The sequence below is a fragment of the Lynx canadensis genome, chromosome A2 (genome assembly GCF_007474595.2).
Source record: "Lynx canadensis isolate LIC74 chromosome A2, mLynCan4.pri.v2, whole genome shotgun sequence".
NCBI lineage: Eukaryota > Metazoa > Chordata > Mammalia > Carnivora > Felidae > Lynx > Lynx canadensis.
Window position 1 is genome coordinate 1,914,496 of NC_044304.2, and position 285,216 is coordinate 2,199,711.

General features: G+C 50.5%; 7 protein-coding genes, 1 long non-coding RNA gene and 1 pseudogene across 16 annotated transcripts; 2 read left to right on the top strand and 7 right to left on the bottom strand.

Annotated features, from left to right (window-relative positions):
- Positions 1 to 25,102: 25,102 nt before the first annotated feature.
- LOC115502238 (programmed cell death protein 2-like) lies at positions 25,103 to 25,857 on the top strand. Its single transcript, XM_032595272.1, is given in 2 exon segments — positions 25,103 to 25,505; positions 25,508 to 25,857. Coding segments are annotated over 2 exon segments (753 nt in total).
- A 14,985-nt stretch (positions 25,858 to 40,842) lies between these two features.
- LOC115502601 (zinc finger protein 77-like) lies at positions 40,843 to 176,661 on the bottom strand. Of its 7 annotated transcripts, none has more exons than XM_032595497.1 (4): positions 176,411 to 176,661; positions 46,295 to 46,421; positions 43,318 to 43,375; positions 40,843 to 42,899 (listed from the first exon to the last, which is right to left on the bottom strand). In XM_032595497.1, the coding sequence occupies exons 1-4, from the start codon at positions 176,420 to 176,422 to the stop codon at positions 41,324 to 41,326; spliced, it is 1,773 nt and encodes a 590-aa protein (XP_032451388.1). In that variant the 5' UTR covers positions 176,423 to 176,661; the 3' UTR covers positions 40,843 to 41,323. The 7 variants fall into 7 exon arrangements, with proteins under 7 accessions (XP_032451388.1, XP_032451390.1, XP_032451387.1 ...); XM_032595499.1 differs by lacking the exon at positions 176,411 to 176,661 and adding an exon at positions 91,016 to 91,192; XM_030298131.1 differs by lacking the exons at positions 40,843 to 42,899; positions 43,318 to 43,375; positions 46,295 to 46,421; positions 176,411 to 176,661 and adding exons at positions 79,178 to 81,883; positions 82,322 to 82,379; positions 85,369 to 85,495; positions 91,016 to 91,168.
- On the bottom strand, positions 109,268 to 126,970 carry LOC115502621 (zinc finger protein 77-like). The gene is made up of 4 exons (XM_030298187.1): positions 125,697 to 126,970; positions 118,464 to 118,590; positions 110,948 to 111,128; positions 109,268 to 110,542 (listed from the first exon to the last, which is right to left on the bottom strand). The coding sequence occupies exons 1-4, from the start codon at positions 125,697 to 125,699 to the stop codon at positions 109,531 to 109,533; spliced, it is 1,323 nt and encodes a 440-aa protein (XP_030154047.1). The 5' UTR covers positions 125,700 to 126,970; the 3' UTR covers positions 109,268 to 109,530.
- LOC115502609 (zinc finger protein 77-like) lies at positions 142,720 to 166,403 on the bottom strand. Of its 2 annotated transcripts, XM_030298172.2 has the most exons (4): positions 166,298 to 166,403; positions 146,570 to 146,696; positions 145,143 to 145,323; positions 142,720 to 144,735 (listed from the first exon to the last, which is right to left on the bottom strand). In XM_030298172.2, the coding sequence occupies exons 1-4, from the start codon at positions 166,298 to 166,300 to the stop codon at positions 143,040 to 143,042; spliced, it is 2,007 nt and encodes a 668-aa protein (XP_030154032.1). In that variant the 5' UTR covers positions 166,301 to 166,403; the 3' UTR covers positions 142,720 to 143,039. The 2 variants fall into 2 exon arrangements, with proteins under 2 accessions (XP_030154032.1, XP_030154004.1); XM_030298144.1 differs by lacking the exon at positions 166,298 to 166,403 and having other exon boundaries at positions 146,570 to 146,982.
- A 23,713-nt stretch (positions 176,662 to 200,374) lies between the features above and the next one.
- On the top strand, positions 200,375 to 209,373 carry TLE6 (TLE family member 6, subcortical maternal complex member). The gene is given in 16 exon segments (XM_030298245.1): positions 200,375 to 200,398; positions 200,400 to 200,471; positions 200,473 to 200,621; positions 200,977 to 201,022; positions 202,034 to 202,075; positions 205,382 to 205,444; positions 205,533 to 205,851; positions 205,956 to 205,978; positions 206,264 to 206,324; positions 206,414 to 206,517; positions 206,611 to 206,648; positions 207,219 to 207,815; positions 208,103 to 208,244; positions 208,663 to 208,813; positions 209,037 to 209,113; positions 209,269 to 209,373. Coding segments are annotated over 16 exon segments (2,013 nt in total).
- Positions 209,374 to 211,296: 1,923 nt separating this feature from the next.
- On the bottom strand, positions 211,297 to 234,623 carry TLE2 (TLE family member 2, transcriptional corepressor). 2 transcript variants are annotated; one of them, XM_030298233.1, is made up of 20 exons: positions 234,543 to 234,623; positions 234,371 to 234,468; positions 233,849 to 233,912; positions 233,409 to 233,453; positions 231,184 to 231,246; positions 228,445 to 228,519; positions 228,043 to 228,223; positions 227,666 to 227,685; positions 222,849 to 222,956; positions 221,576 to 221,620; positions 220,879 to 221,028; positions 219,283 to 219,421; positions 218,376 to 218,536; positions 217,234 to 217,310; positions 216,258 to 216,507; positions 215,803 to 216,050; positions 215,566 to 215,713; positions 213,869 to 214,019; positions 212,887 to 212,963; positions 211,297 to 211,603 (listed from the first exon to the last, which is right to left on the bottom strand). In XM_030298233.1, the coding sequence occupies exons 1-20, from the start codon at positions 234,564 to 234,566 to the stop codon at positions 211,496 to 211,498; spliced, it is 2,232 nt and encodes a 743-aa protein (XP_030154093.1). In that variant the 5' UTR covers positions 234,567 to 234,623; the 3' UTR covers positions 211,297 to 211,495. The 2 variants fall into 2 exon arrangements, with proteins under 2 accessions (XP_030154093.1, XP_030154083.1); XM_030298223.1 differs by having other exon boundaries at positions 228,043 to 228,226.
- Positions 234,624 to 247,667: 13,044 nt separating this feature from the next.
- On the bottom strand, positions 247,668 to 256,097 carry TLE5 (TLE family member 5, transcriptional modulator). The gene is made up of 7 exons (XM_030298258.1): positions 255,989 to 256,097; positions 254,777 to 254,874; positions 252,394 to 252,457; positions 251,060 to 251,104; positions 250,385 to 250,447; positions 248,910 to 248,984; positions 247,668 to 248,827 (listed from the first exon to the last, which is right to left on the bottom strand). The coding sequence occupies exons 1-7, from the start codon at positions 256,013 to 256,015 to the stop codon at positions 248,606 to 248,608; spliced, it is 594 nt and encodes a 197-aa protein (XP_030154118.1). The 5' UTR covers positions 256,016 to 256,097; the 3' UTR covers positions 247,668 to 248,605.
- Positions 256,098 to 261,982: 5,885 nt separating this feature from the next.
- LOC115502662 lies at positions 261,983 to 264,575 on the bottom strand. The gene is made up of 2 exons (XR_003965156.2): positions 264,159 to 264,575; positions 261,983 to 262,207 (listed from the first exon to the last, which is right to left on the bottom strand). It is a non-coding gene; the product is annotated as an uncharacterized LOC115502662 (long non-coding RNA).
- On the bottom strand, positions 263,602 to 263,700 carry LOC115509489 (annotated as a pseudogene).
- Positions 264,576 to 285,216: the final 20,641 nt, after the last annotated feature.

Here is a 285,216-nt window from a genome sequence, read left to right on the forward strand (position 1 = left end):
AAATAAATGATACAGAAACTTCAAACAAAAAACTGTAGAACGGATCAATGAAACAAGGAACACTAGTGCTTTGAAAACACTAATAAAATTGATAAACCCGTAGCCAGACTTATCAAAAAGAAAAGAGAAAGGATCCAAATGAATAGAATCACGAATGAGAGAGGAGAAATAACAACAAACACCACGGAAATAAAAACAATTATAAGATAATATCATGACAAATTATATGCCACGAAGTCAGACAATCTGGAAGCAATGGATAAAAACATGTAAAAGCATGTAAACTACCAAAACCAAAATGGGGAAATAGAAAACTTAGACTGATAACCAGCAAAGAAACTGAATCAGTAATCAAAAATCTCCCAACAAACAAAAGTCCAAGACCAAATGGCTTCACAGGGGATTTCTACCAAACATTGAAAGAGTGAACTCCTGTTCTTGTCAAACTGTTCCAAAAAAATAGAAATGGAAGGAAAACTTCCAAACTAATTCTATGAGGCCAGCATTAGCCTGATTCCAAAACTAAAGATTCCACTAAAAAGGAGAACTACAGGACAGTATCCTGATGCACATAGATGCAAAAATTCTCAACAAAATACTGCCAAATTGAATCCAACAGTACATTAAAAAAATCATTCACGATCAAGTGGGAATTATTCCTAGGCTGCAAGGGTGGTTAAATATTCACAAATCAACCAACATGATACACCACATTAATAAAAGAAAGAATAAGAATGATATGATCCTCTCAATATATGCAGAAAAAGCATCTGACAAAGTAGAACATACATTCATGATAAAAACCCTCAACAAAGTAGGGATAGAGGGAACATAACTCAACATCATAAAGGTCACATGTGAGAAACCCACTGCTAACATCATCCTCAATGGGGAAAAACTGAGAGCTTTTCTTCTATGGTCAGGAAGAAGATAGGGATGTCCACTCTCACCACTGCTAGTTAATATAGTATTAGAAGTCCTAGCCACAGCAAACAGACAACAAAACAAAATAAAAGGTATCCAAATTGGCAAGTAAGTTGTCAAACTTACACTATTTGCAGATGACATGACACTCTATATAGAAAATTCAAAAGTCTCCACAAAAAATTGCTAGAACTGATACATTAATTAGATAAAGTCTCAGAATACAAAATCAACATACATAAATGTATTGAATTTTTATACGAATAACGAAGCAGCAGAAAGAGAAACTAAGGAATCATTCTCGTTCATAATTAGATCAAACGCACTAAGATACCTAGGAATAAACCTAACAAAGAGGGTAAAGACCTGTACTCTGAAAACTATAAAACACTGACGAAAGAAAATGGGGCGCCTGAGTGGCTCAGTAGGTTGAGCGTCCAACTTCGGCTCAGGTCATGATCTTGCAGTCTGTAAGTTAGAGCCCTGCATCGGGCTCTGTGTTGACAGCTCAGAGCCTGGAGCCTGCTTTGGATTCTGTGTCTCCCTCTCTCCCTGCCCCTCACCTGCTCACACTCTGTCTCTCAAACATAAATAAACATTTTTAAAAAAAATGTCTGTACTAACCAAAGTAATCTACACATTTAATGCAATCCCTATCAAAATACCACCAGCATTTTTCACAGAGTTAGAACAAACAACCCTAAAATTTGTATGGATCCACAAAAGATCCCAAATAGCCAAAGCAATTGTGAAAAAGGAAAGTAAAACTAGACACATCACAATCCCAGACTTTAAGTCATATTACAAAGCTGTAGTCATCAAGACAGAATGGTATTGGCACAAAAACAGACACATAGATCAGTGGAACAGAATAGAAAACCCAGAAATAGGCCCACAACTGTATGGTCAACTAAGCTTTGACAAAAGCAGGAAAGAATATCCAAAGAAAAAAAAGTCTCTTCAACAAATGGTGTTGAGAAAACTGGACAGCAACATGCAGAATAATGGAACTGGACCACTTTCTTACACCATACACAGAATTAAATTCAAAATGGATGAAAGACCTAAATGTGAGACAGGAAACCATCAAAATCCTAGAGAAGAACACAGGCAGTAACTTCTTTGACATGAGCTGTAGCAACTTCTTACTAGATAGGTCACCTGAGGCAAACAAAACAAAAGCAAAAATAAACTGTTGGGACTTCCTCAAGATAAAAAGCTTCTGTTCAGCAAAGGAAACAATCAACAAAACTAAAAGGCAACCTTTGGAATGAAAGAAGATATTTGCAAATGACATATCTGATAAAGGGTTAATATCCAAGCATATAAAGAATTTATAAAACTCGGCACCCAGAAAACCAATAATCCACTTTAAAAAAATGGGCAGAAGACATGAATACATAGTTTTCCAAAGAAGACATACAAATTGCCAACACACATGAAAAGATGCTTGATGGCACTCAGCATCAGGGAAATAAAAATAAAATTCAATGAGGTATCACCTCACACCTCATTAACAACACAGGAAACAACAGGTGTTGGCAAGGATGTGGAGAAAGGGAGGCCCTCTTGCACTAGTGGTGGGATTGCAAACTACACAGCCACTCTGGAAAACAGTATGGAGTTTCCTCAAAAAGTTAAAAATAGAATTACCTTATGATCCAGCAATTGCACTACTATTTACCTAAAAGATACAAAAATATTGATTCAAAGGGATTCACGCACCCCAATGTTTATAGCAGCATCACTTGTAATAGCCAAGATATAGAAACAGCCCAAGTGTCCATCGACTGATGACTGGGTAAAGATGTGGGGTGTATGTGTATGGAATATTATTCAGCCATAAAAAGAGTAAAATCTTACCATTTGCAACAACATGGATGGAGCTAGAAATTATTATGCTAAGTGACATAAGTCAGAGAAAGACAAATGCCATATGATTTCACTCATATGTGGAACTGAAGAAACAAAACAGATAAACAGAAAAAACAAGAAAGAGATGCAAACCAGAAAACAGACTCTTAATTATAGAGACAAACTGAGGGTTGCTGGAGGGGAGGTGGACAGGGGAATGGGTTAAATGGGTGATGGGTATTAAGGAGGGCACTTTTTAAGGAGGCCACTTGTCATGATGAACACCTGATGTTGTATGTAAGTGATTAGTCACTGAATTCTACTCCTGAAACTAATATTGCACTGTATGTTAACTAGTGGGAATTTAAATAAAAACTTGAAAAAGAAAAAAATAAAACAAAACAAAAAAATGATAGCAATTGTTCCAAGATGGAAAGTTGAATCCACATGAAAAAATAAAGAACAGGGCACTTGAGTGGCTCAGTTGGTTAAGTGTCCAATTTCGGCTCATGTCATGATCTCGCCATTCATGGGTTCAGTCCCTGCATCGGGCTCTGTGCTAACAGCTCACAACCTGCAGCCTGCTTTGGATTCTGTGTCTCCCTCTCCCTCTCCCTCATCCCTCCCCACCCCCTTTGCTCATGCTGTCTCTCTCTCTCTCTCAAAAATAAATAAACATTAAATTTTTTTAAATAATAAAGAAAAATGATAAATGTAGTGACATAAATGCATATTTTTCTCCTTAACTTTCCTGACTTCAAAGGCAATGGTGTAGAATGTTTATAATGTATTGTTGGGTGTATAACACATATGATGTATTAAATATTTGTAATCTACTTCCCAATAACAGCACAAAGGAGGAGGTAGGAGCAAAACTGTAATGGAAAAGAGGTGAAAATGATTCAAGATGATAAAGTATACATTAAAACATGCATTGTTGGCTTTGTAACATATAGAGAAGTAATGTCTCATAAAGGGGGGAAGAGAACTACCTAGGAGTAACATTTCTGTACCTCACTGGAATTGAGCAATCCTAAATCTGAAGCTGATCTGATTAGGTGTATACGGCAATCATAAAACAACCAAGTTTTAAAAAAGAAAAAATACTGAAAAATGTAATTAAACCAATTGAAATGCTTTACTGGAAAATATTAATGCAAAACAAAGTAGTAGAGGACTGTAAGAACAAAGGCACGAGACACACAAGGAGTGAATGGGGACACAGGACAACCACATCGATGATGACATTAAGTGTGAAAGGACCATACAACACAACAAAAGGCAGAGGTGGTCAGAATGCATCATGAAACATGACCTGACTGTATTCTCTCTACAGGAGACACTCTGCTGGCACTTGCAGTGACCTCCCAGCTGGCCCCTCAAGTGTGCCATGCACCTCTTCTAGAGCTGTGTGTGGTCAATTCTACTTCAGTTCCCCTTGGATTTTTGCTGAACCAGGACTGTTCGTTAGAAACCCTAGGGCTCTGGGCTCCACCTAACAAATGCTAACTTAAAAAATCAGAGCTGGCACCACAGACAGAATGCTAATCATCCATAGGGAATGCCAACTGGCATTAGCAACTGCCTCTGCCATTGCAAACAGTAAATGCATCACAGTGTAAGACATGTGCTGACAGCTCAGAGCCTGGAGCCTGCTTCAGATTCTGTGTCTCCCTCTCTCTCTCCCTCTCCCTATCTGATCCTCCCCTCCACCCTCTCTCTCAAAAATAAACAAACATAAGAAAAAGAAACACACTTAATCCTGAGGTCATTAGCCCCCCCTGCCCCCCCCCCCGCCGTAGCCTAATGTGCCAGGTTAAAACTGGGTGGCAATGAATGGACTCTAACAATGGAAGTTTAGATGCATATGTTCCTGCCATTAATTCTCCCGTCCCCAATGTAATAGAGATGATGATAAATGACATCCTAGAAGCTCAGGGCCTCTTTTTGGCCGGCCTAGATTTACTCAATATATTTCACTCCTGAAGGGATTCAGATCAAATCTAAAACATGTCATTTTTGCACAAGGACTATTTTGAGCTGCAGGCAATAGAGACCCTGTGAGTCTAATGCCTGAAGAGAAACTTTGGTCCCTCCCTTAACTACCTAGAAAAATCCAAGTTGGGGGCCTTTCCCAGATAAGAGTCAATTAAAAAGATAAATCTTATCTGAGTGACCTATCTGTATGACAAGGCAAACATCTGATTACCAAACATCTGCTTTTTTAAGTTTGTTTACTTATTTTGAGAGAGACAGACAGCAGGAGAGGGGCAGAGAGAGGGAGAGACAGAATCCCAAGGAGACTGTGCTGTCAGTGCAAAGCCCAACATGGGGCTGAAACTCACAAACCATGAGATCATGACCCAAGCCGAGATCAAGAGTTGGACACTTAACTGACCACCCAGGTGCCCCCAAACATCTCTTCTTATTGGCCTGTGAATTTGCCCTCCTCCCCTTTGAAGCCCCAGGCCCCTATCCCATTCCTATGCTCAGGATGGCATACATACCTCATTTTACCTGTCTTTGAATTTCTCTTGTATGTTAAGTTCCCATATGTTACAAAATTAAGTTTGATTTCCTATTAATGTGTCCCATGTCAATGTAATTCTTACACCAGCCAGAAGAACCTTTGAAGGGTACAGGAAAATTTTTCCTCCCCAACACTTTTGGCAAGTCAGCCAGGAGACCTCACTATCTGGGTACTGCTCACCCCACACCTGTTGCAGTAGAAAGATCCTGGGACCTCTGAGAAGAGCTGGCAAAAACTAAGAATTCTTACATTGGAGTCTTGGGTGTCTACCTGCACAGTCCAGTGGAAGCAGTGGTGACTCTCCTTCCTTTTTTTTTTTTTTTTTTTTCCTTTTCTAAACTTAGATTAGCAGGAGAACTTACTTGTGGAACTGGTTCCCTGGGATTAGCAACTCTAGTGGTCCTTTTTTTCTCAGAGATGGTCCTAGTTTTTCTCTGTTGTGTTGTTTGTTATAAGGGAAATCACAGGGCAGAACTCTGCACGTGAGGCTGCTGTCCAAGCCTGTGTCCCAGACTGGTGACTGCTCTGCTCTCACCAGACCACGTCTTTCTGGACAAACTCTGCCATGGGTTAACGTGCACATGAGGGAAAGTCTGCTGCTAAGGGACATCTGAAAGCCAAAGCCACACAATTGATAGGCGCAGGGAGAGAGGTAGTAGTTTGGCTCTGAGAGACCCAAGATTCAGCTAAAGCTGTTAATGTGCATGTAAAAAAAAACTTTTGTCTTGTTCTATATCCTGAGAATATGGTTTTGTGACCACCGAGAATATTCTTTCTGGGCTCCACCATCTGGATGGTACGCTTAATGGGGTGCGACATCGCATCTCGTTGAATAGGCTGGGGTTCCAAGCAGCACAATTGAGCCATGCCAAGTCTCAGGGGAATTGCCATCAAGGGTCCCAGTCCATGAGGGGTCTTGGTCATTTCAATCGTCATTACTTTGTTAGTGAGCACCTGCCCAGTGAAGGGGGTTTGTGGCTGGAGGCATTTCATGTTCTCCTGGGAACTGGACTACACCATCCTTGCTGCCTATGAATGAAGGCCTTTGCTTTCTTACACTCTCTGGGAATGAGCTTTCTGGATCTTGTAAACACTGCATATTTCATAGTCTCTTGTGTGAGGCCTCTTTGGGCCACAAAAAGCCTTCATGGTTTGAGTCGCTATTGACAGATACCACTCATCAATGACCAGATGATGGATCCTTTGAATTGGCTATATTTGAGAGAAAAATAAATAAAAAAAAAACTTAGAAGAGTTGTCATCCTAAACAATCAGTTTATTGGCACCTGTGGAGAGACCTAGCACAAAAAAAAAATGTAACGACTAGCCTTAGGGAGTCCCTTAAGATGAAGAACAGAAATTAGAACAAAAATTAAATTCAGTGCAAATTCCCCTTATCACAATGCGGCCCCATCTGCCTGTTTTAGCTTCCCTTCATTCTCTAGGCCTGGGGGTATGCAGGTTTCTCAGGTAAATGCTGGAAGTCAGAAGCACCCGGGACAGGCAGGGCTTGACAGCTTCTGGTCTTCCTATGTGACGTTCTTTATGGATCTGTCCTGGGCCCCTACCCAAAGAATTCTTGTCCTCTGAACAGCAGCAGATCTTTTCAGCAGATTATACGAAATTCAGAGAAGAGTTAGAAAAATCAGTGGCTACTCACCCTCACCCCCACCATCACAGAGGGAACAGAGGACTAGAATTTCTCCTGGGCTCTCCCACAAATGACCAGCTGAAGGCTGATGTTCAGGGGCTGGTAGGATAAGACGATAAAATTCCATGATGCCTCCTCCTTTGCAAATCCAGACCCACTGGTTATTGGTCCTTTCTCTTCCAGGTATAGCTGTTGCTTTCTTGCTTGGCTCATTTTGTCTGCCTGCCTGGGACACGCAGGTTGTCACTTCTTCCTTATGGCTAAATTTGGGAGTGACTCTGTATCCTGGGAAGGCAGTATCCTTTGCATCCTCCTTTGGAGGGGGTGGGGATAAGTTACTCAATACTGCCATCAGTTATTTACTGTTTGGGCTGAAAACTGACACACGATCTTCAAAAGAATTTTTTTAAAGTAGCTCTGTGCTCAAAAGTTGGCAACATTGGAAGCTGATATTTTCAGCCTGATAGGAATTTAGGCTTTGTCTCCTAAGGTAAAATAAAACCAGGTACCCAGAGAGAAAGAAGTAAACTGAGGATAATGTAGTTGGATGGGTAGATCAATCCAAGATGTCATTTAAGTTGCAATGCAATTCTTTGAGGAACTGAGAGCAAATGTCCTTATCTTTTAAAAAAAATGTTTTATTTTTGAGAGAGTACAAGGGAGGGAAAGGCAGAGAGAGAGAGAGAGAGAGAGAGAGAGAGAGAGAGAATATGAATCTGAAGCAGGCTCCAGGCTCTGAGCTGACAGCACAGAGCCCGACGTAGGGTTGTAACTCATGAACCATGAGATCATGATCTGAGCCGAAGCTGACGCTTAACTGAGTCACCCGGGTGCCCTGCAAATGTCCTTATCTTTAATTATGGCCCAAGAATTATCCAAAAACAAGGCAAACTCCTTCAGCCTGTCATTTTGGCCAATTCCCAAACCTCCCCTCTTTATCTCCAAAGGTTCATATTGTCCTGAGAAACCAAAGTCCTTGGAGAAACTTGGACACTTTCTTTGTGCCTCTGTCATGCAGACTTTCTACCCATCTTTTCTAATATCTAAGAGCCATTCTTTGAAGTGCAAACTTTAGGGAGAGGTTTCTCATCACAAACAAAGAGGGAGATGAAGTAATTGGAAATTGAACAAATAAAACATCTCCACAAATCTTAGGGACTATGAGGTCTCTGCATCTGTTCATATATGCTTATGTATGCATTGTATGGTATTTTTCTGCTTCTGGATGGCTTTGCCAAAATTTGTGGAATAGTTCTGTTTATCTGGTTTGAAGGCAAGAACTGATAAGGGGTGGCTATTCTAAAACTTTCAGAAATATAAAAACTAATCCAAATGTTTCTCAGTTTCATATGATCTAGGATTAATCTTTAATAAATAAAAGCTAATTGAAGTTTGCTAACTGAAATAAGCATGTCTTTAGTTAATAACATTAAATAGAAAACTTTTATCCTACCTACGCTTACTCATCAAATAAGTTCATGTTCACTCTGTCACAAAATTTGCCAACAAAAATAACTTAGAATGATGGCTGATTTTTTTTTCATCGTTTCATGAAGAGTCCCTGGATAATCTAAACATAATTGCCAGAAGCAAATTATTTAGATAGATGTAAGAAGTTTTAGGTGAACTTTTTAGTAATAATTATGTTTTACAGTATGTCTGCTTAAATGGCTTTCCAAATCTCTTTGGTAACTCCCATTCTTAGAATTTTGCTATGATAGATAGATAGATAGATAGAAAGATAAAATAAAGCTAAGAATTTTGCTATGTTAAATTAAGTGATGGGAGTTCACTGAATAATAAATGTTTGCAAATAAAATGCTAAAACATTTAATTGCTAAACAAGTCCAAGTTTACCTAACTTTTGTCTTATTACAAAAAGATAATTTTGAGTCTGTTGATAAACACATCTTATGCTTTACTGAAAGATCATACTAGTAAGAAGCATATGTTTCTAGAAATTATGAAACATATTCATAAGTTTGCCAATCTAAAGAATGCTGATGTAATAAACAGCTCACAATTGCTCACTGATTAGTTTTCACTAGTAATTGGAGGTTCTAAAAGTTAAGAAATATAATTGGGGCATCTGGGTGGCTCAGTCGGTTAAGCGGCCGACTTTGGCTCAGGTCATGATCTCACGGTCCATGAGTTCAAGCCCCGCGTCGGGCTCTGTGCTGACAGCTCAGAGCCTGGAGCCTGTTTCGGATTCTGTGTCTCCCTCTCTCTGACCCTCCCCCGTTCATGCTCTGTCTTTCTCTGTCTCAAAAATAAATAAATGTTAAAAAAAATTTTTTTAAAGAAATATAATTAATATATATTTAATTCTAGAAATAATAACAGCATCAACTCTCTATGTAAGAAACTAGAATGTTTTTGGTGAGAAAAGGTATGAGGAATGGAAATGCTTTTTTTTTTTTTTTTTTTTTGAGGGAAACAAAAGTAATTTTGTTCTAAAGTAAAGCTGATTATTTCTGAATGGGAGAGAACAAGGGACCGGCTAAAATAGACACAGGAAGTTGTAGGCTTATGAAAAAGGAATCTTGGGAAACGAATTTTATGTGTGATTAAAACAGATAAGATCGAATGGATTTCTTATAAGGATTTTCAAAATAAGCTTTAATATCAATAGAGCACTTATGTAAAACTGGAACTTTATCTTTTTAACAGATAAAAGAAAATTAAGTTTTTTTGAACTATTGTAGTGTTCTTGATAAAAGATTATGAAAGGTTTTTTTTAATCTTCTAATGGTCATGCCTAGAAAACAAGGATTCTGTTTCACCAACGTAATTTCCTGTGTTTATCAGGTCTTTGATTACTTAAGAATATTAAAAGTTAAGTTTTGCCAACAACCACATAATCTGCTGTATTTGTCTTTATTTTATTGTCATTTTGGTTAATAACCAACATGTTGTTTCACAGTGACCTATGGTTCTACTTGACCAAGTGCTTTAAAACTCCTTTTGATGTTTCTGATAAACTTCCCCAAATCAAATTCTAAATCTTCTTGACATGGAAAAAAAGTTGGGATTTCCCCAGAAGGGTTCCTGGAACATTCTAGAGGATTTATGTTGAAGTAGACTTACTGGATACATTAAACTACATGGGAAGCTCTGTCAAATAAGAAGTAATATTAAGCCTTGGGGCGCCTGGGTGGCGCAGTCGGTTAAGCGTCCGACTTCAGCCAGGCCACGATCTCGAGGTCCGTGAGTTCGAGCCCCACGTCAGGCTCTGGGCTGATGGCTCAGAGCCTGGAACCTGTTTCCGATTCTGTGTCTCCCTCTCTCTCTGCCCCTCCCCCGTTCATGCTCTGTCTTTCTCTGTCCCAAAAATAAATAAACGTTGAAAAAAAAATTAAAAAAAAAAAGAAGTAATATTAAGCCTTCTTTAGGCTGTATTTGTGTGGGTATATAAGTGTTCTAGAAATTAGATGAAACTCCTAGAAATCTGATATGCCCTGGTATGGAAGCACCTGTAATTCTAATTACTGAAGTTGTGAGTGTCACAGAAATAACCAAATGTCCATGTCTGCCACATTCAAAGCTTCTCGTCAGATCTTTAACCATGGCCATACTGTATGTAGTCTTTTGTCATTTACAGCTATTGTTTTGCTTTGGTGCTTCTGCAAAAGTGCTTCATTTTCAAGGGGATTTGTGGAAAGGACTTTTGACAAGACAGGATTCTGATAATCATAGAATCAGGGAACTGAACTGTGTAAGCATTACTGGAACTAGTGGGAAAACCGGATTCCAACACAGCAAGAATAACACAGGGTGGGATGAACTAAGGAGGAGGATTCTAGTTTTTATGCCTCTTGTTTAAAACATTACGGTTTTTTAAAATTTATTTCCTTATTTTGAGAGGGAGAGAGAGCAGGGAGGGGCAGTAAGAGAGGGAGAGCGAGAATCCCAAACAGGCTCCACACTGTCAGCACAGACACCAATGCAGGGCTCAAACTCATGAACCATAAGACCTGAGCAGAAATCAAGAGTCGGACACTTAACCAACTGAGCCCCCCAGGTGCCAGGGAACATTCATGTTTACCTAATGTTTGTGCTTCCAGATAGGAAAAGACTCTCTGTTAAGCTAAACTTTACCTTTGCAAACAAATACGGTCACCAGCTACACCCCAAGACCTGACCTCTACTGTCCACCCGCTTGTACTCACTGCCCTTTGTCCCACATTTTTCCTTAAGTTCTTCTTTCTGGTTTATCTCAGGCAAATGAAACCTAAAACCACCCTTCAGGTGACACTGACTGCCTGGACAGTCTTGTCCCAGACTCACGCCTGTGCAAATGGACCTGGAGTGACCTCTGGAGTGACTGGCAATTACCTTTACCTCATTATCACACTAAAGTCTCCCCTGGGGGAGGAGCACAACCTCGTTTACATGACCTACAACGTGGGGACAGGCCTGCTGCCCTAAGGCTCACCCGTAGCACCCCTCCTGCCCGCCCCACACAGGATGACGAGGCTTCCCCATGGAAATATCCATCCCAGCCCTAAACCAGAGGAGCCCATCCACCCTTCCTCCAGGGAGTCAGGGCTTTGGAAGTTATTCTCCATGATCTCCTGATCTCCGCATCGGCTGCCAATAAAGTTTCCTTTGTGTAGCCACTCACCTGATGTATTTTCTATGTATGAGTCACCAAGGAGAAAAACCCTGTTGGTTCAGTTACGAATTTGGTGACCCAGATGGGGGACTATCTATAGTCCTTCTGACGTTCTGCCCTCTGGTATCCTGATTTCTGCTGGGACCAGGGGCAGATTCCTTGGAAGGGACTCGCCCATCTGGGTGCTTGTGACTCCTGGCCTGGGATTCGTCCTCATCTGAAATCCAGTGGCCACTCTGATTACTTTCACTCAGAAGGGTTTCTACTGGGATAAGTCACGCCAGGTCTATGGCACAGTTCTTAGGGGTAAAACTACAGTTGTCTCACAAAGTCTGGGCAAGCAGGCATAACAGACACAACACTCTGGGGAATTAACAGGACCTCTCCAGTATATTTGGTATATAAATACCAAAGCAACAAAGATTAGAAAGGATCAGAGACCACCACCAGAAACTCCAACTCTACAAGCATCATAATGGCAATAAATTCATATCTTTCAGTACTCACTCTAAACTCAATGGACTCAATGCTCCAATCAAAAGACATAGGGTAACAGAGTGGATAAGAAAACAAGACTCATCTATATGCTGTTTACAAGAGACCCACTTTAGACCTAAAGACACCTACAGATTGAAAATAAGGGGATGGAGAACCATCTATCATGCTAATGGTCAACAAAAGAAAGCCAGAGCAGCCATACTTATATCAGACAATCTAGACTTTAAAATAAAGACTGTATCAAGAGATGCAGAAGGGCATTATATCATAATCAAGGGGTCTGTCCACCAAGAAGACCTAACAATTGTAAACATTTATGTGCCAAATGTGAGAGCACCCAAATATATAAATCAATTAATCACAAGCATAAAGAAACTCATCAATAGTAATACCATAATAGTAGGAGACTTCAACACCCCACTCACAGCAATGGACAGATCATCTAATCAAAAAATCAACAAGGAAACAATGGCTTTGAATGACATATTGGACCAGACGGACTTAACAGATATATTCAGAACATTTCATCCTAAAGCAGCAGAATATACATTCTTCTCCAGTACACATGGAATGTTCTCCAGAATAGACCATATACTGGGACACAAATCAGCCCTAAGTAAGTACAAAAAGATCGAGATCATACCGTGCACATTTTCAGACCACAACGCTATGAAACTCAAATCAACCACAAGAAAAAATTTGGAAAGGTAACAAATATTTGGAGACTGAAGAACATCCTACTAAAGAATGAATGAGTTAACCGAGCAGTTAAAGAGGAAATTAAAAAGTATATGGAAGTCCATGAAAATGATAGCACCACAACCCAAAACCTCTGGGACGCAGCAAAGGCAGTCATAAGAGGAAATTTTATAGCAATCCAGGCCTTCCTAAAGAAGGAAGAAAGATCTCAGATACACAACCTAACCTTACGCCTTAAGGAGCTGTAAAAAGAACAGCAAATAAAACCCAAAACCAGCAGAAGGCAGGAAATATTAAGATTAGAGCAGAAATTAATGCTATCGTAACCAAAAAAAAAACAAAAAAAACAAAAAAAAAAAACAGAATAGATCAATGAAACCAGAAGCTGGTTCTTTGAAAGAATTAACAAAATTGATAAACCACTAGCCAGTTTGATCAAGAAGAAAAAGGAAAGGACCCAAATAAGTAAAATCAAGAATGAAAGAGGAGAGATCACAACCAACACAGCAGAAATAAAAATAATAAGAGAATATTATGAGCAATTATATGTCAATAAAATGGGCAATCTGGAAGAAATGGACAAATTCCTAGAAACATATACACTACCAAAACTGAAACAGGAAGAAATAGAAAATTTGAATAGACCCATAACCAGTAAAGAAATTGAATTAGTAATCAAAAATCTGCCAAAAAACAAGAGTCCAGGGCCAGATGGCTTTCACCAAACATTTAAGGAAGAGTTAACACCTATTCTCTTGAAGCTGTTCCAAAAAACAGAAATGGAAGGAAAACTTCCAAACTCTATGAAGCCAGCACTACCTTGATTCCAAAACCAGAGACCCCACTAAAAAGGAGAACTATAGACCAATTTCCCTGATGAACATGGATGCAAAAATCCTCAACAAGATATTAGCCAACTGCATCTAACAATACATTTAAAAACAATTATTCATCACGACCAAGTGGGATTTATACCTGGGACACAGGGCTGGTTCAATATCCACAAAACAATCAATGTGACACACCACATCAATAAAAGAAAGGACAAGAACCATGTGATCCTCTGAATAGATGCCGAGAAAACATTTGACAAAATACAGCACCCTTTCTTGATAAAAACCCTCAAGAAAGTAGGGTTAGAAGGATCATACCTCAAGATCATAAAGGCCATATACAAAAGAACAACTGATAATATCATCCTCAATGGGGAAAAACTGAGAGCTTTCCCCCTAAGGTCAGGAACACGACAGGAATGTCCACTCTTGCCACTGTTATTCAACACAGTATTGGAAGTCTTAGCCTCAGCAATCAGACAACACAAAGAAATAAAAGGCATCCAAATCGGCCAGGAGGAAGTCAAACGTTCACACTTCCCAGATGACATGATACTCTATATGGAAAACCCAAAAGATTCCACCAGAAACTGCTAGAACTAATCCATGAATTCAGCAACGTTGCAGGATATAAAATCAATGCACAGAAATAGGTTGCATTCCTATACACCAACAATGAAGCCCCAGAAAGAGAAATCAAGGAATCGATCCCATTTACAATTGCACCAAAAACCATTAAATACCAAGAATAAATCCAACCAAAGAGGTGAAAAATCTATACACTGAAAACTATAGAAAGGTTATGGAAGAAATTGAAGACACCAAAAAAAAAAAAAAAAAGGGAAAAATATTCCATTTTCCATGCTCCTGGATAGGAAGAACAAACAATATTAAACTGTCAATACTACCCAAAGCAATCTACATATTCAATGCAATCCCTATCAAAATAACACCAGCATTCTACATAGAGCTAGAACAAATAATCGTAAAATTTGTGTGGAACCAGAAAAGACCCCGAATAGCCAAAGTGATCTTGAAAAAGAAAACCAAAGCAGGAGACATCACAATCCTGGACTTCAAGCTGTATTACAAAGCTGCAATCATCAAGATAGTATGGTACTGGCATAAAAACAGACACTCAGATCAATGGAACAGAAGAGAGAACCCAGAAATGGACCCACAAACGTATGGCCAGCTAATCTTTGACAAAGCAGGAAAGAATATCCAATGGAATAAAGACAGTATTTTCAGCAAGTGGTGCAATTTTCTGAGATATGCAGAAAAATAAATCTGGACCACTTTCTTACACCTTACACAAAAAGAAACTCAAAGTGGATGAAAGACCTAAATGGAAGACAGGAAGCCATCAAAATCCTTGAGGAGAAAGCAGGCAAAAATCTCTTTGACCTCGGCTGCAGCACCTTCTTACTCAACACGTCTCCAGAGGCAAGGGAAACAAAAGCAAAAATGAACTACTGGGACCTCATCAAAATAAAAAGCTTTTGCACAGCGAAGGAAACAATCAGTAAAACTGAAAGGCAACTGACAGAATGGGAGAAGATATTTGCAAATGACATATCAGATAAAGGGTTAGTATCCAAAATCTATAAAGAACTTATCAAACTCAACACCCAAAAAACAAATAATCCAGTGAAGAAATGGGCAAAAGACATAAATAGACATTTCTCCAAAGACAACCAGATGGCCAACCGACACATGAAAAAATGCTCAATCACTCATCATCATGGAAATGCAAATCAAAACCACAAAGAGATACCACCTCACACCTGTCAGAATGGCTAACATTAACAACTCAGGCAACAACCGATGTTGGCGAGAATGCGGAGAGAGAGAGGATCTCTTTTGCACTGCTGGTGGGAATGCAAACTGGTGCAGCCACTCTGGAAAATAGTATGGAGGTTCCTCAAAAAATTAAAAATAGAACTACCCTATGACCCAGCAATTGCACTATTAGGTACTTATCCAAGGGATACAGGTGTGTTGTTTCGAAGGGACACATGCACCCCAATGTTTATAGCAGCACTGTCGACAATAGCCAAAGTATGGAAAGAGCCCAAATGTCCATCAACGGATGAATGGATAAAGAAGTAAGGGTAAGGGGCATTAAGGAATCTATTCCGAAAACCATTGTTGTACTATATGCTAACTTGGATATAAATTAAAAATAATAATAATTAAAAACTAAATTAAATAAAATTTACTTAAAAAAAAAAAGATCAAGCCATGAATGCAAGCCTGGAATTCTCACCCCTACACCCCATCCTCCAGTCTCAGGAGAGGGTCTGGAATCATAGTTAATCATTGAGTATGCTGAGGTGAGGAAGCCTTTAGAATCCCAACAGTATGGGGTTCAGAAAGCATCCACCAGGGTGATCTGAACCACACCCGGAAGATGATGGGCTCAGGACCTTCCCAGTCCTCCCCTATGCACCTCTCTCTCTGGCTGTTCATCTGTATCCTTTATCATATTCTTTCATAAACTGGAAAGTGTTAAGTGTTTGGTCCCTGAGTTCTGTGAGATGCTCTGGCAAATAAATCCAAGGAGGGGATCACGGGAACCTCTGGTCCGTAGCCAAGGGGCAGCTGTGGGTAACCTAGAGCTCTACTAACCACAGTAGGCATGTGGAGTGGGGAGTCTTATGGGACTAAGCCCCTCTCTGGTGGGGTCTGACACTGTCTCAAGGTAGGAAGTGTTGGAATTGAGTTAGACTGTAGGACACCCAGCTGGTGCCCAGCATTGCCTGAGGTGGGGCAAATCCCTACCAGTGCAGTGACCAGAAGGGTCAGAGCTGGTGTTCTGAGTAAAGTTGAAAGACATAGGAAAACCAGAGGCTTTGCAGATGCAGGGTCTAATAAAAACACAAAATGACCATAAAGGAAAAATCATAAAATGCTACGGAATGACACCAAAGTGGAAAGGCAGAAATGGAAGGATGGCACATGATCTCAGAAAGAGAACCACCCACCACAACAGCAACTCTAGACCTTTAATGAAATTCCATTAAATCCAAACCAGGTTGGACTTTTTAGTTTTGAGTTTATGGAAAACTAGTTTAAGGAGCGTCTCGGTGATTCAGTTGGTTAAGCGTCTGACGTTGGCTCAGGTCACGATATCACGGTTCTGAATTCAAGCCCTGCGTAGGGCTCTGTGTGGACAGTTCGGAGCTTCGAGCCTACTTTAAATTCTGTGTCTCCCTCTCTCTCTGCCCCTCCCCCACTCATGCTCTGTCTCTATCAAAAATAAACATTAAAAAAGATAAACTACTTTGAAAGCCTGAAATTGAAGGCAAATGTCCATAAATAGCTGAGTTTTCTACAGATAAAGGGGGAAGAGGCTTTCCCTAAAACACATTAAGGCATTTAAATAACCAAAGAATTGGGACAGTGCAGTAGGCCAGAAGAATGTCAACACAGGTGTTCTAGGACTTCCTATTACAAGGTTACCTTATATAAAGGGAAGAAGAGTAAGTTCCAAAGGAAGGCACTGATAATCATGATTGTCTTAAAATTAAGAGGAGCCCAGGGGGTGCCTGGGTGGCTCAGTCAGTTGACTGTCATACTTCAGCTCAGACTGTGATCTCACGTGTTCGTGAGTTCAAGCCCCACTTCTGGCTTCGTGCTGACGGTAGGGAGCCTGCTTGGGATTCTCTCTCTGTCTCTCTCTCTCTCTCTCTGCCCCCTCTCCCTGGTGCTGGTTTTCAAAATAAATATGTAAAAAAAAAAAAAAGAGCCCATTCAGTAGCACTGAATAAAGAGAGTGAAAGTATAAACCACCCTCCAGGAGAAAATGCCTGCACTACCTTAATTATAAGTCAGGACTATATGTCAAAACAGGGAGATCCTGGCTCACATGTTAGATGGAAAGAAACACGCTAGGCATTTCTACGTGCTGGCAATCACGTGGAAGGCACAAAGTGGGGGAACAGAGGGCACAACTCCTACGACCCACCAGCATTTCCTGGTAAACTGAAGTTAGCCACAACGTACCATCCCACAATTTTTCCCTAAAGTATAGAAATGTTAGTGGCATTGTGCGCTTGGATACAAAAATAAGAACGAAGGCAGTAGCACTGACCAACCGTGAAGTGCCCCAAGGCACAGAAGCACTAGAAAGGAGTACGCTGGCCGAACCACCTGAGCCTCAGACACCTGCCCAGGTGAGACGGAGCAGGGCTCTGAAACCGCACACTCCCGTGACATCAAAGACTATTCTAGGATTACTCCCTTATTGCAAGTTCAACAGAGGCAAAATCAAGCCATGCACTGCTTGATGATGAGAACAGAGGTAGAGCTGCAAAGAAAGGAAAACAACAGCAGTCCCCAGGGACAGCACACTCACACACTACAATAGAAAAATCATACACCTGCAAATACGGCACAAAGGTCTTAAGTGCTTGTGAACACCGGAGTCACCACAGCAGCATGAAGGCGTGGAGCCCCCAACCCTCATGGAGAAGGACAGTTCTGTCCTGAGACACTTTTCCCCAGGGGACGCTCTCTGGATAAAGCCCCCAGTAACCGGGGTCAGCAGGGACAGGAACGACCTGACACACTTACCACCCTCTGCCCTGAAGGGGAAGAAAGGAGGCAGAAAGAACTCGGGCATTTTACACCTGCTCAACGCGAGGCTGGCGGAGGACAGAGCCATCCGTGCTGGGCTGGACAGGAACAGCGCTGCTCACAGGTGACAGGTGACCTGCAGAGCCTACCTGAGCCCTGTGCTCCTGGGTGGTTCAGTTGGTTAAGTGTTAAATCATGTGAGTCTTGATTTTGGTTAGGGTGGTGACGTCATGGTTTGTGGGTTCGAGCCCCAGATGGGGCTCTGAGCTGAAGGTTCAGAGCCTGCTTGGGATTCTCTGTCCCTGTCTCTCCGCCCCTCCCCCTGCTCACACCCTCTGCCTCAAAATAAATAAAATAAATATAAAAAGAGAGAGAGAGAAGACTCACAGGATGTCCCCCTGGCTCACCCATGACAGGGCCACGCGCAGACCCCCCACACCCACACTTTGTGCCTCATCTGTGATCAGCTCAGCTGCTTGTCCCCGTGACCAAGGGGCACAAAATGCTGGCTGGTCCCGCTTTGCTTTGGCTTCTCTCCTTCCTCCAGACCCCTGAATGTGGGCTTGCCCTCATCCTGAACCACAAAGCCCCTCCTGGGGACAGGGGGACGGGCTGGCCTCAGGGAACCCCAACGTCAGCACCACACCTGCTCATGCCTGGTTTCTTTCCTCCTCTCCTCCCTTCTACACGACTCTTGAGACACTCGCAGGTCTTACGCTCACAGTGTCCTCTCTGTGGATGTATCTCTTGGTCCTAATACAACAGCCCCCCGCCCCCCTGCACAGCCCTTGTCTCCAATGCAACAGCCCCCACACACACACAGACACCGTCCCCCTGCAAACCCCTGCCCCTAGTGCAACAGTCCCCTCGCCCCTCTTTGTAATCATTCTCCTCAATGCAGGACTCTCCTTACTCAGTTGGGAATCTTCATTTGACACTGGTTTGACCACCTGTCCACCACCGCCCCTTTCCCACCCAAACTTTACCCAGGCCACTGTCCTCCCTTGAAGTGTGGGAGGCCCACACGCCGAGCATCCACTGAGCTGAGGAACAAGGTCCTGGGGACCTGAGCCACCGAGGCCTTCCTCCACCGCAGGGGCGGGATCCTGACACTGGGCCTTCCTGCCCACCCCCCTCTCGCAGAACAGCCAAGCCTCGTTCTGTTTCACTGGCGGGTCCCTGAGATGGGAGCTGGTCCCGTTGGAATTGATTGTAATAAATCGTCCTCAGCCAGGCGCAGATTTGAATTTATCTCTCAGGTCCATCGTGAGTTCCCCGACCCCGATTCCCAGGTTTTACTGCCCCCGCACGTGGTGGTCCCCTCCTCCTCCACCAGCAAGAGACTCAGGTGGTCACAGGAAAACCCGCACGCGGGGAGGTGACGGGACACCTGGAGCCCAACCCGAGACCCACGGCAGAAAATCGGGAGGGGACCCCAGAACCAAGACGCGGGGAGGGGACAGAACGCCGGAACCCCACCCCGCCGACGAGGGCTGAAAATCGAGTCCAGATCCCCGGGGTCTGGGAGACCCGGGCCCGCGGCCCCTCCCAGGGGTTCCTGCCGTGGGAACGAGCCCCTCCGGGTCTCACTTGGGCCGGACTCACCCCCTGGCGGCTCCGCTCCGGGCTCTCCAGGCGCCCTTCACTCGGCACTGCGGCCCCAGGCGGGTGCCAGCCCCGCGCAGAGGAGCCCGAGCCCGCGGGGAACGCGGATTCACGCCCACGAGGTGGGATCGCGCCCGCCCCCGGGCCTGATTGGACGGTTCCCGGGATATAATTGCGGCCCCCGCGCCGTGATAGGACGGCTTGCGGCCCTTCACGGTCTGATTGGAGGGTAACCCCCCTGTGGCCCCAGATTGGACAGCTCCCCCAGGCCCCGCCTCCTGACCCCTGAGTGACAGGCTGGCGGTACACACGTGTCCCACCCCCCTGCGCCCAGGTCCGCGCCCAGCTCCACTCGCGGCGGAATTCGCTCCGGGCGAGCTGAACCCCCGCCCCACCCTTCCCCGCCGCATCCTTCTTCTGTCCCGGGAATCTGACTCCGTTTCTCTGCGGAGGCTCCCTTGTCCGGCGCTGGATTAGGATGCGACAGAACAGAAGGGCCCGGCGACCCTGTGTCCGTGGTCCACACTGGACCACTGCGTTTAAGAACAGCTCAATGACCGGTGACGTCACCAAGCGGAAGGCAAGGTCGCCCGGGCACAGCCACAGGTGTGACACGTTACAACACTCGGGTGTGCGTTATATTCTGCAAGGAAAGTCACGCAGATCCACTTTGTAATCAGTCCCCGTGAACGTGGAATGTAAAAGCTCCACATCCTTCTTCAGGTGGTGTGTTGATGTGGGACAGCTCTGGGAACACGCAAGGGGAGGGGAGCGGAGGGGAGGGAAGGGGAGGGGAGGGGAGGGAAGAACACTGAGTTTTACTCTTAAAAGTGTGAGCACAGGAGCACCTGGGCAACTCAGTCGCTTGAGCCAAGGACTTCAGCTCAGGTCATGAGCTCCTGGTTAGTGAGTTGGAGCCCAATATTGGGCTTACTGCTGTCAGTATATTGTCCGTTTCAGATCTGTCCCCATCTCTCCCTGCCCCTACCCCTGCTCCCTCTCTCAAAATAAATAAACATTTAAAAACATGTGTGAGTCCCATGGTATGCGACTTATATCTCCATTTTCCTAAGCAAATTTAAAGGCCACAATAGCCAGGAAATCATGCCTCCTGGGCACTGTTGAAATACTTCATGTCTCTGCGGATTTGCCCACTCTGCCTATTTAATGTAAGTGACTCACACCATGTGGCCTGTGTGGCTGGTGTCTTCCACGTGGTATAACATTGTCACCATACGTTCACGTGCATGATGTGTCTGTCCTTCATTCTCTCTGGGGCTGAATCACTGTCCTGTGTATACGCTGCACCCGGTTCATCCATCCACACACTGGGGGACACTTGGGACGTTTCCCTCTTTTGCGGGGAACGCAGTTTTGCACCTGGCATTCGTGTGCACACATCTGAGTGTCTGTTTCCGTTTACGTAGGACTGGAACACTTGGGTCACACTGCCGTTCTGTGTTTCACTTCTTGAGGAACCACCAAACGTTTTCCACGTCAGCTGCCCTGACACTCCCACCAGCCAAGCACAGGGTTCCGCTTTCTCCACATCCTGGCCGCCGCTTCTTTTCTGGATTCTGGCTCCTAGCCGTCCTCGTGAGTGGGAAGTGGCATCTCATCGTGGTTCTGACTCACATCGTCCTGATGGGAGGATCGTTTCATGTGTCTATTAGACATTTGTGCGTCATCTTAAGAGAAATGTCTGATCAAGGTTTTGCTCGCTTTCTGACTGGGCCAAGTTTTTGTTATTCACTTAAGACTTCTTAGTGTATTCTGAATGATAAAATCGTGTCATGTATGTGATTTACAAGGTTGTTCTCCCATTTTATGGGTGTCCTTTCAATCTCTCGATAATGACCTTTGATGCACAAGACTTTCATCCTGCTGAAGCCTCATTTACCTACTTTTCTTGTGTTCCTTGTGATTATCCTGTAAGTTAAGAAACCTTACCGAATGCAAGTTCATCAAGATTTCTCCCTGAGTTTCTTTCACTCTCGGATTATCCAGGACAGGCCCTTCAGGGCTGGGGATTTTCAGCAGAGATGTTTCCAAGGCCTGAAACTGAGATGCTCCACATAACACACATGTCCCTGGACAGTTGTTTAATGTGAAAAAACATGAAATTTATGGTAACGGAACTTCTGTCTTAAGTGATGACTTTGACTCCTATTGAATATACTTCTATATGTCCATACCTTCATCATTATGCTTCCCTCATAGCAAGTTTAAAAAAAATTTTTAATGTTTATTTATTCTTGAGCAAGAGACAGAGACAGAGTGTGAGTGGGGGAGGGGCAGAGAGGGAGACAGACAACAGAATATGAAGCAGGCTCCAGGCTCTGAGCTGTCAGCACAGAGCCTGATGTGGGGCTCGAACTGACAAACTGTGAGGTCATGACCTGAGCTGAAGTCGGACGCTTAACCGACTGAGCCACCCAGGTGCCCCCATCATAGCAAGCTTTTAAAAAATTTATTTGTATTTAAAAATTTTTTTTCGTGTGTATTTATTTTGAGACAGAGCACGAGCAGGGAAGGGGCAAAGAGAATGCAAGAGAGAGAATCTCAAGTAGACTCTGCACTGTTAGCACAGAGACCTATGCAAGACTCAAACCCAGTAACCATAACATCATGACCTGAGCCCAAACCAAGAGTCAGATGCTCAACCGACTGAGCCACCCAGGCACCCCAATTTGGTAAGTTTACCTACCCAGAAGTGGAATTATGGACATACGGTAATCGTGTTTACTTTTTTGTGGAAACTCCATACTGTTTTCCAAGGTGGCTGCACCAATTTAAATCCCAACAACAATAAGGAGATTTTTTTCCTCCACACCTTCACCATCACTTGTTATTTCTTATCTTTCTGATACTAGCCATTCCGGCTTCTGTGAAGAGATAGTTCATTGTGGTTTTGATGTGCATTTCCTTGATGATTAGTGATATTGAGCAGCTTTTCATGCATTAAGTGGCATGTTATATTTTCTGTGGGAAAATGTCTGTTATGCTGTTTCAATTTTTTAGTTTTCCTTTTGTTTCCCTTAACTGAAGGGATAATTCCACAAAAAGATTGGTAAGGCTGACATCCATGAGTTCAGCACCTCTGTTTTGTCTTAAGAGGTGTACATGTTCAAGTCTTACATGTAGGTACTTAATCCATACGGAGTTTCCTTTCAGGTAAGGGGTACGAAGCTGGCTGTTTCATCTTGCAGGTAGCTGTCTCATTTTCCCAACACCACTTACTGAAGAGACAGTCTTTTCCCCACTGTATATTCTCAGCTCCTTCTTTGTAGATAATCTGGCCATATAAACATGGGTTGACTTCTGGGCTCTCTATTCTGTTGCCTTGAGCTCTGTGTCTGTTTTTGTGCCAGTATTATGCTGTTTTGTTTAATAGAGTCTGAAATCTGGGACTGTTATATCTTCAGCTTTGGTATGCTTTCTCAAAACTGCTCTGGTTATTTGGAATCTTTTCTGTTTCCATACAAAACTTAGAATTTCTTGCTCTAGATCTTTGAAAAATACTGTTAGTATGTTGATAGGGATTGCATTGAATATGTAGAGTGCTTTTCATACTATGGGCATTTTTAACAATATTAATCCTTGCAATCCATGACAATAGTATATCTTTGATTTTATTTTATCATCTTCAATTTTGTACATTGACTGTCTTATAGCTTTCAGAGTACAGGTCTTTCAACTTCATTGGATACATTTACTCACTGTCTTTTATTGTTTTTGAAGACATTGAACATGAGTTTGTTTTCTTAATTTCTCATCTGCTATTTTTTTATTAGGAATAGAAATGCAACAGATTTGGGTGTATTAATTTTGTATTCTGTAATGAATCTAAACTCATTTATTATTTCTAATAATTTTGTAAAGTCTTAAGGACTTTCTATATATAGTTTCTTATCATCTGCATATACTGATAATTTTCTCTTCCTTAACAGTCTGCATATTTCTTATTTCTTTATCTTCTCTGACTAGTATGGCTAGGACTTCCAGGACTATGTTGAGTGAAAGTGGTGAGAGTGGACATCCTTGCTTTGTTCCTGACCTTAGAGGAAAAGCTTCTGGCTCTTCACCATTGAGTATGTTAGCTGTGAGTCTGTTATATATGGCCTTTGAGGTACATTCCTTGTGTACACCCCGTTTTGAGAGTTTTTATTGGTAATGGAGACTGGGACGCTCTGGTGGCTCAGTCGGTTGAATCTCTGACTCTTGGTTTCAGCCGAGATCATGATGTCGCTGTTGGTGGGTTCTACACGCTGATAGCAGGGAGCCTTCCTGGGGTCTCTCTCTGCCTCTCTCTCTGCCCTCCCCTACCTCGCACTCACTCTGTCTCTCAAAATAGATTAATAAACTTAAAAAAAAAAAAAACAATGGAGTGGAGGTTGAATTTTGTCTAATGATTTTCTACATCTATGTAGATGATCACATGATTTTTGTAAATTATTTCATTAATGTGGTATCTCATGTTGATTGATATACGTATATTAAAAAAATCTTTGCATACCTGAAGCCCCACTATATTGTGGAGAATGCTCTTTTGAATATATTTTGAATTCAGTTTGCTGATATTTTGCTTGGTATTTTTCTATCCATCTTCATCAGGGAAATTCATCCATAATTTTTTTGTATGGATGTCTAATATGTAGACATATTATATTATATAATGTAGACATATACATCTAATATGTAGTAGTCTGTATATGTAGTAGTCTAATATGTAGACATATTATATTATATATTATAATTTTTTTGTATGGTGTCTAATATGAGGGGAATTCTGGCCTCTTGAAAGAGTTTAGAAGTATTCCTCCCTCTTCTACAGTCTGGGATAGTTTGGGTAGTGTGGCTCCTACATCTTCTATATATGTTGGTAGAATGCCCCTGAGAGGTTGTCTGGGTGGTCCTGAACTTTTCCAGGAAGTGGTTTGGTTAGTAATTCAATTTTGTTTCTAGTAATAGATCTGTTTACATTTTCTGTTTCATCCTGATCTACTCTTGAGGATTATAGCCTCTAAATGTGTGTATATTTCTTCTACATGGTGCAATTTGTTGGTATAAAATTTCTCAAAGTAATCTCTTTTAATCCATTTATTTCTGTGGTGTCGACTGTAATTTTCTTTCATTTCTGATCGAGTCTTCTCTCTTGTTTTCTTGATTACTTTTGTTAGATGTTATCAATTGTATCTCTTCAAAGAACCAGCTCTTAAGAGTGCGAGCACATGAGCAGTCCGACACTCTTTCTCCGTGGCTGTCACCTCAGCCAGACCAGCTGAGCAGAGCTTCACGGAAGCAGTGCCAGCATGGATCCCAAGCTAATTCTTAGAAATCAGCTACCCAGGAAAAATGACTTTTACTCATATCAGCCACTTTCTGAGGACCCTCCTCCAGAGACAGGAGAGTCTGTGTGCCTCCAGCTCAAGTCTGGGGTTCATCTCTGCAGGGTTGGTGGCAGTTTAAGCCCCCAAACATGCTCCAGATGTCACGAGGCACGTTACCGAAGTAAGGAGCATCATACTCCATACTGGAGATGGGGACATAAGCAGGCTTGTAGACAATCAGAATTTGAAATTGTAATAAGAACAGAAGATGAGGTTACACTTGAAGATGTTGAAAAGGGAAGGGAAGCAGAAATTACAGAAAGCATGGGTGAAGCACCTGATGAAGAATTGGATTCCATGGCAAAACATGAACCCAAGGAAGATAAAAATTCCAGAAGTTTAAAACTAAAATAGTCCTAGAGCCAGAACAGATTCTTAGATATGCCAGAGGGATTGCACCCATCTGGATCTCTGGTGAAAATGTCCCTCAAGAAAAGGATATTCCAGTTTGCCCCTGTGGCGCCAAGAGAATATTTGAATTCCAGGTCATGCCTCAGCGGCTCAACCACCTAAACGCCAACAGACTTGGCAGGAGTGTTGATTGGGGTGTTCTGGCTGTCTCCACCTGTGTTGAAAGCTGTAGACAGGGGATTGGCTACACAGAGGAACTGGTTTGGAAGCAAGATATAACAGATACACCTGAAGACAAGGTCATAAAGCCTTACAAATTCTCATAATCTCTTAGACCTTACCATTCCCGTGCTAGGACTGTATCCTAAGGAAATACCTATACCAGAGACAAAGATGTTGTTTTAGGTGAGTTTACAATATGTAAACATTAGTGAAACAAAAAGGTCCAGTGACAAGTAATTCAATAAATTTTGGTGGGTCCCTACAGCAGAAAGTAATGCAGACTTTTCTTTTTTAATGTTTTTTTTTTAATTTTTGAGAGAGAAAGAGGGAGAGAGAATGTGGGGTGGGGGCAGAGAGAGAGGGAGACACAGAATCCAAAGAAGACTCCAGGCTCCAAGCTGTCACCACAGAGCCTGATGCAGGGCTTGATCTAATAAACTGGGAATTCATAACCTGAGCCAAAGTCAAATGTTTAACTGATGGAGTCACCCAGGAGCCCCAGTGGAGTCTTAATGATACAGACCTATATGCACATCAAATAAGATACAGATTTACAGGGCACCGGGGTGACTCAGCTGATCGAGCATCTAACTGCAGCTCAGGTCATGATCTCACAGTTTGTGGGTTCTAGCCCCACCTTGGGATCTGTGCTGACACTACAGACCCTGGAGCCTGCTTCAGATTCTGTGTCTCACTCTCTCTGTCTTCCCTCCCACGCTCATGCTCTCTCTCTCAAAAACTAAATAAATATTAAAAAAAATTTTTAAAGCAACTTGTATTAGAAAAAACATACAGCTTTCAGCTGACAACAAGATATTCATAGTATGTATCTTTGTAAAAGTATTTATGTGTGTTTGTCCACGGAAATCTGGAAAGACACATACTCGGTGTGAACTAATTAACTATGAATAGTGGGACTAAGTGAAATAATTGTTTTATCTGTGTGTTTGTTTCTTTCTACAATAAAATGGGTTCATGGCCTAATTAAGACCAAAAAGGGGGTGGGGAACCAGCTGTTAGTTGTCTTGATGTTTTCTATTTTTAAATCTCCATTTCATCTCTTTCTGCTCTGTTCTCTGTGACTTGGGCTTTGCTTGTTCTTCTTTTTCTAGTTACTCTAGGTGTGAGGTTAGAATGTTTGAGATTTTTCTTGTTTCCTGAGGTAGGCCTGTGTCAGTATGCACTTCCCTCTTAGGACTGTGTGTGCCACACGTGCAAAAAATTTTCCATCACGGCATTCATTCATTTTTATCTGGCTCCGAGTATTTGATGATTCCGTGTTAATTTCTCTGTTGGCCTGTTGGTTTTTAGTAGCATGCTGTTATCCTCCACATGATTGAGCTTTTTCCTATTCTTTTCTTGTACTTGACTTGTAACTTCATACTGCTGTGCAAGGAAAACATGCTTGGTATGATTTCAGTCTTGTTAAAATCACTGAGACTTGTTTTGTGGCCTAACATATGATCCATCCTGGAGAATGTTCCATGTGCACTTGAAAAGAATGTGTATTCCGCTGCTTGGGGTGGATTGTCCACATGTATCTGTTAAGTCCACCAGGTTTATTTAATGTGTCACTGAAATCTACCCTTTACTTACTGATTATCAGTCCGGATGTTCTACACATTCACATTAGTGGAGTGTTAAATTCTCCTACAATTATTGTACTACTGTCATATTCTGCCTTTATTTCTATTAATATTTGCTTATATATTGAGGTGTTCCTTGCAGGGTGTGTACTTATATTCCATTGTTATGCTCTTGTTGGATTGATCTGTTTATCGTCAAGCATTCGCCTTCTGTGTCTCTTACCACAGTCTTTGTTTTGAAGTCTGCTTTATCTCATATAAGTATTTCTAGTTTCAGCCCCTGCAGGGGGCTTCTAATGGACTTAATCTGTCACCTTTAGAATAATGTATGGGAACCCAAGGTAAAAACTGACAATGGGGAACAATGTGATTGACCTGTGTGGACACAGTTACAAACTATTTGGTATTAAAGCTAATGTAAGGTTGTGATATAATTAAATAGACATTCTGTTAGAGTTATCCACATCACACATAACACTTATATTCTACCAAGGTTTACTAAACATCAAATGAGCTCACATTATCTCTATTGTAACTTGTCAGGAAAAGATAGCTTAAAATCATAGTCTGTTTTGTCTATCTCATGAAGTTCTCCTGGGTAAATGTTAAGATAGATTTCAAAATCTTTCATAACCTGAAACTTTGAAGTTTCCCTAAGTTCAATGATAAATCGGGTAGAATTCACTGGGCATATAAGTCTTTTTTTTTTTTAAGTGTGTATTTTTGAGAGAGAGACAGAGTGCAAGTGGGAGGGGCAGAGAGAGAGGGAGACACAGAATCCAAAGAGGCTCTAGGCTTGGAGCTGTCAGCACAGAGCCTGACATGGGGCTCGGACCCACAAACTGTGAGATTATGACCTGAGCCAAAGTCAGATGCTTAACCAACTGAGTCACTCAGGCGCTGCAGTCTTTTCCAAAGAAGATAAAATACTGACATGTTAACTATCAAGCATAAGTTTTAACAGCTTTTGGCTTCTTCTTGCATAGAAACCAAAGATGATCAGGATAACTGGAAAACAAGTTTTGTACCTCACTATAAGACTGTTCGACGAAAAAGGCACATTGCTAAAAACTGTAAGATGTATTCTTAAGTATGTCATCTAAAGAATCCTGGTGTAATAGACAGTTTACAATTAGTTTTACTGGAGAACAAGGTTTCTAAGTGTTAAAATTGTACCAATGTAATTATGACTGATGGAAATGAGGAAAACAAGTCTGCATATAGTAAAGAAGGAGATGATAAGAAAGACGTAAGGGATGGGAATACATTTTGTTGAGATAGAAAGTAATTTTGTCTTAAAATGAGGTTGTCTTAAAATGATGACAATCTGAGGACAAAATCTGAGTGTAAAAGAATGTTGTAGAAAGTTTGGGGAACAGGAGCACCTGGGTCATCAGTCGGTTAAGCGTCCGACTTCGGCTCAGTAATGATTTCAGGTTTCATGAGTTTGAGCCCCACATCAGGCTATGTGCTGACAGTGGGAGGCCTGCTTGGGATTCTCTCTCTCCCTCTCTGTCTGCCCCTCCCCCAACCGTGCTTTCTCTCTCTCAAAATAAATAAACAGACTTAAAATTTAAAAAACACAAAGTTTCTGGCGGCAAAGCTTTAGAAAATAATCTTATGTGTGTGTGCTCAGACACTTCTGACCTAGTCTATGAGGCCAGTTAGTCCCCATACCAAAACCAGTCGTATATAAAAAGGATTCTACAACTTGACCAAGTGGGATTTATCTGGGAATAAAATGGTTGGTTCAGCAAGCAAATAGCAGTCATCAACCTTATGAACATAAATAATAGAAACAAACCCCCATGATCATGTCAACAGACAGAAAAGACATCTGACTAAACCCACCACCCTTTCTGGCAAAAATACTTAGCCAATCAAGAACAGAAGGGAACTTCCTCACCCAGGTAAGGGGCAGCTAGGAAAAGTCCACACCTAACATTTCAGCAGACACTTCTACAAACAAGATATGCAAATGGTCAATAGATTCATTAAAAGATGCTAGACAGTCATCAGGGAAATGCTCATCAAACTACAGGCAGAGACCCATTCACTAGGATGGTCACAAAGACGGTTTTCTTTTTAAGTTAACATTACTTAGTGATCACAAGTGGACCCAGGGAAGACCCAAACCACTCCGAGCTCGTGAGCAAACAGGTGCAGGTCTCACAGAGCCCACTGAGCTCATGGTTTCTCACAACCTGAAATGGAATGTAAGTTTTGTCCTCGGATCACAGCCACACTCTGTGACTATGCTGTCCAGAGTTATTTCGGATCTGTGTTATGGGTTTGTTCTTTCTGAGACAACTCATTTGGCTTTTATTCTGACTACCTTTCAGAACCGGACTGTTCCCCTTGGAACTGTGCCTGATGGAAATGCACTCGACTTCAGCCTGATTTCTTCTGCAAAGAGGATACTCCTGTAGAAACCAGTGTTAAGAAATTTTTATTTTGTTTAGAGAAAACAACCAAGAAATGGATTTCAGTCATCAAAGCACTGTGCAGGGACCCCCAACTGCGACCCTGGACAGTTTTAGGTTTGGAAACCAAGGTCTCTCCTAATGTGCATTTCTAGCAAAATGAACCAACATAGCCAAAGATAATTTAGAACTACAACGTCCTTTATGGGGAATATCCAATCTCCCCAAACTTGTTTTATTGAAAATTACATTAGAAAGTCATAATTCTAAAGCACTGTATTTGATACACATTTTAATGGGTACCTGTACATACTTCCAAATGGTTTCAGGAATCTAAGTGTGCCTCTTTACAAAAGACTGTTTCATTATTTTTTTTTTTAATTCTAGTTGGTTAACATACAGTACAATATTAATTTCAGAATTCAGTGATTCCTCACTTACATACAACACCCAGTGCTCCTCACAAGTGTCCTCCATAAGAACCATCACCCACGTAGCCCATTCCCCACCCACCTCCCTCCATCAACCCTCAGTCTGTTCTCTAGAGTTAAATGTCTCTTATGGTTTGTTTCCCTCTCTGTCTTCCCCACCTTCCCATATATTCATCTGCTTTGGTTCTTAAAAACCGCATGAGTGAAATCATGGTATTTGTCTTCCTATAACTATTTTGCTTAGCATAATACATCTAGCTCCATCCACGTCACTGCAAATGGCAAGATTTCATTCTGTTTGATGACTAAGTAATATTCCATTGTATGTATCTACCACATCTTTTTTTTTTTTTTTTTTGAGAGAGAGAGAGAGAGAGAGGAAGCAAACGGGAGGGGCAGAGAGAGAGGGAGACAGAGAATCCCAAGCAGGTTCTGCACTGTCAGCACAGAGCCCAATACAGTGTTTGAACTCATGAACTGTAAGATCATGACCTGAGCCCAAACCAAGACTCAGACACTTAACCAACTAAGCCTCCAGGTGCTTCTATACTACATCTTCTTAATCCATTCATCAGTCAGTTCACACTAGGGCTCTCTCCATAGTTCGGCTATTGTTGATTATTCTGCTATAAACATTGAGGTGCATGTGCTTCTATGAATCTGTACTTTTGTATCCGTCGGATAAATACACTTTATGGATTGAAGGGTAGTTCTATTTTTAACTTTTTTTTTTTAATTTTTTTCAACGTTTTTTTTATTTATTTTTGGGACAGAGAGAGACAGAGCATGAACAGGGGAGGGGCAGAGAGAGAGGGAGACACAGAATCGGAAACAGGCTCCAGGCTCTGAGCCATCAGCCCAGAGCCCGACGCGGGGCTCGAACTCACGGACCGCGAGATCGTGACCTGGCTGAAGTTGGACGCTTAACCGACTGCGCCACCCAGGCGCCCCTATTTTTAACTTTTTGAGGAACCTCCATACTGTTTTCCAGGATGGCTGCATCAATTTGCATTCCCAACAGTGCAGGAGGGCTCCCCTTTCTCGGCATCCTCCCCAACACTTGTTGTTTCTTGTGTTGTTAATTTTAGCCATTCTGATGGGTATGAGATGGTTTCTCATCGTGGTTTTTTAATTTTTTAAAATGTTTATTCCTGAGAGAGAGTGCAAGCGGAAGAGGCAGAGAGAGAGACACATACACAATCCAAAGCAGGTTCCAGGCTCTGGGCTCCAAGCTGTCAGCCCGTAGCTCAACTCAGGACTCGAACTCATGAACTGTGAGATCGTGACCTGAGCTGAATTTGGATGCTTAACCAACTGAGCCACCCAGGAGCCACTTTCACTGAGATTTTGATTTGTATTTCCCTGATGATGAATGATGTTGAGCATCTCTTTATGTGTCTGATAGCTATCCATGCATCTTCTTTGGAAAAAATGTCTGTTAATGTTTTCTGTCCATTTCTTAAGTGGGTTACTTGGGATTTTTGTGTGCTGAGTTAGCTATGTTCTTACAGATTTTGGATACTAACCCTTTATCAGATATGTTGCTGGCAAATCTCTTCTCCCATTCCCTAAGCTGTCTTTAGTTTTGTTGTTTGTTTCCTTCACTGTGTGGTAGCTTTTTATCTTGATGATGTCCCAGTAGTTCATGTTTGCTTTTGTTTCCCTTGCCCCCACCAACATGAAGCTGCTACAGCCGAGGTCAAAGAGGTTGCTACCTCTGTTCTCCCCCAGGATTTTGATGGTTTCCTGTCTCACAATTAGATCTTTCCTCCATTTTGAATTTATTTTTGTGTATGGTGTTAGAAAGTGACCCATTTTCATTCTTTTGCATGTTACTCTCTGGCTTTGCCAACACCATTTGTTGAAGAAACTGTCTTTTCACGTTGGATAGTGTTCCCTGCTTTATCAAAGATTAGTTAACCATAGAGTGGCGGGTCCATTTCTGGATTTTCTATTCTCTTCCATTGATCTAAGTGCCTATTTTTGTGCCAGTACCATACCGTTTTGATGACTACAGCTTTATAACATAGCTTGAAGTCTGGAATTGCGATACCTCCACCATTGCTTTTCTTTTTCAGGATTGTTTTGGCTATTCGGGGTCTTTTGTGTTTCTATACAAATTTTAGGATTATTTGCTCTTTCTCTATGAAAAATGCTGATGGTATTTTGATAGGAACTGCATTAATGTGCAGATTGCTTTGCGTAGTGTCAACATTTTCACAATGTTTGTTCTTCCAATCCATGAGCATGGAATGTTTTCCCATTTCTTTTTGTCCTTTTCCATTTCTTTTACAATTTTTCTGTAGTTTTCAGAGTATGATCTTTTACCTCTTTGGTTAGTATTCCTAGGTATCTTAGTGTTTTGGTGCAATTGTAAATGGGAGAGATTCCTTGATTTCTTTTTCTGCTGTTACATTAGTGGTGTAGAGAAATACAAGAGACTTCTGTACATTTTTTATATCCTGTGACTTTGCTGAATACATATATTCTTATATTTTTGGCATTCTTTCAGGTTTCTACGTAGATTATCATGTCATGGACAAATGGTGAAAGTTTGAATTCTTTGCTGATTTGGATGCCTTTTATCTCTTTTTGTTGTCTGTTGAGGCTAAGACTTCCAGAACTAGGTTAAAGAGTAACGGCGAGAATGAACATCCTTGTCTTCACCCTGACCATAGACATAAATCTGTTTTTCCCACATGAGGTGATATTAGCTGTGGGTCTTTTATAAATAGCTTTTATGATGTGAAGTATGTTCCATCTGTACCTACTTTGTCGATGGTTTTTATCAAGAATGAATGCTATATTTTGTCAAATGCATCTACTGATAGGATCATATGGTTCTTATCCTTTCTTTTATTAATGTAGTGTATCATATAGGTTGATTTGAAGATATTGAACCATCCCAGCAGCCCAGGAATAAATCCCACTTGGTCATGGTAAATAATTCCTTAATGTACTGTTGTATTCAGTTTGCTAGCATCTTGTTGAGGAATTTTGCTTCCATGTTCATCAGGGATATTAGCCTGTCATTCTCCTTTCTAGTGGGGTCTTTGGCTTTGGAATCAAGGTAATGCTGACCTCATAGGATGAGTTTGGAAGTTTTCCTTCCATTTCTATGTTTGGAACAGTTTGAAAAGAATAGGCATTAACTTTTCTTTAAATATCTGCTAGAATTCCCCTGGGACTCCACCTGGCTCTGGACATTTGTTTCTTTTGTTTGACCTTTTAAAATTTATTTGAGAGACACTATGTGACAGCATGAATGAGGGACTGGCAGAGAGAGAGAGGGAAACAGAGAATCCCAAGAAAGTACCACACTGGCAGCACAGAGCCCCACATGGGACTTGAACACACAAAACCATGAGATCATGACCCGAGCCAAAACCAAGAGTCAGATGCTTAACTGACGGAGCCACCAGGTCCCCCAGTTTGGAGATTTTTTATTACTAGTTCAATTACTAGTAATGGGTCTATTTCTTCCTGTTTCAGTTTTGGTATTTATATGTTTCTAGGAATTTGTTCATTTCTTCCAGGTTGTCCAGTTTGTTGGCATATACTTTTTCATAGTATTGTTATAATTGTTTGTATTTCTGTAGTGTTAGTTATAATCTCTTTTATTCGTGATTTTACTTATTTAGGTCTTTTCCCTTTTTGTTTTGATAAGTCTGGTTAGGGGCTTATCAATTTCATTAACTCTTTCAAAGAACCAGCTCTTAGTCTCATTGATGTTCAATTCTTTGTTGTTGCTTCTATATCATTTATTTCTCCTCTGATCTTTATTATTTCCCATCTTGTATCAGCATTAGGCTTTATTTACTGTTCCTGTTCTAGCACATTTAGGCATAAGGTTAGGTTGTGTATTTGAGGCTTTTCTTGATTCTTGAGATAGCCCTGTATTGCACTATAATTTCCTGTTAGGCCCGCTTTTGCTGCATCCCAAGTGCTTTGGACTACCGTGTTTTCATTTTCATTTGCTTGCATGTAATTTTTTATTTCTTCTTTAATTTCCTGGTTAACACATTCATTCTTTAGTAGGATGTTCTTTAATCTCCATGTATTTGTGGCCTTACCAAAATGTTTTTCTGGTTGACTTCAAGTTTCATAGTGTTGACAATCTTTTTGTACTTCTTGACGGCTTATTTGTGATCTACCCTGGAATGTTCCATGTGTACTTGAGAAGAACGTGTATTCTGCTGCATTAGGATGAAAGGTTCTGAATATTTCTGTTAAGTCCATCCAGTCCGGTGTGTCAAGCCACAGTTTCCTTGTTCATTTTCTCTTATATAATCTGCCCATTGCTACTTGTGGGTAAAATCCCCTACCATTATTATATTATTATCAATGAGTGCCTTTAAAAAAATTTTTTTAATGTATATTTATTTTTGAGAGACAGAGAGAGAGACATAGTGCAAGCAGGGGAGGAGCAGAGAGAGGGAGACACAATCCAAAGCAGGCTCCGGGCTCTGAGCTGTCAGCATGGAGCCCAACGCAGGGCTCAAACTCACAAATCGTGAGATCATGACCTGAGCCAAAGTCAGACACTTAGCTGACTGAGCCACCCAGATGCCCCTTAATGAGTTTACTACAAACAACTCATTTGCTACTAATTGTTTTCTATCTCTGGCTGCTTTCAAGTTGCAGGCATAAATATTTATAACTGATGGATCTTCTTGATGGATAAGCCCCCTAATTATGATGTAATGCACTTATTCATCTGTTGTTCTAGTTTTTTGGTTGAAAATCCAGTTTCTCTAGGCTTCCTGGGCAGCTCACTCAGTTAAGCATTCAACTTCAGCTCAGGTCATGATCTCGCAGTTCATGAGTTTGAGTACTACGTTTGGCACTGCACTGGCAGTGTGGAGTCTGCTTAGGATTCTCTCTCCCTCTCTCTGTCCCTCCCCTGCTTGCTCTCTCTCTCTCTCTCTCTCTCTCTCTGTCAAAATAAATAAAAATAAAATTTTAAAAATAAAATCTATGTTGCCTGCTATAAGCATGTATATAAATCCTTGGATACATAGGTATTTAAGTATGCTACAGTTTTCTTTTGATGTCCATTAGCAAGATACATGGTTCTGCATTTCCTCACTTGCAAGCATGTGCCTTTCTGTCTGCAAGTCTCTCGTAGGCAGCATATAGATAGGTCTTCTCTTTTATGCATTGATATGCTATGTCTTTTGATTGGGACATTTAGTCCATTTACATTCAGAGTGATTATTAAAAGATATGAACTTAGTGCTATTGTGTTTCCTGCAAAGCTGGTATTTCTGGTGACGTTTTCTGTTTATTTCTAGTCTTTGTTGCTTTTGGTTTTTTTCCCCCCAAAGAGTCCCCTTTAATATTTCTTGCAGGGCTGGTTTAGTGGACACAAAATCCTTTAGTTTTTGGTTGTCTGGGTACATCTTTATCTCTCCTTCTATTCTGAATGATAGCATTGCTGGATAAAGTATCCTTGGCTGCATTTTTTTTCCCATTCAGGATGTTTAATATATCAAGCCACTCCCTGGTGGGCTGCCAAGTTTCTGTGGACAGACCTGCTTTGAACCTGATCTGTCTTCCCTTGTACGTTAAGGACTTTTTCCCCCCTTGCTGCTTTCAGGATTCTTTCCTTGTCTGTGTATTTTGTGAATTTGACTATGATATGTCTTGGTGATGGCTTCCTTTTGTTGAATTTAATGGGTGTTCTCTGCATTTCTTTCATTTTGAGGTCTGTTTTTTCTTCACCAGATTAGGCAAACTTTTTAGCTGTAATTTGCTCAAATAACTGTTCTGCCCCTTCTTCTGTCATTTCATCTTCTGGGACTCCCCTGATAGGAATATTATTATGCTTTAAGGACTTGCTTAGTTCCCTAAGTGTTCATTTGTGATTCAATACCTATCTTACTCTCTTCCTTTCAGCTTCATTATTTACCATAATTTTGTCTTCTATATCACTGATTCATCCCTCTGCTTCATCCATCCTTACTGTCATGGATCTCAACTAGTTTCCATCTCTAATAGAGCATTTTTTATTTCAGTCTGACTTGTTTTTAGTCCTTTCATCTCTGCAATGAGGGATTCTCTAGTATCTTCTAGACTTTTATCATGCCCAGTTAATATCCTTATAATTGTTGTTTTAAATTCTAGTTCAGACATCTTACTTGTATTTGTGCTGAATAAATCCCTTGTGATGATTTCTTCCTGTTCTTTCTTTTGAGTTGAATTCCTGTCTTGTCATTTCGGAGGAAAAAAAAAAAAGGGAAGCTAAATCCTAGATGTATCTTGGTCTAACTAGAACAACTGGCATTAACACACAGACAAAACCCTGATGGACAAAAGGGACTACAGAGACAGGCACCCCTGGTTCACAAGTGGATGTACACCCAGCAGTCATCACAGGGCAGCAACAGAGATGGGGACATTTCGACACATGGTCCAGGGAAAACTGGTTATCTAAGGGAAGAAAGGACTCATTTCTCTCATCAACTTCATGGACATTAACCAAGTCATGTGGATTTAACTGTCATGGAAACAAACAGAACACACAGAAAGGAACTTCCAGCATGTGTAATTATGATCTGAGTGATGGAGGAGTTTTCTCACAGAACAACAGAAGGTAATCTAGAGGTACATGAGTAGCTCTGTCAATTAAGTGTCCAACATAGGCTAAGGTCATGATCTCAGGGTTCGTGAGTTTGAGCCCCACATCACTTTCTACTGTCAGCACAGAGCCTACTTTGGATTCTCTGTCCCCCTCTCTCTCTGTCCATCTCTGGTGTTGGCGTGTACAAGGGCATGCACATGTTCTCTCTCTCCCTCTAAAATAAATAAATATTTTAAAAAGGAGGTACTCTACACAGGAATAGTTGGGGAATTTCAAGTCTACTAACAATGTGAAAGGCCCATCCACACAGACAACAGAGAGAAATCATACACCCTGACCTGGAGAAAACATTTTCAACACATAGAAATGAAACAGCATCAGTGTCCACAGGACGTGAAGGAAACAGAAGACATCAGGAAGCAGACATGTGAGTTACAGGTGACAACACACTGTAAATGCTTCCACAGAAGAGGGAACCCCACACATGAGAAATGCTGAGCCACAGGGGAATTAGAAAAATAAATGTGTGCTATCAAGGAGACCCCGTGTCACATACTTCAGCTGGAGAAAATAAAGCCAGTTAACACCCATTGCCACAAGTGAAAGGAATCAGCACTGATGTCTGATTCACACACTGCATTCACATTTCTTCATAAATTTTAACTTTCCCTCAAGCTACAATATGCCATTACCACAATGTGTAAAAATTACATGCATTTACTTTTGGAGACACGAAACCACTAAGCAGGACTGCCAACAAAAGCAAAAGATGAACTTGAGACCTGTATTGAGCAATTGAGCACCCTAGGTCATTTCAAGGACATAAAGACCTCATCCCAGCATATGAAGAAAAACATGCAGAATCACCGCTTCTCCCTGTGTTCAAGATAAAAGAAAGAAGGTAAATTCTCAGGCATGTTATGGTTTAAAAAAAAAAAAAGGAAACCATGCTTTTCAGAACTTACTTTTTAATTTTATCCACATGATAGCAATTTGGAAGACAGACTGAATACATCCCACTTCACAGAATTTGCATGTATCTCCGACCACTAGTAATGAACAGGAAGTGGGTTATGATCACAGTTTTTTAACTCTACTCTGCATGGAACAGTCACTAGCATTTGGTTCAATCTTTTTAATCCATGACTACACCCACCTGGCATGAAGGTGTGGAAATCCATGCATTTTTTGTTCTGAGACACTTTTCCCCAGTGAACATTCTCTGGATAAGTCTCAGAGTAACCTGAGTCAGCAAGAACAGGAAAGACTTGACACATTTACTACCCTCTGCCCTGAAGGGGAAGAAAGGAGGCAGAAAGAATTCAGTAACTTTATGCCTGCTAAACATGAGGCTGGCATAAAAGAAAGCCATCAGTACTTAGCCAGGGACTGTGCTACTCACAGGTGACAGGTGACATGCAGACGCCTACCTGAGCCCTGTTCTCCCTGGAAAACCTCAGTGGAAGGGAAAGGCACTCCCTCCCCCACCCTGTTTGGGTCTGGAAAACAGCAGGATGTACGAGGGCCCCTCCCCCAATCAGACCAGGAGAAGACTCACAGGAAGTCCCCCTGTTCACCCATGATAGGACCAGGTGTAGACCTCCCAAGTCCACACATTGTGGCTCATCCATGATTAGCTCAGCTGTTTGTCCCACTGAACAGGGGCACAAAAGCTGGCTAGTCCCACTTTGGTTTGGCTTTTCTCCTTCCTCCAGACCCTTAACATGGGCTTGCTCTCAGACTGAGCCACACACAGCCCCTCCTGGGGGACAGGAGGACAGGCTGGCCTCAGGGAACCACCATGTCAGCACCACACCTTCTTATGCCCGGTTTGTTTACTCCTTTCCTGCCTTCAGGCACCTGCAGGTCTTATGATCACCGTGTTCTCCCCACTGATGAAGTCACTGCCTCTAATACAACAGCAACTCTGCTCCCACTACACGGCCCCTGCCCCCAGTGCAACAGTGCCTATCCCCTCACCAAGGCTATGCAATCATTCTGCTCAATACAGGACTCTCCTTACTCAATTCAGATTCTTCATTTGACACTGCCCAACAACACCCCTTTCCTACCCAAACTTTACCCAGGCCACTGTCCTCTCCACAGGCCCCTGAACTGTGGGCGGCCCGCACTCTGAGCATCCATGAGTTGAGGAACAAGGCCATGGGGAACTGAGCCAACAAATCTGTCCTTCACCACAGGGGCTGGATCCGGACAGTGGGCTTTCTTGCTCCATCTCTGTCACACAAAAAAGCAAAGCCTGGTTCCATTTCACTGAAGATGCTGGAGGATATCTGAGACTGCACCTGGTTCTTGTTAGCACTTTGCACTAAAGTGTCCTCAGCCTAGTTCGATTTGAGTTTACCTACCGGGACCATGGTGAGCCCCCTTATCTCCATTCCAAGATTTACTACCCCTGGACGTGGTGGTCCTCCCTCCTTTCACCAGGTAGGATTCAGCTGATCACAGGGAAACCCGGAGACAGGGATTTGACAGGAAGATGGACACCCATCCCCAACCCACAATAGACTTTACCTCCTGGGGGAAAGAGGAAAGAACCCCACTTGTATTTCCACTCCAGTCACTGCTCATGGAAACAAAAAGGCAAAACTGAGTCATGGTCCAAAGGGATGTCCTTCAAAGTCATAATTTGCAACCAAATCAACCAAAGACACCAATAATTAGTCCCAGTAAAGCTAAACCAATATCATAATTTTAAACTTCATATAAAATGGGTACCTGGGTGGCTCAGATGGTTAAGTGTCTGACTTGGGTCAGATCAAGATCTCACAGTTCATAGATTTGAGTCCTGCATTGGATTCTGTGCTGTCAGCTTAGAGCCTGGAGCCTGCTTTGGATTCTGGGTCTCCCACTCTTTCTGCCTCTCCCCTACTTGTTCTCTCCCTCTCTCTCTCTCTCTCTAAAATAAACATTTAAAAAATATTTTTAAACTGAAGAAAAAGAGAAGTGATGTGAAAATGTATCTTTCATTAATAAAGACTGAAAAGAGGGGCGCCTGGGTGGCGCAGTCGGTTAAGCGTCCGACTTCAGCCAGGTCACGATCTCACGGTCCGTGAGTTCGAGCCCCGCGTCGGGCTCTGGGCTGATGGCTCAGAGCCTGGAGCCTGTTTCCGACTCTGTGTCTCCCTCTCTCTCTCTGCCCCTCCCCCGTTCATGCTCTGTCTCTCTCTGTCCCAAAAATAAATAAACGTTGAAAAAAAAATTTTTTTTTAAATAAAATAAAATAAAATAAAATAAAGACTGAAAAGAAGAGCAGACACAAAACCAGATTATTCCGGTATCACAACAGAGGACAGAAAATAACTTTCAACAATGAGGGGTCTCATGTCATGATAATTTAACAGGAACTTTTTGGAATGTATAATTCAAGACATTTTTTTGTATAAGTATATAAAGTTGTATGTACACACCAACAACAGACACCTTTTTATCACATCCAGTCCAAAAGACATTGTAATGGGAAAGAGACATGTGGTACATAACCGTGTGATTACTTCAAGTCTGAGGTGACAACATCTAGGTCACACAGATGTAGAGGACAAAGAAGGCCAGCTAAAACCATCAGTGTTCATATCAGTGACACGAACTAGGAATTCATACACTTAGGGTCCCAATCAAGGAAGAGGCACCTGGAAACTCAAAACCATAATCACAACAATGAAAATATTTCTCTCCCGCCTGAATTTTCATGAACAAAATACATGAAGTTCTATACCTGAAGTTTTCCCAAAATTGTGTCCATTCAGGATCATCTCCATTGTACTGGCTCGCATTTTCAATAAGAATTTAAAGGAGGATAAATGCTATGCCACAGTGTGTCTATGCTCACAGATTCCTGGGATACCTGAAGGCTTTTCCATGGTGCTTAAGTTTATGTGTGTCCTTGAAGGGAAGAGGGACAACTGAAGGCTTTCCCACAGAGCAGTCATTTGTAAGGTTCTGCCCACTCAGGGTCATCACATGTACATGCAGGTCTCTGGGACACTCGAAGGTCTTACCAGAGTCCTTACATACAAAGGCTTACTGTCCACTGTGCAGCCTGGTGTGTTCTTGAAGGGATCAGTGATTTGTCAAGATCTCTCCCCAGGGTGTTTCTTCATATGCACTTGAGGAGATGAGAAGAACTTGTATGCCTTCCCACACCTCTTGCATTCATAGGGTTTAGTTGCGCTGTGTGTTTTCAAATGACCTTGAACATTTTGCAGCTAACTGACAACTTTCCCACACTCTATATACTCAAAAGGTCTCTCCCCAACATGTGTCCGTATGTGTACTTCCACAGTGATGGGCACCTGAAGGTATTCCCACACTGCTGACACTCATAGGATCTCTCCCAAGCATGTGTCCTCATATGTGCTCCCAAGTTTCAAGGAGATGTGAAGGCTTTCCCACAGTGTTGACATTTACAGGGTTTTTCCCCAGTGTGTGTCTGCGTATGTATCCATAGATCAGTGTGATACATGAAGGCTCTGATACATTCCTGACATTAATAGGGTTTCACTACCTTGTGTGTGGTCCTGTAATGTTCAGAGGTCGATGTTTCCTGAAAGCTTCCCCTCACCCCTTACATTCCAAGTTTCCACCCCTGCATGATTTCTCACAGTATGTAGTACAAGGGTGCACTTACGACTGAAGGCTTTTCCACAATGCACACATTTATAGCGTTGCTCGCCAGTGTGTGTCCTCACATGGTCTCGTAGGCATGAGTTATACCTGAAGGTTTTCCCACACACCTGACATTCATAGGGTCTCTCCCCTGTGTGTATTGTCACATGTTCTCGCAGATTCCAATGATATCTGAAGGTTTTCCTACACACCTGACATTCATACGGTCTTTCCCCCGTGTGCGTCCTCATATGTTCTCGCAGGCATGACTTATACCTGAACGTTTTCCCACACTCCTGACATTCATAGGGTCTCTCCTCCGTGTGTATCTTCACATGATTTCGCAGATTCCAATGATATCTGAAGGTTTTCCCACACTGCTGACATCCATACGGTCTTTCTCCAGTGTGTCTCCTCATATGCACTCGCAGGTCTGTGTGATTCCGGAAGGCTCTTCCACACTGCTGACATTCAAAGGGCCTTTCCCCAGTGTGCTTCCTCATATGTACTTGCAGGTATGATTGATCCCGAAAGGATCTGCCACACTCCTTACATTCATAGGTTTTCAATGTACTGTGAGTGGTCATGTGACGTTTAATATGACCATACCTCTGGAAAGATTTCCCACATTCCTTACATTCATAGGGTCTTTCCCCAGTGTGTGTCCTCATATGTACTCGCAGGTTTGGGTGATGCCTGAAAGCTTTGCCACACTCCCCACATTCATAGGGTTTCACTACATTGTGTGTGGTCATGTGACATTCAAAATGTAGACGTATCTTGAAAGTTGTCCCACATTCTTTACATTCCCAGGATCCATCCCCTGTAGGTCTTCTCCCAGGTACAAGAAAGGTGTGCTGACCAGGGAAGGCTTTCCCACACAGCTGATATTTATAGGGTTTCTCCCGAGCGTGGGTCCGCACATGTTTTTGCAGGCTTGACTTATACCCGAAGGCTCTCCCACACTCCTGACATTGAGAGGTTCTAGCCCCAGTGTGAGTTCTCATATGACGTGTAAGGAAGGAGTGATATAAGAAGGTTTTCCCACACATGTCACATGTATGGACCCTCTGTACACGGTCATTTTGCACATGACCCTGAAAAGAAGAAATGCAAGTGAAAGCTTTTCCACATTTCCTGCACTCTAGAGATTTTTTACTACTCAGACTCTTTGCATATGTCTCCGATGCTCTCCCGGTGTCCTGACCTTCATAGGATTTCTCTACAAGGTCTGCACCCACCTGAGTGCTGAGGCTTGAGATGGAGCTACAGGCCGGCCCACATTCCTCACAGGGACTAGATTTGAGTCCTGGGTGAGATCTTTGCAGATTCCCTAGGGAAAAACCATCTGTGAAGGTTTCCCTACACTTAGCACATTCACAGGATTTGCCTCCAGTAGGACACCCCTCATGCACAGTAAGACTTGTAATCGAGTTCAGGGTTTCTCCACATTGATCTCCTTCAAAACGTTCACAGACACTCTCCAACAAAGGACTGCTGTTCAAAATAGGAAGACACATGGTAAGGGAATAGTGATTAGAGGTGATCTCTTTAATAATTAATGATCTATTGATGCTTATTAATTATTATTGGACTACATAATGGACATTTTCAATGACTGAGTGTGGTTGTGGCACTGTCTGCATGATTGCAAAATGGTTCAAGCTTACTGTTCTCCTGAGGACTCAAATAGAGTCATAACGTTCAGGGTTTTTTACCTATAGTTTTCCCTGACCATTTTTAACAACGCAATGGTTTTTCAGATGATCAATACCTAGAATGCATTTATAAAAACTTCGTTTTGTGAAAGTTTTGACTACACAATTGTTGCACTAGGTTTACACCTGTTCTCTACTTTCAGGCTAGTCTCACAATCGCCAACATTCCCCATTCCTCCCTTACAAGTGTCACTCACCTCAAAAGCCCTTCCTGCATTTGGGTCAGATCTCCACTGCTGTGAAATTTCTGCTTCTCTACAAACACAGAACGGGAATCATTTTTTGTAAACATTAGTATTTTCTCTTCACTCAGAGGCTCATTCTGCAAAGAATTCCGCTGAGTCTTTGATCCACTCATTTTACCTTCACTGGGAAAAACTACAAGAATTGGGAGCCTAGTTGAATTTCGTAGAAATGACCTGATGCGGAAGGTTAAAAAACAGGCCATATGTCTGCTTCTATTCATATACTGATCCCGAAATGGAAATGAACTTCATGAGGAAGAATGGTCATGGACCAAATTTCTGAGAACCCTTGTGACTTGGGGCTTTGACAATAATAAAGTGTCTGAAATGGCAGCACGTTCATCCACAAATACTTCAAACTAGATGCAGACTAATGTGGAGATAAGAATTATCAGAAGAGCCAAGTAGGAAGGAACTGGACAAGACAAACACATCCACACCCTACCTCTACAGGAAGACAGAAAGACTGGCCACGTGGGCTATGATGGATGAAAAGTCCAACAGGGAGGACAGGTGAATGGCAAACATCACCCTGCTCATACAAAGCCTGAGCCATATTTCTAATGGATGCATCCAAACGCCAATCCCTTCTCCAGAACCTGGTCCAACCGAGGGTTGGCCAGTCTGAGGGCACAGAGGCCTTCGGTGGAGCCTGCCTGAGCTGCTCAGCTGCCATTAGGAGATTAGATGGTGTGTGTGGTTGCTGCCCTGCCCCTGAGAAGAGCTCAACAGGAGGGAGGGTTTGAAGGACAACAAGCAATCTGGAAGATGGGCCTAACTTTCGTCTTCACAGTCATGATGACTGATAATTGTGGGACTTTTTATTATTCATTCATTCATTCATTCATTCACTCACTCATTTTTTGGTAGAAGCATACTGACCTATATATTCGTGTCAGGTGTGCAACATGGGGATTCAACAATTGCATACATTACAAAATGCTCACCATAAAAAGTGTAATTGCTGTCACTATACAAAACTACAAAATTATTGACCATATTCCCTGTCCTCTACTTTTCCTTCCCATGACTTATTCAATAAGTGCAAATCTGTTCTTCTCAATCCCCTCCATGATTTCACCTCTCAATGCCCTTCCAATCTCACAAACACCAATTTGTTCCCTAGAGTTTTAAGTCTTCCTATTTTCTGCTGTTTGTTCATTTTGTCATTTAGATTCCACATATAAGTAAGCTGTTTTGTTTGTCTCTCTGCCTGACTTATTTACTTGGTGTAATACTCTCTAGCTCCATCCATGGTGTCACAAACATCAAGAATTTGTCCCTTTTATATTACTGAGGGACAGTCCCTTGTATGTAGATACCACATCTTCATTATCCATTCATCTGTTGAAGGACTCCTGTGTTGCTAAGGTATCTTGAGCACAGTGAACGTTGGGGTGCACGTATCTTACTGTCCTAGTTTTTACCTTTGGTGAACTACCCACAAGTGAAATTATGGACCATATGGTATTGTTGTGTTTCCTTTTGTTGTGGAAACTCCATACTGTTTGACAAGCTGGCTGCACCCATTGAAATCCCACCAATGAGGCGTTTCCCTTACTCCACATCCTCACCAACACTTGTACTTCCTGTTTCTTTCATACTAGCCATTAGCTCACCTGGTTTTAATTTGCATTTCCTTGAGGATTAGTGATACTGAGCAGCTTTTCATGTGCCAAGAGGCCATCTGTATATTTTCTGTGAGAAAATGTGTATTATGTTCCTCTTTCAATTTTTTATTTTTCCTTTTGTTTCCCTTACCTGAAGGGATGATTCCACAAAAATAATGCTATGGCTGATGTCCACGAATTTAGTGCCTCCATCTTGTCTTAAGACATGTATGGGTTCAAGTCCTACACCGAGGTGTTTAATCCATACTGAGTTTCCTTTCGGGTAAGGGGTACAAAGCTGCCCAGTTTCACCTCCTTGCAGGTAGCTGTCTCATTTTCCCAGCACCACTTATTGAAGAGACAGTCTTTTCCCCATTGTACAGTCTCAGATCCTTCCTTGTAGATTATTTTACCATATAAACTTGGGTTTCTTGGGGCACTTGGGTGGCTCAGTCGGTTGAGCGGCCGGCTTCGGCTCAGGTCATGATCTCACAGTCTGTGAGTTCGAGCCCCACGTAGGGGTCTGTGCTGACAGCTCGGAGCCTGGAGCCTGTTTCGGACTCTGTGTCTCCCTCTCTCTGGCCCTCCCCCGTTCATGCTCTGTCTCTGTCTCTGTCTCAAAAATAAATAAACGTTAAAAAAAATTTTTTTTAACCTGGGTTTCTTTCTGGACTCTCTATTCTGTTGCCTTGATGTTAGTGTCTGGATTTGTGCCAGTACTATACTATTTTGTTGAGTGTAGTTTGAAATCTGGGACTGTTATATCTTCAGCTTTGGTATGCCTTCTCAAAATAGTTTTATTTGGAATCTTTTCTGTTTTCATACAAATTTTAGAATTTCTTGCTCTAGTCCTCTCAAAAATGCTATTCATGAAATGATTGATAGGGATTGCACTGAATATATACAGTGCTTTTCATAGTATAGGCATTTTCAAAAAAATTAGTCCATACAATCCATGATAATGGTATAGCTTTCCCTTTACTGTGTCATGTTCAATGTATTTATTAAATATTTTATACCTACAAGAGTATGGATCTTTCAACTTCCTTGGTTACTTTTTAACATAATATTTTATTGGTTTTGAACTACTTGAAGATGGGTTTGATTTCTTAATTTCTCAGCTATCTTGGTAGTAAATAGAGAAATGCACAGATTCTACAATATTTGTGTTCTGCAACTTTTATAAATTCATTTCTTACTTCTAATACTAATTAGTGAAGCCTTAATGATATTCTATGTACAGTTTCATATAATTTGCAAATATTGACCTTTTCTTCCTCTTCCTGAAAAGACCAGTGAAGGTATGGAGCCATCCTTACCCACAGCAGACAGGTTCCTGCAGGTCTCCAGAATCACATCTTTAAAGAGGTTCCTCTGACCACGATTCAGCAAAGCCCACTCTTCCGGGGTAAAGTTCACAGCCACATCCTCAAAGACCACAGAGGCCTGAAACATACCATACACTCTATTGCTGCAAAGCGCCATTTGCACCCACGTGTGTGGGAGAATGAAGGGTGTGGGTTAGAGAATGAAGGGTGTGGGTGACAGGCAGGGAGCTGACTCCATTCCTAGGACCCCTGAGTCACAACAGAGGGTGAGGACAACAGCTGACATGGACTTACATACACCCAATTTACTGGGTGTGTTATTTATACTGAGACACATCTGAGCAGACCGGTACTGTACAGATTGAAAAGCGAGATATTCACTCGGACAGCACACAAATCGAACACACGTTTGGCCTGCTCAAAGACGATTATGCCTCGTCAGCTCCAAGAACTGGAACCAGAATGTCAGGATGCTGTGGACACTCAGATTCCAGGGCTGCTTGATGGGAGCAGCTCTCGCCCTGGAAGGAACAAGGGCAAGAAGCCTGCTGGAGTCCCCTCTCTTCCGACAGAGGCAGACACGACCCTTTCCCCGGATTAGGTGGGCTCTGGGCACGGACACAGGCCAGGGTCCGGGCGCCTGGCACACCTAATGTGTAAGACGAGTCTGGGGCCTTAAGAAACGTGGAAGTCAGCAGGGCCGCTCCAACATTTAACCCAGGGCCCAGAATTCAAGGAAAAGGGCACCAGAAGGAAGAGTCCCGAAGGGATTGTTGGGGACACAGCCACCCCTCACTTTAACACAAGAGGAAGAATCACAGTGTATAGGCCGCTTTCAGGCACAGGCCTGAGATGGAAAGATACGCAGTGAAGGGCACAGTGAGCACACAGCTGAATGCACATGGGCTCCTGAGTGACCTGCCTCGAAATGGCCACAGGCCCTAACTAACCCCTGCGACTTACAACCGGGCACAGGTCCCACACAGGGAGCATTCCAAAGGTTCTCATGCTCCCTCATGACCCCATAACTGTAGCCCCTCAACACCGCCTCCCGGCAGACTGTCTCTCCTTTGCCATCCTGCCCACTGCTCCCTTGCAGGGTATTCAGTAAACTTCCATCTCCTCCATTCTGTCTTGGGGGAATTCTCTCACCACCTGACCTGCGGGCCTCCCCCTGATCAGGTCACCCCACATTTGATGGCCTTCACAGGGACCCTCTGCTGTATAGGGCTTCGCCTGGGATTTTCTAGGAATTTTCTGGGAGTTTCCCTTGATGGACTGACTCTAGAGTTCTCTGGGCAGCTGACAACCTCCACCTGAGGTTCCTCCTTGGTGAGGATCCCCAGCTCCAGGGGGTGTCTATGGCACTGCCCTTGCCCAAAAGGCTGAGGGATTTCCCCTCTTGCCCTTCAGGGGGATCCCTGACTCCCGCCACTTTCTTTTTGCCCTTTGGCAGGTGCAACCATATTTACTCACCAGGCAGCAAATTTCTCTATCTCAGGGGCTCCCCGGTATGGTCTGTAGGTCTGAGGGTGAACAAGGCTGGACCATTTGGACCTGTAAGGCCAAATGACCCCTTTCCTCTCCTCTCCACTCTGTTCCCAAGGTCTATTCCCAATGAGTGGCACAGGTGGCAATGGCAGCTCAGCCATTGTGAATCCGCACATGTGAAGGACTCAGCTGGGACCTTTTCCTGATGCTGACTGAGTCTCAGCAGCCTTGCTTCTGTCAGATTCCCCCCTTAACTCCTTAGTTCCCATGTATGCAGCTGCCATCTTGATCTACAAGCAAACACATTCCTACACATCTGAGTGCTGACTCCCTCCCTCCTTTTGCATAAGTTCAATGAGAATGTATTCTCCTTGTAACAGGACACCATTGGACACATTGGTTATTTTACTAAGGCTCTGACTGGAATGTTAGATTTGACAGAGACCTGCATAGACTCAGAATAAGCAGACAGCATGAAGGAATTAAGGTAGACGTACTGGAACCAATCAAGCCTCCTGGAAATACTGGCCTGATGCCTTGCTGACAGAGATCCAGCAGCTTTACCAGGTGAGTAAAGAAAGTCAACACCAGGCAGGTGCAGGAAACCTCAGGATAGTTTGGGGACCTTGAGAAGAGGAAATCACATAAATCTACAGGTCTTGAAGACAAGTCTAATGAAAATATTTGAGGGGCACCTGGGTGGCTCAGTCGGCTAAGCGTCCGACTTTGACTCAGGTCACGATCACACGGTTTGTGGGTTCAAGCCCCATATCGGGCTCTGTGCTGACAGCTCAGAGCCTGGAGCCTGTTTCGGATTCTGTTTCCCTCTCTCTCTGCTCCTCCCCTGCTCATGCTCTCACTCTCTCTCTCTAAAATAAACATTTAAAAAAAATTAAAAAAATATATATATATAAAGAAAGAAAATATTTGACTTGTCTTCTGGCCTCAAGGGGCTATTAAAAGTTCAATCTAGAAATTCCTTATAAAATTTTTTTTTAATTTTTTTTTTCAACGTTTATTTATTTTTGGGACAGAGAGAGACAGAGCATGAACGGGGGAGGGGCAGAGAGAGAGGGAGACACAGAATCGGAAACAGGCTCCAGGCTCTGAGCTATCAGCCCAGAGCCCGACGCGGGGCTCGAACTCACGGACCGCGAGATCGTGACCTGGCTGAAGTCGGACGCTTAACCGACTGCGCCACCCAGGCGCCCCCCTTATAAAATTTTTAAGCAAACCAAGCTCTCAAAAAGAAAGAAAGAAAAAAAAACAAACCCTGAAATGGGCAATCACTGTTCTTGCTGAACTTTTGTAAGTAAGTAGGCCATTTTGTTAAAACTGGACTTGTTTTACAAATGAATTGTTCTTGATTTGGCTATCTCTGGAAATAAGAGTGAATGCAGAGAGAAAAAAATTATGTTTCAGTAACACATTTTTGTAGGTATTAGACTTTGATACTATTTCTTAGAAACCAGACTAGGTCCTGAATTCGTCTGGTTTCCTCAAATTTCTGGCTACTGTTCTCCAAACTAGGGTTCCCATCACCCATTCTCTTGAGTTAAAGTCATTAAAAACCAATCTGCCCGTTTTCCTCAAGTCCTGAAAACCGATCCTGAACAACTTGAGGTCAGCTTCAGAAACCACCGTACAGCTCACGTAGACACAATCTCCATGCTTGTGTCTCTAGAGGGATAATGACAGGACCCCATGGACACAGGATTTTGTGATCAGCTGGAAAATGGGAAGGACTCCCCAACAACTGCATGACTCAACTATCACCTTGACCAATCCTGTGTGACTGGGATCTCAAAATCGCTCCTTAAACCACAGCGTACCCCACTCCATACGCTTAATACGGACTTGTGGGAATAACGGATGGGATCACATTCCCTATCTTGGACTGGAGGATGCACTTGGGGATGCTCTTATCTCCCAGGACAAGTATCTCCCACTTGCCATCGATTCCCATAATGAGGATATAGTTAAGGGGAGACATCAGTCGCCCCTGATTTAGGCAAGTGGCTGTCCACACGGCAAGTGCCGCAGAGCGGTGGCAGAGACAGGGACACCAGGACACGTGGGGCCAGGGAAGACTGGTTTTCTAAAGGGTAAAAGGGATCATCAGATTCACGGACAATAACCGAGTCTGGTGGATTTAACTGGAAACAAGAGGAACACACGGACAGAAAGTTCCAGCACGTGTGATCAGACCTGAGCGATGGAGGAGTTTTCCCACAGAACAAAAGACGGTTGTCTACACAGGAAGAGACGGGGAAGGACAAGTCTACTGACAACGTGAAGGGTGCATCCACGCAGACAACCCAGAGAAAGGATACACCCTGACGTGGAGAAAACACAGCAGGCAGAAATGAAACAGACACATGTCCAGGACGTGAAGGAAACAGACCATCAGGAAGCAGACACGTGAGATACAGGAGACAACACGCTGGAAACGCTTCCACAGAAGAGGAAACCCACACGTGAGAAATGCTCAGCCCTGGAGGAATCAGATAAACCAACGTGTGACGTCCAGGAGACCCCGTGTCACACACTCGAGCTGGACGCCATGAAGTCGCAAGTGAGGGGACCCAAAACTGACACGTGGTTCACACTCCGCACCCCGTTTCCTGCTAACGTGTAACTTACAAGCTACAACATGCAATGTCCCCCCAGCGCAGAAGGACTTACGAGGCACTTACCCTGGAGACAAGACCACACTGCCGGCAGCAGCAAAGCCCACAAAAGGAAAACATGAACTGGAGACCCCACGCCCCACCATCCCGGGACGGAGGGCTTCACCGGACACACTGAGTCGCAAGCACCCGCCCGAGAGACACAGACGAGCCCTGGGCAGCCACACATCACGGTGGCACTGCTGACATTCCCCTCTCGCACCGCAACAGAGATCAGGTCGAGTGACGCCTGCTGGGGGGTGACGACACGGAAAGCTGCCAGCACAAAGAGGTATGGCCAAGGGACAAAAGTCCTAAGTGTCACCCACACTGGATTCCCAGGGCAGCGAGAGCCTCTCCAGGAACAACGGGCCGAGCACCAGAGCAGGAGCCGCTCAGATTGGTCACCCACGGCGCCCACACCACACATGACACCCCAGTGCAGAGGGTGACACCCAGTCCCCCCATGAGCGCCAAGCTCTCCCTGCTGACACCGGTCCTCTGGGATGGAAGGAGGGGACCAGAGACCCCTGGGGACTGAACTCTGAGCTCCACATGCCCTGCACCTCCTCCTCTGGGGCCACAATTCTCACCAGAGGGGAAACCCTCCCAGTTTAGGATCTGAACCCTACATGCTCTGTGTTCATGACCCTTCCAACGGCACTTGACCCCGAGGAGCCTTCCCTCAGTCTGACCTGCACAGACTTCCTGTTTCCACAGATCCCACTTAACCCCACAACCCCTTGGACGATGCCAACACCGGTCCTCGGGAGACACCCCAGGGGCGGCCCCAGCCCCTTCCCCACTGGTCCCCACTGATCCCGGGGGCTGGAGGCCACCTGCAGGTGAGCGAGACCCCACCGCACCTTCCCTCGCCTCCCACAAGGCCCAGCTTTGGGGGTGGCCGGTCCCCAGCCCAGAGGAGGCCCCAGCTTCCAGCAACCCGGGTCATCCGAATGACACGGGGACCCCAAGCTGCTGTGTGGACAACCAGGTGCAGCATCACGGCTTCCACCCTGAGGTCAAGGCCACAGTGGGAGGGGCGGCTCTAGGGCCCCTGTGTGGTTTCACAAGAATGGAAGCTGTTTATCCCTTTCAGAGAACAGGGACCTGGTACCGTTAGAATTGAACCCGTCTCAGTTCACAGAATTTGTGTGCGTCTCTGACACCGGCAATTCTCAGGGGACAGATCAGGAAGACAGTTTTCTACCTCTGGACCCTGCATGGAATCGTCACCAGCATTTGGATGAATCCTCTGATGCATGACTCCACCCACCTGCATGAAGGCGTGGAGCCCCCAACCCTCATGGAGAAGGACAGTTCTGTCCTGAGACACTTTTCCCCAGGGGACGCTCTCTGGATAAAGCCCCCAGTAACCCGAGTCAGCAGGGACAGGAACGACCTGACACACTACCCTCTGCCCTGAAGGGGAAGAAAGGAGGCAGAAAGAACTCGGGCATTTTACACCGGCTCAACGTGAGGCTGGCAGAGGACAGAGCCATCAGTACTGAGCTGGACAGGGTGACAGGTCCTGCTCACAGGTGACAGGTGACATGGAGACGCCTACCTGAGCCCTGTGCTCCCAGGAAAACCTCAGTGGAAGGGAAAGGCACTCCCTCCCCCACCCTGTCGGGGTCTGGAAAACAGCAGGCTGCACGAGGGCCCCTCCCCCGTCAGACCAGGAGGAGACTCACAGGAAGTCCCCCTGGTTCACCCACGACAGGGCCACGCGCAGACCCCCCACACCCACACTTTGTGCCTCATCTGTGATCAGCTCAGCTGCTTGTCCCCGTGACCAAGGGGCACAAAATGCTGGCTGGTCCCGCTTTGCTTTGGCTTCTCTCCTTCCTCCAGACCCCTGAATGTGGGCTTGCCCTCATCCTGAGCCACAAAGCCCCTCCTGGGGACAGGGGGACGGGCTGGCCTCAGGGAACCCCAACGTCAGCACCACACCTGCTCTTGCCTGGTTTCTTTCCTTTTATAGGGCCCTTGAGACACTCCAGGATCTTATGCTCAGTGTTCCCCTGTCGATGTAGGTTCCTGGAGATTTCTCTTTTTCCTTGTAATTTCCTGAGATTTTTGTAAGCTGATGGCAACTCACATCCTGGAGACTGTGATCTCAATCAGTTAACCATTTGTTTTTCTCTTTCCTTCATTCTTGGGCGGCTAAAGGTGCCTGAGGAATGTCACACATACCCCACCTGCTGGGAGTGGGGGGGGGGGGGCTGTCTGCTTGTACTGTGCCCACAGCCTCCTTTGTTTCCCACATCAGAGCACAGGACTCAGGTTGGTTGGGTGACAGGTCCACCGTGGGTCCCCCTGGAAGCTCAGCGGGTTAAGGGGGTGCCCAGAAAAGCAATCGTTTTAGGACCCCAGCTCCATTCCGTGATCTACGCCTTTCCGGCTCTATTTGCCCAGTACACCCCTTGCAGAACTTTCTGGTCCCGGTCAGAATTACAAAGAAATGGGAAAAAAAAAAAAAAAAAGAAAACAAAACACCAATCTCAGCCACTTAAGACTTGAAGGGAACAGCAGGTTGCACACTGACAGTCTGCACCAGGCCAGGAAACAGCCAAACCCGTGAAACTCTCCGCGCCGTTTCCAAAATGAGAAGGCCCTGCATTTCTTACCCGAGATCGCAGCCCAGGCCCCCATGCGCGTGCACCTGCTCCCTCAGCGCGCGCTCAGCCCCGGCCCCACGTCCCACACTTACCTCCGCTGGATTCTAACGTCCAAGTCTCAGCCCCCGGGAGCAGCTCCGGCTCCGTGACCGTCACACTGCACGCGTGCTTTCTGGGCACGTCTTCCAGCTCGGTCCGAGCGACCCCACGCCCGCCTAGACTGCCCCCGACAGAGCTCCTCCCCACCCCCACCGCCCCGTCCCCGCTAGGGAGTCGCGGTTTCAGAAGCTATTTCCTGAGGCCGCCTTATGGCTACAAATAGCTTCCTTTATGTGACAACTTACCCGGACAGTCTCTACTGTCCTCCACCGAGGAGCGCAAACTCCTGCTTAGTCAGGTCGTCGCACACGCTCCCCGAATCCCAGGCCTCCCCCCTGCCCTCCCCCAGCCTCCCTTCTCAGTTCCAACCGCCCAGGACCCAGGTGCGGACCCCTGGGGACGGGGACACCCCGCCGCGGCCGCTTCCACCTAGGTCCGGCTGGTCCCATCCGCCCCGCCGGCCCGCGCACTCACCATCTCGGGGCCCGCTCCGCGCCCTCGGGGCGTCCTCCTACGCCGCGCACACCCGCAACCGTGGCAGCGCAGGATCCGACTGCGCCAGCCGCCCCGGCTGAAAGCCACACCCACCGGGCTCTCGCTCGGGCCTGATTGGATGGTGTACAGGCCCCGGATCCTGATTGGGCGATCCTTTAGTCCTTGTAACCTGATTGGATGGGTTCCGAAGATAATCCCCCACAACCCAATTGGACGTTACCAAGCCATCTCGCTTCCTCACCGTGATAGGACAGCCTTCGGCCCTTCCCGTTCTGATTGGAGGGTAGTCCTGGCACCGCCCCCGTGACCACAAATTGGGCAGATCCCCCCAGGCCCCGCCTCCTAGCCCCTGAGTGACAGGCTGGCGGTACACACGTGTCCGATCCCTCTTTGGGGAGGTCTCACTCAGCAGAATGCGCTCCAGGTGGCCTGAGCCGCCTGCCTCCTATTCCGTCCCGAGAATCCGACTCACTTCCTCTGCGGAGCCTCCCTAGTCCAGCGGCGGATGGGACGCGACAAACAAAAGGGCCTGGTGACGCTTGTGTTTCTGGTCCACATCCGATGATGGTGCACCTGTCCGCTGTGTTTAAGGACAGCTCAGTGACGCGGAGCCTGGGTGGCTCAGAGCCTGCAGCCTGCCTGGGACTGTGTGTGTGTCTCTCTCACTGCCCCTCCCCCGCTTGTGCTCTGCCTCTGTCTCTCAAAAATAAAAGAATATTTAAAAAATTAAAATAAAAGAGACAGAAGAAAGCTCACTGATCTGTGACCTCACCTAGGGGGAGATAGGTCTCCCTGGGTTTTGACCTGGCCCTTTGAAAGCGTGAGGCCCCGCCCTCTGAATCAACATCCACTTCTCAGGCCTCAGGGCAATCAAACCTGCCCTGGCGCCTCAGCCAGCAAGGGACATGGGACCCGGTGGTCCCAGCGGCCCACAGCCACAGGTGTGACACGTTACAACACTCAGGTGTGCGTTATATTCTGCAAGGAAAGTCACGGCAGATGCAGTTTGTAATCAGACCCTGTAAATGAGAAATGTAAAAGCTCCATTTCCTTCTTCAGGTGGGTATTGATGTGGGACAGTTATGAGAACATACAAAAAAAGAAAGAAAAAAGAACACTGAGTTTTAGTCTTACAAGTGTGAGCCCTATGGGATGCGAATTATATCTCCATTTTCCTAAACAAATTTAAAGGCCACAATAGCCAGGAAATCATGCCTCCTGGGCACTGTTGAGATACTTCGTGTCTCTGCGGATTTGCCCACTCTGCCTATTTAATGTGACTCACACCATGTGGCCTGTGTGGCTGGTGTCTTCCACGTGGTATAACATTCTCACGATTCGTTCACGTGCATGATGTGTCCGTGCCTCATTCCTTTCTGGGGCTGAATCACCGAATGTCCTGTGTCTACGCAGCACCCTGTTCATCCATCCACACACTGGGGGACACTTGGGACGTTTCCCTCTTTTGCGGGGTCTGCACAGTTTTGCTCCTGGCATTCGTGTGCACACATCTGAGTGTCTGTTTCCGTTTACGTAGGACTGGAACACTTGGGTCACACTGCCGTTCTGTGTTTCACTTTTTGAGGAACCACCAAACGTTTTCCACGTCAGCTGCCCTGACACTCCCACCAGCCAAGCACAGGGTTCCGCTTTCTCCACATCCTGGCCGCCGCTTCTTTTCTGGATTCTGGCTCCTAGCCGTCCTCGTGAGTGGGAAGTGGCATCTCATCGTGGTTCTGACTCGCATCGTCCTGATGGGAGGATCGTTTCATGTGTCTATTAGACATTTGTGCGTCATCTTAAGAGAAATGTCTCTTCAAGGTTTTGCTCCCTTTCTGACGGGGATGAGTTTTTGTTATTCAGATAGGAGTTCTTTGTGTATTCTGCAGGATAAAATCTTATCATACATGCGATTTACAAGGACGTTCTCCCATTTATGGTGTCCATTCAATCTCGATAATGACACCAAAGACTTTGATCTTGCTGAAGCCTCATTTACCTACTTTTTCTTGTGTTCCCTGTGATTATCCTGTCAGTTAAGAAACCTTACCGAATGCAAGTTCATCAAGATTTCTCCCTGAGTTTCTATCACTCTCAGACTATCCAGGACAGGCCCCTTCAGGGCTGGGGATTCTCAACAGAACTGTTTCCGTGGCCTGGAACTGAGAAGCTCTGATAACGCACATGTCCCTAGACAGTTGTTTAATGTGAAAAAACATGAAGTTTATGGTAACTCATTTTCTATCTTAAGTGATGACTTTTGATTCCAATCTGAGTATAATTTGATACTCAATGCTGTCATCATTATGCTTCCAACATAGCAAGCTCTTTGAAATGTTTTTAATTTTTGCTCTTATATTAGAGGGAGAGAAACTGTGAAGAGGGGAAAGGAGCAGAGGGAGAGATAGACAGAATATTAACAGGCTGCACACTCCGTGATGAATCTGAAATGGGCCTCGATCCCATGACCTTGGGATTATGATGTGAGCAGAAATCAAGAGCTGGACGCTCAACCAACTGAGCCACCCAGATGCCCCCCCCCCCACCCACCCCAGACTGTATTTTCTACCCTGTTTACACACATGACCATAACAAGGTTTTCACGTGCCTTGACTCATCGCAGACAAGGAAGTGCCTCATGGGAGGACAGGTGGGGGAAATGAAAGTGCCTTGTCTGAGGGCGAGGTGACATGGTTTCTGCTCAAGGAGAGAAAGCCACAGCCCATTACTGAGTGCCAGGCCAGATTCCGCTGCCTGAGGCTGTGTTTGTCGTTCTCATTGACTTTGTGAACACTATTTCTTCTAGTTGTTTACAGACAAGCAAGAAATACGCGTGTATCTGGCTTCCCTTCCCACACTCTTGAGCTGCAAGATCGTGACTCCTGCTGTTCTTTGTCCAAGGTCATTACATAAGCAACACTTAGGTTTTCAACATTAGGAGTGACAATGTCATTTTTACAAACAAAAGGTGATAGTTGTAAAGGAATTAGAGCAAACCACAGCGGAACTAAAAAGTCAAAGTTTAGAAGTCTTGTGAAAATACAAAAGGGAACCCTTCCTAAAATGAAGGCATGAGGCCAGCAGAAGCCTCTTTCCCATCCAACCCTGGTCAGTTGTGGACCCTGCAGATGAAAAAAAGCAGTGGAAGTGGACAAAACTTTCCTCCGACCAGCAGCACTCCAGCCAATGAGACAGAGGCACACCAGCCATTGAGAGATAGACACAGACCAGCTGAGAGGGGATCACAGCCCAGCTGATGAGAGGCGGTCACAGCTCCGCCAATGAGAGTCAGTCACAGACCAGCCGATGAGGAGGCACCATCTTCAAACCCCCACCCCACCCCTTTTGTCCCAATGGGCCTTTTCTTTACAACGACCCACCCCAATTCTCCACCCCAATTCTCCTGTTCCCTGCAAAAGAGCATCCTCTCCTTTCTTCTCTGAACTTGCCCACGGTTTTGCCATTTCTTGTCCTGATTTGCAATCCTTGCTATTCCCAATAAATCCGGGTTTGCTTGTAAAATACCAGACAATTAAGGTTGACCTACTTGGCATCAAAAGCTGTGCCCATGAGAAGTATGCTGGCCTTCAGACCTACTCCTGTGTGGACTCAGACTGTTCCTACCTGGAACCGTGTGGGCCTTGGGACCATGTCTTTTTGGAACCAGTCTTTTCCTGTTGAAACAGGATTTCTTAGGATGTGCTCTTTTCGTTCTAAAGAAAAAGCTGTGGAATTGGACCCCAGTCATCAAAATTTGTGAGTCCTTCAGCCCCCATTCAGTGGTCCCCTCAGGTTTTGTGCTTAAAAACTGTGGTCTCGCCCCACGTGAATTTCTAACTAAATTTCTAACTCCCTTCAGCAGGAATTATCTCCTCTAGATGACTCTTATCAAAATTGAATTGGACAGTCATGACCCTATAATTGTCAAAAACAGATGGGATGCCTACTTTAATGGGTATTTGGAAGCTTCCAAACACCATCAGAATGTAAATTCCCTTCTCTGCAAAACACTATTTCTAAATTATCAGAGACAAACCACTGAAAGATGTCAAAATGGCTTCCGAGTCTCCTTCTCCTTCCCCATCTTCTTTGTCTCCAGACACGTGGGTGCCCCTTCCAGTGCAGACCAGGCCATCAGTGCCCCCTTCCTCTCTTCCCTCTGCTCCCTTCCTACCACCTGTGTACCCCCGCCCTCCTCCTAATCCTTTCAGTGAAGGTCCTTTTCCTCTGGTTCTCTCCCCAATCCTTGCTCTCCTGAACCTTTTAAAACACACCCCCGTGGGGATCCAAATAAAGCCCAAGGTGAAGCCTGGTGGTCAGAGGCTGAACTGGGAGCCAGAGTTAGACTTTCCCAAAGTGACTGAGGATTCCCAGTGGTTTGCTGAAGAATTTAACAGTTATTCAAACTCACCACCCTGGTTTCTCAGATTTATACCAGTTGGATCACATGCTTGCTGGAGACAGCTAGGCCAAACACTGGATGAAGCTGGCTCAATGGGAACATCTTAAAGAGTATTAGGGAATCAGACACCTACATGTTGGCCAGAATGCTAGAACAGTCACTGGAAATACTACTGACCCAATTACAACATCTTCCCTTAAGCCTGGGGAGGGGAACAAAACTCAGACTTGCACATCACAACCTGATGAGCGTTTCCAGGATGATGACAACAGACTCCGAAGTGCGTTTCAAGAAAATTCTCAATTTTTACTGACAGCGTATGAAAGCTCTCTAAACAAAAATTTAAAAACACGTAGTTTCTGCTATCATTACAAAGAGCCGGGATGTTGGAGAAAAGCTTGTTTACAAACATAAGCATTCGGCCCATCTGTATCCCTCCAACCGGCCTTTCCAGTGTCCTCCTCATCCCCAGTGACAGGACTCCAGGGAATCATAGGGGTTCTTCCCAGTCCTCCCTCTGACTCAGCTTGTGGAACCACCTCCACACTGGGAATGAGTCTCTGTCTTACACTCTTGGTGCCCAACCCCCGGCTGTAACACAGTTCCTGACTGGAAGGACTAAAACTGTTTCAATAGTGGGGGAGTGGGGGCACTCTAAAATATCACAACAGGTTCCTGCCTCTGAGCCTTTTGTCTAGGCCCTTTGAGAGATAGATACTCACCCTGTCCTTCTCTATTCTACTTCTCTATTCGTTTATGGGGCTGATATTTCTTATAAAAGTGTCTTGCCAGATTTTGATTCCCTCAACATGGGCAAGTAATTCTAGAATTTGGAGGTAGTAATCAAAATTCCAACCAAGGAAATACGTGACCCCGGGTCCTCTCTTCTATGCTCTGTCTTTGAGGCACTACAGCAGGGGGTGGGAACACAGGTCATTTGTTCCCACTGGATCGGCCTCCATGCTCTTCAAGGGCAAAATCCTCCATTGATATTGGCAGAATCTACAATGCATCTCCCATAAAGATAACATTATAATTTCCAAGCCCTCTTGGCACAATGTGATAAATACTCTCTAACTCTGGAGGCTGTTCAGGGCATCAAGCCCATGATGGAAGATTAGAAGGCTCAGGTGGTGTTGATGCCCTGCGGTATTCCTTGAAACACCTCTGTTTTAACTGTGAGGACATCCGGTGGCTGACGGTGGATGTCTGTCCTGGACCCATCGGAAGTCAATGACATCTTCCCTCCACACCGTTGTTCCCAACCCCCACTGGCTACAGATACCCACTGCCCCTGAGAACAAATTCTTCACTGGGACTTATCTATGCAGAGGATTTTCCTATTCCAGATGGTAAGTGTAGCGAGGTTTGCTCTCTCTTGGAGGCACAGAAATACACTGGACAGTCGTGCCCCAGGGACTGACGGTCTTCCTGTCGTTTCACAAACCACTAAGGCTGATCTGGAGGAGAGAGAGTCTTCCGCATCTCTACTTAGTTACAGTACGCAGGTAGTTTCATTGTCTGCTTCCCCCCAGTGGAAGACATCATGTACCTGTTGCCACTTTTGGCTTTAAAGGGACATAAAGCCTCAAAAATCTGCAGTTTGCTCAGACTCAGGACCAATACTTAGGGCACTTGATCGTGGAGCCAGACCTCATTTGGATCCAAAGAAAACCCCTCATGACTGCTTAATGCTGATATGTCCCTTTTTGACTCCCCATGGCAATTTACATGCCACTCCTCTAAACAGTAAAGATTTTGCATAGTTTACTGATGAGTCTTTTAAAAAAGATCAAAGTGGTAAATATTAGCTTGGGTGTGCTATTCCAAATCCTTATTTTCTTTAAAGATTTTATTTTATTATGATTTGGGATTTTTAAAAATCTTTTTTAATGTTTATTTTTGAGAGGGAGAGACAGAGTGAGACTGACTGAGTCACCCTTGTGCCCCCAGCCTCACGTGTTCTTGAAGGGAGCGGTGATTTGTCAAGTTCTCTCCCCAGGGTGTTTCTTCATATGAACTCGAACAGATGAGAACTTCTACACCTTCTCACACTTCTTACATTCACAGGGTGTAATTGTGCTGTGTGTTTTCAAATGACTTTGAAAACTCTGCAACTGGCTGAAAGCTTTCCCACACTGGTAAATGCCATAACTGTTTTAGAAATTACATATAATCCATAAAGTTTTAATATGTCATGGTATAATGTCATCGCTTGACATTCTAATTATTAAAATGCTAGGTGTCACAGAATTAACCAGATTTCCTTGTCAGCTACATTATATTGACGTCTCATATCAAATCTTTAGCCATGGCCATTTCTGAGGGGGCTTTTTGAAAATTTTAATGTTTATTTATTTTTGAGAGAGAGACAGAGCATGAGAATGGGGAGGGGCAGAAAGAGGGGGAGACACAGAATCTAAAGCAGGCTCCAGTATCCAAGCTGTTGGCAGCTTGGATAGAGAGCCCGATGCAGGGCTCAAACTCACAAACCACAAGATCATAACCTGAGCTGAAGTCGGATGCTTAACAGACCAAGCCACCCAGGCGCCCCACCATTTCTTTGTTTTATTTTGTAACTTACAGTGATTTTTGTGATACTCTTGCAATATGAGTTTGGTCTTAAACAAGATTCATGAAAAGAAGTCTTTTGTTGTTGTTTTCAAAAATACAGGTATTTGATATCATCAAGCTCATAAAACTGAACTGAATAAGAATCAGAACCCACACACAGAATATCTTTGAAGCAATATGACAGGACACCACATCATTGAAATAAAGAGCAAACAATTATGATAAAATTATCAGCAGTTGCTTAACAAAGACATGTTCTCAAAATCTAAGGATGCAGAACCCCAGCTACATCAGTTACAATGAAGGAAACACCCCTTCCTCTGGAGCTGCAACGTGGGTTTGCTAGTCACACAGCTGATACGGGGTTTGTGATCTAAACAGGTTTTTAAAAACTCATATAACAACAATAAAAAAGACATAAAGGCAAATAATACAACTAAATAATGGACAAAGAATGTAAGTATATTTTCCCCAGGAATATATACAAATGGCCAAAAGCACATGACACGATGCTCAATGTCACCCATCATCAGGGATCCATATGCAAAATTCAACTGTGTACAGACACTTCCAACCTACTCTATGAGCCAATTCATCTGATACCACATCTAGTCATATGTAAAATGGATTCTACAACTTGACCAAGTGGGATTTATCTGCCAATAAAATGGTTGGTTCAGCAAGAAAACAGCAGTCATCAACCTTATGAACAGAATAGAAACAAACCCCCATGATCACGTCAACAGATACAGAAAAGATATCTGACTACACCCACCACCCTTTCTGACAAAAATACTTAGCCAATCAAGAACAGAAGGGAACTTCCTCACCCAGGTAAGGGGCAGCTAGGAAAAGTCCACACCTAACATTTCAGCAGACACTTCTACAAACAAGATATGCAAATGGTCAATAGATTCATTAAAAGATGCTAGACAGCCATCAGGGAAATGCTCATCAAACTACAAGCAGAGACCCATTTACACTCACTAGGATGGTCACAAAGACGGTTTTCTTTTTAAGGCTAACGTTACTTGGTGATCACGAGTGGACCCAGGGAAGACCCAAACCACTCCGAGCTCGTGAGCAAACAGATGCAGGTCTCACAGAGCCCACTGAGCTCATGGTTTCTCACAACCTGAAATGGAATGTAAGTTTTGTCCTCGGATCACAGCCACACTCTGTGACTATGCTGTCCAGGGTTATTTCAGATCTGTTTTATGGGTTTGTCCTTTCTGAAAGAACCCATTTGGCTTTTATTCTGACTACCTTTCAGAACTGGACTATTCACCTTGGAACTGTGCTTGTTGGAAATGCACTCGACTTCAGTCTGATTTCTTCTGCAAAGAGGCTACTCCTGTAGAAACTAGTGTTTAGAAATTTTTATTTTTCTAGAGAAAACAACTGAGAAATGGATTCCAGTCATCAAAGCACTGTGTAGGAACCCCCAACTGGAACCCTGGACAGTTTTAGGTTTGGGAACCAAGGTCTCTCATAATGTGCATTTCTAACAAAATGAACCAACAGAGCCAAATGTAATTTAAAACTACAGTGGCCTTTATGGGGAACTTCCAATCTCCCCAAACCTGTTTTATTGACAATTAAATTAGGAAGTCATAATTCTGAAACACTGAATTTGGTACGCATTTTAATGGGTACCTGTATAGATTTCCAAATATTTTCAAGAAACTATGTGTGCCTCTTTACAAAACACTATTTCATTAAAAAAAGTTTTTATTTAAATTCTAATCAGTTAACATACAGTACAATATTAGTTTCAGGAGTAGAATTCAGTGATTCCTCACTTACATACAACACCCAGTGCTCCTCACAAGTGTCCTCCAGAAGAACCATCACCCATGTAGCCCATTCCCCACCACCTCCCTCCATCAACCCTCGGTTTGTTCTCTAGAGTTCAGCATTTCTTATGGTTTGTTTCCCTCTCTCTTTCCCCCTCATGCCACATATTCATCTGCTTTGCTCCTTAAAAACCACATGAGTGAAATCAGATGGTATTTGTCTTCCTCTGACTATTTTGCTTAGCATAATACATCTAGTTCCATCCATGTCACTGCAAATGGCAAGATTTTATTCTTTTTGATGGCTGAGAAATATCCCATTGTGTACACCACATCTTTTTTTTTTTTTTTTGACAGAGAGAGAGAGACAGAGAGACAGAGAGAGAAGGCAAAGAGGGGAGGGGCAGATAGAGGGAGACAGAGAATCCCAAGCAGGGTTCCAATTCAAGAACCATGAGATCATGGCCTGAGCCAAACCCAAGAGTCAGACACTAACCAACTGAGCCACCCAGGTACCCCTGTACCACATGTTTTGATCTGTTCATCAGTCAATTCACACTTGGGCTCTCTCCATAGTTTGGCTATTGTTGGTTATACTGCTATAAACATTGGAGTGCATGTACTTCTTTGAATCTGTACTTTTATATCCTTTAGGTAAATACCTAGTAGTACAATTTATGGATTGAAGGGTAGTTCTATTTTTACCTTTTTGAGAAACCTCCATACTGTTTTCCAGGGTGGCAGCATCAATTTGCATTCCCGACAGTGCAGGAGGGCTCCCCTTTCTCTGCATCCTCGCCAACACTTGTTGTTTCTTGTGTTGATAATTTTAGCCATTCTGATGGGTATGAGATGGTTTCTCATTGTGAATTTAAAATTTTTTGGAGGGCCTGGGTGGCTTAGTCGGTTGAGCGTCCAACTTTGGCTCAGGTCATGATCTCACGGTCTGTGAGTTTGAGCCCTGTGTCAGGCTCTGTGCTAACAGCTCAGAGCCTGGAGCCTGCTTCAGATTCTGTGTGTGTCTCTCTCTCTCTGTGCCCCTCCCCCGCTCATCTTCTCTCTCTCTCTCTCTCTCTCTCTCTGTCAAAAATAAATAAACATTTAAAAAATTTTTAAATAAAAAATGAATAAAAAATGTTTAAATAAAAATGAATAAAAAAATGTTTAAATATTTATTTATTTCTGAAAGAGAGAAAGACAGAGTGCAAATGGGAGAGGGGCAGAAAGAGAGACAGACACAAAATCCGAAGCAGGTTCCAGGCTCTAAGCTCCGAGCTGTCAGCCCATAGCTCAATGTGGGACACTAACCCATGGACTGTGAGATCATGACCTGAACTGAATTTGGACACTTAACCAACTCAGCCACCCAGGCACCACTCTCATCAAGGTTTTGATTTGTATTTTTCTGATGATGAGTAATGTTGAGCATCTCTTCATGTGTCCGATAGCCATCTGTACATCTTCCTTGGAAAAATGTCTGCTCATGTCTTCTGTCCATTTCTTAAGTGGATTACTTGGAGTTTTTGTTTCTACATAGAGTATCATGTCATGTGCAAATGGTGAAAGTTTGACTTCTTCCTCGCTGATTTGGACGCCTTTTATTTCTTTTTATTGTCTGATTGTTGAGGCTAAGACTTCCAGTACTATGTTAAAGAGTTACAGTGAGAATGGACATCCCTGTCTTCACCCTGACCATTGATGTAAATCTCCCTGTTTTTCCCATTTGAGATGATATTACCTGAGGGTCTTTTATAAACAGCCTTTATGATGTGAGGTATGTTCCATCTATACCTACTTTGTTGAGGGTTTTTATCAAGAATGAATCCTATATTTTGTCAAATGCACCCACTGATAGGATCATATGCTTCTTATCCTTACTTTTATTAATGTAGTGTATCACATTGGTTGGTTTGAAAATATTGAATCATTCCAGCAGCCCAGGAATAAGTCCCACTTGTTCATGGTAAATAATTCTCTTAATGTAATGTTGTAGTCAATTTGCTAGTATCTTGTTGAGAAATTTTGCTTCCATGTTCATCAGGCATATTAGCCTGTCATTCTCCTTTCTAGTGGGGTCTTTGGCTTTGGAATCAAGGTAATGCTGGCCTCATAGGATGAGTCTGGAAATTTTCCTTCATTTTCTATTTTTTGGAACAGTTTGAGAAGAATAGGCATTAACCCTTCTTTAACTATCTGGTAGAATTCCCCTGCGAATCCATCTGGATCTGGACATTGGTTTCTTTTGATTGATTTTTTAAAGTTTATTTATTTTGAGAGACACAGTGTGACACTGTGAATGCGGGACTGGCAGAGAGAGAGAGAGAGAGAGGGAAACAGAATCCCAATAAGAAACCACAATGTCGGGGCGCCTGGGTGGCGCAGTCGGTTAAGCGTCCGACTTCAGCCAGGTCACGATCTCGCGGTCCGTGAGTTCGAGCCCCGCGTCGGGCTCTGGGCTGATGGCTCAGAGCCTGGAGCCTGTTTCCGATTCTGTGTCTCCCTCTCTCTCTGCCCCTCCCCCGTTCATGCTCTGTCTCTCTCTGTCCCAAAAATAAATAAAAAACGCTGAAAAAAAAATTAAAAAAAAAAAAAAAAAAGAAACCACAATGTCGGCACGGAGCCCCACATGGGGCTTGAACTCACAAAACCGTGAGATCATGAACTGAGCCAAAACCAAGAGTCAGATGCTTAACTGCCTGAGCCACCACGTGCCCCAGTTGAGAGAGTTTTTTTATTACTAGTTCAATTTATTATTAGTTCAATTGCTAGTAATTAGTCTATTTCTTCCTCTTTCACTTTTAGTAGTTTATATGTTTCTAGGAATTTGTTCATTTCTTCCAGGTTTTCCAGTTTGTTGGCATATACTTTTTCATAGTGTTCTAATTGTTCATATTCCTGTAGTGTTAGTTATAATCTCTTTCATTCATGATTTTATTTATTTAGGTCTTTTCCCTTTTTGTTTTGATAAGTCTGGCTTGGGGCTTATCAATTTCATTAACTCTTTCAAAGAACCAGCTCTTAGTTTCGTTGATGTGTTCTACTTTTTTTTTTTTTTTTTGCTTCTGTATCATTTATTTCTCTTCTGATCTTTATTATTTCCCTTCTTGTACCAGTGTTAGGCTTTGTTTGCTGTTCCTGTTCTAGCACTTAGGTATAAGGTTAGGTTGTGTATTTAAGACTTTTCTTGATTCTTGAGGTAGCCCTGTATTGCACTATAATTTCCTCTTAGGGCTGCTTTTGCTGCATCCCAAGTGTTTTGGATTACCATGTTTTCATTTTCATTTGCTTGCATGTAATTTTTTATTTCTTCTTTAATTTCCCAGCTAACTCATTCATCCTTTAGTAGGATGTTCTTTAATCTCCATGTATTTGTGGCCTTCCCAAAATATTCTTCTGGTTGACTTCAAGTTTCATAGCATTGACAATCTTTTTGTACTTCTTGAGGGCTGATTTGTAACCCTGTAAGGATCTATCCTGGGAATGTTCCATGTGTCCTTGAGAGGCACATGTATTCTGCTGCTTTAGGGTGACACGTTCTGAATATTTCTGTTACGTCCATCCAGTCCAGTGTGTCAAGCCACTGCTTCTTTGTTCATTTCTCCTTATAGGCTCTACCCATTGCTATAAGTGGGGTGTTATAGTCCTGTACCATTTTGTATATTTATCAATGAGTTTCTTTAGGTTTGTTACTAATTGATTTCTATATCTGGGTCTCCCAAGTTGGGGGTATAAATATTTACAATTGTTGAATCTTCTTGATGGATAAACCCCTTAATTATGATACAATGCCTTTATTCATCTCTTGTTCCAGTTTTTGGTTTAAAATCTAGTTTTCCTGGCCTCCTGTGTAGCTCACACAGTTAAGCATCCAACTTCGGTTCAGGTCAAGATCCTGCAGTTCATGAGTTTGAGCCCCATGTTGGTCTCTGCAATGACACTGCCTCTCTCCCTGTCTCTGTCCCTCCCCTGCTTCCTCTTTCCCTCTTGGAATAAATAAAAATAAAACTTAAAAAATAAAATAAATCTTTTTACCTTCTATAAGTATGTATATAAGGATATATAAGTATTTACATTTATGACATCTTTTTTTTGATGTGCATCAGCATGATAGGTGGTCCTGTATTTCCTCACTTTCAAGCGTGTGCCTTCATGTCTACAGCAAGTCTCTTGAAGGCAGCATTAAGACAGGACTTCTCTTTTTATGCATTCTGATGCCCTATGTTTCTTGATTGGGACACTTAGTCCATTTACATTCAGAGTGACTATTAAAAGATATGAACTTAGTGCCATTGTGTCTCATGTAAAGTTGGTGGTTTCTGGTGATGTTCTCTGTTTCTTTCTAGTCTTTGTTGCTTTTGGTCTCCCCTGTCCTCCCCCCCCCCCCCAGAGAGTCCCTGTTAATATTTCTTGCAGGGCTGGTTTAGTGGAGACAAAATCCTTTAGTTTTTTTCTTGTCTGGGGACATCTTTATCTCTCCTTCTATTCTGAATGACTGCCTTGCTGGACAAAATATCCTTAGCTGCCTTATTTTCTTATTTAGGATGTTTAATATATCAAGCCACTCCCTCCCTGTCTATGGACAGACCTGCTTTGAACCTGATCTGTCTTCCTTTGTACGTTAAGGACTTTTTCCCCCTTGCTGCTTTCAGGATTCTTTCATTGTCTGTGTATTTTGTGAATTTGACTATGATATGTCTTGGTGATGGCTGCCTTTTGTTGAAATTAATGGAAGTTCTCCGCATTTCTGGGACTTCAAGAATCTGGTGTTTTCTTCAGCAGATTAGGGAACATTTTTAGCCATAATCTGTTCAAATAAATGTTCTGCCCCTTCTTCTGTCACTTTATCTTCTGGGACTCCTATGATACGAATATTAATATGCTTTAAAGACTTGCTTAGTTCCCTAAGTCTTCATTTTTGATTCAATGCCTTTCTTACCCTCTTCCTTTCAGCTTCATTACTTTCCATAATTTTGTCTTCTATATCACTGATTCATTCCTCTGCTTCATCCATCCTCATTGTCATGGCTTCCATTCAGTTTGCATCTCAGATACAGCAACTTTAATTTCAGTCTGACTTGTTTTTAGTTCTTTCTTCTCTGGCGTAAGGGATTCTCTAGTGTCTTCCATGCTTTTTTAAAGCCCAGCTAATATTCTTATAATTTTTGTTTTAAATTCTAGTTCAGACATCTTACTTGTACCTGTACTGAATAAATCCCTGGCCATGACTTCTTCCTGTTCTTTCTTTTGAGTTGAATTCCTCTGTCTTGTCATTTTGGAGGTAAAAAAAAAAAAAAAAAAAAAAAAAAAAAAGATAGATCCTCGCTATATTTTGGTCTAACTGGAACAACTGGCATTAACACACAGACAGACAAAAACCCTGATGGATAAAAGGGAATGCATGCAGAGGCTCCCCTGATTTTTGGAAGTGGATGTCCACCCAACAGGTGCCATGGGGCAGCAGCAGAGATGGGGGCATGTGGACACATGGTCCAGAGAAGACTGGTTAACTAAGAGAAAAAAATGAATCATTTCCCTCATCAACTTCATGGACACTAACAAAGTAATGTGGATTTAACTGTCATGGAATCAAATAGAACACAGAGAGGAACTTATCACATGTGTGATTATGACCTGAGCGATGGAAGAGTTTTCTCACAGAACAACAACCAAAAAAAAGGTAATCTAGGGGTGCGTGGGTAGCTCTGTCAATTAAGTGTCCAACATAGCCTCAGGTAATTGTCTCAGGGTTCATGAGTTTGAGCCCCGCATCAGACTCTCTACTGTCAGCACAGAGCCTTCTTTGGATCCTCTGTCTTCGCCCCCTCTGTGTCCATCTCTGGTGTTGGCATGCACAAAGGCATGCACACATTCTCTCTCTCCCTCTAAAATAAATAAATATTTTTTAAAAGAAGGTAATCTACACAGGTCAAGTCTACTAACAGAGTGAAGGGCCATTCCACATGGACAATAGAGAGAAATCATACACCCTGACCTGGAGAAAATACTTACAACACATAGAAATGAAACAGCATGAATATCCATAGAATGTGAAGAAGACCGAAGACACAAGAAGCACACTTTTGAGTTACAGGTGACAATATGCTGGAAATGCTTCCACAGAAGAGGGAACCCCACACGTGAGAAATGCTCAGCCCTAGGGGAATAAGAAAAATCAATGTGTGCTCTCAAGGAGACCCCACGTCACACACCTGAGCTGGAAAAAATGAAGCCATTTAACATCCAGTGCCACAAGTGAAAGGAATCAGCACTGATGAGTGATTCGCACACTGCATCCACATTTCTTGCCTTATTTTAACTTAATCTTGATCTGCAATATGCCATTTCCCCCAATGTGTAAAAATTACATGCATTTACATTTGGAGACATGAAACCACCGAGCAGGACTGCCGACAAAAGCAGAAGATGAACTTGAGATCTGCTTTGAGCACCTTGTGCCATTTCAATGACACAAAGACCCCATCTCAGCATATGAAGAAAAATGTGCAGAATCACAGCTTCTACACTGTGCTCAAGATAAAAGAAAGAAGGGAAATTATCAGGCACTTTATGGTTTAAAAAAAAAGGAAACCATGCTTTTCAGAAAACAGGTACCTCTTAAATTTACCCACGTGATAGCAATTTGAAAGTCAGAATTGACTACATCCCAGTTTGCAGAATTTGCATGTATCTCTGACCACCAGGAATTAACCAGAAGGATCACAGGTTTTTAACTGTACCCTGCATGGAACAGTCACTAGCCTTCGGTTGAATCCTTTTAATACATGACTACACCCACCTGACATGAAGGTGTGAGAATCCATGCATTTTACCCCACCCTAATAGAAAAAGACATTTTCTGTTCTGAGACCCTTTTCCCTAAGTGAACATCCTCTGCATATGTCAGAGAAACACAAGTCAGTAGGAACAGGAATGACCTAACACACTTACTACCCACTGACCTAATGGGGAAGAAAGGGGCAGAAAAAATTCAGTAACTTTACACATGCTAAACGTGAGGCTGGCATAAAAGAAAACAATCAGTGCTGAGCTACCTAAGTACAGCACTGCTCACAGATGACAGGTGACCTGCAGACATCAACCTGAGCTCTTTGCTCCTGGGAAAACCTCAGTGGAAGGGGAAACGCACGCTCTCCCCATCCTGTTGGAGTCTGGAAAACAGCAAGCTGCAGAGAGGGCCCCTCTTCCCCATCAGGCCAGGAGAAGACTCACAGAGAAGTGCCCCTTGTTCATGCACGACAGGGCCACATGCAGACCCGCCCTCAAATCCATACTTTGTGCCTCACCCATGATTAGCTCAGCTGCTTGTCCCCCTGACCAAAGGGCACAAAATGCTTGCTGGTCCCACTTTTTTTGGCTTTCTCCTTCCTCCAGACCCCTGAATGTGGGCTTGCTCTCAGGCTGAGCCACACACAGCCCCTCCTGGGGACAGGGGAACAGGCTGGCCTCAAGGAACCATCACGTCAGCATCACACCTGCTCATGCCTCCTTTCCTTCCTCCTCTCCTCCCTTCAGACACTTACAGGTCTTATGCTCACCATGTTCTCCCCATTGATGCAGCCACTGCCCCTAATACAACAGCAACTCTGCTCCCACTCCCACTACTGGGGGCCCCTGCCCCCAGTGCAACAGTGCCTATCCCCCCCACCCAGCCTATGCAATCATTCCTCTCAATACAGGACTCTCCTTACTCAATTCAGATTCTTCATTTGACTCTGTCCAACAACACCCCTTTCCTACCAAAACTTTACCCAGGCCACTGTCCTCCCCACAGGCCCCTGAACTGTGGGTGGCCCATACTCTTAGCCAACAAAGCCTTCCTTCACCACAGGGGCCCGATCCTGACAATGGGCTTTCTTGCTCATCTCTGCCACACAGAAAAGCAAAACCTGGTCCCACTTCACTGAAGATGCTGGAGGATCCCTGAGACTGCACTTGGTTCTTGTTAGCACTTTGCACTAAAGTGTCCTCAGCCTAGTTCAATCTGAGTTTCTCTCCCGGGACCACTGTGAGTCCCCTGATCCTCATTCCAAGCTTTACTACCCCTGGAGGTGGTGGTCCTGACTCCTTTCACCAGGTAGGACTCAGCTGATCACAGGGAAACTGTCAGATAGGGATTTGACGGGACTATGGACACCCACCCCCCACCCACAGCAGAGTCTTGAGATGGGACCCTGGGACCCACAGGTGGAGAAGGGACAGGACACCAGGAACCCACCCGCAATCTAGAGTAGAGACTCAGGATGGAAAATCCCAGGAACACATGTGGGCATGTGATGAGACACCGAACACCCACACCATCCCTGGCCCAAGGCAAAGAGTTGGGACAGGACCCTGGGGGTCTCCTCAAGGGGAGAGGCCAGGATGCCAGGACTGCACGCAGTGGCCCACTGCAGAACATCTGGACACATCCTGTCAGACATCAAGGAGGAGAGGGGATACGGGCTAGGACCACACCCTGTGGCATAACATCTGTACACAACCTGGAGACTCAAGGAGGAGAGGGGACAGCAGGCCAGGACGACATCCCGCGGCCCATGGCAGAGAATCGGATGGGGATCCGCAGGACTTGCACCAGGAAAGGGACAGGACTAGGGAACTGCACCCCACGACCTAGAGAGGAGACTCAGGTCAGGAACCTGGGACACTCAAGGAGACGAGACAGACGCTGGAACACCACTGCATGACCAAAAGTGGAGACTCGGAATGGGAGCCACAGGGTCTGGGAGACCCGGGCCCGCGGCCCCTTCCAGGGGTTCCAGCCAGTGGAAACGAGCCCCTCTGGGTCTCACTTGGGCCGGACTCATCATCTCGAGGCTCTGCTCCGGGGTCTCCAGGCGTCCTCCACTCAACACTGCGGCCCCTGGCGTGTGCGAGCTCCGCAAAGGGGAGCCTGAGCCCGCGGGGAACGCGGATTCACGTCCATGAGGTGGGATTGCGCCCGCCCCCGGGCCTGATTGGATGGTTCCCGGGCCCTCCTGCCCGGATTGGGCAATACTTCAGGTCCTGCGACCTCATTGGATGGTGTTCCAAACGGGCCTTTGTGTTCTGATTGGACGGTAATTCCGGGCCCCTGGGGCCCCACATTGAGCAGATGCCCAATCCCCATCCCCAGTCCTGCCTCCTGCTCCCTGAGTGGCAGGCTGGCAATACACACGGTCCGATCCCTGTGCCCCTAGGTTGCAGAATGCGCTCCTGGCCCGCTCACCCGCCTGCATCCTCCTGTCCCGGGAGTCTGACTCAGTTTCTCCGCGAAGTCTCCCTTGTCCAGCGCCGGATGGGCACGTGACTAAACAGAAGGGCTGGTTGATGCTTGTGTTCGAGGTGCAGGGGGGAGGGTGATGGTGCCCTTGTCCCCTGTGTTTAAGAACAATTCAGTGAATGGTGACGTCACCACCTGGAAGGCAAGGTCTCCCTGGGTTTTAACCTGACCCTTTGACGTGCCCCCCTCCATGGGACGTGGAACCCTGTGGTCCCAGCCAGGAACAGCCACAGGTGTGACACCAGGTGTGCGTTATATTCTGCAAGGAAAGACCCGGCAGATGGGAGTTTGTAGTCAGTCCCTGTGCATGTGGAACCAACCAGGCTCTATTTCCTTCCTCAGATGGTGTATTCATGTGGGACAGCTCTGCGAACACATAAAATAAAAGAACACCTGAATTTTACTTTTAAAAGTGTGAGCACAGGAGCACCGGGGCAGCTCGGTTGGTTGAGCTTCCCACATCCGCTCAGGCCATGATCTCAGTTTGTGAGTTTGAAACCCCCATCTGGCTTGCTGCTGTCAGCACAGAACCTGCTTCAGATCTTCTATTCACCTGCCTCTCTTTCCCTCCCCGACTTGGGCACTCTCCCTCAAAAGTAAATAAAAGATTTTAAAAAATGTTTAATGTAAAACTTTCAAAAAAACATTTTAATTAAAAGTGTGCGTTCATTTTTCAAAACAAATTTAAAGGCCAAAATAACCATGAAACCATGCTCCCAGCCACCACTGAAATATTTTATGTCTCTACAGATTTGCCTATTCTGCATATTTTGTATGAATAGACTCACACTATGGGGCCTGGTGTGTCTGGTGTCTTTTATGCAGCATAATTGTTTCAAGATTCACTCATATTGCAGAACGTGTCTGTCCTTCATTCCTTTCTGCGGGTGAATCACCATCCATCCTGTGTCTATGCTGCACCCTGTTCATCCATCCACGCACTGGGGGACACTTGGGACGTTTCCTTCTTTTGTGGGGCCTGCACAGTTTTGCACCTGGCATTCCTGTACACACATCTGAGTGTCTGTTTCCGTTTACGTAGGACTGGAACACTTGGGTCACACTGCAATTCTGTGTTTCACTTTTTGAGGAACCACCAAACTTTTTCCATGTCAGCTGCCCTAATTGACACTCCCACCAGCCAAGCACAGGGTTCCCCTTTCTCCACATCCTGGCTGCCGCTTCTTTTCTGGATTCTGGCTCCTAGCCGTCCTCCTGAGTGGGAAGTGGCATCTCATCGTGGTTCTGACTCGCATCATCCTGATGGGAGGATCATTTCATGTGTCTATTAGACATTTGTGCGTCATCTTAAGAAATGTCTATTGAAGGTTTTCCTCATTCTCTAATTGGGTCAAGTTTTTGTTATTCAGATATAGGGGTTCTTTGTGTATTCTGCAGGATAAAATCTTATACATGCCACCTACGAGGATGTTCTCCCATTTTATGGGTGTCCTTTCAATCTCTCGATAATGACCTTTGATGCACAAAAGATTTTCATCCTGCTGAAGTCTCATTTACCTACTCTTTCTTGTGATCCCTGTGGTTATCCTGTCACAGTTAAGAAACCTTACTGAATTCAAGTTGATGAAGATTTCTTCCTGTGTTTCTATCACTCTTGGGTTACCCAGGAGAGGCCCCTAGGGCTGGGGATTCTCAGCAGAGATGTCTCCAAGGCCTGGAACTGAGATGCTCTGAGAACACACATGTCCCTAGACAGTTTAATGTGCAAGGGCATGGAGTTTAAGGTAATGGAGTTTCTGATTTAAGTGATGACCTTTGATTTCCATGTGAATGTACTTCTATATATACATACCTTCATCATTATTTTCCAACATACAAGTTCTTGATGATTGATCATTCTAGGCTAAGTCCTTGCAGCGCACTGTATAGAAAAGGATGGCTAGGGGCGCCTGGGTGGCTCAGTCAGTTAAGCGGCCGACTTCGGCTCAGGTCACGATCTTGCACTCTGTGAGTTTGAGCCCCGCGTCGGGCTCTGTGCTGACAGCTCAGAGCCTGGAGCCTGTTTCAGATTCTGTGTCTCCCTCTCTCTGACCCTCCCCCGTTCATGCTCTGTCTCTCCCTGTCTCAAAAATAAATAAATGTTAAAAAAAATTTTTTTTAAAGAAAAGGATGGCTATTATTGAACATTTGTTCCTATTTATAAAACTTAAAAGTATCATTTGTGAAGTGTGAAGAAAAGCTTGGTTATAGTACTGATGGAATTGTCATGACTCAGCTCCTCTTTCCGTATTGATACGGTGGCAACACTGCTTCTCATTTCTTAGAACATGCTCCACATTTGCATTTGTTTTGGTCTCTTGACCTCAAAAGACTAATACTTGTACACTTTTTACAAAAGGTTCTCTCCTCTTCATGAGAGTTGTTTTGATTTGTGAATAGTAACTTCATTTCTCACTTGTACTGGTTGTCATTTTTCAAACTTGCTTTTTCATAGTGAATAGAAGTAGAAATGTAAGGTCATCCTGAATACCTTCTAATTATTTTTTCTCTGGTTACCCTGATATGTTGGTGATGTTCTATATACACATTCCTTCGGCTAGGAAACAAGACACGTTCCTTCTTTTTGACTGTAATCCTTACACCCGCCTGTCCTGGCGCTGGCTGGGAGATCTACGATGCTGTTCAAGGGGACTGCAGTGCTGGGAATTCGTGAGGTGTATACAATTCTACTCAACAAGTGACTCGTAACACATACATATGTATTCCTTCATAAACCGTATTTGGAGATGTCCTTCAGAATGACTTTAAAGTTCTTATGTATTCCTAAATGACTAAGAATATTTGTCATGCATGAATATTGAATACTATAAAATGCTTTTTCTCTGCCTACTGAGATAATTTTACATAGTTTTTTTTTTTTTTTTAATGTGGCACTGGGGTGAGTAGCGGTCATTGATTTTGAGCATTCTACTGGAAATTATACATGAACAAAAATGCACAAAACATGCACCTAACATAAAATTTAAACAACGAGCATTAATGACATCACAACATGAACAAGAAAGGTGGCCACCGCATCCCACATCCTACTTGAGTTGGTGTTCTGACCAAAAACGCACCCTGCCTCCCTGTGGGCTCCAACAACTCAGCATTGAACACTTCATTTCCTTTTGCTTCCTTTCTTTCATCACCTGTGTGCACAATTTCTCCAGTTTCATATTGCATGTAAGCAGAATCAAAAGGCTTGTACCATTTTAAATCAAATCTCCTTTGTTTCAATGTTTGGACTTCTTTCTTTTTAATGTTTATTTATTTTGAGAGACAGAGAGACAGCAGCAACAGGGGTGGGTCAAAATGAGAGGGAAGGAGAGAATCCCAAGCAGGCTCCATGCTGTCAATGCAGAGCCCAATGCGGAGCTCGATCTCGTGAGATCACCACTGGAATCAAAATCAAGAGTTGGACTTGATAGGAACTGACTGACCCAGGCACCCCAAAATGCTTGGACTTCTGTACTTCACTCATTTGTATTAAACTGTGTCGCCCTTGTAGGCTCAGCAATTTTCCTGACTTGATTCAACAACTTGGAGCTGTTTCAGTGGTCCCCAGTTTATCCACATGAAACCAAAGATCCCAATAACTTCCTATGCAAATTTGTTTTGAATTACAGAAAAATGATTTAACATTTTTTCAATGTTTTATTTTTTTAATCCATTAACATTTTGAAGAATTATCCTCTCCATTTTTTAAAAAAAAATTTTAACGTTTACTCATTTATGAGAGACAGAGACAAACAGAGCATGGGTCGGGGAGGGGCAGAGAGAGAGGGAGACACAGCATGCAAAGCAGGCTCCAGGCTCCGAGCTGTCAGCACAGAGCCCGACGCGGGGGGCTCGAACCCACAAACCACGAGATCATGACCTGAGCCAAAGTCGGACACCCAATCCACGGAGCCCCCACGCACCTGTCCTCTCCTTTCATTTGCACTATTTCAACTCCAACTTGACAGCCCCAGAGTGATCTCCTCCTGCTCCACCAAGACCTTGTCCACGTGAGGACCCACATCTCAGTGGATGCATCGCCATCATACCAGTTGTTCCTGAACAAAACAATGGAGTCTCCTTTGACTCTCTCTCAGCCCACCTCTAAGCCAGGCAACTCTGATGGCTCCAACTTCAAATTCTCTTTGCGCACCAACCTCCACATCATTGCCACTGCTGCCAGCCCAGTGTGACCCACCAGCTTTTGCGACGTCACCGTCCTGCTCTGTTGTCATGGTAACGGTGGGGTCCTGTGAGGGTGGCCCAACAGCTCTTCATGAAGGTCCACACCACCCACCACCAAAGTCAGTATTCCTGGTCAGCCAGTGCATGCGACCCACCCTATCCTGCCCCCTCACTCTGCTGTGGGCACAGTGGCTTCCAGCTGTCCCTCGGATATCCAAGGTCCCCTCCCTGCTTCAGAATGCATTCCTCTCCTGGGGCTGCTGTAACAGCGCCACACACTGGGTGGCTGAGAGGACAGACATTTGTGGTGTCACAACTGAGGTGGCTGGAAGTTTGAGATCAAGTTGTCTGCAAGACTGGTTCCTTCTGGAGGCTCTGAGGGACAATCTGACCCACTTCTGGTGGTTGCCAACAACCCTGTGCATTCCTTGGCCGGTAGACACATCATGCCAATCCCTGCTTCTCTCTCACATGGTCAAGCTCTGTCTTCAGTGCAGGCCTCTGTGTCCAAATTTCCAGGTTTTATAAGGACATCCATCACTGGGGGGAAGACCTACCCTAATCCAGTGTGGCCTCATCTTCCTTACATGTGCAAACAGCTTATTTCTAGATAAGGCTGTATTCTGAGGTTCCACGTGGATATGAAATGTGGGGGGTACAATACTGAACCGAGTATGTGTATGTTTGTACTGCATATACCTTGTCATGAATTTAGGTATTGACTTCCAGTGTTACCTGAAATCATTATTTTACTGTTTTGTTTTCCTAGATCTTTTGACCATGTATACAGCTATCTCTCTAAAATATACCCGTTTCAGACTATATGTATTTGTAAGAAATACATAATCTCCATATACCTTTTCCTTTTGTCCCTTCACTGTACTCCATTTTTCCATGCGACTGTGAAAGGTCAATAAAATTACGTAGATAATCATGGTTCTGCTGAATTATTTCATTGTGGATAAGGCTAACAGCCACTTTTCCCAGAATCCCCATATTCGTGGTTCTAGGTGACAACTCACCAATGGCCTGAGTATTGAAAGTAGAGGTGAAGATGCCCTAGTCTAGTGTTGGGGTCACCATACAGATGGACAAATGCATAGGGGCTTATTTGCCAACAGCCTACAGCCAAAATTTCTTACTAGCAGCCTGTTAATCAAGCATGTACCAAACCAAACACTAACCTTTTCCCCTCCTATTTTCTTAGCAGTCTTGCCTTCCACTCATGTCTCTATGACCCCCCCCCCCCAAATATGGATCAGATGCCATGGTCAGAAAGCCACAGCTTTGAGTTTTCCACCCAGCCCCACTGTGTCCCCCGAGCCACTGATTTAAACTGTCATGCTTCTTGAATTTCTCTGGTGCTTTGACTCCCCTTTTCTTAATGACAGTCTTGAGTATGTGTAATGTATCATTTGTATAGCAAATGATTTGTGTAACATATCATTTGTAGAGCAAGCACCCATTCTCTCAGTGATTGTGGAAGACCAAACATCTTGATTCCAGGACAACAGATATAATGGCACAGCTAAAAACCACATGGGACTCTGACCCTCTACTGCCCTGTTGAGTGTCTACGCTGTTGTATCCTTCCGTGTGGGAAATGAGCACCTTCCTCATATCTCAGGTGGGATGTGAAGGATTTCTCTTACTTGAAGCCAAGAATTCAGTAAGTGTTCACTTTTTATATTGTGATTAAAAACGGTGTGCATTTGTTTAGTCAAACACAAGTTTGTATGCATGTTGCCCAGAAGAAAACTCGTTAATCAATTTTAAACCACCTGTATACTAATGAATGTAATTCTCTTTACTTTTCATTGGCTGAGAGATTTTATCAAAATATGCGTTTCCACTTATGGGGTGTTAAATCTGTCTGGCTAGTTCCCATGAGACAATTCTTAGTTGAAAGTCTCATGCATTCTTGGTCATAATACCAGGTACATTATGATTGTATGGTTGTTTCCCTTCAGGTCAATTTTTAAAATCCTTGCATATGCAAGGCTGTCATTAACATGACTATAGTACATTAATAACTCTAAGATAATGACTTTATTAAAGACCTCCAAAGAACACCAGGACCATACCTATAGCCAGAGAGGATCATATTACCTTGGGCATACTTTTGCAAATCCTTTTTTTTTTTTCCAATTAAGATTCCATTTTATTATTTTCTTTTTTTTTTCATTTTTTCACGTTTTATTTTTGAGAGACAGAGACAGAGTGCTAGTGGGACAGAAACAAAGAGAGAGGGAGACACAGAACCCAAAGCAGGCTCCAGGCTCTGAGCTGTCAGCACAGAGCACAATGCGGGGCTCAAACTCACGAGCTGTGAGATCATGACCTAAGCTGAAATCAGACGCTTAAAACGACTGAGCCACCCAGTTGCCCATTAAGATTCCATTTTATTATTTGCTTACGTCACCTCTACACACAATGTGGGGCACAAACCCACAATCCAAGACCAAGAATACCGTGCTCTATTGACCTAGTCAATCACATACCCTGCAAATCCTTTTAAAGGCACCGAAGCAGCAATACTTTTCCCTTCGACGTCCAGCCCAACAGGATGTTATGCACCATTGCATGACCAAATACCATAGCCAAGGGTACCACCAAAAACATTTCGTCCCATAGCTGGAATGTCTTTGGGGCACCTCAGAACTGCAGAATGTTATGGAAACAATGAAGTGTTTTTATCTCTAATAAGGATAAAAATGAAGAGGCTCCTATGTCCAGAATTTATCAGATGGCATACTTTGGCTGGCTGATATTAAGGGTACTGGTCATTCCACACTTTACCTCCTCGGGGCCAGAGGAAAGCACCCCAGTGGTATTTCCACCACAATCACTGCTCGTGGAAAAAAAAAAAAAAAAAAGGATGTTTTTCTAAGTCATAATTTAGAAGAAAATCAACCAAAGAAATCCCTTTTCAAAGGGATGTTCTTCTAAGTCATAATTTAGAAGAAAATCAACCAAAGACACTAATAATGACTCCCAGAAACACAAAACCAGTATCAACTTTAAAAATTGAAGAAGAATGGGCACCCGGTCGACTCAGTCAGTTAAGCATATGACTTCAGCTCAGGTCACAATCTCACAGTTCATGGGTTCGGGCCCCACACTGGGCTCTGCATTTACAGCTCAGAACCTGGCGCCTGCTTGTATATCTCCCTCTCTCTGCCCCTCCCCCATGTGTGTACTCTCTTGCTCTCAAAAATAAACATTTCTTAAATTTTTCAAAAAACTGAATAAAAAGACAGAATTGATATGAAAATATATCACCCAATAATAAGGACAGAAAAGTAGAGTAGACACAAAATGAGAATATTCCAGTTTCACAACAGAGGACAGAAAAGAACTTTCAAAAATACAAGTCTCATATCATGATAATGTAACAAGAACATTTTGGAATGTATAACTCAATAAATTTTCTTTGTAAAAGTATATAAAGTTATATGTACACACCAGCAACATACACATTTTTATCACCTATGGGTCCAAAAGACATTGTAATGGGAAAGAGACATGTGGTACATAACCGTGTGATTACTTCAAGTCTGAGGTAACAACATCTAGGTCACACAGATGTAGAGGACAAAGAAGGCCACTTAAAACCATCAGTGTTAACATCAGTGACACGAACTAGGAATTCATACACTTGGGATCCCAATCAAGGAAGAGGCACATGGAAACTCAAAACCATATTCACAACAATGAAAAGATTTCTCTCACACCTGAATTTTCATGAACAAAATACATGAAGTTCTATACCTGAAGTTTTCCCAAAATTGTGTCCATTCAGGATCATCTCCATTGTACTGGCTCACATTTTCAGTAAGAATTTAAGGGAGAATAAATGCTATGCCACAGTGTGTCTGTGCTCACAGATTCCTAGGATACCTGAAGGCTTTTCCATGGTGCTTAAGTTCACATGGGTCCTCGAAGGGAAGAGGGACGACTGAAGGCTTTCCCACACAGCAGTCATTTATAAGGTTCTGCCCAGGACTTTGGGACACTGGAAGGTCTTAGCAGAGTCCTTGCATACAGAGGCTTACTGTCCACTGTGCAGCCTCACATGTTCTTGAAGGAAGCGGTGATCTGTCAAGGTCTCTCCCCAGGGTGTTTCTTCATATGCGCTCGAAGAGACGAGGAGAACTTGTACACCTTCCCACACTTCTTACATTCATAGGATTTAATGGTGCTGTGTGTTTTCAAATGACTTTGAAAAATTTGCAGCTGATTGAAAGCTTTCCCACACTCGATACACTCAAAAGGTCTCTCCCCAGCGTGTGTCCTCATATGGGCTCGCAGGCTAGCAGGAGAGGTAAAGGCATTCCCACACCGCTGACATTCGTAAGATCTCCCTCCAGAGTGTGTCCTCATATGTACTCCCAGGTTTGAAGGAGATGGGAAGGCTTTCCCACAGTGCTGACATTTAAAGGGTTTTTCCTCAGTGTGGGTCCGCACATGTATCCTTAGGTCTCTGTGATACCTGAAGGTTTTGCCACACTCCTCGCATTCATAGGGTTTCACTACATTGTGTGTGGTCATGTGACGTTCAAAAGGTCGATGCTTCCTGAAAGTTTCCCCACACTCCTTACATTCCAAGTGTCCATCCCCTGAGTGTCTTCTCATAATATGTAGTACGAGGGTGTAGTGACGAAGGAAGGCTTTCCCACAGTGCTGACATTTATTGGGTCTCTCCCCAGTGTGTCTCCTCATATGTTCTCGCAGGCACGACTTATACCTGAAGGCTTTCCCACACTCCTGACATTCATAGGGTTTCTCCCCTGTGTGTGTTGTCACATGTTCTTGTAGGCATGACTTATACCTGAAGGCTTTCCCACACTCCGGACATTCATAGGGTCTCTCCTTGGTGTGTGTTGTCACATGTCCTCGCAGATTCCACTGATATCTGAAGGCTTTCCCACACTGCTTACATTCATACGGTCTTTCCCCAGTGTGTGTCCTCATATGTATTCTCAGGTGTGTTTGATCCCCAAAGCCCCTGTCACATTCCTTACATTCATAGGGTTTCACTATACTGTGAATAACCATGTGACGTTTAATATGATGATACTTCCGGAAGGATTTCCCACATCCCTTACATTCATAGGGTCTTTCCCCAGTGTGTGTCCTCATATGAACTCGCAGGTCTGAGTGATGCCTAAAGGCTCTGCCACACTCCAGACATTCATAGGGTTTCACTACATTGTGTGTGGTCATGTGACATTCAAAATGTAGACGTTTCTTGAAAGTTTTGCCACACTCCTTACATTCAAAGGGTGCATACCCTGTGTGCTTTCTCTCAGGTATTCGAAAGGAATGCTGACCAGGGAAGGCTTTCCCACCCGGCTGATATTTATAGGGTTTCTCCCGAGCGTGGGTCCTTACATGGTTTTGCAGGCTTGACTTATACCCGAAGGCTCTCCCACACTCCTGACATTCATAGGGTCTCACCCCAGTGTGAATTCTCACATGACGTGTAAGGTAGCAGTGATACACAAAGGTTTTCCCACACGTGTCACACACATGGACTCTCTGTCCACAGTGACCTTGCACATGACGTTTAAAGGAAGCTGTGCAAGTGAAAGTTTTTCCACATTTCTTGCACTCTATAGACTTTTTACTACGGAGACTCTTCGCATATGTCTCTGATGCTCTCCCGGTGACCTGACCTTCACAGGATTTCTCTACAAGGTCTGCGTCCACATGAGTGTTGAGGCTCGTAACAGAGCTGCAAGCCTGCCCACACTCCTCACCAGGACTAGGTTCGAGTCGTGGGTGAGGTCTTTGCGGCTTCTCTAGGAAGGAACCATCTGCAAAGGCTTCTCTACACTTAGTGCATTCACAGGATTTGCCTCCAGTAGGACACCCCTCATGCACAGTAAGACTTGTAATTGGGTTCAGGGTTTCTCCACATTGATCTCCTTCAATACGTTCACAGACACTCTCCACCAAAGGACTTCTGTTCAAAATAGGAAGGTACATGGTTAGGAAATGATGATTAGAAACTATCTCTTTATTAATTAATGATCTATTGATGTTTGTTAATCATTATTGCACTATATAGTGGCCACTGTCAATGAATAGTGATGTTTGTGGCACTGTCTGCATGGTTACAAAATGGTAAAAGCCTAAAACCCATCATGCTTTTGCCATAATCTCTGGCTGACAACTCAAACAGAGTCATAACATTTTGGGATTCGTACATACAGTTTTCTCTGACCATTTTTTCCAACGCAATGTTTTTTCACATGATCAATACCTAGAATAAATTTATAAAAATTTCTTGTGAAAATTTTGACTACACGATTGTTGCACTAGGTTTACAGCTGTTCTCTAATTTCAGGTCAGTCTCACAATCGCCAACATCCTCCCTTACTCCCTTATAAGTGTCACTCACCTCAAAAGCCCTTCTTGCATTCGGGTCACATCTCCATTGCTGTGAAATTTCTGCTTCTCTACAAACACAGAACAGGAATCATTTTTTGTAAACATTAGTATTTTCTCTTCACTCAGAGGCTTATTCTGCAAAGAATTCTGCTAAGTCTTTGATCCACTCATTTTACCTTGACTGGGAGAAAACTATAAGAATTGGGAGCCTAGGGGGCACCTGGGTGGCTCAGTCGGTTGGGCATCTGACCAGCTCAGGTCATGGTCTCACAGTCTATGAGTTTGAGCCCATGTCGGGCTCTGTGCTGACAGCTCGGAGCCTGGAGCCTGCTTCAGATTCTGTGTCTCCCTCTCTCTCTGCCTCTCCCCTGCTCATGCTCTGTCTCTCTCTGTCTCAAAAATAAATAAAAACATTAAAAAAATTAAAAAAAAAAAAAAAGAATTGGGAGCCTAGTTGAATTTCGTGGAAATGACCTGATGCATAAGGTTAAAAAACAGACCATATGTCTGCTTCTATTCATACTAATCCCGAAATGTAAATGAACTTCATCACAAAGAACGGTCATGGGACTAAAAACTTCTGAGGACCTTTGGGACATGGGACTTTGGCAATAATAGAGAAAGTGTCTGAACTGGCAGCCCATTCATTCAGAAATACTTCAAACAAGATGCAGACTAATGTGGCAATAAGACTTATTAGAAGAGGCAGTTAGGAAGGAACTGGGCAAGATACACACATCCACACCCTACCTCTACAGGAAGACAGAAAGACTGGCCATGTGGGCTACGGTGGATGCAAAGTCCAACAGGGAGGAAAGGTGAATGGCAGACATCACCCTACTCAAACAAAGACTGAGTCACGTTTCTAATGGATGTGTCCAAACGCCAATCCCTTCTCCAGAACCTGGTCCACCTGACGGTTGGCCTGTTCTGAAGGCACATAGGCCCTCAGTGGAGCCTGTCTGCACTGCCCCAGCTGCCGCTAGGAGATTAGATGGTTCGTGTGTGGCTGCTGCCCTGACCCTGAAAAGAGCTCAGCAGAAGGGAGGATCTGAAGGGCAACAAGCAATCTGGAAGATGGGCCTAACTTTCGTCTTCACAGTCATGATGACTGATAATTGTGGGACTTTTTATTATTCATTCATTCATTCATTCATTCACTCACTCATTTTTTGGTAGAAGCATACTGACCTATATATTCGTGTCAGGTGTGCAACATGGGGATTCAACGATTCCATACATTACAAAATGCTCACCATAAGAAGTGTAATTGCTGTCACTATACAAAACTACAAAATTATTGACCATATTCCCTGTGCTCTACTTTTCCTTCCCATGACTTATTCAATTAAGTGCAAATCTGTACTTCTCAATCCCCTCCGTGATTTCACCTGTCTCTCAATCCCATTCCAATCTCACAAACACCAATTTGTTGTCTACGGTTTTAAGTCTGTTCCTATTTTCTGTTGTCTGTTCATTTTGTCATTTAGATTCCACATATTCCACATGTAAGTAACGTGTTTTGTTGGTCTCTCTGTCGGACTTATTTACTTGGTATAATACTCTCTAGGTCCATCCATGTTGTCACAAACGTCACGATTTCATCCCTTTTGTATTACTGAGGGATAGTCCCTTGTATATAGATACAACATCTTCATTATCCATTCATCTGTTGAAGGACACCTGCATTGCTTCCCTATGTTGAGTACAGCGAGTAACAGTCCGGTGAACCAGGGGGTGCACATGTCTTATCGTGCTGGCTTTTTTTCTTTGGTGAACTACCCAGAAGCGGAATTATGGACTACATGGTACTGTTGTGTTTCATTTTATTGTGGAAATTCCAAACTGTTTGCCAAGCTGGTTGCACCCATTTAAACCCCACAGACGAGGAGTTTCCTTTTCTCCACATCCTCACCAACACTCGTATTTCCTGTCTTTTTGACACTAGCCATTCTGGCTGCTGTGAGGGGGCAGCTCATTGTGGTTTCGATGTGCACTTCCCTGAGGATTAGTGATACTGAGCAGCTTTTCATGTGCCAAGAGGCCATCTCTATTATTTTCTGTGGGAAAATGTCTGTTATGTTCCCCTTTCAATTTTTTATTTTTCCTTTTGTTTCCCTTACCTGAAGGGATGAGTCCACAAAAATACTGCTAAGGCTGATGTCCATGAGTTTAGCACCTCTGTTTTGTCTTAAGCTGTGTATGGGTTCAAGTCCTACACAGAGGTGTTTAATCCATATTGAGTTTCCTTTCAGGTAAGGGGTATGAAGCTGGCCCAGTTTCACCTCCTTACAAGTAGCTGCCTCATTTTCCCAACACCACTTATTGAAGAGACAGTCTTTTCCCCATTGTATATTCTCTGCTCCTTCTTTAGAGACTCTTTAACCATATAAACATGGGTTCATTTCTGGACTCTCTATTCTGTTGCCTTGATGTTGGTGTCTGGATTTGTGCCAGTACTATACTGTTTTGTTGAGTATAGTTTGAAATCTGGGACTGTTTTATTCTGCTTTGGTATGCCTTCTCAAAACTGCTTTGGTTATTTGGAATCTTTTCTGTTCCACACAGAATTTAGAATTTCTTGCTATAGTTCTTTGAAAAATACTATCAATATATTGATAGGGATTGCACTGAATATATAGAGTACTTTTCATAGTATAGGCATTTGCAAAACAATTGGTCCATACTATCCATGACAAAGGTGTAGCATTCCCTTTATTGTGTCATCTTCAATGTCTTTCATTAAATGTTTTATACCTGCCAGAGTACAAATCTTTCAACTTCCTTGGTTACTTTTAAGACAGTATCCTGTAGTTTTTGAAGTACCTGAATATGGGTTTGTTTTCTTAATTTCTCTGCTCTTCTGGTAGTATAGAAATGGAACAGATTTTGGAATATTAATTTGTGTTCTGCAACGTTACTAAATCCATGTATTAGTTCTAGTAGTATTTGGTAAAGTCCTAAGGATATTCTATGTACAGTCTCATGTGATTTGCAAATATTGAGCTTTTCTTCCTCCTCCTGAAAAGACCAGTGAAGGTATGGAGCCATCCTTACCCACGGAGGACAGGTTCCTGCAGGTCTCCAGCATCACATCTCTGTAAAGCTTCCTCTGACCACGATCCAGCAAAGCCCACTCTTCTGGGGTGAACTTCACAGCCACATCCTCAAAGACCACAGAGGCCTGAAACATACCACACACTCTATTGCTGCAAACCTCCATCATCACCCATGTGTGTGGGAGGATGAAGGGTGACAGGCGGGGAGCTGCACTCCATTCCTAGGACCCCTGAGTCACAACAGAGGGTGAGGACAACAGCTGACATGGACTTACACACACCCAATTTACTGGGTGTGTTATTTATACTGAGACACATCTGAGCAGACCGGTACTGTACAGATTGAAAAGCGAGATATTCACTCGGACAGCACACAAATCGGAGGACACACGTTTGGCTTGCTCAAAGACGATTATGCCTCGTCAGCTCCAAGAACTGGAACCAGAATGTCAGGATGCTGTGGACACTCAGATTCCAGGGCTGCTTGATGGGAGCAGCTCTCGCCCTGGAAGGAACAAGGGCAAGAAGCCTGCTGGAGTCCCCTCTCTTCCGACAGGCAGACACGACCCTTTCCCCGGATTAGGTGGGCTCTGGGCACGGACACAGGCCAGGGTCCGGGCGCCTGGCACACCTAATGTGTAAGACGAGTCTGGGGCCTTAAGAAACGTGGAAGTCAGCAGGGCCACTCCAACATTTAACCCAGGGCCCAGAATTCAAGGAAAAGGGCACCAGAAGGAAGAGTCCCTGAGGGATTGATGGGGACACAGCCACCGCTCACGTTAACACTGGGGGAAGAATCACAGTGTATGGACCGTTTTTAGGCCACAGGCCTGAGCGATGGAAAGATACACAGCAAAGGGCACAGTGAGCACACAGCTGAATGCACACGGGCTCCTGAGTGACCTGCCTCGAAATGGCCACAGGCCCTAACTAACCCCTGCATACTTACAACCGGGCACAGGTCCCACACAGGGAGCATTCCAAAGGTTCCCATGCTCCCTCGTGACCCCATAACTGTAGCCCCCAGCACCACCTCCCGGCAGATGGTCTCTCCTTTGCCATCCTGCCCGCTGCTCCCTTGCAGGGTATTCAGCAAACTCCCATCTCCTCTGTTCTGCCTTGGGGGAATTCTCTCACCCCCTGGGCTGCGGACCTCCCTCGATCGGGTCGCCCCACATTTGATGGCCTTCACAGGGACCCTCTGCTATACTGGGCCTCTCCTGGGATTTTCTAGGAATTTTCTGGGAGTTTCCCTTGGTGGACTGACTCTAGAGTTCTCTGGGCAGCTGACAACCTCCACCTGAGGTTCCTCCTTGGTGAGGATCCCAAGTCCCAGGGGGCATCTATGGGGCACCCCTTGCCCAACAGGATGAGGGATTTCCCCTCTTGCCCTTCAGGGGGGATCCTTGACTCCTTCTCCTTTCTTTTTTCCCTTTGGCAGGTGTAACCACAGTCCTCACCAGGCAGCCAAAGTTCTCTATCCAAGGGGGTCCCTGGTATGGTCTATGGGTCTGAGGGTGAACAAGGTCAGACCATTCGGGCCTGTATGGGTGAATTACCCCTTTCCTCTCCTCTCCACTCTGTTCCCAAGGTCTATTCCCAACGAGTGGCAAATATGGCAATGGCAGCTCGGCCATGGTGAATCCACACATGTGAAGGACTCAGCTGGGACCCTTTCCTGATGCTGGCTGAGTCTCGGCAGCCTTGCTTCTGTCAGATTCCCCCCTTAACTCCTTAGTTCCCATGTATGCAGCTGCCATCTTGATCTACAAGCAAACACATTCCTACACATCTGAGTGCTGACTCCCTCCCTCCTTTTGCATAAGTTCAATGAGAATGTATTCTCCTTGTAACAGGACACCATTGGACACATTGGTTATTTCACCAAAGATTTGATAGGAATGTCGGATTTGAGACAGACCTGCAAAGACCCAGAAATAACCAGACAGCTTGAAGGAATTAAGGTGGACTTTGTGGAGCCAATCAACCCCTCTGGAAATACTGGCCTGATGCCTTGCTGACAGAGTTCCCAGCAGCCTTACCAGGTGAGTAAAGTCAACTCCTGGCAGGTGCCAGAAACCTCAGGATGGTTTGGGGACCTTGAGAAAAAGAAATCACATAAATCTACAGGTCTTGCGGACAAGTCTGGTGACAAATATTTGGCTTGTCTTCTGGCCTCAAGGGGCTACAAAAGTTCAATCCAGAGATTCCTGATAACAATTTTGAGCAAAGCAAGCTTCTTGAAAAACCTATTTGGCCAATCACTGTTCTTCCTGAGCTTTTGTAAGTAACTAGGCAATGACTGTTAAAACTGAACTTGTTTCACAAACCATCAGTCTTGATTTGGCTATCTTTGGAAACAGGAGTGAATTCAGAGAGAAAATAATTATGTTTCAAAACCACCTCTTTGGAGATATTGGAATTTGATAGTATTTCTTATAAACCAGATTAGATCCTGAATTCTTCTGGTTCCTCAAATACCTGGCCATAGATCTCCAAACTAAGGTTTTGAATCTTCCTTTGTCATGACCTAAAGTCATTAAAAATTAAAACTGTTTTTCTTAAAATTCTGAATACCAATGCTAGACAACTTGAGGTGAAATTTAGAGAAATTTCCACAACAGGTCATGATAGAGAATCTCCATGCTTGTTACTCTGTCGGGAAAATAATAAGACCCCAGGGACACAGGATTATTTGAACAGCTGGAAAATGGGAAGGACTCCCCAAATGCATGACTCAACTATCACCTTGACCAATTCTGCATGAATGTGTAAGGAAAATCACTCCTTAAAACCCAGAGTATACCCCACTCCATGGGATTAACTATGGGCTTGTGGAAATAATAGATGGGATCACATTCCTGATCTTGGACTGGATGACACATGTGGGGATGCCCTTATCTCCCACAACAAGTATCTCCCATTTGCTATCGATTCCCATAATATATTGTTAAGGGGAGACATCATGCGCCCCTGGTTTCAGCAAGTGGATGTCTACCAGGCAGGTGCCCAAGGCCAGTGGCCAAGATGGAGACACTAGGACACACAGGGCCAGGAAAGACTAGACATCTGTGGAGGAAAAGGAATCATCAGCTTCACAGACAATAACTGGGTGTTGTGGATTTATCTGTCGCGGAAACAAGAGGAACACATGGAGAGAGAGTTCCAGCATGTGTGATTATGACCTGCGTGATGTAGTTTTCTCACGGAACAAAAGACGATCATCTACACAGGAAGAGATGGGGAAGTTCAAGTCTACTAACAACGCGAAGGGTCCATCTACGCAGACAACCCAGAGAAAGGATACACCCTGACGTGGAGAAAACACAACACGCTGAAATGAAACAGCCTGAATGTCCCCAGGACGTGAAGGAAACAGAAGATCAGGAAGAAGACATGTGAGTTACAGGTCACAACACGCTGGAAATGCTTCCACAGAAGAGGAAACCCACACGTGAGAAATGCTCAGCCCTGGAGGAATCAGATAAACCAACGCGTGACGTCCAGGAGACCCCGTGTCACACACTCGAGCTGGACGCCATGAAGTCGCAAGTGACGGGACCCAGAAGCGACATATGGTTCACACTCCGCTCCTCGTTTCCTGCTGATGTGTAACTTATTCATGAGCTACAATATGCAATGTCCCCCCAGCGTAGAAGGACTTACGAGGCATTTACCCTGGAGACAAAGCCACACTGCCGGCAGCAGCAGCCCCTGTCCCCTGCAAGGCCCCTGCCCCTAGTGCAACAATCCCCTCTCCCACCTTTGCAAACATTGTCGTCAATACATGTCTCTCCTTACTCAATTCGTATTTTTCCTTTGAACCTGGTTTGACCAACTGTCCACAACCACCCCTTTCCTACCCAAACTTTACCCAGGCTGCTGTCCTCCCCACAGATCCCTGAACTGCAGGTGGCCCACACTCTGAACATCCACTGAGCTGAGGAACAAGGCCCTGGGGACCTGAGCCAATGAGGCCTTCCTCCACCACAAGGGTGGGATCCTGACACTGGGCCTTCCTGCCCATCCCCCTCCTGCAGAACAGCCAAGCCTCGTTCTCTTTCACTGGAGGGTCCCTGAGTTGGGAGCTGGTCCCTGTTGGAACTGATTGTAATAAACTGTCCTCAGCCAGGCGCAGATTTGAGGTCATCTCCCAAGTCTGTCACCAGCTAGACCTCAAGCTGATGAGCTTGTACTCACAGAACTTTGCCCCACGTTTCTCTAAGCTGTCCTTTCCAGCTGTCCTTTTAACTCAGGCAAATGACAGGAACCCGCCCCTGGAGCAGACCCACTGCCCTCACCAGACCTCCAGGGCCCCAACCTCCCCGACCAGTTTGAGGAGCCCCGGGATTCCTGTCGGTGCAGAGGGACCTGGAGGGACCTCTGGAATGACCACCAATTACCTTTACCTCATTATCACACTGAAGTCTCTACCACTGGGGGAGGAGCACAGCCTCCTGTACATGACTACTACACTGGGGACAGGCCTGCTGCCCCAAGGCCCACCCGCAGCACCCCTCCTTCCACCCCACACAGGACGAGGAGGCTTCCCCATGGAAATATCCATCCCAGCCCTAAACCAGAAGAGCCCATCCACCCTCCCTCCGGGGAGTCAGGGCTTTGGAAGTTATTTCCTGTGATCTACTGATCTCCGTATCTGCTGCTAATAAAGTTTTCTTCCTGGGACTGCTCAGTGTGGAGCAGTTTCTGACTCACCAAGCAGAGAACTCAGGTTGGTTGGGTGACAGGTCCACCGTGGGTCCCCCCTGTAAGCTCAGCGGGTTTAGGGGGCGCCCAGAAAAGCAATCGTTTTAGGACCCCCGCTCCATTCCGTGATCTACGCCTCTCCGGCTCTAATTGCCCAGCACACCCCTTGCAGAACTTCCTGGTCCGGGTCACAATCACAAAGAAATGGAAAAACAGAAAAGCAATCTCAGCCATTTACGACTTGAAGGGAACAGCGTGGAAGCAAAGACTGACAGTCTGCACCAGGCCAGGAAACAGCCAAACCCGTGAAACTCTCCGCGCCGTTTCCAAAGTGAGAAAACCCTGCATTTCTTACCCGAGATCGCAGCCCAGGCCCCCATGCGCGTGCACCTGCTCCCTCAGCGCGCGCTCAGCCCCGGCCCCACGTCCCACACTTACCTCCGCTGGATTCTAACGTCCAAGTCTCAGCCCCCGGGAGCAGCTCCGGCTCCGTGACCGTCACACTGCACGCGTGCTTTCTGGGCACGTCTTCCAGCTCGGTCCGAGCGACCTCACGCCCGCCTAGACTGCCCCCAACAGAGCTCCCCTTTCTAAATATTCATCGTCACCCTCCATAAAAGCCCCCCCCCCCCCCGCCTCTGGGGAGTCGCGGATTCGGAAGCTATTCCCTGCGGCCTCTTTACGGCTGCAAACAGTTTCCTTTATGAGACAACTCACCCAGACAGTCTCTACCTGTCCCCCACCGAGGAGCAAACTCCTGCTTAGTCAGGTCGTCGCACACGCTCCCGAATCCCAGGCCTCCCCCCTCCCCCAGCCTTCCTTCCCAGTTCCATCCGCCCAGGACCCAGATGCCAACCCTAGGGAGGGGGACACCCCGCCGCGGACGCTTCCACCTAGTTCCGGCTGGTCCCATCCGCCCCTCCGGCCCACGCACTCACCATCTCGGGGGCCCAGCTCCGCGCCCTCGGGGCGTCCTCCTACGCCCCGCACACCCGCAACCGTGGCAGCGCAGGATCCGACTGCGCCAGCCGCCCCGGCTGAGAGCCACACCCACCGGGCTCTCGCTCGGGCCTGATTGGGTGGTGTACAGGTCCCGTGCCCTAATTGGGCGATCCTTCAGTCCCTGCGATCTGATTGGATGGTGCTCCGAAGATAACGCCCCCGATCCTGATTGGACATTACCGAGCCACTTCGCTTCCGTGCCGTGATAGGACAGCCTTCGGCCCTTCACGTTGTGATTGGAGGGTAATCCTGGCACCGCCCATTGTGGCCGCAAATTGGGCAGATTCCCACCCCCCCCCCCGCAGTCCCGCCTCCTGCCCCCTGAGTGACAGGCTGGCGGTAGACACGTGTCCAATCCGCCTGCCAGGATCGGCTCTCAGCAGAATGCGCTCTGGGCCGGCTGAGCCGCCTGCCTCCTTCTTCTGTGTCAGGAATCTGGTTCAGTTTCCGACTAGCCTCCCTTGTCCAGCGTCGCATCGGGACGCGACAGAACAGAAGGACCCGATGAGCCTTCAGTCCATGGCCCCTACAGGGTGACGGTGCACTTGTCCCCTGTGTTTAAGACCAGCTCACCGACGGGGTGCCTGTCGGCCTGCTTCAGATTCGGTGTCTCCCTCTCTCTCTTTCCCTCCCCCGCTTGTGCTGTCTTCCAAAAATAATTGAACATTAAAAATTAAAAAAAAAAAAAAAAAAGAGAGAGAGAGACAGACAGAACAGCTCACCGTGTGAGCTCACCTAAGGGGAAATAGACCTCCTTGGGTGTTGACCTGGCCCTTTGAAAGCGTGAGGCCCCGCCCACTGAACCGACCTCCACTTCTCAGGCCTCAGGTCAATAAAAAGTGCCCTGGGGCCTCAGCCATCAAGGGACGTGGGACCCCGCGGCCCCTGCAGCCCACAGCCACAGGTGTGACACGTTACAACCCTCAGGTTTGCGTTATATTCTGCAAGGAAAGTCACAGCACATCCAGTTTGTAATCGGACCCTGTAAATGAGAAATGTAAAGGTTCCATTTCCTTCTTCAGGTGGTGCATTGATGTGGGACAGCTCTGAGAACATACAAAAAAAAAAAAAAAAAAACAAAACACTGAGTTTTACTCTTAAAAGTGTGAGCCCTATGGGATGTGAATATCTCCATTTTCCTAAACAAATTTAAAGGCCACAATAGCCAGGAAATCATGCCTCCTGGGCACTGTTGAAATACTTCGTGTCTCTACGGATTTGCCCACTCTGCCTATTTAATGTAAGTGACTCACACCATGTGGCCTGGTGTGGCTGGTGTCTTCCACGTGGTATAACACTGTCACCATACGTTCACGTGCATGATGTGTCTGTCCTTCATTCCTCTCTGGGGCTGAATCACCGTCCGTCCTGTGTCTATGCCACACCCTGTTTATCCATCCACGCACTGGGGGACACTTGGGACGTTTCCCTCTTTTGCGGGGAACGCACAGTTTTGCACCTGGCATTCCTGTACACACATCTGAGTGTCTGTTTCTGTTTACGTAGGACTGGAACACTTGGGTCACACTGCCATTCTGTGTTTCACTTTTTGAGGAACCACCAAACTTTTTTCCACATCAGCTGCCCTGACACTCCCACCAGCCAAGCACAGGGTTCCGCTTTCTCCACATCCTGGCCGCCGCTTCTTTTCTGGATTCTGGCTCCTAGCCGTCCTCGTGAGTGGGAAGCGGCATCTCATCGTGGTTCTGACTCGCATCGTCCTGATGGGAGGATCGTTTCATGTGTCTATTAGACATTTGTGCGTCATCTTAAGAGAAATGTTTGATCAAGGTTTTGCTCCCTTTCTGACGGCGATGAGTTTTTGTCATTCAGATAGGAGTTTTTTGTGTATTCTGCAGGATAAAGTCTTATCATACATGCGATTTACAAGGACGTTCTCCCATTTTATGGGTGTCCTTATAACCTCTTGTTAGTGACCTTTGATGTGCAGAAGATTTTCGTCTTGTGGAAGCTTCATTTACCTACTTTTTCTTGTGTTCCCTGTGATTATCAGGTCACAGTTAAGAAATCTTACCGAATACAAGTTCATGAGGATTTCTCCCTGGATTTCTTTCACTCTCAGGCTACCCAGGACAGGCCCCTCAGGGCTGGGGATTCTCGGCAGAGATGTTTCCAAGGCCTGGAACTGAGATGCTCTGGTATCACACATGTCCCTAGACAGTTGTTTAATGTGATAGGCCATGAAGGAGTTTCTGGTTTAAGTGATGATCTTTGATTCTAATGCAAATATACTTCTATACATCCGTACCTTCACCATTATGCTTCCAACATACATGTTCTTGATGACAGCTCAATTTGGGGTAATTCCCTCTGCCTCATTATATAGAAAAGCATGTCCATGATTGAACGCTTGTTCTTACGTATAAAATTCTGAAGTGGGATTTGTGAAGTTCCAAGAAAAACTTGGTTATGGTATTGATGGAGTTCTACTGACGCGATCCAACTATTTGTTAAGTATTGACACATTGGAACATTTCCTCGAATCTCTCAGCCCACCTGCAACCCGGGAAATGCTCATGGCTCCAACTCAAATTCTATCTGCACTCCAACCTCCACGTCATTGCCACTGCTACGGCCCAGCATGATCCACCATCTTGACGGACACCACCAGCCTAGTGCCCGTTGTCATGGTAACAGAGGGATCCTGTGAGGCTGCCCGATCGGCTCATGTTGGGCATCCACACCACCCACCATCAAAGCGAGACTTCTTGGTCAACCAGCGCATGGAAACCACCCCATCCACTCCTCTCATGTCTGTTGTTCCTCCTCCCTCCGCCCCCCTCACTCCTCTGCAGCGACACTGGCTTCTGGTATCCTTTGAATCCAAGGTCCCCTCCCTCCTCCAGAATGCATTCATTATATGGGGCTGCCGTAACACAGTGCCAGACAAATATTTGTGGTGTCACAAATGAGTCACCTGGAAGCCTGAGATCAAGTTGTCTGCAAGGCTGGTTCCTACTGGAGGCTCTGAAGGACAGTCTGTCCCAGGCCTCCCTCCCAGCTTCTGGGGGTTGCCCACAACCCTTTGCATTCCTTGTCAGGTAGACACATCATGCCAATCCCTGCTTCTGTTTCACATGGTCAAGCCCTGTCTTCAGCACAGGCCTCTGTGTCCCAATTTCCCCGTTTTATAAGGACACCCATCACTGGGTCAACACCTACCCTAATCCAGTGTGGCCTCATCTTCCTTAAATGTGCAAACACCTTATTTCTAGATAAGGCTGTATTTTGAGGTTCCACGTAGACAGGAAATGTGGGGGTACAATACTGAACCCAGAGTATGTGTGTGTTTGTACTGCATATACCTTGTCATGAATTTAGGTATCAACTTCCAGTGTTACGTGAAATCACTATTTTACTCTTTCACTTTCCTATTCCCACCAACCTCCTGTACCTGTATCTCTGATACAAGTTTACCCAGATAGAAGATGCTATGCATGTTTCCCAGAATAGTCTTCTGAACTGTGTTTAAATATGACCTGTATATTAACAAATGACACTCTCTTCACCTTTAACTGGCAGAGAGTTATATCAAAATATCTCTTTGGGGCGCCTGGGTGGCTCAGTCGGTTGAGCGTCCGACTTCGGCTCAGGTCATGATCTCGCAGCTTGTGAGTTCGAGCCCCACGTCAGACTCTGTGCTGACAGCTCGGAGCCTGGAGCCTGCTTCGGATTCTGTGTCTCCCTCTCTCTCTGCCCCTAACCCACTCACATTCTGTCTCTGTCTCTCTCAAAAATAAATAAACATTTTTTTTAATTAAAAAAAAAAAAGGAACTGATCTGTGTCAACTGGGGGCGTATCAACAGAACCATGAGTGATCTGAATAAAAGAGAAAGGCCTGGCCCATTTTTCCTCCACTGGCATCACACAAGGAGACACCACTGGGTGGAGCATTGCCAATCAATTTCCCACCCATCACGGGAAGAAATGTCCTGTTCAGCATAATCAGCACTATTCCTAGTGAGAATAAGTAAGGGGGGAAGGACAGGTTTCCAATTCTGGTATCAATTTTCATGTAAACATTTAAGAGCTATTTGGAAAACACACAGGGGGAAGCAGCATTTCCAGAAATTAGCAGTTTCCTCAAGGCAGTTATGCCTGGAGCTCCGTGTAAGAACTCATTCCCACCACCTCTAAGACTCACCTCACCAACAACACTGTTCTGGTTGTTCACAGGCAAGCAGGGAAGATGCGTGTCTGTCTCCCCATTCCCCAATGTTAAAAAAAAATTTTTTTAACAATTATTTATTATTGAGAGGCAGCAAGAGACAGCATGGGGAGGGGGGTGCAGGGCGCAGAGAGAGAGGGAGACACAGAATCCGAAGCAGGCTCCAGGCTCCGAGCTGTCAGCACAGAGCCCCACGCGGGACTCGAACTCACAAACCATGAGACCATGACCTGAGCTGAAGTCAGATGCTTAAAGGAGGGAGCCACCCAGGCGCCCCTCCCCCTTCCCCAATCTTAACCTGCAAGGGGGCGACTCCCGGTGTTCTTTGTCAAAGGCCATTACATAAGCATCATTAGGAATGACTAAGGCGTTTCTAGAACTAAAAGGTGGTAGCCGCAAAAGAATTAAGGAACATCACACCAGAAAGAAAATGAATACAAAAGCGAACCCTCCACAATGAAGGCAGGAGGCCAGCAGGGGGCGCTCCCCATCCAATCCCCGGGCAGCTGTAGACGCCACACGAAAGAGGCGCGGGCGCACACAACTTTTCTGCCCCCGCCCGCGTGAGAAAGCTTTCCTCTGCCCAGCAACAGTCCAGCCAATGAGAGACGGACACAGCGCAGCCAATGAGAAGCCACCATCGTCTAACCACCGATTTGCCCCCAAGGATTTTTTTCTTTATAACAGCCGCTCCCAACTCCGCTCCCACCGTCCTCCCCCTCCCCCCGCCTCCCCCTTACCTGTAAAAGAGCATCCTCCCCTTTCCTCTCTGAACTTGCGCATGGATTTGCCAATTCTTGCGTGTCCTGATTTGCAATTCTTGCTAGTGCCAATAAACCCACTTTTTTTGCGGGTGGAATACGTGATGCTAAAGGTCAACCTTACTTGGTGTCAGAAACTGAGCCCGTTAGCAGTGGGCTGGCCTTCTGTCCAAGTCCTCTGCAAGATGTGATGGGAAGTGGGGCTCAGGAGTGAAAGAGAGATCAAGAGCCCAGAGCTTCGGATTCTGTGCCGCCCTCTCTCTCTGTTCCTTCACCCCTCACACTCTGTCTCGCTGTCTCTCAAAAAAAAGAAACAAAGAAAAAAAGAATTCTGGAGATGTTTTTAGTGCAAAAAAAGTGGTTTATAAAGCGTGGGGACAGGACCTGTGGGCAGATAGAGCTGCAGTGCAATTGTGAGGGGCAACTGATTATCCTTTGCAGTTCGGGGAGGGAAAGACAGAGGAAGTTTCCAAACCCATTTTATTTTATTTATTTTATTATTTATTTTTTTAAATTTACATCCAAATTAGCGTATAGTGCAACAATGATTTCAGGAGTAGATTCCTTAGTGCCCCTTCCCCATTTGGCCCATCCCCCCTCCCACAACCCCTCCAGTAACCCTCTGTTTGTTCTCCATATTTAGGAGTCTCTATATGGTTTGTCCCCCTCCCTGCTTTTACATTATTTTTGTTTCCCTTCCCTTATGTTCATCTCTTTTGTATCTTAAGGTCCTCATATGAGTGAAGTCATATGATTTTTGTCTTTCTCTGACTAATTTCACTTAGCATAACACCCCCCCCCCAGTTCCATCCACGTAATTGCAAATGGCAAGACTTCATACTTTTTGATTGCTGAGTAATACTCCACTGTGTGTGTGTGTGTGTGTGTGTGTGTGTGTGTGTGTGTGTATGTGTGTGTATACACCACATCTTCTTTATCCATTCACCCATCGATGGACATTTGGGCTCTTTCCATACTTTGGCAACTGTCGATAGCGCTGCTATAAACATTGGGGTGCATGTACCCCTTCAAAACAGCATACCCGTATCCCTTGGATAAATACCGAGTAGTGCAATTGTTGGGTCGTAGGGTAGTTCTGTTTTTAGTTTTTTGAGGAACCTCCAGACTGTTTTCCAGAGTGGCTGCACCAGCTTGCCTTCCCATCCAAACCCATTTTAATACATTAAAGAAGGCTTACAGGATCCTGGAGGCCTAGCTATTGACAAACTAAGGTTGTTGTTGGGGTTTTGTTTTTGTGTTTTTGTTTGTGTTTTTGTTTGGGTATTTATTTATTTATTTATTTATTTATTTATTTATTTATTTATCTCTAGCAAGGGATTAAGACAGTTGGGCATTCCTGGAGGAAAGTCCTACTCTGCCAGCCTGAAGTATTTGTCAGTGGGCTACAAGCCATAAGGAAATTGAATTGTATCTACAGTTCTTTCGCCTTTCCTCTCTGCATCATGTGGGCGCGGACTGTTCCTGGGTAGAGGTCTTTGACCAAGTCCTTCTGGAACCAACCTGTTCCTGTCGAAACAGTGGTATTTAGGAATTTCTCTTTCTGTTCTAAAGAAAAAGCTAAGGAATGGGATCCCAGTCATCAAAATACTTGAAGAGCATCCCTCAAGACCCATTGTGTCATACCTTCTGGGTTTTTTTAATTTTTTTTTAACATTTATTCATTTTTGAGAGACAGAGACAAAGCGTGAGCAGGGGAGGGGCAGAGAGACAGGGAGACACAGAATCTGAAGCAGACTCCAGGCTCTGAGCTGTCAGCACAACAGAGCCCCACGTGGGGCTCGAACCCACAAACCGTGAGATCGTGACCTGAGCTGAAGTCACATGCTTAACTGACTGAGCCACCCAGGCACCCCACCCTCTGGTTTTATATTTAAAAAATTATGGTCTCGAGGAGGGAACCTTTTGGGATGAGCACTGGGTGTTGTATGGAAACCAATTTGACAATAAATTTCATATATTGAAAAAATAAATAAATAAATAAATAAATAAATAAATAAATAAATAATTATGGTCTCTCCTCACACACATTTTTTTTTTAACTTATTTTTTAAACTTTAAATCCAAGTTAACACGTAGTGCAACAATGATTTCAGGAAGAGAATTTAGTGATTCATCCTCTATGTATAATACCCAGTGCTCATCTCAGCAAGGGTCCTCCTTAGTGCCCCTTACCCATCCCCCTCCCACAACCCCTCCAGCAACCCTCAGTTGGTTCTCCATATTTATGAGTCTCTCCTGTTTTGTCCCCCTCCCTGTTTTTATATTATTTTTGTTTCCCTTCCCTTATGTTCATCTGTTTTTCTCTTAAAGTCCTCATATGAGTGAAGTCATATGATTTTTGTCTTTCTCTAATTTCACTTAGCATAATACCCTCCAGTTCCACCCACGTAGTTGCAAATGGCAAGATTTCATTCTTTTTGATTGCCAAGTAATACCCCATTGTATATATGTACCACATCTTCTTTATCCATTCATCCATTGATGGCCATTCGGGCTCTTTCCATACTTTGGCTCTTGTCGATAGTGCTGCTATAAACACTGGGGTGCATGTGTCCCTTCGAAACAGCACACCTGTATCCCTTGGGTAAATGCCTCGTAGTGCAATGGCTGGGTCGTAGGGTAGTTCCATTTTTAATTTTTTGAGGAACCTCCATACTGTTTTCCAGAGTGGCTGCACCAGCTTGCATTCCCAGCAACAATGCAAAAGAGATCCTCTCTCTCCGCATCCTCGCCAACATCTGTTGTTGCCTGAGTTGTTACTGTTAGCCATTCTGACAGGTGTGAGGGGGTATTTCATGGTGGTTTTGATTTGTATTTTCCTGATGATGAGTGAAGTTGAGCATTTTTTCATCCTCACACACATTTCTAACTAACTTCATTAGAAGTAACTTAGAACATCAATGGCCATTATTAGAGACTTCTGATCTCCCCAGATGGATTCTTAACAAAGTTGAATTGGACAGCTTTGTCGCTAAAATTGCCAAAACCAGACTGACGAGGGAGCGCAAAGCAAGCTGAGACCCGGCAAACTCCCTCCCCCACGCCCCAGAGTGGGATCTGTGTGACATTCCTCAGGCAATCCTGGCTGCCCAAGAACAAAAGAAAGGGGGGAAAAAAACCCAATGGTCAACTGACGGAGAGCACAGTGAGTCTCCATCAGCTCACAAATGTCCTAGTAAATTACAAGGAACAAGGCAATCTTATCAATAGCGTCTAACCACCAGAAACCCATAGACTCAATTTCCTGAAGCCCTAACATCACATGGTGATGTGGGGAACAAACGCCAGATAAAAATTTAAATAAAATTAAACCTCTTGGGGCGCCTGGGTGGCTCAGTCGGTTAAGTGTCCGACTTCGGCTCAGGTCATGATCTCATGGTTTGTGGGTTCAAGCCCTGCGTGGGGCTCTGTTGTGCTGACAGCTCAGAGCCTGGAGTCTGCTTCAGATTCTGTGTCTCCCTCTCTCTTTGTCCCTCCCCTGCTCTCACTCTGTCTCTCTCTCTCTCTCTCTCTCAAAAATAAATAAACATTAAAAATTTTTTTTTTCTAATTAAATTTCTTTGTAACCTGTGGCCCATTGGCAAATATTTGAGACAGGCAGAGTAAAACTTTCCACCAATTAAGTCTCAACTGTCTTGTCTTCATGTTAATGCCTTACAAGAGGGAAAACCACCTTAGCTTGACCACAGCAAGGCCCCTGCCTCCTTAGGAGTCCTCTTTAGCATATGAAAGTCCTTTTGGAAACTTTCCTTCTCTACCTCCCCCAAGTCCCAGGTCACCCCCCACAGTAACGACACAGTGCCTCTGCCGACAGGTCCTGTCCCCGTGCTTTACTAGTAGCACCTTTTTGCACCAAAGATGTCTCAAGAATTCTTTCTTGGACATTGGCTCTGGACCCCCACCATCGCCCCAAAACCCCATCAAGATGGGATGTCTACTTCAATGGGTATTTGGAAGCTTCCAAACACTATCAAGATGTAAATTCCCTTCTCTGCAAAACACTATTTCTAAATTGTCAGAGACAAACCACTGAAAGATGTCAAAATACCTTCCGAGTCTCCTCCTTCCCCATCTTGTCTCCAGACACGTGGGCGCCCCTTCCAGTGCAGACCAGGCCATCAGTGCCCCCTTCCTCTCTTCCCTCTGCTCCCTTCCTACCACCTGTGTACCCCCACCCTCCTCCTAATCCTTTCAGTGAAGGTCCTTTTCCTCTGATTCTCTCCCCAATCCTTGCTCTCCTGAACCCGTTACAACACGCCCCTGTGGGGATCCAAATAAAGCCTAAGATAAAGCCTGATGGTCAGAGGCTGAACAGGGAGCCAGAGTTAGACTTTCCCAAAGTGACTGAGGATTCCCAGTGGTTTGCTGAAGAATTTAACAGTTATTCAAACTCACCACCCCGGTTTCTCAGATTTATACCAGTTGGATCACATGCTTGCTGGAGACAGCTAGGCCAAACACTGGATGAAGCTGGCTCAATGGGAACATCTTAAAGAGTATTAGGGAATCAGACACCTACATGTTGGCCAGGATGCTAGAACGTTCACTGGAAATACTGAGCGATGTGCCATCTTCCCTTAAGCCTGGGGAGGGGAACAAAACTCAGCCTTGCCCATCACAACCTGATGAACCTTTTCATGATGATTACAATGGACTCCAAATTGCCTTTCAAGAAAATTCTGGTTGAACTTTAGTTACTGAAGGTACCTGGGTAGCTCATAACTCTGTTTATGCATGAGCACAACTGAATTCTTTCTCATTTAGGCAAAAGAAACCAGCGTGGAATGAGAAACTGTGACCATTCCAGACTCAGGTAATTTCACGGACACGCTCCTCACTTGAAGAAACACGAATACGAATACATTCTCAATTTCCACTTACGGCAAATGGAAGCCCCTACACAAAATGATGAAAACAAAAAACTCTGCTTTCTGCAATTATTGCAAACAGCCAGGGTGTTGGGGAAAAAGTTTGTTACAAATGTAAGCACTCCACCCCCCTGTGTCCCTCCAGCCAGCCCTTCCCACACCCTCTTCATTCCCAGCGACGGGGCTCCAGGGAACCACAGGGGTTGTTCTCAGTCCTCCCTCTCAATCAGCTTGTGGAACTGAAGTTTTGGGGTGATGGTGGGGTGGTCCGGAGCCGACAGCGAAGAAAGAATTCCTGAACACATCTCTGGGGTCAAAAGATGATTTTTTTAAAGCACGGGAACAGGACCCATGGGCAGGAAGAGCCGCACTGGGGTTGTGACGGGTGACTCATTATACGCCCTCAGGTTGGCAGGGGGTCAAGGATAGAGTAAGTCTCTAAGGTATTTTGGAAGCAAGGTTCCCAGGACCTTGAGGGGCTGGCTGCTGCTAGGGAAAACGCCATTTATTACCATATAATAAAACCTCAGTCATGAGACCCTTCAGATGTGTATCAGGGGTCCACAGGCTTGGCGGATGATTGCCAGCATGTATCTTGGGGGAGGTGAGATAAAGGGAGTAGACTAACAGGGTCCATGAGGTCAGGATAATGTTAAGCCCAGATTGCCTTTTGCTCCCAGCAAAGTGTCCTCATGGAGGCAGCTGAGCTCCTAGAAGGAGGTCGCTCTGCCAGTTTCAAGGACTTGTCAATGAGCTGTAGGCAGTAAGGGAATTTAATTTTCCGTTTGCCTTAGTTTCCCACATTGCCATGGCAAGCACTTAAACCCCTTTCCTTTGTTCGTGGGTAGCCAGGAGTGTCCGAGGAATGTCTCACATATCTCACCTGGTGTGTGTGTGTGTGTGTGTGTGTGTGTGTGTGTGTGCACGTCGCAACCTGTACCTTGCCCTCAGCTTGCCCCATCCTCCCCCATCAGAACCACCTCCACATTGGGAAGGGATCTCCATCCTTGTCGACACCAGTACATTCTTGGTGCCCAGCCCCCTGCTGTAACGCAGCCCCTGCCTGGAAGGGCTAAAAAACAGCTCCACTATGGGGGGGCGGGGGGGGGCGTCTCTAAAATATCTCAGCAGGTTCCTGCCTGTCAGCCTGTTCCTTGTCTAGGCGCTTTGAGAAGTACCCTCTTCTCCTTCCTTTCTCCTCCCCTATTCACGTCTTAGGCCGAGTCTTCCAAGAAAGGTAAAATCCCAGAATTTCATTTCCTCAAAATGGGCAAGTAATTCTGGAATGGGGCAGTAGTAATCAAAATAGCCAATGAGAGGAAATAAGTGAGCCCAGGTCCTCTCTTCTATGCTCTGTCGCTGAGACACTAGAGCAGAGTCTAAGAACACCGGTCATTTGTTCCCATTGGGTCAGCTACCATGCTCTTTCTGGGCAGAATCCAGTGACCTCCCATCAAGACTCAACCAGATCCTTCAAAACCTCTTCCCAGGGGCGCCTGGGGGGGGGGGGGCGGGGTTCAGCCGTTTAAGCGTCTGACTCTGGATTTTTGATTTCAGCTCAGGTCATGATCTCAGGTCTTGGGATGGAGCCCCACACCCAGCTCCGTGCTGACAGCGGGGAGCCTGCTTGGGATTCTCTCCCTGCCCCTCCCTGCTCATGCTCTCTCTCTCTCTCTCTCAAAATAAATTTTATTCTATTTTTTATTCTTTAAGTTCACTTATTTTTGCAGAGAGAAAGAGAGCGTGCGTGAGCATGAGTGGGGGAGGGGCAGAGAGAGAGGGAGACACAGAATCTGAAACAGACTCCAGGCTCTGTGCCCACAGAGCCTGACGCAGGGCTTCAAGTCACAGACAGCGAGATCATGACCTGAGCCGAAGTTGGACACTCAACCGACTGAGCCACCAAGGCACCCCTCAAAATAAATTTTAAAAGTAAATAAATTTTAAAAGAAAGTCTTATTAAACAAATCTTTTTAAAGGGTGCCTGGGTGGCTCGGTCGTTGCGCAGAATCTGACTGACTCAGGTCATGATCTCACTGTTCGTGAGTTCGAGTCCCACATCAGGAGAGCTCAAGCCTCGCTCTCTCTCTCTGTTTCCCTCTCTCTGCCCCTCGCCCACTTGCAGTCTCTCTCAAAACAAAACAAAACAAAACAATAAAACAACAAAAAACACCTCTTCCCAGAATTAGTCCCTACCCTATAAATAAGGAAGCCCTTTAGGGCATCAAGCCGATGACAGACTGAAAGCCTCGGTGTCTCATGACCCCCTGCACTACTCCCTGTAACACCCATCTTACTTAGCAGAAAATCCAGTGGCTGACCTTGGACATCTGTCCAAGACGTCTCGGCAATAAATAACATCTTCCCTCCACACCGTTGTTCCCAACCCCCATCGGCTATAGACACCCACTGCCACTGAGAGCAAACTTTTCACTGGGACTTATCTATGCAGTGGATTTTCGGATTCCAGTTGGTAAGCGTAGCGAGTTTTTGCTCTCACTTGGAGGCACAGAAATACACCGGACAGTCGTGCCCCAGGGAGCCACACAGCGTCTGACTTCATAAGCCCCTAAAGCTGATCTGGAGGATAGAAAGTTTTCTGCCTCTCTCCTTTGTTACACTATGGAGATAATTCCATTCTCTGCTTCCCTTCGATGGAAGACATTATCTACCTGTTAAACTCTGGGGTTTAAAGGGACATAAAGTCTCAAAAATCTGCAGTCTGCTCAAACTCAGGATCAATACTCGGGGCACTCGATCTTGGAACTGGACATTTGGATCCAACAAAACCCCTCACGGCTGGTTAATGCTGACACATCCTTTGGACGCCCTATGGCGTTGAACATGCCACCCCTCTACACAATAAAGATTTTTCATAGCTTATTGATTGGTGTTTTAAAAAGGATCAAACTGGGGGCGCCCAGGTGGCTGTCGGTTAAGCGTCTGACTTCAGCTCAGGTCACGATCTCACAGTCTGAGTTCGAGCCCCGCGTCGGGCTCTGGGCTGACGGCTCAGAGCCTGGAGCCTGCTTCGGATTCTGTGTCTCCCTCTCTCCTCAGCCAAGGGTAAAACCACACATTTAGACCAATAGCTGGTACAGATTTCCCCGAAAGGCAGCAGGCAACATCTGGGTCGCAGCCCTCCTGAGACGTTCAGCCTCGCCTGGGTTCCTTTTTCTCATCGTTGCTTCTTCTCTGTCCTTCGTGGAAAGAACATGCCCTTGTCCACCTTTCCCAAACTGTTACAAAAGAGGGGAATCTCTTCTTCGAGTTGTGGCCTTTCAGAAACCCCCTCATCAAGGCCCTGTGATACAGTCATTTTCACTGGCTTTCTCCTAAGAGGTAAGACGTTCAGAATTTAAAGTCTTTCTTTCATCTGAACTCTTCACTGACACGGGATTCTTATGCAGTAGTTTCTAAAAATGCAGCTCTAAAGGCTGCATTTGATAACACATTTGGTTCCAGACAGTTCTTTTGGAATAACAATACCACTTTTTTTTTTTTAAAGTTTATTTATTTTGAGAGAGAGACAGAGAGACAGAGAGAGCAGGGGATGGGGGGTGGGAGGGAGACAGAGAGAGACAGAGACGATGCCAAGCAGGCTTCGTGCAGTCGGTGTGCAGAGCCTGATGTAGGGCCTGAACTCACGAAATCGTGAGACCATGACCTGAGCCGAAATCAAGAGCTGGACACTCAACTGACTGAGCCTCCCAAGCGCCACTAACAATACATTTTAAAATGTCTTTTGGGGCACCTGGCTGGCAGGGTTGGAGCAGCCACAGGACCCTTTTTTTTTCTTTTTAAAAAGAATTTTATTTTAATGTTTACTTTTGAGAGAGAGAGAATGCAGGCAGGGGAGAGGCAGCGAGAGAGGGAGACACAGAATCCGAAGCAGGCTCCAGGCTCCGAGCTGTCGGCACAGAGCCCGACGCGGGGCTCGAACCACGAACCGTGAGATCATGACCCGAGTCGAAGTCAGATGCTTAACTGACTGAGCCACCCAGGCGCCCCCATGGGACTCTTGATCTTGGAGTCATTAGTTTGAGAGCCACGTTGGAGATAGAGAGAACTTAAATAAATAATAAACTTTGAAGTTTTGCCATTATTGCAAAAAATTTCATCAGCTACTGCTTTGCATTATTTGCACTACATCTGCCCCAGTCCCCTGAGTTGATTCTTGTGCTCCTACAGGACCCACTATTGTTTTCTTTTTAATAATAATTTAAGCAATTCCTATGCTCAATATGGGGCCCAAACTCAACCCTGGGATCAAGAGTCACATGCCAGGCACCCCTCCACTGTTCTACCTTCTATGCTGCTTCTCCAAGAGACTTCCAGGATGCATCCAGGACTCCGGGTTTGCTTTTATAAATAAGACCTTTCTCCCCGAAGTCTGAGTAAGTGACAATAACTATTTCAGTTGAGTACTTTCAGACCTAGGGTCCGGTTTAGAATACTCACCTGTTGGGGCGCCTGGTTCATTCAGTCAGTTAAGCATCCGACTCTTGGTTTCGGCTCAGGTCATGATCTCATGGTTTGTGGGATCAATCCCAGCATTGGGCTCTGTGCTGACAGGACAGAGCCTGCTTGGGATTCTCGCTCTCCCTCTCTCTCTGCCCCTCCCCTGCTCACACTTTCTCTCTCTCTCAAAAACAAATAATCATTTTGAGGCGCCTGGGTAGCTCAGTCGGTTGGGAGCCTGTCTTTGGCTAAGGTCATGATCTCACAGTCCATGGGTTCGAGCCACATGTCGGGTTCTGTGCCGACAGCTCAGAGCCGGGAGCCTGCTTCGGATTCTGTGTCTCCCTCTCTCTCTGCCCCTCCCCTGCTGGCACTCTGTCTCTCTCTCAAAAATAAAAATAAAAATTCAAACAAAATTAGAGAAACAAATAATTATTTAAAAAAAGAATATTATTCACATAATGTAGAATTGCCAAGCTAAGCTAGTTTTGTATATTTATTCTAAGGTTTCTATATTGTTGCCTGTCAAACTTTTGGAAAATGATGTACCTAATAATTAGATGATTCCCCATACTTACCATCTCTCTCTCTGTCTCTTCAGATTTTATTTTTAAGTAATCGCTACACCCAACGTGGGGCTTGAACTCACAACCCTGAGATCAAGAGCTGTGCGCTCTACTGACCGAGCCAGCCGGCCGCCCCTCCGATGCTTATCAGCTTGATAAATACAGGCGAGGTGGGAAGTGCTGGAGAGTTTCTCCGCCCAGCTTTCCTTCGTGGGGCCCTAACTGGTTTCCAGCGCTGTGCACCTTCCCTCGCTCACGTGAGACACAGAACCAAGACACATCCTCCCCAGCACTGAGGGACAAAACCACTAACAACGTAAAGCCCGTCTCTTGGTCAGAAATGCCTTTGAAGAACGATCTTAGGGAGGTCTCATGACCCAGCGCTGACTGTCTACACACTCCGAAGGAAAGACACCCTCGGATTCGATACGCCTTCAGCTACTGCTTTACTGTCCCACCAGGAGGAAGAAAGGTTTCCTCCTCTGCCATGAATGGCCTCGCCAGTGGCAGACCGTCACAGCTCAGCCCATGAAAATACACTCCACTTGAACTCCCGCTTCATGACAATGCGCTGTTATACCAGCCCCTCCTACAACCCCCCCTCTCCTCTATAAAAGAGCATTCCTCTCCTTTGTTCTCCAGACACGTCTATACCCTTGCTGAAGCGTTCCTCTGCTGAACTGCTAAGGACAGATAAACATTTTTCCTGGCGAAGGAACTGTTCAGTTTTACTTTTAAGATAAACAGTATTTAGTACTGTTGCTTCTGAATATGTATGGAAAAAATGACATACTCCAAAAATGAGTCACTTCCCCAGCAGATCATATTTGAACATAAAATCTCGGGCAACGAATCAGAAAACACTTATAAAGATGTAAAAGATTGGAAAACCCAGGTAAGATGCTTTCTAAGAAATAATGGGGGGGGGGGGCGATTGTTTCACAAAACTACAGTGTTTTGAACCACGTATTAAAAACAACAGAATTAGGGGCGCCTGGGTGGCGCAGTCGGTTGAGCGTCCGACTTCAGCCAGGTCACGATCTCGCGGTCTGTGAGTTCGAGCCCCGCGTCAGGCTCTGGGCTGATGGCTCGGAGCCTGGAGCCTGTTTCCGATTCTGTGTCTCCTTCTCTCTCTGCCCCTCCCCCGTTCATGCTCTGTCTCTCTCTGTCCCAAAAATAAACGTTGAAAAAAAAAATTTTTTAAAAACAACAGAATTAAACACTGGGAAATCACGTGTAACAAGAGTCAGTAAGCATACTGGGTTTCTCTCTTAAGACAGCGGCCAGCTATAGAGGAAAACTCCCACAAACTGCCAAATACACTCACAGGTGCTAATTCCAATCACGGAAACATCCAGAAAGAAGAAAGGCAGGGTCAGCACAGCCTCTCTACAATGCAACCAAGGACAGAGGTTTCCTGCATCTGTGGCTTTGGTCTGAGGGAGGCAGGACACAGACCTACCCTGAGATGCTCACCACAGAAATCACGTATGAGGAAAAGCATGGAGGGGCGTCTGGGTGGCTCAGTTGGCGAAGCGTCCAACTCTCAATTTCGATTCAGGTCATGACTTCACGGTTCGTGAGATCGAGCCCTGAAGTCGGGCTCTGTGCTGACAGTGAGGAGCCCCCTTGGGGTTCTGTCTCCCTCTCTTTGCCCCTCCACCGCTCACTCTCTCAAAAAAAAAAAAAAAAAAGTAAGATTAACATTTTTAAGAAAAGTATGGAGATGAAGGGGTCACAGGATAAGAGAGCTCGCTAAGCACGACAGCCTGAAGAGACGGCCTCACGGACACAAAGAGTCACAGGGCAACACAAGGATCCGTGGGGACCGGGAAGCCAAGACGGTCTGTCACGGGACAGCTCGTGGAAGTCTCTGGAACATGCTAACAAGAACTAATGTCAAACTTTTCTTACATGGGGGCTGTTCCAGACGGCAGACCAGAAGCCAGGACAACATGCCGTGACTCGGGCCCACCTGGGTCCCCACGCGTCTGTCCCCTGGCGGCACGGAAGGATGGAGAATCACGGTTCCTCACTGCTGCTCTCCAAGCCCCACACAGCTTCTCTTCTCAGGGCCTTCCTCTCAGAGCCGCACAGAGGAGGACTCTGGGACATACGGCCTCCCGCCTCACACGGCTCACAACGAAACCCAGCAGAACCAGCCGGACACTAGCTTTCCACTTCAAGCCACAAGGTTTCTCTTCTTTTTTTTTTTTTTTAAGTGTATGTATTTACTTTGAGAGAGAGAGAGAGAGAGAGAGAGAGCTGTCAGCGCAGAGCCTGACACGGGGCTCAATCCCACGAACCGCAAGCTCATGACCTGAGAGCCGAAATCAAGAGTGGGGCGCTTAACCCACTGAGCCACCCAGGCACCCCCAACAGAGTTTCTCTTCGTAACTCAATGGGTCATGACTGATGAACAACCGAGATCAAGGGCGATGAGCGGAGGTCAAACCGTGAACACGATCAGAGGAGACTGTCCTCCTCCAGTATCCTTGCGCGTTTACTAACGTCCTTGGGGAACACAGGTGGGCACACGGCAGCAACAGCACACGTGGAGACACAACTTTCAATAACAAAGACCGCAAGGAGGGGCAGGGCGGAGTCGGGGAGTTCTAGTCTCTGCACCAGAGGACGAGATACACGTACAGACCACTGATCAGCCCTGGGTCCAGAAGACATCGTCATGGAGACACGTTTGCCATAACTGTATGCGGTTTTCGGATCTGAGATAACAAAATAATGCCCTACAGGTGAGGAGGACACAGTGGGATGCTTCTTAGGCATGAGCTGGAATTAACGCACTTGGGATCCCTGTAAGGAAGAGGCATTTGCAAAGACAAATCCATATTTACAACAATTAGAAGATGCCGGGGCTGCCTGACCTGCCGTGGACAAAATACGTGACCTACGATCCTTCCAAGCTTTTCCGACACTTTTCCCATCGAGAAGACTTCTCTCCGTGGTGTTTGGTCATGTTTTAAATATGACTATTAGGGGAGAATGCAGGCTTTGCCACAGGTGCTGTGCTCAGGGCTAGTCCCCAGTGTGTGTGTGCACACAGGTTCCTGGGATGCCCGAAGGCTTTTCCACGGTCCCTACGTTCTCAGGCTACACTTCGCCGTGTTTTCCTTCACACGTGTCCTCGGTGGGAGGAGGGACGACTGGGGGCTCTCCCACAGTGCCCGGTGTGAGTCGTCGCACGCTCCCGCAGGTCTACGGGGCACTGGAGGCCCCACCAGAGTCCTCAGATTCACCGGCTCACCGTCCACTGTGCAGCCTCCCGTGTTCTTGACGGAGCCGTGACGCCTGAACGTCTTCCCACAGTGCTGACCTTCAAAGGGTCTCTCCCCACTGTGCGTCCTCCAAGGAAGGAGTAAACCCGCTACGCTTTCCCAGACTCTTTACTCTCCTAGGGTTTCACGCAACTGTATCTCAAATGACTTTGCAAATGCTGGAGCTGCCCGAAAGCTTTCCCACACTACTCGCAAGCGTCTCTCCCCAGCGTGCGTTGTTCCGTATCGAAGGAATGAAGAACAATAGAACGGATTAGGAACGACACTCCATACTTTCAGATGTTTGACTCAGCTGTGGGTTTTCCCATGCCTTCGAAAGGAGGAGACACGACTGAAGGTTTTTCCACACTCCTTACATTCGTAGGGCCTCTCCCCGGTGTGTGTCCTCACGTGAGCTCGCAGGTTGGCGGGGTATCTGAACGTTTTCCCACAATGCTGACACACGCAGGGTCTCTCCCCAGTATGTATCCGTGCATGTATTTGAAGGTACGAGGACGAATAGAAGGCTTTTCCACACTGCTGGCACTTGAAAGATTTCACTCCACTGTGCTTTCTCAGATGACTTTGAAGGTAGGCCCGACGAGTGAAGGCTTTTCCACACTCCTGACATTTGTAGGGTTTTCCCCCAGTATGCGTTCTCACGTGACTTTGAAGGTAGGTCCGACGAGTGAAGGCTTTCCCACAGAGCCCACACTGAAAAACTCTTTCCCCAGGTTGATTACTTGAGTGACCTTGAGCGTAAGAGAGGCAGCTGTAAACCTTCCCATAGTCTATGCAATCACTGGGCCTCTCCCCGGCGTGAGTTCTCACGTGACACGTAAGACGGGAGTGAAACATAAAGGCATTCCCACACACGCCACACGCATGGACACTCTGTCCACAGGAACCTCGCACGTGACCCTGAAAGGAAGACGTGCAAATGAAAGCTTTTCCACATTTCTTGCACTCTAGAGATATTTTACTACTGAGACTCTTCGCATACGTCTCCGATGCTCTCCCGGCGTCCTGACCTTCATAGGGTTTCTCTACAAGGCCTGCGTCCACCTGAGTGCTGAGGCTCGCGACACAGCTACAGGCCAGCCCACATTCCTCACAGGGACTAGGTTTGAGTCCTGGGTGAAATCTTCGCAGATTCCCTAGGAAAAAACCACCTGTGAGGGCTTCTCTACACTTAGCGCATTGACAGGATTTGCCTCCGGTGGGATACCCCTGGTGCGCGGTAAGACTTGTAATCGGGTTCAGGGTGCCTCCGCGTTGATCTCCTTCGATACGTTCACAGACACTCTCCACAAAAGGACTTCTGTTCAAAACGGGAAGGCACACGGTTAGGGACTAGTGATTAGAAGCGGTCTCTTTATTCATTAATGATCTATTATTGATGTTCGCTCATCAGTGTTGGGACTGCACAATGGCCACTGTCAATGAATGGGTACGTTTGTGGCACTGTCTCCATGCTTACAAAGTGGTACAAGCTTACTGGTCTGGCTGAGGACTCAAATAGAGTCATAACATTCAGGGCTTCTTACGTAGAGTTTTCCCTGACCGTGGTTTCCAACTGAATGGGGTTTCAGATGATCAATACGTAGAATGCATTTTTCCCATCAACTACACAATTGTTGCGCTAGGTTTTCAGATGTTCTTTAATTTCAAGTTAGTCTCACAATCTGCCAACGGCCCCCCCCCCCCCCCCGCAAGTGTCACTCACCTCAAACGCCTTTCCTGGGTTTGCAGGTAATCTCCTCTGCTACGAAATGTCTGGTTTTCTCCAAAAACAGACCAGGAATCATTTCTTGCAAATCTTACTATTTTTTCTTCATGAGATGGTTCATCCTCCAAAACATCCCACTGAGGACTTGATCCACTGGTATTAACTCGAATGCAATAATCTGCAACATTTGGTAGCAAAATTTAGTTTGCTGGAAAAGAATTAGTGGATAAAAGAGAGAAAACAGACCGAATGTAGACTTCCATTCATATCCTGATCTCAAATGTAAATGAAGTTCATCAGGAAGAAAGGTCAGGTGACCAAGGAAAAATTCTGCGGACCTTGGTAATCTGGGACTTTGGGAATGATAGGAAAACTATCAAATGGCAACTTGTTCACTCAGAAATACTTCAATATAGATGGAGACTAATGCAGAGATCAGTGTTTTTAGAAAAACAAAATAGGAAGGAACTGGGCAAGATACACACACCGACACACTACCTCTGTAACAAAACTACAGAAAGGCTCACCATGTGCATAAGGATGGATGAAAAGTCCAACAGGGAAGCCAGGTAAGTGACAAACACCACCCTTCTCAAACAGACTGCGTCATGTTTCTTTCTTTTTATTAAGTTTAGTTATTTTTAGAGAGGGAGAGCACGAGCAGGTGAGCGGCAGAGAGAGAGGGACAGAGAGAATCCCGAGCAGGCTCTGCACTGTCAGCCTGGAGCCCGACACAGCATTCAATCCCACAATCCATGAGATCACAGCCTGGGTCAAAACCGAGAGTCAGATGCTTAACCGACTGAGCCACCCAGGCGCCCCCGAGTCATGTTTCTAATGGATGTGTCCAAACGCCAATCCCTTCTCCAGAACCTGGTCCAACCGAGGGTTGGCCTGTTCTGAAGGCACAGAGGCCCTCGGTGGAGCCTGTCTGCACTGCCCCAGCTGCCGCTAGGAGATTAGATGGTGTGTGTGTGGCTGCTGTCCTGCCCCTGAGAAGAGCTCAGCAGGAGGGAGGATTTGAAGGACAACAAGCAATCTGGAAGATGGGCCTGACTTTCGTCTTCAGGGTCATTGATGATGGGTAAGTGCGGGCTTTTTTTTTGTTTTTTTGTTTACTAACCTGTACACCCCACGTGGGGCTCAAACTCATGACCCTGACATCAAGAATCACATGCTCTTCTGACTGAGCCAGCCAGGAGCCCCTGGGCTTTTTTGGGGGGTGGAGAGGGAACCATATTGACCTATAATATTAGTGTCAGGGGTACAACATAGTGATAGGACAGTTCTATACATTACAAAATGCTCACCACGATAAGTGAAATTACCACTGGGCACTGTACAAACTACAATATTACTGCCCGTATTCCCTGTGTGGCACTCTTCACTCCCAAGACTTCTTTATTTAATAAGCTCAACTCTGTACTTCTCAATCCCCTTCATCCATTCACCCGTCCCTCCAGCCCCTTCCAACCTCACAAACACCATGTTGATCTCCTGTTTTTACACCTGTTTCTACTTTTTGTTGTCTGTGCCTCCATTTTGTTGTTTAGATCCCACGTGTTAAGTTACAACACGGTGTTTGTCTTTCCGTCTTATTTACTTGGAATGACACCCTGTAGTCCATCCATGTGGTCACAAATGGCAAGACTTCATCCATTTTATACGGCTGAGTGATGCCCCTTGTATGTAGATAGCACATCTTCCCTATCCATTCACCTGTCGATGGACTCCTGGGTTGCTTCCACATCTTAAATACCATAACTAGTGCCACAGTGAATGTGGGGGTGCACATATCTTTGCGTGTTAGTTTTTTTCCCCTATGGTCAACTACCCAGAAGTGGAATTATGGACCATATGGTACTTGCGGTTTAGTTTTTTGTGGAGGCTCCATACGGTTTTCCAACATGGCTGCACCAGTTTACCTTCACACCAACAACGACGGGTTTCCTGGTCTCCACACCCTCACCAATACTTGCTATTTCCTGTCTTTTTGATACTAACCAATCTATCTTCTCTGAGATGTTATCGCATTGTGGTTTTGATTTGCATTTCCCTGAGGATTAGTGATACTGAACAGCTTTTTGAATGTCTATTGGCCATCTCAATATCTTCTTCAGGAAAATGTCTGTTGTTGAGTTCCTCTGCCTATTTAATAATCAAATTTTTTTTGGTGTTGAGTTGTAGGACTTATTTATGTTTTAGATACAGACCTTTTGTTGGAAATATCATTTGCAAATATCTTCTCCCCTTCCCATAAACAAATGGTTGCCTTTTCATCATGTTGATAGTTGCCTCACTGCAAAAGCTTTTCAGTTTGATATAGTCCCAATTGTTTAGTGTGGGGTTTTTTTGTTTTTTGTTGTTGTTTTTTTTACCCTTCCCTGAGGGACAAGTCCACAAAAATATCACTAAGGCTAATGTCCTTAGAGTTTACTGTCTCTGTTTTCTTTCAAGAGGTATATACTTTCAAGTCTTACGTTTAGGTATTTAATCCATATCGTTTACTTTTGTGTAAGCTGTAAGAAAGTGGCCCCGTTTTGTTGTTTTAGTTTATTTATTTTGAGAGTGAGCGAGTATGAGTGGGGGTGGGCCAGAAAGAGAGGGACAGAGAATACCAGCTCGGGGCTTGAACTCACGAACTGTGAAATCACAAACTGAAACCAAGAGTCGGATGCTGAACTGACTGAGCCACCCAGGCGTCCCTTCAAGTCTTCAACTTAAATTTGTTAGTAAATATGCATTATATTGGTTTCAGGAGTGGAAGCCATCATTTATCACTTATATACAACCCCTGGTGCTATCCCATCACCCATCTAGCCCATCCCCCGCCCACCTCCCTCCATCAACCCTCGGCTTGTTCTCTATCGTTAAAAGTTTCTTATTGTTTGTTTCCCCCTTCCCATATGTTCATCTGTTTTGTTTCTTAAATTCCACATGACTCATATCATATGGTATTTGTCTTCCTCTGTCCGCCTTATCTCGCTTAGCTTAATACACTCCAGTTCCATCCATGTAGTTGCAAATGACAAGATTTCATCATCTTTGGTGGCTGAGTGATATTCCGTTGTGTATATAAACCACATCTTATTTATCCATTCATCAGTCGATGGACATCTGGGCTGCTTCCATATCTTGGTTATGATAAATAATGCTGCTATAAACATCAGGGTGCGTGTACCCCTTCAAATCTGTATTTTTGAATCCTTTGCATAAATACCTAGTAGTGCAGTCGCTGAGTTGTAGGGTAGTTCCATCTTTAGTGTTTTGAGCAACCTCCATACTTTTTTCCAGAGTGGCCGCACCAGTTTGCATTCCCACCAACAGTGCAGGAGGGTTCCCCTTTCTCTGCACCGTTTCATTCTTTTGGAGGTCGCTGTCCAGTTTCCCCCAACACCATTTACTGAACACAGTCTTTTCCACGTCGTATATTCTGACCTGCTTGGTTGTAGATATTTGGACAATATAAGCGTGGCTTTCTTTTGGGGATCTCTATCCCGTTCCCTTCATCTATGTCTGTTTTTGTGCCATACCATACTGTTTTGATTACTACAGTTTTGCAGTATATTTTCAAATCTGGGATTATCATATCATCAGCTTTGTTTCACTTCCCTAAAACTGTTCTGGCTATTTGGGGGCTTTTCAGGTTCCATACAAATTTTAGGATATTTTGCTCTAGCTCTTTGAAAAATACTATTTATTGGTAGGTTGGTAGGTACACTAAATTTGTAGGGTGCTTTTTGTAGTACGGACTTTAACAATATTAATCCTTCCAATCCATGAGAATACTGTATCTTTCAACTTCTTGTATCATCTTCAATTTCTTTTTTTTCCATCATAAGGGTACTCTTTAATCCCCATCCCCTACATCCCCCATGCCCCCCACCTCCCCTCTTGTAACCACCAGTCTGTTCTGTTCTCTACAGTTAAGAGTCTGTTTCTTGGTTTGTCTCACCCTCGTTTTTTCCCTTTGCTCGTTTGCTTTTGTTTCATGGATTCCACATATAAGTGAGATCATTTGGTATTTGTCTTTCTCTGACTTATTTCATTTAGTGTAATCTGTCTAGCGCCATCCATGTTGTTGCAAATGGCAAGATTTCATTCTTTTTTGTGGCTGGGCAATACTCCATTTGTATATGCACCATTGCTTCTTTATCCATTCATCTAGTGATGGACACTTGGGCTGCTTCCATAGTCTGGCAATTGTAGACAATGCTGCAATAAACACAGGGGTGCGTGTATCCCTCTGAATTAGCGGTTTGTGTGTGTGTGTGTTCTGGGGGTAAATATCCAGAAGCGCGATTCCTGGATCATAGGGCAGTTCTATTTTTAATTCTTTGAGGAATCTCCACGCAGTTTTCCACAATGGCTGCACCAGTTTGCATTCCCACCAACACTGCACGAGGGTTCCTTTCCCCCCACATCCTCACCAACACTTGTTTTCGTGTTTTCTCTTTCAGACATGCTGACAGGTGTTAGGGGATAGGTCTTTATAGTTTTGATTTGCATTTCCCTGATGAGGAGTGATGCCGAGTCCCTTTCACGTGCCTGTTGGTCATCTGGATGTCTTCTTTGAAGAAGTGTCTCTTCGTGTCTTCTAGCCATTTTTAAAAATTGTTTATTTATTGGGGCACCTGGGTGGCTCAGTTGGTTGAGCTCCCACTTTGGCTCAGGTCATGATCTCATGGTCTGTGGGTTCGAGCCCTGTATTGGGCTCTGTGTTGACAGCTTGGAGGCTGGAGACTCTTGCAGATTCCCTCTCTCTCTTTGCCCATCTGCCACTCATGCACTGTCTCTCTCTCTCTCTCTCAAAAATAAATAAACATAAAAAAAAAAAAATAGGGGCACCTGAGTTGCTCAGTTGGTTAAGCTTCCGACTTCAGCTCAGGTCATGAGCTCACAGTTGGTGAGTTAGAGCCCCACATTGGGCTCTGTACTGACAGCGCGGAGCCTGGAGCCTGCTTCAGATTCTGTCTCCCTTTCTCTCTGCCCCTCCCTGCTCACGCTCTCTCTCTCTCACAAAAATAAACATTTTTATTTAAAAATAAAAAGTTAAAAAATAAATTTAAGTAAGTCTAAAAAAATTAAAATATTAAAAATTAAAAACTTTATTAAAAATTTTTTTAATCAAAAAACTTATTTTTAAAAATATGCATATATGTATTTAAAAATATGTATTTATTTTGAGAGACAGAGAATGAGACAGCATGAATGGGGGAGGAGCAGAGAGAGGAGAATCCCAAACAGGCTCCTTGCTATCAGCACAGGGCCCAAGGTGGGAATCGATCCCACGAACCGTGAGACCATGACCTGAGCCAAAATCAAGAGTCAGACGCCCAACAACCTGAGCCATCCTGACCATTTTTTATTAGATTGCTTCTTGTGGGGTATTGCATTGTTTCAGTTCTTTATATATTTTGGATACTAACCCATTATAGGATGTATTTTCTCCCATTCCAGAGACTGCCTTTTACTTTTGTTGCTTGTTGCCTTCACCGTGCAGAAGCTTTCTATTTGGATGCAGTTGCAATAGTTTATTTTTGCTTTTATTTTCTTGGCCTCAGGAGGCAGATCTAGAAAAATGTTGCCATAGCCAATGTCTGAGAGAACTGCCTACCCTCCCTTCAGGAAGTTTTATGGTTTCAGGTTTCAAATTTAGGTCGTTAATCCACTTTGAGTTTATTTTTGTGTGTGGTGAAGAATGTGGTCCGGTTTTCCCAGTGCCATTTGTTGAAGAGACTATACTTTTCCCACTGAATGTTCTTTCCTCCTTTGTCAAAGATTACTTGACGAGGTGCCAGAGTGGCTTAGTCAGTTAAGCATCTGATTCTTGATTTTGGCTCAGGTCATGACCTCGTAGTTGGTGAGTTCAACCCCTGCATCAGGCTCCTTGCTGACAGTGCAGACCCTGCTTGGGATCTATCTCTCCCTCTCTCTCTGCCCCTCCCCTGCACTCACTCTTGCGCTCTCTCAAGATAAATAAACTTAAAAAAAAAAAAAGGTTAATCGACCATATAATTGTGAGCTTATTTCTAGGTTTTCCGTTCCACTCAACTGATCTCTGTTTCTATTTTTGTACCAGTATCATCCTGTTTTAATTACTACCGTTTTGTAATAGAACTCAAAATTTGGAATTGGAATACCCCCAGTTGCGTGTTCCTTTCTCAAGATTGCTTTGGCTTTTGAAGTCTTCTGTAGTTCCATACAAATTTTAGCATTTCGGTGCTACCTGTGTGAAAAATGCTGTTGAAATTTTGATAGGGATTGCGTTAAATCTCTACATTGCTTGGGGTACTACAGTCTTTCCATTTCTTTGTGTTGTCTTGAAATTCCTTCATTGGTGTTTTACCCTCTTTGGAATACAGTTCTTTCACCTCTTTGGTTGAGCTTATTCCTAGATATTGTACTGGTTTTGGTGCAATTGTAAGAGGGGATTCTTCATTAATTTAACTTTCTGCCGCTTCATTATTAGTCTATAGGAATGCGACAGATTTCTGTACATTGATTTTGTATCCTGGGGGCGGTGGGGGTCCTCTGGGGGGATGCTGTCGTGTGGCAACTGGTGTTGGCAGCATAGACGCAGAGCATCAGAACTGGCTCCCACAAGCACCTGACCATCTAGGGTGAAGGGGGGCAAGGGAAATGACACCTGCCTACACGTCTGTTCCTGGAGGAAGTTCCCTGAGCCTCCAGTGCGTGTCCTAAAGTTAATCAATAAATCTCTATCACATACAACTAACGCGATTTTCAAAAGGCTGCCCCTATGCTGCACCTTCTGCCAAACGATATAGCCTAGGGTGAAGCCCTTGTGAGGTTTCACCCCCAAAACTTAAGGCTCATTGATTTTCAAAGGCAGGTGTTATGGGTCCTGGTCTCTCCACTGTAGTCCCCCGGGCCAGGGGTGCACGGTGTGGGGACTGATTCCCCAGCTTCTCGGTAACTGGGATGTCCCGCCCACTTGTGGACAGCCACAAGTGGCTTGGTTTGGTTTCCAACCACATCTCCCCCCTGCCTACCCTTTTCCATGTAGCCTTCATGTTGGCTTCGAAAGACCTGTTCCGCCACTTTTCGAGGCATCGCAGAGTTAGTGGGAGTACACGTTCCTATTGCCTCAGAGTGTCCGGGGAACGCGGTGAGTTCAGGATCCCCTACTCTGCCGCCATCCCTCCTCGTTAAGTGAGGATTTAAGTGCAGCAATATTAAGGTGTTCAATGTGTATTCGCCACCGTGTAACTTCCACAGGAGTAAAAACCACAAAACGGCACTCACCAGAGACCGCAGTCACATTTATTAAATTAGGGAGTCTCAGACCTTAATCAAGATGAATAGAGCAAGTTAACACATAAAACTTCTCTCGTGGAAAAGCTATGTGACTCTACGTAGGTTCCATGAAGGCTTGGACCATGTCTACCTCTCCTCCAACGTACTCCCATTCCTCGGCCCCGGTAAGATAGGACAGTTGTAAGAAACATTTGTCGCGTCAAGACTAGGGAAGGGATGGAGCCGTCCTTACCCACTGAGGCCAGGTTCTTGCAGGTCTCCAGCATCACATCTCTGTAGAGGTTCCTCTGACTGCTATCCAGCAAAGCCCACTCTTCCGGGGTGAAGTTCACAGCCACATCCACAAAGACCACAGAGTCCTGAAACATACCACACACTCTATTGCAGCAAAGCTCCATCATCACCTACGTGTCGGGGAGGATAAAGGGTGACAGGCAGGGAGCTGCACTCCATTCCTAGGACCATGAGTCACACGTGAGTAGAAAGTGACAGCACCCAGGCAGACCCACTGCACTGCGCAGTGACGGGAAGGGCTGGGACTTGAAGCAGAGGGTGATGACAAGAGCTGCCATAGACTTGCACACACCCAATTTACTGGGTTATTTGTACTGAGACAGCCCTGAGCAGACCAGTTCTGTACAGACTGAAAAGTGAGATATTCACTCGGACAGCACACAAATCGGAGGACACACGTTTGGCTTGCTCAAAGACGATTATGCCTCGTCAGCTCCAAGAACTGGAACCAGAATGTCAGGATGGTGTGGACACTCAGATTCCAGGGCTGCTTCATGGGAGCAGCTCTCGCCCTGGAAGGAACAAGGGCAAGAAGCCTGGTGGCGTCCCCTCTCTTCCGACAGAGGCAGACACGACCCTTTCCCCAGATTAGTTGGGCTCTGGGCACGGATACAGGCCAGGGCCCGGGCGCCTGGCACACCTGGTGTGTAAGACAAGTTCTGGTTCCTGAAGAAACTCAGAAGTCAGCAGGGCCTCTGAAATATATAACCCAGTACCCAGAATTCAAGCAAAAGGGCACCAGAAAGAAAAGTTCCCTGAGAGATTGATACTAAAAGGGCAAGAGGTGACTTTAACAGAGAGGGGAAAAAAAAAACACATAATATCTTCTCAGCAAAGTCAGAAGACACTGCATCATTGAAATAGAGAGCAAACAACTGTGATAAAAATAATCAGAAGTTGCAAAACAAAAGACATGTTCCCAAAATCTAAGGACACAGAACCCCAGCTACATCAGCTACAACAAAGGCAACACCCCTTCGTCTGGGGCTACAATGTGGGTTTGCTAGTCACACAGCTGATACGAGGCTTGTGATCTAAACAGGTTTTTAAAAACTCATGTAACAACAATAAAAAAGACAGTATAAAGACAAATAATACAACTAAATAACGGACAAAGAATGAGAGTACACATTTCCCCAGGAAGATACACAAATGGCCAAAAAGCACATGAAATGATGCTCGATGTCACCATCATCTGGAATCCATCCACAAAATTTAATTGTGCACAGACACTTCCAACCTACTCTATGAGGCCAGTTTATGGTGATACCAAAACCAGTCAAATATAAAATGGATTCTACAACGTGACCAAGCGGGATTTATCTGGGAATAAAACGGTTGGTTCAGCAAGAAAATAGCAGTCATAAACTTCATGAACAGAAGAGAAACAAAAACCCCATGATCACTTCCACACAGAAAAGGTATCTCCTTGAACCCACCACCCTCTCTTGACAAAAGTACTCAGCCAACTAGGAACAGAAAGGAACTTCCTCATCCCGGAAAAGGGGCAACGGGGAAAAGTCCACACCTAACATTTGCGCACCCAGACACTTCTCCAAAGAACATATGCAAATGGCCAGTGGGCCGATGAAAAGATGCTAGACATTCGTCACGCGGGACACGCACCTCGAACTACCAGCAGAGGCCCCTTCGCACCCACCACACTGGCTATAAAGACGCCCCAGGAAGCGCCGGCGAGGACGTGAGCAGGGCGCATTCTCCTTCATTTATCCTGCTGCGGATGTAAGCGGGGGAGGCCGCTTTGGAAGAGTCTGGTGGACCCCCAACATGAGCAACGTGGAGTTCCCACCCAACACGGCAGGTCCGCTCCTCGTATCCACCTGCCCCAGACCAGGGAGGACGAGCGCCATCACACACACGCGTGCGCACGCGCTCTGCTCTCCGCGGCACGACTCCCGATCGCCCGCGATGAAAACCACCCAGGAGCCCGGCACCTCTTCCAGGCTGAGTAAAGGCGACACGACTGAAGTGCAGTCAGGAGTCCACAGGGGAAGCTCCCCAACCTGCCGCTCAGGGCCAAGGGCAGACACAACACGGAGAGACGCACCTGCACACCCGTAATGCATCACTGCTCATGCAGGAGGAAGGAAGACTTATTTCCTCGGGTGGCAACAGCCCAGCCAATGAGAGACAGTCACAACCCAGCCAATGAGAGACAGACAGTCACAATCCAGCCAATGTGAGACAACCACGGCTCAGCCAATGAGAGAGAGCCAGGGCTCAGCCAGTGCGGGAGTCACATCTCAGCCAATGAGAGACGACCACAGTCCAGCCAATGAAAAGCCGCTACACCTGGATTCTCCCAGTTTGCTCCAATGGACTTCTAGCTTGGCACAGCCCCTCCCAACGCCCCCTTCTCTTCTAGACAAGAGTGTTCCTCCCTTTCTTCTTCAGACTTGCCTGTGGTTTTTCTGGGGCTTACGTGTCCCAAATTGTAATTCTCTGCTATACCCAGATACATCCACTTGTTCCTGGAAAAATAACTGACTTCTGTTTTGTTTTTGTTTTTTTTTTTTTTTTTTTTTTTTTTGAGAGAGAGAGAAAGAGAGAGAGCGACCAGGAGCAGGGGAGGGGCAGAGAGAGGGAGAGAGAGAGAGAATCCCAAGCAGGCTCTGCACTGTCAGCACAGAGCCCAACCTGGGGCTTGAACCCACGAACCATGAGAACATGACCTGCCCTGAAATCAAGAGTACCATCAGCAACCAACTGAGCCACCCAGACACCCCAAGAACAATACTTCTGGGAGGCAAACAGGACTCCGGGTCTGCCTCCACAGGGAGAACTTTCTCCCCGGGGTTGGAATAAGTGCCAATAAACATTTCAGTGGGCTGCCTTCAGACCCGGGGTCCCGGATTAGAACAAACCATAGAGTTATGCTACTTTTCTTTCGTATCTTATTGCCGGTGAATCGTGTGATTCATACGAGTACACGCTCTGCAAGGCTGACACTGCTGATGCACACGGCCTAGATGACAAGTGTCTGACGGCATCTCCCTCCGAACCGTCCCTGTCACTCAGGTGTGGCCTCGACTGGTTTCCACTGCTCTGCTCGTTCCCTCCAACACGAGACACGCCAAGCAGGAGACGTCCTTCCTGGCGCTGAGGGACAAATCCACTAAATACAGCAAACCCGCCTCTCACTCCCAGATGCTTCCGAGGAAACACGGAGGTCAAACAGAGGAAATGGAGAGATTCGCCCACGGAAAGCTCCTTAGGGACGGAGTGGGGGGCCGGCAGGGGGCGCCCTCGCGTCCGGCCCCGTCCTCACCGGGGGCCCCAGCCGCAAGCCCAGCACCCTGCAAGCCCAGCCTGCCTCAGCTGGGACGCCGCCTCCCCACCCCCACCCTGCCAGTGGGAGCCACCGTGCTTCCAGCTCTAGGTTCTTCCGCATCCCGTGTTTCCATCCCGGCCCCTCCTGGCCTCTCTGGGAGAGCGCCCCTCTCCTCTGTTCTAGTAACTGCCTGTGGTCCTGTGGTACCTTACACGTTCAGAATTAATTCCCTGCTGTTCCGGAACAAACTCAGTTTTGGGGGTAAAGTAAGTGACAGTTTCCATTTACAACTTACCAGTAACTAGAACACGAGGCAGCAACAGACAGACGGATAAACAGCCTGATTGACAAAGAAATGCACAGACAGGCGCCCCTGACTCTAGCAAGTGGGTATACGCTCGGCGGGTGCCACAGGGCATCAGCAGAGATGGGGACACTTGGACACATGGGGCCAGGGAAGGCTGGTTATCTAAGGGGTAAAAATAATCCTAGGGAGCCTGGGTGGCTCAGTCAGCTAAGCCTCCGATTTCGGCTCAGGTCATGATCTAGCAGTTCGTGGGTTCGAGCCCCACATTGGGCTCTGTGCTGACAGCTCAGAGCCTGGAGCCTGCTTCGGATTCTGTGTCTCCCTCTCTCTGCCCCTCCCTTGCTCACACACTCTCTGTCTCTCTCTCAAAAAATTAAACAAACATTAAAAAAAAAAAAAAAAAGGAATCCTTTCCCTCGTCCACTTCATGGACAGTAACCAAGACCTGTGGATTTAACCGTCATGGAAACAAGTGGAACACACAGAAAGTTCCAGCGCGTGTGATTATGACCTGAGTGAAGGAGGAGTTTTCTCACAGAACAAAAGAAGGTTGTCTGCACAGGAAGAGATGAGGAAGTTCAAGTCTACTGAAAATGTGCAGGGGGTGCCTCGGTGGCTCAGCCTGTTAAGCGTCCAACTCAAGATTTCAGCTCAGATCATGATCTCAGGGTTGAGATCGAGCCCGGCGTCGGGCTCTGTGCTAGGCCCGCTTGGGATTCCCTCTCTCCCTGCCCCTCCTTCCCTCATGCTCTTTCATTCTCAAAATAAATAAATAACCTTAAAAAAAAGGGAAATGTGACAGGTCCATCCACGCAGGCAGCACAGAGAAATGACACACCCTGACCTGGACAAAACACAACACGTAGAAATGAAACAGACAAATGTCCCCAGGACGTGAAGGAAACAGATCATCAGGAAGCAGACACGTGAGTGACAGGTGACAACACGCTGGAAACGTTTCCACAGAAGAGGGAACTCCACATGTGAGAAATGCTCAGCCCCGGGGGAATCAGATAAACCAATGTGTGACCTCCAGGAGATCCTGACCTCCAGGAGATCCGTGTCACGCCCTTGAGCGGGACAACATAAAGCGGGCAACTCCCACTGCCGCAAGTGACAGGACCCAGCACTGATGGCTGATTCACACGCTGCATCCCCATCACTTAGTAAATTTTAACTTACCCTCAATCTACAATATGCAATTTTCCCCATCATGTAAAAATGGCGATGCGTTTACACTTAGAGACGTGAAGCCACAAGCAGGAACTTGAGACCTGGGTCTTTGCTTTGAGCTGCGAGCACCCTGGGTCATCCGAATGACACAAAGACCCCCTCCCAGCATGTGAAGGAAAACGTGCAGAACCACTGCTTCTACGCGTGCTTGAGATGAAAGAAAGGAAGTTCTAGGGCACCCTCTGGTTTTAAATAAATGGAAACTGTTTATCCATTTCAGAGAACAGGTGCTTGTTAACTTTAGCCTCATGATAGCAAATCATAAGTCACAACTGAACACAACCCAGTTCAAGGGATTTCTGTGTATCTCAGACCACCATCAATTAACCAGAAGTGGGTCAGGATCACAGTTTTGCAACTCTGGACCTGCATGGAACTGTCACCAGCATTTGGATGAATCCTCTGATCCGTGACTCCACCCACCTGGCATGAAGGTGTGGAGCCCCCTGCAGATCCCCCCCCAACCCTCATGGAGAAGGACAGTTCTGTCCTGAGACACTTTTCCCCAGGGGACGCTCTCTGGATAAAGCCCCCAGTAACCCGAGTCAGCAGGGACAGGAACGACCTGACACATTTACCACCCTCTGCCCAGAAGGGGAAGAAAGGAGGCAGAAAGAACTCGGGCATTTTACACCTGCTCAACGCGAGGCTGGTGGAGGACAGAGCCATCAGTACTGAGCTGGACAGGGTGAAAGGTCCTGCTCACAGGTGACAGGTGACATGGAGACGCCTACCTGAGCCCTGTGCTCCCAGGAAAACCTCAGTGGAAGGGAAAGGCACCCCCTCCCCCACCCTGTCGGGGTCTGGAAAACAGCAGGCTGCACGAGGGCCCCTCCCCCGTCAGACCAGGAGAAGACTCACAGGAAGTCCCCCTGGTTCACCCACGACAGGGCCACGCGCAGACCCCCCACACCCACACTTTGTGCCTCATCTGTGATCAGCTCAGCTGCTTGTCCCCGTGACCAAGGGGCACAAAATGCTGGCTGGTCCCACTTTGCTTTGGCTTCTCTCCTTCCTCCAGACCCCTGAATGTGGGCTTGCCCTCATCCTGAACCACAAAGCCCCTCCTGGGGACAGGGGGACGGGCTGGCCTCAGGGAACCCCAACGTCAGCACCACACCTGCTCATGCCTGGTTTCTTTCCTCCTCTCCTCCCTTCTACACGACTCTTGAGATACTCGCTGGTCTTACGCTCACAGTGTCCTCCCTGTCGATGTAGCCCCCCGCCCTCCTGCACAGCCCTTGCCCCTAATGCAACAGCCCCCCCCCCACCGACCTGACCTTAGTGCCACAGCCTCCCTAGCCCCCTGCACAGCCTCTGCCCCTAGTGCAACAGTCCTTCCCCCCTGCAGGGCCCCTGCCCCTAGTGCAACAGTCCCCTCCCCCACCTTTGCAATCATTTTTGTCAATACACGTCTCTCCTTACTCAGTTCGGATTTTTCCTTTGAACCTGGTTTGACCAACTGTCCACCACCGCCCCTTTCCCACCCAAACTTTACCCAGGCTGCTGTCCTCCCCACAGGCCCCTGACTGTGGGTGGCCCACACGCTGAACATCCACTGAGCTGAGGAACGAGGCCCTGGGGACGTGAGCCCATGAGGCCTTCCTCCACCGCAGGGGTGGGATCCTGACACTGGGCCTTCTTGCCCATCCCCCTCTTGCAGAACAGCCAAGCGCCGGTTCTGTTTCACTGGAGAGGCTGAATCTCTGAGGATCCGAGGATCTCTGAGACGGGACCTGGTCCCTGTTGGAACTCCTTTGTAACAAAGTGTCCTCGACAAGCTCGAATTTGGATTTATCTCTCAGGTCCATCGTGTGAGTTCCCGGACTCCGATTCCCAGGTTTTACTGCCCCCGCACGTGGTGGTCCCCGCCTCCTTCCACCAGCCATGACTCGGGTGGTCACATGGAAACCCGTGATTGTGACGGGACACGGGGACCCCACCCCATGGCCAGAGACAGAGACTTGGGTCAGGACCTGCGGAACCCACACGAGGAGAGGGGATAGGACGCCGGAACCCCACCCCGCGGCCCACAGATCTCTGGACGGGACCCCCGGGACCCCACGAGGAGAGGGGACAGGACAAAGGAATCTCACCCCGAGGCCCATGGCCGATCTAGGGTTAGGACCGCGGTCCACGGCGGAGATTCGGGTTAGAGACTATGAGACCCACACGCGAGGATGGGAGAGAACGCCGGGATCCCATCCGAAGGCCCGCAGGGGAAACTCGGGAGAGAACTCGCGGGGAACAGGGAAATAGGGGTCCGCCGTCGCTACAAACCGGTTCAGGCCGGTTGGAACCAGCCCCTCCGCGTCCCGGGCCAGGGACCGGCCACTCACCATCTCGCGGCCGCACACGGAGCTCTCCGGGCGTCCTCCTCTTGATCCCGCGACCCGGCGACTCCGCGGCCCTCACGTGCCCCTCCTCCAACCGAGGAGCTAGCGGACCGGAAAACTGGGTGAGCGCGGGACAAGCGCACACCAGCAGCCACGACTCAGAGCTCACACTCACCGAGCGGGATGGCATCACCCCATCCCCCACCCACCAGGGCCTGATTGGAGTGTTTCCGGACCCGGTAATATAAATGCACCGCGCTATGCGCCCCCAAGCACGGATTGGGCGTTGCTTCAGGCAATGCGATCTGATTGGATGCTGTTCCGAAGATAACTCCCCACCACCTCGATTGGACAATTCTCCGAGACACCGCACTGCCGCACTGTGATAGGGCAGCCTGAGGCCCTTCACGTTCTGATTGGAGGGTGGTCCCGGCACCGCCCCTGTGGCGCCAGATTGGGCAGATCCTCCAGGCCCCGCCTCCTACGCCCTGAGTGACGGGCCGGCGGTACACACGTGTCTGATCCGCCCGCCCTAAGGTCGGCTCCGGCCGAACGCCCTCCTGGCCCGCTGACCCGCCAGCCTCTTCCTTTGTCCCGGGAATCTGACTCGGTTTCTCCGCGGAGCCTCCCTTGTCCCGCGCCGGATCGGAACGAGACAGAGCAGAAGGGCCTGGTGACGGTTGTGTCTGTGGTCGACACGCGGGCGAGGTGACGGTGCCCCTGTCCCATGTTTAAGAACAATTCAGTGACCAGTGATGTCACGGAACAGAAGATAAGGTCTCCCAGCGTTTTGACCTGACTCTGGACACCGCAAGGCCCCGCTCCCGCTTCTCTGTCCCCAGGTCAACCAAACATGCCCGTGCTCTCAGCCTCCGTGGGACATGGGACCCCTGGGCCCCAGCAGGACACAGCCACAGGTGTGACATGTTATAGTACTCAGGTGTGCGTTATATTCTGCAAGGAAAATCACCGCAGTTTGTAGTCAGTTCCTGTGAATGTGGAATGTAAAAGGCTCTATTTCCCTTCTGCACATAGTACACTGATGTGGCACAGCTCTGTGACCATACAAAAAACAGAGCACTGAGTTTTACTCTTAAAAGTGTGAGCACCGGGAGCATGGGTGGCTCAGTCCATTAAGCATCCAACTCTTGGTTTGGGCTCAGGTCCTGATCTCACCGTTTGTGGGTTCATGGGTTTGCACCCCTAATGCCGCTGGTACTCCCAGTAGGGCTCCCTGCCAGTGGCATGGTGCCTGCTTGGGATTCTCCCTCCCTCTCTCTGCCTCTTCCTAGCCCTCTCTCTGTCAAATAAAAACACTTAAATAAATTTTAATAAATAAAATAAAACTAAATAAAAATAAATCTTAAAAAAAGCGTGAGCTATGGTATGTGAATTACAGCTCCATTTTTTCGAACAGATTTAAAGTTCAAAACAGCCATGAAACCATGTCTCCTGGTCACAACATAGTTTATGTCTCTATGGATTTCTCTACTCTGCATTTTATATATGAGTATGTGTCCATGTGAGTCTGGTCTCTTTCACATAGGCTATTTTCTCTTTTTTAAATTTAAATCCAAATTAGTTAACATATAGTGTAATGATAATTACAGGAATAGAATTTAGTGATTAATCACTTACGTATAACACCTAGAGTTCATCCCAACAAGTGTCCTCATTACTGCCCCTCACCCCTTAGCCTTCCCCCAACCCAACAACCCTGTTTCTCCTCTGTAATTCAGAGTCTCTTAAGGTTTGCCTCCTTCTGTTTTTATCTTATTTTTGCTTCCCTTCCTTTATGTTAATCTGTTTTGTGTCTTAAATTCCATATATGAATGAAATCATGTATTTGTCTTTCTCTGACTTATTTCGCTTAGCCTAATACACTCTAGTTCCATCCACATTGTTGCAAATGGCAAGATTTCAGTATTTTTGATCTCCAAGTAATATTCCATTGTGTGTGTGTGTGTGTGTGTGTGTGTGTGTGTGTGTGTGTATCTTCTTTATCCATTCATCAGTCGATGGACATTTGGGATCTTTCCATACTTTGGCTATTGTTGATAGTGCTGCTATAATAAATCAGGGTGCCTGTGCTCCTTTGAATCAGCACTCCTGTATCCTTTAGATAAATATGTAGTAGGTGCAATCGCTGGGTCATAGGGTAGTTCTATTTTTAATCTTTTGAGGAACCTCCATATGTTTTCCAGAGTCACCGCACCAGTTTGCATTCCCACCAGCAGCGCAAAAGAGTTACTCTTTCTCCGCATCCTTGCCAGTATCTGTTATTGCCTGAGATGTTTATTTTCACCATTCTGACAGGTGTGAGGTGGTATCTCACTGTGGTTTTGATTTGTATTTCCCTGTTGATGAGTGATGTTGAGCATTTTTTCATGTGTTGGTTGGCCATCTAAATGTCTTCCTTGGAAGTGTCTACTCAAGTTTTTTGCCCATTTCTTCCCTGGATTATTTCTTTTTTGGGTGTTAAGTTTGATAATTTCTTTACAGATTTTGTATACTAACCCTTTATCTGATATGTCATTTGCAAATAACTTCTCCCATTCTGTCAGTTGCCTTTTGGTTTTGCTTATTGTTTCCTTCGCTGTGCAGAAGCTTTTTATTTTGATGAGGTCCCAGTATTTCAATTTTGCTTTTGTTTCTCTTGCCTCCAGAGACGTGTTGAGTAAGAAGTTGCTGTGTCCAAGGTCAAAGAGGTTTTGCCTGCTTTCTCCTTGATTTGATGGCTTCCTGGCTTATGTTTAGGTCTTTGATCCATTTTGAGTTTATTTTTGTGAATGGTGTAAGAAAGTGGCCCAGGTTCATTCTACATGCTGGTATCCAGTTTTCTCAACACCATTTGCTGAAGAGACTGTCTTTTTCCATTGGATATTCTTTCCTGCTTTGTCAAAGATTAGTTGGCCATATGTTTCTGGGTCCATTTCTGGGTTCTCTATTCTGTTCTATTGATCTGCGTGTCTGTTCTTGTGCCAGTACCATACTGTCTTGATGATTACAGCTTTGTGATACAGATTGAAGAGCGGGATTGTGATGCCTCCAGCATTGGTTTTCTTTTTCAGGATTGCTTTGGCTATTTGGGGTCTTTCCAGTTTCTGTACAAATTTTAGGATTTAGCTCTGTGAAGAATGCTGGTGCTATGTTGACAGAGATTGCACTGAATATGTAGATTGCTTTGGGTAGGTACTGACATTTTAACAATAGTTTTCCAATCCATCAGCATGGAATGTTTTTCAATTGTTTTGTGTCTTCTTCCAATTTCTTTCGTAAACTTTTTTTATTTTTAACGTTCACTTATTTTTGAGAGAGGATGAGCATGGGAGGGGCAGAGAAAGAGGGAAACAGAGGATCCAAAGCAGGCTCTGTGCTGAGAGCAGAGAACCTGATGTGGCAACTGAACTCACAAACCATGAGATCATGACCTGAGCCAAACTCAGACCCTTAACCTACTAAGCCACCCAGGTACCCCTATTTCATAATCTTTCTAGAGTTTTCAGTGTATAGCTTTTTCACCTCTTTGGTTAGGTTTATTCCTAGGTATTTCATGAGTTTTGGTGCAATTGTAAATGGGATCAATTCCTTGAATTCTCTTTCTGTTGCTTCATTATTAGTGTATAGAAATGCAAACAATTTCTGCACATTGGTTTTATATCCTGCAACTTTGCTGAGCTCATGTATCACTTCTAGCAGTGTTTTACTGGAGTCTTCTGGGTTTTCCACATACAGTATCATGTCTTCTGCAAACAGTGAACGTTTGACTTCCTCCTTGCTGATTTGGATGCCTTCCATTTCTTTGTGTTGTCTGATTGCTGAGGCTAGGACTTCCAACACTATGTTGAATAATAGTGGTGAGAGTGGACATCCTTGTCATGTTCCTGACACTAGGGGGAAAACTCTCAGTTTTTCCCCATTGAGGATGATATTAGCTGTGGGTCTTTCGTATGTGGCCTTTGTGATCTTGAGGTATAATCCTTCTATCCCTACTTTCTTGAGGGATTTTATCAAGAAAGGATGCTGTATTTTGTCAAATGCTTTTTCAGCGTCTATTGAGAGTATCATGTGGTTCTTATCCTTTCCTTTATTAATGTGATGTATCACATTGATTGTTTTGTGGATATTGAACCAGCCCTGCAACCCAGGTATAAATCCCACAGGGTCGTGGTGAATAATTTTCTTAATGTATTGTTGGATCCGGTTGGCTAGTATCTTGTTCAGGATTTTTGCATCCATGTTCATCAGAGAAATTGCTCTGTGGTTCTCGTTTTTAGTGGAGTCTTTGTCTGGTTCTGGAATCAAGGTAATGCTGGCCTTGTAGAATGAGTTTGGAACTTTTCCTCCCATTTCTTTTTTTTTTTTTCTTTTTTTTTTTTCTTTTTTTGAAACATCTTCAAAAGAACGGGTGTTGTTAACTCTCCTTAAGAGTGGTAGAATTGCCCTGGAAAGCCATCTGGCCCTCCACTCTTGTTTGTTGAAGGGTTTTTTGTGTTTTTTTTAAAATTTTTTTTTATGTTTTTTTTTTTTTATTTTTGAAGGACAGACAGAGCATGAGCGGGGGAGGAGCAGGGAGAGAGGGAGACACAGAATTTGAAGCAGGCTCCAGGTTCTGAGCTGTCAGCACAGAGCCCGATGCGGGGCTCGAACTCACAAACTGTGAGATCATGACCTGAGCCGAAGTCGGACATTTAACTGACTGAGCCACCCAGGTGCCCCAAAGGGTTTTTGATTACTGATTTAATTTCTTTACTGGTTATGGGTCTGTTCAAATTTTCTATTTCTTCCTGTTTCAGTTTTGGTAGGTTATATGTTTCTAGGACTCTGTCCATCTCTTCCAGATTGCCCAATTTGTTGGCATATAATTGTTCATCATATTCTCTTACTATTGTTTGTATTTCTGCTGTGTTGGTTGTGATCTCTCCTCTTTTATTCGTGATTTTATTTATTTGGGTCCTTTCTTTTTTCTTTTTAATCAATCTGACTAGGGGTTTATCAATTTTGTTAAGTCTTTCAAAGAACCAGCTCCTGGTTTCATTGATCTGTTCTACTGTTTTTTGTTTTGTTTCGTTTTGTTTTTATATGTATCATTGACTTCTGCTCTAATTTTTTATTATTTCCCTTTGTCTGCTGGTTTGGGGCTCTATTTGCCGTTCTTTTTCCAGCTCTTTTAGGTGTAAGGTTAGGTTGTGTATTTGAGACCTTTCTTCCTTGTTTAGGAAGGCCTGGGTTACTATAGACTTCCCTCTTACGACCGCCTTTGCTACATCCCAGAGGTTTTGGGCTGTTGTGTTTTCATTTTCATTGGCTTCCATGTACTTTTTAGTTTCCTCTTTAATTTCTTGATTAACCCATTCATTCTTCAGTATGATTTTTTTTTTATCTCCAAGTATTCATGGTCTTTCCAAATTGTTTATCGTGGTTGATTTTGAGTTTCCTAGCACTGTGGTCTGAAAACATGCATGGTATGATCTCGATCTTTTTGTACTTGTTGAGGGCTGATTTGTGTCCCAGTATGGATCTATTCTGGAGAATGTTCCATGTGCAGTCGAGAAGAATGTGAATTCTGCTGCTTTCGGATGAAATGTTCTGAATATATCTGTTAAGTCCATCTGATCCAGTGGGTCATTCAAAGCCGTTGATTTTCTTCTTCGATACTCTGTCAATTGCTGTAATTGGGGTGTTGAAGTCCCCTACTATTATGGTATTATAATCAATGAGTTTCTTTATGTTTGTGATTAATTGATTTATATATTTGGGTGCTTCACGTTGGGGGCATAAATATTTACAATTGTTAGATCATCTTAGTGGGTACCCCTTAATTATGATATGACACCTTTCTTCATCTTTTGTTACAGTCTTCATTTTAAAATCTAGTTTGTCTGATATAAGCATAGGTACTCCAGCTTTCTTTTGATGACCATTAGCATGATAGATGGTTCTCCATCCACTTACTTTTTATCTGCAGGTATCTTTAGGTCTAAAATGAGTCTCTTGTAAGCAGCATATAGATGAGTTTTGTTTTTTGGAGGTCTGGTTTGGTGGTTATGAACTCCTTTAGTTTCTGTCTGGAAAACTCTTTATCTCTCCTTCTATTTTGAATCTCTCCTTCTCCTTGCTGGAAAAAGAATTCTTGGCTGCTTATTTTTCCAATTCAGTATGTTCAATGTATCTTGCCGCTCCTTTCTGGCCTGCCAAGTTTCTGTGGGTAGGACTACTGTGAACCTGATCTGTCTTCCCTTATAAGTTAAGGACTTTTTCCCCCCTTGCTGCTTTCATAATTCTCTCCTTGTCTGTGTATTTTGTGAGTTTGACTATGATATGACGTGGTGATGGCCGGTTTTTGTTGAACCAAATGAGTTCTCTGTGCTTCTTGGATTTTAATATCTGTGTCCTTCCCCAGATTAGGACGTTTTCTTACATAAACATTGCTCACATAAACCTTCTGCCCCTTTTTCTCTCTCTTCATCTTCTGGGACTCAGATGATTCAGACGTCAGTCCTTTTTAATAAGTCACTGAGTTCTCTACGTCTTGTATCATGATCTTTTGCCTTTGTTTCCCTCTTCTTTCTGCTTCATTATTTTCCATAATTTTATCTTCTAAGTCATTGACTCCCTGCTCTGCTTTGCCCATCCTTACCGTCATGGCATCTATTCAAGACTGCATCTCAGTTATAGCACATTTAATTTCGTCCTGACTAGATTTTATTTCTTTTATCTCCACAGAAAGGGAGTCTATACTTTTTTCAACCCCAGCTAGTATTGTTATTAGCATGGTTCTAAATTCTCGTTCAGACATTTTTTTTTTAATGTTTATTTTTGAGAGACAGCGAGACATGGAGTGCAAGTGGAGGAGGGGCAGAGAGAGAGACACAGAATCTGAAGCAGGCTCCAGGCTCTGAGCTGTCAGCACAGTACCCGACATGGGGCTCGAACTCACAAACTGTGAGATCATGACCTGAGCTGAAGTCAGATGCTTAACCGAATGAGCCACCTGGGTACCCCATTCAGACATCTTGATTATGTCTGTGTTGATTAAGCCCCAGGCTGTCATTTCTTCCTGTTTTTTCTTTTGGGGTGAATTTCTCCCTGTTTCTGATTTTGGAGGAAGAAAAATTAATGAAATAAAAAACTAAAATCAAAAAATTAAAAACAAAAGATCAAAGGAAGCTAGATCCTAGGTGTGTTTTGGTCTGCTTGTGGAAGGAAGCTTGGTAGAATAGAGGGGGGGAAAATGGAAGGAAAAGTAAAAAAAAAAAAAAAAAAAAGTAAGAAAAATTTAAAAATTAAAAAATATATATAATAAAATAGAACAAAATGAAATGAGATAGAACAAAAAAAAAGTTTTTAAGTACAAAACATAAGAATACATTTTTCTTTCTGTATCCAAGAATGAGGTAGAAAGAAAGAAGGAAAAAACAATTTAAGCAAAAACAGAAGTAAAGAAAATGAACAAATAAAGGAACCAGCCCACAGAATGAAACCAGAATGAAGTTACATCTAGTTTTCCCTAGAACTTGAACTGTGAATCCTTCTACAGTCGTACACTAAGCAGGTGGAGGGGCTTGTGCTGGTCTTCTAGGGGATGAGCATGGAGGGCACAGCTGCGCGGGGCTTGGTGTCAGGGCTCCATTTCCCAGTTGGTGGCGCTGCTTAGCTCGCTAGGGTGGATCAGTGTGGCACGCATGTGCGTGGGCGGGAGAGGCGGAAATGGCTTCACCCAGCTGCCTCCTCTCTGGCGCAGGAACTTCCTGCTCTCATGGCCCGGCGATCAAGCACCCCTCCTTTGTCTCAGGCCGCTGTCCACTCCGCACCTCTACCTGTCCACGTCCAAGCTGTCCGCCTGCCAGGCGGCAACTCCCTCCAGAGTTTTATCTCGGATGGGGTTGTTTCAAAACCCCACGCTTCAGAGACCCTTGCAGCTTGGACCCGTGCCAACTCTCTGGGGGAGGGTCTCACTGAGCAAAGGTCGGTGCCCGGCAGGCCCCAGAAAACGTTCGTGCGATTGCGCGGCAGCAGAGGTTCAGACTACGGCAAACCACAACACACAGCCGCCCCGTGTTTCACCGCACTCTGGCATCTTTCTCCCAACACCAGCAAACGAGTCTGCCCTCCAGGGTCCACTGGGACCTTTGCCCAGGGGGAGGCCGTATGGCCTCTACCAGATGCACTCCAAGCGGGGGAACCGCTTCTCCCCATGTCGCCCATGGACCCCTCAGACCCCGCTGCCTGCTCCTGGGCATTCACCCCGCTTCCTCACCAGAGCACCATCAAGCACCGAACTCAGGAACTTCAGGCTCTACTTCACTGTTTATACAAGCCTGGTGGTATTGAAACCCACTCCTTTCTCCCCATCGGTGGTTTTGGGGAACGGGTTTCTTGTTGAGTCCCCTGCCAGTGTTTTTCACTCTTTCTCTCTCCCTCACTCCAGCTACTTTCAGAGGAGTACTTTTCTTGCACTGCCGATGCACCCCACTCTCCCTCTTCCTTTCTCTTTGTCCTCTCTCCACAAAAACCGCTGCCTACCTTCCGCAGCTTTTCTCTCCCCCAGTTCACCTCTCGGCACCACGTACTTGCCAAGTTTTGTGGCTCGAGTTCTGCAGATTGTTTTGTTAATCCTCTGGTCAACTTCCTAGGTGTCCAAAGTCTTTTGGTGCTGATCTAGCTGCATTTCAGGGACGAGACACCCTCGGGGTCTCCGGGCTGCTCTGCCATTTTAACTCCCCCTTCGAGATTCACTCATTTTACAGTACGTGTCCGTGCCTCATTCCTTTTTGGGGCTGAATCACCTGCGTCCTGTGTCTATGCCGCACCCGGTTCATCCATCCACACACCGGGGACACTTGGGACGTTTCCCTCTTTTGCGGGGAACGCACAGTTTTGCACCTGGCATTCGTGTGCACACATCTGAGTGTCTGTTTCCGTTTACGTAGGCCTGGAACACTTGGGTCACACTGCCATTCTGTGTTTCACTTCTTGAGGAACCACCAAACTTTTTTCCACGTCAGCTGCCCTGACACTCCCACCAGCCAAGCACACGGTTCCACTTTCTCCACATCCTGACTCCCGCTTGTTTTCTGGATTCTGGCTCCTAGCTGTTCTTGTGAATGGGAAGTGGTATTGTCTTGTGTTTTGTCTTGTGTTTCCCTTCAGTTAGTGACGTTGAGGATTTTTGCACGTGTGTATTAGACATTTGTGTGTCATCCTAAATGAAATGTCTACGCAAGGTTTTGCTCGCTTTCTAACTGGGTCGAGTTTTTGTTATTCAGATATAAGCATTCTTTGTGTATTCTGGACGATAAAAATCTCATCATACATTTGATTTACAAATATGATCTTCCATTTCATGGGAGGCATTTCAATCTCTTGATGTTGACCTTTGACGTACAAAAGATTGTGATTTTCCTGAAGCCTAATTTCCCACTCTTTCTTGTGTTCAACCCACAACCAAGCCAGGAAATTCTGATGGCTCTAACTTCAAATACTATCTGGGCTTCAACCTCCACATCATAGCCACTGCTACCAACCCAGTGTGACCCACCACCTTGGCTGACATCACCTTCCTAGTGCCTGTTGTCATGGTAACAGAGGGGTCCTGTGCGGGTGCCTGATCAGCTCATCTTGAGGGTCCACGCCACCCACCACCAAAGTCCGTCTTCTTGGTCAGCCAGTGCATGTGACCCACCCTCTCCTCTCCTCTCACGTCTGCTGTTCCTCTCCCCCCTCACTCTGCTGGGGGCACAGTGGCCTCTGGTGTCCTTCGGACATCCAAGACTCCCTCCCTCCTGCAGAATGCCTTCATTATCTGGTGCAGCCATAACACAGAGACAGACATTTGTGGTATCACAACTGAGGTGGCTGGAAGCCTGAGATCAAGTTGTCCACAAGGCTGGTTCCTTCTGGAGGCTCTGAAGAACAATCTGTCCCAGGCCTCCCTCCCAGCTTCTGGGGGTTGCCCACAACCCTTTGCATTCCTTGGCGGGTAGACACATCATGCCAATCCCTGCTTCTGTCTCACGTGGTCAAGCCCTGTCTTCAGCGCAGGCCTCTGTGTCCCAATTTCCCCGTTTTATAAGGACACCCATCACTGGGTCAAGACCTACCCTGACCCAGTATGGCTTCATCTTCATTACATGTGCGAACACCTTATGTCTAGAGAAGGCTGTAGTCGGAAGTCCATTTGACATGAAACTTGGGGGGTACAATACTGGACCCAGAGTATGTATATGCCTGCACTGCGTATATCTTATCATCAATTTCGGTATCAACTTGCAGTGTTATTATCTGAAATCCTTTACTTTACTATTTTGGTTTCCTAGTCCTTCCAACCACATGCACAACATCTCTATGAAATATACATAAACATTCCAGATTATATACACATGTATTGCTGAGACACATTATATGAACTCCACGTACATCTTCCTTCCATCCCTTCACTGTACTACAATACTACTATGCAAGGTCAATGAAATCTACATGTAGATAACTATGGTTCTGCTGAATTGTGTTATTTAATCGTGGGTAAGGCCAGCAGGCATATTTCCCAGAATCCCTGTCTTTATGATTCTAGGTGACAATTCACCAATGGTCAAATTGCATGAGTACTAGAAGTAGAAATGAAGGGGTGCCTGGGTGGCTCAGTCAGTCAAGCATCCGACTTTGGTTCAGGTCATGATCTCAGTTTGTGAGTTCCAGCCCCACATCGGGTTCTCTGCTCTCAATGCAGAGCCTGCTTTGGGATCCTCTGTCCCCCCTTTCTCTGTCCCTCCCCTACTCGCACTTTCCCTCAAAATAAACTTTAAAAAGGAACGCACAAGTGAAGATGCCCTAGTCTAGAGTTGGGGTCACCATACAGACGGATCAATGCATAGGGGCTCGCGGCCCATCTTTCTGAGTACTAGCCTCTCATTCAACCATGTACCCTAACCAAACACCAAACTTTTCTCTTCCATTTTCTTAGCAGTCCTGTGTTCCACTCATGATCTTCCCCATCATGGAATACAGATTCTAGGGTCAGAAATCCACAGCTTTGGGTTTTCCAGCCAGTCACACCTTGTCCCCCAGGCCCCTAATTTAGGTTGTCACGTTTGTTGATTTTCTTTGGTGCTTTGACTCCCCTCTTTTCTAGATCATACCATGTTTGTATAATAACATAGCATTTGTGGGTGCCAGCTGGCTTGGTCGGTGATCAGTCTTGATCTCCAGTTAATGAGTTTAAGCCCCACATTGGCTGAAGAGGTTACTTGAAAAAAAGGGGGGGGGATTTCTTTTGTATAGCAAATATCCGTCATCTCAATAATTTTAGATCAGGGATCTCGATGCCAGGACAACAGATATAATGGCACAGCTAAAAGGCACATGGAATTTTGACCCTCTGCTGCTTTGTTGAGTGCATATTCTATCCTTCCATGTGAGAAATTAGCACCTTCCGCATATCTCAGGGTAAATGTACGAGTTCTCCATTTACACAGAGCTGAATCCAAGTCATTGGTAAATGCTGACTTATTCTATTTACGTGAGATTAAAACGGCGTGCATTTAATTTTTCTAACGTTTATTTACTTTTTGAGAGACAGAGACAGAGCATGAGTAGGGGAGGGGCAGAGAGAGAGGGAGACACAGAATCTGAAGCCGGCTCCAGGCTCTGAGCCATTAGCACAGAGCCCGATGCGGGGCTCAAACTCACAGACCATGAGATCATGACCTGAGCCGAAGTTGGACGCTCAACCGACAGAGCCCCCCAGGTGCCCCCCCCAATCTACATTTGTTTACTCAAACAGATGATTCTACTTGTTTCCCAGGAACTCCTAAGTTGTGTTTAACTATCACTTGTATACTAACAAATCTAACTTTCTTTACAAGAGAGATTTTATCAAAATATCCCTTTGCACTTATGTAGTGTCAAATCAGCCTTGCTATTTCTCATTTAAGACAATTCTTGGTTAATATTTTCATGCATTCTTAGTCATGGTACCAGCTGCACAGGATTTCAGGGATTTTTTTCTTTTGGGTCGATATTTTAAATTCTTATATACTTACGATCTTTGTCATTACCGTGATTGTAACACATTACTAAGACTAAGGCGATGACTTCATCAATGCCCTCCACTCAAAGACCACCAGGACCACACCTGTCGGCAGAGAGGATCACAGTGGATCGGGACATTGGATGACCACAACTCATGAAGGTGGGCGGAGGTGTCGGTGTGAGGGACACACTGTGACATGTACCGCGTGAGGACGTGTTCTGACATGACGCATGCAGACGTGTGACAGATGATGGGGGCGTGTGGGAAGGGCTCCCTTATTCTGGACTAGATGCTGTCAGGAGGTACAGGTAAGTTTGTGATTGGAGATCTTCACGCTTCTTGTCTAGAAAGCAGGGGGGATGCGGTGCAGCTCAAACTATGAATAAAGAGGCAGCACGGGGCGCCTGGGGGGCTCAGTCGGTTAAGCGTCCTAGGTCATGATCTCCCAGTTTGTGAGTTCGAGCCCCGCGTCGGGCTCTGTGCTGACAGCTCAGAGCCTGGAGCCTGCTTCGGATTCTGTGTCTCCCTCCCTCTCTGCCCCTCCCCTGCTCATGCTCTGTCTCTCTCTCTCAAAAAATAAAATAAACATTTTAAAAAATTTTAAAAAAAGAAAAGAGGCAGCAGACACATCAGCAAGAAGCAGGGAATATGTGGGGAGCTGTATGGACTGGACTCAATTTTTTAGCCTCTTTACGCACATGACCGTATCGTGGTCTTCATGTGCCTTGACGCATCACAGACAAGGGAGTGCCTCGTCCGAGGACAGGCGGGTGAAATGGTTTCTGCTCCGTGAATGTCACAGCCCAGTACCGAGCGCCGGGCCGGCTTCCGTGTCTGAGGCTATGACTGCCATTCTCACCGACTGTGTGAACACGGACGTGCTGCTTACTCATATCCGGCAGTGTGTTAAACGTCCTCCTTAAGGGAACCCTGTCAGCACATATAAATCTAGTTGCTCAAATCCCATACTTTTTTTCCCCTCTCCTTGTATGAGTTAACTGAGGCCTATAAATCTAGGTGAATTTTTAGAGGGCACCAAGCATAGGAACAACAACAACAAAACAAACAACTCAGGATTATGATTCAAATTTATCCTTTCTTTCCCAGACTCTATACTCAGCGTCAGGGGCTGATTACTGACCCTACTTCAGGTGCCACACACCTGGCTCAAAGCACACCATCACATTCCGTGCTGGTCCAGGCACTGTAAGCACTTGCCCACATGGCCTCGGGCTCACGGCCGCCCACCCTCCTGCTCGTGCTCACTCCCGTGGTGCTCCCCGGGGTCACCCCCTCATTACATGCACTGACCATCCCTCTCAGACCTGAGTGTAATAAACTGTTGTCCTGGGGTTTCCTGTGCCCCCTCCTGTGACCATACGACACTGGCCAACCCCTAATGGCCACAGAACAGGTGCCCGTTCACAGCCTCTAAACATGAACTCTGGGGTTGTCCCTGCAAAACTGCAGAGTCAGAATCAGAAAGGCACCAGAGAGAAAAGGAAGACCACTTCACAAGGAAAACCTCACCTGGGTATTTGCAGACCATGTTTGAAATCAGGGATTTCACAGTTATGCTATGAACAAGCAAGAGTCCCACGGAAAATGTCACATACAGACTATTTCCCACCGTCGGTGCTGAAATCGCAATGTTGTTGGGATCCACACCTTCCACACTTGTTAGGTCAGTGTGTTGTCGGCCGGTGACAAGGTCATATTGGGGGACTGAGGACAGCAGAGAGGAAAGCCCATTCCGACATTGGCTGGAATGACTACACATAAGTATTACTCTCTGAAGACACAGATATCTTTATTTTCCATTTACACTACCAACTTCCTGTACATTTCCTTTGCCATTTCCTTCCCCAAGTCCCCGTGGAACCCCTCCCCTTACACATCATCTCAGACGTGAAGCCCGACCAGCCCCACCCGAAATACAACCAGACTCCCACCACGCCAGATCAGTTGCTATCTCTGTGTCAACTGGGGCAGATCAACAAAAGCACGAGTGGACTATTCTTCCTCCACTGGGAATAATACAAGGAGACACCACTGGGTGAAGCATTACGAACCAATTACACATCCGTCACAGTTAGAAGCGTCCTGTTCAGCACAATTCCCAGCAAGGAAGGAGTAAGGGAGGAAGGACACATTTCCATTCTGGGGTCAGTTTTCCATCACACCTCTAAGGAATGTGGACAGCACACACTGGGAAGCAGCATTTCCAGAAACTGTTAGTTTCCTCAAGGCAGTTCTGCCTGGAGCTCCGTGTAATAACGGATTCCCAGCACAACTAAGACTCACAACAGCAACAACGCTGTTTTTTCTAGTTGTTGACAGACAAGTAGGGAAGATGAATGTGTTTGGCTCCCCTCCCACACTCTTGAGCTGCAAGACCATTACTCTGGGAGGAGGCCACTACATAAGCAATATTTGGATTTTCACCCATTAGGAGTTAAGTCACTTAAAAATTTTTTTTTTTAGGGGCGCCTGGGTGGCTCAGTCGGTTAAGGGTCCGACTTCAGCTCAGGTCACGATCTCGCGCTCCGTGAGTTCGAGCCCCGCGTCGGGCTCTGGGCTGATGGCTCAGAGCCTGGAGCCTGCTTCAGATTCTGTGTCTCCCTCTCTCTCTGCCCCTCCCCCGTTCATGCGCTGTGTCTCTCTGTCTCAAAAAATAAATAAACGTTAAAAAAATTAAAAAAAAATTTTTTTTAATGTTTATTTATTTTTGAGAGAGAGAGACAGAGAGAGAGACCGAGCAGAGGGGCAGAGAGAGAGGGAGACACAGATTCTGAAGCAGGTTCCAGGCTTTCAGCTGTCAACACAGAGCCTGATGCAGGGCTCGAACCCAAAAACTGTGGGATCATGACCTGAGTCAAAGTCGGATGTTCAACTGACTGAGCCACCCAGGCACCCCATGAGTAAGTCATTTTACTGAGAAAATCATGACAGTTGTAGAGGAATTAAAGAAATACAAACCAGAAGGAAAATGTCATAATGTTTACGTACTTAGTACTATCAACCAAGAATATATATTTCAAAAAACTAACACAAGAAGTTAATCTTCTAGAATGGGATATTTTAAAATAACTTCTCAGTTGTGAAACATAAAACATATAATTTTTTTTAAATTTTTTTTTAACGTTTATTTATTTTTGAGACAGAGAGAGGAGGATCAGAGAGAGGGAGACACAGAATCTGAAACAGGCTCCAGGCCCCGAACTGTCAGCACAGAGCCCGACCCGGGGCTCGAACTCACGGACCGCGAGATCATGACCTGAGCCAAAGTCGGCCGCTTAACCGACTGAGCCACCCAGGTGCCCCAAACATATAATCTTAAAGCGTGCAACAGATGTGGAGTGCTGGGGTGGCTCAGTCGGTTAAGCATCCAACTTCGGCTCAGGTCAATATCTCGCGGTTTGTGAGTTCAAGCCCCATGTCGGGCTCTGTGCTGACAGCTCAGGGCCTGGAGCCTGCTTCAGATTCTGTGTCTCCCTCTCTCTCTGCCCCTTCTCCACTCACTCTCTTTCTCTCTCAAAAATGAATAAACATTAAAAAAAATTATGCAATAGATTTGAAAACCTTGGTAATGAGACTTCTATGAAGCAATGTAGAAAACGATGTTTGACCAAAAAAAAAAAAACAAAAAAAAAACGCACATTGTTTTGAATCACATATTAAAAATGACAGAATTAAACAGTGGGAAATCACACATAACAACAGACCATCATTAAACATACTGGGTTTCTCTCTTAGCAGTCAGCTATAGGGGAAAACTCCCACAAACTGCCAAATACACTCACAGGTGCTAATTCCAATCATGGAAACATCCAGAAAGAAAAAATGCAGGGTCAGCACAGCCTCTCCACAATGCAACCAGGGACAGAGGTTTCCTGCATCTGTGGCTACAGCATTCGATCTGTCAGGGGGGAGGGAGGCAGGATACAGACCTACCCTGAGAAGGACAAGATGCTTACCACAGAAATCATGTAAAGAAAAAGCATGGAGATGAAGGGGTCACAGGATAAGAGAGCTCGCTAAGCACAACAGCCTGAAGAGACGGCCTCACGGACACAAAGAGTCACAGGGCAACACAAGGATCCGTGGGGACCGGGAAGCCAAGACGGTCTGTCACGGGACAGCTCATGGAAGTCTCTGGAACATGCTAACAAGAACTAATGTCAAACTTTTCTTACATGGGGGCTGTTCCAGACGGCAGACCAGAAGCCAGGACAACACACCGTGGCTCGGGCCCACCTGGGTCCCCACGCGTCTGTCCCCTGGCGGCACGGAAGGATGGAGAATCACGGTTCCTCACTGCTGCTCTCCAAGCCCCACACAGCTTCTCTTCTCAGGGCCTTCCTCTCAGAGCCGCACAGAGGAGGACTCTGGGACATACGGCCTCCCGCCTCACACGGCTCACAACGAAACCCAGCAGAACCAGCCGGACACTAGCTTTCCACTTCAAGCCACAAGGTTTCTCTTCTTTTTTTTTTTTAAGTGTATATATTTACTTTGAGAGAGAGAGAGAGAGAGAGAGAGCTATCAGTGCAGAGCCTGACACGAGGCTCAATCCCATGAACCGCAAGCTCATCACCTGAGCTGAAATCAAGAGTGGGGCGCTTAACCCACTGAGCCACCCAGGCACCCCCAACAGTTACTCTTCGTAACTCAACAGGTCATGACTGATAAACAACCGAGACCAAAGGCGATGAGCGAAGGTCAAACTACAAACACAATCAGAGGAGACTGTCCTCCTCCAGTATCCTTGCACGTTTACTAACGTCCATGGGGAACACAGGTGGGCACACAGCAGCAACAGCACACGTGGAGACACAACTTTCAATAATAAAGACCGCAAGGAGGGGCAGGGCGGAGTCGGGGAATTCTAGTCTCTGCACCAGAGGACGAGATACACGTACAGACCACTGATCAGCCCTGGGTCCAGGAGACATCGTCGTGGAAATGAGACACATTTTATAGAACTGTACAGTCTTTTCATGTCTGAGATAGCAAAATATATTTCATACAGAAACTGGGGATGTTCAGGAATGTTTTATCTTGGGTGTTCATATCAGCAGCATGCAGTGGAAATAAACACAACAGAGATCCCTATTACAGACGAGGCACTTCTGAGGCACGAGAAAATTTATAACAAAAACTGCCGTCCAGCCCTGACGCTTTATGTACAAAATAAATGAGGTGCTATGACTGAAGGTTCTCCAACATTCTTTACACTCGTACATCACGTTTCTTGCCCGTGTGTCTGACTGGACTTACAATAAGATATGAGGGAAAACAGCGTGATTGTGTATTCAGGGTTTCTCCCCAGTGTGCATCTTCACGTGCGCCCGCAGGTTTGTGGGGTACCTGAAGGCCTTCCCACAGTGCGGACATTCGTAGGGTCTCTCCCCTGTGTGTGTCCTCACGTGCGCCCGCAGGTTTGCGGGATACCTGAAGGCCTTCCCGCACTGCTGGCATTCGTAGGGTCTCTCCCCCGTGTGCGTCCTCACGTGGACCCGCAGGTTTGCGGGACACCTGTAGGCCTTGCCACACTGCTGGCACTCGTAAGGTCTCTCTCCCGTGTGCGTCCTCACGTGAGCGCGCAGGTTCACGGGATACCAGAAGGCCTTCCCACACTCCTTACACTCGTAGGGTTTCACTCCGTTGTGCTTTCTCGCGTGTACTTGCAGGGAGGAGTGACAACTGAAGGCTTTCCCACAGTGCGGACACTCGTAAGGTCTCTCCTCCGTGTGGGTCTTGACGTGCGCCCGCAGGTTCGCGGGATACCAGAAGGCTTTGCCGCACTGCTGGCACTCATAGGGCTTCTCTTCACGGTGCGTTCTCACGTGCTTCTGCAAGGACGAGGACCAACGGAAGGCCTTCCCGCACTGCGTACACTCATAACGTTTCTCCAAACTGTGTGCTCTCACGTGACCTTGGAGGGAGGAGTGACGCGTGAAGGCTTTCCCACACTGCTGGCATTCAAAGGGTCTCTCCCCCGTGTGCGACCTCACGTGTTCCTGAAGCGACGTGGAACTACTGTACGCTTTCCCACACTCCTTACACACATAGGGTTTCACCCCACTGTGCATCCTCACGTGCCTCTGGAAGTATCGGGGGTGTCTGAAAGCCTTCCCACACTCCTTACACTCATAGGGCCTCTCTTCGCTGTGCGTCCTCACGTGCTCCCGGAGGGATAAGGAACAACTATAGGCTTTCTCGCATAACGTACATTCATAGGGCTTCACCCCACTGTGCGTTCTCACGTGTCTTCGAAAGTATTTGGGACAACTGAAGGCTTTCCCACACTGCTGACACAGATAAGGTCTCTCTCCAGTGTGCGTCATCAGGTGTCCCTGCAGGGATGCAGGGTACTTGAATGTCTTGCCACACTCCTTACACTCATAGCGTTTCTCTCCAGTGTGTGATCTCATGTGTTCTCGAAAATATGAGAGGCAACTGTAGGTTTTCCCACACTCCATACATTCATAGGGTCTCTCCCCTGTGTGAGTTCTCACATGACGTGTAAGGTAGGAGTGATACAAGAAGGTTTTCCCACACACGTCACACGCATGGACACTCTGTCCACAGGGACCTCGCACATGACCCTGAAAGGAAGACGTGCAAGTGAAAGCTTTTCCACATTTCTTGCACTCTAGAGATATTTTACTACTGAGACTCTTCGCGTATGTGTCAGATGCTCTCCCAGCGTCCTGACCTTCATAGGGTTTCTCTACAAGGTCTGCGTCCACGTGAGTGCTGAGGCTCGAGACAGAGCTGCAGGCTGGGCCACACTCCTCACCAGGACTAGGTTTGAGTCCTGGGTGAGATCTTCGCAGTTTCTCAAGGAAGGAACCATCTGCGAAGGCTTCTCTACACTTAGCACATTCACAGGATTTGCCTCCAGTGGGATACCCCTCATGCACAGTAAGACTTGTAATCGGGTTCAGGGTTTCTCCACATTGATCTCCTTCAATACGTTCACAGACACTCTCCACCAAAGGACTTCTGTTCAAAATAGGAAGGCACACGGTTAGGGGATGACGCTTATAAGTGATCTCTTTATTAATGACCTATTGATGTTTGTTCATGATTATCGCATTACCAGTAGCCATTTTCAAGGAATGGGCATGTTGGTGGTACCGCCTATACTGCTGTAAAGTGGAAGAAATTACGTGCTCAGGAGAAGGGCCCAGAAATGCCGTCAGGATTTCTTACATGCGGGTTCTCCCGATAAACGTTTTGAACTCAATTATGTTTCTGATGATCAATATCTACATCACATTTATGAAGATATTATATTGTATAATTCCAACTACACAATTACGGGGCTAGGTTTATACTTTTTCTTTAATTCCGAGTTAGTCGATCAATCTGGGAAGATCCCCCTTTCTCCTACGGGGAGAGGCACTCACCTCAAACGCCTCTCCTGGGATTGGGACTGATCACCAATGTTATGAAACACCGGGTTTTCTCGAAAAAGAGCCCAGGGATCATTTCTTGTAAATCTTACTATTTTCTCTTCACTGGATAGTTCATTCTCCAAAATATTCAGCTGAGTCCTTGATCCACAAGTTTTAACTTGAGTGCAACAATCTGCAAGAATTGGGAGCATAATTTAAATTCTTGGGAATGATCTGATGTGTAAAGGTAAGAAAACAGACCATATGCAGATTTCTATTTATATGCTGATCCCAAATGTGAATGAAGTTCATCAGAATGAATGGACAGGTGACCAAAGGAAAATTCTCAGGACCCTAGTGATTTGGGGCTTTGGCAATAATGGGAAAAGTGTATAAAATGGAAGCCCATTCACTTAGAAATACTTCAAAATAGATGGTGACTAACGTGGAAATAGGTATTATCAGAAAAGCAAAGTAGGGGGCGCCTGGGTGGCTCAGTCGGTTGAGTGTCCGACTCTTCATTTTGGCTGAGGTCATGATCTTGAGGTCCTGAGACTGAGCCCCATGTTGGACGCCTTGTTGAACCTGGAGCCTGCTGGGGATTCTCTCTCCCTCTGTCTCTCTGCCCCGCCCCCCCACACTCATGTTCACGCTCTCTCTCTCAAAATAAATACATATTAAAAGGACAGAAAAGAAAAAAGAAAATGAAAGAAAAGAAGGAACTGGGCAAGATACACACATCCACACGCTACCTGTGTAAGAGGTTCACCACATGCATGAGGATGGATGAAAAGTCCAACAGGAAAGCCAGGTAAATGACAACCATCACCCTTCTCAAACAAAGACTGAGTCTTGTTTCTAATGGGTATCTCCAAATGCCATTCTTTTCTCCAGAACCTGGTCCAAACGAGGGTTGCTGGACTGTTCCGAAGGCACGGAGGCCCTCAGTGAAGCCCGCCTGCACTGTCCCAGCTGCCATTGGGAGGGTGGGTGGTGTGTGTGGCTGCTGGTCCTGCCCCTGGAGGACAGCTCGGCAGGAGGGAGGATTTGAAGAGCAACAAGCAGTCTGGAAGACGGGCTGTTTAATTTGGTCTTCAGAGTCACCGAAGATGACGAAGTGTGAGTTTAACTGCAGAATGATTACCATGACACAGGTGTATTAACCAGTGTATCTTCCACAGAGCAGCACTCTCTGCCCCAGAGCAACACTGGAGACCATCCTCACACTGATAAAATTAGAGAGTCTCAGACTTTGATTAGGAGCAACAAAACTTTGTGTTCCTGGAAAAGGTATGTGACTCCAGGTAGGCTCCATGAAGGCTTGGACCGTGTCTGTCTCTTCTCCAACGTACTCCCATTCCTCGGCCCCAGCAAAATCGGACAATTGTAAGAAACATCTCTTCCCTAAAAGACTAGTGAAGGTATGGAGCCATCCTTACCCACTGCGGCCAGGTTCCTGCAGGTCTCCAGCATCACATCTCTGTAGAGCTTCCTCTGACCTCGATCCAACAAAGCCCACTCTTCCGGGGTGAAGTACACAGCCACATCCTCAAAGACCACAGAGGCCTGAAACATACCACACACTCTATTGCAGCAAAGCTCCATCATCATCCATGTGTGTGGGAGGATGAAGGGTGACAGGCGGGGAGCTGCACTCCATTCCTAGGACCCCTGAGTCACAACAGAGGGTGATGACAACAGCTGACATGGACTTACACACGCCCAATTTACTGGGTTATTTCTACTGAGACACATCTGAGCAGACCAGTACTGTACAGACTGAAAAGTGAGACATTCACTCGGACAACACACAAATCAGAGGACACACGTTTGGCTTGCTCAAAGACGATTATGTGGGGCGCCTGGGTGGCGCAGTCGGTTAAGCGTCCGACTTCAGCCAGGTCACGATCTCGCGGTCCGGGAGTTCGAGCCCCGCGTCAGGCTCTGGGCTGATGGCTCAGAGCCTGGAGCCTGTTTCCGATTCTGTGTCTCCCTCTCTCTCTGCCCCCTCCCCCGTTCATGCTCTGTCTCTCTCTGTCCCAAAAATAAATAAACGTTGAAAAAAAAAAAAAGACGATTATGTGTCATCAGCTCCAAGAACTGGAACCAGAATGTCAGGATGGTGTGGACACTCAGATTCCAGGGCTGCTTGATGGGAGCAGCTCTCGCCTTGGAAGGAACAAGGGCAAGAAGCCTGGTGGAGTCCCCTCTCTTCCGACAGAGGCAGACATGACCCTTTCCGCGGATTAGGTGGACTGTGGGCATGGGCAAAGGCCAGGGCCCGGGTGCCTGGCACACCTAGTGTGCAAAACAAGTTCTGGATGCTGAAGAAACTTGAGCGTAAGCAGGTCCTCTGACCCAGTGCCCAGAAGTCAAGGAAAAGGGCACCAGAAGGAAGAGTCCCTGAAGGATTGATGGGGACAGATCCAGAGACAGCTTTAACAGAGAAAAAAAAAAACAAGGCTAATTCATAACTTTAGAGGAATAAGGGTTGACACCACGCTCGTGAAACACAGAGTAAAAAAATTACTTTTTTAAAACATCAGAGATTGCTTAAGCAAAAACTATGTTCTCAAAACTTAATGAGAGGAAAAAAAAAAAAAAAAAACCCAACCATATCACCTAGAAGAAAGGAAATTCTACTTCAACTGTAGTTGTAACCGGGGTTTGCATATCACACACCTGTTAAATCTTATATTTCAAACATTTCAAAAATGACAACCATAAAAACTAAGAGACAACAATATAAAGAAAAATAATATGATTAAATAATGGGTAAAGAAAGTGAGTGGACACTTCTCCAAAGATATACAAATGGAAAACAGGTCGATGAAAAGATGCTAGACATTCGTCACGCGGGACACGCACCTCGAACTACCAGCAGAGGCCCCTTCGCACCCACCACACTGGCTATAAAGACGCCCCAGGAAGCGCCGGCGAGGACGTGAGCAGGGCGCATTCTCCTTCATTTATCCTGCTGCGGATGTAAGCGGGGGAGGCCGCTTTGGAAGAGTCTGGTGGACCCCCAACATGAGCAACGTGGAGTTCCCACCCAACACGGCAGGTCCGCTCCTCGTATCCACCTGCCCCAGACCAGGGAGGACGAGCGCCATCACACACACGCGTGCGCACGCGCTCTGCTCTCCGCGGCACGACTCCCGATCGCCCGCGATGAAAACCACCCAGGAGCCCGGCACCTCTTCCAGGCTGAGTAAAGGCGACACGACTGAAGTGCAGTCAGGAGTCCACAGGGGAAGCTCCCCAACCTGCCGCTCAGGGCCAAGGGCAGACACAACACGGAGAGACGCACCTGCACACCCATAATGCATCACTGCTCATGCAGGAGGAAGGAAGATTATTTCCTGGGGTGGCAACAGCCCAGCCAATGAGAGCCGGTCACAGCCCAGCCAATGAGAGACAGTCACAACACAGCCAATGAGAGACAGTCACAACCCAGCCAATGTGAGACAACCATGGCTCAGCCAATGAGAGCCAGGGCTCAGCCAGTGAGAGAGTCACATCTCAGCCAATGAGAGACGACCACAGTCCAGCCAATGAGAAGCCACTACACATGGAAACCCCAGTTTGCTCAAAAGGACTTCATGTTTGGAACAGCCCCGCCCAACGGCCCCCTCTCCTCTACAAAAGAGTGTTCCTCCCTTTCTTTTCCAGATGTTCCTGTTCTTTTGCTGGGGCTTCACATGTCCCAAATCATAATTCTCTGCTATTCCCAGACAAGCCATTTTTGGGTTTATTTTTAAGGTCAACAGTGCATCACGATCAGCCTTGTTCATGACAATTAAAATCAACTCGTTCTCTTTAAAGAAAATTGTCCACCTGTAGATACAGAATCCACCCGGGTAGCATCTAAGTCTATGTTTATTAAAGGGCAGAGCCAGTGGGGCGCCTGGGTGGCTCAGTCGGTTGGGCGGCCGACTTCGGCTCAGGTCATCATCTCGCAGTCCATGAGTTCGAGCCCCGCGTCGGGCTCTGTGCTGACAGCTCCGAGCCTGGAGCCTGTTTCAGATTCTGTGTCTCCCTCTCTCTGACCCTCCCCCGTTCATGCTTTGTCTCTCTCTGTCTCAAACATAAATAAACGTTAAAAAAAAAGTTTTTTTAATTAAATAAATAAAATAAAATAAAGGGCAGAGCCAGTTATCTTTCCCTTTTCACTAAGAGGACCGGGATAGAATGGTAAAATATGTCCACTGCAGATTTAGTTTGGCAAACGGCTCACACACATCCTAGATGAGTTACAAAAATACCACTAAAATTCTTTGTTTTGATTTACTGGTTTATTTTTATTATTTAAAAAAATTTTTTAATGTTTACTTATTTTTAAGAGAGTGAGCATGAGCAGGGGAGGGGCAGAGAGAGAGAGAGGGAGACCCAAAATCCAAAGCAGGCTCCAGGCTCTGAGCTGTCAGCACAGAGCCTGGTGCAGGGCTTGAACCCACGAACCATGAGATCATGACCTAAGCCAAAGTCAGGTGCTTAACCGACTGAGCCACCCAGGCGCCCCATTATTTATTTTTTGAAGTAGAGTCCATGTCCAAGTGGGGTTTGAACTCATGACCCTGAGATCAAGAATAGCATGCTCTACCAACGAAGCCACCCAGGTGCCCCAAAACCACTAAAATTCTTGGTTTTCCATTCTGGCAATGCAGGTTCCTAAATAAAACCAGAAACTAACTAGGTTCTCCTATTCTTGCAAAGGGCCAGGACACTGGAAAAAAGACCACTTGCTACCAGTTTAAGTGCTCCCATACCTGCATCCCTCCAGCCGGCCTTTCCAACGTCCTCCTTCCTCATCCCCAGTGACGGGGCTCTAGGGAACCACAGGGACTCTTCCCAGTCCTCCCTCATAAGCAGCTCAGAGAAACCATTCTCCACATCGGGAATGAATCTCTGTCCTTGTTGACCGGAGAGCTACATTCTCGGTGCCCAACCCCTTGCTGTAAAGTAGCCTCTGCCTGGAAGGCCTAAAACAGTTCCAATGGGGGGGCAGGGGGGAGGCAGCATCTCTAGTAAACGTTAACAGGTTCCTGTCTCTGAACCCACTCCCCTTTGTCTAGACCCTTTGAGAGAGAGTTCCTACACCCCTATTCGACAGAGGAAATAATTCCAGAATCTGAAAACAGTAATCGAAACAGCCAACCAAAGGAAATACATGGCCAGTCCACATCTTTTATCCGCTCTATCTCTGACACACTGTAATGGACCTGGGGTCACTGATCATTTGTCTCTGTTGGATTCCCTACCCTCCTCTTCCTGGGCAAAATCCTTAAGCAATATTGGCAGAATCCACAGTGTATCTCCCATCAAGATGAAAATAGATCTCTCAAAGGACCTCCTTGCAATTAATCAATACCTATAAATAAAGAAACTCTTGGGGCGCCTGGGTGGCTCCGCTGGTTAAGCGCCCGACTCGATTTCAGCTGAGGTCATGATCTCACAGTTCGTGAGTTCGCCCTCCACGTTGGGCTTCACCCTGACAGCGCGGAGCCTGCTTGGGATTCTCTCTCTCCTTCTCGCTCTACCTCTCCCCACCCCCCTCCCCTGTGCGCACATGTTCCCTCTCTCTCTTTCAAGATAAATAAACATTAAAAAAATTTTTTTTATTAAAAGAAAAAAGCTCTTTAAGGCATCAGGCCCATAATAGAACATTACAAGCCTCAGAGGCCCATCATCCTCTACACTAATCCCTGTAATGGCCTGTTTTTACTGGTGTGAAAACCCAACGGCTGAAGATAGAGGTTTGTCTGGAACCTCTGAGCAACATATGCCATTGTTAACCCTTGGTACCCTGTGCTTCCTAACCCCCATAAACTACCGACCCAGTTCCTACTGTATGCAAATTCCAGGAGGAATACACGACTCCCGGTTTTTATCAATAGAATAAAAAATTTGGAGGTCCCTGGGTGGCTCAGTTAAGCGTCCAACTTCGGCTCAGGTCATGATCTCACGGTTCGTTGAGTTCAAGCCCCACATTGGGGTCTGTGCTGACAGCTCAGAGCCCAGAGCCGGCTTCGGATTCTGTGTCTCTCTCTCTGTCTCTGTACCTCCCCCACTTGTACTCTGTCTCTCAAAAATGAATTAATGTTAAATTTTTTTTTTTTTAATTTTTCCCTGAGTCTGAAAACTGCCAATATTCGATTAGCTACTTTCAGATCTAGGGTCCTGGTTCAGAACCATCACACAATTTGGAATTCCCACATCACTTCTCCTTCCCAGTTGTTACGTGCCAAAACGTTATAAAAGTGACGTACCCATGAGGAGATAATCTCCAACGCTTACTCTCTTCATAAATAGGGACTGGAGATGAGAAGTGCCTGACACTGCTCCCCTCTAATCTTTCTTGTTACTCAAATGTCACCTTAACGAGCTTCCAACTGCTATGTGGTTTCCCTATGACGTGGGACATGACGATCAGGAAAGATCCTTCGTGGCACCAAGGAACAAAACCACTAAATATGGAAAACTGACTCTTAATGATGCATTTAAGAAAGGGTCTCTATCAAAAGGGGAAATTGTGAAGGGACGCCTGGTTGGCTCAGTCGGTTAAGCGCCGACTTCAGCTCAGGTCACGATCTCGCGGTCTGTGAGTTCGAGCCCCGCATCGGCTCTGGGCTGATGGCTCAGAGCCTGGAGCCTGCTTCCGGTTCTGTGTCTCCCTCTCTCTCTGCCCCTCCCCCGTTCATGCTCTGTCTCTGTCTCAAAAATAAACATTAAAAAAAAGGGGGGGGGGAGGAAATTGTGAGAATTAATACAGGGAAACCTTGTTAAGAATGGAGTCAGGAGGCCAGCACGTGGAGTTCTGACACCCTACCACTCATGGTCAACTGCAGACCCAACAACAAGAGGAGGACCCTGCGGTTACAAGTGGGTATCACTTTACTAGAGCAACAGGAGGAAGATTATTTCCCGGTGTGGTGACAGCCCAGCCAATGAGAGAGTCACAGCCCAGCCAATGAGAAGCCGCAATACTTCCGCGTCCAGCTTGCTCCAATGGACTTTTTGTTTACAACGTCCCCCTGCCAAATTCCCAGTTTCCTCTATAAAAGAGCCTCCCCTCTCCTCTGCTCTCTGGCTTGCCTTTGGTCTCGTTGTAGCCTGCTTTTCCGAGTTGCAATTCTCACCTATTCCAGGATGAACCCATTTTTGCTGGTAAAATTAATGACAGTTTTACTTTGAAGGTTAACAACCCATTTCAAAATGACCACTGTGTATTCAAACAATGGGATATTATTCAGAAATGCGCACAACGAAGTACTGATCCGGGTACTGATTCACAAAATCAATGAACCTCGAGAACACTAACAAACTTCACAACGAAGACACAGAGCAGGATATCATTTATACGGAAATGTACAGACTCAGCAAATCAATAGAGAGAAAGATTAAGAAATTGTCTAGAACCCAGGGTAGGGATACACTAGAATGGGGATGACCACCCACTGATGCAAATTATCTTTATGGAATGATTAAAATGTTTTAAAATGAGAAAGTGAGAATGGTTGAACAGTTCTGTAACTGCAATAAATGCCACCGAATTTCTACTTTAAGCAGATAATCTTCATGGTACGGAACCTACACCTCCACGAAAGCTGTTTTTAAAAAGTCATAGAAGCTAAAAATATATCCTTCTTCATCTTTTGGCATTTGTCATCAAAAACAATAGAAATCGGGCAAATTAAAGGAAGTATGAAAAAGAAACAAAATGACAGTTTCGGAGATTAAGCAGATTGAGGAGACACTACAGGTGTTTTAGAACAGAAGAGAAGGAATGAATGTGTACCAACTGGTAACATACCTGAGATGATGCAAGGGAACAGAGCATCTGAGGACGTCCTTGGTCATTAAAGAAATGAATCCCGTAGATTCAACTACCCCCACACTCTAAATGCAAACCTCAAACACTGCGTGAGCCAAGCACCAAGTATTTTAACATTTGTGATTCCCAACTGTAGAAAGGAATCACAGGGCATTACCAACACAGGAAACGAATAATTTAAATAGTATTAAAACGCAACATGCATACAGGCTAATACTTTTTTCTTAATTCTTTTTTAGTGTTTTTTTTTGTTTTTTGTTTTTTTTTTAAGAGAGAGTGCGAGCGGGGTAGGAGCAGAGAGAGAGGGAGACACAAAATCCGAAGCAGGTTCCAGGCTCCGGGCTGGCAGCACAGAGCCCGACGCGGGGCTCGAACTCGTGAACCGCAAGATCATGACCTGAGCTGAAGTCAGAGGCTTAGCCAACTGAGCCTCCCAGGCGCCCAAGACTGAAGTCTTTTTAGAAGGAAATCTTATACATAAATGTAGAAATAACATTTGACAGCAAAACCAAGGCTATTTTATTCCAGAAATGCAACACGGATTAAACACTGACTCTTCAAGAAGTACAACTTATGCCACTAATGGAAAAAAAGACAAACCACAGGCTTCCAATCCATACAGGCTGAGGACACGCCTGCCTCATGTCATCACACATGCGTGACGACTGGCTTACAAACCACATGGAAACATGCACCGTCAGAAAACCATGCTGTCCACACTAAATCTAGAGCCAACTCCCTATTTGGTGGTGAAATGGGAGATCGGGAACAAGTTGCTGAGGATGCATATGTACATGCCTGTGAGGGCTCAGTCAGCGCTGCAACCGAAAACAAGGAATTGGTGGGGGCGGCCGGGGGGCTCAGTCGGTTAAGTGTCCGACTCTTGATTTCGGCTCAGGTCATGATCTCGCCGTTCATGGGTTGGATCCCCACGTTCAGGCTTTCTGCTGTCAGTGCGGAGCCTGCTTCGGATCCTCTGTCTCCCTCTCTCTCTGCCCCTCATGCTCTCTCTCTCAAAAATCAAACATTAAAAAATAAATAAATAAATCTGCCAAATGCATTTGAGGAGAAGGGCTGGTTCCCATTTAAAACCTGTCCCCGCTGCATGTACCAGGATGGGAACGAAAGGTGCCTTCACAGGTTACTTTGCATGGTTGGAGACAAAGAGTTTAATAAATCCCTCTTTATCTCCTCCTCTGCACTTTTAGCTGTTAGATAAGTGAGGTTTTCTAAATGGATTCACATGAAACCACATTTCAAGTTTTCAAGCATCCAAATGTGCTTCTCACCCTGAGCTACCGGTAATGATAGACATAGAAATCTCTCTACTGCTCAAGGGCAGTACACGCTTGATGTTTTATAATCGTTTAGAGAGCAAACTAACAATGTAGTTTCACCTAAGGAGAATATTGTAACCGAAACACATTTTTTCCTTTACTCCTAACTCAAATGAGTGTGTAGCTCGCGCCCGAAAAGAATAGAAAGATTATCACAGAAACGGATTTTTAGTTTGCAGGAGGCAAACTCATAAAAATAAATCTCAGGGTACAATGAGTCACTAGAAGTGAGCAGTTGAAAATTAAGTGTTAAAAATACTTTCTAACATTAGCCTTTATAACTGCTATTAAACTAATTTTCCTTAAGTCCTAAAATATGTCTCATGAAGGGTATAAAGTAACTTAATGGGAAACCTACAAAACGTCATTCAGTGACACCACAACACAATGAAATAAATGAAGAGATGCTGTGTGTCTTCCAAAATGAGACCATAATATCAACTCTCCCAAAACATCAAGAGATTTAAAAAAAAAAAAAAATCCCATTAAATCTGCAATCAGGTTTGTCTGTGGCTTTGTTATGGGATTTATTTCTGTTCTCTTTGAACTTAAGATTTTGTTTTAAGTCATCTCTCTGTCCAACGTGCAACTCCAACTTACAACCCCAAGATCAAGAGTCACGTGCTCTACTGACTGAGCCAGTCAGGCGCCCCAAAGGGCACTATTTCTCATATTGAAATGTAACACAAATTTCTCAGGATACGGGAGATATGTTACAGAACTGGTGGGATTTTGCCCAATAGAAATCAGTTTTTAAAGTACATGAATATGAAAACATGAGAAAACTCTGTTTAGAATTGAGTGGGGAAACCAGCAGGGGAAGCTCTCAAGCCCTAAACCTCACCATCAAGAACAGAACTTTGCAAGTCTACATGAGGTATATTACTGTCCCAGGAGTAGGAAGGAAGGGTTTTCCTGCTCTGGCAACAGTCCAGCCAATGAGAGACAATCACAGTCCAGCCAATGAGAAGCCACTACACCTGGATTCCTGTAGTTTGCTCCAATCGTTGTTTAGTTTCCCACAGCCCCTCCCAATGTCCCCTCTCCTCTAGAAAAGAGCGTTCCTCCCTTTGTTCTTCCGTTTCTTCTGCAGACTTGCCTGTGGTTTTGCTGGGGCTGGCGTGTCCCAAATTATAATTCTCTGCTATTCCCAGGTAATCCCATTTTCGCTGAAAAATAACTGGCAGTTTTAATTTTTTTAATTTTTTTTTTTGAGAAAGAGAGAGAGAGAGTATACACAGGGGAGGGGGGAGAGGGAGACACAGAATCCAAAGCAGGTTCCAGGCTCTGGGCTGTCAGTACAGAGCCCAACAGGGTGCCAAACCCTTGAACCACGAGATCACGATCTGAGTTCAACAGACTGAGCCACCAAGGCACCCCTGACGGTTTCATTGTTAAGGTTAACGTTAGTGATCCCAGAGAAGACCCCAACCACTCCAGGCTGGCGAGCAAACAGGTGCAGGTCCCACAGAGCCCAATGAGCTCTCTGTTTTCTCCCCAACCCTGTAGCGGAGGTTAAGTTTTGTGCTGGGATCAGAGCCCCACTCCCTGGGTCTGCGCTCTCCTGTGTCTCTGCTCTCGGGGGATTATTCGGAACCTGTTTTAGGGGCTTGTCCTTTCTCAGAGAACTCATTTTTGTTCCGACTGCTTTCCAGAACTGGACTGTTCCTCTTGGAACCATGCCTGTTGGAAATGCGCTGGCCCTTCGTCTGATTTCTTCTGGAACAAGGCTACTCCTGTAGAGACCAGTGTCTATAAACTTTTTTTCTGGTCTAGAGAAAACTACCAAGAAATGGATTCCAGTTATCAAAGCGCATGGAGGGGGGACCCAACTGGGACCCTGGCCAATCTTAGGTTTAAAAACCATGGTGCGTCCTTGTGCATTTCTAACAAAATGAGCAACTGAACAAATATAATTTACAACTACAAGGGCCTTTATGGGGAACTTTCGATCTCCCCAAACTTGTTTTATTGAATATTGTTAGGGAAAAAAATTAAAAATTAAGAAGGTAGGAAAGAAGAAAAGAAAGGAAAAGGAAAGGAAAGAAAAGAAAAGGAAGGAAAAGAAAAGAGAAAAGGAAAAGAAAAAAATTAGGAAGTCATGAATCCAGCAAACTGAATTTGATACAGATTTTATTCAGTACCTCGAGACTTGCAAATATTTTCAGGATCTAAGTGTACCTCTTTGCAAAAGACTATTTAAATTGAACCAAGGCAAACAACTGAAATATGACAAATGGCTTCCGAAGGGTCTTTCTCTCCTGCCCCGGCTTCACTCTACACCCAGGACCTGCCTCCAACCACTTCCCTCGACATGCTCTGAACTTCCCTTTTCTTCTGAACCTGCCCTTGATCCCTCCTTACCTCAACCTGTTAACCCAGCCTCTTTAAGGTAAAGCATCTCAAGATTTGAAACCCCATGTTTCTCATGTTCCCTGGACTAAGACAGAAGTTTCCAGAAGTGCCCGGGAACACCCATAAGCTCGCTGAAGAACATAACACAGCTATTCAACTTACCAACATGGTTTCCCAGATTTAGATCAATTAGTCCACATGCGTGTTGCTGGGGCCCAGGCCACACATGGGATGAAACTAACTCGAGAGAGACAGACGCCCATTTCTGGAAAGATGCTTATGACACTGGCTGGAAATCCCCACCAAGCAATTAAGGTACCTGTTTTTTTTTTTTAAGTTTTTTTTATTTGCAAGTAATCTCTACACCCAATGTGGGGGCTTGAACCTACAGCTCTGAAATCAAGAGTCACACACTCCAACAAGTGAACCAGCCAGGTGCCCCAACAGTAGCTTTTCCAAAGACTGCACGAACACAAAATTCAGGTTTCCACTCAAAAGCCTGATGAATCTGTACGTGGCTATTACAATGGACTCCAACTGGTCTTTTTTTTTTTTAATTAATTAATTTTATTTTTAAATTTACACCCAAGTTAGTTATCATATAGTGCTATAATGATTTCCAGAGCAGATTCCAGTGATTCATCCCCTACATATATCACCCAGTGCTCATCCCAACAAGTGTCCTCCCTAATGCTCCTCGTCCATTTAGCCCATCCCGCCCACCCACAACTGCCCCAGCAACCCTCAGTTTGTTCTCTGTATTTAAGAGCCTCTTATGTTTTGTCCCCTTGTTTTTATATTACCTTTGCGTCCTTTCCCTTATGTTCATCTGTTTTGTATCTTTCATTCCTCATAGGAGTGAAGTCATATGATATTTGTCTTTCTCTGATTAATTTCGCTTAGCAGAATACCCTCCAGTTCCATCCACGTAGTTGCAAATGGCAAGATTTCATTCTTTTTGATTGCCGACTAATACTCCATCGTGCATATATATCACATCTTTATCCATCTGTCCATTGATGGACATTTGGGGCTCTTTCCATACTTTGGCTCTTGTCGATAGTGCTGCTATCAACATGGGGGTGCATGTGCCCTTTTGTTTTTTTTTTTCAACGTTTTTATTTATTTTTGGGACAGAGAGAGACAGAGCATGAACGGGGGAGGGGCAGAGAGAGAGGGAGACACAGAATCAGAAACAGGCTCCAGGCTCCGAGACAACAGCCCAGAGCCTGACGCGGGGCTCGAACTCACGGACCGCGAGATCGTGACCTGGCTGAAGTCGGACGCTTAACCGACTGCGCCACCCAGGCGCCCCAACATGTGCCCTTTTGAAACAGCACACCCGTATCCCCTGGATAACTACCTAGTAGTGCAATTGTTGGATCATAGGGCAGTGCTATTTTTAACTTTGAGGAACCTCCATACTGTTTCCCAGAGTGGCCGCACCAGTTTGCATCCCCACCAGCAGTGCAAAAGGGTTCCTCTTCCTCCGCATCTTCGCCAACATCTGTCGTTGCCCGAGTTGTTTATTTTAGACTTCCGGTCTTTCTTCACATGTGGAATCCACCAGGTAGCATTTAATGGGCTGGACTGGAATCTTTCTTTTTAGTTAAAAGGACCAGGATGGGCTGGGAAACCTCGTGCCCTGCATATTTAGTTATTTTGACAAACTAGGCCACTGACACCCCACATGAAAGAAAGAGAGCTAGAATTCTTCATTTTCACCTCGGGCAACTGAAGGCTTCTTTTTAAGGGGCGCCTGGGTGGCTCAGTTGGTTGAGCATCCAACTTCAGCTCAAGTCATGATTTCACGGTTTGTGGGTTTGAGCCCCGCGTCGGGTTCCGGGCTGACAGCTCAGAGCCTGGAGCCTGTTTCAGATTCTGTGTCTCCCTCTCTCTGCCCTCCCCCACTCACACTCTGTGTCTCTAAAAATAAACAAACATTTAAGAAAAACCCACCAAATACCTCCTAGTCTGCACTATTATTGCCAGCATCCAGGACATGTGAGGGAAGGTTACCAGCAGCCTGAATGCTCCAGGTGGGAGCCCTCCTCCCGGCCCCTCCCAAGCCCTCCTCATGCCCAACGGCTGGGCTCTAAGGACCACAGGGGCGCTGCCCCAAATTCCCTCCTGATCAGCTTGGAGAAACCACTCTCCAGATGGGGAGGGACTCTCTCTGTGCCGCCTGACACGGGACCTACGCTGTGAAGCAGGTCCCGCCGCTGAGAGCTCACGGGGCTCCAACAGTGGGGTCTCTAATGAACCTGCACAGGTTCCTGCCTCTGAACCCGCCCCCCCTTGTGTCTAGTCCCGTGTGACAGACACACCATTTTCACGTTAGTTCCTCCACCTCTAGTCATTCACTGCACGGATCCTCAGAAGGGATCACGCTGGAATTTCATTCTCCCACAAAGGGAAAGTAATTCTAGAACTGGATGAAGGTACTCAAAATACCTAACCAGGGGATGAAATGCCCCTTAAACATCTTTTTTTTTTTTTTTTTTGGACAGGGGAGGAGCAGAGAGAGGGAGACACAGAATCTGAAGCAGGCCCCAAGCTCTGAGCTGTCAGCACAGAGCCCAACGCGGGGCTCGAACTCACAAACGGCAAGATCATAACCTGAGCTGATGTTAGATGCTCAACCACTCAACCGACTGAGCCACCCACGCGCCCCTGAACATCTTTTTTTTTTTTTTTTTTTTAACGTTTATTTATTTTTGGGACAGAGAGAGACAGAGCATGAACGGGGGAGGGTCAGAGACAGAGGGAGACACAGAATCGGAAACAGGCTCCAGGCTCTGAGCCATCAGCCCAGAGCCCGACGCGGGGCTCGAACTCCCGGACCGTGAGATCGTGACCTGGCTGAAGTCGGACGCTTAACCGACTGCGCCACCCAGGCGCCCCTGAACATCTTTTATTTAACCCTTGGCACGCCATCATTCCCAACCTCCAATACTACTGACATCCATTCCCACGGAAAGCAGCTTTTTGATATAACTACCCTATGCAGTGCATTTTCATATTCCAGTAGGGATGACCAATGTGTCCGCTTTGATTTGAAAGGAATAGAAACACGCCAGGGCACTCACGCCCAGGGCGGCACAGGCTTTCTTGCTTTTCTTGAATCTCAAAAGCTGGTCTGGATGATGGAAAATTGCTGAAGGCTCTGCTCTCTGATGATATGTAGATGGTTTCGGTCTCTGCTCCCCTTCTCAGACCTCTTCCCAGGAAGCCCGAATCCACCTGTTACACCTTTTGGCCTTGAAAGGACAAAATGTCTCTAAAGAAATATTGCAGGTTGCTCAAACTCAGGATCGATACGTAGGGCGCCTGATCCTGGACCCACGTGAAACCCCTTGTGACTGCTTGGCACGGACACGGCACCTTCCGACCCCCCATGCAAACAGGGAGCGCCTCTCACTGACGCACAGGTTCCACGCTTTACTGACGACTCTTATTTACAAATTGAAAATGGCAAATATCGTGCTGGGGATGCGACTGCAAGTCCCTTGAGGTCACTGAGCAGCACTTTACCTTTGGGCTACTTCAGCTCGACATGCTGAACAACTGGCCCTTCCTCTGGCCTTGTACCTTCGCCGAGGGTAAAACCACAAATGTTTATAAGGCCAGTCGCCATGCCTGTAAGGGAGCTCATGACCTTGGACTATTATAGAGACAAGATGTCCTTACCCACACGGGAACCAATTAAAAATGGCTCCTCTGGGGGCGCCTGGGTGGCGCAGTCGGTTAAGCGTCCGACTTCAGCCAGGTCACGATCTCGCGGTCTGTGAGTTCGAGCCCCGCGTCGGGCTCTGGGCTGATGGCTCGGAGCCTGGAGCCTGTTTCCGATTCTGTGTCTCCCTCTCTCTCTGCCCCTCCCCCGTTCATGCTCTGTCTCTCTCTGTCCCAAAAATAAATAAACGTTGAAAAAAAAAAAAATTTAAAAAAAAAAAAAAATGGCTCCTCTGTCCCAATTTGATGAGATGCCCTACTTGAACTGACTTCTCTGGCATTACGAAGGGTCCTGGCTCCAGATCTGACTCCCTGGAGGCCAACAGAAGCCATTTTTGCTGATGTTTTTTTCCAAACAAAAAAAACTCGAAAACAAAAAATGAAAAGCAACTCAAGAACACCGAGAGGCAAACCTCTGTCTTGGTCCAAAGGGATGTTCTTCCCGAATAATACTTGAGAGAATTGCTAAGAGATACCCAACAACCGGGCCCATGAAGGATAAGCAATATTGGAAATCTAGTAACCGTGGCTTCAATAAAAAGGGACAACTCTGGTTTGGCCCAAATAACAATCTGGCCCCGCCAGAGATGCTCCAACAGCCAAAACTCACCACTACACATGCATGAAACCACTGGCCCGAAACAACACAATATGTTCAATCCCGAGACTCATAAATCCACAGAAAGCGCCTACTCCCTGGTCCCACCTGTCCACGTACAACCCAGGGAAGTCTGTTAACACGAGCGGATTTCACACAGCTCCCTCCCTCACGGACATGAATACGGTTTAGGCACGGCTTACATGTTATCTCACTGGACAGAACCTTCTCTTGTAGATACCCCACTGCTTATCCCGTGGCTGCAGTGCTGTGAGAACTTGCTATCCCTACCTGGGGAACACACCTCTAACTTCCAGGGATCCAGGGACCCAGTTTACCAGGCAGGTGCTTCAACAGGTCTGTTCTGTTCAGCCCGTTTTACACCTTCGCTGTGAGTACCGTGCCCCATACGCAGGCTCAGTTGAACACACTAATGGCACTGGTGACACTCAATGGACACACTGTGTAGAAACCCCCCGACACACACACACGCGCGCACACACACACACACACACACACACACAACCACCATGTCCGAAAGCACTGAGGTTGGTCCTTGGAAATCTCACATCCACCCTCCAGAGCCTTCAGCCTCCCACCCTGATATATCACAGCACGTCCAGTGCAGCGGCCCCTGCCCCTTTGACCCTCACGTAGAGGTCCATGTTGGAAAAGAGAGATCACCTGACAGTTTTATTTTAAAAATTTTTTTTCGGGGCGCCTGGGTGGCGCAGTTGGTTGAGCGTCCAACTTCAGCCGGGTCGTGATCTCGCGGTCCGTGAGTTCGAGCCCCGCGTCAGGCTCTGGGCTGATGGCTCGGAGCCTGGAGCCTGTTTCCGATTCTGTGTCTCCCCTTCTCTCTGCCCCTCCCCGTTCATGCTCTGTCTCTCTCTGTCCCAAAATAGATAAAAAAAAAAAAAAACGTTGAAAAAAAAAAAAAATTTTTTTTTCAACGTTTATTTATTTTTGAGACCGAGAGAGACAGAGCATGAACAGGGGAGGGTCAGAGAGAGAGGGAGACACAGAATCGGAAACAGGCTGCAGGCTCTGAGCGGTCAGCACAGAGCCCGACGCGGGGCTCGAACTCACGGGCCGTGAGATCATGACCTGAGCCGAAGTCGGACGCTTAACTGATCAAGCCACCCAGGCGCCCCAGTTTTATGTTTAAAGTCAACAGAATTAGGGGCACCTGGGTGGCTCAGTCAGTTGACCGTCTAACTTCAGCTCAGGCCATGATCTCCCAGTTTGTGGGTTTGAGCCCCGCATCGGGCGCTGAGCTGACAGTGCAGAGCCTGCTTCAGATTCTGTCTCCCTCTCTCTCTGCCCCTCCCCTGCGCATGCACTCTCTCTAAAAAATAACAGTAAAAAAAATGTTCAAGTTATCAGTTATTAGAACACTTGGCATTAACAGGAAGAAAAACACCCTGATGGGCAAAGGGAATGTACAGATAACGTGCCCCTGATTTAGGCTGGTGGATATACACCCAGCAGGTACCCTAGGACAGCAGCAGAGACAGGGACACTGGGACACACGGGGCCAGGGAAGACTGGTTTTCTAAAGGGTAAAGAGAATCATCAGCGTCATGGACAGTAACTGAGTCCTGTGGATTTAACTGTCGTGGAAACAAGTGGAACACACAGAAAGTTCCAGCACGTATGATTATGACCTGAGCAACGGAGGAGTTTTCTCACAGAACAAAAGATGGTCATCTACACAGGAAAAGACCGGGAAGTTCAACTCTACCAACAACGTGAAGGATCCATCCACGCAGACAACCCAGAGAAAGGATACACCCTGACGTGGAGAAAACACAGCAGGGAGAAATGAAACAGACACATGTCCAGGACATGAAGGAAACAGATCATCAGGAAGCAGACACGTGAGATACAGGAGACAACACGCTGGAAACGCTTCCACGGAAGAGGGAACCCACACGTGAGAAATGCTCAGCCCTGGAGGAATCAGATAAACCAACGTGTGACGTCCAGGAGACCCCGTGTCACACACTCGAGCTGGACGCCATGAAGTCGCAAGTGACGGGACCCAAAACCGACACGTGGTTCACACTCCGCACCCCGTTTCCTGCTAACGTGTAACTTACAAGCTACAACATGCAATGTCCCCCCAGCGCAGAAGGACTTACGAGGCACTTACCCTGGAGACAAGACCACACTGCCGGCAGCAGCAAAGCCCACAAAAGGAAAACATGAACTGGAGACCCCACGCCCCACCATCCCGGGACGGAGGGCTTCACCGGACACACTGAGCCGCAAGCACCCGCCCGAGAGACACAGACGAGCCCTGGGCAGCCACACATCACGGTGGCACTGCTGACATTCCCCTCTCGCACCGCAACAGAGATCAGGTCGAGTGACGCCTGCTGGGGGCTGACGACACGGAAAGCTGCCAGCACAAAGAGGTATGGCCAAGGGACAAAAGTCCTAAGTGTCACCCACACTGGATTCCCAGGGCAGCGAGAGCCTCTCCAGGAACATCGGGCCGAGCACCAGAGCAGGAGCCGCTCAGATTGGTCACCCACGGCGCCCACACCACACATGACACCCCAGTGCAGAGAGTGACACCCAGTCCCCCATGAGCGCCAAGCTCTCCCTGCTGACACCGGTCCTCTGGGATGGAAGGAGGGGACCAGAGACCCCTGGGGACTGGACTCTGAGCTCCACACGCCCTGAACCCCCTCCTCTGGGGCCACAATTCTCACCAGAGAGGAAACCCTCCCAGTTTAGGATCTGAATCCTACACGCTTTATGTTCATGACCCTTCCAATGGCACTTGACCCCGAGGAGCCTTCCCTCAGTCTGACCTGCACAGACTTCCTGTTTCCACAGATCCCACTTAACCCCACAACCCCTTGGACGATGCCAACACCGGTCCTCGGGAGACACCCCAGGACGGCCCCAGCCCCTTCCCCACTGGTCCCCACTGATCCCGGGGGCTGGAGGCCACCTGCAGGTGAGCGAGACCCCACCGCACCTTCCCTCGCCTCCCACCAGGCCCAGCTTTGGGGGTGGCCGGTCCCCAGCCCAGAGGAGGCCCCAGCTTCCAGCAACCCGGGTCATCCGAATGACACGGGGACCCCAAGCTGCTGTGTGGACAACCAGGTGCAGCATCACGGCTTCCACCCTGAGGTCAAGGCCACAGTGGGAGGGGCGGCTCTAGGGCCCCTGTGTGGTTTCACAAGAATGGAAGCTGTTTATCCCTTTCAGAGAACAGGGACCTGGTACCGTTAGAATTGAACCCGTCTCAGTTCACAGAATTTGTGTGCGTCTCTGACACCGGCAATTCTCAGGGGACAGATCAGGAAGACAGAATCCTCTGATGCATGACTCCACCCACCTGCATGAAGGCGTGGAACCCCCAACCCTCATGGAGAAGGACAGTTCTGTCCTGAGACACTTTTCCCCAGGGGACGCTCTCTGGATAAAGCCCCCAGTAACCCGAGTCAGCAGGGACAGGAACGACCTGACACACTTACTACCCTCTGCCCTGAAGGGGAAGAAAGGAGGCAGAAAGAACTCGGGCATTTTACACCTGCTCAACGCGAGGCTGGCGGAGGACAGAGCCATCCGTGCTGGGCTGGACAGGGTGACAGGTCCTGCTCACAGGTGACATGGAGACGCCTACCTGAGCCCTGTGCTCCCAGGAAAACCTCAGTGGAAGGGAAAGGCACTCCCTCCCCCACCCTGTCGGGGTCTGGAAAACAGCAGGCTGCACGAGGGCCCCTCCCCCGTCAGACCAGGAGAAGACTCACAGGAAGTCCCCCTGGTTCACCCACGACAGGGCCACGCGCAGCCCCCCCCCCCACACCCACACTTTGTGCCTCATCTGTGATCAGCTCAGCTGCTTGTCCCCGTGACCAAGGGGCACAAAATGCTGGCTGGTCCCACTTTGCTTTGGCTTCTCTCCTTCCTCCAGACCCCTGAACGTGGGCTTGCTCTCAGGCTGAGCCACACACAGCCCCTCCTGGGGACAGGGGGACAGGCTGGCCTCAGGGAACCCCAACGTCAGCACCACACCTGCTCATGCCTAGTTTCTTTCCTCCTCTCCTTCTACACGACTCTTGAGACACTCGCAGGTCTTATACTCAGTGTCCTCCCTGTCGACGTAGCCCCTGTCCATAATGCAACAGCCCCCCCAGCTCCCCCCCACCCAGCCCTTGCCCCTAATGCAACAGCCCCCCAACCCCCTGCCCGGCCCCTGCCTCTAGTGCAACAGTCCCCTCCCTCCCAGCCTTTGCAATCATTCTTCTCAATACCTGTCTCTCCTCCTCAATTCGCATTCTTCATTTGACACTGGTCTGACCAACTGTCGGCCACCGCCCCTTTCCTACCCAAAGTTTATCCAGGCCACTGTCCTCCCCACAGGCCCCTGACATTGCCTCCCCATCGGCACCTGGTCAGAACAAGCACTGAGTTGCCCACCTGAGCAAAGAAACCTCCGAGCACAGGGAGCCCGTTCCTGTCCAAACACCTTTCGGTCACTGCTCCTCATACAGAAAGCCCGTTTCTGAGTATTGGAGGTGCTGGGGGTGGGGGGTGGGGGGAGTCTCCGAACCCAGTGTCCTCTGCAGCGGTCTTCGGAATGTTAAAAACAAGACAACAGAGCCAAAATGGAGTCCCTCATACTAAGCTCCTTGTCACCAGACCAAGAGTTAACTTAATTGCAGTTTCGGCCTCTCCCAGAAATGGAATCTTAAACCAGTCAATCAGGAACGACCTGGTCAGCACTAGTGAGGTCGCCGGGCTGCTAGACCCCTGCCCTCCCGGCAGGAAAGGTGACCTCCCACCATCCATCCACTTTTTGTCTAATAGAACTTCCTGTCCCCACTCCGCCTGCCTGTGAGCCTTTCATTTTGTGCAGCTCCTCCGAGCTCCCTTGTATCCGCGAGATGGCATGCTGCCCGATTCATGAATCATTGAATAAAGCCAATTACTCAGCTGAATTTTGTTTTTTAGCAAGAACAAAGTCTCCTTAACCAAGTATGGATTTGATTTTATCTGTCAGGTGGGGGGCGGGGGCCTTCCACCTCAGCCACCCCCACTTGCCCCCGAGCCCTTGATCGCCGGCGCTGGGGTCCTCCCACCCTCGCTTCGGACCCCCGCCCAAGGACGACCCGGGTGGGGACCGGGAAGAGGAGGAAAGGGCAGGACGCTGCAGCCCCACTCCCGGCCGAAGGCACAGGCTCGGATTAGGACCCCCAGGGGCGGTGCCACCTGGGCCGGGGCCCCCTCCAGCCGGTTCCGGCCGGTTCGAACCAGCCCCTCGGGGCTCCGCCCAAACCCGCGCACTCACCATCTCGCAGCCCGCTCCGGACTGTCCCGGCGTCCAGGCAAGCGGCTGTACGACACCGACCGCGAGACCGAGCTAGACGCCGCGCGAGGCAGGTGCGCTCCGACGCAGGGCAGCAGGGCAGCGAGGGACTCGCCTCTGGAGCGCGCCCGCCCCCCGTCCTGATTGGACGGCGCTACGGGACCATGCGTCCTGATTGGTTCGTCTTCCGGACCCCGCCCCCTCCGAGACCGGGCCTGCGGTTGCCCACCCACAGTGCCTCCGCGCCTCCGCACCGCCCCTGCCCCCCCTGATTGGACAACCCTCCCAGACCCTGCCCCTTGCGTCCTGAGTGACAGGTCGTTCGGACACACGTGTCTGGCCAGCGTGGGCTTAGAGCTGAGACCGCTCCCTGCGGTTGGACCTCCGGCGCCTGCAGCTCGGCCACCCATCCTGCCTGCGTCTTCCTCCTGGACCGTGAGATCCTGACTCAGTTTCCCTGCGGAGCGCCCCTTGTCGGGAGCTTGGACAGGAGGGGACGGACGGGAGGGGCCGGTGAGCCCTAGGGTCAAGGGTTGGCGCGGGGGCGAGGTCAAGAGCGGATCTGTGACTTTTGTTTAAGAACAAAGATCCTCCTGGCGCCTGAGTGGCTCCGTGGATTCAACCTCCGACTTGGGCTCAGGTCATGATCTGGCTGTTCGTGAGTTCGAGTACCTTGTCGGGCTCAGTGTTGACAGCTCGGAGCCTGGAGCCTGCTTCAGATTCTGTGTCTGCCACTATCTATCCCTACCCTGCTCAAGCTCTGTCTCTCTCTCTCAAAAATAAACAAACATTTAAAATATATATATTAAAAAAGAACAAAGATCCTCAACAGTAAGGGCAGAGCCAGGGTCCGTGGGTTTTGACCTGTGACCTTTCACCTAGGAGGCCCCGCCTCCTCTCCCGTCCCCCACCTCTGGGACTTAAGGTCAGTCAACCTCACCCCTCAGCACAGCCACAGGGGTGGGATGTTGGAATTCTCAGACCTGCATTTTACTCTTTTCAGCCCAAAAGCCCACAAGACTGTAAAGCAACCCAAAGCGTTTATTTGGGGTCTTAGGGCTTACAATCCGGAGAGCCAGAGTCAAAATACAAAGTGTGCTCCGAAATGCTAACAAGGAGAGCAGGCTTATAAAGGCAAAAAAATACAAGGTTACATAAGTTGTTTTGAAAGAATTATGATTGGTGCTGGCAGAGTTTAAACTGACTGTCTAATACACGATTGGCTACTTGGCTAACAGGCATTACATGATCTCTATTTCGGTCCCCAGTAGGAGGAAGTGTTCCAGGAGGAGGTGGAATTGCAATTGACAAAAGTCAAAAGTTCACGGTGTTCTGAAAATTGAAACAGGGGACGTGCGTAGTCCCAGCTTCCTGAATGTCCTTCCGACTGTATTTTGAGTGACTCTTTTAGGGCTACCTTCTTCATTGAGTCGTCTTTCACACTCTGCAAGGAGAGGTTTTTCAGATCTCTAGCGAATTTTGTACAATTAAAGGCTACGATATCCTGAAGGCAATTGAATTCCTATTTTAACTGATTTAAAAGTAACAAAAGCTGAAAAAAGTGAAATGAAATAAAAGCATTAAAAGCTGAAATAAATTTATGTTGGACCTGAAACACTAAATACATCAGCAGCATTTAATACGACTGCTCATTTCAAAAATAACGCCCCCAGCGTTGGGTAGAGAAGTGTAAACTCCAGCATCATTGACCCTGTTACTTACAAACATAATTATAAAAATCAATTTTCTCTGTTTTGCAAAAAGGTATTATTCACTTTCATAAAAAGGAGTGTTCAGGGTGTTAAGAAATAAAATTCATCTCAGCACATCTGAATATGTAATTTGGCTTTATTTCACGATTCATGAATCAGACTACATCTCATCTTACAAAGGAGCTCTGAGGAACCACACAAAATAGAAGCCTTTCTTAAGAAGAAGGGGATGGGGAAAAGAAGTTTCTAGCAAAGGCTGGATTGTTTCAGGCAAGGTCACCTTCCTTTGGTGGAAAGTGTGTGTATCAGGCAGGTTATCTCACTGGTGCTGACCAGAAATTCCAGACTGACCGGTGAAGTTCACGTTCCTCAAGAGAGGCCAAAACTGCAATTAGATTAGGTATTAAATCTCCCGGTGCTGATGTGGGACTTAGCACCAGTGACTCCATTTGAGATCTGCTGTTTCTTTTTTAAGAAGAGGAACATAGGGGCGCCTGGGTGGCTCAGTCGGTTAAGTGTCCGACTTCCACTCAGGTCATGATCTCGTGGTCCATGAGTTCAAGCCCCGCGCCGGGCTCTGTGCTGACAGCTCCAAGCCTGGAGCCTGTTTCAGATTCTGTGTCTCCCTCTCTCTCTGACCCTCCCCCGTTCATGCTCTGTCTCTCTCTGTCTCAAAAATAAATAAACGTTAAAAAAATTTTTTTTAAATAAAAAAAAGAAGAGGAACATAGGGGCGCCTGGGTGGCTCAGTCGGTTAAGTGTCCAACCTCAGTTCGGGTCCTGAGTTTGAGGTTCATGAGTTTGAGCCCCTCATCGGGCTCCCTGTTGTCAACACAGAGCCTGCTTCGGATCCCCTGTCCTCCTCTCACTGCCCCTCCCCCGCTCTCTGTCTCAAAAATAAAGAAACATTAAACATTTTTTTTTAAAGAAGAGGGAAACTCAACAGGAACCCATGGGGGAGGGGAAGGAAAAAACAAAAAAAAAGAGGTTAGAGTGGGAGAGAGCCAAAGCATAAGAGACTGTTAAAAACTGAGAACAAACTGAGGGTTGATGGGGGGTGGGAGGGAGGGGCGGGTGCGTGATGGGTACTGAGGAGGGCACCTTTTGGGATGAGCACTGGGTGTTGTATGGAAACCAATTTGTCAATAAATTTCATATATATATTAAAAATAAAATAAAATAAAATAAAGAAGAGGAACATATTTGAGAATAATTTCCTATGTAGAAAAGTGACTTCCAATCAAAAATAAATCCCTTTTGACTTACAAACTAAACATTTCTTTCTTGGTATGGATTAATAATAAATAAATGCCACATATAAAAAAATCCAGCCTGGGATTCAGAAATCCTTCTAAGACTCTCTGGTAGCATGTCCTTCAGCAATTCATTTCCTGTACATCTGGTCAGTATTTATGCAAAAAGTAACAATTTCATATACCTATCTTGCTTTCTTTGTTACATAAAAAAGGAACATATTTATACGGCAATAGAATTTGATGTTTTGGTTCAATTAGAAATAAATCCCGCGCAGGGCGCCTGGGAGGCTCAGTGGATTAAGCGTCCAACTCTTGATCTCAACTCGGGTCTTGATCTCAGGGTCACGAGTTCAGACCCCGTGTTGGTCTCCGCCCTGGACACTGGGTTTATTTCCAAACTTTTGCTACTCAAATACTGCTCTCTGTTGGGAAAATATAACTGAAAACCAAACCTCCTGCCAACCCAGGAAACCTGTCACAAAGACTGAAGAGAAAGAGACCAGGAGAACAGTTTTATTTCTGAGTCAGCACTAAGCCAGAATGTGACCTGCATCTCGGGCAATCCTCTTGAGAACCTGGAAAGACAAAGAAATCTCTCCCCCTTACGCAGCCAAGCACAGTCAAGCCATTCCATACACGTTCTCAGGATAAGTGATAACCCGTCCTCCCGTGGCCAATCCCAACAGCCTTTGTCATACAATCATGCATCCTCCACCCACCTGGTGACTCGGTGACCGTCCGTATTAGTTACTTGGCTTTGTGCAAAGGAAAAACAAGCTTCTCTTTATGACGGTCGGGTCGGTAGTTTTGCAAGTGAGAGAAGCCCCCATGGAGAGACCGCTCTCTCTTTTGCTGATTGCATTTCAAAGTGAGCTCCCAGGAAAGAGTCCCGGTGGTAAAGCAGGCGAACGCTTTCCTTAGCTTTTACAGAGGTTTACGTACATTTCAAAGGCGAAGGGGTTTATAAACACAAGTTCTCTAAAGAAAATGCTCTAAGAAAAAAAGGAGGGAGCCATCTGTTTCCTCATTTTCAACAGGGAGAATGAAAGCTCTTACTCTCAGTTCCATTTGCCTGTAAACCAACTAAATTTCAAAGCACCCGGTATGAAAGGCTTGAGAACCTCTTCCAAACTAAAAGTGAAATCAAAGCTGGGGGATGGTCAGGGGCGCCTGGGTGACTCAGTCTGTTAAGCGTCTGACTCTGGCTCAGGTCATGATCTCACGGTTCATGAGTTCCGTCTGTCTCTGTGCTGACAGCTCGGAGCCTGGAGCTGCTTAGATTCTGTGTCTCCCTCTGTCTCTGCCCCTCCCCTGCTGACACTGCCTCTCTCTGTCTCTCTCTCTCTCTCTGTCTCCCAAAAATAAATAAACATTAAAAAAAAATGGGAGATGGTCACATCATGTGGTAAAATAAATATTTGAAAACTGTGTATTATTTCATGCTTTAAAAATTATTTAGATTGGTATTGTGAAGTACACTGGACTGAGGAAAAAAACGCACTAAATGTTTTAATGTTAAGTTTAATCATTTTACCTAGGGCTGCCTGGGTAGTTCAGTCGGTTGCGCATCTTGACTCTTGATTTCGACTCAGGTCATGATCCCAGAGTCGTGGGATTGAGCCCCACTCAGGCTCTGCGCCGAGCGTGGAGCCTGCTTAGGATTCTCCGTCTCTCTCTGTCTCATTCTCTCTCTCTCTCTCTCTCTGTCCCTCTTCCCCACTCATGCTCTCTCTAAAATTAAATTAAAAACAATTTTAAGCAAAAAATTATGTGAAGCTGAAGGAACAAATAATAAATGTGCTATAGCCTGGGCACCCACGTTCATGAACAAACTGGGCAGCTACTCATATCTTGGGGTGCCCACCACCTGACTCATCCCCCTTCAGCCACTGGATATAATCACTACCCTGAATCACGCCGCTGGTCTTCATCAATTCACCATCTATTATTTATGACTAAGCAGGGTTTGGTTTAATTCTGTCTCTTCTGGGGGCGCCTGGCTGGCTCAGTCATTAGAGCTGGCCACTCGTGATCTCAGGGTCGTGGGTTCAGGCCTGATGTTGGGCATAGAGCTTACTTAAAAAAAAAAAAAGAAAATCAGTCCTGGCTGTTTTGGAATGTAGGTTTTATTATTGTTCAGGTCTGATGAGGCCAGCAGGTTAGGAGACGAAGGGCACTGAAAAGGCTGTTTGAGGCACAATTGACATAGGACATTGTATTACCTAAGATTTAATAGCCGTGAACCCCGAGAAACCATCACCACGCCGTCTGCTCACATCCGCCGCCACACAACGTTGTAATGGAAAGATAATCTGTTACTCACAGCCCCAGAAGAGAGGGCATGCCACTCTGTGCCACGCAGGGCCACTCGGAGAAGAAACACCAAACACCATGAGGAGAGGGATAAAGGGGGAAATGTAGCCAAATGTTTATTGTGGTTCCATTGGGCGGAAATAGGCGAGGCAGGGATGCAGGCTCGGGACAGGCTAGCTTGAGTGCAGCTACTCTGGGGTGTAGAGGCTACCCCTTCCTGCTTGGTACCGGCCCTGGGGTGATTAGGGCAGGGGGACAGTGGCCTGAGAGTGAAAGCCCCATAGAGGAGGGGACGGGGAGGTGGACTCCGAATTGGCTGATTTGCATATAAAAGGTGTGCTGTGGGCAAGCTGTTTCCTGTCTCTAGCCATTGGCAGCCTCTGTGGGGCCGTCCCTCCAGGGTCAGTGAGGCCCCAGATGTGACAGCATCAGAATGCAAAAAAGGGGCGCCGGTCACGATCTCATGGGTCATGAGTTGGAGCCCTGCATCAGGCTCTGCACGATCAGTGAGGAGCCTGCTCGGGATTCTCTCGCGCGCTCTTTTTCTGTCCTTTCCCCCTTCAAAGTAAACAAAGTTTTAGAAAATATAGAAAGCAAAAAGGCACCAATGATTGGAGAGGACGTGGAGAAATTGGGGGTTCTTGTGCACGGCTGGTGGGAACAAAAACAGTGCAGCCGCTTTGGAAATGTTTGGTGGTGCCTCAAAAAGTTAAACATAGGGCCGCCTGGGTGGCTCAGTCGGTTAAGCGTCCGACTTCGGCCCAGGTCACGACCTCACTGTCCCGTGGGTTCAAGCCCCGCATCGGGCTCTGTGCTGACTGCTCAGAGCCTGGAGCCTGTTTCAGATTCTGTGTCTCCCTCTCTCTCTGCCCCTCCCCCGTTCATGCTCTGTCTCAAAAATAAAATAAAATGTTAAAAAAAAAATTTTTTTTTAAAAAGTTAAACATAAAATGACCATGTGACCCAGGAATTCCACTCATTGGTATATACCCACAAGATCTGGACACCGGTGTTCAAACAGATGCTTGCACATCTGTGTTAACTGCAGTGTAATCCACAAGCTGAAGATCAATGGAGGGACAAACGCAGGGTCTCCCTCCACGCAGGCGCATGTCCACAGATGAACGTGTCCACTGCGCACGCGCACGTCCATCAGGTGCATCCACCGCGCACGCACACGTCCGCAGAGGACCGTGTCCACCGCGCACGCGCACGTCCGCGGAGGAACGTGTCCACCGCGCACGCGCACGCGCACGTCCCTCAGCCGGAGCAGGAGCGAGGCGCCCACACCGGCCTCCCTGCCGATGGGCCGCGAACCCACGCCGCTCAGAGAGGAAACCAGACACGAGAGGCCACACGGGCTGTGAGTCCACGTGTGTGAAACGTCCAGAACAGGCCCATCCACGGACAGGAAGGGGTTTCGTGGGGGCCGGGAAGGGGGCAAAGGTGATGGCTGATGGGAACAGGGCTTCCTTTTGGTGTGATGGAATGTTCTGGAATTGATTGTGGCGACGGTTGTACGCACACCGTGTGAATGTGCTAGAAACTACACGTTGAGTGGGTGGAATACATGATATGTGATTTGTAGCTTAATAAAGCAGTTATTTAAGAAACAAAATGAGTCAGTGGTTCTCTCAGTGCAATGTGGAAGTTTGTATCCTAGGATGGTGTGGTGTCGGGCCCCAGATTAGGGCTCAATATTATGTTCTGCCTTCATGCGGTAAAATCGGGCCTTGAATGGCCTGAGCACAAGTCCCCAGCCCCCAACTCTGCTCCCACCGATAAAGGCCCCCAAAGCCTCCCTCCGGGGGGCCGGCCATGGCTGTCACTTACCCCCCCACCCACACAGCCTCGAAATCAGTCCAACAAGACAATCACGTCCTCCCCCAGGACCAGGACCACCACCGCCCCGCATCCCTGCAAAGCCTGCCTCCCGCAGCCCCTGTGCCTCACTCTGTCCCTGAGTGTGCCCCCTGAGTGGCCCTGCGTGGCCTGTGGTGTCCTCCCCCAGGCTGTGAGCCATCTGACCGATAAACCTCCTGGGGTCACATCTGCTCAGTGTTGCGTGTCACGTGTTGGTTGTCCCCGTAACCTTGAGGTGGGGGTCCCTCACTCACCAATGGGTCAAAGGGAGATGATTAAAACAGATAGCGTCTCGGGGTGTCTAGGTGGCTCAGTCAGTCGAACATCTGACTCTATTTCAACTCAGGTCATGGGCTCAGGGTGTGTGGCCTCGAGCCCCAGGTCTGGCTCTGCGCTGACAGGGTGTAGCCTGTTGGGAATTCTCTCTGCCCCTCCCCTCCCCGAAATAAATCAACGTTAAAAAAAAGAAAAGAAAAAACAGATGGTGTCTCACATGGCAAGGTATGTGATGTCTGTTCATTCCCTTGGACCAGCTGACTCTGTCCACAAGAATGGATGAGACGATTCTTGGTCGCCACTGTGCCCTCAGCACAGAGTGGATTCAATGCACGAGAGGGAGAGAAAGTGGAAAACATTGTGGGGCGCCTGGTGGCTCAGTCAGTTAAGTGTCTGACTCCAGCTCAGGTCATGATCTTGTGGTTTACAAGTTCCAGCCCCGCGTCGGGCTCTGTGCTGACAGCTCGGAGCCTGGAGCCTGCTTCGGATTCTGTGTCTCCCTCTCTCTCTCTCTCTTTGTCCCTCCCCTGCCTGTGCATGCTCTCTCTCAAAAATAAATAAACATTAGAAAAAAAACAAACAACCATGAATCTTGTCTTCCCTGGGCTAAGGCCAAATTCTAAGCCATAAAGCATTTCCTAAAGTGACTCAAGATCACCAGAGGTTTGGTGGAGGATTTAACAATAGTTCTTCAAACTCACCAACCTGGTTTCTCAGACTGATATCAACTAGTCCACAAGCGTGTTGGTGAGGGCCAGGCTGCACACAGGATGAGGCAGGCCCGCCAGACACTCCCCGAAATGGATTTAAATGTTCGAGCTCCGAAATTGGGCAAACGTTAGAACACTTGCTGGAAATCTCCAAGAAATGAAAGTAGCTTCTCCTAAGCCTGCCGATGGGAACAAAGCCCAGGCTTGCCCAGAACCTGCTCACGGTTATTACGAGCAACTCCAAATTGTCATCAAAGGGAATTCTGGCCTTTCTGTAGACACCGAGGCCAGCCGGGTAGCGTTCAAATCTATGTTTATTAAGGAGCTCAACTGGTATCTTTTTCTTTAGTTAAAAGGACCTCAGTGGGAAACTGTGTCCACTGCAGATTTAGTGAATCTGCAAACCAGCTTGCTTGTGCCATAGATGAGTCATCCAAGAATGCTAATTTCTTAATTTTCAACTCCAAAACTCTAAACAAAATGAGTTATCGCCTAGTTTCTGCTGTTATCCTAGTATCTCCTATTCTGCTATTGCAAAGAGCCAAAGTCATTAAAAAAAAAAAAAAAAAAAAAGGTCACAAATGTAAGCACTCAGCAAACCTGCGTCCTTCCAGCTGGCCTTTCCAGAGTCCTTCCAATTCCCAAGTCCTCTCTGGTAAGCAGCTCAGAGAAACCACTCTCCACCCTGGGAACGAATCTCTCTCTGTCCTTGTGGGCCCTGGAACTACACCCATGGTGCCCAGCCCCCTGCTGTAATGCAGCCCCCGCCTGGAAGGACTAAAATAGTTCCAATAGCAGGGGGCCTCTAAAATATCACAACAGGTTCCTGTCTGTCAGCCTATTCCTTTTGTCTATGTACTTTGAGAGATACTCTCTTCTCTTTCCTTCCTCCTCCTCTAGTCACGTATTAGGCTGAGATTTCTTAGAACAGGATCATGACAGATTTCTTTCCTCCAAAAGGGGGACATAATTGGGGCGCCTGGGTGGCACAGTCGGTTAAGCGTCCGACTTCAGCCAGGTCACAATCTCGCGGTCCGGGAGTTCGAGCCCCGCGTCGGGCTCTGGGCTGATGGCTCAGAGCCTGGAGCCTGTTTCCGATTCTGTGTCTCCCTCTCTCTCTGCCCCTCCCCCGTTCATGCTCTGTCTCTCTCTGTCCCAAAAATAAAAACGTTGAAAAAAAAATTAAAAAAAAAAAAGGGGGGGACATAATTCTAAAATTTGACAGTAGTGGGGCGCCTGGGTGGCTCAGTCGGTTGAGCGTCCGACCTCGGCTCAGGACATGATCTCACGGTCCATGAGTTCGAGCCCCGTGTCGGGCTCTGTGCTGACAGCTCGGAGCCTGGAGCCTGTTTCCGATTCTGTGTCTGCTTCTGTCTCTGACCCTCCCCCGTTCATGCTCTGTCTCTCTCTGTCTCAAAAATAAATAAACATTAAAAAAATTAAAATTTGACACTAGTAACCAGATTAACCAGGGGCATGAAATGATCCTTGAACATCTTTTATCTACTTCATCTCTGACACACTAGAGTGGCATCTGGGGACACTGATCATTTGTCTCGATTGGATCACCTGCCATCCTCTTTCTGAGCAAAATCCTCAATTGATATTGGCAGAAGCCACAGTGTACCTGCCATGAAGATTCATATAAATCCCTCAGAGCGCTGCCAGGAATTAATTCCCTTTAAATAAAGAAGCCCTTAAAGGCATCAAGCCCATAAAAGATTACCAGCCTGAGGCTTATGATCCCATCATACCTGCACCCGTCCGTGTAATACCCCTCTTTTACCTGTGAGAAAACCCAGTGCCCAGACGACGGAGGACTGTCCAGGACACGGTGATCACTGGCACCTGCTGTTCCCAACTCCCACACGCTGACATCCCTTCCCGCTGAGAGCAAATTTTCAAGGAAATGAAACTGCAGAGTGCATTTTTCGTATTGCAGTTTGTGAGGATGAACGCAGTTACCTCTGCTTTCATTTGAAAGGAACAGAAACACGCCAGGGCACTCACGCCCAGGGCGGCACAGGCTTTCTTGCTTTTCTTGAATCTCAAAAGCTGGTCTGGATGATGGAAAATTGCTGAAGGCTCTGCTCTCTGATGATATGTAGATGGTTTCGGTCTCTGCTCCCCTTCTCAGACCTCTTCCCAGGAAGCCCGAATCCACCTGTTACACCTTTTGGCCTTGAAAGGACAAAATGATCGATACGTAGGGCGTCCGATCCGGGAATGAGCATGACACGTGGACCCATGTGAAACCCCTCGTGACTGCTGAGCACGGACACAGCACCTTCCGACTCCCCGTGCGAAGGGACAGGAAGTGCCTCTCACTGAGTTTCCATGGTTTACTGATGGTTCCTATTTACGCATTGAAAATCGTAGGGGCACCTGGGTGGCTCCGTTGGTGAAGCATCTGAGTTCAGCTCAGGTCAGGATCTCCCAGTTCATGAGTTCGAGCCCCGCCTTGGGTGAGCTCGAGCCCTGCTTCTCCCTCTCTCCCTCTTTCTCTGCCCCTCACTCACTCACTTGCAAGCAAGCAATAGATAGATAGATCGATAGATAGATAAAATGGCTCCCCTGTCCCAAATTTATTAGATGCCGTACTTGAACTGACTGCTCCGGCATCATGAAGGGTCCTGGTTCCAGATTTGACTCCCCGGAAGCCAAGAGAAACCACCTCACTGACATTTCTAAAACACACACACAAAAATGAAACGCAGCTCAAGGAAACCAAGAGGCAAACTTCCGTCATAGTTCAAAGGGATGTTCTCCCAAATAATAACATGGAGAAATTGACCAGCGGTGCCCCCCAAATGGGCCCCAGAAATGCGAAAACATTATTGGAAATCTAATCACTGTGACTTCAATGAAGAGGGAGAACTTGGGGCACCTGGCGGGGGGCAGGGGGCTCAGTTGGTTAAGCGTCTGACTCTTCAGGTCACTGATCTCACGGTTCGTGAGTTCGAGCCCCACGTCGGGCTCTGCACTGACAGTATGGAGTCTGCTTGGGATTCTCTCTCCCCCTCTCGCTGCTCCTCCCCTGCTCATGCTCTGTCTCTCAAAATAAATAAATAAACTTAAAAATAAAAAAAAAAAGGTGGGAGAAGAACTCTGGTTTGGACCAAAAACCAATCTGGCCCTACCAGACATGCAACAATATCCACTACTCACCATTGAACATGCAATAAACGACTGGCCCAAAACAACACGATATGTTCAATAACAAATACTAGTGGGGAAGTATTAATAAAGCCACAGAAAGTGCCTGCTCCCTGGTCCCCCCCCCCCCCCCACCGTCCAGGTCCAACCCAGGGAAGCCTGTTAGCACGAACGGATTTCACACAGCTCCCTCCCTCATGGACACGAATCCTCTCAGAGCCTGCACACCCCACAGGAAGGCCAGCAACATCCCCATTTTGCAGATTAGAAGCCAGCTCACAGAGATCTGGCTGTTGGCCGGGCCGGGGTGGCAAATGAACTCACGAATGGGGTTCCGGAACCGCCTCCCCAGAAAACTCCCCATCTCAGACACCAGCCGGCTGGTGCCCGGGCCTTTGTCCGGCCGGCCTCTGTCTTGACCACGCGGCATCCCCCATCATGTGATGAGGTGGTGCCCACCAGCTGGCATCACCGGGACCGGGGCCTCACCAAGGTTCCAATCAGCAGCTGCCACCTGGCGAGGTCACAGGAGGCTCACTGCTGGGCTGATCGGCCCATGGCCCCTCTGGGAAGCGTGGTTTCTGGAGTCCTGTCTGAACCACTAACACCGATCAGCGGCCATCAGCCGGACACCAGCCTCGGCTCCTTCCCCATCCCAGGGAAGTAGGTTTAATGTGAAAGCCACTCCCCCTTGGAAACAGGGCACAGCCTTGGTAATGATTAGACACCACGGCGGAGCAGCGGTGACGAGGCCACGGGCGCGGGAGGGCTCGGTACATTTTCATAATAAGCCGATGCAATTAGTCGGTTTCCACCACCAAAACCAAATACCAGGGGCAGAGCAGCTGAAACAACAGACACGTCCCGTCACGGCTCTGGAGGCCGGGAATCTGAGATCAAGGTGCGGGCAGGCCTGGTTTTCCGGAGGCTTCCCCCGGGGCTTGCAGTCACCCCTCTTGCCGTCTCTTCACGTGGTCCCCATCTGTGCACGCGTGCCCGAGAGCCACGGCGTACCCTGATCTCTTTTTCTTATGAGGACACTGGCCAGACTGGATTACAGCCCACACCAACAGCCTCGCCTTAACCTTAATCACCTCCTCAAAGACCCTTTCTCCAAATAGGGCCGCTTTCTGAGGTCCCGGGGGTCACAGTTCAGCCAGTAAGTCCTGCAAAGGGGGAAACTATGATTTTGACTCAAGATGGGGGGTGGGGGGTGCTGGTAGGAGCGGCTGGCACAGCCCAGCAGGGAAGTGTGAATCCAGGCTGTGCCTCCTGGGGCCTCAGGTGCTGCTGGGTGGGAAATTGGCAGGTAGATTTTCCCCATCTGAGAAATGGGTACGGTCTCGGTCCTTTCTGGCAGCTGTAAGAGAATAAACAACAGACTCCGGGCTTGTAAACAACAGGCCTATCCCATGGTTCTGGGTGCTGGAAGTCCAAGATCAAGGCCCTGGTGGATTCGGTGTCTGGTGAGGGCCCAGTTCCTCGGTGCCCATCACATTGTGGCAGGAGGTGGGAGGGAGCCTTCCGGGGTCTCTCCTCAAGTGGTAATCCCACTCCTGGGGGCGCCAGCTCCTGACGCCATCACACGGGGGGTTAAGTTTCAACATAAGGGTGTGGGGAGACACAGACATTCAGACCCCAGCAGATACTAAGCGTGGATTTAAAAGAATCAAAGCGATAGAGATCATTTTTTTTTTTTTAATTTGAGGAGAAAAGAGAAGGCAATGGGGAAAAACGATGGAGTTTAAAGTTGTACCAATACTGCACTAAAGGACCAGAGAGTAGAATAAATCTCATCCCAGGGCGCCTGGCGGGGGGCTCAGTCGGTTAAGCGTCCAACTTTGGCTCAGGTCATGATTCCACGGTTCGCGGGTTCGAGTCCTGCATGGGGCTCTGTGCTGACAGCTCGGAGCCTGGAGCCTGCTTCCGATTCTGTGTCTCCCCCTCTCTCTGCCCCTCCCCTGCATGTGTGCTCTCTCTCTCTCTCTCTCTCAAAAGTAAATATACGTACATACATAAATAGGGAAGTGAGTTTCTCTGAGTTCTGTGTAAATTAACAGAACGTAAGGAAGAGGCCGTGGCCCCAGCTGGTGTCTGAGGATTGCTTGGGCTTACGGGTGGGGGCCAGTCCCCCGCACACACGTGGGCACTGGGCCCAGGAACCCTCAATGAATGTGGAAATGTGGCCAGACGGGAGAACAAAGGGAAGAAGGGGGAGAACTCCAGCAAGACCAGGAGGCCCCCCCAGCCGCCCTCCCACAGCCGCCCCTGCCCTGCAGCCTCTGTTCCCCGAGACCTTCTCCTATCTCAGGTCTCGCTCGGGCCTGTTTGCAGTGAGGACGGTGGCTGCTGCCGTCCCTCCACGAGCAGGAGGCTTTGTCCCCCTCCTTCCCCAAAGGCTCACCCTCCCCGTTTCTGCTGCTCTCCTCGGGGTGCCCCCCACCCACCCAGCGGCCATCACCTACTTCCTCCCTGGTCTTTGTTACATGCCCTCCCCTGCCACCCTCCATCCCCCCCACCCGCTCTGACTCCCACCCTCAAACCTGCAACATCCAGGGTCCCAAAGTTCCGGACAGGGAGGACCCAGTGTTCTGTCCTCCAGGCCCTCCAGGCACGTTCTCACTGCCCGACCTTGTCCCCAACTCCCAGGGGCCCTGCGCCACCCTGGCGTCACCCGCAGGGGTTTCTGCTGCACTGTGTGAAATGTGTCCCCCCAAAAAGATCTGTTTGACTCCTAACCCTCCGGTACCTGAGCCTGTGACCTTACTTGGAAACAGGGTCTCTGCACACTTGACCAGTTAGGATGAGATCATACTGGAGAGTAAGTGGCTGGGGTCCTCACAGACGGGAAAACGAGAAGGGGACGCACGGAGAGAAAGGCCAAGGCCTGAGGCAGCCGGCAGCCGGCAGCAGGGGGGAAGGGAGGACCCCTAGAGCCTGCAGAGGGAGCACGGCCCTGCCACACCCTGATCTCAGACCCAGATCCGGGACGGGCTCTGTCCCTCCGGTTCGGCACCGTGCGAGCCGGTGGCCCTTGCCCTCGGCCTTCACCCATGCTCACCCCCGGTGGGTCTCAAACCCAAACCCTCGGCTGCCTCCGTTTCCCCTCCAGCTGTGCCGACACCTCCTCCTGGCACACACAGACCACGAGCGGCCCTGACCACTTCGGAGCGCCCCCTGGTGCGAGCCCACCCACCCAGCCAGCGGCTCCCCCGGGTCCACGCGAGGGAGCGCTGACTTCGCTCACGTTAATGAAGCCTTCGGGTCTGGGTGGCCGACACCGCTCGGAGGGGAACCAGGCGGCCCGAAGACTGGAGAACGCGCCTGCGAAACCTGTACGCTCATAAAGAACGTGTCCTGAAAATGCACAAAGAATCTTTAAAGCTCAACAATAAGAGCCCAGTTAAAAACGGGCCACGGATCCGAAGAGACTCCTCGCCAAAGGTGCAGAGATGGCAAGGAACCACGCGGACGGATGCCCCCTTTCGCTTGCGGTCGGGGACGCGAGCTAAAGCCGCACACGCCTGTTGGAACGCCCCCACCCGGGGACCCAGCAGCAGGTGTCGGGGACACAGCAGGAGCGCGCACTCACCCCTGGCGCTGTCGCAAACGGGCCACAGCCACACTCGCTCGAGTCCCGGGGCGGCTTCTCACAAAACCGACCATAGGCTCAGGGAGCTTCCAGAACACAAGGACCTGCGCGTGGATGCGTGTGGCAGCTTTATTCCTAATTGCCGAAACCGGGAACAATCAAGATGTCTTTCTGGAGGGAAATGGATTCGCGGAGCGTGGGGCAATCAGACAAGGGGACGTTATCCGGCACCAAAGGGCAAGAAACTATCGCGCCGGGAAAGACATGGAGGAGTCTTTTTTTTTTTTTTTTTTTTGATTTTTAAAAATGTTTATTTTTGAGAAAGAGACACAGACAGAGCGTGAGCAGGGGAGGGGCAGAGAGAGAGGGAGACACAGAGTCCCAAGCAGGCCCCCAGGTTCTGAGCTGTCGGCCCAGAGCCAGAGGCAGGGCTCCAACCGGGGAAGGTGGGATCACGACCTGAGCCAAAGTCGAATGCTTAACGGACTGAGCCCCCCAGGCGGCCCTTGTTTTATGTTTTTAATGTTTATTTATTTTGAGAGAGAGAAGCCCAAGCAGGCTTCACGCTACCAGTGCAGAGCCTGATGCAGGGTTCGATCCCACCATCCTGGGATCATGACCTGAGCCGCGATCAAGAATCGAATGCTGAACTGCTTGAGCCACCCAGCCCCCACCCCCACCCCCGACCCCGGGTAGATTTTATTTTTTTAGAAGTGGTTTTAGATTTACAGAAAATTTGAGCAGAAAGTAGTTTTCCCATATGCCCTACCCGGCCTTTCTTCTATTTATTAACATCTTGCATTCTTGGAACGTTTGTTACAGGGGATGAGCCAATATTGGTAGATTATTAATTAGAGTCCACACTTGGCATTAGGGTTGATATTAGTGCTGTGTGTACTCCATGGGTCTGGACAGATGTATAATCACATGTGTCCGTCCTTGTGTCAGAGTGGTCTCACTGCCCCCCCATCCCTGTCTCCCCCTGTTCGTGCATCCCCTCCTTCCCACGAACCCCCACAACCACCCATCTGTGTACTGTCCACAGCTTTGCCTTTTCCAGAGCGTCGTAGAGTTGGACTTATGTAGGACTTGCCTTTGGGGCTGGCTTCTTTCACTGAGGGAGATGCATTTAAGACCCCTCCATGTCTGGGGGCACCTGGGTCTTTCTGTCTCTCAAAAACAAATACACTTAAAAAAAATTTTTTTTTTTAATCTAAAAAAATACCACGAGATACCACTTCACAGCCACTAGGATGGTTAGAATCAAAAAGACAGGCAGGAACAGTATCGGCGATGATGTGGAGAATTCAGAATCTTCATTCACTGTTCGTGGGAGTGTGAAACAGTATAGCTGCTGTGGAAAAGTCTGGTAGTTACTCAAATGATTAAACATAGAGTTTCCGTATGACCCAGCAATTCTACTCCTAGGTATTGTTAAAACACACACACACACACACACACACACACACACACACACACACACACAATTTATCTGAGTAAATTTTTTTAACGTTTACTTTTATTTATTTTGAGACAGAGAGTAAGCAGGGGAGGGCAGAGAGAGGGAGACAGAATCCCAAGCAGACGCCACGCTGTCGGCACAGAGCCCGATGTGGAGCTCGAACTCACGAACCATAAGATCATGACCCAAGCCAAAATCAAGAATCAGACAACTAACCGACTGAGCCACCCAGGTGCCCGTCTGAGTACACTTTAAAGATCTTATTGGCTTGGGGCGCCTGGGTGGCTCAGTCGGTTAAGCAGCGACTTCGGCTCAGGTCACGATCCCGCGGTCCGTGAGTTCGAGCCCCGCGTCTGGCTCTGTGCTGACAGCTCGGAGCCTGGCGCCTGCTTCAGAGTCTGTGCCTCCCTCTCTCTCTGCCCTTTCCCCCTCTCAAAAATAAACGAACATTAAAAAATAAAAAAGGCCACAAATCGTATGATTCTCTTCATACAAAAGACCCAAAGAGAGACATGTATAGACAGAAAATACATCAGCGGTTGCTTAGGGCTGGGGTGGGAGATTAGGGAGACAGGGCGGTGGTGAAACGAAGGGTATGGACTTTTATTCCGTTTGGAGGTGATGAAAATATTCTAAAATTGTGGCAACGGTTGTGCAGCTCGGTGGGTACTAAAGGCCATTGCCTTTTACACTTTCTCTTTCAGTAAAGTGATGCCAAAAAAAAAAATGCACACTAAACTCTTTAAATAAAAATACAAGTTTTGGGAACGGCCACATGTAGCTACCACATGGGACAGCACACGCTGAAAGGAAAACCAGCAATCACAGCTCGTAGGGAACATGGAATTGCAAGAATTAATTCTGAGAAATGACGGGGGGGGGGGGGACCTGCATAAAAGTGACGGAAGAATCAAATCTTCTTGACAAAAGGGAGGTCTGTGAAACCTGTCCGGAGAGTCTTGCCACGGAAGGCAGCTTCTAAAAAGACAGAAGCCGGGGCGCCGTGGGGGCTCAGCTAGTTGGGCATCGGACTTCGGCTCAGGTCATCATCTCACAGTTCGTGGGTTCAAGCCCTGCGTCGGGCTCTGTGCTGACAGCCTGGAGCTTGCTGCCGATTCTGTGTCTCCCTGTCTCTCTGCTCCCCTGTTCATGCTCTCTCTCCCTCTCGAAAAAAAACATTAAAAAAAAAACTTTTTAAAATAAATAAACATTAAAAAAAAAAAGACAGAAGCCTGGTGAATAATTTGAACAGCCATACAGGTGATGGCTGACTCAACCCTTCCAGGTGACCATGAACTTGAGAGTGATGGTGCTTTCAAGTATTGGCCAAACTGGGTAAAAACGGCTCTTCTCAGGCCCTGCAGGTCGCTCCAAGGACAATCGGGCAGTTTTTATCACAATTTAAAAGGTACACACTAATTGTCTCCTGGGGCTTAAGGAACACACATTTGTAAGGGCAGAGACGGGACGATCCATACAAGCGATTGGAGGTTTCGGGGGCTTTCAAGGGGCTCAACCAAGTGGTTAGGGGATGTGTGGAAGGAGACCCACTTTTCAGTGTATAATTTTGGGGGACCATACTTTGCCCAATTTTCTCAAGGAGAATAAGCTCACACAGCTGCACAAGTCATAGAGGTGTCCCACAGGAACTGAAATTTGCAAACACGGAGCTCCCCGAAAGTGGAGTTGCCACACTGGGCAGTTCCTCTCCTGGACGGCTCCCGCAGCTGCCCGCAGGATTCAGGAGCAAGGAAGGGCGGTGTGTATAAAAGTAAAAAAAACAAAACAACAACAAAAAACAGACTAAAACGCCACCAACAAAACAGTTCAGTAAGTCCTGTATACACCAGGCAGGTCTAAGGAACTAATTTCAGCTTCGCATACAGCTGGTGCTCGACCAAGTGCGATTTTTGCCCTCCAGGGCGACACTGGCAATGCCTGGAGGCAATGTGGGTGTCAAAAGCAGGTCTATTACTGGCATCTGGTGGGTGGGGGCCAGGGAGGTCCTGAGTTTGAGAAACCTTGATGTATAATCCACACTAAATCTGAAACCTCGCGTTGAAGTTCTAGACGCAGGGCTGACAATGAACGTGCGCAGGACTCCATTATGGCAGCTTTTAAAATCACACACAAAATATTTCCGTGTATTGTCTAAGGGCACAGACACACACGTTGAAAAACAAAACAAAACCCCATATAAACATGGACGACAAGGTTACATGTCAAATTAGAAACGGCTCCCTCTGGGGAGAGAGGATAGCTGTACTGTTTTTATTTTTTGTGTACTGTTTTTCTGTACAAATATTTGCAGCAAATACGGGTACCTGTTAAAATTACATATTACTTTTGTGCTTTTGTTTAAATTACTACGTGAAAAGGCAAACATACAAACGGTCTAACTGCTTCGTTGAGATTAAGGGAATAACCTGGATCTAGATAAACCATCTCTCCATGAAAATTCATCAGTCACAAAATAACGTTAACGTTAATAACGATACACGCCTGGTAAATGTCTACTCTATGCCAGGCACTCTTCTCCCATAAGCAGAGCATTTCAAGGCGGCACTATTAAACACGTGGGGCGAGCAGCATCACCGGCCTCCACCCACCCAATGCCAGTAACAACCCCCTGTAACCCAGTTGTGACGACCACAGTATCTCCCTACATTGTCAAGTGTCTCCTGGGGATAAACTAGTTCTTAAGGGTGGAAATCACTAGTCTCATTTGACCCTTTATTCGATCCTGGAGTTTTTGCCAAAGTCCACGGTCATAACCACTTGTCATTCTGCCACCTGCACGTCAGTGGTCTAAGCCTTTAATATTGAGAATGAGGGCCAAGACGATGAGCGCACGTTAACAATCCACACTTTACATAGCAGTCATTACTGCCCCAAAATGCAGGTCCGGTTATGTACTCTCATTTTACAGATGTGGAAACTGAGGCTCTGAAAGGCTCCGCCAATTGTGTAATATCCCCAGAGAATTGATTGCGGCTACGGGGCCAGGATTGCAGCCCAAGGCCGGCGCCCTACTGGGCAGAAAGTCTCGGTGCACTGGACGTGAGAGATACTAAAAATCAGCTGAGGAAGTAAGTACTTGCCCTGACATTCATCAGGCCGGGAGGACAGGGGCAGTAAAGCCAGCAGCAAAACTAACAGGAAGCATTTCCTCCCTGCAGCGTCAAGTGTCAAAACAAACCCCTTTTGAGCCATTCCCATTTTCTAACTCGCTGCAAGCTCTGTCCATTCGGTGAAGAAGAAAACAATCCTGTCTTGCCTGGAACATCTGACACTCGAGAATCAGGCTCCATTTCCAGCACCGGTGCGGAGGCTCGGATAAGGGGCTTCCGGACACAACCACCTCCCGCTTCTCCCATCTTTGCGGTTCCCAAGGAAACAGGACCGGGGTCCACCTCGCGTTCCAGACGCGGCGCTGACCCCTTGCACGCGGCCCTACTTTGTTCTGACCCCGTGGGAACCAGGCTGCATTTATGTTGCAACCACTCCCACCCACCTTGCGTGGGTTCGGCCCGGACCCCAAGGTCCAAAGGGTCGGAAGACCCCCCAGTCCAGACCTCGGAAGCCCAGCCCCGTCCCCGCGGCCTCCGCGCGTGCTGGGCCCCGCCCCCTGCCCCAGCCCCGGCCCCGCCCCCCGCCTCTGCCCCGGCCGAGAGCACACGCAGGGTCCTGCAGTGGACACACAAAAAACCACGCCCAGAAAAGACTAGCATCCCCGGACAGGTACCGCCGCCGCCGCCGCCCACGGCCGAATCATCGCTTCCGCTTCCGGGGCTGCCTGGAGCGGAAAAGGAGGCAAGCCTGGGGCTCGGGATTGGTGGAGTCTCGACGGCGGGAGGGGCTAGCCGCGTCCTCCAATCGGTGAGCAGAGAGGCACTAGTCTCCCCGCCCTTTGGAACGCGATTGGGCCCAGTCTCCGGATCCGCCCTGGGGCGGATCTGAAGTCACATGGTACAGTGGGCGTAGTTGAGACTGGATCCGCCCTGGGGCGTGGCTAGGGGCAGGAAGAGGCCTGGGGTGCGGCTGGGGGCGTGGCTGCCGAGCTCTCTCCCTGCGCCCCGTTACGTTAGCAACAAATGCTTATTTCCACAACACTTTCCACCTGCCAAACACTCCTGTGAAAAGATAGTCCCATATTGGAATGATTCTCCCTGGAATGTCTCTTATTTCTTCCAGAAATGGGGTCCTATTTTGGGCATTTCTCGACATGTGTTTTTTTTTTTTTTTTTCCTTCCTGATGGGTGTAGCATCCTGTCTTGGCCACTCGATGGCGACCTAGTTCACATTTTCACGTTTGTGACTCTTCTGTTTGTTGCACTGGGTGGGCTCAGGAAAAGTGCGTGTGGATTCCTTCCGTACATACTCACTGGGCAACTTTTATATCCCGGAGTCTGTTCTCTGCACTGGGGTATACGGCAGTAAATGGACACAAAAATTCTTGCCCTCATCCTTCTTAGATTGCAGCTGGGAGGGGCAAAAAAATTAACCATGTTAATAAATTATATATATATATATATATATATATATATATATATAATAAATATAATATAGCCCAATGTAGATGGGGAGTGATGGCGAGCACCCGTCCTTTCTGCTGCGTCCTCCAGGCCCTGCACAGCTGTTTGAGACCCATCACTCCCAGGGAAGCCCCTACCCTGCCCCCCACGCTCCCCAAATTCCCCACTCCCCCTTCTGGAAACCAGCCCCAGACTTTCCACGTTCTAGGCAGGGCGCTTCGGGGGGGTGGGGAGCTGGCCCAGGGTGCCTGAGAAAGGGCTGGGGCAGGCCTGGGGACTCTGTGAGCAGCTGCTGGCTGTGAGCTGCTATCTCAGGGACCCGGAGAAGCCCAGATGTGCTGGGACAGCTGGCTACAATTTCGTTAAATGAACAGGCTCAATTTAAGGCAAACTGAAAATTCTTACAGGTTTTCCTTTTCTTTTTTAATGTTTTCTTTATTTTTGAACGAGCACAAGCGGGGAAGAGGCAGAGAGAGGGGAGACGGGATCTAAATTAGGCTCTGTGCTGACAGTCGTGAGCCTGATGTAGAGCTGGAACTCACCAACTGCGAGATCATGACTTGAGCCCAAGTCAGCTGCTCAACCCATTGAGCCACCCAGGGGCCCCTCAGGCATTCCTTTTAAGGACATGCCTGTCTATTCAGAATCAATAAATTCATCATAACATAGTGTACACAAATCAGTGGTGGACCTGAGCGCAGGAGCTGCAACTCTCAACATCTGGAAGAACACAGGAGAACAATCTTCATGACCTTGGGTCAGGCAAAGATTTCTTAGCATGCAAAATGTGAGAAACACAAAGAAAAGGTTAAGTGGGTTGTGAAAAGTTTAAATACTTGCTCTTTGAGAGACTTTTTAAATTTTTTTAACGTTTATTCATTTTTGAGAGAGAGAGAGAGACAGAGCATGAGCGGGGCAGGGGCAGCGAGAGAGGGAGACACAGAATCCGAAGCAGGCTCCAGGCTCTGAGCCGTTAGCACAGAGCCAGATGCGGGGCTTGACCTTCTGGACCACGAGATCATGACCTGAGCCGAAGTCAGGTGCTTAACTGACTAAGCCACCCAAGCGCCCCTGAAAGCCACTTTAAAGCAAACTAGGAGGCAAGTGACAAGAGAAAATATTTGCAAAACATACTGACAAAGTGGTTATTTCTAGAATATATATGGAATTCTTCCAGTGGAGTGGAGTGTGACCACAAGAGTGCCTCTTTCACCCTCAAAACCTCCTCATTCACTGGAGTATTTTGGGAGCAAAGGGGCACAGACCGCAATTCACTCTCAGAGTTAAGAGGAGAAATATACATAATTTGTATACGTGTATACACACACATACATACATGTACACACACGTACACCATACACACATACATGTGCACACACATGCACACACGCACACACACATATACACGAAATCTTGGTACTATTCTTGCAACTTTTCTGTAAGTTTGAAATGATATCAAAATGGAAATTTACCCAAAAGTAGTTTCCTATTCTGGATTATCCTGTATATAGAAAGCCAGCTAATGATCAGGGAGTAAAGAGTGAGCGATTTTAATTGTTTGCAACCATTTCCTTTCGTTCTTTTGCCTACAGCTCTGGTTTCATTGCTGCATTTGCCGAGAATATAACTGGTCTTATTACTCCTTCCAGAATTGTAGAATGGCTTATGTGCAGTTGAAAACAGTGGGTCCTAAACAACGCCATTTCCCTGAGTCATCCAGAAGGTGTCCTTTTTGTTTTTCATTCCCAATTTTATCCTCACATCTTTTCCGTAAAACTGATTGGACATTGGACGCCAGCACAGGAGTTCCTTCATTGAGCGATACGAGATCCTTCCATTTTCTTTCCATGGCCTCTCATGTTACTGGCATTCCCATTGTGATGCTATTCTCTTATGTTCCTATCAGTAGGTCTCTTTTTTAATAGAAATTTTTATTGAAAGAATGGCGGATTCACTGGCAGTTGTAAGAAATATACAGAGAGACCCCAGTTTACATTTCCTTCGCCTTTGTCTAGTGGCAACATTTTGCAAAACTGGAGTGCAATGGATATTGACATTGATACAGTCCGTTCATCTCAGGCAGACATTCCCTTTCACGTGTGTGTGCGCGCGCGCGTGTGCACGCGTGTGTGTATCACGTGGGTAGGTTCATGTAGCCACAGCCAAGATACAGAACATTTGTGACAGCACAAGGATATCCTGTGTCCTTTTTATACTCATACCCACGTCACTCTCAGGCTACCCTATTCCAGCAGGAAGCTTTTTTAATTTATTTTTATTTTTTTAATGTTTATTTATTTTTGAGACAGAGAGAGACAGAGCATGAATGGGGGGGGGGTGTCAGAGAGAGAGGGAGACACAGAATCTGAAGCAAACTCCAGGCTCTGAGCTGTCAGCACAGAGCCCAACGCGGGGCTCGAACTCACCGACCGTGAGATCATGACCAGAACCGAAGTCAGACGCTCAACCAACTGAGCCACCCAGGCGCCCCTAGCAGGAAGCTTTTTAAAAAGAGGCTCAGTCTCCTAGGAGCCCCTAATTTCCACTCCCTCTCCTACTGTGCTTGGGCTCAGAAATCTGCATGTTTGCAAGGATGATCCCAGTGCTGGGGCAGGAGAAGGGCAGGAGCCTGGGCCATCTAGTTATACCTGAAAGCCAGGAGGCACTCAAAACAAAGATGGGGCATGTCACCAAAGTACGGAAGCCAGCTTGAAGTCTGGCCAAATCTCAGACCATGGGACCATCGAGATAAGTACAGAGAATAATGAATAGATAAGCCATTTTAAAAGTGGGGCTCTAGGGGCGCCTGGGTGGCGCAGTCGGTTAAGCGTCCGACTTCAGCCAGGTCACGATCTCGCGGTCCGTGAGTTCGAGCCCCGCGTCAGGCTCTGGGCTGACGGCTCGGAGCCTGGAGCCTGTTTCCGATTCTGTGTCTCCCTCTCTCTCTGCCCCTCCCCCGTTCATGCTCTGTCTCTCTCTGTCCCAAAAATAAATAAACATTGAAAAAAAAAAGTGGGGCTCTGAAATAAACAGATTCACGGGGGGAAAGGAAGGCTCTGGCTTATGGTAGAATACTAAGAGCCCACTGGCAAATGCGGGGAGTGCTCGGGGTACAAGGTGATGGATCCTGGCAGAGCCTGCTTCAGGCAAGAAGCACCCATCGTAAGGCCTTCTGGAATGGTTTCCAATGATCCTCGCCTCCTAGTTTCCAAACTAATATACGGCTGTCCAATGGCGAAAAGCGGTGTGAAACAAAAGAAAACAAGGTAAAAGGACTGGGAAGCGCCTTGGGCAGAGGTAGGGTGCGGTTTCGTGTAGGTGGGGGTCAGGGAAGGCCTCTCCGAAGAGGTGACCTGGAGCTAAGACCTGGAAGTATTAGAGGGAATGAGTCACAACACAGTCACGGAGAAGACTGTTCCAGGTGGGCAGACAGCTGGTGCAAAAGTCCTGTGGTCGTCTGTGAGGAATGGCAGGAAGGTCTGTGGGGCTGAGTTAAGGGACTGTGGTCGGGGATTAATCAGAAGGGATTGTAATCCGGTAAAGGCCCTGCAGCACTTTCAGAAGGCACCTGAAGACTTTGGCTTTGCATCTGCGGGAGGGCGGGGCGGGGGGGGGAAAGAGTTTGAGCAGGGGAGGGACAGGAGTCCACTCAATGTTTGAACCATTTTCCGGCTGCTTGTTAAGAATATATTGTAAGGAGAGGAAAAACAGGATGAAAAAGGCAACTAAATACTAATGCGAACAACTTAAGTGTACGCGAAATAGCGAACGCGGAAACACAATGCGTCCATCGCGCACGCGCACACCCACAGACGACCGTGTCCAGCGCGCACGCGCACGCCCCTCAGGTGCATCCACCGCGCAGGCGCACGTCCACAGATGACCGTGTCCACCGCGCACGCGCACGTCCCTCGGCCAGAGCAGGAGCGAGGCACCCACGCCCGCCGACCCCGCGGACAAACCCCAAACACACGACGCGCAGGGAGGGAACCAGACGCGAGAGGCCACGCGGGATATGAGGCCACGCGAGTGGAACGTCCACAACAGCCCCATCCACGGACGGGAAGGGGGCTTGTGGGGGCCGGGGGCGGAGGTGGGGGTGACCGCTGATGGAGTCTAGACTGGGTTTCTTTTTGGGGTGACAGAATGTTCTGCAATTAGTTGTGCTAATGATTGCACAACCCTGTGAACATACTTCAAACGAACAAACACGGAATTCTACACTTGAAATAGGTCAGTTGCGTGGCATGGGAGTTATAGCTCAAAAAAGTCGTTACCAAACGAACGATGAGCCAGAAAACGAAGAAGGAGCAGGTTGATAACAGGGTCATCTAGAGGGCAGTGACGGCCGAGGAAAATAAGGGGTGAGCTGCGTATGCAGTTGACATTTTTCTGGCCACGTTTTTTGTTTTTTTTTAATTTTTTTTTTCTTTTTTTTTTCTTTTTTTTCAACATTTTTTTTTTTTTTAATTTATTTTGGGGACAGAGAGAGACAGAGCACGAACGGGGGAGGGGCAGAGAGAGAGAGGGAGACACAGAATCGGAAACAGGCTCCAGGCTCCGAGCCGTCAGCCCAGAGCCCGACGCGGGGCTCGAACTCACGGACCGCGAGATCGTGACCTGGCTGATGTCGGACGCTTAACCGACTGCGCCACCCAGGCGCCCCTGGCCACGTTTTTTAAAAAGGAAGAAAAAAGAAGTAAAATGACCTCTAACAGCATATTTACCCCAATTTGTCTGAAGTCGTATCCTTTCAAATGTAATCGGTATGAAAAACATTCAGGAGCATCCCACCTTTTTTCGGGCACAGACTCTTCAAATTCCCGAGTGCTTGACACCCTCAGTTCGGCCCCGTGGTTGGCACTGCAAATCCTTGACCCCCACCGAGGTGTCATAAAATTTGCCGTGAGAAAATTAGATTTGCACACCCAGATCGTCCCCAGTTGTCCCAAACAGAAACACTTTCTCTTATCGTCCCGGTTGGACCAGCACCATCCACTTTCGGTCCCTTACATCCTGCCAGACACACCGGGAGGCTTAGTCACCCCTCATCAAGCATCGCTTTTAAAATCTAAACTTTAATTAATTTAATTTAAAGAAAATTAGGCATCCGTTTCCTCGGTTCCATGAGCACATGTTTCCTCCTTTTTTTTTTTTTTTTAAACGTTTATGTATTTATTTACTTTGAGAGAGAGAGAGAGACAGTGAGCAGGGGAGGGGCAGAGACACAGAAGGGAGAGAATCCCAAGCAGGCTCCGAGCTGTCAGCGCAGAGCCCCACGCGGGGCTTGAACTCACGAACCACCGTGAGGTCATGACCTGAACGGAAATCAGTCAGTCGGGTTGCTTCGCCGGCTGAACCCCCCAGTTGCCCCCATCCACTAGCCCGTTTCTGTCGCCACGTGTACCAAAGAGGTCAGAAGACAGCAGCACTTACCATCACAGTAACAGCGGGGCCCCTAGTCGATCTAACTGAACTTGACGGTGGGGAAGGGAAGCGGATGGGGAGACAGGGCTGGGTGCGACGGGCTAAGCCCTGCGTCGTCACATGGAGCCACCACGTCCAGCACTGCAAAAAGCCATGGAGAGTTTCGGTTCCCAGCAGGGCTCCGCACCAGCTGTAACGAGGTCCCCTGGGAGCTTACTCAAACTATAGACCCTTGGACCCCCACCCACAGATCTCCGGCATTGGAAACTGAGGCTGGGGTGCAGTGATCTGTGTTTCCACGACCCCTCCCCCGCGGATGCTGGTGCCCAGCAGCTTGAGAACCGCCGACTTAAAGATATGTAGGCAAACACCCGAGGAAAAGGGTAAAAGTAACATGTGGCTGATGCCTGGGAATCCCACCGAGGACCCAGCAGGTGATGATAATTCTTCCTTTGAAACCTTTGAGGTTTGTTTTGTGTTTAGAAGCAATGCACCAGTGTAGTTCTTTGGTGGGACACTTTTATTTTATTTTTTAAAAAATTTTTTTTTTCAACATTTATTTATTTTTGGGACAGAGAGAGACAGAGCATGAACGGGCGAGGGGCAGAGAGAGAGGGAGACACAGAATCGGAAACAGGCTCCAGGCTCTGAGCCATCAGCCCAGAGCCTGACGCGGGGCTGGAACTCACGGACCGCAAGATCGTGACCTGGCTGAAGTCAGACGCTTAACCGACTGCGCCACCCAGGCGCCCCGGGACACTTTTATTTTAGAGGTTATTTTATTTATTTTGAGAGAGAGAGAGAGAGAGCGCACTCATGGGAGGGGCAGAGAGAGAGGGAGAGAGAGGATCTCAAGCAGGCTCCACGCTGTCAGCGCCGAGCTCGAACCCAAGAACCGTGAGATCATGACCTGAGCCAAAACCAAGAGTCAGACGCTTCAACCAACCGAGCCACTCGGGCGCCCCCAGTGGGACATTTTTTAAAAGCATCCGTAGGCAGTAAATAATAGAAAGATGGATAAACAGAGGCAAACTGAAGGCACAGGTCCTCACCCACAAGGACCCACAGTGCGTGGGCATCCCAGACCCACCTGACTCTGAGTCTGGCGTCCAATCTCAGAGGATGGGGGCAGAAATGGAGCTCACGATGAGGCCCGCAGCCAGATGAGGGCAAGCTGGGCCTGGCCGCCGGGAGACCCTTCTGAGAAGGAAGAAGTCCCTGGTCCGGGAATCCCCTAATTGAAAAGTTTCCCCACTGTGATAATGGGGAGCCTCTGGGGCCTCACACACAGCTGGTGGGAATGCAGAATGGTGCAGCCACTTTGGGAAGAAAGCCTCTGGAAGCTTCCAGAAAAGTTAAAGAGACACGTTATCATATACCTACCGATTCAACTCAGAGGATCCACCCGAGAGAGATGAAATCAAATCCCAACACAGACATACACGGATGTTCGTAGTAGCCGGATTCGTGATCACCCAAACTGGAAACCACCATCAAGGGCGCGTGGGTAAACACAATGGGGTCCGTCCACGCAGCGGAATGCTCGTGGGCGACGACAAGGCACACGAAGTGCTGATCCACGCAGAAACGTAGATGAACCTCAAAAAACTTACCTCCAGTGAAGGGAGCCAGATACAAAAGACACACATGTATAAGCCCATTTATATGACATTTCTAGGAAAGGAGATACCCCTGGAGGACAGAAAGCTAGGGAATGGGGGGAGGGGGGGTCAAAATGGACCAGAGGGACCCTTCTGAGGTGACGGAAACGTGCTAAGGTTCGGTTGTGGTGATGATTGTGCGCCGGGACAAATTTACTAAATTTACTAAATTTACGTGCGCGCCTGCAAGCTGGCGGCCTCACGGTGCAGAAACGCTGCGGCAACAGCGCTGTAATAAAATATCTCGCCAGCAGAGGGAGCCAGAGACCACAAGTTCAACTATGAATGGGCCTCGGGATAGGGCCTAGTAGGATCCACCTTCCCCTGTTCCCACCTCCTAAAGGCAAGGAACTGGCCCCTCCGGAAAGCGAACGCAGCCTCTCCCTGCCTTGAGGGGGGGGTCTCTCCGGGACAAGGCTGCTGCCTTCACTGGGAGGACGTCACTGGTATTCACAACTGGCCACGTGCGGATCTGCTGGGAAGCCCTCAGCAGCCCAGCGCTCAATTAACCAGCCTGGGTTACACTTCGTCTTAAATCTCCCAAGAGCTGGCTGGATGCGCGAGTCTCTGCACTACGTCACAGGAAGCGGTGATATGGGGGCCTCATTCGGGTCACATCTCCTCCCCAAGTCCTCTGACAGCCTTAGCACGAGCCCCAATGGGGGAGCATGTCCGGGGGGGGGGGGAAGGTGAAGTCACCTTGGACCCCACGACTGAGACACCCGAGACATCCGAGGGAGAAGAACACGAAAAAGGCATGTGGACGGATGCAGGTGTTATCCACTCAGTCACCCTTAGGGCCGCCCACGAACAGGACAAAGAAGAATTAACTTAACAACAAAGCACTGGGTCGGGAGTAGGATTAGGGACGCAGGAAAGTGATGGGGCCTCACTGAGATTTTCAAATGACTTCTGGATGGCAGACCATGTTCACTGGGGAGGGGGGCAGGGAAGCTGGAACAGCTATTTTTTTTTTTTAATGTTTTAATTTATTTTTGAGACAGAGACAGAGCGTGAGCAGGGGAGGGGCAGAGAGAGAGGGAGACACAGAATCCGAAGCAGGCTCCAGGCTCCGAGCCGTCGGCACAGAGCCCGACGCGGGGCTCGAACTCACAGACTGCGAGATCGTGACCTGAGCTGAAGTTGGACGCCTAACCGACTGAGCCTCCCAGGCGCCCTGGAACAGCTATGTATCAGCCACCCAACGATGACCCAGCAAAGCCACCTCCAGATTCCTGACTACCGGAGCCTGTGTGAGACGATACATGTTTACTGTTTAAGCCACTAACTTTGGGGACAGTTTGTTATGCAGCAGTAGCTAACACATCTGTATTTCATTGGAAGCGAGGGCCAGGTCCAGGGGATCCCAAATCCACTCCTAGAATGGACACACCTCCCTCCATGTCCGGGTCCAGTTCAATGACAGGAACCTACTTTAGACCTGAGCATAATGGTGTCAGGGTTACAAGGATACTTCTCACAGCAAGGTGACCCGGGTTCAAATCCTGGATTAGCCATTTAATAACTGTGTGACCCTGGGGAGGTCAGTTAACCTCTCTGGATTCATGGAGGATTGAATGGGTTGATTTATCCGCTTAATTTCTCTTCGAGCTCAGAGAGAATATAACTGTGCCCTTCAAACAGTTTCTTTCACATCCTCATCTCTCGTCTCTGGGGATGTGACCTTATCTGGAAACAGAATGACTTCAGGTGTAACTATTTTAAGATGAGGTCCTACTGGAGTAGAGTGGCCCTAAATCCAATGACCGGTGTCCTTATAAGAGGGGGATTTGGACACAGACACACACAGGGAGAACCTGTGGAACGGGAGGCCGGACAAGTGAGGACAGACACAAAGATTGGAGAGATGTGTCTACACGCCAAGGGACACCAAGGCACAGTGGCCACGCTAGAAACAGGAAGGGCAGGAAGCATCCTCCCCGAGAGCCGCTGCAGGGAGCACAGCACTGCTGACACGTTGATTTTGGACTTCTGGCCTCCAGAACATGATAGAATAGATTTCTGTTGTGTCAGGCCCCTGGGCATGTGGGGACTGTTAGAGCAGCCCCGGAAATGAATACAAGGCTCTCTCCACCAGATGGCAGGAGGCAAACTTCAATCAATTCTGGGTAATTCAATCAATTCGCTTTTCCTGGGGCCAGGTCTAAGTTCAAGGGTGTTCCTTGTGGCCTTGGAGAGGGGCAGCTGAGGGGCCTCCTACCCTCGAGTGTCACTGGGCCCCGCCACTGTCTTGGGAGGGTCCCTGTCCTTCTGCCTGTCAGTCATTCATCTGCTGGCCGGACACCGAGGTCCTTCTACCCGCTGGCTTTCTACACCTGTTCCTTCACCTGTGTCACTTGCCTTTTGTCTCTTGCCCACGAAGGCCATTGAGATGTCCTGGGGATAGGGGAGAAAATGGAAGCCCAAGGCTGAAACCTGTCACCACCTCCCTGCTGTCACCTCCCCGTAGTCACTCCACAGCCCCCTCTGCACCCCGGGCTTTCTCTTGAGCCTCCTGCCTGGCCTGTCCCCAACGCAAGTAACCCTGGGCCTCGGGGGGCTTGAGGTCATCTCCAAAGCTTTGGAAATGGAAACCCCTTTTCTGTCAAACTTTCATCCAGACCCTGGGGCTTCCCGGGCGACCACAACTCAAAAGCCAAGAAGGAAGTCTTTGCTTCCTCCCTGCCCCCGCCTCCTCTGTGCCCTGAGCCCTTCCAAAGGGCTCAAGGAAGCCTGCGTCCCTGCTAGCCAGACCAGGGCAAGCGGGGGACAGCGAAAGGAAGGACAGGGTGGGCACAGGCCAGCCCAAGTCCCAGCTATCAGCCCACCGGCATGCGGGGCGTCCACGGGCGAGAGGAGAATGGATGCCGTGGACGGCTCCTGACCTCTGTTGTGGACCTAGGGATTTTTCTTTTTCTTTTTTTTTTAAAGCTAGTCACTGCCTTATTTATTTATTTATTTTTGGGACAGAGAGAGACAGAGCATGAGCGGGGGAGGGGCAGAGAGAGAGGGAGACACAGAATCGGAAACAGGCTCCAGGCTCTGAGCCATCAGCCCAGAGCCCGACGCGGGGCTCGAACTCCCGGACCGCGAGATCGTGACCTGGCTGAAGTCGGACGCTTAACCGACTGCGCCACCCAGGCGCCCCGGGATTTTTCTTTTTTAAGGACCTCAGATCTGCACTGACCAGTGTGGACGGTCGTCCCCAGCCGCGGGCGACTGTGCAGAAATTGACACGCGGACAGTGAGCCTGAGGAACGGAGTTTTAAATTCTGTCTAATTTTAATTTGTTTGAATTTAAATAGCCACAGGTACCCAGCGGATACCGTGTGAGGCCGACTGCCTTGGATAAACCGGTGTGCCCAGCAACCACGGAGAGGAGAGCCAAGCGCACAGGGGGAGGCAATTAGCAGACTGGCCCATAAATAAAATACGCTTCAATTAAGGGCCAGTTGAGGGATCGTGGGTGAAAACCTTTCCTGCGGCTCCTACGCGGCAGCCCTCGCTTTCTCCTCCACAGACCAGCCACAAAAGCCAAGTTGTGTGTTTACATGAGGACCTCTGGGGATGGTGCATCCCAGGATCTGAACTCCCAGAGCGCCCACCTCCCCCAGCCCCAGACAAAGCGCAGATGATGGGCAAGCGGACTGTTCACTCACTCTCTCACTCACTCATTCCTTTGGATCCCAAGCCAGCACACCTACCCAGGTGCCCTGGGGCCTGTGCAAGAATGTCTGAGAATCCTATCAGCGTTGTGTGTTATGTGAATTTTGAACACAGCATGACCTATAGCCACTGAGATTGCAAGACTAGTGCCAATTCAAACCGCATTTGGGGAAAAATTAAATGAGAAAGGGAGAATGGGGGTGGTGGTGGTGTTGGAAGTTCATTTTTTAAAGGGAATGTGAGGGGAGGCCTCCCGGAGGTCTGGTGACCTCTGAGTGGCTGTCAGGGGGAGACTATTCCTGGCAGAGGAGAGAATGGTTAGTGCAAAGGTCCTGGGGTAGGCAAGACCACGGCACACCTCCAGTAGGCATTTGCAAACCAGGCCAAAACAGAAATCTAGAATCCCTGGCCTCCTACAACCCTAACTCCTGAATTTTCCCAGCCCCCCCCCCCACCCCGGCTTATCTTTTTACCATCCCAAGCCTGGAATACCCATGACCCATTCCTACCCTGGCCTTGAAAAATTGTACCAGAGTCAAGGCCTCTGCAGTTCCCGCTTTTGGTGCTCAGACTCAGGGCGGGGGGGGGGGGCGGGGCGCGGGGGAGGGCAGTTGGGAAAATTCACTGACAAAAATACAGAGCCCAGGGCTTGGTGCTGGGTGAAAGAGACCTGTTACGTTTTCCCCATTAAGGGGGCTTGAAGCGTCCTTCGTCTGCACTGCACGTTGTTAATATTGAGGGAAAAACGTTATCGGCCCCCGTGTGAGGACCGGAATGAGTGCGAAAGATCCGGCCCCCATCCCCAGCCCCACCCCTAGCCACAAGCCACTCCCGGGCAAGGCTAAAGACGATCCTCTCTAAGCAATGCAACTACACGCCGCCCAGCTCCTTCCCAGGTCGCACCCTCTGACCCCAAGCCCCAGACCCTTCTAAATATCCTCGCCCCTGCCTGGACCCCAAACTGCCCGCGGCTCTGCCCGCTGCCCTCCCCCCACAGCGGTACCGCGAGGGTTAAGCGACGGCGCCGGGCGCGCTGATTGACAGCCCGGCCGGCGGCTGGGGCGAGCCGGCCAATCAGCGATAGCGGCCGTGGGCCACGTGGGCAGGCGGCCTCGCGATTGGCCAGAGCCTGCGGCGGCCGCCCGCGGAGTCCGAGCCCACGTGCAGCTGCCGCTCGTTCATTGATCGTCCTCGTGGTGCAGGTGGCGCCCGGCGGGGCGGGGCCGGGGCGGGCAGGGGCGGGGCCCGAGGGGTCAAAGGGCTCCGGGACGAGGGGAGAACTGGAGGGGCGCTCATTCTCAGCCTGAACTTGGTTGCCCCCCCCCCACCCCCCCACGTAGCTTCCTTCTTGCTGTTCTGGGCCTCCGTCCTAAGGGAGGTGAGTGGGCAGGCGAGCCTCCTGGAGGACCCCAGAGTCCGCGGGGCTGGGGAGGAGGCTGGAAGGCTGGTGAGGGGCAGAAGCCAAGTAAAAAAGGGGGCTTGGTGCCACAGGAGTGACTGGGGTGGAGAGCGGTCCCTTTCCTCGCGTCTGAGACGTCCTAATTCCCCTGGCCAACTCTTACTCATCCTTCAAAACCCCTTGCCAGTGATGTTCACCCGTACTCAAATTTGTCTCACACTGTCTCAAAACTGAGGCTGAAGTTTAGCGTCCTTCTCGGGGGGCCCCCCAGCCCTGGCAGCAGCTGGTGGGGGTGTACGTGTTTGACACCATCTCCCTCCCAGCCCATGGGATGAGGCCCCTGGATGCGGCCCAGCATCCGTTGGGGCAGCTGGAGGCCCCGGCGTTTGGTAACTGAACACAGGATATAGGTCGTGCGGTGCTCAGGCCAGGGAGGTGATGGGGATCCAGGCCTGGGTCCTGGAGGGGAGACTGGGCGGGGGGTGGGTGGGTGCTGGTTCTGTCCCTGGCTGCTTGGCCTTCTGCCCTCGGGACCTGCCATCACTTGGTCGCTTTTAGAGTCTCCTGGCTAAAGTCCTTGTGGCTACTGCCTGAAGATGACCTCTTGGGACGATCTCCGCCCCCAGGAGCACCCTCAAGGCATGAGGAGGCCCCCAGGAACTTTGGTGAGGAGGGCCTGGTGAGGCATTTACCCCTGTGGGTGCTTATTCCTGGAAGCTGGGCTCAAACCTGGCTGTCCTGCTCCTGCTGGAGGGTCACGGGCAAGTGGCCAGGCCTTCAGGCTGGGGGCGCTAACCGGTCACGCCTCCCGACAGGTGCCAAGGCCCTTTGTAAATTACACTTGCTTCTTATCCCCCAGGTGACCAACACATGACTGCAGCATCTCTGGTTAATATTTTACGAGTAGAAGCCCCTTGCTCCAGAAGTCGTTTCTGGAGCCCTTTCCGTTGCCCTTTCCAACAGTGTGGGCAAACTTTCTCGCAAGGACTTTGCAGAGAGTCCGTGTTTGAGACTTTAGGCCAAGCTGCAAAATGGGAGATACTCCCGGGGCGAGGGGGGCTGGGTGGGGACTCACGTGACCGGAGAAAGCGCGTTCCCCTGGAGGTTTCAGGAGGCCCCAGCCCACCCCCTGGGGGGCGGGGAGGGAGGCGCGGATGGGAGCTGTGGCCTGAGGGCGGCGGGAGGCCGCGGTTCATCTACCTCCTCTCCCCTTCCCCAGGCTTCTCCAGAACTGAACTCCCCGGACGTCCTGGATCAGCTCCGGCGGCAGTTTCCCAGGTGACGGCCGCGCTCAGGGGCTGGAGGTCCCGCTGTGGCCCCCGGAGGGAGAGAGCGTCCCGTCCGCGCTCTCGGTGGCCCCGGAGCCCCTCGCCCCAAAGACAGAACGAGTAATGGCAGGCGGGGAGCCGCCTTGGAGCCCGAAGCAAACGGAAAGCCGGCAACACCAGTCCGGGCCCCCGCGTACATTCTCGAGTTGTGTTGTTGAGCACGAATGTACTTGCCTCGATTGTCTGTTTCAAGACCTATGATCGCGTCTCCTGACGCCGCCTCCGGGGCCTCCCCGGGCGGGGGCGGGGCTGGCTGGGGGGCGGGGCTTGAAGGCTCGTCTCACCGGAGGTTTTCTCCCGCTCAGGCTCCCCCCTCACCTGACGGCGCAGGTGGAGAGCACGTACCACGCGGTGAGCCCCTCCGGGCGGCCCCCGGGCGGCCTGGCGAGCCGGGTTTGGGGACCCCCCCCCCTCCTGGGCCTACTCCAAATGGCTTCCTTTGGGCCAGTTTCTTCAAGGGGGTTCTTCGTGAATCCTGGCCTCGCTGCAAAAGTTAGAAATTCCACGCGTTTCTTTGGCTGCCAGTTCATCCTTGAAGGATAGGTAACAGGAGCCCCTGCTCCTGGGGAGGGTATGCGCTAAGTATGGTGCCGTCTTCTAGAACTTCCTGCAATGAGGAGAATGTTCTATATCAAAGACGCCCAATATGGCACCCCACCGGCCACACGCGGCCCATGGAGAACTTGTGAGGAACCGGATCTTTAACTTGACTAAGTGTACACTCTTGACTCGTGGCGAGCTCCTTGGACACAGGGCACCTCTAGGCGGGGGGAGAGAGAGAAGTGAACGGAGAAACCGGATTCATAAGCCGTAACCGCTATAAAGAAGCCGGAAGATGATGGGGGTGGACGGGAGTAAAGATTTTGAGCTGAGATAGTCAGGAAGGGCTTCCTGGAGGAAGTGATGTTCCCTGCGAGGTAGGGAGGATAAGGAGCTTTTCAATCCAGAGAGAGCAGGGAAGGGCATTCCAGGCTGAGGGTGTAGCCTGTGCAAAGGCCCTGGGGCTAGGAATGGGCCTGGAGGAGGAAAAGCCAGGAGGCCCCTGTGGCTGGAGCAGGGAGAGAGGGAGGGAGGCAGGGAGGGGACACGGACAGGGGCAGGTGTGTAGGGCCTTGCGGTTCTGGGGAGTCTTTGAACTTCACCATAAGAATGAAATCCAAGGGTGTCCCTGGTTAGCTCCCACTCTGTGTGGTGGGTGGTGTCCCATTTGATAGATGTAGTGACCAGAGAGGTAGAGCACCTTATCCAGGATCACATAGTTGGGGAGAAGCACGCACAGCGTTCGATTCCTACTCTTGTCCGCTTCCATTGGCCACCCCACCCCTCCCCCACCTCGGTGCAATCCCTGCCGTTCCCTTGCAGCTCCAGAAGATCCGACAGGGTCTCCAGGAACATCACAAGCAGGTGAGTGATTGATGACCAGGAGCTGGGGTGCGGCTGCCCCTCCTTGAAAGACAGGAAAAATGGGGGGAGAGACAGAGGCTATGACAGGGGCAGGTTGTGGGGGCCCTTGTGGGGCCCGTGGGGAGGACGTGGGCTTTCACCCCGAAGGAGGTGGGAGCCCTGGAGTGCTGTGGGCAGAGGAGGGCGGCCTGACCCGGAGCCCCCACGCACACGCACGTCGGAGCCCGTCCCCCATCCTCTTGAGGCTCCTCCCCGGCCTGCTCCCAGGTCCCTGCGTGGCTCAGAGGAGGCCAGGGACCTTTTCAGTCAGCACTTTGCAGGTCTGTCACTTCTGCCCCAAAGGGCCTGTCATGTGCCAGGCACACCCGGATTGTGGCCTTCCGTGCGCCTGAGGGTTCTCAGGGCCTGGATCGCACATGAGCTTGGGGGCGGGGGGCAGGTCTGCACGGGGGCCCGGGCTCCCAGCACAGGGCTCCGTGCCCGAGCCGAAGCCTGTCTTCCACTCCTGCCTGTCCTTCCGCCACCTGGCCCCTCTCTCCTGGGTGCTGGCAGGACTTTCTGCCTGTGCCAGATGTGACTGGCGGAAGGCCAGGTCCGTGTCTGCAACTTAGCAGGGCCTGGGGTGGGCAGTGCACAGAACAGGGAGAGACTGATGGAGGGGGGTGGCGGGGGGCGGGGAGGGCAGGAAGCAACCAGAACACGGTTATTCATTCAACAGCTCCTTATCCATCACCTTCTTGCCAAGTGTGGTTGCAGGCGCCAGGGAAATAGAGAAGGACACAGACGAACCTGTGCCCTTGGGGTGATGAGAGCTTGGTAAACAAGAGTGTCGGATGGTGAAGGCTGGGCAAGGCGCGGGGATGGGACCGAGCCGCCCAGGGGGACATGAGGGCAGGGGTGGGAGTGAGAAGGCCTGCTGGGAAGGTGACCAGAGAGGGAGTGCAGATGTCCAGGATGGGAGGAGCGGAATGGGCAGAGGACACAGCCGGGACAAAGGTCCTGGGGCAAGACCATGCCCGTGTAAGTGGCTGGAGCCTAGTGATGAAGGGACGAGAGGAGGGGAGGGGAGGTGGTGCAGGGCTGCGGGGGCCTCGGGGAGGACTTGGCTTTTCCCACAGGGTGGTGCAAGCCTTGGAGGGCTGCAGGTAGGGAAGGGCAGACCTGACTTGGGCGCTCATGGGCGCCCTTTGGAGGATGGACTGTGGGGGCAGGGCAGGAGAACGGGACCATCTGGGTGGGGTGGTCACTTAATGCTTTGCTGGTGAGAACTAATCAGATTGTGGATTTGGGGGGATCCCTACAGCACTTGCTGAGTATAAGGATGTAGGGGACAAGGCCCCCCCCCGAGAGTTGCTGTTCAAGCCAGGAGCCCCCCTCACACCCACTCAGGGGAAGATCCCTAGAACCCTTGCTGGCCGTGTAGTCCCGCAGAGACTCCTCTGTCCTCTCCCCTCGGTCTCCCGCTCCCTGTTTTCCCAGCCTCCTTGCTGCACATTTAAAATCCCGAGCAGCAGGCTGGCCCAGCCAGCTCCTCTCCCCAGGGAGGGCCAGCTAGCAGGCAGGAGGGAGCCGCTCTTTCCACGCTGAGTGCACTCAAGTGCCAGTAAATTGCGGATTAACGAGCCAGGGCGAGTTGGGGAAGGCTCCCCTGGGCGCGTGCTGCTGGGAGGCCCGGCTGGGGAACCCATCACCGGCTGCCCCAGGAGGCCGCCCCAGCCCACGGCCACGAGAGGGGGTCCCGCTGCCCGCCCCCTCCCTCACCATTCTGCCTGCCCGACCGGGCTCCAGATGGAAGCAGGTAAGCCCCGTCCTGACTTTGAGAAGTTGCCTCTGCTTCTCCGGGCCTCTGTTTTCTCGTCTGCGAAACGGGAATGCCAGTAGCTCCTGTTAAATAGGACAGACCACGGTTGGCACCCACACCGTACTGCTTTATCGGCTCTCTCTCTTCATGGATCAGAGCGTTTTCCCAGGATTTTGGAGGTTGCCCTGGGCCAGACAACTCTGGGCGGCTTCTCCGTGCCCACCACGGAGGGGTGCGCGTTGACAAGGCAGGGACGCTGCTGGCACAGCCACAGACCCAAGACCAGCTCCACGCCGTCTTCTCCGGGAGGCCACGGGAGCTGGGTTGACATTAAACACGTGGCACCAGCCACATTTCAAGTGCCCGGTAGCCACTCGAGGCCAGCAGCCACTGCATTAGACGGGCAGGTCTAGAACATTCCCGCTGTATTTAGTCTGGCACTGGACTAAATGTAGCTGCACTTTGTTCCCATCGAGGTCCTTATCTCACCACGAGGCGGGGGGGGGGGGGGGGGGGCTCCACGTCACAGATTCTTGGGAATAGTGGCCAAGAGGGTTGGTCTGCCCGCAGCCCGGACGCAGGCACGTTCTCGGGACCCCTGCTTCTGGGGTCTGTGCTGTCCTGCTTGGCTGTTGAGCACCTGCCTGAGACTGGAGGAATTGCATTTTTTTTTAATATTTTTTTAATGTTTATTTATTTTTGAGACAGAGAGACAGAGCATGAACGGGGGAGGGGCAGAGAGAGGGGGAGACACAGAACTGGAAGCAGGCTCCAGGTTCCGAGCCGTCAGCCCAGAGCCCGACGCGGGGCTCAAACTCACGAACCGTGAGATCGTGACCTGAGCTGAAGTCAGACGCTTAACCGACTGAGCCACCCGGGCGCCCCAGGAATTGCATTTTTAAGTTTGTTTATTTTGAGGCAGGGAGAGGGAGGGGCAGAGGGAGAGGGAGAGAGAGAGTCCCAAGCAGGCTCTTCCCTGTTAGCAGAGACCTGACGTAGGGCTCCAGCCCATGAACCGTGAGATCATGACCTGCCTGGAAATCAAGAGTCGGACGCTCAACCGACTGAGCCACCCAGGCGTCCCCCTCGTCGATTTCTTAATACGCTTCCAACACTTAAGCAAACGCACACGTCCCCACGCAGAGGGGCATATGTCCTGGGGTGAGGACCAGATCGGATCCTACCTTCTACCATTTTATGAAACTGACTGGCCTTTAGGGTTAGGCTTTACCACCTGCTGCTGAGTTCTGGGTGCGAAGAACTTTCTTCACCCTCTGTGCCGTGCTTCACACACATGCTGTTATGTATTGCTTTTAAAACTAAACAGAAGTCTAGTTAAAACTAGAGCCCAGGGCTCTGTGTTACCACCAATCAATCCGCCCAGAACCATTCAAGGCAGGCAGTGTGTCCCCGCCTCGCACGCTGAGGGACCCTTGCAGGAGGAGGTCTGTGCCCCGGGGCTGTCCAGCTGCAGAGGCTTAGCTGGGACGCGTCTGCCCCTCCAGGCAGAAAACTTCCTGCGGACCATGGAGACCTGGAGTCGACCCCGGGGCTTCCAGCCGGGGGAGGTGGGTGCCCGGCCCTCGAGGTGGGGAGGGGGACGGGCTCGGGGGCCAAGGGCGCCCCCTCCCACCCCTCCCAACCGTGTGCTTGTAGGAGCCCTCGAGCCAGGTCTCGGGTGGGCTGGCTGACCGGCACTCCTGGGGGCCCCCCAGCCCCGAGGCTTCCCCGCACCCGGCGCTCCCGACCCCGCCGCGCTGCGGTCTGCGGGGGCCGCACTTCGAGGATGTCGTGGCCGCGAGGTCCTCCGACTGGCTCGCGCAGCGCTCGGGGGTGGACGACGCCCCAGCCCGCCAGCCGGACACGCCGGCGTCCTGGGACCCGGAGCCCCAGCTCTGGCAGGACGTCCTGACCGAGCAGCTCTGGCAGGTCCTCGCGGGGACCCACGATAAGGGGGAGCGGCTGCAGCACACACGTGAGCCTCCCGCGGGCGAGGGGCTGGGGGTGGGGAGGGAGGGGGCTGTCCAGGGGCAGCACGGTTGAACCTTGTCCTCCTGCCCCCCCCCCCCTTCGTCCTAGTGACAGAGCAGGCGCCAGGCCTGGTGAGTGACTGGTACCTGGAGGGCTGGGCCCCTGGCTGGCCGTGATCTGGGCTGGGCCCTCGGGCTGGGTGCTGGGGTCCTGGGTTCCGGTTCGGTCCTTAGCCGCGCATGCCCTCGGGGGACTCAGGACTGTGTCCCAAGACGGTAGCCCCACCCAGGACGGGACTTGGGGCTGTTGGCGAGTGCTGTCTATACCGCCTGGGCCTCCCTGAGGTTTCCAGGGTCTAAGGCTGACCCTGGGCTGGTCTTCTGGTCTGAACTGATCGCCCCAATTCCCACGGGCAGGAGAGTCAGGACCTGGGACCGCGCTACTCAGGACCGGAACCACGTATGGAAGACACTTTGGGTAATCCCAGTGCGGGGAGCGGGGGGGGGGGGGGGCAGCCTGCCCCGAGGACCCACACCCGCCACTCATCTGCTCTTGTCTTTGCCCAGTTCTCAGCCCACCTGTGCCCTCCCTCAGCTCCCCTGAGGGCTCCCACGAAGGGAGCACAGAGCCAGGCACCGAGGCGGACGGGATGCTCTCCCGAGTGGCCCAGGTGAGGAGGCCCCAGCCGGAGCGGTGGCCTCCGTGAAGGCTGGGAGGGCTGGGGCGCGGAAGGAGCTGAGCGCGACCCTGGTCCCGCCCACAGGAGCCTGCTGGGAGAGCCCGCCCTTTCCTGAAGCCCATGTAAGTATCTGTCACTCTCCCACCTGCACCTCTGTCCCTGGCAGGTAGAGGGGACCAGGGATGTGGGTGTGTCCTCCCCTTCCCCACCACCGTATTACCGTCCTCAGTAACCAGAGCTGAGGGATCTGGGTGGAAAGGGGCAGCTCGGAGACCGTCAGGCCAGCATCACTGTCCCTCCCCACGTGACTAGCTCTGGCTTTGCAGAAAGGACTCCCATGGAAAGAGGGTGTTAGAGCTGGGTGCAGACAGTCCTGACCTTGTGGTCTGAGGCTGGGGGAGCCCAGCGGGGGACGAGAAGGCTACCTGGAGGGAAGGGGCGTAACGGTTAGGGTCTTGACGGATGAGTAGGGGTTTGCTAGGATGGGGCAAGGCATTCCAGGTGGAAGGGGGTGATGTTTGGTTCTAGGAGAGGGAGAATACTTGAGGGGGCATGGGTAGCGCCGTGGGGGAAGCGAGGCCTGAGAACCCCAACATCTGCAAAAGAATGAAGCTCCTCGGGTTTGAGGGGTGGTCCCCTCCGGGCGGAGAGGCTCACCAGTAGGCTGGTGCCCCGGGGCTTCCCCTCCCAAGATGCTGGGACCCTGAGGACTTTGAGGACACGTGGGAGAGACCGGACGCCTTGCCCTGGCAATCCAAGAAGGGGGCCATCCCACACAGAACGGAGAAGGTGCGGACGCTGGAACACGGGGAGCCCGTGCTGGCCGCGGCTGTCAGCAGCTTCGTGCGACACGCCTTCACCTGTGGCAGGGGTGGTGTCAAAGTGTGGAGCCTGGCCAGCCAGGTGGTGGAGGACAGGTATCCCGAGAGCCACCTGTGTGTACAGGTGAGGGAGGGGCTGGCTCTGGGGGCGGGGCCTGCGGGAGCCAAAAGAGCCTCGGAGGACGAGGACGGTCCCCTGCATCTCTGCCCACCGCAGACCCGCCGGGCCTACCTGCGCACCTGCCTGCTGTCCTCGGACAGCACGACCCTGCTCGCGGGCGGCCACAACCTGGCCGGCGTGGGCGTGTGGGACCTGACCGCGCCCTCCCTGCACGTGAGCGGTGAGCTGCCCTGCGCGGGCCTCACCTGCCAGGCCCTGGCCTCCAAGCCTGAGGACAGCCTGGCCTTGGCTGGTTTCACGGAGGGCACAGTCAGGATCTGGGACCTACGGGACCAGAGTGTCATCAGGTGAGGCCTGGGCGGGGGAGGGGCGCGGAGTCATCCTGAAAGCCCGAGTAGGGATCCAGCAGCCCCAAAGCAGAGAAACCCTTGGACCACTTACGTTTGCATCTGAGAGCATTGAAGGCCTGAGTTCAGACTTTGGCTGGGTTTCTTCAGAACCCAGTCCTGGCACTTTTGCCTGCCTCGGTTTCCCCATCTGTCACCCGGGTGTGGTTTGGTGGGGGAGGGGAATTCCTGGGGCTTAAGGCTCAGAGTCTCAGCCCTGACCCTCTCCCAATACCCCTTCTGGCCAGGGACCTGCCGGGCCACCCGAATGGGGCCAAGAGCATTGCTGTCAAAGACCAGAACGTCTGGACAGGGGGTCTGGACACCTGTCTGCGGTGCTGGGACCTGAGGGCTGCCAGAGAGCCTCAGGAGTACCAGTTTGAGTCTCAGGTGTGCAGGCTGGGAAGGGTCTGGTCGGCCAGGTAGTAGTAGCTGGGTCTCAGAACAGAGAAGGAGGTGGATGTCGGGGCAAGGGGGCCGGATGGGACCCCACATCTCAGTGGTGCCGGCGGGAAGAGGGTCGTTAGAGATGTTCTCCCCCTTCCAGCCCCAAGAGCATGAGACACTTTCATATTGTTTCAGGTGCTCATAGCCCCCTTTAGTCTCCGCAGTCAGCCCTTAAGGTAGAGGGAACCGACCTGCTTTACAGATGAGCAGACTGAGGCCCACAGTGTGAAATTGCTCATTAGGCCCTCGAAGCCGGGAGGCTGGCAGGAGGTCAGCCCCCAGGGTGGGTCCCTGTGCCCCTGTCCGCCTCTTGGGCCAGGCTGGGACCTGACTAGCTTCTTCCCTGCCGCCTGCCCCCCAGATAATGAGCCTGTCCCCTAGTCCCCAGGAGGACTGGGTGCTGGTGGGCACAGCCAATGGCCAGCAGTGGCTGCAGCCCACCCGAGGGGGCCAGAAGCACATGGTGGGGTGTAAGGACGGCACCATCCTGGGTCTGAAGTTCTCCCCCCTCGGTGAGTGGCCAGGAAGGGGCAGGCAAGTCCCCTGTGGTCCCCAGACTCGCCTTCCTGACCCCTCCTGACCCCCCAACACCCTTCATCAGCAGGAACCACTCAGTGATGCTTTCCACAGAGGCAAGAGGGAGGTGGGGGGCCACCTCTGCGTCCCAGACCCCCAGGGGCCCTGCCCTCAGATGCCAACTTCCCCCACAAACTGGTCCCTTCCGCCTCCTCCCAGGCCAGTGGTGGGTGAGCGTCGGGACGGACGACCTGGTTGGCGTCTATAGCATGCCCGCGGGGGCCCTGGAGCTCCAGGTACCCGGGGGGGGGGGGCAGCGTTCAGGTCTCGGAGCTGAACGCAGGGGTCCTGATGCAGAGGCCCCCCGAGGGACCAGGCTTGAACTGCCAGCAGAGGTGAGGGGAGGGGAGGGTGAGCCCCCTCAGCTCATGCTGGCCTTCTGCCTTCCAAGGTACCCGAGACCTCCTCCATCCTGTGCTGTGATGTGTCCCCCAACAACCGCCTGATTGTCACGGGGTCCAGGGACCACGCCTCTGTGTACCAGGTCACCTACTGAGGGGCTTGGTACCAGTTGTCCTGACTCGGGATCCTTTTTTTCTTTTTTTTTGTCCTTTTCCCCCAGCAAGGTGGAGGCATAACGGTGGAGGGGTGTGGTGGGTGAGCCGGGTCTCTTCGCATTGCGCGATCAGGCCGGCGATCTTTGTCACGTGTAATAAAGCAATTGGAAATAGCAGAGGGTTCTGTGCGCCCCCCCCCCCCCCGCCCCCGCTCGTCTTGCAGAGGTTTGGAAGGACCCAGCCTTAAGTCCACGTTCACTGAGAATCTCCTCAAAGCCACTGACCGCCCTGTTGGGAGTGGGGGTGGTCGTGGACTGCTTCTTCCTGTCCCCTCATCTCCCGGAGACGGGTCTCCCAGCCATTTGTGCCATCGAGGGGTGGGGTTCTCCGCCCTTCCCAAGATGCCCTATCGCTTTAGATGGGCGCATCTCACCTGGGGGTGAACTTCACCCCCGGGGGGGCACATGGCAAATCTGGACATTTCTGGTCGTTGTGACTGGGGGTAGGGGGCTATGCCTGGCACCAAGGGGGTGTCCCCCCCCACCCCCCACCCCCAGAACACAGTAGTTCACAGCAAAACAGCAATGAGTCTCTGGCAGGCTTGTCCTCCCCCCATGGGGACTCTGACCCCACCTGCTCGCCCTGTCCCCTCCAGCATAGGCACCTCCAATCGTGCCAAGAGGTCTGCTTTCCTTAGAGAATTGTCCTCTCCCCCAAAAAGCACCTCCAAAACTCCACCCGGGGACCCTGCCGTCTCCCTCCAGAAGGGTTCCCAGGGGTGTCTGGGCCTCCCATCCAGCCACCCACTCACCGTCCTCCACAGCAGCCCCTAGGAGCTTCAGGAACACAGACGTGTTATGTCCCCGTCCGCGCTGACCCACATTTCTAGGGGCTCTCTCTGCTTAAGTCTGGGTTGGAGACCTCGCTCCCCCTGTAGCCGAGGAGGAGGAGATTTCCCTCCGTTTCCACCTGGCCAAGCGCCTTACCTCTGAGCCTTCGCACGTGCTGTTCCCTGTGTACCCACAGTCTTGCATGACCCTCCCAGCTGGTGGTTTCTCCTGTTAGCTCCCGGCTTACCATCACCTCCCCTGGGGTTCCGGTGTTTGCTTGGCAGCTTAGGCCAGGCCAGGTGTCATCGTGCACCAGGCTCTCAGGAATTATCGGTGGGTGGGCCTCAAAGGAAAACTGCACCCCAAAGAGCTCTGTTCTCCTCTATACTCCCCACCCTTTGTACACGGGCAGTGTCTTGGGATGATTCCGTCCGAAGGGCTGGCATGAAAGAGATACAGGAAACTTTGGGGCCAGGGCACTGAAAAGCCACATGTGGGACACCACGTGTGGGCGGCTCAGTCGGTTAAGTGTCTGCTCAGGTCACGATCTCGCGGTCCGGGAGTTCGAGCCCCGCGTCGGGCTCTGTGCCGACAGCTCGGAGCCTGGAGCTGCTTCCGAGTCTGTGTGTCCCTCTCTCTCTGCCCCTCCTTCGCTCACGCTCTGTCTCTCAAAAGCGCACATGAAAACAAAAATGCAGAGACATAACTAAATGCAAGCCACGTGCGACTTCCTCTCCCCTGCCACACTGGATCCTGCAGCTACACGTGACGGCAGAAACGGGCCCCGAGTGACTCCCCGCCGTCGAGCCCCGCAAACCACGTGGACACGAGCGGGAGAGAAACGTCCGCCGCGTTCAACCACTGAGGTCTGGCGGCTCCTCGTCACCCGGCACCACGTAAGCCCTGCTGCTCGACAGCACTCCGACTCTCCCGGCCGCCCCTGCAGAATGCAGTCCTCCGGGGTCCGGAGGAGGAAAGGGAGGCGGAGGGACGGGATGCCACTCGCCCTCGGCCGCACAGCCTTCCGCGGTAACAGCGCCCGAGAGAAGCAACAGCCCTGGTTCCCCAGCCCGGGACAGAAAGGTAGTTGCGAGAAGCACATTTATTTCCCCGAAGCCCACCTGCCCGTCCAGCGCCGTGTCCGGCAGGGGAAGACGGCAGGGAGCCAGCCAGAGGGCAGACGAGGCTTGGCGCTCACGGGTATGAGCGGAGACGGGTGCCGGGCTCTCTGTCCTGGATGCCCCTCCCCCAGGAGCCAGGCCAGGGGCGCAGGAAGATGGGGGGGGGGTGCTCAGTAAACCACCTCGTACACCGTGGCCTTCTTGTCCCCCGAGCCCGTCACAATGTACTTGTTATTTCCGGAGATGTCACAGCTCAGCACGGAGGATGACTCCTTGGACTATGGGCAGGGGTGGGGGAGGGAGAGAAGGGGAGGTGAGGTGTGGCCCTGACCGTGCCCCTGACCGCCCTGCACGACGTTCAGAGGGAAGGGGCAGGGCCAGTGGGATTGGGTGGACAGGTGACAGATCCTGGGAAGGGCGGGTCCCCTGTTCTCGGGACACCAAGAGAGCCGCAACTGAAGCCCCGCCCTTTCCTAGGAGGCTCAGAGAGGGTGTGGACCGGGCATGAGGCCACACAGCACAGCAGAGGGCCAGCCGAGGCTTACAGCGCAATGACCCTACACCAGCAAACGTTTCCTGTAAAGGACCCGGCAGTAAGTTTTCAGGCTTTGCCAAAGGTCCAAATGAGTCTCTAGCCAACAAGTCCGGGGGCCAAATAAATCTACGTCACATTATCGTCCTTTCGTTTTACACCCCTTTAACGATGTAAAACTCACTGCACGCCCACTACAATGGCTGTAACAAAAAAAGACACAATAACAAGTTGTTGAGGACGCGGAGAGTTTCGAACCCGCGAACACTGCTGATGGGATGGAAAAGTTGGAGGACAGTCCAGAGGTTAAACAGCTCCCAGCAATCCCACCCCAAGACCTCTCTGCCCAAGAGCAATGAAAACACGTCCACGGCAGCGCGACTCACAGCAGCCAGAACGCGGAAACAAAGCCGGTGTCCGTCAAGTGGTGGATGGATAAGCAAGACGCGATCCATCCAGACTACAGGCTGTGACCCCACCTCAGGAAGGAAGGACAGCCTGCCGCCTGCCACCACGTGGGCGGACCCGGAGGACACTGAGCAGTGACAGAAGCCAGACACAGAAGGACACGTCCTGCGTGACCCCATCACAGGGGGTCCCCAGAGGAGTCCCGGCCAGAGAGACAGAGGGTAGACGGTGGGAGCCAGGGGATGGGGCAGGGGGCGGGGAGTCCGTGCTTCCTGGGGACAGAGCCTCAGTTTGGGGAGATGGAAAGCTCTGGAGACGGATGGCAGGGGTGGTTACGCAACAGTGTGAGTGTGTGTGCGCTCAGAAATGGTCACGATGGCAAGTCTTAATGTATTAAAAGAAGGAAGCACGCACAAAAAGAACCCAGGCTGCACGCGGACGTGGCCCACAAGCTGCAGTTTGCAGACCCTGCTTTAGTAGCCTGCTGGCTGGCGGGGAAGGGGGGGGACCTCGCAGGACCCGGGGGAAGTTCCGCAGCTTAACCACCAGCTCAGCCACCCCGGGGCCCCTGCGTGCAGCACGTCCTGGCCTGCAGAGCGGTGGCTGCACGCGGCTGGGTACCTGGAAAATGCTGGCTCCGTATGGCGTCCTCCAAGCATTCAGTAAGTTGTCTTTCCCGGTGCTCACAAACCAGCGCCCTGGGGGAGGGAGATCAGGGGGTTCCAGCAGGAGAGACCAGAGAGAGCCCCCCCACCCCCCCGCCTCCTCCCGGGCTGTGGGCCGCAGGCAGACAGGGTCCAGCAGGCCTGGTCTCTCCCTTTCTTTCTGGCACCTCCGCTCTCACAAAGGGAACAGTGGGCCCCTCCTTCCCCCCCATTTTCCAGATGGTGAAGTCAAGGCCCCCCGGGGGCGGGGGCCCATCTGGCCTTCAAGAAGGGGGAGCCCCCAGGAGAGCGTGGCCAGATAAAACATAAGATGCCCAGGTACCTTTGAATCTCAGATAAATCACAAACCATTTTAATACAGATGTGCCCCAAGGATTTCATTATTTATTTTCTTTTAATGCATGCGTGTCCCATGCGGTACTCGGGGCACACTTATGCTGAAAATCATTTGGGTGCTTTTTTTTTTTTTTTTTTTTTTTTTTTAGTGTCAGTGTATCTCAGGCGATATTGGGGATATATTTGTATTACCAAATCAGTTGCTTTTAAGCATAAGCATGTCCTGGGTTGCACTTGGGAAAAACTTCCGCTAACCAACGATTCCTTAAGGTTCAAAATTCCACCGAGGGGGTGCTTGGGTGGCTCCAGTCGATTAAGCATCCGACTTGGGCTCAGGTCACAATCTCCAGGCTCGGGGGTTCGAGCCCCGCGGCAGGCTCTGTGCCCACAGCTCGGAGCGTGGAGCCCGCTTCGGGTTCTGTGTCTCCCTCTCTCCCTGCCCCTCCCCTACTTGCGCTCTGTCTCTCTCTCTCTCTCTCTCAAAAATAAACATTAAACAGAAAGATTCCAATTCCGCTGGGCGTCCTGTGTTTTGTTGTGGGGGCTGTCCGGTGGGTGTGGGGTTTCGGTCGCCCCGCCCCGCGCCCTCCAGGCACACACACCGCAGGAGGCGAACTTGAGGGCCAGCACACAGCTCTCGTGAAGGTGCAGCTGGTACTTCTCGGGCTTGCGCACGTGCAGGACCTCCACGTTACTGCTCTCCATGCCCACGGCCAGCCAGTCCTGGTTGGGGCAATGGCCCAGGGAGAAGATCTGGGGGTGCAGAGGAAAGAGGGGACATCGAACCCCCCCTGCAGAGGTTGGAGGAGGCCCAGAGGGGCAGGGGAGGGGCCCACCGCTCTCCCGCGGCAGCCCTGCGTGGAGAGGCAGCTGGCCCAGGGCCTGGAACGCAGCAGGCAACTGCATGTCGGATCATTAATATTAATCAGAATTACACGGAACCCTGGGGCCTCACATCCATTATCTGCTCAGAACGCACAACAGCTCTGGGAGGGAGGGAAGGAGGGACAGGGAGAAGCCGGGCGAGGACAGTCGCCCCCCTTGAGCAGATGGCAGAAGGGAAGCTCGAGGCCAGGGCTCGCTCAAGGTCAGAGATCCGTGAAAGACGAGGCCTTCGGACTCCCAGCTCGGAACTTTTCCCCGCTTGCCAACACCTCTTTTTGCTTGGATGTGAAAGGACTCAGTGGCCTCATCGTTCCGTGCCCCACCCCAAGCGAGGCAGAGAGGGGCTTAACGCCCCGTTCTATCCTAACCCTGTCGAAGTCCTACGGACAGGACGCGTGTGGAAAGAACCACAAATGGACAGCAGAGAGAGGACTGGAAGTTTTCACGTGTGCTCTCCTGCCCGTACAGAGTTCCTGCACAAAGACGGGGGCCCGGTGGGATGAGAGATACTCACCATGGGGTCCCCAGAGAACAACCCATCTAAGTCTCAGGGCCAGGGGATGGACAGCCATATCCACCTGCACCCTTGAGTTCCTTACCAAAGAAACTTTTAAGCTAAAGAGAAGAGAAGGTAGAACAGAAAGAGTTTGGGCGTTAGCTACTATCTCCAGGCTTCAAGGAAGGGGGCAAAAATGGAGATGGGTTTTGAAGGATGAGTAGGAGTTCACCAATTGGAGAAAAGGGAAGGAAAAGCGTGTCAGCTAGAGGGAACAGTAAGTGGAGAGGTCTAGATGCATCTGAGGGCATGGTGTGTGTGAGAGAGACTAGAGCACAGAGGCCTTAAATGTCAGGCCAAGGAGCTCACGTCCTGCCCCCAAGGCAGTGGGAGAGAGGATCTGGGTGACTCTGTTCAGCCGTGAGGAGTCTCCAGATCCTGTCCAGCTCCTTCACTTCATCCTTTAGCCTGGATTCTCACAGAGCCCTCGACGGAGACCTCTCTGCCCGACTCCTATGTCAACCTCTCCCTGCCGACCTAGATCAGTGGCTCCCCAGTGGGTCCTGGGGGGTGGTCAGGAGCTCTCAGTCGGGTCAAGAGATTGAAGGCCGGGAAGAGAATTGGGCTACCGGAGAAGAGGAAGGAATGAACGGGGGCGTGACTTAGCAAAAGCATCTGGGAAAGTGATCTGAGGGTCTTAGTAGACCCACAGCTTACTCTGAATCAGTGCCTTTGTGTTTCCATGGGGTTGGGGGCGGGGTAAGGCCTATGGATTTGTGAGAAGGACAAAAAAGATGGACACGGGTCACAGGTATCTGGTCCCCACTCAGTTTCTGGAAGTGAGTGCCTTGTGGGGAGGGGAGGGGGCTCCGGATTCCTGAAGCTTCTATCGCCCTCCCGGCAGACCCACTGCGGCACCTGAGAGCAGAAATCGTGCTGCTGCAGCTGGCGGCCCTCCCGCAGGTCCCAGCAGCGCACCGTGTTGTCCAGACCCCCCGTCCAGAGCCGAGTGCCGTAGTCGGAGATGTCGATGCAGCTGGCACCATCGGTGTGGCCCTGGAACTGCCTGGAGGGAGAAGGGCCCAGGCGTCAGGCGTCCGTCGTGGGGGCTGGTTCTGCTCCAGCGCCGAAGCGAGGGGCGCGGGGGCCACCCACCTGACCATGGTCTGGTTCTGCAGGTCCCAGACCACGATGTTGCCGTCGCTGCAGCAGGAAAAGCAGACCTTGGCGTCGGGGCTGACGGCCAGGGCGTAGCAGGCCGGGGCCGAGGAGGTCAGCTCGGCCTTGATGCGCGGGGTGGGCGCCGCCAGGTCCCAGATGGACAGGGTGCTGGCCTCCCCTCCCACGATCAGACTGCGGCCGTCGGGCAGCAGCTTGCAGGAACGGATGTAGTTGTCCCGGTTCTGGGACGGGAGAGAGGCGACGGTGTGGGGCTGGCCCTCCCCGACGGGGCCTCCAAACCCCCCCCCCCCGCCCCGGGAGCGCCCCCAAGCGCGCGGCGCCCCCCAACCCGACCCCGCTCTCCCCGAGCCTCGAGCCCCGCCCCCGGCGGCCCGGAAATCCCGCCCCTGCGGACAAGCCCCGCCCCCGCCGGCGGGCCCCGCCCTCACCAGGCAGTCGAGCTGCGCCACCGGCGTCTTGGCGCCCGGCTGCCCCACGTCCCACACTTTGACGCAGCCCTTGCCGCCGGTGTACACGTGCTGCGTGGAGCCGCTGATGGTGACGGCGCAGACCACCTCGCCGTGCGCCAGCGTGTGCAGCTGCCGCGCGTGCCGCGGGATGCCCGCGCCCACCAGCGCGTCCGAGGGGAAGGGCACCGGCTGCATCTGCCCGTCGGCAGACACGTGGAAGGAGTAGGCCCTGCACGGGAGGAGGGCGGTGACGCGCGGGGAGGGGACCGCCCTGGGGGGTAGCGGCCCGGCCTGGTGCCCGCCCCGCTCCGGGGGCTCGGGGGAGTAGGAGGCCGGGGGGGGCGGGGGGGGGTGTGGGGAGCGGGGGGGAACCCTGGATCCCAGGTGACGGACGGGACAGTCAGCGTGGCCTAGCCCGTGGCCCGCAGCCTGGCAAGCAGGCACTTAGTAAATGCGTGTTGAGCAGCGAGGATCCAGGGAGACGCCTTGAGAGCTCCAGAGACTGGGACCCACTGGGAGCCCCCAGCCCCGGGTGGCCAGTTAGACTGAAATCAATTTACAACTTCAGTTTCTCAGTGGCGAAAGCCACAGGTGGCCAATGGCAGCTGTAGGTATAGAACATTCCCATCATGGCCGAGAGTTCCTGGGTACTTGGGGCTGCGGCGCCCTGGGGTTGGGGGGGGGGGGCATTCTGCGCACTGTAGGATGTACAACTGTATCCCAGGCCCCATAGAGGCCGGATGTGGGCCTGACCACCAAAAATGTCAAAGACATGCCGAATGTCTCCGGGGTGGGGGTGGGGAAGGCACGAGTACCCCCCACCCCCGTTTCTGCATTTTTCTTGTTACCTACCTCTCTCTCCAGAGACTTTCTGGAAAGACAGCAGGGAACCCCAGCCCCCACCCCACAATGCAAGCACCCGACAGGAGGCAGGGATCCCTGAGCCAATACTCACGGCTTCCCCCCAGGGATAGTGGGCAGGGAAGAGGAGATAGATGACCCTCGGAGATGTGGATGAGACTCAAATGCCATCTGCCAAAATGCCGAAAAGGAAGGGTCCTAGGGCAGGTGACTCAAACCCACCTCTGCCTTCCCCCATGCTCACCTGCCATATTTCTCTGTTCATCAGAGGATCCCCAGTCTGATCCCCAGTCAGCCCCTCCCTAAGAAGGCAGAGATGCCCTCTCCTCCCGCTGCACTACAGACAGGAGAGCAGAGGCTTGCGCTTGAAGGAACCCCAAAGCCTCTGCCCGGGGAATCCTAGAATCCCAGACTTGGAAGGACCCCGAAGAGTCTGACCGGCTCTAGAGCCAAGAGTTGGCAAACCATGGCCCCCTGTTCGTTTTTGTAAATAAAGTTTTATCGGTACAAAGCCACACCCGTTCATTTCTACGTTGTCTACGGTGGCTCTGAGCTATGAAGGCAGAAGTGAGTAGTTTTGACCCAGACCAACTGGTCAGGCAAGGCCAACACCATTTAATGTCTGGCCTCTTGCAGAAAACACTTGCTGACCCCTTTTGCACAACATCCCTTGGGTCTGGGATGTCCCCCGTGACAGCATTTTCTTCCCTCTGGAGGACCCCTTGTCTACTCCAGGGTGGCTCACTCTGTCAGCCATCTGTCCTTGTGCTGCCCTCTGGGGCCCACCCAGTCCCGGTCTGCTCCCTCCGCCCCAGCTCAGGGTCTCGGGCCCTATTCCTTCAACGCCTTCTCGTGAGACCTCGCTTCCAGTCCTCTCCCCAGGTGAGTCCCTCATCAGGAATCTACCAGAGTCATCGCAGCCCCTTAAAAATCAGGGCCGACAACTGTATGCCCTCTGCCAGGAGGTTGAATGGGCCCCTTGTGCCCCGTGGCTGGGGCTCCCTGCTCCTCATAATGCGGCATAAGCACAGCTGCTCTTCCCAGTTACACGTTACTTGTATTAAGCTTGTGGAGCTCCTGAGACCCTCAGATCATCTCCCCGCATGCACTGGCCAAGCCAGGATTCCCGTCCCTTTCCCTATCCCCTTGTCTCCTCTTGTGTAACTGGTTTCTCCTCCCGGCCCCCAGCCCCTGTGCCCTCCGATACCTCCCGGTGCCCCCACACTGAGGACTCACCATGGGGGACCGTCCATACACCACAGAGCCGCTGACCTGGGGGGACAGGTGGAGGCTAACGTAGGAGCTGGGCACAGAGAGGTCCCCGTTAAGGGCGCTGTGGGAGCTCAGGCTGAAGGACGTGGTGAAGGGACTGGACAGGGTCAGGGGGCTCCTCAGGGCTGAGTGAGAAGAGACAAAGATAGGTCTTCAGCGACCTTGGACCCAGATCTGGCCTTCCACTGCCTCCGGTCCAGCATCCACCACACCCTGTCATATGTCCAGACGTTTGAGAATACCGTTCCCTCTGGCTCATATGCTGTTCCCTTTCCTTCCTCGGTTGCTGAACTCCTACTCACCCTTCGACACCTAGTAGACCCAAAGTCCAGCAACATCTCGGGAACATCACTGAGCCTGCTCGCCCCACCCCTAGCCCGTTCTGGCTAACTGCCTCTATCCCCGCCACGATCACACGGGGCTGGAAGCTTAGGGGTCTGCGTCTCCGTCCCCACTATCTGGGAACTCCTCAAGGGCGCGTTCCAGGGCTGATTTCTTTCTGGGAACCCAGAACCAGCGCGGGGCCTGGCCATATGACAGCAGAGCCCACGTTAACGAGGGGGGACCCGAGGCTCAGAAAGTTTGAGTCGCTTGCCCAAGGTCATGCGGCTGACGAGTAGTATCCAAGGCCGGCCTCAAACCCCAGGCTGTCTGACTCCAAAGCTTGTGTTGTCCGTGCAGAAGGCTAAACCTCTTTGAGTAGATCGCCTCGCCTCTGGGCCTCTGTTTCCCCAGCCGTCCAGCCAAGACAGGAAACCGAGGCCCGGGGTGAGGCGGCACTGGGCTCAGAGTCCTGGAAGGGGTCAAGGCCATCCCAGAGCTGAATCCAACCCCCCAGAAGAGACCTGCTCAGGCCCCAGTGGACACTCACCGACACTGTCCGTGCCAGGCGTTGGCTTTGTAGCAAGCTGGCGGAGGTGACTGGCTGAGCTGGGCCCTGGGGTGGGCGCGTCCTGGGGCGGGGAGGAGTCGCAGGACTTGGGGGCGGGAGTGCTGGCGGGAAGATCATTCTGGGGAGAAAGGTCCGGACTGAACGCCCCACCCCCACCCTGGCACCAGCACCTGGCCCCTTGCTGCCCACGATCTGGTGAGAAATTGGCACGGGAGGGGGGAGCTAGGCGGGGGCTCACAGGAGGTGTCTGCACGCCGAGCACGTGGGGTTCAAGGGCATGGGCCCCACCGCTGATGCCCTGAGCACAGGGACACGCGGGGTCCACAGGCCGGGAGCGCCAGGCGGGCAGCAGAGTGGGAATGGGCACGCACTGCCCGCAGGGCTGCACACGGCGTGGGGAGGGGGACCGGCACCCGCTGCCAGAGCCCAGCGGGCACATGATCAGGTATGAGGAGCGCGGGTGCAGACAGGCCTCAAGCAAGGGCACACGGGGCAGGGAGCGGGCCTTGCGGAGGAAGGCGACAGTCGGAGGACTCAGGAGGGGGGGGAGCACAGGCCTGCACCCAGGCGAGGGACCGGCAGCCAGCACTGGGGTGCCCCTGGCTGCTCTCAGGGGGCGGGGTGCCCCTGCAGCTGTCTCTCCCTGCGGGGACACCTGAGGAGAGGGGGAGGGGATCTCCAAGGAGGAGCACACGCGCTGTCGTCTCTCTGCTGTCACCTCCTTTGCCTTTCAAGAAACTTCACGTCCCCGTCCCGTCTTTCCACTACACAATCACGTGTTTCCTGCCAACCCCACTCCACGAGGGGGAGTGGGTGGGGACACGTGGGACAAGGGAGGCCTTCTGGGGGCTTCTCCCGGAGAGCAGAGCTGCCCCTCCGCCTCTGGCCTCCCGGAGTGGAGGAGGTCACAGGAGATGCAACCGTCAGCCCCAGCCTCGGCGGTTGCCATAGCAACCTGCTGGGAGGGGAGGCCTAGAAACCGACGCACTCTCTGGGTAAGCGCAGGGCAGGGGTCTGGGGAAGATTTGGTGAGGGCAGGGGTGGGACCAAACGGAGCCCGGCTGTGAATGCCTAAGGGGCGTGCTCTGAGGGGTTCCTACACCTGGCACCGGGAAAGTTGTTCCCATAGTAATGCTCTTGCCTTTCTGGAAGGGAGGGGGGGGAAACGGGGGACAACCTCTCAGGTGGGGCTGCTGTATCTCCCGCTTCGCCAAGGCCTTAACACTTGCCAGGCTGGAGTCAGTCCCAGAGCAGCCATTCTGCAGCTGAGTGTGTTTATTTCCAAGGGATTTCCTATTTATTGCAAGCGATGCTTCCCTTTCTCCCTAAGAGGGTGAGTGGTCTTTTGGTATGTATTTAGGTTCAACAGAGCACGTGGACTTGGGGAAAATACCTGGATAAAGTCGAGGCAGATTTTAGGAAGGTGGCAAATAATCACGAAGGAAATGCTGGACAACCCGCTGGAAAGACCCCAGCCGGGCTGGTGTCTCCTTGCTCGACATCTAATCTGGTGGCATCTGTTTCCAGGTCCCCAGGGTGCGGAAAGTGAGTTTCAAGGCCTCCCCTACTCCTTACCAGGACAAGCTCCTTGGCTCTGGGGAGCGGGGAGCCGAGGCTGGAGGCCAAAGAGGCCGGACTGTCCACGAGGTCCCGACGGGCGGGGACGCATATGGGCGCCTTTCCACATGGGGTGATAGCTGGGCTGGGGGGCTCCGAGGGTTGGTCCTGGGTTTGAGGAGGTGACATTGAGTGGAGGTGAACTGGGCAAAGAAGGAGAGCCCCTCTCTATATACCCCTCCCCAACCCCACCCCGCACTCCAGCCTGGGTCCCTCCTACGATCCACCTTGGGAGGATTATGAACCCCCCCCCGCCCCCGTGCCTTACTTTACTCATCTGTAAAATGGGATTGATAGTACCTATTCCATAAACCCACATAGAAACGACTGTGTAAGGGCTTGGCTCTGTTGTCCCCCATTAAACAGATGGGGAAAAGTGAGGCCAGGGACGGGGGCGTACTGTCCCAGTCACACAGTGAGCCAGGGCCGGATGCTACTTCTGCTGCCCCATTGCCAGGGTTCTCTGGGCCTCAGTTTCCCCACCTGTGCTATGGAGAGGGGGTCAGCCTGGGGTGTCCCTCTATCCCCTACTCCCCCTACCCCCACATCACCCTCAACACAGCCATCCACAGAGGGGGCCAGGACCCCCCCTTCCCTCTGGGTCCCCCAACACTCGGGAAAGCCTGCCACCCTCTGGGCCCAGACCCCGACTCACCTCGTCCACCACCAGGTTGTAATCGCTCTTGTCTTCATCACTCTCCTGGGGGGACACGGGGGAAAGAGCTTGCCCTGGCCATGCCGCTACCTCCGTGCCCCCTTACTGATCTCAGGAGACCGCCAGCCGCGGTCGGACCGGGATTCTGGGGCTTCAGAGGCCCATGTGCTTAGTTCAGAGAGAAGGCTGCCATTTGCTCAGGTGCAAGGGGTTGGGGGCGGGTCTCTCATGGAGGAAAATGAGGGGATGGAACTTAGGGCCCAAGACTTGCTGTGGGGCCCCGAGCGCCTCCCGGCCCTCCCTGGGTCCCAGTCTCCTCCTCGGTGACGGGATGGGACGGCCGGGGACCAGGACTCATCCATAAACTCCCAACCGGCTCTCTCTCCCCGGAGCCAGTCAACCTCTCGGAATCGTCTGCCCAGCACCATCCCCATGGCCTAGCACAGACCTCATCCCCTCCTTAGGCTCCTGGCCTTCAGCCTCGCCCCCTCCAGGCAGCCTTCCAAGCTTGCCCCAGAGGACTTTCTTTACACCTGTCCCCACATCTGTACTACGTCCTTCTGTGGCTTCCCACTGCCCTTGGGAGAAACCCTGGCGTGTGGGGCTGCCCTCTGGTCTGGCTGGAAAGCAAGGGAAGACCAAGGCTGCAGCCTGAAGGCCACATCTCCCAGCAGAGGGGGGCTGACTGCCCCCTGCCCCCCACCCCCCGCCCCGTCCCCAGTTTTCCTCTTTAAAATACCCGTTGCTGACGGGTATAGAACAGGCTGCTGTGTTTTTTAAAGATCAAAGGCATCTCTGAGAAACAGCAGGACTGGCCAACACTGGGCCTGCCAGCAGGCAGCTGGGAGGAGAAGGCTGTCCCTGTAGATGGGACAGGTGCTTTCCAGCCAGCCAGTCCCAGCCCCAACTTGCAGCCTGGCCCCGAAACTGCAGGTGCAGCGAGGGGCGGGGGTGGTCCTGACCCAGGAGGAGGGCCGCGGAGAGAGTGTTCTGTGCCTCGTGGAGGGGCAGAGGGAGGGGAATGCCAGAGCGCTGGAGAGCCGGAGCCAAAGCCAGGAGGCGGGCAAACAGATATGTGCCCCAGAGGCCACGGAGACAGAACAACTACAGTTGGGCCTGGCCCCACAGCTCCTCTCGTTGTTCGGTGCTCCGTGCCCAGTGGGGAGCTATGGAAGGCCCCAGAGTGAGAGCGTCACGGCCAGAGCTGGGCTCTGGGAGGCCCTGAGGGGCGGGGCTGGGGGGCCCACCCATCTCCCGCTCGCCCCCCACTTACGTAAGGTCCCGACAGATCCTTGTCCTCAGCTCGCGGCTTCCCACTGCCCCCTGGGCCACCGGGTCGCACCTCTTCCACCACGCTCTCAGGGGGGGAGGGGGACGCGCTCTGCAGAGACACAAGGGCCGGAGAAAGGGTCAGGGCCCTGGGGCCCCAGACTCCGTCCTGGCCCAGCCCAGACCGAGGGTCCCCAAACACAGTTATTAGGATCTGTGCCTCAAGCTTCCCATCTGGGAAATGGGACCTTCCCGAGGGCAGGCTCGATGCTAAGGTCTTGACCCCACAGCAAGTTCTTTGGGGAAGTGACGATTAATCCCACTGCACAGACAGGGCTGCACAGCGAATTAGGGGCCGAGGCAGGATGCCAAGCCAGCCCACCAGGTGTCGACAACCAACCTTCTAAGGTCAAGGGCTGGGTGTGCCAGCACAGAGACACAACATCAACCTGCCTGTGTGCCCTCGGACAGTTTTCTCCTTCCCTGGGACTCAGTCTCTCCAGCTGTACACAGGGGATGCCCCACACAGTGATTTCTCAAGCACTGCAGTTCTGGATGGAACCATTTCTTCAACTGAGATCTTATCTTGAAGCCTGATTTCATGGGCAGATGAGACGTTGGGCCCTGAGAGCTGGGTGGCTCTGTGCAAACCACACACAGGATTCAAAGCCACGTTCAGCAAGATGGGCCACTAGGAAATAAAGCAGGCCACAGATGCAAAAGCGTGCAGCCGCTTAAAAAAGAAAGCAGAGGGGCGCCTGGGTGGCTCAGTCGGTTGAGCCTCCGACTTCGGCTCGGGTCATGATCTCACGGTCCGTGGGTTCGAGCCCCGCGTCGGGCTCTGTGCTGACACCTCGGAGCCTGGAGCCTGCTTCGGATTCTGTGTCTCCCTCTCTCTCTGCCCCTCCCCCACTTGCTTTCTGTCTCTCTCTCAAAAATAAACAAAGATTAAAAAAATTTTAATAAAAAAATAGTAAAATAAAATCTCTTGTTAAAGATAGTATTTTTTTTAATATTTTTTTTTAACGTTTATTTATTTTTGAGACAGAGAGAGACAGAGCATGAACGGGGGAGGGTCAGAGAGAGAGGGAGACACAGAATCTGAAACAGGCTCCAGGCTCTGAGCGGTCAGCACAGAGCCCGACGCGGGGCTCAAACCCACGAACTGTGAGATCGTGACCTGAACTGAAGTCGGACACTTAGCCGACTGAGCCACCCAGGCGCCCCTAAAGACAGCTTTAAAAAGTGGTTTTATTTTTATTTTTTTGAGAGAGACAGTGAGGGGGAGGGGCAGACAGACAGGGAGACGGCGGATCCCAAGCAGGCTCTGCCCCGACAGCAGAGAGCCCAATGTGGGGCTCGAACACGCGAACCGCGAGATCATGACCTGAGCTGAAGCTGGCCGCTTAACCAACTGGGCCACCCAGGCGCCCCAAAAATAACATCTTAAAAAAGAAAAAAACAAGTAGAGACGTCAGAGATGTGACAGCACGGAAAGATGGCCTCAATGTATCACTGAGGCGGAAATCGGCCGGCAGAGAGGCGACTGGCTGGGCGCAAATCCCAGCCCGGCTTCTCATTGGCTCTGAGACCTCGGGCAGGTTACACAGCCTGTCGCACGCTCAACCCGTGTCCCGTGTCCCGCGTGAAACGGGGATCACCGCAACAGTGCCCGCCTCCTAGGGTTGCGGGGAAGATACAGCGAGCTGCGGACGCTTAGCGTGACGCGGGGCCCTGCGCGCGGTGAGCCCACGTTCGTGCAGGGAAATGCAGAAACGCATAGGATGTCCCTGAGTTTCCCCCCACTCGGCACTGTGGGGGCTGAGCAGCGACCCTGGCCCCGCCCACTCGATGCCAGGCGTACCCCTAGTCGTGAGAGCCACAGATGTCCCCAGACACGGGCTGGTGTCCCCTGGGGGCGGGATCTCTTGTGCGACAACGGCCACTTCCTCATACCCCTTCCCTCTCTGGCAATTATGTTCCCACCGCGGAGCCTCTGCTGCCTCGAACTTGTGTCTCTGTGTGTGTGACACGTGTTACACAGGGGAGAAGTCTGGAAGGAGGCGCTGCATGCAAAACGACAGGGGTCGTTCAGGAGACTTGGATGGGAGGGGGCTCGGGGCAAGGGTCAGGGGGTCACGGTCCCTTTACGGGGTTGAACAGGGTCCACCAAAGTCACGTGCCCACCCAGAACCTCACTAGGAGACCTTATCTGAAAGTAGGGTTTTCGCAGAAGTGATTAATTGCGATGAGGGCATAGTGGGTCGGGGTAGGTCCTAATGCAATGGGACTACGGTCCTGTTTTTCAGTTTTTTAAATGTTTGTTTATTTTTGAGAGAGACAGGGGGCAAGCGGGGGAGGGGCAGAGAGAGAGGGAGACACAGAATCCAAAGCAGGCTCCAGGCTCCGAGGTGTCAGCACAGAGCCCGACACGGGGCTCGAACCCACGAACCGTGAGATCGTGACCTGAGCCAAAGTCAGACCCTTAACTGACTGAGCCACCCAGGCGCCCCGGACTGGTGTCCTTAAAGGGAAAGAGACACACAGGGCAGAAGCCACGTTGAGGACAGAAGGAGAGACGGAATGATTCAGCCACAGGCCAAGGAGCCCCAAGCCCAGAGGCCACCAGACGCTAGAAGGGCTCACAGCTCGGTTTCAGATTTGTAGCCTCCAGAACAAGGGAGGGAACAAATCCGTGTTGTTTTAAGCCATGCAGTGTGTGCTAATGTGTTCTAACAACCGTGGCAAACAAGTGCAGCCCCCTTTCCACATGGTCCCCTTCTCTGTAGGAATTGTCTTCGGGGCACCTGGGGGGCTCAGTCGGTTGAGCTTCCGACTCGTGATTTCGGCTCAGGTCATGATCTCACAGTTGATGGGCTCAAGCCCCGCGTCAGGCTCTGCACTGACAGCTCAGACCTGCTTGGGATTCTCTCTCTCTGCCCCTCCCTGGCTTGTGCTCTGTCTGTCTCTCAAAAATAAATTAAGACATTTAAAAAAAAATTTTTAAGCAATTGTCTTATATTTTTAAAATATTTTATATATGATATATATATTTATATAATTATATAATATATTATGTATTTTTATTTTTGAGAGAGAGAGACAGAGTGTGAGCAGGGGAGGGGCAGAGAGAGAGGGAGAGACAGAATCCAAAGCAGGCTCCGGGCTCCGAGCCATCAGCACAGAGCCCGACGCGGGGCTCGAACCCACGGACCACGAGATCGTGACATGAGCTGAAGTCGGACGCTTCACAGACTGAGCCACCCGGGTGCCCACAATTGTCTTAAACAAACGAGGCAAGTTGGCAACTGGCAGCATTTATCGCAAACTTGACCTCCGCCTGGGCAAAGGCATTTATAGCTGAGTATTCTCTGGGCATTCTCTTCTCCGACCCAAAGGTGAGAAAGGGCCACTTGAAGTCGTCTCCAACACACTGTGTTAAACAGACAGGGCCCAGGGCGGGGACGTAAACTGGTACCACTGTCACCTGTACTTAAACATACACGAACATACGTGTCACACATAACAGAGACACGGGGATCGAGATGCCCATCTCTAGGCCCAGCGAAGACTGAGGGTCCCCGCCGCTGTTCTCAAGATCTGTGCCTCAAGCTTCGCATCTGGGAAATGGGACCTTCTAAGGGCAGAAGCCATGTGGTCGTGACAACCACAGATGTCCCCAGACACTGCCCAGTGTCCCCGGCGGCAGGGGGTGGGAGTGGGGGCCTGGTGCAAGCTGAGATGAGCTCTAAGAGCGAAACGCATTTGGATCTTGGATCGTGGAGATTTAGCGCAATAAAAAGGACATAAAACATACCGTTAGTAGTTTTCATGTCGATTCTACGTTGAAATATTCTGGATACATGACGTTAAGTAAAATATACTATCGGAATTCATCTCATCTGTTTAACTTTTTAAACGTGGCTACGAGAGGGGCGCCTGGGTGGCTTAGTCGGTTAAGCATGCGACTTCGGCTCAGGTCATGATCCCGAGGCTCGTGGGTTCGAGCGCCGCGTGGGGCTCTGTGCTGACAGCTCGGAGCCCGGAGCCTGCCTCGGATTCTGCGTCTCCCTCTCTCTCTGCCCCTCCCCTGCTGACGTGCGCGTGTGCTCTCTCTCTCAAAAATACATGCTAAAAATTTTTTTTAATTTAAAAATATAAATAAAATAAACGTGGCTACTAGAAAATGTGCAATCACATAGCAGATTGTGATGCTGCGAACAAAGGCAAAAAAACCACACGGAACCCGCCCCCCCCCCAACACACACACACCAAGCTCACAGCACAATGACAGATGCTGAGGAGACTGTGGGCTGCACCTGTGTGCGGTTTCCTGCATCCTGTACTGTGTTTTATCCGACACATTACGGTTGGGGGAGGCTGGGTAAAGGGTACACGGGGCTTCCCTGCACTTTTCTTTGCAATGCCCTATGCACTGGTAACTGTTTCCAAATTAAGCAGTTTGTTAAAAAAATTACACACAGGGCTCACCTCTATTTCCATTGGGCACCGCTCTGATAGATGGTGATATCGAGTGGATGATGGATAAGTTCATGAGCGGAAGGTGCCACCGTGCATGCATGTATTCAATTGCAAAAAACCAAACAAAACCCCCAAAAGCCAGCTCGCCATTGAAAACCTTCCGTAAAGAAAACTCTAGGGGTAGGGGCATCCCCTATACCAAAACGCTCCAGACGACCCAGCTGCAACACTGGGCGGGCGTCCTGCCGGGAGGACCTTAGCAGCTCAGAGCCACTGGCTTCAGCCGCATTCGAATGCAAGGCCAATATCGCACAAGTTCCCGGATGCCTTTCGACTTACCCTGCTCCGAGCTCTCTCCGCTGGCCGGTTGGAGGTGAGGCAGAGAGAGAGAGAAGGAGAAGAGGTGAGGGTTTCACAGCCCATGGTGCCAGAGGGCACACCCCTCCAGCTTTGATAGAGCCCTCTTCCAGGCTCAGGATCTCCCTTCTCCAGCACCCTTGCAAAGGGGTGGATCGTTCCTTTCCTGAACCATTCAGGTAGATGCCCAGAGAGGGGCAGTAACTCGCCCCAGGACACACAGCCAGCGGGGAGTGAAGTTGACCCCGACGGCCCTGCAGGCCCTCTCCTTCACTCCCTCACCCTTAAGTCCCCGTGCCACCCTCACCCCTCCCCCACCCCCTTCCCCGGCCAGGGCCACCTCGTGCTGCCCCGCTCACCTCTGGGTCCCTCGGCCTCCACGCCTGCCCGGTCTTCCTTGGCAACGGCGGCCAGCTGAGCCTGGGCGGCCAGGGCTCCGGACAGCGCCAGCAGCCCTGTGGCACTGCCACCCACCAGGCCAGTGGGGCGAGGGGTGAGGGGCACGGGGGGAGCATGGTGCGACAGTGGCTGGAGCTGCTGCTGCTGGAGAGAGGAGAGGTGGGCCGGGGCCGGGCCACACGGGCGCCCAGCAGGGCCCCTGGGCCGGGGGGGAGGTTGGGGGGGGGTCCCCCAGAGTCTCCAGGGAGGCCGGAGCCCAGGCCAGCTGCCCGCCCGGCACCCTCCAGCTTTAGCACCTACTGGGTGCCGGGGACCCAGGGGTGGGGTCTCCCCAGGGCAGGGCAGGGGCTGGGCGGACTCACCCCGATGAGGCTGTTCAGCTCCCCCACGGTCACCTGCTTGGCCCGCTCCACGGCCTGGAGCACCTGTTGTTGATGCTGGGAGGTGGGGGGCCGGGAAGGGGGTGCTCAGGCTCCCCGTCTGCTGGGAGCCCCCACCCAGCCAGGCAGTGCCCTCTGAGGCCCCCCGCCTCCCTCCACCCCATCCTTGTTCCCAGAGCTTTGTTATTTCTCTTCTGTCTCTCTCCCTTTCCATTTTATTTTCTTTTAATTTTTTTAATGTTTATGTTTATTTTTGAGAGAGAGAGAGAGAGAGAGAGAATGAGCGGGGGAGAGGCAGAGAGAGAGGGAGACACAGAATATTTGAAAAAGACACACACACACACACGCACGCACACACACACGGTGCGCGATCAGGGGAGGGGTAGAGAGAGAGGGAGACACAGAATCCAAAGCAGACTCCAGGCTCCGAGCTGTCAGCATAGAGCCTGACGGGGGGCTCGAACCCACCAACCCTGAGATCATGACCTGAGCCAAAGTTGAACTCTTAACTGACTGAGCCACCCAGGCGCCCCTAAAACTTTTTTTAAGATTTATTTTTGAGAGAGAGAGAGAGAAACAGAGTGAGAGTGGAGGAGGTGGAGAGAGAGAGGGAGACAGAAACTGAAGCAGACTCCAGGCTCTGAGCGTCAGCACAGAGCCCGACGCGGGGCTCGAACTCACCAACCGTGAGATCATGGCCTGAGCTGAAGCCGGACGCTTAACTGAGCCACCCAGGCGCCCCTCTCCCTTTCCATTTTAAACCGTGAAACAAACACAAAGCCAAAGAAACAGGCACACAAGCGCAGCGAACACCAGTAATTATAAATCGGGCTTTCCTGGGGCACCTGGGTAGCTCAGTGGGTTGCGTCCGACTGCAGCTCGGGTCACGATCTCACGGTTTGTAGGTTCGAGCCCCGCGTCGGGCTCTGTGCTGACAGCTCGGAGCCTGGAGCCTGCTTCGGATTCTGTCTCCCTCTCTCTCTGCCCCTCCCCTGCTCATCCTCTCTCTCTCAGAAACAAATGGATTTAGAAAAAAAAAAAAGAAATACAATTTAATGTGTATTTAAATGGCCACATGTGGCTGGTGGCTCCTGTATGAGTATAAGGCTGTTTATCCACACTCCTGACGTCGGGGGTTTGAGCTGCTCCCCCTGAGGACGTGTGAGACACAGGAAGCTCCCGTGTGTGGCACACCTGTGTGTCAGCGTGTCTAAGCCAAGGGTTGGTAAACTTTTTCGGCAAAGGGTCACAGAGAATATTTTCCGCTTTGCAGGTCAGAAGGTTCTTGTCTTAACTTCTCTGCCATTTTATCAGGAAAGATGTCACAGAGATCATGCACGTGAGTGGGCATGACCCTGTGCCAATAAAACTTTATTATAAACGAAACAGGCAGAGGGCGCGCCTGGGTTGAGCATAGGACTTGGGCTCAGGTCAGGATATCGTGGTTCGTGGGTTCGAGCCCCGCATCAGTCCCTGTGCTGACAACTCAGAGCCTGGAACCTGCTTGGGATTCTGTGTCTCCCTCTCTCTCCGCCCCTCCCCTGCTCACGGTCTTGTCTCTCTCTCTCAAAAATAAACATTAAAAACATTTTTTAAAAAAACAAAACAGGCAGAGGGGGGGATTTGGCCCTTGGACTGCAGTTTGCTGAGTCTCGATCTAGAAGAAGGGAGTCGCTGTGGCACATATGTGTGTCTTTATTCACTTCTTGGTTTTTTTTTATCTTCATTTCTGCCGTTTTCTCCCTACGCACTAAGCCACCTTGTCCCCACCCCCGGCTTCAGACACCATGTCTACAATCTCAGCCCAGCCAGGATATCCCTCCATCCCAAGCTTCCAGAAAATCTCAGATTCAGTGGAGTCCAAAATTTTTGTTCCCCATCACAGTGAGGCTGCCCTACTCATCCACCCCACAGTGGAACCTGCCCTCATGTCTCTTGCGGACGGAATGCTCCGGATGGAAGCAGGGGCAGCTGATGCAAAGGTCCTGAGGCTGGCACGCACTCAGCGCATTCTTAGAAGGGCTGATTTTTTTTTTTTTTTTTTAAGTTTCAGGGAGCTGTTCACACTGCTTATCATTTCACCGGCCCTGATTCCAGCTTTTTAAAATTATTATTGTGGTTACAAACACATAAGCATTATCCTCTCAACCATTTCTAAGTGCACAGCTCGGCAGCAGCAAGCACATCCACGTTGTTGTGCAACCATCCGTCTCCAGAACTTTCCATCTCCCCAAACGGAGACTCTGTCCCCATGAAACACTGGTTCCCCGCCCCCTGCCCCACCCCTGGCTCCCACCATCTACTCTCTGTCTCTGTGGACAGGACGGGACTCCTCTAGGGACCTCCTGTGAGTGGGACTGGACGGCATTTGTCCTTCGGTGACCGGCTTATTTCACTGGACATACGTAAGGGCTAACTTTTATCGGGTGCTTCCTTAGCACCCAGTATCACCCTTGCACAGATCAGCTTGTCTGATCACCACCACGACACAGACAAGGCAAGCCGCCAAGGGCACAAGGCCAGGATTCGGACCCAGGCAGCCTGGTTGCACCCGCTCGTCACCGTCAGCGATCACCTCCCTCCGTCCCCGAAGCCCCTGCCCCAGCCCCGTACCCTCCAGGCCACCCGGCAGAACCAGTGCCTGTGGCACCGGCATCGGCATCGAGCCAGCCCCCAGCCCCCCCATCTTCCAGCTCCCCTCCGTCCCAGCAGCCCACTCACCTCCTGGGTCAGGAAGGGGATAATCTGAGCACAGATACCACTGAGGCGCTTCACAATCTCGGCCTGGCGGGAAACAATGAGGAGGAAGCTTGGAGGGGGCGCGGGCTGTCACCAGCAGGTGCAAACGGAGGCACTGAAGCCAGAGTGGCACACAGGCTCGGGGGCAGACGGAGGGGCTGCTGAGGAAGCGATCTGCTAAGCTGATGCCCAGGGCGGCCTTGAGCCGGAAGGCAAGGACAGATACACCAGCCGCGAGACGCCATCGACAGACTCCCAGGAAGCAGCCACGCAGACGCCCAACTCAGATGGGGTACTTAGAAGCCGTGGGGTCATCATGAACAAAGGAGTGGCCCTCACCGGCCCGCGTCTCTGGGTCTGGGTCGCGTCTGCAAGCTGAGGCCACTGCCAGGCAGAGACCCCCATGCACCACACTCAGCAGGAGGGCTTTGTAGTGTTGGGATAAAAAACCTGTTTACTCTGCTTTGTCCCCAGTTCCTGGCACAGAGGCTCTAAAACTCTTGGAATTTCTCAGTGACGGGTAACGGCAAGGGGGGGGAGGCATTTTTCTGTCCTCAACAAGCCCCTTTCGATCACACCTGAGTTTACTAGAGGGATGAAGCTTGAGCTAATCACCGATGGCCAGTGATTTAATCAGTGAGGCCTGTCCAGTGAAAGAAACCTCCACAAATGTCTGTAACTGGGTTGGTGGAGAGCTTTGGGGGGGTGACCGCATGGAGGTTCTGGGAGTGTGGTGCGCCCCCGCCCCCTCTGCACCTCTCTTGCCCCTGGCTGTGCCCGAGTTAGATCCTACATAACAAACGGGTGATCCAGGAAAGTGAACCGCTTTCCCGAGTTCCGTGGAAATTATTGAACCCGAGAAGGGGATTATGGGAACCCTTGACGTGTATATATAGCCGGTTGGTCAGGAGTTTGGGCCAGAGACCCAGACTTTTTGATCGGCATGTCCGATGGAGGCAGTCCGGTGGGGCTGGGCCCTGAACTTGGTGGTGGTGGGGGGAGGGGGTCCGCACTAACTCCAGGCAGAGAGTGTCAGAACTGAGCCAGATCGCAGGACATCTGCTGGTGCCAGGGTGCGAACTGGTTGGGGTGCAGAAAACCCCCATATTTGGTGTCAAAGTATAGGGGGTGCAGTAGAGGGAAATCCAGGGAGTGGAGTAGAGACAGTCTGGTCTTACTTGCAGGTTTCATCGGGGGCAGGGCCTGGGCCAGGGGTGCCCCACGGGGGCTGAGCACAGCGAGGGCTGTGTGGGTGGGGACGGGGGGCCGCTAGGACACATCCAGGTGTGTGCCCCGCCAGTCCATGCTTTGCTTCTGCCTGGGTTAGAGGGGTGCTGGGTGCTGGGTCTGGGCAGAGTTTGAATTCCCAGCAGGAGGACAGAGACTGGATCCTAGCACATGCCCCTCACCCTGCAAGAGAGTCTATTTCACGCACCCAAGGGACCACACCATGCTCCGGGCGGACGAGCCCCCTCCGGCGCGCACCAGATCCCCAGATCCCGTAGAGCCCGCACATCCCAGAACAGCACACCAGGGCAGGCACCCCCAGGCCACCCCACCCTCTCAGCCCACCCCCCTCCTCTTCCCACCCAGTAGGCTCCGCCCACTGCCCTGATAGTCGCAGGGACCAAATCTAAGATTCCATCAACCTCAGAATCTTTCAGGGCCCCTCTTATCTATCAGAGAGCCTTGAGTTCAGCCTCAGGTTGGAGGGGTCAATCTTGAACAACTGGAGTCAATTTCGGAACCTTTTGGTCTAACTGAGAACCTTGAATCAGACTTAGAAGCTTAGGAGAGTCTCAGAACATCGCGGTCAACCTCAGAACCAACAGAAGCTTGAGGTCCATCGCAGACCGTCAGGTTCCACCTCCAAACATCAGACCCCGTGGGCTGAATGGGACCTCCTCCAAGACCGTGTGGCCGGCCCCCACCCTGGGACAGATGTCTCCCCTACCTCCTCCCTGACCTGGCTGCCAGCCTCTGCCACCTGGCCCCTGCCCTCCCTGCCCACTTCTTGCCTCTGCTGAACCGTATCTCTAGAAGTTCAGAAGTGCTTTCCTTTCCTTCGTGAGGCTGAAATCGGGTAAGACCCCTGTTCCCTGGGTCTGCTTTGCCCCAGACTGCCAGATCGCTGGGTCTCTCCTCAAGCTCCAGACCCTCACCCTTCCCACTGAGCACCCCCCTCCCCGACCCCCCACCACAGTTACCTGCTTATGCATTTCAATGTTGAGCCCGTAGGACATCTCATAGTACTACAAAGGAGAAACTCAATTGGGATGTATGCTGGGCCAGTGGGTGCCCAGCCCTGCTCGGGGTGATGCTGGGTTTTCCAAGGGCTCCCAGGCTGGGGGATCACAGCAGGGAGCAGAGCCTCCCAGCCTCCTGGGAGCCCAGAGGGCAAGACCAGAGGAAGAAGCAGGGAGGGGGGGGGCAGGTAGGAAGTGCCCAGAGACCCTGGCCCCTCAGAGATGTCAGTGGGGAGAGGGGACATCCTTGTCCCATTGTTTGTAAGAGTTGGGGGGCTCCCAACTTACAGACAGGGAAAATGAGGCCCAGAGTGGCAGGGTGAGTGGGGATTGACACCCCAGGCGCTTTTACTCACAGGGAGCCCTCCCGCTGCCCCATCCTGGCACGAAAACCCCCTCACCATGACATAATGTCGTTGCATTTCCGTCTTTTCACTGGCCAGCTTCTCACATTCCAGCTTGAGGCTGGAAAGGAGACGGGGCATGGGGGTCCTGCTCCGCCCCGCCTCTACCCCCACCCCGCCCCCACCCCGCGAAAGACCCAGGGACACCCCATCTGGGCCAGTTTCCAAAGCGATGGGTTTGGCTCTTGGCCCCCTCCCCACTTCCTCGTTATCGGCCCACCTCCAGGTCCCGGTCCCTTCCCGCCCCTTCTCAGGCTCCAAGTGTCCCAGCACTGACGGTCCCCAGCCACCTCGGCTGCGCTTCCCCCTGGAAGCCCTCCCTCGCCCCTGGGGGACGGGGGTCTCCCTCGGCCCCGCACCCTGGAGGCCCCGCCCCCGCCTGGCTGCGCACCTCACGCCCCCCCCCCGGGCCCCCCAGCGGCCCGGCCGCTCTCCCCGGGGGCGCCCAGGTGGGCTCCCAGGTGGGCTCCCGCGTGAGCTCCAGGTCCCCCGGGGCGGGGCGCCCCCGCCCCCCCTCACCTGTGGTACTGAGCCTGAAGGAACTGGAATTCCTCTTTGATGCGGTCGCAGATCTCCAAGATCGAGAACTTGAAGGGCTGGCCGGACTGAAGCGGGGTCTGGGGGGGACGGCGGCGTCTGAGCTCCCGGACGCCCGCGCCCCCCACCCCGCGCAGCCCGGGCCCCCACTCACCGGGTGCCTTCCCTGGGGGTACATCCTGCCGGTCCGGAAGCCCCCCACCCACGCCGCCGCCGGAGCCCGGCGATCCGGGGGCGCGAGGCGGCGGCGGGGTGGGGGGCGAGGCCGGGGGGGGTGCTGCCCGGAGAAAGGAGGAGGGGGCGCGGCGGCGCGGGGCAGGCCCCCCCTCCCCGGGCGCGCGCGGGGGACGGGGACGCGGAGGGGCGCGGGCCGGCGGGGGGCGCGCGGGGCGGCGCGGAAGGTCGCGCGAGCCGCGGCCGGTGTCGGCGGAGGCGCGGGCGGCGGGCCCCGCGCGGAGCCGCCTCCCTCCGGCGGGGCTCGGCCGGGAGCCGCGGGCAGAGCCGCCTTAAGGTGGCGCCGCCGCCCCCGGCCCGCCCACCCGGCCCGCCCGCCGCGCCCCTGCCACCTCCGGGCTGCGGGCACCCCCCTCCCCCGGGAACCCACCCCTTCCCCCACCCCGGGCCGGCGACCCGTGGGGAAACTGAGGCTCGCGCCCAGTCCCCCTCCCCCTCCCGGCACGTCGTCCCCCACCCCCACCCGAGGGCCCAAGCGAGAGAGACACACGCAAGGAAACCAAGAAATACCTGGAGGCCCGCAGTGGGGAGCAGCGTGGCGGGCAGGGGACAGTTGGGGTCAGAAATGGCCTTTCTGAGGGAGTGGGCTAAGACTTAGGAGGCGGCCTGGCCCGGTGCTGGCGGGGACACCTGCGTCTCTCTGGGCCCCTCTCTGGGCCTCAGTATTCCCACCTGTAAAATGGCAGACACAGGGGCTGCTTTTGCCGAGGCGGTACATGAACAGCCCTCAGCCTGGCCTGGCACAGAGTAAAAACCCCCACAGGTGGGATTTGGTGTTTCCACTGCTACCTCCAGCAGACTGGGCTGTCTCCTCCCTCAGACTCAGCTCCCAGGAGAACGGCAGTTGAATCCCTGCCATCAGACTCAGGTGTCTGAGGGCAGGGGCTGCACCTCCCACCACAGACCACAGACACCTGACACTCACCTGGGAGGGGGGACATTCTTATTCCCATCCTGCTTATGGAAAACCTCATGGCCTTTTGTTAAGTCGATCAACAAACGCGTATCGACCACCTGTTGTGGACGGCACACTGCGCTGGGCACTGGGCACAGCAGAGAGCGAAACAGAGAGAAACCCTTGCTTTGTATCAATCCCTGCATCTGTGTCTGCAGGGGAGTGAGCAAATAGTGCCCCAAACCCTGTTAAACTTAAAAGAGCATTGCCTTCCAGCCAACAGGTGTTTCTGGAACATCTATTACCTGCCAGGCACCCTTCCAGGTACCGGGAATATAAGGGAGAGCGGAGGAATACAGATTCCTGCCTTCTCTGAGCTCCGGGAACAAGACAAGACCACAGCTTGGTAATTATGGAATTATTTGTGTGTACAAAGGAAGAGTTTGGGGAGCAGGTATGGAAATGAATGAGAGGGAACCTGCTTATCCGGGGTGTCTGGGAGAGGCGTCTTTGAAGAGGTTTACATTAGAGATGAGATCTGGAGGATGCGAGGGTGGGGAGGAACAGAGATCCTGAGGATAAGGATTTGAGTGTGTGTGTGTGTGTGTGTGTTGGAGTATTCAATGGCTCCCTATTGTCCTCACAATAACACCCAAACTCCTCCCTCTTCCCAGGGACAGAGGGACGTTCAGGCCCTTCGCTGTTTTCCCAGCTGACCAGACAGGGGCCTGCCTTGGGGCTTTCGCACTTACCGTTCCCTCTGCCTGGAATGCTTCCCACCATTTAAGTCTCAGCTCGCACGTCACCTCCTAAGAAGACCCCCTTCCAGCTGCCCATTCAAGTGGTGTTCACAAATGGCGTTCACGCCTCCCGTCTTGTGATCCTCCAACACTGTGCCTTGTTCTGGATCCTTCTGGGCCCCAGCACGGTTTGTTTTGTTCTGTTTTGACAGGATCACGATGAGGCTGTGTGGGGACAGAGCCTCTCCCTTGCAGAGCCAGGCACACAGTAAGTGCTCAATAAATGAACAGAACAGGCCGGGCAGTGCATCCAGAAACAGAAACACAGCATCCAGCTAAAGCCAGAGATCCGCTGGCCACACTCCTGCTGGGAACTTGCAACAAACGAGAGTTCCGCCATTCTGCGGTGCCAGGACCTCCAGGTTCTGGGGGGTCTGTGAAGTCCTGTGTCCAAAACCCTTCCAGGAAGTGTCGTGCCTCCCCTGGATGTCCCCCGGGGCGCTAGATGTAGCATTCCACCCCCCCCCCGGCCCCCCCCCCCACCGTGCCTCACCCTGCCAGGCCCCACAGTCCATCCTGCTCCCCCAACACAGAGCTTCAACCCAGCCCCTTCTCTCCCCTCCGCCTACCACTCAATCCTATTCCCTCTCCCCACGGCACCCCCCTCCGGCCTCCTCACCCCTCCCATCTGAGCTCAAGCCACCTACCTCCCCCATGCGAGTGGATTTCACTCTTGTCACCTTTTGTGAGTCTGGCCCTCCCTCACTTCAGACCTTCTCATGGCTCCCCATTGCCCTCGGGACAAATCCCCAGGTCCTCAGGCTAGCATCAGATGCCCTGCACACACACACACACACCCCCCCGCCCCCCATCCAGGTTTCACCTCCTGTCCACCGGTTCACACACTCTCTCTGCTCCAGCCACACCAGTCCCAGTACCTACTCTGTGTTCTCTCCCACCTCTGGGCTTTTGCTTGTGTTGTTACCTCTTCCTGGAATTCACTCCTGCTCCTTTTCTGCCTGGAGCAAATCCACGTCTTCCAGGCCCAGCCCCAAAGCATCTCCTGCAGGCAACCCCTCCATTACACACACTGAACTCAGGCTGTTCAGGGAGGGATTTGTTCTAGAACCCATCCTCCTAACGGAAGACGCTGGGGTCCTAGGGAGGGCCCGGGAGGCAGGGGGTGGGGGGCAGAGTCAAGCACTCACTCCTGGGCCCACCTAGTTAGTGTCGTGACAGAGGGAGCATCTAGAGGGACCAGGGCCTCTGCCTGGTGAGTCCAGAGGAGGCTTCCTGGAGGAGGGGACCTTTACCCACCAGGCTTTAGATGTTTCTACCAGGCACACGCCACAAGGGAGGGTAAATACAGATTTGTGGATTGCCTGAGAAGCCACAAGACCACACACACACACACACACACACACACACACACACACGCTATGGTGTATATGATCTGCCAGGAAGGAAGAGACATTCTGCTCTGAGCAGCAGCTGTGAGAATTTGGGAAGACTTAGCTGAGAGCAACCTGTGAGATGGGAGACCCCCAGGCAGCCCATGACTCCATAACTCGCTGAAATGTCACATCCAGCCAGAGCAGGAGGCAGGGAAAGGACTCCGCCAGGGGTGAGTTACAGTCTGGGCAGTCTAGCACAACCTTCCCGCTACACCGAGAAGGCTGCGCCCAGCTAACTCTTGGGCCTTACAGGGCGTCTCGCCCCACCTCCCGAGGTCTCAGTTTCCCCATCTGCAGAATCCAGGGAGAAGCTGCAAAATGGGGGAAGGGACTTAGCTTCCGATCTCTCTCCTTCCACTTAGGAAAGCTCAGCCCCGGTTCCTGGCTGGGTTTTTATGATGTGGGTTTTTTTTTTTTTTTTTTTTTTTTTTTTTTAAAGGAAAAAGCTGAGAAGCAGCGCTGGGACCCGGGATTGCTCAGACCACCTTAAATCAGCCTCGCCGCCTCAGCTACTGTGGAAATTCCTTTCTCCGCGGTGGTTGGCTGGGTGTGCCAGCCAATCCTCCCGCGGCGCTCCCACATGGGTCCATGACATCACAATGGGCACTGGCCAATGGAAATCAAGAAACCCGCGACCAATGGCAGGAGGCTCTAGGATCGGCTGGGCCAATCGGAAGGCTGCCAGCGGGGTATGGAGAGTGCGGGTCGCCCCCTCCCTTGGAGCCGCTGAGAGCCTCGTGGACACCAGAGCTCACCAGGAGTGGGGGTTGGGGGGGATCCGGTCCGTTTAGTATCCGAAAATCCGGAGACGCCAGCCACCCCCTGAGGCTGGCGAGTCTCTCCTTAAAAGCAGGAGCCCCTCGTCCAGCAAAGGGCCTTGAAAAAGCCCGGCCAGCTGGCGGGGCCGACTAGGCGCCTTTCGCCCTATTTCACAGATGGGTAAACCGAGGCAGACTTCAAATCAAGCTGGACACCTCCCACCTCCAATCCCCGGGAAGAGCGGAGACGCTCAGCCGGGACTGGAGGCCCCTGGCACGACTCAGCTTTTGTTTCCAGGCCCCGCGGGGGGAGGATAAGCCTACGTGTAGGCGGAGGGGAGGGACGTGCGCGTTTCCGTGCCTCAGTTTCCCTGAGCGCAAACGGGAGAGGAGGCGGCAGCGGGGTTCTCGGAAAGACTACGATCCCCAGAAGCTCCCGCGCGGCGCCCGCGCGGGCTGTCAATCAAAGTAACGTGGGTCCCTCTCCCGGCCCGCGCTCCCCCGCCCGCCGCCTCTCTCCTGCCAGCTCCCGCTCCCTCCCCGCCGGCTCCGGGCCCGGCGCGGTATAATTACAGCCCATTGATCCGACCCGGGCCGGGAAAGCGGCTCCCTCGGGGAGGCCAAGCCTTTGGCTTCCGACTTCGCCAACCTCTGCCTACCGCCCCCGCCCCCAGCCGAGCTCCTGGGCCACCAGCCAGGCCTGTCCCCTCCTGAGGGCCAGGGCTCTCAGGTGACCTCGGAGCCTCTGTTCCTGCCAAGGTTGGCGGTGAGCCCCCCTCGGAAGAATCACACACGTTAACTTCCACCTGGGAACGTGGGGAGGCCTCCCCCTTGTTCTAGCGCCCCCCACCGTGACCTTAAGACTTGCGCGCCTCTCTCTGAGCCTCGGTTCGCTCACCTGTATTGTGAGATAGTTGGGCAAGACTTGTTCGTGAAACCAGTGTGCTGGCGCTCTGCTGTCCCGTGTGTGAGCAGCCAGGCCGGGCCATGATGGGGACTCACGGAGGGGTTCCCGAGATTGGGAAATGGGGCGTGTGGGAGGCCCACAGAGCAGAGCACTCTCGGCCCCCTGCAGTCAGGGCTGAGATGGACGTAGAAACGGGACTGTGGGTGGGGGCAGAGCCAGAGCCAGGAGTGAGGTCCCTGCTTGGGAAGTCGGGAAGGCTTCCTGGATGTCAGATGGGGGTGTGTAAGCTGGGGTTCTGCAGAATGCATAGGAGTTGCCTCATTTGAGCAGTGCATGTGTAGTCGGGGACTGGGCGGCCAGTGTCGGGAGGCACTAGGATTGGCTGAAGGCTCCCAACCCCAGCTGCCGCCTCTGAAAGAACTGGACAGCTCCAGAAAGAAAAGCAGGGGCCTCAGGCAGTCCAGGATGGCCCCTGCTCAGTGGGCTTCCTCACCTGGAAGCCGAGGTGGGTGACAGAATCTTCTAATACACTAACACACACGCTCCCTTCCCCCTACATTTTTGATGACGCATTAAAGTGGCTCAGCCGGTAGAGCCTTCGACTCTTGATCTCTGGGTCCTGAGTTCGAGCCCCGACTCGGGCGTAGAGATTTGCTTTTAAAAAATGTGATCAGATCCCATCCTTCCCTCTGCTTAAAAATCCATCACCCTCAGAATAAAATCCAAATTCCCACCTGTGTCTACATGGGCTGACCCCTGTCCTCTCCTGCCCTCACCTCCTCCCTCTCTCCCCATCACTCTCACTTCCCTCCAGCTTCTCGGCCCTCTTGGTTGTTACCTCTAACATACCAGGTAAGGCCCTGCCCCAGGACCTTTGCATGCGCTGTTTCCTTTGGATCACGGCTGACTCTTCTCTCCCTTCCAGTCTTGGATGGAACATCACATCCTAGTGAGGCCTGGTCCGGCCAGCCTGGCTACAACAGCCCTCAACCTCCCTACTTGGCCAGCCCCTCTCATTTTATTTCCTTCGGGAAAGTCTCATCCCTCTCTGGACGCTGCTTATTTTACGGTCGGCCCAGGCCCAACACAGTGCCTGCCCCTTATATTTGCTGGGAGGATGAAGAGGCAAGCCTAGGGAGGGGCAGAACCCCTTCCAGGTCACCCAGTATTCATATTCGGGGCAGGGATCCAGAGTCCCTGACCTCCTGCCCATTGCTAACCTAGCCTGCAGGGGTCAGTGGCCACCTGAGGTCACGCCTCCCTTGGAGGCCTCGGTTCCAATCTGACTTTGCTGCTGTGCCACCGTGATTCTGTAAACTGAGAGGAACAACAGGACCTTCCTTGTGTTGTCATAGGATCAAACAGCTGGATGGGGAGGCTGGCTTTGCCTGTCCTGTGAGTGTGGGCAGGGGGGAAGCAGGGCGGGACCTGGCCCGAAAAGGCAACCTCTATTTGGGGCTCTCCTGGTTCCAGACCCCACACCATACACAGGGACCCTCCATCCCAAGCCTGGGCCTCACCCTCTACACCCCCCACCCCCGCTCCCGGCATCTCCGCGAACCCCGTCTCCATCCCTACTCTTGGGGGGCTCCTGCTGGACCCCAGATTCGCCCAGTCCCCAGCAGGCATCGCGCAGACGTGTGTGTGGAACACTCTGTGTGGCCCAACCGGAAGCTTACTCTCCCAGCTTCAGGTTTGCTGGGAGCCCTTTCTCCCCGGGCCTCAGTTTGCTCATCTTGAAAAGGGGGTGAGCCAGCCCTTGATAACGGTACCTCTTGCCTTTACTGCGGGGCCAGCTGGATTATTCCCTTTACTTTGTGCGCGAACCTGCAACAGAACAGCAGTCCTCCTGCCTCTGGGCTTTTGCCCTCTTGGTTCCCTAGGCCTGCAGCCCCTCCCCCTCCATCCCCCTCCCCTCCCCCCCCCCCCCCCACAGGCTCCTGCCATCCAAGTCTCAGCGGAGACGTCACCTCCACAGAGAGAGGCCTCTGTCATTCGCCGTCTGCAGCCCCTGTTGGATCTTTCTTTGTAGCATTTGGTCTGTGAAATCATCTTATTTTCTTATTTGCTGGTTTATTATCTGTCTTCCTAGACGCTGTGGGCCCCACCACGGTCAAGAGCAGCGCTGTCCTGGGTCCCTGGGCACCCACCCCAGGGTCTGTCACACAGCAGGCGTCCAATAAATGCCGGTGACCAGTGGGTCTGGCGGCAGGGCAGGGTGGAGTGGAAGCGGCCAGGCCCAGAGACGCCTAGGGACCTGTGCGGGGTCACACAGCGCCAGGCTCACTCAGGGTGGGCGCTCAGCGGCTGCCGTTCAGGGGCCCGGGGGGGGCCATCCCCGCCCCGCGTCCCGGGTCGGCCAGACCGTGTGCCAGGTAGCCCGCCGCCCAGGCCGGGAAACCCACCATTAACCGCGCGGGCCGGGCCTGCACGTTACCCAACAGGCCCGGTCAGGCCCAGCAGGGCACCGGGAGCGCGGGCCCCGCCCCTCCTCGGGGCCGGTATCGGGAAGCGGGGAGGGGAGGAAAAGGGAGGAGGGGAGTGGGGCGCGGGGAGGAGGAAACGCTGGGGAGCCGGGGAGGAGGCGGAGGGTGGGCAGGAGGGGAAGGGCGAAGGGGACGGGGGAGGGAGGGGCGGGGGGTGCAGGGGAGAGGGGGTGGGAAGGGGCGGGAGGGTCAGGGGCGGGGGAGGGGCGGGCTTCCAGGCCTGGCTGGCGCCCAGCGTCCGGGCCCTGGGGCCGGAGTGGGTGGGAGAGGAGAGGCGGTGGGTGGGGGGTGGGCATCCAGGGCGGGGGCGGCTGCGGGGCGGGGGTGGCGGGGAGGGGGCACAGAGCGGGGACACGTGGGGAGAGCAGGAAGGAGAGACAGACAGGGAGGAGAGGGAGAGCTGGAAAGACCTTGAAGGACGGTGGGGGGCGGGGCGGGTGAGGGAGAGAGACCCGGAGAGACAGAGGATCTGGGACACCCAGAGACAAGGGCGGAGACACACGGGAGGGCACGACTGCGACAGCCCGAGAGACCGTCGGGGGGAGTCCTCGGCGGGCAGGGCCCTATGGTGCCTGGGCTCCCTCCCGCCGCGTCTAAGGTCAGAACGCGTGTAAACGCGGCGCGAGCCTCTGTCTCCCCTCCAGCCTGGCCCCTCCTCCGCTCTAACACCTGCCGTGGCTCCCAGGCTGGCAGGCGGGGTCCGGAGGGGCTGGCTCGTGCGCCGCCATCTCGCCCGCTCGCTCGATCTTCCCCGAACACCTACCGCGAGCCAGACACAATGCCAAGCCTGGAGAGGCAGTAGTGACCACATCAGACCGAATGCTTTTGTCACAGACTCAGAGTGGGGGTCGGGGGTGGGGGAAGGGAGAACAAGGGAGTATCTGTTGCCTTAAGTTGTGCGTTGTGATTGATAAAGCCAGCAAAAGAGGGGGTGTTGATGGCAGTCCCCGGCTCTGGGGACAGTGTGTTCCAGGCCAGGGAAAGGCCCTCGGGTGGTGTCAGAAAGAGGCCAGGAGCGCTTAGGGTGAAGGCCTGCACAAAGTCCCTCCCACTCCCCCCTCACCCTTGCCTCCTGCCCTGCCCTGCCCGGCACTCCCACCCTTGAAGCCCTGCTCTCCAGCACTGGTTCCAGAAGCTTCCTCTTTCCCTTAAACAAAATGGCTAAGACCCTGGGCCCTGTAGCTTGGACCTTCCTGCATCAGAACCCAGGTTCCTGGCTGTGTGCTCTTGGGCAAGTCACTGCCTCCGTTTCTTTGTCTGTCTAATGGTCCTTCCTTCACAGGTATTTTCAAGAATTAACTGGGAGACGGGCGCCTGGCTGGCTCTGTGGGAAGGGCATGTGACTCCTGCTGTCTGGGTCGTGGGTTCAAGCCCCACATTAGGCATAGAGATTACAAAAATAAATAAATAACTAATAAACTTAAAAAAAAAAAAAAAAAAAAAGGAGGGGAGCCTGGGGTGGCTCAGTCGGTTGAGCGTCCGACTTCGGCTCAGGTCACGATCTCGCGGTCTGTGAGTTCGAGACCCGCGTCGGGCTCTGTGCTGACCGCTCGGAGCCTGGCGCCTGTTTCGGATTCTGTGTCTCCCTTTCTCTCTGCCCCTCCACCCCCCACTCTCTCTCTCTCTCTCTCTCTCTCCTTCAAAAATAAATAAACATTGAAAAAAAATTAAAAAAAAAAAAGGAATTAACAGACATGTAGTCAAAACCCTCAGCCAAGGCTGGGGCCTTGATAGATGTTCAAATCGTAGCTGTTTATGACTTCTGTTATCCTGATGACTATAGCTTTGGCTTCCTGATTATTTCTGGTTGCTCCTAGTGGGGCCAAGAGCTCCTTTACCTGAGGTCGGGTGACCTTCTGAGGCGCTGCCTTGTTTTGTGGCCTTGACAATCTGTTGTCCGTCTTTGGGCCCCAGTTCTGTTGTCTGCGAAATGGGCAGCGTGACATTTCCGGGTCCCAGACTCCACCAGCACTGTTTCTCCCCCAAGACTGCATCCAAGTCCAAGTTGCTGATGCCCAGAGGACTCAGGAAGGAGGAAGGCTGCAGGTGCGCCTGGCCCGCCGGACTGTGGCCATTTCGTGGATCACGTGGGGAGTTCCAGCTCAAACCAGGAGCCGGAGGAAGAGGGCTGGCTTTCTGAGCCACTAGGGTGCTCTCAGGCCTAGGAGTCGGTGGAGGTACAGAAGGGGTGTTTGGGGACAGGGGCTGGGTTCCTCTCAGGCCACAGGGGCCTGGGGGAATTCTCCAACACTGAGGACATTCGCACATTCGAGGACAGAGTAGGGGGGCGGCTCACACCCCTGATGCGCACATCCCCCTGCTAAAAAGCCCCTTCCAAAGGGGAATGATCATAGAAGGGGAGGGGCTTTTAAGAAGAAGGGACCCCCCCCCCCCACAAGGGATGGGGTCTGAGAGGGGGTTGGGTGGCCAGAAATGGCTGGGTTCATCCTGTCTGCACGGCTCCCCTCTCCTCCAGTCCTGTGCCCAAGGGCTGGGGCATTGCCCCCCCTCCTCCTCTCCCTGGGCCCCTCCCTCTCAGCCTTCCCCCTTCCTGCTGTGTTCCTCCCCATCCTCCTCCAACTCCCCCTCCTCTCTCCCTAACCCCTTCCCGGCTCTTCCCTCCATTCGCTCTCCCTCCTCCTGTCCTCCCCTCCCTTCTCCACCCCTCCCTTCTCTCCCCCACCCCCTCCCTCCACCCCTCCCTTGTCTTCCTTCCCCCTCCCTAGACCCCTCCTCTCCCCCTCCCCTGCACTCTCCCCACCGCCCCCTCCGCCCCCTCCTCCCGCCTCATTAGGCGCGGCCGCGGCGCGGGGCCCATTAGCGGATCAATTAGCCGAGGTCGCCGGCGGCGGCGCGGTCGTTAAGCGCGGGAGGCCGCGGTGGGGAGGGGGCACCGGAGGCGGCCCCTCCGCCCGCCCCGGCTCCGCGGCCGCGCTCGAGCACCCCCCCCCACCCCGACCTTCTTGTCAGCCTCTGCTCCACCGGGGGCTCCCAGATCCAAGCCCCGCAGGTGGGATTGGGCGGGGGTGCTCCGAGGCCCAAAGGGAGGCCCCCCGAGGTCCCAGATCCTCCGTGGCTGGGCAGGGCGCCCCCTTCTCCGGAGGAGACCCCTGTTTTGGGGGTGTCGGATTTGTGACCCCCCCCCCCCCCACGAAGCCCTTCATCTGCCAGCAACATCAGTAATAATAACACCAGGTGACAGCTTGTGAGCCCTTGCAGGCTTCCTGCTAATTCTCGGGAACAGTTTCCCAGAAACTGAGATCAGACAAGTGACCTCACTTGCCTCAAATCACTGGTTAGGCTCTGAGACGGCTACAAACCCAGGTCTGCCCTCAGCAAACTGCTAACGTTTATTGAGCTGCTTCTATGTGCAAATTAGGAAAAAAAAAAAAAAATTGCAGCCAACACTCCCCATCCCTTCTCTGCCCGGCTCTCCGTCAACACACGCGCTGACACATTTTGTGTTTTCCTGGTTATCTGTCTGTTCCAGCCAGAGGACAGGAATTTATGTCTTCTGTGTCCCTGGGGCTCACAGTAGGTCTCAATGAAGGAATGAAGGAACGTGCCAGACTGCGCTGTAAGCATTTCCACGGATTAAATAGTATGACCTTCATAACAAGGAGTAGTATTGAGATTACACCCATTTTACAGACAGGGAAACCAAGGTCCAGAGGGGAGAAGCCACTTGTCTAGATGGCCCAGCTATGAGAGGAAGAGCCAGGATTTATTTATTTTTATTTTTTTAATGTTTATTTATTTTTGACAGAGAAGGAGAGAGACAGAGCACGAGTGGGGGAGGGGCAGAGAGAGAGAGAGACACAGAATCCGAAGCAGGCTCCAGGCCCTGAGCCGTCAGCACAGAGCCCGATGCGGGGCTCAAACCCACGGACCTCTAGATCATGATCTGAGCCGAAGTCGGACGCTCAACCGACTGAGCCACCCAGGCACCCCTGAGGAGCCAGGATTTAAATTGAGGCTAGAGACCATATGCCTGGAACCACCATGTGACATATTAATGGCACCTGTTGTTCCCTGCAGGACCTGGGTGGAGGGGCCTGAGAGGACTTAAGAAACATGTCATCCAGGGACCTGGAGACACCTGGGTGGCTCAGTCAGTTAAGCCTCTGACTTCGGTTCAAGTCATGATCTCACGGTTTGTGGGTTCGAGCCCCACGTCAGGTTCTGTGCTGACAGCTCGGAGCCTGGAACCTGCTTCGGATTCTGTCTCCCTCTCTCTCTGCCCCTCCCCTGCTCGACTTGCGCTTTGTCTCTCTCCGTCTCTCAAAAATGAATAAACGTTAAAAAAAAAAAAAAAAAAAAGAGAACACTGTTCCAGACAGACGGAACAACATGTGCAAAGGCCTCTAGGCAAGGAATGGCGAGATGTTTCAAGCTGGTTGCCGCCTGCGGAAGAGGGATGACTGGAGGGGTGGGGAGCAGATCCAGCTGCCACCGAGGCCACAAACCTATTTTTTATGATTTTTTTAATATTGTGAAATGTAACACACAAAAGGGTGCACAGGTTGTGAAGTGAACAAACTGATGAATTATTACAAAGTGAACACCCTCATGTAATCAGCAGGCAAGTTGAGAAGCGAAACACGAACGGCCCCATTAGAAGCCCCCTGTGCCCCTCGCCCTCTGCCAAGGGTAACCCCGCGACACCTGACAGTACAGGTCACTTGGGCTGGACTTTGTTCTTCATGTAAATGGAATCACTCAGTACTCATGCCTTTTTTTTTTTTTTTAATGCTTATTATTTATTTTGAGAGAGAAAGCGCACGCACAAGGAGGGGAGGGTCAGAGAGAGAGGGAGAGAATTCCAAGCAGCTTCCGCGATGTCACTGTGGAGTCCCAGGCAGGGCTTAGGAACCGTGAGATCGTGACGTGAGCTGCACCAGGAGTCTGGCTTAACCAACTGAGCCACCCAGGTGCCCGAGTTTGGGGTTTTAACCCGAGGATAAACGTTAGGCGGGGAGTGACCCCGTCACACTGGCGTTTTTAGAGGTGCTGTGTCTGCAGTGGGTGCAGGGGCGCCTGGGTGGCTCGGTCCCTGTCCCCACTCCTCTGTCTCCTCTTTGCTCAGGGACATGAGCCATTTCTTGTGCGGTGAGCAGTCCGCCTTCCCCTCTGCCCTTGGTCCCCCAAGGGAACCCACTGGATGGGGGGCAGGTGAGAATTTCTTGGACTTGAAAAGTCCCTGGGTGCCCAGGTCCCTGAGGGTGGGAATTCTACGCCCCAGCCCTCCTTGGCTGCCCCGCCCAGCCCCACCCTTAGCTTCTCCCCACATCCTGGGTGGGCAGCCTGAGGGCCTCTTGGCCCAAGCGCCAGATGCACTCTGGGAACCTCCTTTCCTTCTGGCTCCCCCAGGTGGTCCCGCTCAGGGGGTGGCTCGAGGACCTTCAAGAGGTCCTGGCACGGTCACGTTCAGCTGGGGGTCTGTCTTCTCAGCTCTGGAAAAAGGGTCTTCGTGTGGGCAGTGGCAATTGATCCCGGCAGTCTGGAGATCTGTCTCTAAGGGAAAAGAATGCCACTTAGGAGCCCTGTGGCCTGGTGATCAGAAACCAGCTCCATTAAGCCTCCGGCACCGGGGCGGGGCTGTGTGACTTAGATCCTCCAGCTGACCCTCTCTGGTCTATGCACCAAGTTCTGCAGACAGACTTACACCGACAAGCCGGACTCACCCGGGACTCTCGCTAACCCGTCCCCCATAAGGAGGGAGCTCAGACGTGAGGGAACCCCCTCCTCCCCTGGGAAGGGGGGCACCGCGGCAGCCCGCAACACAGAGGCAGGAACAAGGCGACCAACCTTCTCACATCTTTATTTGAAAGGCACAGCTAAGCCCACCCTCGACACAGCATTGTCACTTCTCCGCAGCGATCAGACGACTGAGCACAACAAAAGCTGACAGTCTAAAAGGCTATATACAGACACAGGTGTGGGTGTTGCTTGTTTTTTTTTTTTTTAAACATTTTTCTGTCTTTTTTTTTTTTTCCCCCGTAATATCCCTTTTCTTAAAAGACAAGCTAGTATACTGGAAAAAGGAAAAAAATAAAATAAAAACCAAGACAATTTGAGTACCCTCATCTTTATTCGGGAAGGGGAGAAAGGGAATTCTGGGACGCCCGCCCCCCCCTCCCCCTGCTCCTGGCTAAGCTCACTCTCCCCGCCCCCTCTCCTGCGGGGCGAGGGGCGAGGACAGGTGGGCGTGGGCTCCGGAACGGGCAGAGGAGGTGAGGGAGGGGGGAGGACGGGAGGGGGGGTGGTGCCCAGGGCAGGAAGGGGCAGCTAGCGTGTTGTCTGCATGCAGTGCCGGGGTGAGAGGCTGGGGGGCGCGCCCTGAGGGGCCCTGCGGGCGGACGTCAGGTGTGCGCATGTGCGGACGGGGAAGTGCAGGGGTGCGGGGCTTCTGGAGGCTTTGCTCTCCTCTGACCTGGCTTCCCGTTTGTGCCTCCAGGCCTCAGCTTGCCTCCGGTGTGGAATGAGCGTGAGCAAGGTATTCACCCACTCAGGCTGCAGGGGTGGGGGGTGGAGGAGGAGGAGGAGGAGGAGGGAGGAGGCCGGGGGTGTGAGCGAAGCTAGGGGCGGCACACAGGCAGGGCTAGGGCCCCAGCAGGCGGCTACCATAAATACTACCGAGTTCAGCCAATCCCGAGCTCTACTGTGTCTTGCGCTAAACGTTCCTCTCTCTTCCGTTGTCTGTCTCCCCTCTGTCCCCCCACCCTCCCCATCCCGGCCGCCCACTAATCCGACTTCTCGCCGTCATCCTCCTGGTGGGTGTCACCGTCGTGCCCGTTCTTGTCTTCCTTGGAGAGGTGGGCCTGGGAGCCCAGCGCGGACAGCGAGAGGAGGCCGGTGCCCGCGCTGACGGCCGGCAGCGAAGGCGGCTGCAGCCCCACGGGCAGCGGGGTCAGAGGCAGGGCCAGGGCCTGCAGCTGGGACAGCTGATGGGCTTGGAGCTGCTGCTGCAGGGCAGAAGGAGGGGAGCGTTAGCTGCCGGGCCCACCTGCCCTCCCACCTGCCCGCCCACCCGAGACCCAGACGTACTCGGATGATGGAGTTCAGCTCCGGAGCCGTGACCTGCTTAGCTCTCTCGATGGCTCCCAAGACCTGCTGTTGGTGCTGGAAAGGGGAGTGGGGGGCAGAGAGGAGCCAGGTGCTGCACCCTGATCTCAGGTGGGGCTCTGGGGCACAGAGCCCAAGAGAAGCCACTCTCCCATCCAGGCTATTAGCGCCATGCACCGTCCCCCCCCAACCCCCATGGCTCTCGACCCCACCAGAAAACCCCTCTCCATCCCCTTCTGTTTACCAAGCCTCAGCCAGTGCCAAACATACTTAAGAAAACAACACTGGGTGAGTCTGAGAGACACCCTGGATCTGCCACCTACAAAGAAATAGATGCACAGTGCACAGCGTGGCCAACTGTACAGGCGAGCCTTGATCCTAAGATCTTGCAGATTGCGGTCGAACATCTGCTAATCCAAGTTCCTCTCCTTCCATAGCTGAGGAAGGCCCGGAGGATTCTGGCAGTGCCGGAGTAGGAGTCTGGGTTCAGCGCAATCCCTCCCCAGAGCAATCTGCCCCCTCCGCACCCCAGCACTCCCTGAACGTCCGTCTCTTCTGCCGTCAGACGCTAGAATCTGCCAATGTCTCTTTCTGCCTTGCCTCCCAGGAAGCCCCCGTCACGAAAGGAAAGCCCAAGTCCAGGTCTTCCAGGCCCCAAGAACCCCTTTCTCTGGGGTTTCCACAATGTCCTTCTGGAACTGTCCCCGGGCACGCAGGTTCCCCAAGGGCCCCAAGATCGTCTGGGCTTAAAGAGGAAATGAATTATCGACAGCAAAACCTGGCAGGGGCGGGGAACGCGGAGCGGGTCTCACATCAAGAGTCTTAAAATCTCACAAAGCAGAAGTGAGAGCCCGGTGCCCGGTTCCCCAGGGCGCGTGCGTGTGTCCACGCGTCCACCTGTGGGTCTCTGCGTGGCTGCACGGACGTGCATCTGCGTGCACACGTGCATGTGTGTGCCTCGTGTATCTGGGTGTCGCGTCTGTGCACGTCTGCGTGCACGTCTGCAGACGTGTGCTGAGTGCCCTCCCCTGTACACACACACACACACACACACACACACACACACACACACACACTTCTGGTGTTGTGGCCTGAGGTGGCCCGCGGGGCCTGGCAGACAAACCTCAGGAAGGTCCGAGGCAGGATCAGGACAGGCAGGAGCAACTCTTGGGCATATCTGACATTTTCACCAGTGAAGTGACTCACTCCAGCTGGGAATTCTGCAGCAGGGGGAGGCCCCTCCCTCCACTGCCCTGCACCCCCGGGGGGTTTCTCCAGCCTGGGGATTCTTCCGCACAGGCCAGGCTGGTGCCTGGGAGGTCCAGAGAGGGGAGGTGTGTGGTCGGGGCAGCCGGCTCCGCGCTGCCTGAGGGCTGCAGCCGGGAGGGCCTGGGGCAAGTCCACGGTCTGTCTACCTCCTCCTCCCAGCAGCCCTCGGGGGGCGGAGGGTCACTCACCTCTTGGGAAAGGTAGGGTAGGACCTGGGCACAAATCCCATTCAGCCTCTTGACGATTTCAGCCTGGAACACACAGAGGGTTCAGTCCAGGGCAGGCGGCGGGGGCAGGTGCAGACCAGCCCCAGGAGGCCCGCGAGGTTCTAGCTAAGAGGCCAGCTCGGCCCGGGGTCAGATCAACACCTCAAGCCTAGGGGTACCCAACCAGCGGGAGAGGTGGGATCTGAGGCTGGCTCCCGGCCCTGCCGCTGACAGTGAAGACGCAGGACCGGGCTCGGGGGGCCGGGTGGCCCTGAGATGATGGCCGGCGCCTGGTAAGGAGCGGTTGCTTGTAGGGGAGGGGTGGCCAGCATCATTGTTTTTATGACACCCCTCAGCTGGCCTCCTCAGCGCACGGATGGTCAAAGCAAGGCTGCAGGGTGAGGGGCAATTTGGGGGTCCACGGTGCGCGGGCACGTTACCCTCCCCCACTGTTGTAAAGGGGGGTCGACGGGGCAGGGGGTGGTAGGTTGGGGGAAAGTCTCTGCCCCTCCCCCTCAGGGAGATAAACCTCCCAGGGGGGCCCAGGAAAGAGCAGACAGAGGGCTCGGAAGTAACAGTATGAAGGACAGACTTGGTTCATAGCCAAGGGGCCGGGCCCACCTGCCTGGGGGTGCTCAAGGGGGGCGGGGGGCGTACCTGCTTGTGCATCTCGATGTTCAAGCCGTAGGACATCTCGTAGTACTATTGGGGGGGGAGAGAGAGAGAGAAATGGGGGGTGGGCAAAGGATGGGGGGCTCCAGAGACAGAGATGGGGGAGTGACAGAGAGACAGGGCAGGAGGCAGCCAGATGAGAGTGTGAAGGCAGGAGAGAGGAGAGGCATGTAGGAGGCACCCAGAGCCGGAGCAGGGGCCCAGGCCCCTGGGGGAGGGGGGGGGCACTTGAGGGAGCTGGGAGGGGGCTTCAGGGCCCCAGCCTGGCCTGGCTCCCCTGGGTTCTGGAATAATTATCCAGCCCCTCTCTGGCACACAAACATTCCAGGGCTCCTAATCTTTTCTCTTTATGTGTCTTGTCGGCGGGTGGCCCCAGACTCCCGGGAAGTCTGCCTTCCTGGGTATAAATAATCAGGATAAACAAAGCCTGCTGGGTCTGGCTCTGGGGTCAGGAGCCCCCCTCCTCACGTCCCAGATCTGACCCTGCCCCCTCCCCTCCCCTCAAGTCCCTCATGGCTCCCCATCATCCCTGGGGGTGGGGCAGGGGAAGCCAAGTTCATTCCCAGGACATTGCAGTTTCTCCTCTGCCCAGAAAGCTCCTACTCATTCTTCAAGACCCAAGCCGCAATGCCCCGTTCTCCGTGCAGCCTTCCTTAGGCAGTGTGCCCCTCTCTGGAACCGTCCGTCCCCCTCCCCCCCCCCGCCCGTCCTGGGTCCCTCTCTCCGCCCCAGCCCCATCCCTCTGGGGCCAGGAGGGTATCTGCCTCTGCCTCCCCTGTAGCCTGGGAGAGCCGGGCTCTGGGCTGGACCAACGCAGGGGTTTTTGATGTAGAAATTGCCACCTGGTGGGTGTGGATCCCGGCAAGTTGATTCTGGCAGTGTGCACAGGCAGGGTCTCAGATGTCAGGCAAAGAATGCAGTGTCACCCCCTCCCTCCCTGGGACCTCAAAGGATGTCAGCTTCCTGCCCCCCCCCCCCCCCGCCCCGGGCCAGGAGGGGTTAAACGCTGGGATGCCCAAACTGTGGGGGCAGGGAGGGCTGCTCCCCCACGTCAGTTCCTGGCCTTGGCTTTCACAGCAGCCGCCTCCTCTGCTGCCAAGGACAGCCGGGGGACCTGGCAGGCCCAGGCTGCAACCCGGTGGTTTGGCACCTCGGCCACCGCCTGGGCCGGCGGCCAGGCCGGCAAGGCGGACTCAGCCAGGCCCCGGGGGCCGGCTGAATGGAGAGCAGACCCCGAATCCTCCTACATCCCGCGGGAGGCGGCAGAGGGTCTGGGGTCCCCCCACCCGCCCCCGCCCGCCCACCCGGGGCCAGCTTACCATCACGTAATGACGCTGCATCTCTGATTTTTCACTGGCCAGCTTGTCACATTCGAGCTTCAGGCTGCAACAGAACAAGGAGGGAAGGGCCAGGGGCCGGGCTGAGGTCCCCCCTTACCACCGCGCAGGGGAGCCCAGAGCTTTGGTGGGGGCAGAACGACGCGCCCCACTGTGGAGATGGGGCAGGGGGTGGGTTGGCTCGGGCTCCCGGAGGATCAAGAACTCAGCCTTGGAGACACGGCTGCAGAGAAAGTCGCGGGTAACCACACGGATTACAAACACCCTGAACCCCAGGTCCGCCAGGGACCCCGTCCAGAAACTCGATGGAATCCGTGATAGTAGCGTCGACCCTCGTGCCACGGATGACGCAATGGACGCCCAGAGAGGTTGAGTAAGTGGATCAAGGTCACACAGCCAGAAAGCTGGCTACAGAGGCCACAGTCCCAACCGCTGGGGAAAACGATCCAGCCAGGGAGGAAGGAATAGAAACCACAAAAGGGCAGAGAGGGTGCAGGGCTGGCTGGCTGGCAGGGAGCTGGGTTGGACTCACCGAGGAATCTCCAAGGGGACCGGCCAGGCCCCTCTTACAAGCCTTGATTTCACTAGGGGATTCAAGTTCCACTTTTGGGCGACAGAGGCGGGGAGCCCCTGGCCTCTTGCAGGCTCTCCCCGCAAGGATGAGCTTAGAGCGTTTCTCAAAGCCCACTTGCCGCCAGCCCTACCGAGGAGGGCAGAGAAAGAGGCAGAAAGCAGACGGCCGGCTCGAGCCAGGCACACTGGCCTCAAAGTTCGGCCCCGCTGCTTTGACGCTGTGTGACCCTCTACCTCTCTGGGCCTTGGTCTCTGCATCTGTTAAGTGCCAACCTCCCAGGGTGGGGTGGGGAGAATGCAACCGATTAAGACAAGGAAAGCTTCTAGAACAGCTCCTGTCATACAGTAAGCACCCAATGAACGCATGTTGGTCTTGTGGGGCCTAGCGTCTCCCTCCACCAAACCGACTGCCTTGTACATCCAGGTTCAGAGACAGGCCACAGTCTGTGACGCCAGGGGCCCCGTGAGTTTCTTTCCTCTCATTTTCTTTAAGAACGCTATTTGTTGACATTAAAAAAAAAAAAAAAAAAAAAATCAGGCACTTCTGATCTGGTAAATCCCGTGTGTACCCCCAACACGGTAGGACCCCTCATTGTATGGAGAGAGCCCCAGGTCCAGTGGATGGAGATCCCAAAGTTCAGAGAGGGCATCTGGATTACCTGAGGTCACACAGCACTGTGACCGTACTGTGACCTCCAGTCTATGGGACTGGACCAGGCCCAGTACTCCTGGGCACGGGCCAGGCAGGGAGGGAAGGACCCCCTGGGGGTGGGGGGGCTCATAAAAGCCAGACCTGCCAAGCCAAGCCCCTAAACTCTCCACATCAGGGGATGGAACAAAGTTCAACTGCCTGTGCCTCAGTTTCCTCATCTGCAAAACAGGCCCAGCGACAGGACACTGGGGGAAGATTAAACAAGGGGATGTAGGTTGAGTATTTACCACATGGGGAGCGTGGAAAGTACCCTCAAAAGGTGAGATTTTTGTAAATCTATCTCACTATTTCCCTTTCTCCTTGAAGAAAACCCAGGAAGCTTCTTAGATCGCTTTTGTGTGGGTAAACGGAGGTCCAGGGAGGTCCAGAGAGGGCCCGAGGCCCCGCTGGGGTTCGTGACCAAGGACCCCCTTCTGATTCCCAGGCAAAGCCCCACACTCGAGAGCACAGCCTTGAGGGCTCGCATTCTTCTACCCAGGGACTGGGTGCAAGTGTCTCTGTGCCACTTCCTTGCTGGGCATCCCCAGAAAAATCTCTTAACTTCTCTGGGCTTAAACCTGTTTAAGTGGAAGGCTGAAGGTAGCACCAGTTCCTTCCCCTTAGATCCCGCACTTGGCAAGCCCTTCACAACGTTAGAAGATTAAATTCTGGAGGAAGAACCACCTTGGAGCGTCAGGACCCCAGGAACTCTTTCTCCAAAACTAAGACACAGAGATCTCCTGTGGGGTGGGGTGGTGGAGGGTCCATCCCCCAACTTCTTGGGAGGTCTTCTATCCAATGGGGGTGGGAGTGGGGGTGGGGAGAGAGGCTCTGAAGCCAGGCAGGGTTGCCGCCCGCTCTGGACACATAATTTCACTTTTTGTGCCTCCGTCTACTTACCTGCGAAATGGGCTGTTTTGAAGTCTAGGGGAGTTTAATATTGGAAAAGTGTTCACGACAGCGCCTACCACATGAAAGGACACTCTCCACCTACATTTTTTCAAGTCTACGTATACAGTAGGGGCCGCAACCTCCCCTCTAGGCCTCCCCTCTAGGGGTGCCCACCATCCCCCCCTGCAGGGCCCCTGGCTCCCAGCTCACCTGTGATACTGAGCCTGCAGCAGCTGAAACTCATCCTTGATGCGGTCGCAGGAGTCCGAGGTGGTGAATTTGAGTTGCTGGGGTAGGTGAGAGGAGCCCTGTGGGGAGGGGGCGGCCCGGGTCAGGGCGGGGCGGGGCGGGGCGACCCCCCGAGGCAGCCAGCGGCCGGCCGGCGGCGCAGCTGCAGCGCGCCCCCCCCCCCTCGCCCCACTTCCCGGGCTCGTGTTTACAGCCCCTGGCGCGGCCCCCGCCCTCGCTTCCTGCCCCCGCCTCTCCCGGGGGAAGGCGAGGGGGTGGGTGCGCCCGAGCTGCCTCGTTCCCCGCCACCCCCAGGCTGTGGGGGTGCGTTTTAAGGTCCGCCCTTGGTGGGGGGCAGCGTGCGCCCTCTACCGCCCCTCCACAGCGCCGGAGGGGGGTGCACATCCGAGAGAGCCCCAACTGCCTCTGCGATGGGGGGAGAACGTGTCCTGGAGTGCCCCTCCCCAAGTTGGTGGGGGAGCAAGGCCTCCCCGCAGAGTCCCCTTGGGGAAGGGGCCTCTCCCAGCGCCCGAAATCACCCGGCGGGGGGCCCTCCACCCCAGATTCCCAGCACCCTTCCTCCGGGCTGCGCTCTTCCGGGAGGGGTGCGCCTCGGATCTCCCCCCACTCCTAGGCCCCAAAAGCAGCGCCGGTGTTAGAGGTGCCCGGTGGGGCTCCCGGGGAGCCCCAGGCCCGAGGCCAAGGCCGCCCCAAGGCCCTGCCTGGCGGGGGGGGGGGGGGCGGGAAGCATGCCTTAGGGGCTGGGGGAGGGGGGAATCCGGGCCGCGAGCTGGAGGGGACCGGGCCGGGAACTGGGGGGGGAGGGGGGGGGAATCTGGGCTGGGAGCTGGAGAGGGACCGGGACCTACGGGGGATGGGGGGGAGCCCGGGGGCTGGCGGCGATGGGGGCGGGGGAGTAGCGCTGGGCCGGGAGCTGTTGGGGACCCGGCCCAGGAGTTGGAGGGGGGGGAGGCGCCGAGCCGCGAGCCGGAGCGGAGGGGGGGGGGGAACGGCCCGGCTGGGAACTGGGGTGCCAGGCGCCGACCTGGGGGAGGTGCGCGCGGCCCGGACCGGAGTGGGTGGGGGGGGGGGAATGGCCCGGCTGAGAACTGGGGGTTCCAGGCGCGGACCTAGGGGGATGCCGGGCCCGGACCCGGGGGGGGGGGGGGCGCCGGGCCGGCGGGCCCCGCTTACCGAATGCCTGCTTTGTGGAAACATCATGTCAGTCGCGGCGGGGGGCGCGGGCTGCGACCCCGGCTGTGCGCCCCGGCTCGGGCGGCTCGGGGCGCCGGGCGGCCGCGCCCTTTGTCCCGGCGCCGATCGGCAGCTCCCGGGGCCGCCGCCGCCGCCTCCCCGCGCCCGGCCTCGCCCGCTTCCTTCGCCCCCTCCCCGCGCGCCCTGCCCCGGCTCGCCCCGGGCCCCGCTTCCTGCGCGCCCGGCGCCCCTCCCCGCCCCTCCCCGCCGCCCGCCTCCCCGCACGCCCGGCCGCCGCTCCTATTGTCTAATGGCGGCGACGCCGGCAGTGGCCGCGGCCTCGGCTGCGCGGAGGCTCCGGCTCCACCTGCTGCCGCCGCCGCCGCCGCCGCCGCTGCTGCTTCCCGGGCCCCGTGCGCGCCGCCGAGTGGGGCGCGCGCCCGGGAGGCCTGCGGATCCCCACCCCGCCCCGCCTCCCCGGCCGGCCGGCGCGGTGACCTTTGGCCCGGCGCGCCCCGCCCCTGTCCGCGGCCCCTCCCGGCGGGGTGGCCCTGGCCGCCGCCGCCGCCGCCGGGCCTCGGTTTCCCCTGTGGCGGAGAAAGGGCCCGGCCGCCCCCATCTAAACGCCGGCTCTGTCATGGCGCGACCTGGACGCGTGCCAGGGACGTGCTCTGTAACCTTGGCTCACTGACTGTTTCTCTCCGAGCCTCGGTTTTCCTCTTCTGTAGAAAGGCCGCGGTGATCCCGCCGACCTCATGGGAGCCATTCCTTCGGCGCACGTTTGTTGAGCGCCTACTGTGTGCCAGGCCCTGCTCCGAGACCCGGGGGTGGGGGTGGCGGGGCACGACGTCCCGGCCCTGGTGGCGATGACATGAGACAGACCGAGCGCGCGAGCCAGAATCCCTGGCACGTCGGTAGGTGGTAAGGGCTATGGAGCAAATGAAGCAGCAGCGGGGAGGGCCAGGAAGGTGCGATTTTCAAACAGGGGAAGGTCCGAGAGGCCTCCTTAACCACCGAGAGGACCTGAAGGTGAGAGGGGGGAGCCGGCAGGGATGGAGGCTGGCAGCTTACTCAAGGAGGCAGGAATAACAAGTGCAAAGGCCCTGAGGCAGCGAGCGAGCCTGGTACTGAGAAGCAGGGCAGGGAAGGAGGGCAGGGAGGCAGGGCAGGCAACTTCATGCATTCACACAGGGGCCCTGCACTCAGAAGGGCCCTGCGCTTGGGTTTCGTGACCTGCTGTTGTGGCCTGGAAATTCTCATCGCTTTCGAACGAGGGGGTCTCGCAATGTTGTTCTATAGCTGGCCCATGCAAATTCTGTAGCTGGTGCCAGGGGCATTCCAGATGGTGCAGGGCCTTGGAGGCTGCTGGGAGGAGTTGGGCTTTTACTCCAAGGGAGGCAGGGAGGCTGGAGCCCTGGCCCCATCAGGGCCGGCCCAACTGGGATTTTGATAGGATCTCACTTGCTGTGGAGAACAGGCCCCAGAGAAGCTAGTGAAATAGTGCCCAACTAATCCGGCAAGTGCTAAATACAGGCTCTTAATCACCACCATCACTACCATCGTCAACTCTGCAGCTCGCCTCTGGTTATTTGGTACTTTTTTGGGCCTTGGGTTTTCCCAGTCTGTAAGATGGAGAGTCAGGATCCCAGACACCTTTCCGGGGCAGATGAAAAGGCCAGACCAGTACGAGATGAAAAAGCAAAACGTAAGGCCTCTTCCTGCCCTCCCCCAAAGCCCTTCGAGATAAACAATACTTTAACACGATATCTTTTAAAATAAAAATTAATGCCAAAAATATTCACGATGAGCAGAATGTCAGTGCGTTAAATAAAGACAGCATCTGATGGGCCAGAGATGAGTTAGGAAGACGTGGGTCCCCCTAGTCCCAATGCTGTAGAAAAAAGGAACAAATGTTTGGAAAGCTTCTAACACATTCCTATCAGGTTCTGGAATCCGTGGACCCCACAAATGCAATCAGAGTCCCCGATGGGGGCGGCCTATAGAATTTTCAGGCGGAGCATGATGAAAATGCAGGCCTCTTGCTGAAAAATGATTAGGAATTTAGGCGTTTCAGGATGTTGACAACAGAGCATTAAGCCGGGTGCCGGGTCCCGTGGACGACATGAGCCACGCGCCAGGCGCCCTTTCCCTTGGGAAGCCCCCTGGGGCTGAGCCTGCTCTGGGTAGGCACATCCCAATACTCGGGCATCTGGGGACCCGACACTCCCGTTTTAGCAGACCCCAGATGAGGCTGGCAGGGTCAGAGCTGGATGCAGAGACCCCAAGTCCGGTGGGGTCAGGGCTGGGCCTTCCAGCAGGTGGAGAGGCCCAGAATTGTGTCCCAGACCATGAACAAAAACCAACCGATCCACCTGTCTATGTTTTTCACTATGTACCAGGCTCTGCTTAATGCACTTTGACCTTAGGTGTCATGACATTGGAAAGATGGGGAAATGAATGGCACCAAGAGGTTAAGGTCACCTGGTCAAAATCACCCAGCGAGATGATGGCAGGGCCAGGATTGTGAAGCCAAGTACCCGGGCCTTTAACCACTGTGAGTCACTGCCTCTCCAGGTGGGACGTGGAGGCGGGGCACGGTGGCATAGGCCGGAGGGGGCCCAGGAGGCTTGAGGAAGCAGAACCCCCACATTCTGGACTGAGGGGTAGGCCTTTTTACCCAGAGGGCACCAGGGAGCCATGGGAAGCTTTACAGCAGGGTTTCTCAGCCAGCCTCTGCACCCTTGCCGTGCTGGCCTGATCGTTGTCTGTGAGGGCCCTCCTGGGCACCCCGCGTGGTGCCAGGAGCACCCCCCCCCCCCGCCCAGTGTTGACAAGCAGAAGTGTGGGCAGTCGCTGAGTGTCCCCAGGGGCCAGATCGTCCCCAGCTGAGAACCCCTGGAAGGCCGTGTGCTGGGTGGCCGAGTGGGGGACAGGGTGGGAGGCCGAGAGACGAGGTGGGGTGCCCATAGTAAGGCTGGAGGGGGGGGACAGGCTGGGCCGGGCCCTGCCGCGGAGGAGTAGCAGGTGCGGAAAGGCAGGGGAGAGTGTTCAGGACGGAACAGTCTTGACTAATTACTCTGGAGGGATTGGGGCTTACAGTGGGGGGGCATCCTCCGGTCCCCACCCAACCCCGCCTCTGCACCGGCATCCTGGTGTTTTCCTCTGATCCAGGGTGGGGGGGGCCACGTCTGGGGGGGGAGGTCGGAGCAGGGATCTATCTGTCTCGTGGATCCAAACGTCTGAGACCAGCCTCTCAGCCTGCTTACAAATGAGCGCCGGGCCCGCGGCCTCCGGGGCAGAGCCAGACACTGGCTGGGGCATGATGGATGGGCCGCAGGGCCATTAATCACAGGCGGGGGAGGAAACAGGTGGCCACCGCGGGCTCGGCCCTCGACTCCCTCCGGTAGGGCTGGTGGAGCCGGGGCCTCCGCTGCCCAGCTCCGGCTTTGAGCCCTTGGCCCCGCCCTAACCTGGCTACGTGACTCGGGACAGTGTGACTCTTCTACTTTGCACCCTCACCCCCCCCCACACAGAGCTCGTATTCGTTCACTCCCTCAGTAAGTATCTACTGCACCTACTGTGGGCCGGTTGGGATTCTTTTTTTTTTTTTTTTTTAATTTTTTTAACGTTTATTATTTTTGAGACAGAGAGAGACAGAGCAGGAACGGGGGGAGGGGCAGAGAGAGAGGGAGACACAGAATCGGAAACAGGTCCAGGCTCTGAGCCATCAGCCCAGAGCCTGGACGCGGGGCTCGAACCCACGGACCGCGAGATCGTGACCTGAGCCGAAGTCGGACGCCCAACCGACTGAGCCACCCAGGCGCCCCATGGGCCGGGTGGATTCAAGTGGAGTTTATGGCGCTGCGGAGGGGGGGGGGGGAAGATGGAAATCCCCTCCCCTTGCAGAGCTAAAAGCTTTAAAAAAGTTGGCTCAAGTCCGCGTTTCTCGCCCATAGCCCCCCCAGAGCTCCCATCTCCCTGGGGTAAAGCCGAGTCCTCCCCACGGCCCCAAGGCCCTGCTCGAACCATAGCATCCCCGACCTGCCCTGCCCTCCGCCCTCTCTCCCCCTCACTCCCTCTGCTCCGGCCACACGGGCCCAACAACCCCCGGCCCGGTCCTCGCCCCGGACCTTTGCATTGGCAACTTCCTCTTGCCTGGGATACTCATCCCAAATGCCACTTTGGCTCATTCTTTCCCTTCTTCCAGCCTTGGCTAAAGGTCACCTTCTCAATGAGGCCTCGTTGTGACTTCCCCTATTTAATTCTGGCGGGTGGGACTAGGACGAGTGCACTTCTGAGTGAGGCACTTTCTTCAGGCATGACATTTAAGGGAGCACCAAAGATCTCAGTCTACACGCTAAACACTATTTCATGCAACTTTTTTTTTTTTTTTTATTGTGGTAAAATGTACGTAAAATTTACCACGGGAGACATTTTAATCCATTCGCCACGTTGTACAATGATCACCTTTAGTTCCGGAACATTCTGTCACTTCAAAAAAGAAGCCCTGTGCCCATCAGCAGTCACTCCCCATCCCCATGCCTCAGCCCCCTGTCCCCACGAACCCCCTTCCTGGCCGTGGATGAGACTGTTCGGGACGTTTGACACACGTGGACTCCCGCCCCGTGTGGCCTCTCGTGTCTGGTTCCCATCCCTGGGCGTCCTGTGTTCAGGGTTCGTCCTCGGGGTGGCGGGTGCGGGCGCCTCGCTCCTGTTTGTGGCCGAGGGCCGTGTCCTGCCTGGACAGACCACGTGCTTGCATCGTGTGCCCCTGATGGACACTCGGGGTGATTCCACTTTTTGGCTCTTGTCAATCCCGCTGTTGTGCACGCTTGTGCGTGAGTCTTCACGCGGATGACTAATTTCCTTTCTCTCGGATGGATCCCCAGAAGTGGAACTGCTGGGTCACCATGGTAATTCTACGTTTCATTTCCGAGGAGCCGCTCAACTGTTCCCCCCGCGGTGCTGCCCCATGTCACGTCCCCCCCCTCCCCCAGCGTCCCTCCCCGCCAGCCGCGCGCGAGGCTGTCGATTTCTCCATGTCGCTGCCAACACTCGCTGTTGTCCCTTTTGGAGAAAAGAAACCGGGGCGCCTGGGTGGCGCAGTCGGTTAAGCGTCCCACTTCGGCTCAGGTCACGATCTCGCGGTCCGTGAGTTCGAGCCCCGCGTCGGGCTCTGGGCTGGTGGCTCGGAGCCTGGAGCCTGTTTCCGATTCTGTGTCTCCCTCTCTCTCTGCCCCTCCCCCGTTCATGCTCTGTCTCTCTCTGTCCCAAAAATAAATAAACGGTTGAAAAAAAAAATTTTAAAAAGAAAACTCAATAACCATTCTGGTGGGGTGAAAAAGCGGTATCTCGATGCAGTTTTGATTTGCATAAGGCAATATTTGAACAAACCGAAATTAATGAAAAACTTTCCGTGACGGGCAACGTTTCGAAATTTTCGTAGAACGCGATCCAGTCCTGCACGCGCTGCCCGCCGCACCTGTTCCCCCCCGCCCCTTGCCAGTCCTGTGGCAGCGTGCCCTTGGTCCCGGGGCCCCCTTCCCCAAACCGGTAACAGCTCAACGTTTTCCTCCCAGCTGGAGACTCCTCGCTGTTGGAGGCAGGAAGTGTGTGCGTCGCTTTTGTCGACTCTCTAGAATTAACCCCCGGAATGTCAGCTCCCGAGGCAGGGGTTTTTGCCTGCCTCCTTCACGCTTGGATCCCCAGCGCCTAGAGCGGTGCCTGCCTCGCCCTAAGTGCTTGGACAAATGGTGAACGGAGTGAATGAACAAAGCAACGAACGGATGGACGGACGGGTTGGAAGGATGCCCCCAAGACAGACCCGGAAAAGCACTTTGTACCCGGTGCTGGCACAGGCCACCTGGATTCAAGGTGCTCGGTCTGCTGGGATCCTCCGATTGGCCGGGCGTGGATCACATGACATGCGCTGGCTGGCAGGCCTTCTCTGGCCTCTTCTTTCCCACCAGGAAAAACAAACCAACGCTGAAATCAGTCTGTATTATATCGCCCTGCTTTATTATTTTTCAGCGGCGTATGGCGCTGGAAAGATCACGTTGAGCTATGGCCGTCTGTGTTGCCCTTCAGCCCCGTCCTATCTTATTTTCCGTGGTGTCCCAGCACAGAGCTGGGGCCCGGGGTCCGGCAAAAAGTATTTTAGGTATTTCTGGAATGAACGAATGGCGTGGTAATTATTTCCTCCATGTTGCAGGTGAGGCTCTGGAAGGCGAGGACAGGTTCTGTTACTTACGTATCTGCCTTCTTCATCCCAGAGCTCAGCCACTCCACAAGCATTTAGTAGGCGCCCCCTGTGTGTGTCTGACCCTGGTCTACATCCTAGGGATACAGTGACCCACTCAGACCCTGACCTCACAGTCCAGCAGGGGAGCGAGACGCGAATTAAGTAACAAACACAGATAGGCTGTTATGATCCACGGGTGCCCTCACTGGGCCCAGCTTCACAAATGTACCCAGAATCAAGCGGTCCCCGAATTTGTCCCCATTCAGGAGCCTCCTGAGGCGGCCCTGTGTCATTTGAAATGGCCGTCCCCCTCTCTGAGCCTTCTGTCTGGCCCCACCAGACCACCCAAGCCGACCTGTCCTCCAGGCCCCGCTCCTGGTCTCAGCTGTCTCTCCGGGGAGCCTGGTTCCTTTGGAACGGGAGTGATATTTGGGATCCAAGAACAGGATGCCGGGATGTGTTCAGACTTCTGGGATTGCTGTTCCCAGACCCTTCCAGTGAGCGAAACACACACACACACACACACACACACACACTAATATTCACGTGTGTGCATCTAAATCTATAATCTGTCAATCTATTGATTGACATCCATTGAGCTCATGTATTATCTACTGTGTTTCTGCATCATCTATCCAGCTGTCTGTCTCTCTTGTTATCTATGATCTATTGGTCGTCTGTCTCTCGGCTGTGTATCTGTCTTACCTCTCAGCTGTCTCTCTTGGGCACTGTGAGTCCCCCTGACCCCTCCGATCCCATTCCGGCACCCCAGGATTTATTCCTTCCCTCTTCCCATAGTTTATCTCCTTCTCCAGCAGGGGAACCAGGTTCAGGGGGAGAGTTTTGTTTTGTTTTGTTTTGTTTTGTTTTGTTTTGTGTTGCCTGGTTCAGGGGGAGAGTTTTGAAGACAGAGATGAGGTGGTGTCCCTCCCTGGGAAAGAGCCTCCCTGGATTTCCTAACACATTTAAATTTTTTTTAAGTTTATTTAAACTTAAAAAGAGAGAGAGAGAGTGAAAGCATGAGTGGGGAAGGAGCAGAGAAAGGGCAGAGAGACAGAATCTCAAGCAGGCTCATCGTCAGCACAGAGCCCGACGTGGGGCTCGAACCCACAAACCGCGAGATCATGACCTGAGCCCAAGCCCAAGTCCATGACCTGGACCCAGCCCGGTCCAACTGCGCCACCCAGGCGCCCCTCCCTATGTACCCTTATTACTTCCTTTTTCTTTGTACAAATAACTAGGATTTTATCGTGAGATTCCATAGGTGGAAAACGAAATTGAATATTTATGCCGTGCCTTTCATTGTACTATGTATTTCAATTGCCTGTTTAGTGAAAAATAAAGAAACCTATAACTTTTGGCTTAAATTTGTAAGAATCTGGAACATTGCATGACTTTGTGTGTTGTCCTTGTACAGGGGCCGAATCTTCTCTGTATCGTCCCAACTTAAGTGTGTATGCTGAGGAAGCGAGTGCCCTAATATAGTGTCCATGAGACCCAAAGTCCTCCCGTGGCCCCCAAGGCCTAGCATGACCTGCCCGTCCCCTCCCTGCCCTCCCCTCCTCCCTCTCTTCCCCTCGTTTGGTCTGCTCCAGCTCGGTTCCTCCAACACGCCAGACCCAGTTCTGCCCCAGGGCCTTTGCACAGGCTGTGCCCCCTGCCTGGGAGGCTCTCCCTCTGGAACTCTCCTGGCCCCCCTTCCTGCAGGTCTCAGCTCAGGAATCACTCCCTCACACAGGCCGCCTTGGGCCCTAAAATAGCTCTACGTCCATTCCCTCACCTTTCCCCTTTTCTTTATACGAACACCTCTGCCTTTCTATTTCCTTTCTGTGTTTATTGTCTCTAGAAAGTCGGCTCCACAAGGCCGGGATGTAGGCTCTTACTCCCTGCACAGAGCTTGCCACACAGTAGGTGCTCAGTAAATCCTACTTGCTGTGAAGGTGAAGGTCGTTTTCCTCAGGACTGCACTGCCCAGGCAAAGCAGGACGCAGCTTGGTCAGCCGGGGCCGCCGTAACCAGACAGCACACGGTTGGGCCGCTTACGAACCATAACCACTATTCTCACAGTTCCGAGGCTGGGGTCCAAGATCAAGGTGCTGGCGGATGAGGTCTGGTGAGAGCTCTCTCCCCGGCTTGCAAACAGCTGCTGGCCGGCTGTGTCCTCCGGGGATGGGGGCGGGGGTGGGGGGCGCTTTCCTCCAGGCCTGTAGCTCCCCTTATCACAAGGCCACCAAGTGCTCTCAGATCGGGCCCTCACTCACCGATTTCCTCCTCCAAGCCCACCCCCAGATGCACCCACACTGGGGTCAGGGCCGCCCCAGGAACCGGGGGGACACGATTCGGCCCACGGTATAGTTCTACTGGAGCACGTGGCCTGTGTGGGGCCCTGGAGCCCCAGGAAGGGCAGACGGCGGCCTTGAGAGCCGCAGCTCGAGCAGGAGGCGGGCATTTATCTGATTACCGCTCTAATGAGGCCCTTCCCAGCCAGGGGGATTCTGCCTCCAGGGACGTCTGTGGCTGTCACACCAGGACACTGCTCCGGTCTGGAATGGGTGGGGGCCAGGGATGCCCCACAGACAGTGACCTCGGATGTCGGCCGTGCTGGGGAGGGAGAGCTTTGCGGTCTCTGATAAGAGCCAAATGGCAAATTGAGAGAAGAGGGTGGGGGGTTTCTTTCCAGGAGAGCTTTTAACAATGGAACTGACCTTGGCCGGGGGCTGGGAGGTCAGAGGGCTTCCCCCAAAGTGAAGGGGGTGGGGGTTACCTAGGTGACAAGTGCTCAGGTGGAGAAGACAACTTGTGCCAAGGCCCGGAGGCAGCGGGAGAATGGAGGGGAAGGGACGAGGCAGGGAGAGGGAGGGGACAGACCACCCAGGTGCTTGGACTCCACCTTCATCTGGGGCTGCTGGGGAGCCACAGAAGGTTTTCAGGTATCACAAGAGGGCAACACGGTCCCATTTGGCTTTGGAGACCTCCCTCTGGCTCTTCCCGTCAGCAGGATGCAGGGTGGCCTCCTGACTTTTGTGGGTTCCTTCCTCCACCAACAACATTAAAGAGTATATTTTATGATGGCGTTGGTATACAGACTGATATAATCCAGGGTGGAAATACGATGATCTGTTCGTGGTTATTGTAGTCGCTGTTTTCTTCTGATTCTAGAGGGAATGAAAACATTTTCACAGGCCCCTAAACTGTCGTCAGCCCTGGGCACTGCTTAGTGCACATGCTGGCCAGGCAGGAAAAGCGACCCGGAGAGCAGAGAGGCGCTGGACCGGGGTGGGGGCTTGGCGAGGAGGGAAGGGGCTGGGTCTGAAGGAGATTCAGATCACCACTGACCGGGCTACCGGGGTGGGTTGGGGGGGGAGGTGGCAGGGACGGACGGCAGAGCCATCCTGGAAGCCAGCCGGCCTGGCAGACGGGGCCGGGGGCACGGGCAAATCCGGCTTGCGAACTCAGTGAAACGCCCTCAAAAGTTAGCCAAGGAGGGGAAAATTAGACACGCAGGACCATGGAAATTAAGCACCATCGAGAGAATAAAAGACAATAAGAGAGAAATAAAAAGACAATTCACAGAATGGGAGAAAACCGCTGCAAATCCTGAGAAGCCTCCATTGTCGCATATATAAAGAACTCCCACAATTCAACAACACAAGATAAAGCACCCCGTGCAAGATCGGGCAGAGGACTTGAATGGACCCGGCTCCAGAGGTGACCCTCGAATGGCCGAGAAGCGCATGAAAAGATGCCCCACCCCCCTGGCCGTCAGGGAAATGCAAATCGAAACCTCTGTGAGACGCCCCTTCACACCCACTGGGACGGTTATCGTGAACAACTGGAAAACACCAGCGTGGCTGAGGATGTGCAGGGATCGGGGCGGCCACTGGGGAAAACACCCCGGCAGTCCTTAAAGACTTACACACGGAGTCACCGGCTGACCGGGCACATCCACCGCTGGGTACGGACCCAAGAGATTTGAAAGCGGGGACCCCCACAGACCCCAGCGCCCCCACGTTGATAGCAGAAGTCTGTATAATAGCCCAAGCAGAAACAAACGTCTGTGAGCAGACGACGGGATCAACAAAAGTTTACCGTTTCAACCATTTTTTATTAAATTTTTAAAAAAGTGTATTAATAATATTTGTTAAATATAATATATAATAACAATATATAATATTATACAATAATATATAAATATTATATTATCTAATAATATATATCTGATTATTCCTAATATTAAATATAATAATTATTGTAACATATAATATATCTGATGTTTTTTATTGGTTATTTAATTATTTATTTTTGAAGGAGAGAAGACAGAGTGTGAATGGGGGAAGGGCAGAGAGAGGGAGACACAGAATCCAAAGCGGCCCCTGGCTCCGAGCCGTCAGCACAGAGCCCGACGCGGGGCTCCAACCCACGAGCCGTGAGATCATGACCTGAGCCGAAGTCGGACGCTCGACCGACTGAGCCCCCCGGGCGCCCCTTCGGATATTTTTTCAAAGTAATCTCTGCCCTCAGTGTGGGGCTCAAACTCCCGACCCCGAGATCATGTCGCGGGCCCTCCTGCTGAGCCGACACGGGCCCCTTACCGCGTCTAAGCGCCCATCTCAGCGGCATCAGCGCACTCACACCGTCGTGCGCCCACCCTCCATCCGTCTCCAGAACTTTCCATCTCCCCAGACTGAGACCCTGTCCCCATGAAGCACGGACTCCCACCCCTGGCTCCCACCATCCACTCTCTGTCTCTGTGGACGGGACTCTTCCGGGGACCCCCTGTGCGTGGGGTCACGCGGACGTGTCCTTCTGTGCCTGGCTCCTGTCACCGTGCACAGTGGCCTCCAGGTTCATCACCTTGCTGATTAGTACATTCACTGAGTTGTGCAACCATCACCAGTATCTAATTCCAGAACATTCCATCACCCAAAGGCATCCCCATTAGTTGTCACCTCAGCCCTTCCCCCCCCCACGAGCCCCCCTTCCTGTCCCTGGATGGGCCTGTTCTGGACGTTTCACGCTGCGTGTGGCCTCTCGTGTCTGGTTCCCTCTCTGAGCATCGTGTGTTTGGGGTCCGTCCGTGGGGCGGCAGGGGTGGGCACCTCGCTCCTGCTCGCCGCAGAGGGACGTGCGCGTGCGTGGTGGCCACGTTCATCTTGTGGTGCTCGTTGCGCGGTGGATGCACCTGACGGCGTCGCTTGCCTGACCGTCGCGTGTGTCCCTTCCTTGGTGGGTGAACCTTGTATTGCACCCGCTGTGGGCTGTTATGAATCCCGCTGCTGTGCACACGCGTGTGCAGGTTTTTGGTGGACCATGTTTCCTTTCTCTTGGGGGAACATGGAGTGGAATCGCTGGGGCAGATGGAAACTCCGTGTGGCACTTTTTGTTTTAATTTTTAAAAATTATTTTTGGGGCCTGGGTGGCGCAGTCGGTTAAGCGTCCGACTTCAGCCAGGTCACGATCTCGCGGTCCGGGAGTTCGAGCCCCGCGTCAGGCTCGGGGCTGATGGCTCGGAGCCTGGAGCCTGTTTCCGATTCTGTGTCTCCCTCTCTCTGCTCCTCCCCCGTTCATGCTCTGTCTCTCTCTGTCCCAAAATAATAACGTTGGAAAAAAATTATTTTTAAGTTTATTTATTTGAGAGAGAGAGAGAGAGAGAGAGAGAGAATGAGTGGGGGAGGGGCAGAAAGAGAGGGAGAGAGAGTCCCAAGCAGGCTCCTCGCTGTTAGAACAGAGCCTGACGTGGGTCTCGAACTCATGGACCCGAGCCAAAACTGAGAGTCAGCCGCTTAGTGACTGAGCCACCCAGGTGGCCCTTAATTTTTTTTTTTTTTTTTTAATGCTTATTGTTGAGAGAGAGAGACAGACAGACTGCGAGCAGGGGAGGGGCAGAGAGCGAGGGAGACACGGAATCCGAAGCAGGCTCCAGGCTCTGAGCCATCAGTACAGAGCCCACCGCGGGCTGGAACTCAAGGAACTGTGAGCTCATGACCCGAGCGCAAGTCAGCGGCTTAACCAGCTGAGCCACCCAGGGCCCCCCCGCGCTCCCCACTTTTGAAGAACCGCCAGACTGTCTCCCACGGCTGCTCCCCTCCCCCAGCCCCACCTCCCTAGGACCGTCAGCCCTCAGTCTTGAACCCGGGCAGTGCTCCGGTTCATGTGGTCCGGCCTGCACAGCCGTCCCCTGCTTCTCGGCCTCGCCAGCTTGGCCTGCAGCGGGGAGGCCTGAGAAGACAGACAGACAACGCTCTTGACCTCGGGGGTGGCAGGGGCCTCCTGCGTGCTGCGCGCTCCGTATTCTTCGTGTATTAATTCATTCACCAGGATTCATTCCATCTTGCAAATGCGGGCGATCGAGGCTTAGTTGGGGACAGTGGGGCCCGGCCGCTTGCCACCCAGCCTGGTTGGGGGCAGGGAGAGGGGGACCCAGGCCTCCAGGGCTGATGCCACCGACCGAGGCTGTGCTGGACCATGCGTTTGTTTTTATCCTTTCCCTTCTCCCGGGGCTTCTGGCTGCCCCCTCGGGAGCCAGGCGTTGGCAGGGCCGGAGCTTGTTGGGGTGTTTAAGGCCTTTAAAAGGTGTAGCCGGTATTTCCCTGGGGCCGTGTGGTAATTGGGGACCGGGATTAGGAGGCTGCTGCCAGGGGCGTGTCTCTGGGGACATTTGGGGACTGTGGGAGCAGGAGGTATGGCTGCCCACCCACCCTGCCCTCCGGATCCCCAGGGCCAAGTGCCAGGTGCGGCTTTGTGACCGGTGGCTGAGGTCCGTCCCTCTCTGGGCGTCCTTCTCTCTAGTGGAGGAGAAGACTTTGTATTGCCGCAGGACCCGGTTCCCCCCCCCCCTCCCGGCTCCTTGGTGCCCAGACGCCCTCAGCCGGCCCCCCTGACGACCTAAATCCCCCCCTTCGTCATAGTGGAAGTGGCCAAGGTCCCCAAATGCGCTCATGCCCCCAGCGTTGTTCCAAGTGCTTGAGGTGGGCACTGTTATCTCTCCCATTCTGCGGCGGAGGAAACTGAGACCCAGAGGCCCAGAGAATAGAAGAGGCAGGATTTGAACCTCAACCACCACGCGGACACCCCTAGCCAGTATTTCCTGTTGAATGTGCTCGCTGTTTTGAGTGGTTTGCGGTGAACTGTCCCCACCACAGGTTTCTGTGGAAGCCCTGACCCCCAGTGGGACGGTGTTTTGGAGGTGGGCCTTTGGGGGGGGGGTCAGGGTTAGGTGAGGTCAGAGGCTGGGGCCTTGCCAGGATGGGTGCCCTGGGAAGGGGATGAGGCGCTCAAGCGCCGTCCCCTCCACGTGAGCGCACGGCCAGAAGGCGGCCACTGCCGCCCCAGGAGAGAGCCCTCACCAAACATTGACCACCTGGCACCTTGATCTCCAGGACCACGAGGAATAAATGTCAGGTGTTTAAGCCACCCAGCCTGCGTATTTTGTTACAGCCGCCCAAGCAAACTGAGACAAGTTATATCGTTTAATCTCCAGAGAAGCCCCAGAAGACGGTTGAGGAGACCCCGAGGCTCAGAGAGGGCAAGACACCTCCGTAAGGTCACACAGCTGGGAATTGACAGAGGCGAGGTTCCAACTTCAGACCAGGGTGACCGGTTCTCAAGCCCATCCGTTTTCCCCCCTTCTCCATGACCCCGCAGACCACTCTAGGGAGGCAGTTTGGTGTCATGGTTAAGAGACTTATGTGGGTTGAAATCCTCACTCTGGCATTCTTTTCTCTTTTAGTTTTTTCTTTTTTTTTTAATATTTATTTTTGGGAGAGAGCAAGTCGGGAAGTGGCACAGAGAGGGGCTAGAGGATCCAAACCAGGCTTTGCGCTGACAGTAGGTGCCCCCCCTTTTTTAAAGGAGATTTTTATTTTTATTTTTTTAATGTTTATTTATTTCGAGAAAGAGAGACTGTGCATGCAAGGGAGGGGCAGACAGAGAGAAAAGAGAAAGAGAGAGGGAGAGAGAATCCCAAGCAGGCTCCACCTTCAGCACAGAGCCTGACTGGGGGCTCGATCCCACAAACCGTTAGAACGTGACCTGAGCCAAAACCAAGTCGGATGCTTGACTGACTCAACCACCCAGGCTCCCCTCTTTTTTTTCTTTTTTTCTATTTTATTTTCAAGTGATTCCTACACCCGACGTGGGGCTTGAACTCACAGCCCCGAGATGAGGTCGCACGCTCCACCGACCGAACCAGCCAGGCGTCCCTCACTCTGGCATTCTACTTGTGGGGGTGACTGGGCCTCAGTTTTCTCCTCTGCAACATGGGAGTCATACAAGTCCCAGAAAATTGTGGGATGGAATGAAATAGGGCACGAGGGCCCCTTAGCTGGGGTTAGCACAGAGGTATGAGCATTTGGGCAGCTGTCCTCTCTGACCCTCAGTTTCTTCTTCTATAAAGTGGGCGTGTTGTCAGTACTTGTTTGAGTGGAGACTTGGAACAAGGGGGGTGAAGTGCTCAGAAACAGGGTCTGGTGCCCGTACGTGCTAAATATACAAGAATTAAAAAATGTAGTCCTAAATACACACATCGCCCAACCTGGAACACAACAGCCATACACACACACACACACCCCTACTGCCCCAGGAAGAGTGCTTTCTGTACAAACCAGGCTGTCCACTTGGGTCCCGGAGGGCACATGGGCTATTTGCATTTAAAGGTAAATGAATTGCAACGACAGGAAATTGAAAACTCACTCCCTCAGTTGCCCAGGCCACATCTCAAGGGCCCCACGGCCACGAGAAGCTAGCCTGTCGGGCAGCCGGAGCTAGAATAGTGTCACCTTGGAAGAAAGAGACGGTGGGCGGCCTGTGGAGACCCTCCCCAAGGTCACGCAGTGCGTGCAGCCTGTTCCAGGGCGTCCACACGGGGGCAGCTTGTCACAAGGTCTGGGCCCTGTGCCACCGCGCAGTCTGGTCCAGAGTCCTTCCCTCTGCACTTGGACATCCGGGCCCGGTCGTTCTTTGGGGTCGCACTGTGTGGGCTGAGCCTCATCCCCCGCCCCCTCGATGCCAGGAGCACCCCAGTCGGGACAACCACAGATGTCCCCAGACACGGCCCAGTGTCCCCCGCGGGCAGGATCTCCCCGAGTCGTGAGAACCAGAAATGTCAGCAACGTTGCTGTCTCTTGGCAAAATCACGCTCAGCTGAGAGTCGCCGTTGCGGTGAATCCACTCATCACACGCACAAGGATTAAATTATGAAAACAGGAAGCAGTGGAGAGCCTTCAAGCCTTTTTCGTCCGTGACATCTCCATCCAGTTCAAAGTCTGTACACACGCCCATATACATACACTCGCTCGCTCGGGCGTGCATTTCAGTGCGAACATGACCCCAGGCAAAGTGATACAAGCTGCCCCTTGCCCTTGCAAAGCATGGTGCACTGTGCTAGTTTCTAGCTTAAAAACTTCTTCGTTAACGTTGATTTATTTTTGAGAGAGCGTGAGCAGGGGAGGAGCGGAGAGAGAGGGAGACACAGAATCCGAAGCAGGCTCCGGCTCCGAGCTGTCCGCGCGGGGCTCGAACTCCCGAGCCGTCAGATCATGACCTGAGCCAAAGTCGGACGCTTAACCGACTGAGCCCCCCCGGGGCCTCTGGGCCATGACTTATTAAAGTGATTCCTTGACGAACAGATGGACAAAAACGATGGCTCAGCGTACGGGCTGGGATCCGAACTGGGAACCCGATCCCTGAGGCCCCTTCGACTAGGAGAGGAGCCACGGTGACGGGGTCACAGCATGGAGACGGCTCAGCGGCTCCTGCCACAGCGTGACGGGTCTTGCACGTGTGACGCGGAGCAGAGGGAAGGCAGACACCAAGGAACGCCAGCAGCCCCGTGCGGTTCAAGGGCAAGCCAGACTACCCCACTTAAAAACACGGGCCGACGGCTGTTCTCCAGAGAGATCTACAAAGATCCAAGGCACGCGAAAAGATGCTCACCATCATCAGTCGTCAGGGAAATGCAGGTCAAAACCACAGTGAGTTTCCACTTCCTACCCGCTAGGACAGCTAGAGTAATAATAATGATAATAATAAATAGTGATTAAAAAAAAACCCTGGAAAGTCAGACGTGTTGGTGAGGATGTAGCAAAAGCGGGGGCCCTGGTGCACGGCTGGTGGGGACAGAAAAGCGTGCAACGCTGTGCAAGACGGTCTGGCGGCTCCTCAAAAGATTAAACACAGAGTGACCGTCAGACCCAGTGAGTCACCCCAGGTTTCTGCCCACGAGAACCGGAATCAGGGACTTGAAGACGTACTTGTTCACCCGTGTTCACGCCAGCATGACTCACTCCAGCCAAGAGATGGGAACAGCCGGCAGGTGAATGGATACACACAACCGGAATATGATCCAGCCTTGAAAAGGACGTCCTGCCACCACGTGGACGGACCCGGAGGTCACCGTGCGCGGTGACAGGAGCCGGACACAGAAGGACACGTCCTGCGCGACTCCCACTCACAGGGGTCCCTAGAGGAGTCCCCGTCCCCACAGGGACAGAGAGTGGATGGCGGGCCAGGGTGGGGCAGGGGGCGGGGAGTCCGTGCTTCCTGGGGCAGTCAGTCTGGGGAGGTGGAAAGTTCTGGAGACGGATGGCAGGGCTGGCACGCGACGTTCACAGCTAGGTGCACGTGCTTGACGCCGCTGAGCTGCGCGCTTAGAAAGGGTTAAAGCGGCAAGTTTGATGTCATGTGCTTCTGCTATGGCTAAAAAGTATCAAGAAAACAAACATACAAGCAAAAAACCCAAGCCTGCTTGGGTAGGGAAAACAGAGCCGTGCAAGGCTCAGGGAGCTGGGTTGGAGGGAAGGGCCGGGGCTGGGATCGCAGGACCCCTGCCCGGGTGGGGCGGGGCGGGGCGGGGGAGTAGCAGGGACTTCGCCTGGGCCTAGGGCCTCCAGACGGACTCTGGGACGCCCGGTTAAGTGAGCAAGGGACACTCTTACACGGAAACATTATTCGTTGTTCATCTGAACTTGCCACTTAACTGGGCGCCAGGTGACTTTACTTGCCAAGCCCAGCTGTGCCCACCCTGCCGGCCCCCCTCCGGGCCTCGTTCCGAGCAAGAATGGGAGCCTGGCCGCTTCCTGCGGTGGCCAGCAGGAGGCGCTGCGCCCGGCCGGCCACGTGGCTGTGGGCACGGAGGCTGGCAGGGAGGGGCTCCCAAGGACCCTGACTGCGCCTGCGTCCCAGGGCGGGGGCGGGGGTGGGAGGGGCGGTCCCGCTGCCCACGTGTCTGCTCTTATCTGCCCGCCCGCCCGTGAACTTTGGGGACTTTTATTGCTGGACCCAGATAAGGAGAAGTAAGCGAAGAGTTTTCAGAGAAAGCTCAGAACCGAAAGCTGTTACAGGCACACCCTCAGGAGCCTCGGTGCAGAGGGAGGGGTGCTGGGGGAGGATGCTGGGCTAGACCCAGCTCCACCCCTGGGGGGCCTCAGTTTCCCTCTCTGAAGTCGGGGGCGGAGGGAGAGGAGTATTTCCTAAAGGCGTGCAACGTGGCCTTGCTTGCCCCGTGCGGAGTGATGGTTATTCCCAAAGGGCGGTGTTGATTCTAAGGTGCATGGGGAGGGGGGAGGGGGATTTTCTGACGATTCTTTCGGGGGGGGGGGGTCCTGTCGAGTGAGGCCGGATGTGTGCACAGTCCGTTCTTGTGACTCACGACAAAGTCGAGTCGCCGCGGACGCGGAGTGAGTGGGAGCCCAAGAAGGGCTGCGGGAGGAAATCTGGGGTGAGGGTCCCGTGAGTCTCTGTTCACAACGCTTTCGTCAACCCGTCGATAGGTAACCTTGAGTCATGTGTTTCTGTTTAAAATGTTTTTCTTTGAAGTTTTATTCCTTTCTTTTGAGAGAGGCGGAGACAGCGCGAGCAGGGGAGGGGCAGAGAGAGAAAGAGAGAGAGAGAGAGAGAGACAATATCCCAAGCTGATTCCGAGCTGCCGGCGCAGAGCCAAACGTGGGGCTCGAATCCACGAACTGTGAGATCGTGACCTGAGCTGAAACCAGGAGTCGGTGCTCAACCCCTGAGCCCCCCGGGCGCCCCATGTGTTTCTGTTTAAAGACACCCTCTTTGGGGCGCCTGGGTGGCCGCAGTCTTTTAGGCGCCGACTTCAGCCAGGTCCACGATCTCGCGGTCCGGGAGTTCGAGCCCCGCGTCGGGCTCTGGGCTGATGGCTTGGGGCCTGGAGCCTGTTTCCAATTCTGTGTCTCCCTCTCTCTCTGCCCCTCCCCCGTCATGCTCTGTCTCTCTCTCTCCCAAAAATAAATAAACGTTGAAAAAAAAATTAAAAAAAATAAAGACACCCTCTTTAAAAAAATTATAAGTTTATTTATTTTAAGAGAGCAAGCGAGCAGGGGAGGGGCAGAGAGAGAGAGAAAGAGAGACTCCCAAGCAGGCTCCGCACTGTCAGCCCGATTCCGGGCTCAAACTCACGAACTGCGAGATCACGCCCCCGAGGGAAATCGAGAGTCAGATGCTTAACCGACTGCGCCCCCCGGGCGCCCCCCAAAGACACCCTCTATACTGTATGTTGTTGCTTCATAACCCAGCCCACGGCTGCCTCACCCCAGCTCACCACGATGGGAGGAACGGAACTCGACGTGAGTCAGTACTTTCTCCGTAAGACAAGTCACGGCCTCTGGAGCTTAGGAACACCAGCCAGCCCAGGAGGCTCGGGGGCCAGCGCAAACAGCAAATCGCCCACAAGAAGCGCAAAAAAGCAAACGAAATGTGGCACTCGACAGCCCACGGAAGGGACGCTGGTTTACCGTCGGAGCTGGGACAAGAGGGCGGAGTGTCCCCTTTCTCGCCCTCAGCTGGGAATGGGCACGTGGGGCGGCTCCCGCCGTTTGCCCCCCGATGCTCATCCGCAAATGACTGAAAAGTGCCTCGAGTGGTGATTTCAGGGGTGCAGATAAACGCGAGTCAGTGAGTTTGCCAACACGGACTGTATGAACCATGAGGGTTGGCCGTGTATACGTTTATTTATTTCCGTTCTATATTCCCCGGCTCCGTTCACCAAGGGGGCTTGAGACGGACACCCCGGGGGGAATGAGCACACTCAGGGCCCACATGTTGGCTTCTAATACCACCCTCCTGTAGAAGGATCCCGTATTAATCGTGTCTTTTTCTCCCCCCTTTGTTTTCTGATGCTTTGATGTCTTGGGGGCTTGCTGACCTTGGAGACACCAAAGCTAGGGAGTTCCAGAGATAGCAAACAAACTGCCCATAGCATATCGTTTACCCTGCAAGCCCGCCAGTCCAGAGCCCACACCCCACTCGAGCCTCCTGGGGGGCTCTCACGCTCAGGACCACTGCTTTCCATCCTCATCCCCCCAGAGCCTGGTGCCAGGTAGCTGGGGGGGGGGGGTCCCTTGTGTCCTAGACTCTTCTGCAATTATACACAGCAGTCAGTCCTAAATTTGCCAGCTTGCTTACCCTGCCTCACCCGCCCTCGCCTGAGATCATAATAAAGGCTCTTGCCCATGTTTCCTGGCCCCCACCCACCTCCTGACTGACCCTGGTGCTTCCCCGTGTGGCCCTGCCTCCCGTTTTCAGGGATCCCAGAGGACAAGTTTCTTCCTACGTGACAGGCATTCCCGTGTCTGCATGTCTTGCCGCACTGAAGAAAATAAGTCCTGGGTGCATTAAAAAAAAAAAAATTTTTTTAATGTTTATTTTTGAGAGAGAGAGAGAGAGAGAGTCAGAGCATGAGTGGGGATGGACAGAGACAGAGGGAGACCCAGAATCCGCAACAGGCTCTAGGCTCCGAGCTGTCAGCACAGAGTCTGTGTGGGGCTTGAACCCACGAACCGTGAGATCATGGCCCAAGCTGAAGTCGGACGCCTAACCGACCGAAACCACCCAGGTGCCCCTCTCCTGGGTGCATTTTAAAACAGGCCCAGGGCTCATGGGAGAAATTGGCCAATTCTGGGGCTGGGGGATGGAAAATAGAGGCTAAGCTCGAAGCAATCTTTTTAAAATTTTTTTTTTCAACGGTTATTTATTTTTGGACAGAGAGAGACAGAGCATGAACGGGGGAGGGCAGAGAGAGAGGGAGACACAGAACGGAAACAGCTCCAGGCTCTGAGTCCATCAGCCAGAGCCCGACGCGGGGCTCGAACTCACGGACGGTGAGATCGTGACCTGGCTGAAGTCGGACGCTTAACCGACTGCGCCACCCAGGCGCCCCTCGAAGCATCTTTTTATACCAGGAAGTAGGGAAATATTCACAGAAGAGCCAGGACCTGTCAATAGGACATAGGAACCACCCTGAAGGGACCTCACTGGGCAAGTCTGGGATCATTGGAGCACCAAAACAGATAAAGGCAACAGTGAATCCTAAACAATTTTTTTTTAAAAAATGAGAATCCATGAGTTTATGAAAGAGAGAGGAAGGAAGGAAGGAAGGAAGGAAGGTAACAGAGAGATAGGGAAGAGCCAGATTGAGGAAGAAGGGTTCTCACACTGGAGAAACAGCATCCCAGACAGAGGGCACTAGCCCATGCAAAGGTCCTGGGGCAGGTCCAGGCCTGGTGTGTTGGAGGAACAGACAGGAAGCTCGCGTGGCTGGAGTAGAGTGGGAGAGGCAGAGAGAACGAGGAGGGGAGGGCAGGGAGAGGGCAGAAGCACGTTGTGCAGGGCATGTGTCAGGCCCCAGGGAAGATTTGGGCTTTTACCCCAAGGAGGTGGGAGCCCTGGAGGACCGTGGACAGAGGAGGGACAGGACCTTAATCAGATGAAAAAATTAAAAAAAAAATTTTTTTCACTGTTTATTTTTGAGAGACAGAGACGGAGTGTGAGTGGGGGAGGGGCAGAGAGAGAAGGAGACACAGAATCCGAAGCGGGCTCCAGGCCCTGAGCTGTCAGCACAGAGCCCGATGTGGGGCTCGAACTCACGAACCATGAGATCATGACCTGAGCCTAGGTCGGACACTTAACCCACTGAGCCACCCAGGCGCCCCCAAATTTTAATGTTTATTCATTTTTGAGAGAGAGAGAGAGAGAAAGAGAGAACGCAAGCGGGGGAGGGGTAGAGAGAGAGGAAGGCACAGAATCCGAAGCAGGCTCCGGCTCTGGGCGGTCAGCCCAGAGCCTGATGCGGGGCTCGAACTCACGAACCCGCAAGATCCGAGTCAAAGTCCGATTCTTAACTGACTGAGCTCCCCAGGAACCCCTGATTTAAATTCAATGATAGATTCAACAGGAAGAGGCTTCTCCACTTGATCTCTATCCCCTGGAAATGGAGCAGGGACTGTCCCTGGCCATGCATGGTGGCATCTCAGAAGCCACCTCCTACCCCGGGCTCAGAATGAGCTTGTTCAAATGCGGCTTCCTGGGCCTGGCTTTGTGCAGAAGCCAATCCAGCGGTGTGGGGGCCGTCTCCACCATGAACCACATTCTGGGCGTTTCTGCCCGCCCAGAGAAGCTGCGTAGACCTCTCGTGTTACCAGTGTAGCCGGGGGACTGCAGACCATTTTGCCCTAGTTTGGGAATGAGAAACTTAACCTGCACACGGGAAGAAATGGTTTATAACTTTTTTTAACCCAAGTTTTTTTGTTTTAATGTTTATTTCATTTTGAGAGAGACAGAGTGTGAATGGGAGATGGGCAGAGAGAGCAGAGGGACAGAGGATCTGAAGCAGGCTCTCTGGTGACAGCAGTGAGGCCAGTGCGGGGGCTCGAACTCATGAACTGCGAGATCGTGACCTGAGCTGAAATCAGGAGCCCGATGCTCAACCGACTGAGCTACCCAGGCGCCCATATAATTTTTTTTTTTTTTAAATTTTTTTTTTCAACGTTTATTTATTTTTGGGACAGAGAGAGAGACAGAGCATGAGCGGGGGAGGGGCAGAGAGAGAGGGAGACACAGAATGGGAAACAGGCTCCAGGCTCTGAGCCATCAGCCCAGAGCCTGACGCGGGGCTCGAACTCACGGACCGCGAGATCGTGACCTGGCCGAAGTCGGACGCTTAACCGACTGCGCCACCCAGGCGCCCCAATTTTTTTTTTTTTTAAAGAAAGTCTTGACTCAGTTATTTGCCTGAGGTCTCGGTACAAGCTGAAATTAGTAAAATATAAGACCTCAATCAGGCATTCTCCCCTTCCTTCCTTCCTTCCTTCCTTCCTTCCTTCCTAGTATATTCCTTGATGCTCCGTGTGTGAGCAGCCGCATGGTGGGCAGATCCCGAGACCTGGCCATTGAAAAATCTCCAATTTGGAGAAGACAGCACTGTACACAGATGCCTTTAGCTCCAAGGGGCAGAAGAGGGGACCTGAGGCTGGGGAAACCCCAGGGAAGGAAAGAGCCATTTGTCAGAAGGAGGCTGGCAGAGGTTATGCAGAGGTGGGGGCATTTAAGCTGGGGCTTTAAAGGATAAGTAGAAGTTCACCACTCCCGGCTATTGAAAAGCCACAAGTCTGGGAGAGACCATGTCAATCACAGATGCTCCGAACCGTGTGGGGCAGGGGCTGGAGTCCCTGTGGGACTTGGGGCTGCGGTCCTCAGGAGTGGGAAATTGGGTTCTGTGTGGAGGGAGTAGGCAGGGAAGGCTGCATGGAGGAGAAGACGTTGGGGTGCAGCTTTGGAAATCGGCAAAGCAGAGAGGGGGAGAAGAATGTTCCAGGCAGATTACAGCGCAGGCAGAGCTCAAGGCGTGAGCCTGCCTGGAGGGTTTGTAGGACTGCGGCAAGTTCAGCCTAACCGAGAGGACTGAGTCCAGGCGGGGAGTTTCTGGGGGACTCTAGGACAGTAATGTTCTCAGGAGCCTGGTCGTGCAGGGCTGAGGTGGAGAGAGGATGTGAGGCTTAGGGAGTCTGCGGGGAGGAGATGAAATTTCTGGCAAACATTTGAGCTGAGGATTTGAAGGATGAGTAGGAGTTTGCTAGCCCTGACCCTTCAGCAGCCCCTGAACTAGGGAGGAAGTTTGCACGGAAGGAACCAGGACAGAGAAAGGGACCCGGATGGGGAGCCAGCAAGGCAGGGCAGGGGGGCAGCGCTCTGCTCAGAAGGGTCAGGAGACTCACTCATTCCTTCCGTGCCTCCTTCCTGACACCTTGGCCTGGAGCTGAAGACTGGGGACCGGAAGGTGACAAAAGTCCAGTCTTTGCCTCCAGGAATCCACTGGGAGCGGGCCTTGAAGGTTCCCCAGGAGGCAAACCGAGGGAGGAGGGGTCAGGATGAAAAGGACCGTTGTACCACTGGATAATGCACAGTAGCAATTATTACTATTATTGTTGTCGTCGTGGTTCTATCATTATTGCGACAGAAGACGACACTCGTAGACCGTTTACTGGGTAGTAGGCCTTCTTTTCAGCATCGTGAGTACGTTCAATCTTCTGAGGTAGGTGACTGTTCTATTTGCTTTATAAAAAGGAAATGGAGAAAGATTGAGTCACTGCCTCAAGGTCACGGCTCAAGGTCTCCGAGCTGGGATGTGAACCTAGAAACCGAAGGGGCAGAATCTGGGCCGCTACCGACCAGGCCGCTTCTCGCCATTCCCAAGCCTCCAGCTGGGGCCGCCCCATCATCATCACCAGCCTGGACCCGCACAGTCCCCCCCCTCCCCGGCCCCCCTCCCCCACAGTGTCTGTCCTCCCCGGAGAAGCCACCAGAGGGCGCCCGTGAGCACCTGAGTCCGTTCCTTCTCCGCCTCGGCTCACAGCCCTCCAGGGCTCCCGCCTCCCTGGGGTAAAAGCCCAAGTCCTCTCTGAGGCCCCCAAGGCCCTGTAGGACCTACTCCTGTCCCCTCCCTGCCTTCCCCTCCCCCCTCTCTCCCTCGTTCACTCTGCTCCAGCCACACGGGTTCCCTGGCTGTTCCTCCAACTTTGCGGGCCCTGTCCTGCCCCAGGACCTTTGCACTGGCTCTCTCTGCTACCTGGAATGCTCTTCTTGTAGATAGACTTGTGCCTTGCTCACTTCCTCAGAGAATGCTGCCCTAAACCTTGCATCCGTGTATCCACTCCCTTCCTAAGCCCCGTACTCTGCTTATGTTTTTCTCTTTAGCGTGTACTACTAATGTCAATATACAGTTGCCTCTTGAACGACCGGGGGGTTGAGGGTGGTGACACCCCACACGGTCAAAAATGTATGCATAACTTCTGCCTCCCCCAAGACTTAACTATCAATAGCCTACCGTTGATCCAAAGCCTTACCGATAACATAAACCGGCCGACACGTATTTTGTATGTTACCTGTATTATTTACTGTATTCTTACAAATAAGTCAGCGAAAGACAATGTTATTAGGAAAATCATAAGGAGGATAGAAAATGCATTTATAGCACTGTATTTATCAAACAAAGTTGTGTGAAAGTGGACCCGTGCAGTTCAGAGGGGTGTTGTTCAAGGGTCTGCTGTATTTTATTTTATTGTTATTTTTTTAAGTTTATTTCTTCTTTTTTTTTTTTAATTTTTTTTTCAACGTTTACTTATTTTTGGGACAGAGAGAGACAGAGCATGAACGGGGGAGGGGCAGAGAGAGAGGGAGACACAGAATCGGAAACAGGCTCCAGGCTCTGAGCCATCAGCCCAGAGCCTGACGCGGGGCTCGAACTCACGGACCGCGAGATCGTGACCTGGCTGAAGTCGGACGCTTAACCGACTGCGCCACCCAGGCGCCCCAAGTTTATTTCTTCTTGAGAGAGAGGGAGGGAGCGCGAGCGAGGGGAGAGAGAATCCCAAGCAGCGCGGGGCTCCATCCGACGAAGCAGCGAGAGACCATTGACCTGCGTGGAAATCAAGAGCCGGATGCCTAACCGACTGAGTCCCCCAGGCGCCCGGGGCCAGTTTATTTTAATTACTTATATCTGTTTATTGTCTGTGTGCCTCCACTTACAATGTGAGCTCCCTGACGGCAGGGATTTTTCCCTGTTTTTCTTCATTGCTGCGTCCCCAGCACCCAGAACTGTGCCTAGATCACAGTAGGTGCTCAATAAATGGTTGTGGGATAAGAAACTGGCTCTATTATGTTCATTCAGCCCATTGTAATGACGATCCTATTTATTGAGTGCTTTCTGCGTTCAAGCCTATGTAGGAGGATTTTAATCATTGATCTATCTATCTAATACTAAAGCTGCGGTTTACACACCCGAAAATTCACCATTTTAAATAGTATGGTTCAGTGGGTTTTGGTATGTTTACTATGGTGTGCAACCATTACCACTAATTCCAGAACATTCTATCACCCAAAAAAGAAACCCGTCCGCATCAGGAGTCACCTCCCATCCCTCCCCCACGAGAGCCCCCTTCCCGTCCGTGGATGAGCCTGTTCCGGACGTTTCACACACTGGGACTCACACCCCGCGTGGCCTCTCGCGCCCGGCTCCCTCCCTGAGCGTCGCGTGTTCGGGGTCCGTCCCCGGGGCGGGGCGGGGGTGGGCGCCTCGCTCCTGCTCGCGGCCGGCGGACCTGCGAGTGCGCGGTGGACTCCTAGTATTTACACACCCATCCTTTGATGGACGTCTGGGCTGCTCCCACTTTTTGGCTGTTGTGAATCATGGTGCCGTGGACGTTCACGGGCACATTTTTGTGGGCACGGCTGTTTTCAGGGCTGGTGGGTAGGTACCTAGGAGCGGAGCTGCTGGTGGAACCGTATGGGGTACCTCTGTGAAGAGCCACCGAATCGTTTTCCACGTCCCATCCCCGCCAGCAGGTGGTCGAGGCTCGTGGTTCCTCCACACCCTGGCCAGCTTGTCCTACTGTCTGTCCTATTGTCCGTCCTTTCTCCTCGTGGCGTGGCATCTCTCCGTAGTTGAGCTTCGCATTTCCCTGGTAACTAATGATGTTGGGGATCTTTTTTTTTTTCTTTTCAATCACACAAACCAGAATTTTTCGGAGCCTCTTTTCATGTGCTTATTGGTAGGTGATCCCGTGGTAGGTAAAGGTTTAAACTTTCAATTTTTTTATTATTATTTTTTTAATTTTTTTAACATTATTCATTTTTGAGAGACAGAGAGACAGAGCACAAGCTGGGGAGGGCAGAGAGAGAGGGAGACACAGAATCGGAAGCAGGCTCCAGGCTCCGAGCTGTCAGCACAGAGCCCGACGCGGGGCTCGAACCCACGAACTGTGAGATCGTGACCTGAGCCGAAGTCAGATGCTCAACCGACTGAACCACTCAGGCGCCCCAGGTTTAAACTTTTTAGACCCCAGCGCACTGTTTTCCCCAGGGGCGCCCCCACTTTGTGTTCCCGCCCGCTGTGGATGAGAGCTCCCGTTGCCCCTGTTCCTGCCAGCACTTAGTATGGTCAGACTCTTTCGTTTTAGCCATTCTGGCTAATTTGCTTTTTCCTAAGTGCTCGTGGGCCCTCCGTATGTCTTTTTGGGTAGAGAGCAAAACCTAATACGTACAGAGGCGTGCAATAGGCATATGCCTGAGTGCCTGGTACCCACCAGGCCGGGTGTCGGGCGCCGGGAACAAAACCGTAACCCTCACGGACCCGGAGCCCCTCGGTCGCCTTGGATTGCGCCGGCTTTGAGAGAGCGAAAAAATGCGCACGCCAAGAGCCTCTGCGATTGCGGGTTGGGGACAGCGCTGGGGACACACGGCAGGACAAAGACTCAAGCCTCCCTCAGGCTCCTGGGGCGCTAAGTGTCCACGTGATGCTGGTGAGTTCCTTCTTTCTTTCTTTTCTTTTAAAGTGCAAGTGGGGGAGGGGCAGAGAGAGAGAGAGAGAGAGAGAGAGAATCCCAAGCAGGCTCCGCGCTGTTCAACGTGGAGCCCGATGGGGGGCTCGAACTCATGAGCTGTGAGATCACGACCTAAGCTAACGTCAAGAGTGGGACGCTCAACTGACTGAGCCACCCAGGCACCCCTAGTGATCTCTTTTCTAGAAAATCAGCACCGAGGTCTGGAGAAGGTCAGGGACTTGAGTGCCGAGACATCTGTCACCCAATTTCAGGGCTGGCGCTCTGACCCTGGGTGCCCCTCCGACCTGCCTGCCCCAGCCTGGGCCCCCTCACCTTTGCTCTGTGCCAGGAAACGGCCTCTCCCCCAGCCTCCGGACCCCTCATAAAATTGAACTCCTCAAGGCACGGGAGGCCAACTTCCAAGGACAGCGGAGGCCAGGAGGCCACCAGGAGCCAGGAAGGCAGGGCCTCCCAGCCATCAAGGTGTGGCAGCCACGGACTTTGTCTCTCTGGGTGGGGAAACCCAAGTCAGCGTTTAGCGACTGCCTGGGCCTTGGAGCCAGTTCACTGTCTCTCTGTGGACCTCAGTTTCCCTATTTACCCACCGGGGCCCTTCCTGGTGTACGCCCAGATCCCTGCCCGTAGCAGGCACTGGGAGAATGGATGAGGAGGAGGAGACGCCCCCTGTGGATCTGCTCCCCGCACCTCCCCCTACTTCCTCCTCCCAGGCCCCCCTCCCCCCCTCCCCAGCAGAGCTGTGGTAGGAGGGGCCTCTGTGCTCAGCGTGGACCCTGACCTGGGGCTTGAGCCCACAGCCCTGAGAACATGACCTGAGCCAAAACCAAGAGTCGGACGCTCAACCGACTCAGCCACCCGGGAGCCCCGCATGTCAGGTTTAAAGTAGACAATTAGAGGACTTTTGTCACGTGTCTACCTCCGTGAAGCCACCAGCATAATCAAAATGGCGAAAACCCACGCCCATCACCCCAGAAAGTCCCCCTGTGCTCCGGCCCGTCCCCACCCCCCCCCCCCCCCAGACAACCAGAAACCTCCTTGTAGTCACTCCAGATCTCTGAACTTGGAATTTCCCAGAATTATACATAAGTGGAGCCGAACAGCACATCCTCTTGTGTGTCTGGCTTCTTGCGTTCAGCAGAAGGCAGCGAAGGTTCGCTCAGGCCGTTGTGTGTTTTTCTCCTTTTTATGGCTGAGTAATATTTCAATGTATGGGTGGACCACACTTTGTCCGCTCACCTGCCGCTGGACCTTTGGGTCACCCCCGCTTTAGGGGTGTTACGAGCAAAGCTGCTCTGAAGTTATTTTGTTTTTCATTTTTGAGAGAGCGAGCATGAGCGGGGGAGGGGCAGAGAAAGAGGGGGGGACAGAGGATCCGAAGGGGGCTCTGTGTGAGAGCAGACAGCCCGATGGGGGGCTCGAACTCACGAGCCACGTGACCATGACCTGAGCCAAAGCTGAATGCTCAAGGGACTGAGCCGCCCAGGCGCCCCTGAGGGCAGCTCTTGGCCAGCGAGGTTTTCTGTTTTCATTTCTCTTGGGTGCGCGCGTTAGTTACCAACTTCCGTGTAACAAATCACCCCGAAGCCTGATGCTTTAGAACAAGAAACATTCATCGCCTCACACAGCGGCTGAGGGTCAGAGCTTGGAGAGCACCTAGATGGATGGTCGTGGCTCGGATCTGTCATGAAATGGCAGTCACACTGTCAGCCAGGGTGGCTTCATCTGAGGGTCCCCCCCCCCGCCCCCTGCAACTGGGGCCTCACTGGGCGCTGGCGGGAGCCTCCACCCCACCCCACCCAGCTTCTCCAGCAGACACTACGAACTCAAGAGGGAGCCCAAGATGGAATCCAGAAACACCGTGTCACCAAATCCCGGAACCCGCATCTTCCGTAGTCGGTGCATCAGAAGTAAATCACAATCGCTAAATTCGAGCCACATCCTAGCTGGTGGGTGAATTACATAAGGCCGTGAATACCAGGAAGCAGGGCTCTCTGGGGGCCATTGTAGGGGTAATCTGCCACCGTCCATGAGTATTTAAACATTTAAGCAAACGTTAAGCTTCTACTGTGTGCTTCTCGAGAATCATCTCCCTGGCTATTTACAACAGCTCTCTGACAAAGAACGAGTATTATGCCCACTTGACGGATGGGGAAACATGCCCAGAGAAGTGAAGTCGCCCACCTACAGTCCACCCAAGAGTGAGCCACCAAAGGAAGATTCCATCCTGAGGCCTAAGCCCTGCATACGGAGGAGGCCGACAGCAGCGAGAAACAGGAACACAGGAGGCAAGAGATTATAGCGATTGCTTTTTTCTCCAGAGACAGAGAAGAAGCAGGCAAGGGAGCTGGGCTCCTTTG

Coding starts and splice junctions, on each gene's coding strand:
- TLE5 (XM_030298258.1), bottom strand. CDS start 256,015: ATGATGTTTCCACAAAGCAGGCATTCG. Junction 254,875..255,988: donor TTCCACAAAGCAGGCATTCG/GTAAGCGGGGCC, acceptor CCCTCCCCACAG/GGCTCCTCTCACCTACCCCA. Junction 248,828..248,909: donor AGCTGAACTCCATCATCCGA/GTACGTCTGGGT, acceptor TCTGCCCTGCAG/CAGCAGCTCCAAGCCCATCA.
- LOC115502621 (XM_030298187.1), bottom strand. Junction 111,129..118,463: donor CAAGAACCTGGCCTCAGTGG/GTAAGGACGGCT, acceptor CAAATGTTGCAG/ATTATTGCATTCGAGTTAAT. Junction 110,543..110,947: donor ACCCAGGAAAGGCGTTTGAG/GTGAGTGACACT, acceptor CGTTTTGAACAG/AAGTCCTTTTGTGGAGAGTG.
- LOC115502609 (XM_030298144.1), bottom strand. CDS start 146,741: ATGATGATGGAGCTTTGCTGCAATAGAGTGTGTGGTATGTTTCAGGCC. Junction 145,324..146,569: donor CAGGAACCTGGCCGCAGTGG/GTAAGGATGGCT, acceptor CAATTCTTGCAG/ATTGTTGCACTCAAGTTAAA. Junction 144,736..145,142: donor TCCCAGGAGAGGCGTTTGAG/GTGAGTGCCTCT, acceptor TATTTTGAACAG/AAGTCCTTTGGTGGAGAGTG.
- TLE2 (XM_030298223.1), bottom strand. CDS start 234,566: ATGTACCCCCAGGGAAGGCACCCG. Junction 233,454..233,848: donor TGCAACGACATTATGTCATG/GTGAGGGGGTTT, acceptor TCTCCTTTGTAG/TACTATGAGATGTCCTACGG. Junction 221,621..222,848: donor AGGATCTGTCGGGACCTTAC/GTAAGTGGGGGG, acceptor GTGTCCCCCCAG/GAGAGTGATGAAGACAAGAG.
- LOC115502601 (XM_030298131.1), bottom strand. Junction 82,380..85,368: donor CAGGAACCTGTCCTCCGTGG/GTAAGGATGGCT, acceptor CTGTGTTTGTAG/AGAAGCAGAAATTTCACAGC. Junction 81,884..82,321: donor ATGCAAGAAGGGCTTTTGAG/GTGAGTGACACT, acceptor TATTTTGAACAG/AAGTCCTTTGGTGGAGAGTG.